The sequence below is a fragment of the Lagopus muta genome, chromosome 6, assembly GCF_023343835.1.
Source record: "Lagopus muta isolate bLagMut1 chromosome 6, bLagMut1 primary, whole genome shotgun sequence".
In the NCBI taxonomy this organism is placed as follows: Eukaryota; Metazoa; Chordata; class Aves; order Galliformes; family Phasianidae; genus Lagopus; species Lagopus muta.
The window spans coordinates 15,857,572-16,112,070 of NC_064438.1; the positions used below are offsets into that span (position 1 = coordinate 15,857,572).

The 254,499-nt window shown below is 45.9% G+C and overlaps 6 protein-coding genes, 1 long non-coding RNA gene and 1 other non-coding gene across 29 annotated transcripts; 4 read left to right on the forward strand and 4 right to left on the reverse strand.

The window, feature by feature from the left end:
- Nucleotides 1-251: 251 nt before the first annotated feature.
- Nucleotides 252-64,640, reverse strand: LRRC56 (leucine rich repeat containing 56). Of its 3 annotated transcripts, XM_048949400.1 has the most exons (15): nt 54,323-54,456; nt 53,449-54,123; nt 52,611-52,756; nt 41,435-41,599; nt 32,405-32,492; nt 26,271-26,331; nt 13,469-13,565; nt 13,130-13,327; nt 9,486-9,663; nt 7,693-7,884; nt 6,027-6,091; nt 5,435-5,568; nt 4,887-5,080; nt 2,403-2,766; nt 252-1,806 (listed from the first exon to the last, which is right to left on the reverse strand). In XM_048949400.1, the coding sequence occupies exons 3-15, from the start codon at nt 52,653-52,655 to the stop codon at nt 1,590-1,592; spliced, it is 1,998 nt and encodes a 665-aa protein (XP_048805357.1). In that variant the 5' UTR covers nt 52,656-52,756; nt 53,449-54,123; nt 54,323-54,456; the 3' UTR covers nt 252-1,589. The 3 variants fall into 3 exon arrangements, 1 of the variants encoding a protein (XP_048805357.1); XR_007377876.1 differs by lacking the exons at nt 252-1,806; nt 2,403-2,766; nt 4,887-5,080; ... (8 more) ...; nt 41,435-41,599; nt 54,323-54,456 and adding exons at nt 58,316-58,448; nt 59,248-59,365; nt 61,162-61,351; nt 64,415-64,640 and having other exon boundaries at nt 50,963-52,756; XR_007377875.1 differs by lacking the exons at nt 252-1,806; nt 2,403-2,766; nt 4,887-5,080; ... (7 more) ...; nt 32,405-32,492; nt 41,435-41,599 and having other exon boundaries at nt 50,963-52,756; nt 53,449-54,214; nt 54,323-54,439.
- Nucleotides 64,641-72,535: 7,895 nt separating this feature from the next.
- On the forward strand, nt 72,536-111,667 carry HRAS (HRas proto-oncogene, GTPase). 2 transcript variants are annotated; one of them, XM_048947694.1, is made up of 7 exons: nt 72,536-72,895; nt 91,055-91,121; nt 97,832-97,985; nt 102,258-102,436; nt 104,517-104,676; nt 105,210-105,334; nt 107,213-111,667. In XM_048947694.1, the coding sequence occupies exons 3-6, from the start codon at nt 97,875-97,877 to the stop codon at nt 105,327-105,329; spliced, it is 570 nt and encodes a 189-aa protein (XP_048803651.1). In that variant the 5' UTR covers nt 72,536-72,895; nt 91,055-91,121; nt 97,832-97,874; the 3' UTR covers nt 105,330-105,334; nt 107,213-111,667. The 2 variants fall into 2 exon arrangements, with proteins under 2 accessions (XP_048803651.1, XP_048803652.1); XM_048947695.1 differs by lacking the exon at nt 91,055-91,121.
- Nucleotides 73,231-91,032, reverse strand: LOC125694450 (uncharacterized). 2 transcript variants are annotated; one of them, XR_007377566.1, is made up of 3 exons: nt 77,397-91,032; nt 76,656-77,053; nt 73,231-76,561 (listed from the first exon to the last, which is right to left on the reverse strand). It is a non-coding gene; the product is annotated as an uncharacterized LOC125694450 (long non-coding RNA). The 2 variants fall into 2 exon arrangements; XR_007377567.1 differs by having other exon boundaries at nt 73,231-74,605; nt 76,073-77,053; nt 77,397-91,028.
- Nucleotides 111,668-111,706: 39 nt separating the features above from the next.
- On the reverse strand, nt 111,707-178,203 carry LOC125694447 (USP6 N-terminal-like protein). 10 transcript variants are annotated; one of them, XM_048947684.1, is made up of 17 exons: nt 178,084-178,203; nt 167,708-167,789; nt 148,791-149,058; nt 135,094-135,281; nt 131,060-131,133; nt 130,528-130,613; nt 130,411-130,450; nt 129,935-130,015; nt 123,962-124,069; nt 120,706-120,815; nt 120,155-120,203; nt 119,316-119,436; nt 118,408-118,502; nt 117,391-117,456; nt 116,203-116,302; nt 115,396-115,548; nt 111,707-115,265 (listed from the first exon to the last, which is right to left on the reverse strand). In XM_048947684.1, the coding sequence occupies exons 5-17, from the start codon at nt 131,123-131,125 to the stop codon at nt 114,103-114,105; spliced, it is 2,238 nt and encodes a 745-aa protein (XP_048803641.1). In that variant the 5' UTR covers nt 131,126-131,133; nt 135,094-135,281; nt 148,791-149,058; nt 167,708-167,789; nt 178,084-178,203; the 3' UTR covers nt 111,707-114,102. The 10 variants fall into 10 exon arrangements, with proteins under 10 accessions (XP_048803641.1, XP_048803640.1, XP_048803644.1 ...); XM_048947683.1 differs by lacking the exon at nt 148,791-149,058; XM_048947687.1 differs by lacking the exon at nt 148,791-149,058 and having other exon boundaries at nt 167,679-167,789.
- A 76-nt stretch (nt 178,204-178,279) lies between these two features.
- On the forward strand, nt 178,280-178,352 carry TRNAA-AGC (transfer RNA alanine (anticodon AGC)). Its single transcript has one exon. It is a non-coding gene; the product is annotated as a tRNA-Ala (tRNA).
- A 4,535-nt stretch (nt 178,353-182,887) lies between these two features.
- RNH1 (ribonuclease/angiogenin inhibitor 1) lies at nt 182,888-191,266 on the forward strand. 2 transcript variants are annotated; one of them, XM_048949963.1, is made up of 10 exons: nt 182,888-183,008; nt 184,296-184,401; nt 185,721-185,891; nt 186,470-186,640; nt 187,026-187,196; nt 187,627-187,797; nt 188,172-188,342; nt 189,448-189,618; nt 190,010-190,180; nt 190,506-191,266. In XM_048949963.1, exons 2-10 carry the CDS (start codon nt 184,316-184,318, stop codon nt 190,591-190,593), a joined length of 1,371 nt encoding a protein of 456 aa, XP_048805920.1. In that variant the 5' UTR covers nt 182,888-183,008; nt 184,296-184,315; the 3' UTR covers nt 190,594-191,266. The 2 variants fall into 2 exon arrangements, with proteins under 2 accessions (XP_048805920.1, XP_048805921.1); XM_048949964.1 differs by having other exon boundaries at nt 182,914-182,996.
- A 3,867-nt stretch (nt 191,267-195,133) lies between these two features.
- Nucleotides 195,134-199,982, forward strand: LOC125695489 (synaptotagmin-5-like). Of its 7 annotated transcripts, none has more exons than XM_048949966.1 (8): nt 195,134-195,247; nt 195,320-195,437; nt 195,616-195,795; nt 196,068-196,357; nt 196,822-197,199; nt 197,763-197,882; nt 198,062-198,173; nt 198,833-199,982. In XM_048949966.1, the coding sequence occupies exons 3-8, from the start codon at nt 195,630-195,632 to the stop codon at nt 199,132-199,134; spliced, it is 1,368 nt and encodes a 455-aa protein (XP_048805923.1). In that variant the 5' UTR covers nt 195,134-195,247; nt 195,320-195,437; nt 195,616-195,629; the 3' UTR covers nt 199,135-199,982. The 7 variants fall into 7 exon arrangements, with proteins under 7 accessions (XP_048805923.1, XP_048805924.1, XP_048805925.1 ...); XM_048949967.1 differs by having other exon boundaries at nt 195,336-195,437; XM_048949968.1 differs by having other exon boundaries at nt 195,343-195,437.
- A 7,072-nt stretch (nt 199,983-207,054) lies between these two features.
- Nucleotides 207,055-228,053, reverse strand: CHKA (choline kinase alpha). 2 transcript variants are annotated; one of them, XM_048949973.1, is made up of 12 exons: nt 227,582-228,053; nt 224,412-224,523; nt 217,315-217,368; nt 214,001-214,114; nt 213,284-213,417; nt 212,929-213,033; nt 212,509-212,567; nt 210,891-210,978; nt 210,244-210,352; nt 209,669-209,775; nt 209,266-209,347; nt 207,055-208,490 (listed from the first exon to the last, which is right to left on the reverse strand). In XM_048949973.1, exons 1-12 carry the CDS (start codon nt 227,914-227,916, stop codon nt 208,431-208,433), a joined length of 1,359 nt encoding a protein of 452 aa, XP_048805930.1. In that variant the 5' UTR covers nt 227,917-228,053; the 3' UTR covers nt 207,055-208,430. The 2 variants fall into 2 exon arrangements, with proteins under 2 accessions (XP_048805930.1, XP_048805931.1); XM_048949974.1 differs by lacking the exon at nt 217,315-217,368.
- Nucleotides 228,054-254,499: the final 26,446 nt, after the last annotated feature.

Here is a 254,499-nt window from a genome sequence, read left to right on the forward strand (position 1 = left end):
CAACCCAAGCCACTCTATGATCAATAGGTAGAGCAGACACCTTGTCCTGATCTATGATTTAGCAATGTAAGGATAAATCCCTTTTTTCTGATGACACCTCCAAGCCCTCCCCCCACTGCAGCGATGCTCCTTGCCCCAAACATGCACAGAGCCAAGTAGTGCTCATTGAGAGAAGAACTCCCAGGCACTTCTGAGAGCAGTTTCCAAATCTGTACCCAGAGTTCTGCACCCACACAACTCATGCAGCCCAGTCCAGCTGCCCCGTTTTCTAAGCACAAAAACCCACTTATGCTTTTTTTTTTCTGCCCTCTTGAAACCAAAGACACAAACTGAGAAGGAGGCTCAGAATACCCAAAGAGCGTGCTCCTACCCATCACCCGCTGTTACAGCCCTGCACAAGAAGAGCCTGATTGTTACCTTGCTGCAGACTATTTCTGAAAACTGTGCTGCCACTTCCTTGGGTCAGGTTCTTTTTGGCCATGGTCATGGCCAGTGACACTGGCAAAGAGTCAATCCGAGGAGCCACTTTAATGACACAAGCATTGGTGTTGGGCAACATCTGCCTCATCCACAGCATTTCATGGATCACACACCAAGTTGTTTTTGATGCTTTTTGATGGATGATTTTCTCTAGTGCCCACCAAAACTAGGCAAACTAGCTACCAGCTGCAGGATATTTTCTAAGTGAAAGCAGTGCACCATAACAAGCTGAAGATTTTGGGCTTTCCCTGCCATCCCGTTCCTTTACTTTTAGCTGACTGGTAGAGAGAAGACATAAAACAATTAATTAACTCATCACATAATTACTGTTTCATCAAGTGATTTTAAAATATATATCCAACACGGTAACTGAAACTGTAAAAAATATGATGATGCTGTTTAAGACTGTAACATCAATAAAGTCATAAGGCACAGCCACTGGGATCAGCACCACAGCCTGCAGCCACTAAAACCAGCTCTTTTGAATCTCAACCAACTATAAAGCAAATGCCCCACTATAAAACAAGAGATCATTTTCTTACTTCCCCTGCCTCATCTTTGCCTCTGCATTATTTAAAATGACTCAGTCATACGATACGCAAACATGCTCAGGTCAATGCTGCCTTGAACACTCGGCTTTGCCCCTGAATGCTGAGTTCTGCAAAAGCCACACACAGCAGGGATGCTTGTTGGCCAGGCTGCTGAGCATGAGGTGGAATGCTGCACGTCTCCTACTTCTTCCAGCCCACCCTGGAACTGGCAGGCACTGAGCCCTGCTGGTTTACTGCCACTGCCTCACCCACAGAGTGGGGCACGAGGCAGGAGAGAGGAAATACATTAAGAGTTGTTCTGCTTTAGTGCATGAAGGCTGTGCAAAAAATAACCACGTTGGCTGTCATCAGGGGTTGATTAGCTCTTCTGTTGATCAGCAGGTGCTCTTTAAAGAAAGTACTTCTGGACCAGCTGTAGCCTTAATTGAGGCAAATCATGGCATTTGTTTGAACTGCTCTACTTGCACAGTTCTGCTTTTATCTTGCAGAGGCGGCTGAAAGATGGCACTGATCCTCCAAGTGTCAGGACTGCACCCAGTGCGTGGAGATGACACGGCGTCAATGGGTCTGATACACACGGGCTATGAATGGGAGACTCCTGCTTTGAGACGTTGATGAGATGGAGGGACTGGCTGGCAGCTTCTGCAGCACTGCCCCAGCAGTTGGAGGGCAAACAGCATTCATCAGCCCAACCCTCCCTGAGGGGATTGGGGGTGAGAGGACAACTGGCTGGGGATGGCTGGTCACTCTGCAGGGACTCGTGTCCAAGGTGGGGCTGAGGAAAAGAGAAAAACACCACAGTGGCATTATACTCTGGATCTGGATACCTGCAGTCAAAGAAGCAATTCAATGTCAACTTTACAGCAAGAAGATCTAGAAACAGCCATGTTTTGGTGCATGTGACATTTATCTGATGCCTACATTATTTTTCTAAGCGTTTTCTAACATGGGTTGATAAAAGTCTCAAGGTAAAAAAGCCATAGTGGAATGTCAAGAACTCACACTTTACTCAAGGAGTCTCAAAGTACCACTAAAACCCTCTGCAACAGAGGATCTACGTGTCCAGAGAAACGAAGCCATGAAGGGTCTGGAGCACAGGCCTTATGGAAGAGGAGGCTCAGGGGAGGCCTTATCACTCTCCACATTGACTTGAAATGAGACTGTTGTGAGGTGGGGGTCAGCCTCTTCTCCTCAGTAACTGCCAGAGGATGAGAGGGAATGGTCTCAAGTTGCACCAGGGGAGATTCAGGTTGGATATCAGGAAAAACGTCTTAGAAAGAACGGTGAGGCATTAAAAGGAGAAGGAGGTGGAGTCATCATCCCCATCTCCGGAGGTATAGAAGGAAAGTGTAGTGCCAGCTGTGCACATACCTGATGCCTGCTGATCCAACAGCTGCGGGTCCTGAGATAGGCCTCTGCCTGGCAGTGCTGCCATCAGGCTGGCAATGCCCTTGGGGGCTGAAGGGCAGAGACTTCTGTGCTGCCGGTGCACTGTGCAAGCTCAGCAGAGCAAGGCCCTTGCCCAGCAGCTGAGCTGAAGTCTCTTGAGTTGCCCTTGCCTGGCATTGCTGGGGCTGCCTGTCCTCCTCTGGGCTGGTTAGCTTCAGGCACCTTGCCCTGTGCTTCCTCAGCTCCCGGGGTCTTGCTGCAAAACCCATCAGAGTTGCAGGTGAAGGACTTTTTGGAGGATACGGAATTAGACAGTGGTTTTGGCTTTCCTGAGCACGTAATGAATCTGAAACATGGGCAGAAGCACAGCAATTTATTGCTTCATCATACTAAATGTGCTAAATGACTGACCATCTTGTCCAACAGTCAACCCATCACCACTACACCCACTACCAGAAGCTCCCCAACCTCCTGTCCCAAGGCAGGACCAAGCACACCTGTGCCATTCCTGGCCAGTGCTCACCCTGACCTGTTTTAAGCACCCGAGTTCCCCATCCATCTCTCTGAAGTTCAATGCACAAAGATCACAGATGAGTTTTTCTTAGCCCATGTAATCCTCAGGTGCAGCACACACAAGAAAATGCATATTGGTGACTTACAGATATAACAAGCATATGTACATGCCTCAAAACCATCCTATATATAGCAGGGATCCAGTTGCTTGTCTATTAAAAGACCCAACTGCACCTAACTGCCTGATGTGCAGAATCCGTGGCAGGAACACTATCTAAAGAACGTGCCACCCAAACCTAGGCACAGAAAATTTGTGTTTATATCTCCTAATGCATTTTACTGTGCAGATAACCATATAAGTTTTCCTACCACAGCATGTGCTTTAAAAATGACTAAATCTGACGTTTGGTTTTTTTTGTTTGTTTTAAAGATATGCTGAAAGAATGGCATGCCTGACTCCAGAGCCTGAAATATCACTGAAAGACTCCAAAGCATGCAGATTATATAGACCTGATGCTTCATGCACTTTTAAATAGGAGCAGTTTAGTTCCAGTCACTTGTCCTTTCCTGGTCAGGATTATTTCCAGCAACGAGCTCTGATGTGTCCAGAAAATCACATCAAGTAGGACAAACTTCTACAGTTAAGTGGCTCTCCAAATCTTCAAACAAAGTCTCAACTCACAGAAGTCAAGTTCATTTTTAAGTACTTTGTTGAATAAAGTCAGTCAGTTGTTAAACTTCTATCAGGTATTTGCTCTGCAAAACACGTATGTCTGTTAGGGACAGTGACCAAAGGCTCTTGTTTTGTTTGTTCTATATGAACCTTGGTCATGAGGGCCAGTTGTTTATGATCTGGGTCATCCATTCCACCCCTAGGTGACACCAGATTTCAAACCATTCAGTCAACCTTGTTGACAGATCTCAACAACTACACTTATGCCCATCCACTTCTATGAGGTACGGCATTGGCACGCTGAGATGTTTGGAGATCACAGCAAATCATGCTCAATCTAAAGAAATCATATTAAATCTAAAAATCATTTTAAATCTAAATAGATCATTAGATCATGGTCTAAGTTTTTTGTGGTCACTGGACAATAGGCCATTTCTTTACATTTTTCCTATCTGTTTCTATCCTTGTTAAGGAGATATCATTTACTCTACATTTTATACAGATGAGACTTTGAATTGCTCAATTATTTTTTCTAATTAGGATGCTTACATTTTTTGTTACAAATATATTTAGAAAAAAAATATATTTTTCCAAATTTTAATAGCTTCATTTAGTCCTTGAAATAAATGTAAAACCACATCTCACACACTAATACCTACTGAAGCAAAAAATGTGACTATTAACAGTGGAAATAGATTTAAGTCATACTTTTTTAATCTCCTCTACTTGGAATAACCATTATTAATGTTTCTAATAACCTTAAATACGATATTCAACAACTCTGCTCTCATTCATGTAAGTGCAATTCCAGAGAGGTCTTTGGCTTTCTTCCTGAGCAAAAGAGCACATTTCATTTTTAAACACTCTACTGAATGTCTTCCCAGAATTCCCAGCAGCCCACTTGCACCTTAATCATCAGCTCAGACATTGCCTGCATCAGTGCCAACTGGGGTAAAACAGCTCGGTCGGAACAACAGTATTTTACACTCACCTGACACCACCACAAATCAGTGACACAAGATGAAAGACAAAGGCACATCCTTCATCTTGTCAGAACATTCAGATGGTGTAAGAAGAGCTTTATTTCCCTTAATTCTACAGATCTTTGTTGAAATACACCAACTGATGGCCAACGCAATTGGTCACTATGTCCTGAGCAGACACTAGGTGCCAGACCTCATGAAACAACGCAGTTCCTAAAAAATGTATCAGTCAACAGTCAGTAGCACTTGCCCCTACAGAAGGGTGTCAACCCTTCTCTAGAGGTTTAGGTCCAATACCTGAGGAGGACTGGGAGAGACAGGAGTGGCAAGTAGAATCAGGTGAAATCCCTTCAGTGAGATCCTCATCTGAGGTGTCCCTCAGCTCACTCTCAGCACCACTGGCTGGGCTGCAGCCTTCATCCTCTTCCTTATCATCTATAGCTAGCTTTGCTGCTGGGATGACACTTTCTTGCTGAGCTGTGTGCAGGCACCTGGACAATGGGAAGTGTATCACCATTGAGGATAGTCTTGAATTGAGAACATGCAGTAAGCGAAGTGCAGGCAAACAATGAGTCTGCAGATTTAGCCACTTACAGTGCTTTGCCACTTACCTGCTGATATGCAGAATCATCCTAAATGGATCAGATATGTCTGATCATCTGAAAGCATTCCTTTCCCTATCCCACTGCCTTCCCAGCAGGGATGAGCCACCCCAATCTGCAGGGCGAGAAGGCAGAAGGCTGTCCCACAGAACAGCCACCAGGTGGCCAAAGAGTTTGTTTTATTTCACAGCAGAAAACGAATCCCTGCTCTATTGCATAACAAGAATTCTCCCACACTCTCACCGCCGCTGATGCTGCTCTCTCCACGCTCTCGGTGCAGAGAAGACGTCTTCCTGGCTCACATCTCCTCCTCCTACAGAGATGTCAGGGTTTTCTATCTTCAGACTGCGCAGTTTCAAGGAGCTCGCTGCAGGTGGCTGAAAAATGACACAAGTAGCCTTGATGACCTCAGGAACTTCTGCCACGCTGAACCTCAGGGATCATAGAGGGACCATAAGCCAGACTGCACACCCTGTGGGTGTTCTCTCACTTAGTTACTGGCCCTGTGACATGAACAAGCTAACCTGTACGGCCACAGGACTGCTCCACCATTGAGAACAACACACTTTGTATTTACTTAATCAACAGCAATCACCTCATAGACCTGACCACGCCAACATCAAACCACTGAAAAATCTTCTGCTAAATAATTATTGTAGAAATGCCACCAAATACTGTCATTTTGACTTGGGCTTTGATTAGTAGGTTGACAAGAACGTGGGGCTTGGGGTCCATAGAAGAGAGTGAGCCACTCAAACCACAGTGGAAACTCAGTTTATCATAAGATTTATGTGGGCGACCAGGCAGGAACATGAAGTATACAGGAAAAACATACACCTAGCTTTAGCCTCCTTGCACGAAGGGCCTTGATGGGGTTACCACATATCACTTGGCTGAGTCCTAAGAGAAAAGAAAAGAAAAAAAAAATCATTCCAGCATTTGGTGAATTGTGCTGTCTTTGAAATCAGTCAACATCATTTCCTGCATACAAAGGGATGTAATATTTTATGGTGGAGGTTCACTGTGTAGCTCACATGGCTGACACTGATGCTAAGAGGCAGTTTCTCTGTTCCTCCCAGAATCTCTTCCTTCTCCTGCCCTGCCTCCCCCACTGTGCTGGTACACACATTTGTGAGGCTAGGCTAGGTAGCAAGAGCAGGGAACAGATCCAGATTAAAACAGAATATGTATTTTTTTTAATTATTTTTTTTTTTTTTGTCATTTTCCAGCTGATCTTGAGCAGAATTTGGCTCTCTATATGCCTGTGCAGATGCTCTTGTCAAAACAAGAGACAAGGCAGCAAAGGAGAAGAAAGAAGCAGTGAGCATTCGGTGAAATGGTCACTATCAGTAGATCTAGTACCTAAAAAGTGAAATTATGGTCTCATTCTCTGGCAAGCTGTACTCGGCTTCCATGCACTTTTCTGAATGTACACCCAGCTGTTAATGCCACACTGCTTCATCCCAATCATCTTCCTAACTCCTACCTACAGTCAGGAACTGAGGTGGGATTGGTGCCTGGGAGAGGCAACCACTGCTTCTCCTTATCTAGTCAGCCCCTTCAGAGATACTGGAATTTCAGAATCTAAGTCTCCCCAGGGAAATGAGGTAAGGATGCTTTGGGAAGTCCTATATTTCCTATGAACAGTGAATTCTCTTTCTAATCAGCTGTCCCCAGGAGTCCAGTCAGCAGGTTTCAAAGACATCTTTGTTCTCCAGTTTGATTTCCTTGACCTATGTTATGTCCATGCTGTCACCTGCCCCCAGAAGAACAAGGATGCAACTGAGGAAGCATGGATGTCATTCATTCTGTATGAGCCTGGGAAGCACAGGGCCCTCCATCCTCATCTCTATTTGTGCTAACATGGTGGTGCTCCCATGTGGCAGAGCCAGGCTATCAGGGCACAGCAAGGCATTGGCACAACTGAGGTTTGAGCTTGCCTGCAGATCAGGTATGTGAAACCAAGGAACTGAATCTTTTTATTGATCCAACCCTGGAAACCCAAAAGGACGGAGTCGCTGATCACAGAATGGCTTAGGTTGGAATGGACTCTAAAGATCACTGAGCTCCAACCTCAACGCCATGGGCAGAGCTGCCACCCATCAAAACAGGCTGCCCAGGGCCCCATCCAACCTGGCCTTGAATGCCTCCAGGGATGAGGCACCCGCAGCTTCTCTGGGCAAGTAGAAACGATATATCAAGTGGTTTTTGATGGTAGTTATCCTGCTGCAGTATAAGTCTGCAGAACACATACTGCACCTTCCAGAGCATAATCCACTGGGGAGCAATGTGCATCAGCACGCCTGTCTAGAGAACTTGGCTGTATGGATTGCATTACAAAGATTGAATAAGATGAGTCCAGGTTTCTTCATGTTAGCTGAGCCTGGTGTAGCCGTGGCATAGTTAGGTGTTATTCAAAGCATCCAGGTTTTTGTCAGCAATAATAATATCCAGAAGCAGGTGGAGGTGAGGGAAGGAACAAGATTAAAAAATTACATTACCATGTGTCAAATCACTGGAGTCATCTGGAAACAGGTCTTCAGAAATAGTGGGATCTGGAAGAGGAGAGCTGCTGTACAACAGACGGGAACTGTTACACCTTCCTGCGCTAGCAGACCACTGTGCAGTTCCAGGTCTGGAAGTTGTAGGAGGTCTTGGGCTGCATCCAGGCTGCCTTGCCATTGCACATGGACCTAAGAGAGAAGTTTTACCAGCATAAGCACAGTGGCTGTAAACCACACCACCACAATGCTGGTAGTGACAGCCACTTTACCAGTTATCAACTAGGGCAAACCACATACACACGTTATGGAAAGCTGGGAATTGCAGTAATATTTTTCCAGACAGCCACTTCTCACACCAGAAAGAAAAGTGATAATTGAATTTCATAGTGGTATAGGATAGGATGGATTATACAAAAGCTAGTGGAGGCAGACAGAGCCTTGAACTCCTACCTGCTCAAATGCCTGCAAGGCTATGCCAGTAGCATGTGCAGCTACCAATTTGTAGGAGGGCAAATTTCATTTCAATGCCTAGATGAATAGCTTGCACTTTAAAGTATTGAGCATCTAGCAGCTCTATAATGGAGCTCTACAATTGGCACTATAATACTATGGTCATTTCATTAAGAGCTGAGTGTTAGAGACCTTCAAGTTATCTTGGTTGTAGTTGTTCCTAAAGAACCGTGAAACACACAGCAGATGCAGAGTATGTATTGCAGTAGGAAAGAAGAAAACATGGGGATGCCTAAACCTGACCATATGAACCAATTATAGCCAAAGGCAAAAACATAACTCTAGCTACGCTAGACAACAAAACAAACTAGTTTTGTGCTCATTCCTCACAGTTTCCCTCAGTCCACGCTGTTACTAGTCTTCTGAACCACAGTTGATCCTGCCAAATGGGGATCACTGAGGGATCAGATTCTAATGGATTTTTTCACTACCATAGCTACTACTGCATCTAATGATCTGGATCCGCAGGGATTAAATAAATGACAAACGTATGTATTTATTCCAAAACAAACTAAATTTTTAATGGAGTACAGTTGGCAGGCAAATTGCAGTGGTGGGGGTCAGGAAGCCAACGACATTGCCAGCGTTAATGGGAAGCAACAGGAGCAGTTATAGGAAATACTCTGTAACGTTTAATGGGATGTGGCAAAGTGCATGTAGCACGATATGTAAGAGTACAGACATTTGAACTATAACCAAGGCTACGAGCAAGGGGACAAAAGATTTATTTTCCACCCATTTACTCTATCCTAATGAATGTAATGGGCTTAATCATGGAGAAAAAGAAAGTGGAATGGAGGTATTTCACGATCATGCAGCTCAGTTGCTAGGAACCCACTGCCACTAGGAAGTGGTGACCAAACTGCCTTTGGTATCATTACACCGGAGTAGAAAATCCTGCTACTCCCATGCAACATGGGATTGATTCCTACCATAGAAAGAAAATGCTGAGAGCAGCTGTTGAAACAGTTTCCAAACTTTGCTTCTTCTAATCACACACAAAGAACACTAAGCACAGGCTCCCAGCTACTGCTGGATTTACTTGATGCTTTACAAGTCGTTTGCATTTCTCTGATCTTGGTGGCCAGCACTGAACAGCTTTCATTTAAATTTGCAGCATGCTGAATTCCAGCTTCCCCATTTCCCACGTGAAGACGACCAAGTCCTTTGTCACTTCTCTGCAATTAAGCTTTGGCTCTGAAGAAGCCAGCTAGCTCTTTGGCTTTCCTTTTCACACTTCATAACCTGAAAAACGAACCCTGATGGGAAATCTGACGTACCTAACCATGAAATGTCTCTGGGCAAACCACCCTCCTTGATGGATTCCTTGATGATTAGCCAGTCCTCATTCATCTTACTGGAAGGAGAGACGGCAGTCTGGCTTGCTGGCATTCCATCCAAATACTCCAGGTGGGGAATGAGTTTTTTCACTTCAGCTCTGTAATTGTAATCTAGTTCCTGGAGAAATTGAGAAAGTGATCATTTGAACAGTTTGCTTAACAGACTGTGGACTTTCATCAGCAGCAAAACAGTGATCAATTTCTATTACTGCCATACACTTTGAAATGCCTCTATGAAGTAAGCCCATTTGCTTCATCCAACAGAAGTAAATAACATCAGAAGTTACCCTTCACTGTGTTTTCTACTCATATAATTTCTACTGAAATTCTGAATGCAAACAAATTACCCCCCACAAATGGCCCCTCTGCTGTTCATCTGCTGATGACTTAGAATTTTATCTTCATTATACTACATATGCTGTACAGAAGTGAAGGCATCCACCTGACGTCCACAGAAAGCCTGGGCATCCTCAGCATTTGCCCAACCTCTCCCCCTGGTTTTGTGATTCTCTGGTTGCCACATCAACAGTAAGGTGATAGCAAGACTGAAAATACATTAAAAGTGCAGCTATGCTTGGTGATGGATGAAGGCACAGCTATAAACAAGCTGCAGTGAACGAGCTGCATTGATTTTCTGGGGCAGTCTTCAGGGTATTCGCGTGCGATTTTACACATCGTTAGAAGAGATGACTTATTTCAAACTATGCTATCTTCTGCAGGAGGTTGCATGCCAACAGCAGGTGCACAAGAGACTAAAATTGACTGCTTTGGGATTTCATTTCCATGCGCTGGAACAACAACACTATCACTTCTGACATACATGGTCTCACTGACAAGCAGTGGGGAAAGCATTGATGCAGCACCCTTCTGTACATGCGGGTGGAGCTGACCATGAATAAAATCATTTGTGAACCCATGCCAAGGTCTGGGAACTCTAGGCAACAAAACAATCCAGAACAGTTACGACTGTATACCGTGAATTGGTCCAGTTCTGTGGATGCCAGCAGTAGAAAGACATTTCCATGTGGCACTTTCACCTCTGGGAAAGTTTAGCACTATCTCAGGGTAGTGGGGGATTCAGCTTTGCAATCATAGAATGGCTAGGGTTGGAAAGGACCTCAAGGATCATCAAGCTTCAACCTCCCTGCTGCACGGAGGGCCACCAACTTCCATATCTAACACTAGACCAGGCTGCCCAGGAATGTAACGGAAATACTGCAGTGGGAAATAGTCTTGGATAATAAATGGCTGTAAAAGGTGGTGGTGATCTCATATGCTTCAGTAAGTATAAAACAAGAGCACATTGCTAGTGGCAGAAAATGCATAGGTGGTTTCCCCGAGACATATCAGCCACCTATAAATGAATTGCTTGATGCAGATTGATGTCGTGCTTTCCAGGATATTACAAGCAGCGTTAGAAAACCTCACAGAGCTGTCATGAACAGAAACCTTTTGGAGATAGCTGGATGGCTGTACACTCCCTCCCTCCACACAGCACAGCAGCAAGGCTGGCAGAGGGAGCTCACCAAATAAAGCGTGTAATTGTTGTTAAGGGGCAGACACCACACTCCTCCAACTGAGCCTTTCATCTTAATTTAGAAAGTGAGTCAACCAATCACCATGCTACCACGTACCGCATGTGCTCTGAGCAGAGCCTGGGCTGCAGCCAATCTGCAGCCATGTCCTGCTTAAGCAGAGCATCATGTTACGCTCATGGTACATTACTGCAAGAGAGGCTGCAACATTTATCATTGGGTTGTTGCTGTTGGTTTAGATAACAGAGGAAGATGAGCTCATCTGAAAATCAAATTACAGAGAGCGAGCAGGCAGTACGAACAAAGAGCAGTAAACCTAGCTGGGCCATTCCATATGTTGGAAACAAGTAAATGGGAGAGCTTGTACAGAGCTACAGCAAAGCCACACAGCAAGAAGATTGAGCAATCAGAACCCATGTCTCACTCTTTTCTGTATTTCAGGTGATTGTCCATCAGAAGCAGGCAGTGCTTCCTTACTGTCAGAATATTTGGGTTTTTCTCTCACAGTTACATCTTCGACAAGAGAGGAATGTTGATAGAGAAATCACTGTGAATATAAACAGCTGCAAGAGTGGTCTCTGAAGTACACTCCTAACAGCTCAAAACAGAAAATGAGTGTCTAATACTGTGTTTTGGATTCCAGAGAGGAAAATCATGATAACTAAAGCACTACCTTTTGCTGCTGCTTTTATCGAGGGATACAACCAAACCAATAATTTCATCTCAGAAACTCTTGCATCTTAAAAATGTGGAGATGCAAAATATCCACTATATTATTGAGTTTCACTGATAACACCTCAGTTTTCTGGACTAAGTCTAGGGCAAGTATCAAATCCATTCTTTCATGAAAATTAGTGGTAATGGTATGACCCCTTTGAAACACACAGGGAAGCTATGGAACATGGCACAGTGGATACGCAGCCCCAGCTCCTGCTTTCTTGCATTATTGACTCCTTATGGCACCACTGTGGGATGTACCATCCTTAGTGAATACTGTTGATTATGTACCTACATATATGTGGATGAAAGTACATAGCATGGCAGCTGCAAGCTGTCCTTTGGTATGTACTAGACCTCATGTGACCAAAATGAAGAACAGTCTTTTCTGACTAATTTCTTAAACTCCACTTTTCTTCCAGTTACCTCCTGAGCAGATGCCAGCATGCTTTTTGTCATACCTCAGGAATGCTAATATTTTCAAGTTAGGTAAAATGAAAGAGAGCAGTACAGCTTTAAAATCATAAAATAAAATAACATAAACATAAGATTAGATCTTCCTTACTTTTCTAGCGGACCACCCTGAAACCCAAGGCAGATCATGTATTGCTTTATCATCATCTCTATGACACAAAGAATCTCCTGCACTTACCAGAATACCTTTTTCAGTGATGATTTTATCGTTTCAGTATTTAAGAGATGTACCTCCAGCTTTTACAAAGGTCTTTTTGGTCATTGCATTTTAACCCTTTCAGGGAGAGGACGACAAGCAATTCCTACAATACAGCTTTTGCTAGTTATTTCAAGCATCTACTCCAAGTTTTGAGAATGGTGATTCTGAAGAAACTGATGTTGGACAAGTGATCCTCCAAAAGAATACAAAAGCCTAAAGAATGCTATCTAACTGAGAAATTTCAGTTGGCACACCCCATAAGAGAAACATTAGCTACTTTCTAACTGGCTGTAGAAAACCCTAACAAGCTGGAAGGATCCATGCAGCTGAGGTCCAGGCTCTCATTGGTCCTCCTTTAAGACTTCATATCACACAGTTGAGTCCTAAGATGATTTCTAGTTCAATTCCATTCTCACAGGTAGGAAGTCCCACACTGACAGGGAGCAGGCCTGACTCCTGACCAGAACTCCTTGTATGTCATTTGTGCTTATGTGAGAGACAACATCAACAAGAGGACAAGATCAACACAAACAAAACATGGGAAATGTGTCCCACGTCACCACTCAGATTAATACAATTGAAAGACATATTTCTCATTTGCAACACACGTTTTAAAAGCACTGCAAAAAATTAACAATCTGTACAAACCATGCTCTCACCTCTGCAGATTCTGCATTTGGCTTTAAACAAATAAGGTTGCCCTGCACTGTCAGGCTGCTCAGTTTGCAGCAAAGCCCCAGGTATTGCATCTGGTTGATGTCCTCAATATTGTTTCCTTCCAGGTCCAAAACCTCAAGGTGATCCAAAAAGCTCAGTGGGCACAGGTCTGAGATTTTGTTGTAGGCTATGTAGAGTTCCTCAGCAGAAGGAAACAGAAGTATTAACAGGTTCACATTAGTAACACTCAGTATTTGCAAAATGAAGACTACAATTACAGAGAAAATATCAAGCGAAGATAGATATCAAATCCTTGTTTGGCAGGACACATTGATACTTACTTTTAGAGAGCTGAAGGCAGAGATTCCATCTAAATCTAAGAGCCCACAGCAAACCATGCACAGCACGTGGAGATGGGACAATGTGGTTCCGAGATCCCTTAAGAAAGAAATAATGGAAGCTCCATTGGAATGGACAAAGGAACTCAGGACTCACTTTCTTTTCCCTAGAATTAGGTCATTGCTACCTTCTTCAAAACACATTTTTTACAAGAATTGTCATTAAAAATGTCACCTTCAAAGATGGAAATGCAATTATAATGCAAGCTTTTCCTCCACAGAGATCCTTGCTCGTGTGCCAACGTGCCTCTCCAGTTCTGCTTGAAAAAGATTCTTCCAAGAGCTGTGTCATGGTATTTCTTTGCACCTACGTGCTAAGAACTGAGTGAGGATTATTTATGCTGGCACCATTTACTCTACACATATAAACCCAAACTAACATATTTAGACTGAGTCACAGTCATCTTACTCTGTAATTCCATTGAGTTACCTCTTTTGTGTTTTTGCAATTGAAAGGAATGGCACTCTCACCAGATAACATTTTTTTCCAATCCGCAGAAAATTAGAATTAGTTCCATCCACTTTGCAGCTCCAGCAAAATGTAGAAAGTGAACGATTTGTATGAACTCCAAACTTTCCAGTCCTAATCCAGAGAATCATACACCGACCTGCTTACCTCCATGTATGTGGAATGTCCACACTGTATCACAATCGTATCATTGTAGGAAAAGGCATCACAAAGTGCAAAAGAAGTGGCAAATCAACACAGGGAACTGGGAGCACCTTCTGCCTTTGGTAACATTAAGTTGCATGAAGCCATTACTAAATTAAAAAAATAATAACAAAATGCATTGCCTTATTAAACCCCAAGCCAATCCAAAGGAGCCCAGAATTCTTTCCCATAGCTGTGATACCAGACTACCTGTATTATAAAGAACAAATTAATTGAAGTGGGCAACTAAACATAGAGGCAGATAAACTTATCAGAGGAGGCAGAGGCTCAACTGGAGTTCCTACAAGAGAGGCTCTTGGACTTCAAAACTGTGGATTAGTGAACTTTTATAATATATACATTAACACATTTTCTAGGGAAAAATTGCAGAAGATAAAAGAATACGGTCACACGATCTCTTCTCATCTTGAAGTACATGTAACAGCTTGCTTATTTGTGCCTTATCTCTGTGGGCGATGGGGAAAAAGAACAGCTTTGCGCTGCTCTCAGAGAACTTTGTGCAGCTTTGATGCAGATTTGCAGCAAAAGAGATCACAGAAAATTGCATGCTCCAGGGCTGCTGCACACCAGTCCGTCCACTGGCTCAGGAGTGCTTTCGCAAGTGGGACTGAGCTATCATTATCTTTGCTTTTTTTGTTATTTTTCCACTGCATGAATTCTTGGGACAAGCCACGGCAAGAGAAAACGGTCAAAGCAAAGCAAGTCAGAAAAATCGCTGTCAAATGACATATCTCTCTGTCAAAGGCTGTTCCTTGTATGTCATCGCATCTCCGGACCTTGTAAAAGAGCTTTCAGAGACTATCTGCACTGTGCTTATTTCATAAATAGAGCAAACAGCCGTCCCAAGGCTTCCTCAAGGAACAGATGCCTTCCAAAGCAATAGTTACAGAAATTTATCATTAGATTTGTAAGCTGCGTGCCCATAATAAGAAAGAAATTAAATTAAATGTAAAAGCAGAACCTACCATCAGCCAGGGCCAATACACCAGTAGGCTCAAATACAGCAGGCACCAGTAATGCAAAGGAAATAGATTGCTCACTTCATGGCCCACTTAGAGTGCTGATCAGTTTTTCAATTTTCAGGCTAATTTTGGTGCAGAATCACCTTTTCTGTAAGCCAATGGACACAAGTCAATGATAGTGGTCATCCCCACTGTCACACTGCTGAAGTAAGTGCTTCTGATGAACACTGCGGATTGGTCTAGAGGAAGTGAGGACAATCCTAATGCAATTCCCTTAGATGTGGTATGGTATAACCACGATTTCAATTGTCTTGTACTTCTTACCTAACATGGTGTTTTACCACAAAAGGAATTTCTGATAGTACGTTTGTTATTATTGTTTTTCCTTCTGTCAATACACGGGATGGCAAAACAAAGCCATGTGTTCATTCCCAAGTGGCTTTACACAAACAGCCACCCCTTCTCCTGATAAAATACATTTGGAAGAAGCAGTCCTTGCTCCTACCCAGAGGTCAAATGGTCCCAGAGTTAAATCATATTTTCCCCCATGTGTGAATTGGACAGTTATGGTTTTCAATTCCAGAGCTGGCTTCGGCTGAATCAAGTGCACATGAACGTGACCAGCTCCTGCCCGCACTGCCTACAGAGTCATGCACAGCTCTGTATTTACTGTGAATTATGAGCTAATGCATCTTCAGGCATTCTCCTGGCTGCTGGAGGGGTGAACTTTTTGGGTAACAGTCAAATATTGGCCCTGCAGCTCTTTACTCCCGCATCCACAGTGAGTGATGTTCAGTCTGAGACATTACTGCAGCAAAGTGCACCTGCAAATATTTTATTTGGTAACTAACAAAAGGCTCATCTGGAAGCTGTGTCAATCTCACTGCAATATCAGAAGAACTCCCTCATTAATTACTGCACAGATGATCCCTCCTGAGAGTACGGCTGCTGTAAGGCTGCAGGGTTAAACAGCAGCATAGCTCGGAGCGAGCAGCTCCCAATGGACAACTGCATGCACCTGCACTTCTGAAAACACTTCTGAAATATTCTGGCTGGTGGGAGGAGAGCTTCAGAGCATGCAAGAGAAGGGAGTGCCTCCTCTGCGCCTAGCCCTGCTGCATCTGGCATGTACAGCTTCCAAGGATCAGGGCAACGTGGGTTTGTAAGCATGCATTGAATCATAAGGGTTGGAAAAGACCTCTAAAATCATCTAGTCCAACCATTAGTCCAACCCCACTGCTCCCAATAGCCACATCCCTCAGTGCCACATCTTCACAGCTCTTCAACACTTCCAGGGTGGTCTTCCACCACTCTCCCGGGCAACCTGTGCCGCTGCATCACCTCTCTTTCTGAGAAGAAATGTTTCCCAATAGCCAACCTCCTCTAGCACAACTTCAGACCATTACCCCACTGCGTGCATGCAAGGGTGCTGTGCAAACAGCTAACGGATAGAAGGAACCACAGGACACCACAGAGGAAACGTAGCTCCATTAATATACACATCAGCTACTTCAGTTCTGGTAGACAAGTGTCCTATCCTGAGTGATGTGGAAGCTGGTAACTTCACAGGAAGGGCAAGGAATTAATGGGCAAAGCAGCTATAAATTTTGCAGTGGTTTGTATGGGTCAGGTATGATGCAGAAAGATGGAGCACAGGGTGAGAACGTGCGCATCATCACTTTGGTTGTGACAAACAAGATTACAGCCTCTGAGGTCACAAAAAACCAAGTTCTCTGGACTAATTACCCTACAAACATAACCGAACATTTGCCTACAGAACATATGCTGAACACCCAAACACATTTTTAGCACCTAAAAGTGCTAGGAAACCAACGTAGACTTTCCTAGTTTCATTGTAACGCCACAAACTTGCATATACTCATATATAACTTTTTTCTCCCCCCATGAAAATGAATAAACAGAAGGGTTTGAAAGCTCCAGACACTGCTGCAGGGAATGGAACTCACTGAACAGCTTTGTGTTCTGTGAGGGTCTTGGCAGCACCCTCTCACTTGTGCACAACCATTCAAGATTTTTCCCATGAAATGCAATGCTCCCATCTTGTCGTCACTCCCCAAAGCTTGGGGAAGAGCACAGGGGCAAGGCACAGTTTGGCTCACAACACCTAATAATAGTTTGAGAAATAATAACATGTTCTTCCATTAATCCAGCCTCCTTGTTCTTCAGGGATTGACTCATTTGAGCCAAAATTCTGCTGGATGAAAAACAGACCTCCAGAGCCAAATCCTGTTCTTGGTTTCACTACAATAAATCTTGGGTAGCTCCACTGAGCTCAGGCTACCCAGTAAACACAACAGCACAGCCCTAACAGAGCATAGTCCTGCACATCCATCAGCTTCAAGATCATTGTTTCTTTTGGAAATTGCTTTAGAATCACCCACCTATAAATAAAACACTAAATCCACTGAACTTGCAAACAATACTTGAAAGCACACACACATCTGTGAAATAAATCTGCAGTAGCAATATATCTGAAATTGGGCTTGATGCTGGTATTTATTTTTAAAGGTCACTTAAAGTGAACATGTGGGTGACTGGAGGGAATCTGAATTTAAGAGTGACTGAGCTAATGTCTTACAAAGTAAAGAAAGAAAACCACTGATCTACAGAGATCAAGCTGAACTTACCAAGCCATACAGCGACGACAACGATCCAGTCCATATGTCAGTACACAATGATTCTGTTGTACTGATCATTCTGACATCAGAAGCAAAAACTTTTAAGGCCTGAATATTATTTAAATCAGTAACACATGTTCCAATAGGAAGCTTACAAATAGTTTCATTGTACTCTCAAATAGCTGTAAAGCGTTCAGAATTATAAAACTGATTGTATGCACGTGTTGCCCTTGATCAAATCCATGACACACCCCAACCCTGCAAGCAATGCTAAGGCAATGTCCTCATGCCCTTGCAGTGTCCTTTTGCTATCAAGTCCAACTTTGCATTTGAATGCAAAGAGCTGGCTGCTTCACAGTTCTGCAGCCTTGCTTGGTTACGTACCTACTCTTCACAATCCAAGTAGCAAGATGCTGCAGCTGTTGGCTTGGATGCTCTGTCTTGCATCTCACAGCCACTGTACTCAGGTAGCAGTAGGGTGTCTCTGTTGTCTCATTTTTGGGGGCGGCCTGGCATCATCTCAGAGCTTTATTTCAATTTTTTGTTTGTTTACTTGCTTATAAAAAAAATAATTTAAGCTCTCAGGTGAGAGACAGGAGATGACAACAGAGGGCAACCCAGCTGCTGAGCCACACGGGCAGCCCATTGCCGTCATGCTGCTTGGGACACTTCATACATTATTGCCTCTTCTCACTGGCTCATTGAACTCATCATAGCAACTTGAAAGCCCTTTGTTCTCCTTGTCAGATTGTATCTCATGTTAACCAAAATTGCTTGTAGAGTCCAAGAGGACAGAGGTCTTTGTAAATGGAGAACTGATCTGTGCTGTAACTACTTGTTGTTCTGCACAAACTAACCCAGACATTTAATTCTGTTAAAGCTAATGGCATTGCAAAGTGACCTGAAGCTTTAGTTTCAAATGCTCTCATTTTTGGCTGCTATCACAAAAGCTAGAGGAGAACTACGGGCTTGATCAAGGTTGATGTACTTGCAGTCATGCACAGTGATCCTCTAAACACACAAGTACATACCATACTTGTGGGAAGGATGGTGAATTTTTTTCTTAGTTTCCCTTTGATCTTTAAAATTGCTTGACAGCATAGCTACCTAGTAGCATTTTATGAGGTAGTGCAGTGGTAACAGTGACCAATCAGTTGTTTTAACTCAGCTGCTGCAGCAGGAAAGCAATAAGGGTTGCCAGTGTGATGCTGCGGGCCAACGCTTGCCCTTGACCTTTTTTACTCACCATGAAGCTGTGCCACCACAGTGATGCTGCAGAACCCAGCACAATGCTGCAACTTACACACTCCTTGAGAGCAAGGGAATTTTCAAACAAAGAGCAAAGTTCAGGCAATAAAACTGTCACACCCATGTATCAATTGTCCCACAGTAGAGCTACTGCCATTTCCTATAGATCTGGCAGTCCTTCACTCTCACTGTTGAAAGTTTACATATAAAAAGTAAAGGATAATGAAACCATGGTTAAAGAGTGAGTTATTTACAATGTAGGGGCAAATCCCACAGCACTTTGAATTTCCTGCATGAATACCTACTAAGAGTCCCACATGTTGTGTGCCTGCTTTGCAGGATGTTCCAGGTCTGAGCTTTGGCAGAACATGACAGATATATTGCAACTTTGATTGAGTGCAGATCTCATCTTTCAAAATCAACGCCCGAAACCTCTAATGCTGCAGATTAAGCAGAGGGAATATTTCATAAAAGTTCCAAATGAGCTGACAAGATTCTCTGGTGTTAAAAAAAAAAAAAACAAAAACCACACAACCCTTCATAAGATTTCTGTTACTGAAAGTGATGGTAGGTTTCATTATCAAACCTTTATCTCTGGGTTCTCCATACAAAGATCACAGAGGGCAGCTTGAGGCAAGGAGCGAAGAATGGGCATGTGTGATACTCGCTGACTGAATCCCAAAACTCACTTCCTAAAACATCAAGGCATTTTGGTATTTCTTTTTACAGGTATTGATCCATCCATCCCAGAGAGACCTGATGCAGTCTGTAACAACCTCAGGGCAGAGGGATAAAACTTCGCCAAAGAGCAAATCAGAAATAAATCCACAGAAAAAGAAGTGTGCAAGTGGGAAAATAGCAACATGTCCTCAGCGTACAGTAATGCATCCACAGAAAATGAGAACAACTAAATCAACTCCCATATGGAGAATGTTTTATAGAAATTACATTATTAAAGCTGCTTGTGCAATGAAATCCTATTTATTCCTTCATTGCATATTCATATTGCTTGCAGTTACCAACCAATTAATAGAATTGAAAAGCTTCATTCCCTTTCCCCATCCTTCCCTTTTCCAAATCAGCACTTACCTTGCACTCCAAGGCAACTTAATTTCCAAGACTTTTGCAAATTTCCAAAACATAAACTCTAAGAAACATAATTTCCCACTGAACATAACGATTTTCCAAAAAAAGCAACAAAACAAATATACAATAAACCACAAGGCAGACAAACTCTCAGAGGACAGAATCAAAGCAACCTGCAAACACAGCAACGATGCTATCATTACTTTCCTGCCTGTTTCTGCAAGGCCAGTCCCTCCTGATGGCTGCTTGGACCACAGCTGTTGAGGAAATGAAGGTAGGTGGATAATTCATCAGCAATGGCCTATGGACTACTGCTTCCCAGCCCAATTCTTTGGGTTTTCTCAGATGATAATTATAACCAACCCTCTTACCACTGACTAAAGTGTATATTTTCATAAGGAATCTCCAGCTCTGATATCTGAAACACAGCAGCTTCAAACATGAATATCTAGGTATACAAAGCATTTATTTGCTGCCAGGTATCTGCTAGTTACCTCTAACATTGCTATTTATCATATTATAGCAGTATGTAACTGTATGTAACTGAGATCATGACCCCATGAAGAAAAGCCTTGCAAGTAACTCATAAAAAGACTCCGCCTGCCCCTGGGTAATACATAAAGCAAACAACTGAGATTGAAGAGATGGCAAATTTCTGCAGCTATTTCTACTAAGAGACCACAGCTAATCTCAAAACACAGTTGTATTTTTGAAGCCTTGGTCCAGTGGCTCAGCCACAAAGCCACTGAATTCCTGTAATCTGTAAATTGCTGCCACTGCATCTCCAGGTGGTACAAAGAGTGAGGATGCCCCCTGTAATCCCACAGATTGGAGTCAGGTGAACACAAGATCCTCCACAAGGCTTCTCAACCACTAAAAGCAGCTGGCAGTAGCTTAACTAGCTGCTACTTTTAAACAAGCAGTACTTGTAAGACTAAAGCAGAGGCTAATATATTAATATATTAATTTCAGAGGTGCCCCTTGGAAATGATATGTATTTTGTTGATGAAGGAAAGGGAAATAGTATACAAGGGGTGAGAGCCACCGTTGCAGCTTTTAAAAATGTGGATACACGTATTTGTCTCTGCTTGCTGAACTTGAAAGAATAAGGGCTGCTTTCTGCAGAGGAAAAAGGCAGGATGCCTCTGTCCTCAGACTTTCTCAAGAGAAGGGAAAAGCTGAACAACATCTACTGCCTCCTCTCTAGTCTCCCATTCTCCTGGAACATGCAGTCCTGATAGTACATTCCCCCATATTTTTCCCAAATATTTGGGAAGTGGTGTGTCTGTTTAGATGGTGGGCAGAAAAGAAGCATGACAATTCATTGAACGGTGAACTTACCTTAGCTTGCAGGCAGTTGCTGACGACTTGTTGCAAATGTTTTCTGTTATTTACCTAATTTGCTATTTCACTAGTCACGTTCATGCTGCAAAAAGTGTTGTGTTATGCTTACTATCTCACCAGAAAGAGAAGTATGTGGGGAAAGAGCCCCCTGCACCTCACTGGGTTGCAAGGGAGCTTCAACTGGGGAAGACAACATAGAATGTAGGCTGCTGGAGATGAGAATCAGGTTTTCCTAAAGTCTAAAGCAGACTGGCTAAAGGTACTTTACTGAAAATAATCCAGTCAACTAAAAATAGCTCTGTTTCTATCCCCAAATCATTACTTTTTTTTTTTCGTAATCAATAATATGCATGTCCTTAAAACCATCACTGCTAAATAAAACTTGAGGTCACAGCAATTTTGCCAAGGTTTATGATATTCCCAGGGATGTGCAGGCATTAATACAGAGATTAAGTTTCAACTCAGATGCTTTCTTTCCTAGCTCCTGGAAAGCACCCAAAGTCCTCAAAGAATATCTTAAGATAGACTTCACAGCAACCTTATTTGCTGAAAGGCTTTCAGGCTGCCTACACACAAGAAGCAGTAGAAGTGCTTTCTAAAGAAACCAACTTGCATTGGAAAATAAATGCTTTCCCCACATAGAAAAAACAAGTGTAAAAGCAAGCAGTGTTGCTCTGGGCACTGAAATATGGATACAAAGAGATTCAGATAGACCAAGTGAGAGCAGCAGTTCTCTGTGTGTGTCAGTATAATGTAATGCAACAGGACCCTGATCTCTTATTATGGGCTGAAAGCACTACTGTAATACAAAGAGATCACCTGTTGACAAACACCTGTGTCTTTAAAACAAGTACCAGACATGAATATAGAAAATAGTTTGCGATTTTATCTACTGTAAAAGATCTGCTGCAAAAAGCAGGTTGTATTTATATATCAGACACAGAAATTCTCTAATTGCAAAATAAATTAAAAAAAAAAAAAAGAAAAAAGAAAAAAGAAAAAAGAAATGGCTGAAAGATGAAGAAGCAAACAGAGGAGAACAATAGTGAGGAAAGGAAAAAGGAAAAAGAAACTAATGAAAACAGATTAAAAGGAATGGTGCCCCTCTATACCTTCTGTTTGAAAGGACACTGTCCAGCAAACAGTAGGTTCCAGACACTCCATCAGCAGCACTTCCAGTTTTGGGGTCGTTTGTGTTATGGCTCAGTCCTATACAGGACGGTGCCACTTGGTCCAGATCCAAGAAAGCACTTGGACTAATGTTCAGTTTTCAGTTTGCAAGCAGTTCCACTGAAGTCAAACTTCTCGTGACTTTAAAAGGTGAGCATTTACCTAACCTCGTTGTTGGATGAGTAGCAGGGAATAATAATGCTAATTACAAATTCCTAAATATCTCCATTCAGGTTGCAAAGGTATTTTTAAACACTTAATTAGGAGCAAGGGCTTTAAACAAGAAAGAATTAGTTTGGATCTGTTTTCTTAAAGTAATTAAATAATCAGCAAAAACCCTGCCCTACATTTTCAGCCATCTTTTCACTGTCAAGAGAGCCTGAAGCCTTTCAGAAGGTGTTAAAAAAATAAAAGTAATAATAATTATCTATCCTAAGGCTTAAAATAAAAGCATGAGTAGTGTCAAATATTCATGTGCTCTGCACCTTCAGGTCTCTTTCCACTCTCCCATGATAACTTTACTGGACTGCCATCCTCTCGTTCTGGAGGACTCTTACTGCAGTAGGGTAAGAGCAATTTGAGAACTGGATGCAATGTGGACTGCAGCAAAGAAATCTAAACTCTGGATGAAGGAAATCTGCTCCCCTTTCACTACATCCCTCATGCTTATATTGGCCCCTCACTCTGCAGTCTCTGGTTTTCATCTCTCTTAACATATAAGAACTTCTCCGTATTATAAGCAGTTCCTTAAGTAGTCCTGGGAGCAGATCAGTCTTCTGCTAGCTCAGCTAGAGCTGAATTGGAGGGAATGCACTTCAGCTCACGAAACAGCTTCTGCTATAAGCTTATGGGAACCAATTCCTGAGATTGCATATCTGATACAAAAGCCCTTTCATAAAGATTTTTATCTAACACGTTTAAACAGATCTCTTCATTCATCCTTGAATCAAGAATAAAAGCAATCTGATAAAAAATATATAGGCAATATGCCAAAGCAGAAGCAATAATTCACTGGCCTTGAAATATAGTTCTTTTACTGGAAATATTACCGCGAGAAGGAGCGTGTGTCATCACAAAAGAAAGTCAGGTTTTAAGACACTTTTCAGAACAGTGTTTTGTTCTTTATTATCGGTTCATAAATCTAGAATTTCTTGGCTGCCAGGAGATGGGCAAAGATCACTGAATGACGACCTTATAAAATCAGTGTGACTTAGAAAACGAACGAAGATCAGAAATAATTTATTTCCACAGTACCACGGGCATTCCAAGCTGTTCCCCTTTAGCAAGAGATGGTAGAAAACTAAAACTAAAACCCAGAAACAGCCGTATATGAAACACCCTCAATCTTTCCGTCCTTACCTTTGTTTCAATGAACCAACCAACGTTCTACAGCCTGTCCTTAAAAGACATTTCATCTTATTTGCTGCCCATTTTCAAACTATAGCCAACGATTCTGACCTTACCCCTGAGAAAGTTTATGGCAGTTACTTTTACCAAGTAAGCAAGCGGTCACCTTTTGGACAGAATTCAAGCATCAAAAATTTTAATTCCAAAAAAAAAAAAACAAAACAACAGTATAACCATTTATGAATAACTGGAAACAGCCTGGTAGAATGGCAGTATAGCTATATTACATTGGCTGTAGCAAATGTCATTACTGCTCTGAAGACAATTTTCTTTAAGGGGCATTATGTTGACTTGATGTGGATGTCCAAAGCCAAAGTTTGAGTCCCAGACTGTGCTTGCACTGTGGGCTGTGCCCTCGTGTGATTTATGCTAACCAATGATAGGCTGTAAAAAATTGGAATTCAAAAATGAAAACTGTTCCTGTCCCTCACTGAGAGCTCTGGGAGAGTGGATTCTTGCTCCTCCTTTACCCCTATTACTGCATTTAATTGGCACATAAAAAACACACTTACTTAAAATTGAGAGTGTGGAGTGTCTCGTAGGGTCTGTATGCCTGGGAACTGTCACAACAAGATTGGTATCCAAACCAAAACATATTTGCATTATAATTGATCCAATCAAAACTCAACGAGAGACCAAGCATTATCTGCATGAAGGGCAAGAAGGATGTCATATCACAAGAAATATATTGCAAAAACTTTTCTTGACAATACAAAAGGAAGTGCAGAACTTTGCTAAAGCCCTAAGTCAAATAAGCTAGACCATGATGTTCAGAAGTTTTTCTGAATTTCACCCTGCATAACCGAAATGGCCATGTAACGTTTTTGGAGAATATAGATTTTTAGACCAAACCAAAACACACTTTTTTTCTTTTTTTTTTTTTTTTTAATAGTAAAATGAGTTCTGAGATTATAAAAAATAGAATTTGTTTTCACTCAATATTTACTCCACAGAAATGGAGAAAACTCCATGACATGGGTTGGCTGCCATTAAAACATTTGCAGCAATGTAGATTCACTGCTTTCCCACACTGTGGTTTGTAAAATGAATTTAAAAAAATAAATTCTAGAGAGCAAATACCACAACTTATCATCAGAACAAGGGAAAATATAATTGAAGTGTAAGAACTGAATGATGAAGTAGCATTTTTAAACACTATTATCCACAGGTTTTGTTTTTTTTCCCCCTAACTCAAAGGGGGAACTCTTTACAAGGTCATGTATGATGGAGAAGCAGCTTGTGTTCTGACACAGAACAAATGACAGTCCAGGTAATCCATTCTCACAATGGCTGTCAGATCAAATCCGCACAGTTCTCTTTTACATTGTTTATCCTTCTAACAACTAGTATAAGCTCAGTCAAGGGCCTTAATAAAGAGATGGTGTTCAGATCACCAGTCATAAAACTGAAAGTTTGTTAGCTACTTCAGCAACAATACATGGGAGAGTGAAGAATTTATTGCTGCTGCAATCCATTAGAGAATATCATAGAAACACAGAATCATTTGAGTTGGAAGCGACCCTTAAAAGGCCATCTGGTCCAACTCCCCTGCAATGAACAGGCACACCTACACTAGGTCAGGTGCTCAGTGTCCCTCCAGCCTGACCTTGAGAGTCGCCAGTGATGGGGCACTCACCACCTACCTCACTGGGCAACCTGTGCCAGTGTGTCATTGCCCTTATTGAATAAAACTTCTTCCATAGATCCAGTCCAAATTTCCTCTCTTTTAGTTTGAAACCAAGGAGACAGAGCTTCAGAGCAGCTCTCAGTAAGCGCAACTTACTGACTTCAATCAAGTCTAGGAGATTTTCATCTGCTGAAGAACTGGTCTGACCTGTATAATAAAGACTGCTGGGCACAATAAAAGCTCAAGGGCTGAAGCACTCTGAAATCCAAGCATCTAGATGTACACATGAGGCAAAATTCTAACCCCAAAATTTCTGCAGATTTCCATGGATGTCAGCATGGCAGGAACTTTCCCAGTGGCAGACTGTAGGATAACCCATTGGCATCACTTGCAGCTACACTGATTTATTCCAGTTTAGGTCCTGTCCTTAAACTTAGGAGGTTGTGGAGTACACATTTGTGACCCAATCCATTATCGTGGCATGTGGAAATGATAGGAATAAAAGCAGCATAAATGAAGATATTATCATTTAAATAAAATGGAGGGCTCTTACTCTTTATGTTTGTTTCAGTTATCATTCATTTCTTACCTCACAGATACGAGCAAGCTATTGTTCAACTTCAGCTCTCTCAGATTAGGTAGATAGGCACCTACGGGATCAGAATAAAGAATCATCTTGCACACCTGGTGGTAGGATGTAAGAAACTTCTGACAATTACAAGTTGAAGCACCTTATTTTACCTACATTTCTCATTTGTTCCTGTCACATCTGTGCCGGACCCCTTCTAAGAAAATTAATGAAGTTATTTCACTTAGAAAATATTACATCCTTTGCATTTTTGCAACATATACGTAGTGTCTGCTTGACAGACTAATTATATTTTTGAAACCCCCTCTGACAACCCTGATAGAGCACGTTTCCAAAAAGACAACAAAACCTGGCTTCATGGTGACTGCTTTCTTTGTTCTGATTGATAATCCATATTGACTATCAACTGAGTGATAACTCAAACAGCTGAAGATCAAGAACACTTTAGATCATAGCAGTCCATGGATATAAGCCCCCAGCACAGGAAACATTTGCTACCGACAACAGCAAACTTGCCCATTCCCACCAGCAGATTTTACCCATGGCAAGAATCCTCAAGTATGATGTATCACCATGGAGAGGTAGCATGAATTTTAGGCAGACTGGATCACTAAGACCAAGACACTAAAACCTGTTCTCAACAGTAATCTCTTTGGCAAAGGATAATTTAGCATGACATTCTAGCTATCCAGCTCTTTGCAAAGGATCAAAAAAGGAATTTGAATTTTTTTTTTTTATTTTTTTCTAAAAAAAAGGGAGTGGGATCTCACAAGCAAACAAAGAAAACCATGCTGTTTATTCCATTTCCCCAAATAGTGCTTATGGCAAAAACATTTTAATAAATCACGTTTCAGAAGAAGCATTATCTTCATCTAATGCTGTTTGGGAGTGATTATAATCCACATATTGAATTTCATGCTATACTGCAAATCTTTAATGTCATTTGTTTGTAAAGCTCTTTAGAAAATACTAAAAGCTCATTGTGCATTTCTTTTAGTCTTATTTTTAATAATTTTCCATAACACATAAAAATTATAGCACAAATTACAAACACCATCCTCATCCTGCAAGGCACACATTTTCATGTCAAATTTTATAAAATATAGCAAAAAAAAAAAACCCCAAACTTCAGAGTCCCAACAGGGGAGATGCCACTATCTCAGTTAATTATTCACAGCAGTCATAAGTGCTACTGAGCAAAGACTTCTGCAGACATAAAATCCATGTGCTAAGAAAGACCCCAAGGGGAAAAAAAAAAAAACCCAGCAAAATGTAGATGATTAAAAAAAATACCATTTTGTTCCTGATAAGAAACCTGAGGCATTAAGAAGCAAACAGGCTTTAAAAGTCAAAGTCTGAGAAGAAGATGAATTGAAGAGAAATGAGTCTTGTTCAAAAGAAAACTTTTACTGAACACATTTGGGGTTGGTTCAGGAAAAATATGCTATTGAAGGATTCAAGGAGGCCATGGGGTGTGGCAGCCAGTGTTACAGGCTGAAGACATAATTTTCACATCTGGTTATTTCATTACTGTAACACAATCCCCCATCTCAAACATTTTGTTGTATTTTGGCACCATCGACCCCTGGGCTCTGTAGTAAGTTAAAAAGAAGCGAATGCTGCGTGCAGTAGTGTGATAATCTGCCTGGAGGATTTTAATGAAGTATTTCTCTAAAAAGCTTATGATCACAGTTCTGGTCTGATTGAGAACTGAGAGCAGCATGCAGTGTTCTCTCTTCTGTCTTTGACTCCCTTTTACTAAGTAGCCTCTTTGTAGAATCATAGGTTGGAAAAAAATCACCAAGATCATCTCGCCCAACCATCAACCCATCCCCACCATGGCCACTGACCCATGAGTCTCAGGGCCATTCCTTGCAACAGTGCATGAGTGCTAAATTCTTCTGCTGTCCTACTCCAGTGGAACAAAAAAGCTAAATTAATAGTAGAAAGAAATAAAAACGTAAGGTAGGTGCTTATATCTGATTTTTTTTTTTTAATAAACTTGAAATCAAAATAGGACCCAGGATGAAAATATTTTCATGTAAATGTTAGTTTGGCCCTCCAAAGCAATGTGCATTTGTACGGAAAAGCCTGACTGTGCTATAAAATGAGCATTCCCCTGCAAGCGCCTACTTTGGAGCTGCTTGCTTTAGAGAAACAGGCTGCATTTTTCAGATTACTAGCTCCATTTCTGGATAAAAAAAGATACATATACATTCAGCTACATTGCCTTAAGTGCTGAACTTCATGAGCAGAGTAGCAACGCGGGTCTCATTCTGAGCTGCCTTGGTATAGCAGATGACATTTACATAACTCACTAGCACTAAAGAGAAAGCAGGCAAGGTGCTGGCTTTATTATATTCTAAAAGCCACAGTATCTGTATTAATTACATTTGTTGTTTATATAGTAATGCAGTATCTGCAGACAAACCCAAGCTAGCTGTCATCTAGCTACCCAAGGTCATATCTCACAAAAAGACAGAGTTTAACATAAATCCCCTGCTGAAGTATTTCTAATTGCTGGAGAGGTTGCCCAAGACCTGCTGCACTCCTTGCTGTTGTATCTTCTCAGTGAAGCTTGTTCATACCAGCTAAATTACCAGGCTGGTCAGAGAGGCACTGGATGTCCCTGGAGACACTCGAGGTCAGGCTGGAGGGGCTGTGAGCACCTGATCTATCCTAAGTGTATCATGTTCATTGCACGAAAGTTGGATCAGATGGCCTTCAGAAGTCCCTTCCAACTCAAACCATTCTATGATTCTATGAATTAAAGGCAGGTTAGGAAGGCACGTGTTGGAGAGCAAATGTCTTTTGCCTTTGCTTCTTACAAAGAAATACTGACAAACAGAGCAGAAGCAAACAGATCAACCGGTATGAAAAACAACATATGCCTATTGCTGAACCTGAACAGCAGTGCAGTGTTGCACAGTCCCCATGCAGCAAACAGCTGCCTCACCAAAGAGAAGCAACAGTCTCCAGACACATAATCAACTTAGACTGGCTGCCAGAAGGCAACAATTGAATAAGAACCAGAGAAGAGCATTGTGGGTAACTTGATTTGTAGCTATTAAAATCACTTAGAAATAAGAGAACTATGTAGTGTCTTAAATGACTATATCCAACCATTACTTTCAGCAGGGATTTCTACAAACCGGTCATCAAAATGGTCCCAGATCTGTCAGCAATCAAAACTGAAGGGATAAGCTAATAAAAAGGAAATAGTCCATCTGCTCAAATATAAACTGAAGCCTACACACAGTAATAGAGAACAAAAGTAAATCCAAATTCCGCAGAGCTGGATATAAGACTTGCCAGTGAGGTTCAGTGCTTTGCCTGTCATTCAGCAAGGTGCAGTGAGAACAAACAGCTACAGATTTCAGCAGCTATCCTGCATCCCACAAAGATACTCAAACTCAAGTTCTGGCACGAAGCTTTTCATTATTCTAATACCGATCACAGGAAACCATTTTAACATTGGTCTTTTAGCGTTTAAGCCTCCACCCTGTCCCTAAGAAATACAACTATTCCTTCCCCCTATATAACACCTCTGTGTAAAGGCTGTCCTGACAAACTGGGAAAGGGTGAAACGCAGTGCTTCCAAGTTCAGCCCAAAGTAGAACATTAATAAAAAAAACCCTCAAAGTGTTTAAAACCACTCTGGAAATTTTGCTAAGAAGATGCAGGATCTCAACGCTTGCGATATACTCACAACCTCTCCAGATATCTCTATTGCTCATCATGGTAGAAAAGCTTTCCCTTCTGTCAGGCTCGAACTTCCCTCACTGCGGTTGGTCTGTTCCTTACTCCACTCACTCCATTTACCTAGCTCCCTGCAAACAGGAACCAGTTTGGCAGTGCACTGATTCAGGGGAGATAGCTGGCACAAAGTCAGCCTTGATTACACCACTCATACTGAAGGTGCAAACTGTCCTGTCATACCCCTTGATGTTTCATTACTCTCAAAAGCAGTGGGGATCTGCAGCTGCTGTTTTTTTACAGCCCCTAAAGTCCAACTCCTGGTTCAAAGTGGAACATAAGATGGAAATTGTTTGCGATGTGGGAACAGTGCTCTGTATTTTGTAAAAGCTGCAAAAACTTATTCAAAGGAAGCAGAAGTAAAGGGATTTATTCCTGTAATAGGAAGGAAAGGGAAGTGCAGAGGAAATGTGAGAAAAGAGAGATTTAAATTAACTTGTAAATTAACTTGTTCTGCTCTAACAACACTTCACAAATCCTACGAGATTAAGTTCAGCATTTCTGTATGAGCATGTGAGGAATAAAGGACAGTGAGGTAAAGTTCAAAAGAGGAAATGGAAGGGACTACATGTTTAAGATAATACCACAACACAGAAGTTACAGATAAGGTAAGGCTTTTTGCTAGCTTGTCATAGCTAATGCATAATGGCATGGGAATGGGAACACCACTTTGGAGCACTGGTAGAAATGGTGTAATAAGATTTTCTTATCAACCAGAGGAAACAAGACTGAATAGATTATATACTCTGAAAGAAACAGATGCAATTTGACTTAAATTACCAAAATGTCTATCAAAAATAAACCTGTCTGCAAAATAAACTGAATAATCGATACACATCATAGAATCACAGAATCATTCAGGTTGGTAAAGATTTCTAAGATCATCCAACTGTCCACCTACCACCAATGTTGCCCACTAAATCATATTCCTTAGTACCACATCTGCATGTTTATTGAGCACCTACAGGGACAGTGACTCCACCACCTCCCTGGGCAGCCTGTGCCAGTGTAATCCTTTGGAGAATTATTTCCTAACACCCAGCCTGAACCTTCCCTAGTGGAACTTGAGGCCATCCATAAAATGGCTGTGCAGTTCAAAACAAAAGCCCCCTTCATGTACTTCCTTTAACTATTCTTGATATCAGAAGGCCCAAAGATATTGGACTGGCTATTACATTACTGTCACTTGCACACCTTGGTGCTCTGCACGGGAAAACGAACTGCTTGTCTGAAAATACCAGCACCTGCTTTTGGGGGGTGCAACTCCCTCTGGTACATAAAATATTGCCCTGCAATAGTTAGCTTCAGTGAAGGCAAAGATGGACTTGGCTGTGACAGGAGCACACAGGTTGCTTTCAGAAATGCCTTCCAGCGCTGGAAGAAAGGAACGTTGCACACTCTCAGTGTTGACACTGCTATTGAAGAAATTCCTCCACTACTTCCTTACTTCTCTTGAGCAGAGATGATGACACAGAGGTGAAATACAAGCATTCAGAGCCTCCTGGGGCTCATCAAGTGATGCATCTAGAGGAGCTTCTTCAAGAGCATTCTCCAGCACAGCTTGATGAGGCAGCACAGGAAGCAAACGCAGGAGACTGGCAGCATTGGCAGCCTGATACCACTAGCGATTTCCCAGCCACAGGGGAATCTTTCAGTGGAGACAAACTGAACTTTGGCTACTCTGTCTCACTACAATAGCATCAAATACTCTAGAGGGCAACTTAATCAGTAAATGTTTAAGCCCTTGAGGCATGTCATGAGGAATCTTTTCAAATTAATTTGGCATTAGACAGAAGTCATAGATTGGTTTAGGTTGGGGGGGCCTTAATGATCATCGAGCTGTATCCTTCTGCCATTGGCAGGGCTGCCACCCACCAGATCAGGCTTCCCAGGGCATCACCCAACCTGGCTTTCAATTCCTCCAGGGATGGGGCATCCACAGCTTCTCTGGGCAATCTGTTCCAGCGCCTCACCAGTACTTCTCTTTGTCCTATCACTTATCATATCATGTAAAAAGTCAGCCACCCTCCTGCTTGTAGCCTCCCTTCAAGTACTGGAAGGCCACAATGAGGTCTACTTGGAGCCTTCCCTTCTCTGAGCTAAACAAGCCCAACTCCATCAACCTTTCTTCATAGGAGAGGTGCTCCAGCCCTCTGAGCATCTTTATAGCCCTAAATGGTGTCACCTATCCATTGCTGTAGCGTTCAGTCTTAGAGTCTCACAGAAGAAAACAGTAATCAAGAAATGAAAGATACCAGGAAGAATATGTTTCAAGAGCTCTCAAGCACAGTAGTGCTTTACATTTACATACAGCTTCCAATTCCCCAGTCCTGATAAAATACAATAAGGGAAAATTCGAGAAAGAATTGTTTTCTTACCAAAGTTCCCCAAGCTGCTCTCTCTTGTATCTACTTGCATCTCCAGGGCCTTTACTTGCTGCAGATCATCCATCCCTGTCAAAGCTTTCTGTAAAAATAAGCAGGGATATATATATATATTCTTACGAAATGAGCCAGATGATGCAGGAACAAAAAGGTGTAGAAAGGTTTTCAACCAGTGCTATGTCAGCACACAGTCCAGGTCAAAACAGCTAGACATATGATAACATTAAAATAAATCCAGTATTCAAAGAGCTTTCTTTCTAGCAGCTCTGAATTATTTCAGCTTCACGTAACTTCTACAGTGCTCACAAAGTCAAGGCGGGGCACTACATTCAAGTTGCAAATCAGCAAAAGATTACATGCCAATTAACTTCATTTAAACAACATGCCCACACTGTAAGATTTGTGTGATATTTTACTAATCCTCAGAAGATAAGAAACGGTACCCTTGGTGTCACCAGTGATCAAAAAGGTGCTAGATAGTAAAACTCATTAAAACACAGTGCTTAGCTTTTAAATCCAAAACTACCAAAAAGAAAACAAGATTTCAGCTCAAGACAATCATAATATGATCACATTTCTCAAGGAACACAACACTAATTGCAAGAATTACAAATTTCTTCGAAAAGAACTAATCAATGCCAAAGGAAGCCTCCAAAACCTTTCATTATTTCTGCAAAATCTCTGTGATGGGGTCATCCACTGTATTAAGCAAGGGTGTGTGTGTGTGTGTACAAGCAGCTATCACAGGTTCTTTCCTTAAATATCTAGAAATTAGCATTGATACATTCACGCAGATTTTACTCTGCCTTTCACCACTCTATTTAACATGAAGGAACAAAGTCACTCAATGACATCTACGTGTAGGAAATGTTTTCTTACAACTAGAAACTCAGAACACACTTTAGTTTGTTTTCCTTTGGAGGTTAACACTAATATAGGGGAAATGATTCATTAGAAGGGAATTTGTGTAGGACCACCTCTGTATAGGAGTTTTTGAGGGGAAAAATAACCACAAGAACATCTAGTTCATTTCTGTAGGGAAAAACAGCAGTGGCAACATTCCCACTCATCGAGTAGAATTCATACTGCTCACAATTGATCAGTTTCATTCACTCTAATGGCTCTACACTCTCTAACAAACAAGGGACCAAAACACTCTAAGTGGAACTGAGATGACAACTTACAAGGGCATCGTATCAAGACCAGGGTTGATGAAACAGCTGAGCATCACTCTTTAAAAAAAAAACCTCACACCCTGTGTAAGGCTTTGAGTTAGATTCCTCAGAAACAGAATTATCCAAAGTCTTCACCTGCTTTCCAATCACCTTTCAGAAACTGTGCTTAAAATTATTGTCAATCTGAACTTTTAACTGATTTTAAGCTTCTGGCCTTCCTTGCCTTTACAGTAAGGCATAATAAACAAAGATCTAAGGCAAAAATACCCCAGACCTCAGCGGCATCCAGGAGTATGCTTTCTATCCCCAGACACAGACTGCAGAAGAACTGTTCTGCTCCTTCAAAGGCAGCAAGCATGCCTACTATGGACGGCTTTCTTCCCCAAGTAAGCATAAGGTCCTTTACTACAATCCGTATTTTGCAGTCATCCTTTTCAGCAGACAACACTATTTGTCAGGTAGCATGAGAGCACGTGAGAAATGAGAGCTAGCTGACATCCTGGCACACATCCACACACTCAAATTGCTGGGTTTGGATGCAATCTCATTGTTATGAAAGGCAACTCCTTCTGACAAATACCTCCCTCGTCCATGTCAAAATAGCCCCAATAGCCCACTTTATTAAATAGAATATTGAATAGAAAGTGGTTCCAAAACAATAACCTTTGGGACATGCACTTTATCAGTAAAGCAGCAGAAGGCCCTGGCGCCATGCAGAGCCTTTGCCTTTCTCCATTGCTCCCTTCAAACTATCCTTCCCCTTGCCATATCCCAGACAGCCTCCTTTCGCTACTCTGACCACAAGAGATGCACTTCTGCTCCTTGTCCTCCTCTTTCAGAATCAAAGAATAAAAGCCACACAAGGTTATATTTTCCTCTTCTAGATTTCCCTATTCTTTCTCTTCCCATATGGGGCTACCAGACTTTGTTCTCCTTTTCCTCTTCCAGATCCACCATTTGTTCTTTTCCCCCAGCTGAGAGATGAGCCACTTAATTCACCAACATTTTGTGCTGCAACAAGCAGAGTTGTGGCCCCAGCACTGTATAAAGTTGTTAACTGCCACCTCTGGCTCTTTGAACTATAGATAGCTGCTTGAAGCATATGTTAAACAAATGCACCGAACCCCATCTGTTCACAGTTCCCACTTCCCTATGCCACTTTTCCAACAATCACCAGGAAAAGCACGCTTTTTCCTGCTGATGCTGAGGGAGTTCTTAGAGAGTTTGAAACTGACAGGCTGTGGAATGCAAAAGCCATCATACTATGTGAAAGTAACACAAAATGAGGATATGAGCTCATTACAAAGGCTCTAGAAGCACAAGGAGCCCAGGTGTGGCTGAGAGCTGGTTAGCAAGCAAAGGGTCAGGGCAGAAGAAGGTTCCTAGGGAGGACAGCTGGGACACTCCTACTCCCTAGGCACCTTTCCTAGCATAGTGGTGCAGACGGAGGGGGTCTCAGAAGTCACAACCACAATTCTGGCACCAAGAAAGGAGGGAGTAAAGGAAGGACATGGAAGCATTTAAAATAAGAAGATAATAAGGAAGATAATAAGGACCTTCCTTTTACGTTGCTGTTTGATATCAGTGCACAGGAACCTTCAGCAAAGTTTAAAAGGAGGGATACACAGAAGGAATTTGACTGCTGTTAGGCTGTTAAAAAAAAAAAATCAAAGCGAAACACACTGCCAAGGATGATCAGATTGGACAGAGGGACGTCTGGCGCTGTGTGGGTGACAAGCTGTGCTAAGGCACTATGCAGCCCTTCACTCCAAGGTTGTGCCAGCTCTAGGACAAGCTCCTGCCCTAGTTCAGGAGTGCCACTGTGGTGTCAAGTAATGGCTGTCTGCCCAAAGCTCAGAAGGCTGTGCTGGCAGCCAGGGATGGGACTCCTGCCCGTGCCCCAGGAACACTTACAGCCATGAAGGTGCTGTGCCATCTAGGGTTTCCTTCTGTTGTTTACAGCTGTAAAGCATACAAAAAGAGACCAAGGATCTCTTGGAGGCAGAGCTGGATTTACATCAGAAAGATGACCTGAAAAAGCTAATTATAATTCCAGGTTGACTGCTGGTTTCCAGAGAGGATTCTGCCTGCCACCTACCCACTGAGGTGGGTACTGGTTAGATAGAGGAGGCAGATGTTTTCTGAAGAACCAAACAGCAAAATCTTTCTTGCACGTGATGTTCAAGAACATCGTCTGACAATCTTAAACCTTCTTATTTGGAAGAATAAATTCCTATGGAAAAGCACTACACAATTCCTTGAAGAATTAGTGATAAGTAAAACAAAGACAGCCAAAGTTCATTTTATGTTTTTACACCTCCTTTGAAAAAGAGTAAAACTTCTTTCACGAGATCATGCAAAAAACTATTGACAGCTAGTTTAGCCAGTAGTTTAAGAAGCAACTCCATAACAGCTCACAAAGCACTCCCATCATGCAAAATGTCTGGCCAACACCTAACTGAAGAGCATGTGCCCATCTGGAAAGCTTCTTGTCAGTCAGAAGAGAAAAGCCACAAGCATTCTATAAAAAAACTGCAAGTGCAATGCTTTTCTGTTCATAGAGCTTCCCTATCTGGGAATGCTGGGAAAGTCACCTGGGGATACTGGGAAATCCGGTTTGAGTCCCACCTGCAACTCCCCGTGAATTCCTTAATTGGAAATAGTATCTGTGCAATTAAAGCTGGTGCATACAACTGATTTCTAGCTCCTCACTGGATTTTTCACATGCTCCAAGAAAAGCAGAGCTGTTGCTGAAAAGCATGTTGCACACAGCTGCCTGAGAAGCGTTTCCAGCTGTGCGCTCATTTTGCTGATGCTGGTTAATTTGGCTAGCACAGGAATTCCTGAGCAGTGAGCTTATTTTCTTCTAATACCACACCTGTATGCAAATATCATTTTCATGTCTATTCATGCGTTCATTGCTTTTCACGGGGATTTTATTTCAGATTCCCAACCCAAGAATCATCTCCCCCTGCACAGGAAAATAACGCTGCTGCAAGGTGACAACTCCTATTTTTTCTAAGAAGAAAATTACAAGAACATTAACAAGGTTTGAAGTACTGGGATCTTCTCAGCTGGTATGAAAACAACAGTGAAGAAACAACTGAAGTTTAAATGGAACTGGATACTTCAGCAAAGATGCCTTTTTTCTCATGCTAAAGCTCTAACTCACACTAACAGTTCTACATGCACAGATCCCAGTTTTGTCTCACCATCGCTGGCTTAGCTCCTCGCTGACCCATCCTGGGGATTCAAAGTACTGACGCTTTTCCTTTCTCAATTGCTAACCAGGATCTGATGCTACAGGCTGCTAAGAGCTCTCTCTCTTACTATCATAAGCTTCAAAGGAAATGTGGGGCTTGGAACTATATGGGAGGTTTGGTGATTTCTCAGAAATAGCCTGTATCATTCCTACAGGAAGAAACAGAAGCTCAGGTCCAACTCTCCTGAATTAATATGCACAATATCATAGATACACCAAGTTTTGCTTCAGACTTAAAGATTTACATTTCCCACACACAGATATACAAAACATACCAAAGTATGAATTCCTGTTCCTAATCTAACAACTAGGTGCAGAGTAAGTGGCTGCATTTCAACATTGTGTCACTAAACACAGTTCAAGACTATTAAGTTAGTTAAGCAGCTGTTACTATATGCAAATGAAAATCTGTTTTTAATAAAAGGCATACATGTGTGTAAGTATATGCATATAAATATATTCCTGACATGAAAATTTGAACATAAAACATCAGATGTTTATGTAGCAGGATATATATAAGCTTTCACTGGAGTAAAGGTTTTAATATTAGGATAAGAACATATCAAAGGAAAGCTCTGAAAGTAAATGAGGCTTTGTAACTACTTTCCTATTCACAGTATGCTTACTGCTATCTATCATCTCAAGCAATCTGATCTAATGCAGAAGCTAGCTGTGCTTTCAATAGAAGATTGAACTAGAAGACCTCCAGAGGTCCCTTTGAACTTCTTTGGTTTTAAATCATTATAAACGGTTACCCAATTCTAGGCAAGGAATCAGAAGACCCAAATTAAATCAGTTATGCCCATCTCCTGACTCCACATATCACAAATTATCAAGATTTTGCACCTGCTCCCTTGATCTCCAGTTTCTTCTCAGATTTATACAATTCACAACCATGAGGAAAACTTTCTGCCAAGCAAAAAAGGAAGCGATTGAGACATTTCAATGTGAATCCAATCTGTTGTTCCAGGACCCTCCAAGATTTTCTTCTCCCCACGAGAACGAGTGCATTCCATATGAAACATACCCTACAACAAAACTAAACACCACTTCCGAACACGTGTTCCCAAGTTTAGAAAGCATGATTTCTTGGAGCAGGATCAATAAACAGTGCAATGAGATGAACGTTGCCTTTCTTCTCTGAAGACCACATACAAATCATGGTGATAACAAAAGCTGAGGAACTGATTAGTTTTGAGAACACGACAATGTCTGGAAGATCATTTGTAAAATGAGTTTGTTCTGTGAATTTTATTGCTTGTTGTGCAAGTCAGAAAGAGGTTTTGTTTCCAAAATGCAAGCAGGAGGTAGGGGGGGGCTCAATGAGTAAGAACTGGATTAAAGAAAGGTGAGACTCTGAATTTCAGGTCCACTTATTTAAAGGTAAATCTGTGTATTCCCCATTAAAATCTAGTTTTCAGAATAAAGGGAGAATGGGGAAGAATTTGTTTATGTTAACACTCTATAGCATGCGACAACACATAAGCACAACACAAGCAAAGCCAAAGAACAAAGCTGTAAACATTAAACAGGACACGTAAAAATGAAAAAGCAAAGATTATCTATTGATGCAGATGAAGATTAAAGAGCATAACAGAAAATTGCTATCGATACTAGTGGAAAGAATAAAAAGAACAGCGAATGATACCAGCCCTAGCATCAAACACTTTCAACCTGTAGCTTAGATGAAGAGTAATCAAATGCAAAAGGACAAAGTGTGACATTACAGCAGGAGAGATTCTAGAAAGCAAAGAAAAAAAACACTGAAGATGATATTCACCTGAGCAGAATATGGAATCACAAAGGATTTCAAAGTGAACATTATGCTGGAATGAGGTCATAGAAAACCACAAAGCCCATAGAGAACAAGCACAAGATTTAAGCAAGGTGATAGTCTGATGTGAAGAGGAAGAGAATAGCAAGGGAGAGTTTGGGAGTAGTTGTCTGTCTCTTGTGCTATGGAGTTCAATAAGGCAAAAAAAAAAAAAAAAAAAAAAAAAAAGGCAGGGAAAAATAATAATAAAGAGGAAATCATTTTTAGGCCAAATTCTCCTCTCTTTTGCAGGAAAAGAATTGTCAGACAACTGGAGAAAATGTGATGGAATACGAACATTATATCTTTTTGAGAGTCCTTAGTAATGGAGACTGCTAATGGAGAGTGATGATTTCGTTAGTGAATGGAGACTGTGATCCCTCCAGAAAAAGGGCAAATGCACGGATTCAGACAAGCTTGCAGGCTGCGATGCAAGGCACCCAATCTTTAAAGGTTCTGTACAGCAAGACCTTCAAGGCTTCCCCACACAAAAACAAACAAACAAAAAAAAAACACAACGAAAAAACTGCAAGGGCAAGGAGTAAAACTGAATACATATGTTGGAACAAAGAAAAAATATATATATCTTGGAAAAATTCTCCTCAGTAATCTTCATCAGGTGTCAGAAATCTGTACAACACTGCAGAACTGGGGCCTATGTCCTTACCTTTATAGCATAACTTTAATAAGCTTGTATTTTAAAAACCTGTTCGTTCCTTCTTAGAGCCCTTCAGTGAATACAATTAATAACTTCTAAAATATTCACAGCTATTAGAAGACAAGCAAAAAGACATCGCAAGTGTGTTGATTCAAGCAGAAGAACCTTTCAGACCACTTGGTTATCAATGGCATGTGGTTCCTATACAAATAGGCACGTGCTTGTTCTTCAGACTGAAGTCGTTGGACAGTATACCTATTTTTGCGTTTGAAAAAGCAGAAGTAAATCCATGGAAGCAGCAGTTTCAGTTTGATCAGTGTAAAGGTCAAAGAATAAATAAATTGGATATGTTATTAAAACAAGCCATAAGCACTGTTAATGTTTCCTTGACAATGTCATATAGTTTTTCCTCTCAACAGGAAGTATCTCAGCTATGCCAACACAAATGTCAGCTTCCAGAGCCAGGAGATAACTGCATCCAGAAAAATTAGTAGGACAGCATGCATCCATTTAAAAGAGTGAATTCCTTACAAACGTTAGTGCACATGACCTAAGAGTGGCAAGAGTCAATGAAGATCAAGAATTCATTTATTATATGGATTATAAAGCTTTTCTTCCATTACTAAGAAAAATCTGGAACTGCTGGAGAATTTAACTTCTGATCTGTATAAAAAAATAAAATACAACAAAACAATGAAATGCAGTTTCTTGGGATATGGGTAGCATTGCCTTTCTGCCTATAACCGATCATGAACTAAAAGTTTCAGAAAGAGAAAAAAAAACATACCAACTAAAGAGCTTCCTAGGGGTTTCATTCAGAGTTTATTGAAATCAAAGGGCAGCTGTTTTGATTGCTCTAATGGGCTTCATTTCATATCCTAAGATAACAGACTAATCCGTGAGCTTCCCATTGGGCTTATAAAGGGTACAGTAGGCCACAAACATATTACTCTGGTCAAACTCCATATCAGGCTTTAAAAAAAGACTAATAAGTTGTCAGTGGTCGACAGGAACCAAAGGAAAGTAAATGGGGTAGATAACAAGGCCAAATATCAAATTTTATTTCCATAAAGTTTAAAATATACCCTCTACAGAAAGTGATGTTCTTAGGAGAAGACTTGGGTACCACTGGAAGAGACATTCTGAGAACAAGTAGCTACCTAGGCTCCTGTGCATGGTCAAAACAGTGGTTGGCTTATATTGAGAAAATCATGTAAACCTGCAGTCAGATGTGAGCTGGAACATGGCCCCTGCAGAACGTGAATGCACAGAGGATTATGGATGTGGAACACTGTCCTGCTCTCTGGGAGCATCTGAAGCACAGCCTTGCCCCCAGCTGTCTTCCACAGACTCCTACCCAGCTCTGTAACACAGAAAGCTGCACCTTCCTCCTTCTAACTTCTGCTCCTAGCTCTCTTTCCCTCCAACAGGAATAAGTGAGCTTATTTTCCCAGCTCTTAGCTCCCAAGGGATTTTACTTTTAATTAGTATTGAGCAAATATAGCACAATATACAACCAAGATCTCCTTCGCTGGAGATTTCAGCATGTTACTCTCATTCAAGAAACTGCATGCCAAAAATCGCTTCCCTCTGGTCAAAAAGGGACACGGCTTTCAAAAGTGCTTTGAAAGCTCACATTTTGATAAATGGAGGAAGTATTTATAACGCTTGCAGAATATTTCAGTTGGCTTCTTAGGAAGACAGAGGATTTCACTAATTCAGAACAAAAGTTAAGCTTTTTAAGTTATACTTTCAATCCGTAGAAAAGGTTCATGTAAAAAGCTTTTTCTAATGCTAAGATTCAAGGTACTTCAGAAAGCTTTAATGAGATCTCTTTTAAATTATAATTACATTACCCCATGCACTTCACGCTGCTTCAAGAAAGTTGACAATAAAGACAGCAGCATTCATGCTGGCCATATTTTTGATATGAAACAAGGTGAAAGGACAAACATTTGATAAAGACAGAATTCATTTTATGCAGAAGCCTAGCTGCCAGATATTCAGTGCAACAATCTGCAATCATCACAAGGGCTGCTGGAAGGTTAAGCTAATACAGCACTTTATATGCCAGTTTCCTTCTTCTACTTCATTAAAAAGTTGGATATCAACTCACCAGTTTCCTGGGGGAAAGGTATTCATCCATAAGTAGTTCTCCATCATCTTTAATCAGTGGACTGGGATTTAGGTTACCTCGCCAACTCAAGTCAGTCACCCGAACTGTAGCTGAGGCTGGACGAGAAGCTCTGCCAGGATTCCACTTCAGGTCCTTCTTCATATGCTTTGGACAAAAGGATAATAAATAGTCTGATTTTTTTCCCTATGTTTATTATTTTCCCTTTAGCAAAAAATAATTTGACTCCTGGTGCAAGCTAGCAAGTAGCTATAAAGACAGAGGTTTTCCTAACCAGAAAAAAACATTTAAAAAAATCAGCGCAATGCATCACGTAACATGCATTCTTCCTTTTCTTCATCTTCTAGAGCTAGTCATAGAATCATAATAGTTGGAAAAGACCTCTAAGATCATCTAGTCCAACTGTCCATTAACCACAAAGACCGCACACTAAACCGCATCCTTAAGTACCACATCTCCATGGTTCCTGAACACCTCCAGGGGCAGTGACTCCACTACCTCCCCATGGAATCTACTCCAACACTTCACCACTCTTTCTGAGAAGCCTTTCTAATATCCAGCCTGAACATCTGCCAGTTCAACTTGAGGCCATTCACTCTCATTCTCTTGATGCTACCTGGGAGAAGAGGCCAATCAACCTCATCACAACCTCCTGTCAGGTTGTTGCAGAGGGCAATTAGGTCTCCCCTGAGCCTCCTCCAGACAGAACAATACCAGTTCCCTCAGCCACTCCTCATGAGGCTTGATGGAATCAAGTGTAAGACTTGACAGCCCTACCTCTATCAACTTACACTCTAAGCTTTTACAGCTGCACACCAATGGCTTTGTACAAGTTACTCAAGAACAATAAACTCAGGACACTAATCCTCTCCAGTCTTCCCATTACACTCCTTGCCCTTCTCTAGTAGCTGAGAACTTCCCATTCAAACCAATCTGCTTTCTACCTATATAGAAACTATCCTTATAGAAACTCAACTCACAGCAAAACTCTGCTGGGCTTCAGGGTTGAAGCGTGAGCATCAAAAGACAGCGCTGCTTTTCTCCAGTCTCTGCCCCAAGGCAGCACGTATAGCAGCTGTATACATTTCCTGTCCTAAATTAAACATACTTGCACTGTGACTGACCGCCTACTGGATCATTCAGGCCACTGACTGTTACTGACTGTTAGTTCTGACAGAAGTCTTTGGAAAATTAAAATATAATTTAAACAGATCTGCTTGTGAGTTAGGTGAGGAATTAAATCCAGATTTTAAAGACAAAACGCTTCAGAAGTGTGCATTCTTCAATTTCCAAATCTATTCCTTTTACAGAAATATTAACAACTAACTCTGAAATATAAGAATAAGCATACGCTTACCAATTGCAGACAACAAGCAATCAGTTGTGCCCAAATTGTACAAGCATCACTATGATTTATACAGCTATTTACTTCTACTTGGCAGCAATGAAGCATCACAGCTGGAAACATTGCTGTACCAACAATAGGCTAGACTAGAGAAAAGCCTTCTCACTCGGCCATCGAACACCTGCAGCTTTCTCTGGTTCTCCACTGTGAAGCAATACCCATTCTTAGTGCTGGAAAAGTAATTAAATAATCAAGGTAATCATAACTGGCTGATAAAGCTTCACTGGCAGCTCAGACCTACCTTCACCTTCATACTAATAAATAGTCAAACGTGGAAGTAATTTCAGGCAGGAAAAACAGAAGAAACTGACTGCTCAGCTGGCAATTTCTATTCAAGAAGAGAGGCTGGTGAGAGAGGTTTACATCAAAGGGACTCCTCATCTCCTCTTACTGCTCACATACAGTCAAAAGTCTTCATCTCGGCACAGGCAAGGGAAACATGAAAGACTCAGAGCAGCCAAAGAGAACAGCAGCTTCCCATTAAGAAGAAAATGGATCTCCCAGTACCAGACGTCTTAGCTTTTGGGAAAAAAAATACCTAGCCTATTCATTTCTAACACCTGCTTCTTTCTCCAAATAATTCCAGAATTTCTAGGGTCCTTTCCTGTACGTTCCTTGGAGCAGGTCTTTATGATTTAGTCATTATATTGAGTTGTAACAATCATCCAAGGAAATTAAAAAACATGATACAGAAGTCTTCTGGTGCTGACTCTATTTTTCTGATATTGCTTTTGCTCAAGAACCGACTTGGATTAGAGTATCTGCTAAACAAACACTGGAATACTTGCCAATTATAAAAGATTTGTTTGGGATCATGTGTAATACTGTTGATTCCTTCTAATTGAAGCAAGTATCACTCTTACCCAGAGATAATCCTGCATGTTACTGGAGCCAGGTGGATCAATACTCAGAAATTACTGATGTAACACCTGAGTACAAAATGCACGTAACAGCAAGACTGTGTAGATTAGGGCTGTAAAGACTTAATACACTTGCATAAAACAAATTATTGTTCTCCTTCCTTCAGTCCATTGCTATTACACTTCAGAATGCTCTCCTATCTCTGAAATATGTGTTGATACAGCACTTATTTATGGTTTGACAAGCAGATCAATTTGTGGCTGAAGACCTGAAGTAACACTTCCAAATCTATATTTCCTGCTATCGATCCAGTGCTTGTAATTATTGTAACAATGGATTAGTAAGAGAAAAGTATTTTCATCAGAAATTTTCTGGGAAGGAATTGAGTTACTGTCAGCAAACAAAGCAAATCTTTTGAACGTGCTTCCATGTTCGTGTAATGCAAAACTTTATCCAGAGAATTTCCTCCTGACTATGGACCAAAATAACATCTGCATTCTTTTTCTATAGCCCTCATTTTGAAGGAGTCCTAATAGTGAGGTGCCAACCTTATATAAAAATCCACAAGCCTCCAAACCGCTGGCATGGTGTAAGAGCCAGAAGGGGTCTGGCACACCACGTGCCCTCCTGCAGATAGAGTCAGGCTGTACACCATTTTCAGTGCTGCCTGAGATGGTTAAAATACTTCCAGTAAAACCATCTCACCCACTCATTTATAATACTAATAAATAAATGAGAAATCTGTGGCTTTGTCAAACACACTGGCTGAAAAACCAGTGACCCAAAGTAGTGTTGGCCACAGGGAAGAGTGCACAGGAGACTGGAAAGATTTCATTGTCATTGAAGAGGTCTGAAAAGTAACCTGAACCTGAAGATTCATTCCACAGAATAGATGGCTGCATTGGATAAACTTTGAATATGTATGCAGAACGGTAATGCAGAACACTCCTGCAAGACTGTGGGACTGAGAAGGATGAAAATTGATAGCACCAAAGAAAAACCTTCAAAGAAATCAGTGGGAAAGCAAAGCAACGCCAACAAGCAGTTTGGAGAGTCAGGGAAAGATTCAGTAGTTGAAACAGAACGGATTTTGTCCTGCACACGAACACTGATAATAAAAGACTGAAAGAAATCAGCAGATTAATGTTTTCAGGATTTGCATTGGGGCTCTTGATTTAGCAGTCTCCTCCTTGCAGATAACTAGAAGCAGACAATTAGTGAATGCAGGAGAAATCAATGACTACAGCAGCAAGATGGAAGATCTCAACTTTCTCTCCCCCAAAGTGAGTGCAATAACACTGACCATTACAGTTCACAGGCGTGTTGTGAAGCTTCATTAAAATCTGTACAACGCTTGCTTTCAATATGCTTAGAGTAACACTGCAACCAGCATTCCCAATGTCGAAGGAATATTAAGCATATTCAGTTTACCACTTGAAAGCCCCCAACAACAGCGTTGCAAGTTGTCACTCCTCTGGTGCCTTTGCACATTGCACTGAAGCCATCAGACAAGCCACGCGGCCCTTTTGCAATACCAAGCCAACTGTAAATCAAAAACAAATCAGTCTTTTACCATCTCTCAGAGCTCCCAAGAGCACCTCATAGCCCGCGTGATTTCAGGCTGATGACATCTCATAGAAAAACAAACCTCTACTCCCTTAGGTCAGCTTCTAAGTCAGTATTCTGTCTTGGTCCTTGGCTACCCATGACGTCCCAATGCTCCTCTGTACAGTGTGTCATCTCAGGTAGGGTACTGCAATAACATCATCAGCCAAAACCTTCTCAGGAAGAAAAACATTTCAGAACCATTTGCCACTCCTTAATGAGAGGAAACTCATAGTGAAGACTTTGCTTTCAGTTGCCTTGTATTATGCAATTTTTGTTTAATCCAGATCCAGAGATAACAGTGGTGCCCATACTGTTACCACAAAGGATTTGTTGTTTATTAAGGATTTGACAAAGGTCTGGCTTATAACGGCCACTCACGGTTCCCTTTGGTCTCATAAGTACAGCTCTGTGCAAGTGCACTACAGATAACCTCTTCTGGAAAATAACTACTTGGGCAGCTGGAATTTGCTATGATGTCATCAGGAAACTACTGTTACAATAATCCACTCCTGATGGCAAAAACAGTTCCTACTACTTTTATGCAATATAAAGCATCCTGCAACACACCACTCTATTTTAGCAGGTGTGACTTTAATAAGTTGAAAAATAAAACATCTGACCTGATATTAACAGGAGTCTTTCATTTTTACATGGGTGATACTGTATTAATCTTCTGTTTTCATTAAACAGGAGGTGGTAAAATGCACTTCAATGCTGCTATAATAACAGTGGATCACAAAAACACTATAAAGAGCATTTATAAACATTCCACTTGTATGGGCCTTCATAAAAAAACTAAAGCTTTTACGAGAATGCTGAAATATCAAGGAGAATTCCCTTTCATAATAAAAAACATAATAAGAAATTCAATGACTTCTATGACATTGAATGACTCAAATGTTTACAGTAGCAGTTTTGTTTAACCCTTTGAGAAATTTGAGGCTTTGGGTCACAGAATCACAGAACGACCCGGGTTGGAAGGGACCTCAAGGATGATGAACCTCCAAACTCCCACCACAAGCAGGGCCACAAACCTCCCCATTTAATACTAGACCAGGCTGCCCAGGGCCCCATCCAATCTGGCCTTGGACACCTCCAGGGATGGGGATCCACAACCTCTCTGGGCAGCCTGTTCCAGCACCTCCCCTCTCTCTGTAAAGAATTTCCCCCTGACATCCAACCTAAATCTTCCCTCCCTCAACTTCAAACCATTTCCCCTTTTCCTGCTGTTATCTACCCTTTCAAAGAGTTGATTCCCCTCATGTTTGTAGGCTCCCTTCAGGTACTGAAAGGCTGCAGTGAGGTCACTCCACAGCCTTCTTTTTCCCCAGGCTGAACAAGCTCAGCTCCCTCAGCCTGTCTTTGTAGGGGAGGTGCTCCAGCCCCTCAATCATCTTTGTGGCCCTCCTCTGGACCCCCTCCAACAGCTGTCTTTCTTGTACTGGGGGCTCCAGAGCTGGACACAAACTCTCACACACTGCAAATGTATAGATTTTCCTCACTGTTTATCTTCTTTATGGAGTCATAGGTTGTAAGAGTGCCCAGTTATCCCTTGGTACTACATGTAAATTCTGCCCTGGATTTTCCATGACCACGGTGGAGAAGCCTTATGATCTATGCCCCTCTCAGTCCCCAGGGAAAGCTCTTAGGTACTTCCTGATATTCATACTATTCCATGCACTGAAAGCTGAGTTCAAACTTTGCTGTTCTCCAGAGATGCTGTGGTCCTACAGAAGAAAGCCCACGCTGCAAATCCAGCCCAGGCTTGAGACAACAGGCATTTCATGTTCTTACGAAATAGAGCAGTAATAAACAAAAAAGGCAATGCATTTAAATGCCACCAATTTCTCTTTTATACATCTATAAATTGTATGTATTAAAAGAGCAAGCTAGGTAATACTTTCCCACGCCCTGCCAAGGAGGTTGTAAGGTGATGAGAAATGTTCATCATATATGCTGGAAATACTTCTATATTAAATCACTCTGAAACTAGCTTGACAAACGCTGTTCTGATAGCAGGATAAAAAGCAGATTGCTCCTTATTATACAAGCTGTTCTGTGTCAGAGAAACAATAAACTGAAGTCCATTCAATTGCTTTTATTTTTAGAGCACCGTGGTGGGAAGGGATCAGTGGCAACTTCTACCAAGCTATAAACATTCATTGATACCTTGTGTGGTGCAAGTGCTATGAACTTCAATGAACATGGATTATCTAAATCCTTGGCTGAAATTGCAAGATGCCACAGAGATAGGCTTTTCCTGAGGCAGGCTTCCTGCTGCAAGAAAATGTCTCAGGAGGCTTCCTTCTGATTTCTGCCCTCACCCTTCACCAGCATGAGCATGAGATGAGAAAAACAGGGAGTAGGATGTAATAGTACTATATGAGCAATGGAAGTTATAGGAACACACAGCTCCAGGGTGCCTGTGACTTTGCTGCCCAACGGTCTCCTATGATACTACCTTAAATGTAACAGATATCTCTGGAGCCAAAGATAGGGGAAAATATATTTCTACTCTGTCCTCACTGTTATAGTCTCAGCTTTGTTAAAATAAAAAGTATTCAACTGTAACATTATTCTTTCCAACTATTCCCAAGGCATAGATATTAATTTGAGCTATAGCACCAGCTTAATGAAGTCTTCTGTAAGAAAACACTTAATATTCTTCTCTTTGGATCTTACTTCCAATATTCTCTTTATTTCAGAAGACAGAATATGTAGGTAAGTACACCCTCACTGGATGAATTAAGATTTGATCTCATGTTTAATACTCCATTGGTTGTCCTAATATCTACTGCATATCCTGTAATCTTTAAAGGACAATTTAAAGAACACAAGCAATTATTTTTTCTAAAATGCCAGCCAGGTCATTTACCTTTCTAGCACTTAAAAGGACCAGTATTCTCATTACAAGTAAGTATTCAACAGTTCTTTAAAATGCAGACAGTAGACATGTTATATAGCTATGATGCTCTGAGGACATAAAACCAGCAAGGTTTTGTAAAGACAGTAGTATTTTAAGATCAGTGCATGCAGTTGAGAATCCTAACAAGATAAACTCCCTTCATGTCACAGGCACCCATTCATGTGCTTACATGCTCTGCAAGCTCAGAAAGGAAAATCTAACTCAGCACCATAGTTTTAAGGCTCTAATCCTGAAAAGACTTATTCGCATAAATAACTTTCCACATAGTGAACAGGAGGATTACACGAGCACAAAGTTCATCACTTGGCTAATCCAGGATAGAATCAAAGAATCACTACGGTTAGAAAAGACCAAGATCCTCTAGTCCAACCATCAACACATCCCACCATGCTTGCTAAGCATGTCCCTCAGAGCCACATCTGCCTTTTTCTTGAACAGCTTTCCTCGAACAGTAGAAGCATCCGCTGACATCATTTAAAATACCAATATAGGCATTTTGAAGAGGACCCCAAAACAAGTATTTCCTCTTCATGACATCTCTACAAGATGTGGTCTACAACCACGCTAAAGCTTTCTGCTCTTCATCAGCCATATCTCATTTAATAAGTGTTTAGTTAACGCCAAGGCCCGTAGGCAAGGGCTCATATCAAAGCACCAGTTGTCCAAGTTGTTTCTTCTTTAGTTCCTGATTTGACTAAGACGACTTAAAAATACAAATCCCAGCATACTCTGTCTGAGCTGGGCTGAAGAAAGGCAGTCAGCCAATTCTCAGAGCCTTAGAGCAGCACTGCACATCCTTCAGCCAGTCTGTATTCAAGTCTGAGCACATTGGAACAAAGATGACCTTCAGGAAGCACTCCTCTTAAGATGTTTATTTACCTGAGGCCAACACTGACTCTGCATAGCCTGCACCATATATTCAGAAAGTCAGAAGCAGGATGAAACCCTATTTTCAGGGAAGAAATAAAAAAGAATAAACAAAATCTGAGTGTCTCATAAAAAAAATTCATCACCCAAGGAACAGTCTCACTGGGTCAGTGCCAGCGGGTGAGGTCTTCAGACATATTCTTTTACTACTGTAAAGTTTTACCTTCTTAGTAAAAATAAAGTTTTAGTCAGCGATTGAATGAACATTTCTCAAATGATTTGTCTCAATCCTGCCATATTCTGCTGGAAGTCATGTTGCACAAAGAGTCTGAAATCAGCTCTCAGCAGCTGCAAAAGATTAAAGCATCAATTTTTACGCCCTGTATAGACATAAGATTTCACTGAATTAAAAAAATCATATCCAAGGTGGTGTCAGTCGCTGCAAAGACAGGGGACACTATTAAATAGAAGTACCCCATCATCGCTTAGTTTTTGCTATAGGAGCTGCCCTAATTACCCTTTCCTGTTACACGCATGCAACAAAAACAAAAAAAACCACCAACAACCAACCAACCTTCTCACCTTACATAAATACAGCTCTTAAACTAGCCTTGCTGCCTTTGTCTGGGCCTTAAAGCAAGAGACATTCACACCAGTAGATCCTCTCCCACTGTTTTTTCTCTAACACATTCTCCATTTTCCCCTGTATATCCAAAGGCCTTGCAGGCTTTCTCCATTTGTTAGAATAAAAACACCACAGTGCTGCTGTTTTCTGTGACAGAGGTCTCAGAGATGCATCCACTAGTGTCTGCCTGCACAGATTAATGCAGTACCAAGGACCAAGCTTACAACATTGCTGCTCATTCTCAGACTGTTGTAACTCACAGACTCAGAGCTATGTGACAGCCTAAAGCTGCAGAAAAGAAATGCTTGGCGTTTTTTATTTAAGCACATTTTTAGCATCCACCATTCAGAAGCGTTCCTAAATTCCATCCAAGAAATGGACTACTGCTGCACTACATTTATGAGCCTTTTGAAATCCAAACTTCCCCGCAGAATGAAAATGCATCACATAAAGCATTTCTGCATTTCAAAGTGCTCTGTTGTCCCCAAACAATTTTTAGTCCGTTCTATTAGATAATTAAGCCATTTAAACCAAGAGATTTTGTGACCTGCAAAGCCATTTGAAAAGTCATTTTCAGTGCTGGGATGTTGCTAACTTCCAGAATGGTGCTCATATGGGATATATAAATAAAAATAGACTAGTTCTGGTTTAACTCATAGGAAAATACCAAACAGTGCACAGGAGCTTATTTAGTAACAGACGCCCCCAAGATTTTAGCAAGGCCTGACAAATTACAGTGAAAAGAACTTTATGAAATCACTTAACACAACCTGTTTGTTAGTGTAATAACTGTCATGCTGGGTCAAGGCAGAGGGCCAGCTCGCTACTGCAGACAAAAACAGATGCTTAAAAAAGCAGGATCAGACACGGAATAGTTCAAAGCAATCCTTCCTCTGACACGCTGTCCTCATTTCTGGACATCTGCTACTTAGTTACATCCTGAGAAAAAGGTGTGTTGTATTTGACAGCCATGGTTGATAAACAAGGAATCAATTATTTGTCACATCTTAAGTCAAGCAGTGATATTACCCAACAGAAAAGGATTATCAGGAAGCAGTTTTTAAAAAGGAGATGTGCTTTTGCAAGGTATTGGGTTAAATTGTAGAATGCACTGCCATAGGCTGCTGTGAAGGCTAAAACTATAAATGAGGTGAAAATGGTTAGACACAATTATGGACGATCCATCCATCCACAGCATTCATTAATTTAAACTTTTTTTTTTTTTTTTTTTTTGCATCATCTCCTTTCCATCTCTTTTTCTAGCTAAAGAATCTCATTTGATTTTGTCTCTTTCCCATGAAATGGAACAAAGATGAGAAATGGAAACAATTTCAGTTCTGACATTTACTTTTCCAGGACGGTCAGAACTGCACATAAGATTCAAGATAGGGGCACAGAGAAAGTAAATGAATTTATACTGTTTTCAATTTTTATTTATTTATTTTTTTTAAGAGTTTTAACATTTTCTGACCAGCTATGAGATGATATTTTCTGAGAACTGCCACAGCAGCTTGTCTTTCTCAGGAAGAAATAATTTATTTAAAGCCTTTCATTCTATATACTCCCCCCTCCATATTCATTGCTTTGAATTTGGATGGATTCTCTACTAAAACAAAACAAAACCACACCCAAACATTACTTATGCTAGTCACATAAAAAAAGAGAAATCAAAGTCAATGCTCAGAACTCAATGCTAAGAAAATTCAATGAAAACTCACGATACAAAAACTGTAGGATAAACAGCGTTACATTTCAAATACTTCACTATGTGAGGTACTGCAATGAAACAAAAAGGCTCTTGGAATTTATTTGTATTGTTTAAATCAGATAATGCTGCTTTGAATGGCCAGCATCAGCCATCTTTTACTTCAAATACAGATAAATTAGCCTTCATTACATCCATCACGGCAAATTTGACATTCTGGTTTGTACTACAGCAAGTACTTGTGGCCCAACTGATATAAAGTGGGTTGTGCTGACAGCTTAGGAATCTACAGAAGGGATACAAACACCATTTCAGTGGCAAATTAAAGTTACACATTCATTTCTGTGAGAAACTCATGAGTTTTCCAACTTAAAAATAAATTATTCATAATTCATCCCAAGCAAATGTTACACTATTCACATTGGTAACGAACCTGGCAATTCCAAATGTGTGATACATTAAATAATGATAGTATTTAACAGAATTAAATTTTGTACTACTTCAAACTTGGAAAGTAAGCACATTACCGTGACCCTGAGGATCTTCAGTTAAATAAGCATGCACAGACACTAATAATAAGATGAAATCAGTCTAGTTTGATGCTAACTCACATTTGGTCTCATATCACATCTGAATCCTGTTTTCACATAGAAACAGGTCCCTAGAGCTGAGGTAAAGCAAGCTGCTGACATCACAGGCCACAGACAAAGCCCAATGTTCTCTCTCCCACTGACGGTAGTATACGACTGAACTAAGAAACTGCCACAGATGGATGTATCCATTTATCAAATCTCCTGAGATAAGAGCTCCAAGAACACAGTAGGGCAGAACAGACAAGTTCCCACTTTTCACTATGTAGCCAGCTGAGAAGCCTGGGGCACCCATGGCTCTTACACCACTTCGCACAAGTAATGGCATACATTGCCCAAAGTTCCAACTCCCTGCCCACGTTCTCAGTATTAAAGCCAAGACAGAGAACATATAGGCCAGAAAAAGCATAGTAAGAAACCAATTAATGACAGCAACTCTGAGCTCTGACATGTCTGAATGCCGCATTTTTTTTAACTGAAGTTCTTTACGCAAATTCTTTAAATTGGACCAAACCACATCAAATAGAAATCTGAGACATTTTAGTCACTTGTGCCTTTTCAATTACTTCACCTTTTCTTCCAGCAGTGCTGCTGTCCTGCCCCTTCTTCTTTCCATCCCTCTGCTATAGAGATTTTCATTTACTAGTCATTCATCTCCACTTATCTTCAATGATGCATTCGCCCGCAGTGCAATTTCTTGTTTGATTCCTTCATAACCTGCTTAAAAAACAAACAAACAAAAAAAAAAACCAAACAGTAAGAACAAAGCCTTCAAATGAAACCTCCACAGGCTCTGAGCATTCCACAATAAGAAAGTACTACTTCATCAGCTGTAACAACACATATTCATGATCAGTAGGTCTTGAAGATGCAACAGTACGTGTAGAATTACAGAACTGTTACTGTTGGAAAAGATTCTACGCTTGCCAAGTCCAACCCCTAGTCCGACTCCACTGTAACCCTCAGTGCCACATCTGCCCTTTCCTTGTACACCTCCAGGGATGGTGACTGCACCGTCTCCCTGGGCAGCCTGTGCTGCTGCATCACCACTCTTTTGGAGAAGAAACGTTCCCCAATACCCAACCCGAACCTCCTCTGGCACAGCTTGAGGCCATTCCCTCTCATCCTACCGCTGTTACCTGGGAGAAGAGCCCCCCATCTGGCCACAACCTGTCCTTTCAAGCAGTTGTAGAGTGGCAGTACAGCCTAGCAGAGCTGAGCAGTTTCCAGAGGGAAACACAAGTGTGTGAAAGACTGATATAGAAGAATCTACATATATGCAAAAATAAGGTATTTGCTGAACAATTATTTACTCGGTAATCACTTCATGGGCTTTAAGAATTAGCTGAGGCTACATTACAACAGTAAAAGGTTTAAAATGCATTTGATTAATACATTTTCATACTCACCAGAAAGTTTTGAACGGGATGGAAAACTCTGAGATGAACAGGAACGTTCACATGGTGAAATAATGGAGTTTTCCACGAGCACGGTGCAGGCCAGGTGCATGACCACGGGCAAGCGGGCTGGTGGGATTGCTCAGGACAGGCAACCGCCCGCTAACTCGGCGCCCGCGGCTCCCACAAACACTCTGGCGCCTCCGGGCTGCCACCAACTGCTCCCTGCGAGGGACCGGGGCACGAAGAAAGGCTCCCAGCAACAGAAACCGGCCGCTACAGGGCCGGAACGGCTCCCACCTGCTGCCGAGGACGCCCCAGTTACCCGGCAACGGCCGCCACCACGGGGCAGCCCCGGCCTCCCTCCGCCGCCCCGCCCCGACGCGCCGTGCCCGCCGGCTGGCGACCGGCTGCGGCATGATGGGCACTGAGGGGAGGAGAGCTCCGCGTGTTCCCTGAAGCGAGGGATCCTGGCTGAACGGAGCCCTAGGGATGGTTGCAGGGCAAGGAGAGCTGTGCAGGAAACAGCTTGAGGCAGAGGCGGTACAGCTTTGTTAGCAGCAAGAGCAGAACTTGCACTGTTGGCTCATCACTTGGCTACACGAGCAGCAACATGCTTGTCCCATTCATCACCTCCTGTTGGGGAGCACTATGGCATCATTCCAGTTCTTCTTCTCTGTTCAACCCCTGGTGTGAATCAAGAACACTTAGTGATTTCAGGAGGTTGGGAGCTTCTGGGATGTCCCCAAGCAGGCCACCTGGATGTTCCACTGACCTCCTGTTACAATTGGAAACATTAACTTGGTGGAAGGGCCATACAGGAGAGTAACATCAAAAGAACTAGCATAGATGAGAAGGTATTTCAAAGGAAAATAAAGGCACTCACCAGTGTCCTAAGAGCTAGGCTTACAGAAAAGACTCCACAAGGAAGAGATCCCCAACCAGAGATGCTTCCCCAGTACTGGTCAGCCTGTAAATGAGGTCTAAGAGGGGTCACGAGATGAATTGCCTTCACCTGTGCTCCCACAGCTGACCGGGTCTTCCTCAGGTGCTCAATCAGTGGTTCAGGCTGTGACCCAACAGTTCCCATACACTTCCTGAAGCAAATCTTCATCCCATCTATGTTAGGCAAGATGGTCTGTTTCTGCTCAACTAAAAGCTTGGGCATGAAGGCAGGGAACCATCGCTGCTACATACACCCCCAGCACAGACAGGCCAGCATACAGGATTCAGTTTCTGGAGCTCAGCAGCTCACTGGGCATCTGCAGAGCCATATAAACTAAGCACGTAGCAGCCCTTCCATCTCTGAACCAAACTTGTTTACTTTCCCTTAATGTGATTGATTTTAAAAACTAAAAGACTAATGCACGCTACAGTCAGTTTTCGCAGTTCCACCAAGAGGGAGTAATTAATTAAATCAGGTTAATTCCATCATCAGACTCACACGTTCATCAATTAGATTTACCTATTCAAAGACACGCATTCCCTGATCTTTCAGACTCATCACAATATATTCATTCAGAACGTTGCTCTTGCCATTTCACTTGCAGTTATGAGGAACCTTTCTATGCTTTAGGTACAGGACTCATAGACCTGGCACGTAGGAAGATGAGATCACACCCATGGCAGTCTTACATAAAAACTTGATTTTTCAGGAGCTCGCTTTCAGGATGACCGCTACAGTTTTGCTGGGAGCAACCTTTAGCAGTTTCTTTTGGGGATAGGAAGATGGGTCTGGAGACCTGGAGGCCTGCCTGCTGTTAAGAAAAATAGGGGTTTTGAATATGCAGCTTGCATATACACATACACCCACAAAATATGTACTGTACCTTTGCAAGGATGCTAGAGCACAGCAGCTGCTGGAAGATTGCATCATCATTTCCTTTGCAACATGAAATTCACTCCAGAGTCTGGAAAACACTACCTTAAACCACAGATCAGGAAATGTGTTCCCTCCCCTTTTGCAAGGTCTGACAGTCAATTAACGTCAGAAGAGATCACCAGGGGCCTGGGTCTCCCAAGTGGTGAGCATGCTCAGCTTCACCTGGTGTCACTGCCTTCCAGCTGTCCTACCTTTGCAGGAAGGAAGGAGGCGGGCCTCAGCGTGCTCCACAAAGATAGCACGATTCAGTGAAAACAACACCAAGTGAAGCATATTCCCCTTGAATTTCATTCTCAACTCTGCCACTTACTTTCTGGATAACAAGTCACCTTGACTCGCTTTCCCCCCTTTTTAGCTTGCATTTTCTTAATGTTATCTATGCAGCAAGTATATAGTGCATGCACACCTCTTCATAATACCTTATTTCTCCTCTTTTTTTTTTTTTTTTTTTTTTTTTTTAATGAAGTAACCTTGTTATAGCCAACCCAGGCTGAACTATTTGAAACTAATCAAAGAAGAAATGCATCTTTCCATCACTGAGCCAGAGAAAACCTGGCACAATTTCAGAGTAAATACAGGAGCTTTATGCCTGCACTGCTCAGAGTTACTGTAATTGTTCTGGCATGGCTCCCAGAGCTGAGCTAAGGTCAGCGAGAAACCTGTGAATTAATAACTATGGAGCTGAAGTGATCTCTATCCAGGAATCACGTTGTACATACATGAAGCTTTATAGCAGTTATGCTGCAGTTTTGCCACAAGATGTTTAAAACCTTTAAATTGCAGTATTAACAAATGGCGTACCCGGTCAGAGATGTTGGACCTGATTTTGATCTCACCATCGCAGGAGTGCCACGAACTAGAACAGGTTAGACTGGATTAATTATATTGATGCAATGCAAATGAACAGGGATCAGGCAAAACTTTCTCTGAAAACCAAGCCTGGTCAGACATGCTATTCCTTTGGAGTCTTCTGAAGAAGAGATGCAACTGTCCTTGTGGCTCTATCCAGTCAGAGCGTACCCAAAAAGCAACCAGTCATTCCACCTACTAATAAATATTGTTGATTACACCCACTGCTGTTGATACTTGTATAATTGACATTTAGGAATTCCTCTGCACTACACCTTGGAAGTACAGGATAAAAAGGGGCTTTCTCATTAGGGGATCCAATTCTACTGCAGGTAACCACATCAAAGTCACTTAGATACCCGCCAGTCTCTTCTTCCTCCTCTTAGTAGCCTCTCTCTGATTGTTACAGGCGTCCTAAATTACAGACTACAATTATTTATTGCTAGTTTATACCTATCTGTTCTTTTGCCAAAATATTTTCCAGCTAAAAATAACTCCTCTCTGATATTTGTTTTCCTGATATATTTATAGGGCCTGCTCTCATCTCGTCTTGACATTTATATTGCTAAGTCATACAAGCCAAACTCAAAATCTTCCATCATTAGAGGCAAGTTCACAATTTTTATTATCACCCTGGTTTTTCTTTTCTAGCTTTTTTTTCCTTGAAGGTGGGTGACCAGAATAGCAGCCTTTACTCCATGTGTCTTATATGGTGGAATATATACAATCCTATCTTGCTGCAAATGCCATGTCTGGTATATCCTGAGATCGCGTTATCAAGGTCACACCAAATTGGTCATCTGTAATCATAAGCCATTGAGGTGAGGCTCCTCTTGGTTTTTGTCCTCTCTGGGGGAGTGGGAGTCCCAACTTCATGTAAGTAAGTGTGTGACCTTGCACTTTTTATCGCTACGTTTTATTCTATTCTTATTGCTCTGTCCCCTTTTTCCAGCCTTCCTCTGATGATGCAGCTTAATCATTATCAAACATCATTAGCATGCTTCTGTGCTTTTTTCAAAGGGCACTAACAGAAGAGGAGATGAGTATTGCCCAGAAGAACTCTCACTGCAGACTTTCAGATGTTCTCCATTTCAGCACAACCTTTTCTTCCCACCAGCCCCATTACAAGGGGTGGCTGTAATCCACCCTTGGGAAACTCCTGCCATGCTTTCCATTGTCTTTAATTATGCTTTCAGTTCTTATTCAGCAAGGCAGAAATTACTCAGTGCCAAATTAGTGTATTAAACTCCTGAAATTTTGCTTTATCCCTGGGTAACTCCATTTTCTGAGTATCCAGTTTTCATTACCACTGCCACAGTGTTATACATTTGCTCAGGGACATGATTTAGCAGAGGGTTGTTAGTTAGTTAGGTAGTATGTTAAGGTTGTGGTTGGACTCAATGATCTTTAAGATCTTTTCCAACTTGAGCAATTCTATGATTCTATGATGTGGATTGAAAGCAGAGGAATGGGAATTTCATTGTCATTCCATATTTGGGATATCTTCAGGCTTGCTCCATTCTGATTTGATTTTCAAATTTTCATACTTTGTATCAAAAAAAGGTGTCAATGCAGCTAACACTACCAGCTAAAATACATCAGATATGGTAAAAACTGTGCCTCCAAAAGTTTATTATTGCAAGTAGCTAATGCAGAACAAATATATTCACTACCACTTTATACAAGGCAAAAATCAAATCTAAGGTGAGAGTAATTTAAACTGTGGTTCTGACTTCCCCCACTCTGCTGGACCATTCTCTCATGTTCTTGTACGGCAGAACTCTTTCTATCTGTGGTAATTCTTGTGTTGATCAAGAACTAGAAATTACCACAGCATTTTCAAAAATTCAGCCAAGACACCTGGAAAGGGCCTTGTTTGAGGCCTTGGGTGTGGTATTAACCTCATGATTTCACATGCTTGAAGTCACTGTGTTCGTAAGATGATGTAAGAACAATTTTGCTCACAGCAGGTGCTCAGGATACCATCATCAGAAGCAATGAATGAGACTGGGTGGGAGTTAGAACTGATCCAAAGATCCAGAGGAAGACAGAAATCTGTGAATTGAATTTATTTTGCTGTAGCTGCATCTGGCATGAAAAGAAAGGGCAGTGAGATGATCCAGTTAAAAAACATTTTCTCTGACTCACCAGACCCAAGCATTTGTTTTTGCTCCTTTTCACAGGCTTACGCAAATTCATGAAGCACAACCTTACAGGAAAGCTTCATCAGGCAACATATGGCATTTCACACAAAGCTGTATCTTTTCAAGCTGAACTAGACCTAAAAAAAAAAAAAAAAAAAAAAAAAAAAGTAACTAAATTTTTTTAGCATTTTAACTCACAGTGAAACATTGGCAGTCATGATTTTTCTTTGTCCCTACTATTGACTGGAAAGTAATAAAAGGCAGCAAGCTGCACCTTCCAACAGAGGATGGTTTCTTAGAGAAAAGGGAAGCTTACAGCAAGCTTTAAATGTGATGCTGCTGGTTTGTACTGTGGGGATGTCTCTTTAACCTAAGCATTGAGCAGGTTCAGCTTTGCTGCAAGGAAGAAACTCCAATGGAATTCCACTTACACTCAAGCAATCCCCAGTGCCAATGCCAGGTTAGTGGGTTTTTTTCCCCCTTTGCATTATTGTTTTAGAAAGACAGAATTTGGCTTGTGACAGAATGACTCTACCCAGAAATGGCTGCGTTCATGTGTGATTGAGGCAACTGATCAGAGCGAAAGACATGAAGTAACAAAAGTGAAATGGGGCACAGTATTAACACCTAAAATGACAAGTCATAACATCCCAATTCCAGCAGGGCTTATCTCCTAATTCTGTCTTAGTTGTGACTGAGATTTGTAAATAAATAAATAAATACGTACATAAGGAGGGGATTTCTCTCCTGACCCATTTTAGGAAGAGGGAAAGAAAATTTTCTAAATACGAAAAAAGTGTATATTGAGAGCCTGGAAAGCAAGCTTGAATTCCCTTGCTTATATCATTCATGACTCAAGATGAACCAATGTTAACTTGAAATGTCTGTGTATAAAATAAAGATCGTTGTTTTGTGTTTCTCTTGAAGGACATCTACCTTTCTCCTCTTCCTTTTTGACAAATCATTTCCAGCGTTGAGGAGCCTAGGGTTGTTATCTGCACACTTCTGCTCTTCCAGGCTATGTCCCACTGCACAGGACGTAAATAGAGCCATCCTACAGCATACAGACAATCATTTTAGCTAAATAATTGGTAGATACAAAACTTGTTAAAACTTAGTACTACTAGAGGGGTTTCATTTAAATTACAGTCTTCACTGTTCACAAATCCCAAGCAAGATGTAGTCTTACTGAGATGGCTTAAAAATGGTTGGCTTACAATAAAAATATAAAAGGAATACTGCTGGCTGTGGAGTTAATGCACTTGGGACACCAAAAGCCTCTTGTTGATGCTATTTATAATTCACACCTGGTCCACATTGTTGGTGGTCTTCGCATTTCTTCTGGGATGAATTCCACGGTCAATGACCGAGTTACAACTTTGTTTCCAACATTATACTAAGAGAAAAATGAACTGGTGCTGGAAAGAAGTTAAGGTCAAGGTCTGTTTTGCCATAGTTTTTCAGGAGCAGCACTTGTTCTCTGCAGTGTGAGGAAAACTTGTGAACTCACTGTGTTAATAGTTCTGTTTTGCCAGGCAGGCATTAGTTGTGAAATTTGTCGGGCTGTCTTCAAGCAGTGAAGCAGCAGCTTTGCAGCATTTTCTTGCTTTTTGTGCTAGTGCAAAGCCACCACAAAATGCCACCAAATCAGAAAGGTTTATATTCACTTGCCATCAGTGTGACAACACACAGTATGAAGCAGTGGAGAAACTGGACCTTTTAAAAAAATTAATCAGTTCAAAGCACCAGTCTGCAGGCAATTTCACTGCTTGTTTGCACTGTTTTGCAAAATTCTAAGCTTACTCTGCATGCAACTCATGTACACCCAGGCTTTCAGCCATCACTCCCAAAAGCACTGCTAGAAGCCACACTACAAACAACAGCTTTGACAAAAGTACTTCACAAGTCCCAGGACATAGTGTCCAGCAGCACAGGGAGGAAACCAGCATGTAGATTTGCTGTCAGGCAGTTCTGCAGGCTACGTTTGGGCTGGAAAAAACCCTGCATACCCTTCCTGAACATTTCCATGCACACCTGTGTCATCCTAATGTCTGTATCTGAGGGGATGTGGCTCTCTATCCTCACATACAAAGGAGCCAAATTGCTTCTTTTGCCTCAAATGCCATTCCGAATGGTCCCTGGGGCATTTCAGCTCCACAGTCTACTCAGCGATTTGTGCTTGCTTTTGGCTTGGCTGTGATGAATGAATTGAGCAAAGACAAAAATGGTTGGGCTCGGGCTTCCTATTTGCTTTGTCAAAGAAACCCTTGACTCTATGCATCTGCTTCTGCTTTCCATTCTGTAGTGCACAGCCTGAATCTGAGTCCAGCAAAAGCTTCACAGGAATGAAAAATAAGGCAATCCACCACCATCCCATGTTGGGATTTTCCCTAAAATTTAAGGAGCTCATGTTCCCTTTCCCAGTGGAAGTCTTTTTGGAAAGCCTAGGGATTCTTCTGTATTTGGGTCACTGAATTGCATAACTTCCCCATCAATGCTAGCTAGCAGAAGGAAGCCTATGCTTATAAAGAGGGAAGGATGTTTCCATGTTGTAAAAATGACAGGAGAGGCTTGAATTCCAAATATCCTCCTTACAGCCCTGGCTCTGACTTTGCATAATGTGTGCTTAGAAAAAGGACTGTGTACTTTGTTATTCCAGCAGCTAAGTTAGATTAGTGCTGACAGAAGATGGATTATTGGTATGCTCCTGTACTTTTTATACGCTGTCAGTACAAGTTAACTCTGTTACATATCTCAGCATACCACGTGAAACAAAGACAATTGCTCGTGTGGTATTTCAGAGTATTGAACCATAGAAAACATCACAGTTCATGCAAATCTCACACCTACCTCCAGCTCCCCACCTGACAGTCTGCTTTCAAGGATACAGCACGTGGTAGTGGACATGACATGCTGTCTGCTGTGGGGCCTCCAGCATTGCTTGCAGATCAGTTCTTTGGCTGTGAACTCTGCAGTTCATCACTGCATGATTACACTGCTAGCTGAACACTCCATCCCAGCATCCTCTTTACTTGAAACACTGTAAAAGAAACCCTGGGGTAAATCCCTGCAGTGGTTTATCAGAAACTCCTAATTCCTGAGCTGAATTTTCCACCCATGCACATCCCTGCAGCAGAAAACAGAAATAAGAATGGAAGCATCTCATGACTACAAACTACTGTTGTCTGTAGGACTGTCTTGCAATATTGTGACTCATCTCCACTCACTTCCTACAGCCCAAGCAAAGACCTTGCACTTCCAGACCTGCCCACCCCCGGTAGCAACAGAGATGGGCTTTTGACCATTTCCTTTCCAATTTGGATCTGAACATTTGGAAAATATAAAGGGGGCAAACTTGTGCTGGATTTATATGTGACTGTTTCTGGTACAATGGGATGCTGAAACGTGACTCATGCCATGCACTGAGATGAGCAGAAGTTCATGTGTTTCAGTAGCATTTCACAAAAACCAAGGATAAAATGGATAATTCAAATCCAGCTCCTCTCAGAGATCTACTAATCTGTACACCATGTTTGGCTCAGGTAGTTTTTTACTGGAGGCCAGTATGGATATACACATCTAAAATACTACCAAGAGGGGATGCAAAATGTGGGCACTCCCTAACATCTCATACCACATCATCACAAACCTGTCCTTCTCTGAGGACCCACAGCAGTCACTCCTGATGCCATGCAGTAGCTGGGCTATCACAGGGACATTCATTAACCATTCACAGCCATCTTGCACACCAAACAGTGGCAGCTGGCTAATTTCTAAGTAATCAGTTGATTATTCTCTGCAGGAGCAGGTCAGGGTTAGCTAACAGGGTTAAACTAGTAGAAAGAGCACATTTCCTTAAGTGTCAGTGGAAACACAGGTGTGCAGCATTCAGCTGTGCTCACTGTTTACCAGCTAGCTCCGTGGAAGGTAGATGCTGAAGGTGCACAAGCCACTGGAATGCAGCAGGTAAGGAAAGAGATTAGAGTAGGAAAAGACTCCAACTTGGTCACAGCAATAACTGAGTGCCTTCAGCCAGGAAATTCTTAACCCATCTTATGCAGGAACTTTATAGCATCTTGCCTGCACAATGAACCCTAAAGGTTACAAATACCTGTGGCACATAGACACAGCCAGGTGATGTGGTACATACAGAGCACCCCTTGGCCCTTTGATAGGTGCCATCATATTGCAGCACAGAGTATGATATCAACAACTGTGGTATGCTTCTGGGAGAAGCAGCCAGCAGGCAGATCTGCCTGCACAGTCACTGCACCTGGCAGTGCAGCTTATGTTACACTCCAGTCTCCCCATGGATATCAAGCCATCTACGGACTGAGCTGTTAGATGTTCTGGGAACCCTGGGCTCAGGACGGGGCATGCTGCTTGCTGCTATATCAAAGCCATCTGAATAAGGTTTAGTGATGGACTTGAAGTTTATTTTTCTGCTCTCAGAACAAGAGGGACGTTCTGTCATCAGTGGGTTCATTAATAACAGCGCCAGCAAGCTTCAGATCACATCCCTTTCTGTGAGTGACACAAAGGGAGCAAGGAGCACTGAGAGATTTTTTGCTGAGCTGAAAGCTGAGCTCCTCTGCACTGAATTGCAGCATGCAGGCGGTGGGAGTGGGAGGGTGCACACAGGCAGAACTCCCTGCTCTGAGCCTAGCAGGTTGGCATCTTGCCCAAGCCCTACGTTTGCTTAGAATGCAGCCTGGGATTGTCTTGAGACAATTTGATGGATATTGTGTGGGTGCTGGAGGCAAAAGAAGCCAGGAAAATGAGAGATCTATATGCAAGCTGGCTTAGTTCCTCCAATTTTTAATGCAAGCTTTCCATTTTGGTAAATATACTCTGCATGCTATCATGGATAGTATATAGTTATAAGTGTGGTACCGTGAGAAAACGGTGCAATACCTGAAGCAAAAGTTTGTTTTTCATTACACATCACATTACACATGTATGGTAGTAACATCCAAGTAATAAAATCATTTATTTTTGCAAACAAGTAAAACATTATGCTTCAAATAAGTAATCCACATTTATCTTACTCTTTGACCTGCCTTACAATATGGCTATTGCATCTTCTCTATTCAGATTGTTTTTAAGCTTACAAAGCTCCTTAAGCTCCTGGAATTTTGATCATCAATTGCCAGCAACAGCACTTACTAAACTGAAGCCTGAACTAACTACATTAATAAAACTCAACACTTGCCCTTTCTGCAAACCAGATTTCAACAACACTCTTTTCCTCTTCTCCCTTGTCTGCCTCTGTCTGAAAAATACGCGAGGCCATTTGCCAGAGTTAATTTTTAATAGTGTCCTCACTGCTGCAGTGAATGAAGTCATTTATTATCCAGCAAGCTAACACGCTAGGCAATAACAAATGCTGAAGAAGGTGACTCAGGAATGAGCACCCGGCCTGAGCTTTACCTTCCCTCCTGCCTGATGGCTCAGCAAGAAGGGCTGAGCACAGCATGTTGGTTTACCATACACTAAGCCTTCATTCTGGGGACTCCCAGTTTCAAGGCACGAGGCCAGCTAGTTTTATTTACTTTGTAGTCATGTGTGCATGTACACAAGTGGAGTTGCAGCAGACTGCGTGGCCCTCCCCTCTGCCTGGGCACTCTAACAAAGGAGGTTAATATTCCCCCTGAGCGGTCATCGCTGCTGTGGGAACGTGGCAGCTCAGGCAGTTTGGCCTTAAACACGCTTTGTGATCTCTGTCAGACTGGAGCTCAGCCCACCCACCTGTAAAACAGGTTTAATGGCTGCTAGCTTTTCTCTAGAAGTGCTGGAAGGATTACTTCATGTCTGAGATCTTTACACGAGAGCTGCTTGGTGATAGAAAGCATTTTAAAAGTGACTGGAAATCAGTGCATGTGGGAATGACCTCAGATGCAGCACTCTTCTCATCCCATTACCTAAGAACCTCAAAAAGGCTGAGATGCAGATGATTCAGAAACTGAGGGAGAAAGTGATTTTGAGTCACTTATTAAGTAGGATTCATATTGGCTTTACTGTTCCAGGATGTACAGGTTTGGAATGCAGAATCTCTTTGCCATCTCTTTGGAGTGAAACAGAATTCTCTCATGCATGTACTTACCAGCCATCGTGCTTCTGTGTCCGCAGGGCAGTCCAAAGGCCACTGAAGAAGTCTATGAATCTTCCTCATTGCCTGCAGTAAGCTTTGGATCAGACCCCAGTGAGCCAGCAAGAATGTGCTGTTCAACGTGCTATAACAAGTCCACTGGCATGTGCTGATAGCTGCAGGAGAGCTGTTAGAAGTACGCCCCTAAAAATGAGGAAGATCTTGGCTAAAGAGGCAGAAGCTTCTGGCCCAGTCCTCACCCCCCACACAGTGCCTGAAACACACTAGAGCCTCTTAAATTAGGGAACAGAGCAGCCCTGAATCCATTCTTTCCTCCATGCGATATCACAGGAAAGCTAGAGAGTATTGTATTACTCTTAATACACTTCGTGATCGCCTAAGTCTCCCAAATCCCACTGCCAGTAAGCTCTGGTGATTAAACAGCTTACTGAAGGGAAACCATAGCTAACACTTTCTACCCTTATCAAAGTGTATTGCTAATGAGGACTGGGAAAACTCTCAGTGTTAATACAACATCTGTAGATTAACATTAGCTTACTTTGCTTTCACAGTCAATGGCTAAAATTCAGTCAATCACTTGGATTCGCGTCACACTTCTAATTGGTGTTATGGTACATCAGTCTCAGTATTTCCCCAGCAGAAGTACACTGGGAGTGGAAAAGGCAAAGTCAAGAGCTGGAGGCCAAAGAAGAAATTAGCAACAAGTTGCTTAGGACATCATAATAGAGAAACCTTACAGTAGGTCTGGGAACCGAGTTTTGGGGCTCCTAAACATACAATCATGGAATAATTAAGATTGGAAAGACCACTAAGATCATCTAGTCCAACCTTCAGCTCATCCCCACCATGCCCACTGAGCCATGTCATGCAATACAACAGCCATCCTTTTCTTGAAACCTCCAGAGACTGTTACCTCACCACCTCCTTGGGCAGCCCATTCCTTCTTCCTTGTGGAAAATAGAAAAACAGAAATCAGTGAAGGACATGGCAAAAAAGAAAAGGATAAGCAGTTTGAGTCTGATGATGAGAGGGAGGGAAGCATGGCAGGGCTAGAGACAAAGGGCAGCTGGCACATTAAAAAGCAATCAGAGGAAAAGAAACAAGTAGTTTAACTGAACAAACACCAGTGTCTCTAATTCTACTTAGTTTTACTGTGGCTGCATGCTGTGCAACACTGCTTTGAAATCTCTGAGAAACAGATGTAGTTAACAACTGTTCCGCAGTGTAGAGAGGAAGAAATTCTGTACTCATTGCCAAAGGAGTAAGAAGATCATTTTTAAAGAAGTGAGAATAGTTTTAGCGTGTCCTCCAGGAGAACAGAGGATGGTTTCAGATTCAAGTACAAACTCATCTGCTATAGGGAAGCCTTGAACTCCACAAAGATAAATCTGTCACACATCAGTGAATGCAGAAATGACAGAGAAAGCAAGACATCCCTTAGCAACCCAACTGCTTTCCATGCCTGGAAGACTGGCTCCTGTCAGCACAAGTGACATAGATGACCCAGAGCATGGTAAGTGATCCGAGCTGTCCCAAAAAGAAACTGTTGGTGTGTGAGTGCTCAAACTTCTCTGAAGAGTTTGAAAAGGAAAATCACAAGGGGACTAAGTATTGTGAGGGCTTGTTAAAAAATACAGCTTTCTACTCTCAGAGACCTGAGCTGTTGTTGTATGAAGGTGAGGGCAAGAGCCTCCCTTTCTATACAGTGATCTGACAATCAGTCTCCAAGAGAATGATTGACATTTGACTGAAGCAGAGAGCAAGCAAAAGCTCTTGTGCTCATGCTAGCAAACCACTGCCAGGAAAGTCAGCATGGTCCTTAACTTGTGGATTCCTGCCTTACCAGACCTCCTGCCCTATCTGACCCTTGCTGGTCCTGGGGAGGCCTGGGATTAAGTGGAAGTGGACACGGGATACTTATTAATTCTAGTCACCCTCACCTGGGGAGAGCATTTCATGAAGGAATCTGTATCGTTTCTAAGTATCTCAGGCTCCAAACTCATTGTGTGATCAGCTGCAGTACTTGTGAAATAACACAAAACTCAAAAAGATTTGCTAGAAACTTGAGCAAACACCTGCTGGAGCAAAGGGGACACTTTCTGTAGAAGGCAGTGTGCTTCAGACTGGGCCACAACTGTAGAGAGCAACATTACTTCTCATTAGAGTCAAACTTACACATCGGATTTATATCCCATCCCCCTCCCCACCAGCAGAATGAGAAGTCCAGATACCCCACTGCCCTCACAAATGAGGGTCTCACATTATCAAATACTGCATATCATGTATAAGGGAGATATGATTCTTACTCCTACGAGGAGACTGGCCCATTAGAACTGACCAGACTTTTAATTATGTCCACTTCTGTATGGGAATTGCTGTTGTTTTCTAAATATAAAACAAGAATCTGCAGTTGTTTGTGTTTTTAGACAGCGGAAGACAAGCAGTGATTACAAAGCCTTTACCTTCTGTGACAGCAGAACATCTCATATCTGTGAGTTTCTATATTCAGTTTATAATCGATCAAATCCAACTGGCAGCAAAATCAATTCAGTCAATAGGAATCTTTCTCTAGCTCTGCGGGGCTTGGGTCAGGCCCCCGGCAAGGTGCTGTGTGAATTTTTGTGCTTATTGCAAACAAGAAATCCATGAGAAAGATCCTATCATGGACTACAGTACTCTCCAAGACTGATGATTTTGCTATAGCTAACCAGAATTTTCTGCAATGTTTTCAAATGATTCAGTTAAAAGAAACTCGAGCGCTTTGCTTAGTAGAATTTAATCCATCCATAATGCTGTAATTTTTAGGTTTAAAAACAAAGTGGGCTCACTCACCGGTTGGGTCATCTGAAGCAATGTCACATTTTTGGAGATAATATGAGTGGAAGGTTTTGTCAGTTGATTGATGGTTAATGAATTAATTCAGGGTTTGGTTAATTGATTACTACAGGAAATCAGTTCTGCTCAGCGTCTGTCTTTAAAAAAATAACAATACCAGGACTCACTGGTCTTTTTTGTCTGTATCATCTCTCAGTTGCACTTCTGTTCCAAGTTTTAGGTATTTCTGTGAGCCCCACGCCCTTGGGATGATGGTATGCATTGATGACATCTGTTGTGCCTGTGCCTCTTTCAGTGCAACATGTAGTAAGGATAAACTGGCATACCTTTCCCATTCTCTAAAAGACAGTGTAGAAATTACAAATTATAGTAAATTATAGTGAAGAGTAGACTCTGATTTCCCCCATCGTGTTTCTCTAGACAGTCACTCGCAGTGTAACAATTCATTGTCAGGAGTAAGCTATAGCCTTGCATGCCTGTATAGATTTATCTGATACATTAAGAGCTTCTCTCAGGGGCTGCTTTCCAAGCCATAATATTGCTGGGGCTTGTGAGCTAGCAGTATTTTCTCTACAGCTCACTGAGAAGTTAGACAAAGATGGTCCAGGAGCCACAGCAGTCTTACCTGTAAATTCAGCCCAGAAGGTTGCCATTCCTCACTGTTCACCACTTTTTAACCATTGTATCAACTGTGCTATTCCAAAATACTTTATATATTTATATATGTTGATATACTACATCAACAAGCTAAACATTAACTGGGATAGATTTTTTTTTAAAGCAAAAAGGGAAAGCACCTATTTATGCCATTGCACAATGGGAGCAATGTTACTTATAGCTCACGTCAGTAGCCTAGGGATTAAGAAACTTTTTGTTTTTCTTTCACTTTTGAAGACTCTCCTCCAGAAGGTATCCTTTCCAGTTTAGGTGTAAAGCTAACATTTTCTATTTATCCTAGGCCTGTTAATTTTTAACAAATGAGCCTACCTTAAGCACATTGGCTTCTAGGAACTCTTGCACATATAGCTGCTTTCACAGTCATCCCCTTCTGAGCTAACAGAGATGAGTTTTGTTCTCCTTGCACAGTGACACCAAGGAGGGTTTCCCCTCACTGTCCTTAACCACTTCACTTTGCCTTTTCTCAGTTCTCTCACTAATACAAGTAAGCTGCCAGGAAGTCTTCCCTTCCCAGAAGCATCTCTGTAAAGAGAACGGATGTGAACACAGACTCCACTAGCCTATGCCATCTTCTGTCCCAGATAACTTCAGAATACTTCCAGATCTGCAGAGCTGAGTTTTCTTGAAACAAATTGGGAAAAGAACCGAGACTGCCAGAGAGTGGAAGCCAAATTAATTTCTGTAGAAAAAGGTTTGTCACTTACTGGCATCTGCAGAGTTGCGTCAGCTTGTTGCGGATATGGATTAGGCCTTGTGCTTCTGAGAATCCAGCTTTGTTTCAATTCTTCTGAGCACTTCCTTCTTTCTTTCTGACCGCACTTCAGTTTTGATCCAAGTATCAAAGAGGCTCACACATCAGCCAGCTTGCATCAAATGCAACATGAACTTCTGCTGACAACTTACCCTAGATGGTGTGCAGCTCATTAGTGACCAAAAACGATAAGGTCTCTGCCTCTTCCCTTGCTACAGTAACAAAGCACCTGGTGGTTCTCACCTTTTTCTGTCTCGTAAGCAGGCTGCCATGGCAAGTTACTTGTGTTACACTATCAGGCTCTAAAAGGAAACAATTTGCACCCTCTAGAAAACTCAAAATTTTCAAATTCTGTCACATATCAGTTTTCTTTCTGCCTTGACGCTACTTATCCCTGAAGCTCCGGAAGAGATGAGCAAGAACTATATCCCAGCACAGAAGTACCTGAAGGCTTATTGAGCCTGGTGTGTCTGCAGAAGGAATAAATTAAATAATCATGAAGAATATGGTGCTGTGGGAAAGCACGTCAGAATCTCTGCTTTTCTCAGCACGCTCTCAGAGATAATGATATGGAGAGCACACTGATACAATCTTCCTTCTGAACACTTCAAGAAAGTTTCAATTACAGAGAGAAAGAAAATGCATCCAGAAAAACAGACCAACAGACTATGTGAACGTAGAGACAACACAAAAGGCACAGAAGGAACCAGGAAGTACTCTATGTAACTAGGACAAAGCTAGGTGAGATTGTGGATATGGCAAAGGAACAAAAGATGCAGGAAAACAGCCAAAGGAACCTGACACCACTCATCTGCCCTCTGCCTACTGAGAACTTATACCCTTCAGCTGGCCTTCGTGTAGATGTTTTTGCTGAGAGCAAAATTTGGATGTATTCAGATATCCCTGTGAAGCTACAAAAGTGCAGTTGTTTGCTTTGCTGGTGATATTGATGATCACAAGAAGTTTTCATGATGTTTTTTTTTTTAATTATTTTTTAATTTTGTTTTTTTTTTTTTTAAGGGCAAAAGAGAGTTGAGTTCAAGCTGGCAATAACCTGGGTGGTCTTACTAGAGAAACCTCTAAAAAAGATTAACATCTCAAAACTCTTGGGGATAGCCTTGACCTGATGAGCGAGTTCAGTTGTTTAAGTGTGTGGCATAAGTTTCAATGTTACAAACTTGTGTTTGTATGTTTTCATGTCACATTAGCCTCATTCTTGCAGAGATTGAAGAGGAAATGACAACATCAAGGAATTATTTTTTGGGGGGGTCGCAGCACTTACAGAAATCAGTAACATATCTTTCCAGGGCTGAATTTAGACTGCTGTTTTAAAACGTCACATGATTATTGATGGGAGAAGGAAGTCTGTGAGTTATGGCCTCCTACATGCATGCTACAGTTTGGTGAAGATGATGAGTTAAAACTGAGGCACTGGAATGACAGAGCAGCTCTTCAACCCCACTGCAGGTTTGGTTTTGACAACACTAGTGTGGCAGTAAGGATCTTGTGATGCTCTTCCCATTTCCTTTTTATTGCACTGTGTGTCAGTGGGCTCAAAGTTAGACTAGTCTTCCTTTCCTGACAAGAAAGGCTTGCAATAGTTAGTACCACTGCAGCATTTCTAGAGAGGTGCATATTTCTCTGCACCTCCCTAGAGGTTTGCCATAGAGCACAGGAGCTGCACTGGGCAGCTGTGGGTGGGCAGAGGAGTTTGCTGGAGATATCAAACTGGGGGAGTTTAGTTAGCAGAATTAACAACCTTGCCAGCTTATCTGTGGTACAATTTGCACTGCTGTTGCTGCGGCATTGCTCCTGTGCTTAAATAAGAGGATTCTCTCTTCTAGAAGCATTCCCCTGTAGAAAAAAAAAAAAAGAAAAGAAAAGGAAAAAAAAAGGTAAAAAAAAAAAAAAAGTATGTAACCAGGAAGAATTATTTGTTATGCACAGAATGAGCTATATCCTCAGCAAGTGTAAATCCGTCTAGCTCTGCCAAAAGCAATGGAGCTATGCTGTCTGCAGCAACTTTGCTGAGATGCAAAGATGCATAAGATGCAGCAACTTATACCAGCACTTTGTCTTTTTATCAAAAAAGAGATTGGGGGGGGGGGGGGGTGGTGGTAGTGTCAGGCATACTTAAGATATATCACTCTCAGTGTCCTCACAAGTTTATGTCATCAACCCTATGTGTGGTTATGAGTCACCAATAGACGATTCTGCTACTGTCTTTCAGCAGCCTGCCAACAAGTAGTCCTCAGGTATCTTATGCCCTAATGTGATCACAGCACTGAAGAATGAGCAAGAGGCAGCTTCAGTCCCTTCTTCTGATGTGTCCTGCTACATGTAGGCTAGTGAGAAGTCCAAGAAGCATGAGGTTCGCCCATAGCTTTCATAGAGTCATAGAATGCATGAGGTTGTAAAGGACCTTACAGCCCACCCAGTTCCAATCCCAGAGCTATAGGCAGGGCTGTCGCTCAGATCAGGTGCCATCCACCCTGCCCTTGACGCCTCCAGGAATGGGGCATCCACAGCTGCTCCGGGCAGCCTATGACAGTGCATCACTGCTCTCTGAGAGCTTTGTCTACTACACTCATCTATTATCCTGCCTATTTGGGTCTTTTGCTCCCTGATCAGTCCTGGGCCACTTAGGTACTGAGAAACAACTTGCTTGCAGGGTGCAAAATGCAAGATCCCTGTATGCTCCAGTACCTGCATGCTCACCAGAAGGGTGAAGACAAGATGAGACAGGCAGCGCAGAGAGGCGGTGCGCCGTGTGTACGTGTGCCTGCCTGTGAAGAGACCCATCACCTTTGTGCCTGCCGCTGCTGCTGGCTTGCATGGGAGAGATGCTGTGTTTCTGCAAGCTGCTCTTCTTGGCTTTGTGGAGAACAGAGAGGTTGTTCCGAAGCAGGAGGTCTTGTTAGAAGCCTGCAAATATTCTCAAGGTAAGCTGAAGCTTCGTCCTCTTTGTTCGGACCTGTCTGTTTGTGTTCCGGCTTATAGAAAGTGCTCCAGCAGGTTCGTTTGTGCTGCTGCAACAGTCTGTGAGACCTGAAAAAACCTGTACGGCTTCTCAGCAGGTGTCCTCACAGCTTGCTTCATCTGTTCCAGCCCTGAGCTCTGCAGGGCATGAGCTTTCTTTTTACTGTGTCAACGGCAGTATCTAGAACAATGGCTTCTAGATCCATTTTCAGATTAGCAGATACCTTTCTAATGGAAACAATCAGTAGTGGTGATGTGGTTGAGAATTGCATCAGAGCGAACAGCATTTCTGCAGTACCAGGAGCACAGACTTTATTTGGAGCCATATTCTGCAGTCCTGCCTCAAAGCTTGGGCACGTATTAGCAACAGTGCAGTCAGCAGGAGCACTGTGGTGATCAGCACTGGTGGGGCCGCACCTCGAGCCCCGCGTTCAGTCTGGGGCCCCTTGCTACAAGAAAGACATCGAGGCGCTGGAGCGCGTCCAGAGAAGGGCAACGAAACCGAGAAGGATCAGGAGCACAAGTCTGACGGGGAGCGGCTGAGAGAACTGGGAGCGTTCAGTCAGGAGAAGAGGAGGCTCAGGGGAGCCCCGTGGCAGTCGGAGCGCCCCACCCGCGGGGCCGCCCGCAGAGCCCCCCACAGGCGGCGCGTCGGCGACAGGCCCCAAGCGCCACAGGCCGGCCGGCCGCAGCGCCACCGCCCCACAGCCAGGCCGCGGGTGGGCGGGCCGTGGTGGATGATTGACGGGCGGCGCAGCCCACCCGGAGGGCGGTGGCGGCGGGGGCCGCCTATCAGGGCCGGCGGGCGGCCGTGAGTGGCGGCGGGGCGGGGCCGGCAGCCTGGGCGTGTGCCGCGGCCGCCGGCGGGGCGCGCTCCCGCTCCGCTGCGCTCCCCCCGCACGCACATTGTCCGGGCGGCGGCGGCGGCACGGAGCGCCCCGGCGCCCGGTGCCAATGCGGGGCGGGCGCGGCACGCCGGGGGAGCCTCCGCCACCGCGGTGGAAACTTCACCTCGCCGCCGGTCCGACGCACGGCTGAGCGCGGCGGGAAGCCCCGGGCGGTGGAGGGGCGGGGGGGGGAATCGCTCGATTCGGTGGTCGAGTTTGTTTTTTTTCCCCCCGGAGAGGAGGGGGGAAAGAAAAAAACAACAACCCAAACCCAAACCAAACGCAAAACAGCGCTATTCCACCGCAAACTTCCGCCGCCCTCCGCAGGACGCGCATCCCGCCCGGGTGAGTGACCGGGGACGGGACGGGACGGGGCGGGGGGCACACGGCGGCCGCAGCCGCACGCCCACCTGTTCGCGGGGCACCGGGCGGCCCCGCCTGCTCGCCCCTCCGCGCCGCCGCTCTGCGGGTGGGCCCGGCCCCGGGCAGCGCTGCGGAGAGCGGGGGCACCTGCGCGGCTCTGCCGCCGCCGCCTCCCTCCGCCCCGCGCTGCCCCCCCCCACCCCCACCGCGGGGCCGTCCCCGCCTTCGCGGCGCGCTGCGGGCGGTGCCCGGGCCGGGGGCGGCCCGCAGGTGGCGGAGCGCGGGGCGTGCGGCTGCGGGGCCGGCGGCGCCTCCCTTCGCTTGCCTTCCTCCGAGGGACGCTGCGGCGCGGCTGCACCCGCGCGGGGAGGAGCCCGCGGGCGGCCCGGTGGGAAGGAGGCTCTGCGGGACGGGAGGGAGGCTCGGCCCGCCCGCATCCGCGCGGGATGGGCTTCGGTCGGCCGTAGACAAAAGAGCCGGTGAGGAATCGAGGGGGGCTGCGAGCTCCGGGGTGCCTGGAGAAGGGCGGATGGAGGCTGGAGCGTTGGGAAGAGCTGTGCCGTTCCGTACCTGAAGTTGTCTCCGTCGCTCCGTGCAGTTACTCCCGGCAGTGCCCGATAGGCACGAGCTCCCATAGGCTGCGCTCTTCTGCAGAGCCTGACACAAGCATGCACAGAACTGCGCCTCGGACACTGGCACTGTGCAGGAGAGCAGGGAGGGATGCGCTCACCCTGACTGCTTGTGCCAGCACAGGGCCGTGCTGAGGCTGCTCTTCCTCCTGCTACCCGGACCATCAGGGATAAGGGTGCTGCTTTGGTTAGAATTGCTGGTATATTTATCCTAAAGTGCTCTGGTTTTGCAGCTGGAGAATGAAAGCTTGCATGGTTTTCGCAGTGCTTGTAACAGAGCTGCGGCTGTGAAGCCATCTGTCCCCCCTTCATGCAGCCAGGCATTGCAGCCCACTCCTCCGGTGCAGTCCTGGTCTGATTAACAACGCAAACTGTGTTGTTTCAGCAGCAGGCTGAAACAGAGCTGAGGGAATTCCCAGTTCAGCCTGCTGGTGGGCCTGCAGGCTGGCGGCTATCATTGCTGGGCTGTGCCAGGTGGGTGCTGTCAGCAGAGCCTCCGGATCTCCACGTGAACATTGGTGTGGTCATACCTTCTGTGTTTGTGCTAAGTGATTTAGTAATTAGCTCTAATGACCTCCATTTGGGGTCACACTCATGCCATGATGTTGAAACAAGACCAAAGGCCTAAGGGAGGCTCTTTTGTGGGCTCTGTGAGTCGCTTGAAAGGGGATGCTGTGAAGCTCTGAAGGAGGTTCTGTGCACAAACCATCACGAGGGAACTCTTACAATGCTGTTGAACCAGAGAGGAAGAAGCAGGCTGACAACTGCAGCTTGATTTCTTTTCTTGGCTCTCCTGAGAAGCGGTGAAAAGCGGGCTGCTGGCACTCAGGAAGCATTCCTTGGGAGAGCAGCAGTACTAAAGCACCGTTTGCCACATCGCTGTCTTCCACCAAACTTCCCCAACCTTTTGGGGAGGTGAAGTGCAGCTTCCAAACATCTAATTCCCAAGATGACAGCCCAACAGTATGGATGTCCTCTAGCCTTCCCACTCATCCAGGTTGGGCTGTCCACAGCATTTGTCATCGGGATCCAAAACTTCACACTTCTGAGTGAAAAGAGCCTTCTGAAGTTGAATACACGGGAAAAAAAATCACCACAGTAAAAACTGAGGCAAAGGCTGCCCTGCGTAGAGTTCCTGATGAAGAAGGGAATGGGCAGGAATGCTAGCCAAGCCCCTGCTTGCCATCTTTCAAGGTGTGTTGTGCTGCTCTGCTTTGGGCAGCCCAGTTGCACCCCAAGCACTTGTACTTAATTGTAATTTATTACCAGCTTTGTTTTTAACTTTTTTTTTTTCCAAGTGTAAACTCAGAGCCAGCAGATAGATGTATTATTAGATTAATATCAGTAAGAGCCGAATGTATTCAATGCTTTTAATTGTACAAAATGATATTTCATCAGCTTTACGGCTCATTAGAAGCCAAAAAGAAATATTAAGCAAGTAAATTATTTGACAAATATGAGATTAAACAAATGACATTTGCTAAGTGCTGGTCAGCTGCTCTGTCCAGTCCCATTCCTCTTTTCTCTCACTGTCTTTCTACTTTTTATTCTAATTTTTCATGGTTTCTCTTTTCCTGAGCTGTTCTCAGTGTCTGTTTCACTTATTTTTTTCCTTCCTATACTGTTATCTCTCAGTATATCACGGTTTTTCTTACATTCGTTCATCTGCCTCATTTTTTAAGCCTCTCTTTTTGAGTCTGATGTAGCCATTTTCCCCTTTTACTCCACCTTGGTGGAGATTTTGACTGAACTCTTTGTCGCCAGCTGAACTAAACCCAGCGACTGTATGAAGACGTTTGCTCAGTGGCAGAGCTGCTCTGCCTCTCCCTGGCATTCTGGCTGTTGTGAGAAGGGTGTTTCCACAATTCTGGAGTGTTTTTCCAGCACTTATTTTTGCTTGTGCTCTCCCTGTGCCTTTTTAATGTGATTTTGACTGAATTATCTACTGTCTTTATATTCTAAAAGAATGACCAGGATCAGATGGCAGACCTGTTTTTACATCTTCACGCAACTTATACACCTTCTAAGTGAAATATGCTGTACTTTTCTGCTGTAAGTACAGGAGTTACATGATGACACCCCCTTGTACTGGGAAAGAAAGGTCTCCACTGAAATAATGAAGTCACACCATTCCTCTGTCATGTGAAATGCTTTGAGTGCACTGCTGTAGTGAGCAGTCCTGGCAGCATGTAGTCCTGAAGCCAGATTGATTGGAGAGGATGGGGCTGAGAGGAGTATGCTTTTGCAGTTAATTATTTACTGGCAATAGGGCAAAGCTGATAATAGTTGGTTTATAGTTACAGATATCTGAGGGAAAATGCCTCTAGATGATCTGTTCTGTATTGCCACCTGCTTGTTGGTCTCTCCTTAACATGGAACCAGCACTATTCAACAACTAGCTCAGTAAAAAATAATTTAAAAATCAGTTATCAACTTCATGCTGCCAGAATACAATTCTGCAGCGTGTGCAGCTAGAGATCCTGGTATTTCCATGCTGGCTGAGGTGTACCTGCATTAATATACAACCCACCTGGGCATCCAAGGTCAAAGTGGGGTTCTTTGAACAGCTTATCCAGCTCTCCAAGTCTGATGCTGACAGATGACTTTGTGGGACCCAGGAATCTGACTCCATCTCTGCTGTTGGCTGGACGGTTGCTTCAGCTCACTAAAACTCTTCTTTACTGGGAGCAATGCTGACCCTTCTGCTGGGTGGATTGATGCAGTACAGCTGCTATAAGGGGAGAGCCTGCTGGGTGACAGTGCTCTGGCAATGCAATACATAGCACTGGGCAGAACTGTAAGTGGAATTTTCTTCTTGCATTGCTAAAGCCAAATCAAGCTGCTCACATTGAAGTTAAATTTGAGAGCTGATGGAGCTGAATTTAGATGTGTGTAGGAGCAGTAACATGACAAATGCAGAGAAGGGACATAGCTGCATCTAGAGTTCTCTGGGAAGAGGCCTCCACATCTTATTATTTAGCATCCTTAGAGATCAGCAGACACTGGGAGGAGCTACAACCTGTGAAAAGAGGAAGATGTCCTGTTCATGGGAGAAGGCTGTGAGATGTAAAAAGCCAGAGAGCAGGAGTGAAATGAGAGAAACTAACACACACCAGGGGGTTGTGCTCTGCTCCCATTCTGCAGGAAGAGAAGCGAGGAGTGAAAGAAGAGATCTGTGAGAGAAGGCATTGCTGATGCAGCACGGGATGGATGGGATGCATGCTGTTCTGCCAGCCTGGCCTAAATCAAAGCCAACACTTCCCTTGAGAAAGCCAGGCTCTGGTGAACAGTCTCTGAAGGAAAGTCATCTCATTGCAAGCACTTTTGTCCAAAGCAAGTAGAGGTCTTGCTTGGAGGCTTGTTAAGAAGTGAGTTCATTTCATCAGCGGTCTGTTGGCTCAGCAGACTGCCATCACATAAGCAGACAGGGCTTGCTCCAGTGCTGATGCTGTTTTGATGCTTTGCATCATCTTCAGCAATTCTGTGGTTTGTGTACAGCTCCATTCACAGTCTGCTCCAAGAGAAAGAGGAATGCGTATAAAATAGGTTTGAATATATGAAATTAGTCTGCATGTGATCCATTTAGTCACTTGTCCTTTTTGCTACCCAAGTAGCTGCTGCATCAGCTGCCTGGCACGATTCTAGCTCTGTATTTCTGCAGTTGCAGTAGTACCCATATCCTGTTCCTGCATCAGGCTTTATTACTGTAGGGATGAGAGGTCAGAGTGCTTGGTATTCATAACATGGTAGAAAGCACATAACAGCAGAGTAGCAAGGCCCTAGGCTGCAGCAAAGGAGGGTTTGCTCAAATGCAATGGCTGTAGGTACAAAAATAAAGGAAATAAACTGCTTACCTTCAGAAGGCTTCAGGTACACAGGGATCTCCAGGAAGATACCCCTCACCTTCACTGCCAACCTTTAAATGAGGTCTGGGAAGGGGTGGATCCTGGCTCTACCCCTTCTGATCACTCAGGTACATTGCATACACCTGAGCTCCACTGGGTTGGCCCTGCCTTCCCACCAGGTGCTTAATCACTGCTTCAGGCTGTGACTTAGCATTTCCACTGCACTAGTACTTGAGGTACTAGAGTTCATCCTGTAGAAGAGTGGGCTTGAGAAGCCAACCTTTTCAATATGATAGTAGATGAAACATCACTGTTGCTTGAAGGTTAATGGGACGGAGTCCAGCATCTGTGTGTGCTAATTCTGTAGCTGACTTTCCTGTTGTCTCTCCTTGTATCCGTGTATGATATCATAGCTGCCCTGATGTGGAATAGCTGCCTGAGGGGCTATGCAGGGGGAGGATATCGCTGTACTGCCATGTGCTGTGACCTCCATCTGGCAGCCAGTCTGCCTGCTGATGGACAAGGAAGCACGCACAAGTCCCTGCTTTGCTTTCTACCTCCTCCTGCTGCTGGGGGGGATGTGGTGGATGGGGCTGGTACTTGAGCCTCTGAGGGTGGTCCTCTGTGGAGCAGGAGTTGGAGTTGATGATCAGGTCGGCCAGGATGGGGCTCTGAGCTCTTGATCTAATGTAGGTTTCCCTGTTCACTGCGGGGGAGCTGGACCAGATGGTCTTTATGGGTCCCTTCCAGCTCAAACGATTCTACGATCCTTGTGGGTCCCTTCCAACCAAGGATATTCTGTGATTCTCAAAAGATCCGTGCTTGAAAGAAACACCCGTGTGACCATCCTGAACACATCTAAAGAAAGGCTTGAGAGAATGAGACCCAGGTCAGGAGAAATGCTGCTGCCTTCCCACAGGAGCAAGGAGGCCATGGAGTGGTGTGGCTGATGGTCATAGAGGAATGTGCAGGCCCTCACCAGCCCACTGGCTGAGCAGCCAGTTGTGTGGTCTTCAGATAGATGTGAATGTCCTTTCCGTGCAAATCTTTTGTGTTTGCATCGTATCTTCAGGAATGAATTGATACCCAATACCCAATTGATACAACAATCAATATGATTGATGTAGTAAAACGGAGCTTCTTGGTCTGTTGTGGATTGGAAAAATAGTAAGAGAACTGGAGCAACTGACAAGAAACGATGTAGCCCTCTGGATGGGGAAGGGAGGAGGGCTCTATTAAAAGAAACAAACAACAGAGCTTTTGAATCTTGCTACATGCTCGTAGCAGGTAATTCTAATATGAGCCATCTCTCTTTGTCAGCTGCTCAGAGGCATTTCTCATGGAAAGAACAGTCAATCTAAAAGTTCAGTGACTTGACTAAGTATTCTTGGATAAAAAACTTCTTGGGAGGGAGCAGGTAGATTTCTTCAAGAAGCAAAATCTTTACTTTTTTTCAACTGGTTTCCCAGGCACCTAATCTAATCTATCCAAAACAATTCTCTGGCAGCTGGGGCTCACATATTTAAAAAAAAAAAGAAAAACAAACACAAAAAAACACCACACACCACTGTGGAGAGGAATGTGTTGTGACAGTTTAATTTGCCACTGAAATATGGTCACCTCCGGGGTAGTTCAGAGAAACCATAGGAGAGCAGATGATAAAGCTGTTCAGAATGGGAGGTGAGTAACAGGAGGCTGCAGAGGAAAGATGCCTACATAGAAATGTAACTCCTGGAGTTCTGGTTTATCTTCTTGTTCCTTTGGCTCTACAATGGGGCTGTAACCTTGGCTCTGCATCACGCTGGTGGTGACTGGCTCTAGAGATCAAGTGGAGTCAGAAGGAAAGGTGGAGTCACAACACGCCACGGTCAGACTGTCTTTTTTTGAAACTTATGTTGCTGAATGCGTACATAAAGGATGAGTCTTTTGGTGTGCTTGCAGATGGAAAATGAAGAATGGCTCCTGCCTGTGGAGATGAGGAAAGGGACGGAGACTGCTCTGTGCTCCAAGGGCTGCTGAGAAGATACATGCAGCAGGTCCCTGCCTGCAGAGCCAGCAGTGCAGTGAGCTCCTTGTTGGCAGAGGGCAGGTGTGGAGATGGGATTTCAGAAAGCCAGCTTGGTGGTTCTGCGGTGTGTGACATGAGCCAGTGCTTTAAATACACACGTTGCTGCTGCCATTGGGAAACCCTTCAGGTCCCAATCTCCTGTAGTGTAGATCCATGTGAAAGCCAATTGGTTCATCTTATGCTTTGTAGGAATTAACAGTTGTTGATTTCAGCAATAAATAGTGGCACTGTGGGTGAGGTCTGCAGGGTCTAAAGACCGTGGGAGTGCCTGCACCCAGTCCCTGGTTGGGGACTAGCAGAGGTGCAGGACAGTTGACTGAGAATTACAGCTGCCAGCACATTTGTGCAAATTCTCTACCTGCAGTCCCTACATTTTTTAAGAAAAAACAAGGCATCTGTAAGACAAACGAAATCCAGCATGAATTTTAGGGGGGAAGTTACACAGTTTTAAATAAAGAAGTATAGAGTTGCTTCTGTAGTCCTGTTTAGGGGCCTCAAAACCAGCGCTGTCGGAAGAGTGTGCTCCTTGTGAAGAGAGCAAAAGCTGAACAGAGGGTTGGGTTTTTTCAGAGCATGCTAATAAACACGTGTTTTTTGGCAGGGCTTGTGATTGCATTGCAACAAGGTTACAAGGTCTCGTTCAAATTCTGCTGAAGTCAGTTGAAAAATGATGTTGACTGCAGTGAGCATGGGCTGGCAATCAGGACAGCATCTCTTAAGACACTTCAGGTTTACCTCTCCTTTATTCCAAAGTCTGCACCTAGAACAAGTTTATTCAATTTGCAGTTTAGTGCACCTTCAGTTTATATTCCTGAGGAGGGGAAAAAGAAGGAGGAAAAAATAACCCAACCAACAAATCAGAATAGTCCCACAGCTCCTGCTGTGGACATGGGTTGTGCCTGGCAGCTGGTACATGCAGCTGGAGGACCACTGGTTGCTCCTTCTCAGCTTGGCTGGCTCTGCGGGTGCCTATTGGGATTCAGACACAGGGGGAATAATGGTTAAAATCTAAGGTAGGAGCCCACAAACCCAGCAGTGATCGTACACTGGGATGGATGCAGAAGAAAAAGCTCTGCCACCAGGAAGTCATCCTTTCAGAGAGCTAATTCAAACTTCTCTTCATCCTTTGAACCTTTCGGTAGGTAAATGTCATGTAGCTCCTTCTATGCTTTTTTGTCTATTTGATTTGAGGGCTTTATGCAGCAACTTATTCCTCATTCATCCTGTTGTCAGGGACGTAATTCTGCCTGCAGTTCCTGTTTGAGCTTAGTTTTCTTATTTTCTGTAGCACTGGGGCTGATGGCTTTGCAGATCTTATGATACCTCCTCCATCTGGCCAGCCTAGCAGTACGACAGCTCCACTTAATGTGTGCTCTCTGATTTGGCTTCCTGCCCCCAGACTCATTATTTTGCGTTCGTCTGTATTGAGCTCCAGTGCTGCCAGCCCCAAAGGATCATATATCTCAGAAGTCACGAAAAAGAGATGGGTCTGAAAATCCCAAGTCTCTTCCTGGTGTGTGCAGATTGCACGTTTCTGCAGCCATCCCCCAACCCTGCTGTGCGTGTGCATCCCTCTCTGCCCCTCCCAGCAGTAAAGCCAAACCTGCAGGGCCCTGCAGTTCTCACTGCACAGAGTGCTTGGCCCCTAAGACTATTCCCACTCCTTTTTTGCTGACGTAGAGGCGAGTTGGGACCTGCACTGGGCTAGCGGCCCCGAAATGACTTGGATCCATTTGGAATATTGTTCCAGGGAAAATACTGCGGAGTTCTCTCGGCGGTAGGTATTTCAGAGTATCAGCCCCTTTTTTACCATCTGAAGTGTGGTATTACCTTTTGGCCCTGGAGACTGGGAGTGCTTTCATGTTGGGTGCAGCGTGAAACACGAGATGATCCCTCTCTGAAAAGTGCTTGAGCAAAGTGCATAGTAAGAAACATCAGGGTGCAGTTCATCTCTTTAGATGTTGACGCCTAACATCTCCGCTGCTTCCCCTTCGCCTCCATATGTACCCAGCAGGGGAAATGAGAGCTTTCATCTCGTCCTAATGCAGATGTCTGAAACCAGCCAGACAGATTGCACCTGTCTCTTCTCATTGATTGCAAAGAGGCTCCAGATGATGGGCTCTCACGTAGGTGTCTCTCTTGTAGGTGAGGTGAATCCCACTGGCTGCATGAGGCTGGTTGCAGTAGCACAAAGAGAGAGCACAGCTGCTGAATGTAGTCTGTCCTTGTCTTTGCTGCGAGTTGTCTTATCTGGTAAACCTATCCCTCCTCTTTGCTCAAGAGGCTACATTTCATTTCATAGGATCATTAAGATTGGAAAGACCACTAACATCACCAAGTCCATCCCCACCATGCTCACTGACCATGTTCCTCAGTGCCACATCTCCACAGTTCTTGAACACCTCCGGGGACAGTGACTCCACCACCTCCCTGGGCAGCCTGTGCCTCTGCCTCAACGCTCTTCCTGAGAAGAGATTTTTCCTGATATCCAACCTGATTCAACCAGTTTCTTGTTGGCCAAGAGCTGGAAGGACATCGTTCAGACAGCAACCACAGGGTGCAGTTACACACAGATGTGGGTGCTCCAGGGTTTAGTGGGTGAAACCAACACCTCCTAACACTGGAGTACTGTTAGGTACCCTAATGGTGATGGGGATGCGAGGAAGGTGGAGCCAGTTTCTGTAGTTTTGTTTTCCATGTAGACTGCTGGGAGCAGCTGGAGGTGACTGAGAGCTGTTCATAAAAGAACTGAGAAATGAGGCTGAGCCAACTGGGAGAAATAAAGCCTGGTCGCCTGGGGAGGATTTTCTTGACTGGCTGAGTTTCCTCTTTGATTGGAGCACTTGTTCCATCATGCCTTCTCCTATGGAAGAATTAGCCAGTGGCAGAAACATGATGCATCGGGTGTTTTAGGAGTGAGAACCTGTCTGCAGCGAGAGCCTGCAGAGCTCAGCCTGCAGAGCTCATCCTGAGTCCCTCTGCAGCGAGCCTGGAGCCTGCTGTGTGTGCACAGCGGGGCAGGATGCTGTGCCAGGCTCCTTACCCTGTATCATGCCTGTGTGCTTAGCATCAAATCCTACAAACTCTTAGAAAACCATTGTTTTGTACCCTACCTTTTTGATGACTGAAACACTAATTCCAGCAGGTTCAGGCACCCAGAAGTCAGCATTCAGTTCCAGAGAGCCTCAGGAAGCATACTGTGTGCATCATAGTTGCTTCAAACCCTTTGACTGTGGTTCTCAACCAGTGTGTGAAGAGCCCTGGCTGACTTCTGAAGAGCCTGCAAGAGCCATACAGTAATAATGAGAACTGTTGTCAGGCAGTTAAAATGTACTGTTGAGGAATCTGCACAGGAGTTCTTCTAGGACTTGGCAACTGATATGGATAGAAAAGCATTGCTCTACAGTAAGTGTAACCTGTGCAGTAAAAAACCAAATGTCACAGCCATAACGAGCCCAGTAAGAGCTAGAAATGTCAAAAGGATTGCCGTGCCTTTGCAATCACAGAAAATTTGTTAGGGGAAAGATTTTTGGCTGACCCCATCTTGAAAGCACACATTGCATGCTGCAGAGAAAAGCAGAGTGCCTTACATTCTGTTATATGGTATATTCTGTCTTTGCAAGGCACCTGACTTCTCCCTGCCCTACCCAGCTACACGTGTGCAGGACAAGCTCTTCTGCTCTACAGCCCTGGCTTTTAGGGGGCAGAGGTGGTTGCATAGCCAAGAGGGAGGTTGTGTGAAAACCTTCCGAAGGCTTTGGTTCAGGAAGGAAGGTGCATCAGAGCCTCGTAGTTGAGACCCACAGTGTGTGTTTAGCTCCTGTATTTTTACTGCTATCCGTCTCCTCTTGAACTTTGGTACAATAAATAGTGGCCGTGTTTGAGGAGTGTCCTGGCAGAGAGGCATCTGGCACAGTATCCAGCATTTGCTGCTTCCCTGCAGTTGCTGCACATGGGCTTTCTGCCTGCTGTTTGCAGATCCTGCAGGTCAGCAGGTGCATCATCTGTAACACTGAGCGGCATGTGCCTGCCCCTTTTCCTTGCTCATCTACAGTAGATGCTTCTTGGTTTTGCCACATGGGGGAAATAACAGCGAGGGCTCGAAGAGATATTACCTCTGGGTTTTGGTTTCCAAAAGGAGAGCCTGGAGCTAGCAGCTTGCTGCACAGCCTGTTGGGATTGCCTGCAGAGTGCTGCTGTGCAGTCATTGCTGAGAGCAAAACCTGGGTTCTATCCTGGGAGCATTTCTGTGCTAGTTGCATCTGCAGCCTCTCTGCTGCAGGATGTACTGCTACAGAACCGTGCTCTCTGTTTGTTATTTTTTGCCACTGGCAGCACACTTACTGCCTTGTCTGAAGCAGATTTGTAGGTCTCTAGGTGATGTGTAGCAGCATCCCTTGGCTCTCTCAGCCAATAGGCATATGTGCTGTCATTGGAAAGCTGATGGGAGAAACCAGGATCTGTAAGTCTTTCCCAACGGTATGACCTTCCTAACTAATTTCTCTTGTATAGTTCCCAAGTAACATGTGCATTACCTAAATCTAGGCAGGTAATCCTCAGAAGGCCTCTGCACATAGCAGGGGGGTTGAAACTAGATGATCATTATGGTCCTTTTCAACCCAGGCCATTCTATGATTCTGTAGTTCTATGAAATAAGTTGTTGCACGTTGGTGTTCAGAGCAGAGCTAACTTGGTTGCAAAAAAGAATGTTCTCAAAGTTTTAAAGCCTTTAGTGTGGCAACAAGAGAGGAAGGCTCCCAGCGCAGAGAAGCCATATTCCCTCCCATGCTCTACCAAAGGCTACTTTGGTTTCTGATTCAGCTCTGCAAATACTGTCTGGTGGCTTCAAACTGCATAAGCAGTAGGCTGCTATTATTTCCCCTGCGAAGGCTGGAGGGAGGGAGTGAAAATTAAAGCAACTTGTCTCAGCCAAAGTCAGCTTTGTGGAGTTACAAGTGTATCTCTGTGGAGCCCAGTGAGAGGTCTTTGCCTTATCTGGCTCAGTACCGTGCTGGTTGCACAATGCTCACAGCCCCTAGATGCACATATTTTCGCAGGGATGGCCCCAGTTGCCCAAGTAGAGCATTTGCTCAGATTCTCATGCTTTGCAATTACTATAAGCTTCTCATGAGAGAGAGAAGGAGGAGTGGTGCCAGGTGTTTTTTTTTCCCCTCTCCCTGTTGTTGTTCCTCATCAGCTGGTTGCTTTGAAACGAGCACGTTGTGGTTTTCCTTCAGAAGCAACATGTCGCTGCAAATGCGGCTTCAGAGAGCTGCCAGGAGTGCTGCGTGCCGGTGGCTGCGGGCAGGGAGCAGACAGGTCGTGGCACTGGGGATGTGCACCAGTGAGCTCAGCCTGGTGCAAGCCTGTGCCCATTGGGCCTGGCAGTGCCAGCACGTCGGCATTCCTTCCGGCGCTCAGCAGCAGCATGGAGCCACCTCGCTTTTTGGACCGTCACAGCGGGATGTCGTTGAGGGAATCGGAACCTGGTGCTTTGCCAATAAGGACCTGCAGTGTTGTTTCCTTGCCTCGTTCAGCTAAGACGTTGTGATAAGAATACACACAGACCTCTTGTTACAGCTGTGTGTGACGCTAACATGGCCCTTGGTTTGGGGTATTTGTGCGAATTCTGTCCTGAGCTCATGGGAGAAAAGGGTAATTCTCACCACATTAGTACAGGTGCAGAGCCAGAAGATGTCTATACCTGGACAGCTTTCTTGTATGGCACACTTTGTTTTAGGTACAGCAGCAAAACCATGAGTAATCTCCATGTAGCCTGAGGTCTGCTGTTTTTTTCTGGAATATACTGAGCTTGTGCTGGTTGCTTTTCTTCAAGTATTGTGTGATACTGAAGGTGAACAGAGTATGACTTGTGACAGGCCAGCAGAACTTCATCCTTCTGCGGGCTGTAAATAGGCATCTACCTTATGGATGGATGGTGGTGTCCCAAGATATTCTCACCCTGTCCTAGGGCACCAAGAGCCCAGGTCCAGCCAACCAGCTCTGGCTTGGCACGTGAGTCTTATCAGAGGTGGGACAGGAGAGGTGCATCCATGGCCTCTTTTCCCAGGTAACCAGTAATAGGGTAAGAGGTAACAGCCTGAGGATGCTCCAGGGGAGGTTCAGGTTGGATATTAGTGAAATTTTCTTCCCAGAAAGAGTGATGATGTGTTGGCACAGGGAGGTGGTAGGGTCACCATCCCCAGAGGTGTTTGAGAACCATGGAGATGTGGCACTGAGGGACGTGGTCAGTGGGCATGTTGGGGGTGGGTTGAGGATTGGACTTGGTGATCTTGGAGGTCATTTTGAGCCTCTATGATTTTATGATTTTACAAAAGATAGTCGATTGATGGGGGTTTATTGAGTCCAGGGTCTAGATCCTAATCAGCCCCTGACAGAGGGTGTTGAGTCAGAGCAGAACAATGTTTAGCCCAAATTTTTGAGGATAGATTCTGAGGGTCAGTTGACAAGCTCCAGCTTTCAGAGCTCAATGCTTTCCCTGCTGTTACAGGATGAATTTTCCTCTTCCATTAATATATTCACTCTGCAGAACAGTGCAGCATCTATTTTTGCTCAAGTAGCATTTCAAGTTAAAGTTAGCTTGTTTGACATGCAAGCTGGTGGCTTTCTGTGGGCTTCTTCTATTTAAAAAAAGCTTTTAGCAAACATGCAATTCTTTTTTTTTTTTTTTTTAATGTTTCAGTTGAAGTTCCTGTGTGGGAACAATGAGAGCTATGTAGAAACTGTACTCCCTATACCACACCATGGCTTTGAAGGTTCTTTGTATGGACAGACTTGGTCCTCAGGGGAGGTGCTTTCTGAAAATATGAGAGGATTTAAAGGGGAAATAAGAAGCAGTTTAATTCCAGTTAGGTGTGAATAATGTCTATGCACGACAAACTGCTGTACTTTCTTTCAAGAGCCCTGAGGAGTCCTACTGGTGAAGTCTGCTGCTGCCAGATGAAGCAGGGAGTCTTCATCAGGACATCATTGCTTCCCTGACCTTGCTGGTGACTCGTGTCTCCCCTAATGATACTGGCAAGACCATAAGGAATCACAGTTCAGTCCGAATCTCTGAAGTTATTCTTATTTTCCAAGGAAGGAGCACTGTGTCCTTCTAACAAACATTTCAAGAGAAGTGGATCCGTAAAGTATAGCCCCCAGCTGGAGATAGTTTGGTTGTTCTCCATTCACTTTAAAACGAGCAAAGCACGTCCCCAAACCCAAACTCTGTTTGTTCAAAAGCAAAGACTTTGTGACTGTTCTCACTGACTGGCTCCTCAGAGGGCTCATTTCCATATCTGATGAGTAATTTCTGAGCCCAACGTGAGGCTCACAAGATGGATCGTGTCGTGACAGGAGCAAGGAAGCATGCCTCATCGGATGAGTCCGGGTTGTGTTTTCAGCAGCACCAGTTCACATCAGCTCATTTTCTTGTTTTCTTTTTCTTACCTGAGGGAGAACAACCCAGTTCTCCCTGTTGTTTGCTGTTAACTCTAGAAGTGCCCTCATGGTCTTGGAAGGTCAGCAAAGGCACCATGGACAACTTTTTGAGGGCAGTGGTGAGGATATTTGGAGAGGAAACTCAGGCCACACACAGCACCAGCTTGTTGGTGCTGCCATGGGCTGCAGCCCAAGGTACTCATAGGAGTTTCTGTTGCCATGAGCTTTCAAAACCCCTTCCAGAAAGCAGGGTGAAGCTTCAGCCCCTGCATCTTCACTGGTGTTTGTGAGGGCAGGTACTGAACACAATGGTAAGCAGTGCAGTGAAAGATCAGGGCTGGTTTGCAGACTGATGGGGACTGATAGGAAAGGGTAACAGTATTAGATGCTCCCATTGGTTGCTTGCAGAGCGATTTAGGTCATATAACAGGTCTTCCCAACCCATACTTGAATAGCATATATCCAATGTGGTAGATTTTACTTACAGTGATGAAGCATTATTATCTTGTGGGGGATTGAGGGGAGCTGCTTGGATTTTTCCCACTGGACTGAAGGGAAGGTCATTTTATTTGTTTATTTACAATTATTTTTAAAATTATATTTTAAACCAAAGCCACATTGTTAGGAGTCAGCATGATTGTTACTGCAGCAATTCCTCCATTTGTGTTGCCTATGCATTACCTAACAGATTCCCTCACCTCCACTAGGGTGGGCAAACCTAGAGACTCCCTTGTAACACTTACAGGCTTTTTTCTGTCACTCTTCTTGCAGAAATTCCTCGGGAAGGCTCTGCACATCCTTGGGAATGCTAAGGAAAAGAAGGGGATGCTTAGGTAGAGTTTGGAGTAATTAGGAGATTTCAAAACTTGTTTTAAGTCTAGCATTGAAATGCGGTTCATTTCTTTGAATGTTACCATTTCTGCAGCTCCTTCCTGGTGGCTCTGCTGGCTTTCCCTATGCCTCCAGGCTGAATGAAGGTGTCTTTCTAGTCCTTCATTTCCCAGGAGATGTGAGGGTCTACCTTGCTTCTGTATGGAGATTCTGAGAGGCTTAAGTGCACCAAGTGTTGAAAATTAAAACCAATAAGATCAGGTGGCTTCGCTGAAGAGATGATGCTTTTTACCATGGCCTCAAAAGATGAGGATTTGACTGCTGACTGGATGGCAGGGATACCAGAGCTAAAGAAGGACAAAATATAAGTTGAAACTTTGGTATAAGAACCCTTTTTCTTGTTTGGAAAACAGCCAACAGGATGAGATCTTGCTCCAGGGCTGGCTTTGGTTTCCACTGCAGAGAGAAAAAGAGAAAAAGATCATTTGGGGATCCATAAGAATCCTGTGACACCTTCCACATTTTGACATTGCTTATACTGTCCTAAGGAACTTCATGTGCTGGGAGCTGAGCCAGGCTGAATGCAGTTTTTTAACCGTGTTTATAATGGGAAGTGTGTTACAGTTCAAAGTTCAAAAGTCCTTCTCTTCTCTCTTCTCTTCTCTTCCTTTTTTTTTTTTGTTTTTTTAAAGTATGATTGCCTATGCTGATAATTAACAATACAGTGAAAGAAAGCATGCTGGTCCTTGTGCATGCGAAATCTGACCGTGCCAGTTAAGATCAGTGCGTTAGCCCTCTTGCTTCCTACTTCATTTTGCTAATGTGAATAACATCACGCTTGTACCAAGCATGTTATGCTGTGTGCTAATTTTGCCAGACAACTTACCTATCTTTTTGTTCAGCAGATTGCTCTCCCCAAGCCTGCTGGTTCTGTTCTGGCAGAAACATCCAGCTGTGTGTCTCAGCTCAGTCTGTGGGCACAAGGCATGTCACCTTTTCCTGCTGTTTTTGTGCTCATCCCTCAAAGCCACCTGTTGCCTTTTTCTTCCTGATTGGTTGCTCTATGTAGAGCAACAAGAAAGCTGAGTCCAAGAGGTAGGGACTTGCAGGGTCTCTGGGGTGTGATGGCCTCAGACAGCGCATTGGAGATGCCAGCTCTGGACCTACTTGTGGCCTTTACTGGGGTTAGGTGGAGCCACATCTCTTGTTGTTTTGGTGTCTCACTTTTTGGGGGTTTCTTCCCAACCTTCATGTGCCTTTGGATTCTGGCTGTGAGCCTGTTGCTGCAGGCTTTCAAGGAGATTCTGGAAGGAAACCTCCTGCTTTTGCCTGTGGTGCCATTCTGGAGACTGTGAATGATCCTACTTCTGTCCTCTGCATGGTCAACCCCAGCCATTGACAGGAAGCACCGTCTTGTGGCAAAAGCAAGAACTTAGGGGTACAGAAATGCACAGCTTCAACCAAAGCTTCCCATGTGACAGTAACACTTCATTGCTGTGGGTTCCTCACTGCAGAATGGAGTTATTTCCTTGGTCCGCTGCACTGAGAGTTCTCAGGGGTTGGGAGAGCTGCAAGACCAAACCCTGCCGGAGATGGAGGAGTGTGTTCCATCATGTCCATGCTGTGATGCCTGCAAGGCATATCAGAGAATCATAGAATGGCCTGGGTTGAGAAGGACCACAATGATCATCTAGTTTCAACCTGCAATGTGCAGGGTTGCCAATCACCAGACCAGGCTGCCCAAAGCCACATCCAGCCTGGCCTTGAATGCCTCCAGGCATCCACAGCCTCCTTGGGCAACCTGTTCCAGTGCTGGCTGGAGACCCTGCGTCTCTTTATCCCTCACTCCACAGCCAAAAGAGGGAGACTCCTCCCTTCCCAGCAGGGAGATGTCCTAATCCAAACACAGATCTCGTGCCTTAACCTTCAGACCTCTTTGTCTCTCTGTCAAAATGCTGTTGTGCGATAGTTGCTTGGGACTGCATGCACAACACCGGTGGGCTCTGCCTGCCTGCAGCCCCATCCACCTCGGCTGTCAGATGGCTGCATGCACAGCTGCCTGAGATCTCTGCTCAGCACCCACCTCGCAGCTCTGTAGTGCAGTGTTATCGCTGCAGAGCGTGGTGGCTGTGTGCTGGGTGGGAGGGGGTTTGTTTAGCTGTCCTATAAATCAGCAGCATGCGCCAGACTCTGCTGCATAATGTCTGATGCATATTCATGCTTGCCAGCAGTGCGGCCGGGACAGCATTGTGTCACCGTGTTAATAGTGTGCCCCAGAGGGAAGGGAAGGAGGAGGGGGGCTCAGCAGCAGCTGCCTGCTTGCTTCCCTTTATCTCCTCCCAGCTGCCCGCTTGGCCCCCCAGCACGCACCCTCACTTGCTTTTCTGTTGCATTTTTCCTGCCTCTTTCTCCCAGATTTGCCAAAGCAGATTTGATTTTGCTGTGGTACCTTCTTTATACTCCCAGCTCTGCTGCTAAACAAGGATATGTGCCTGTAAAAGCTCTGCAAGGGCTAAATGAATGCAGAAGGATGATCGTTATATTTGATCACATAAATTAAGTGGCTTACTAATCAAGGAGACACTCTGGAAATATCTGATTTTGTCTGTTCAGGGTCGCTCGAGCTGTTCCTCTGGGCTCTGTGTTTGAATGAACTGTGAGAGCAGCTTTTATCGATGTCCCCATGGGAGTGGAAAGGCAAGAAGGGAACTCACTCTTGTTCCTTCATGCCACAGGAGACGATCCCTTTGCTCCCATACATGCAACAAAGAGGAGACTATTGCAGCTGTGCTGCTCTGCCCTGTCTTAAAAAATGGGGGGAGAAAAGGCTGTGAGCCACAATTCTCTAGGAAAGATAGAACTTTGGAGGATGTGATTAGCAGCCTGTGGTATTGTGTGAGAGAAGGCGGGTGGGGATTGAGTGCTTGGTGAAGTCAGGTTGTGCTCTAACAAGAGGGATGGTTTGTTGCTCCTTGGGGAGGAGACCTGTGGGATCCTTGCCAAAGTATGATGAGGGTTTGGAGCTTTTGTGGGTTCAAGGGGAGGCTGGACGAGCCCTTGGAAAAGAGTTCTTTTGAGGGTTGCTAAGCAGACAAGCTGTGCCAGGCCCAGGAAATCCCCTGAGCCAAAAATAATCGGCTGCTGGGTGAGTGGCAGGGGAAGCAGCGTGTGGGTATTGGTAGGGAAGGGTGGGTCGTCAGCCGCACCAAAGCGTGGATGCTGAGCCGTTACTCTTACTCCAGAATAGGCTCCATATAAGAATATTCTCCTTTGCACACCCAGGGCATTGTCATTGCTCACTCCTCTCTGTTTCCTCTCCTTCCAGGGGGACTTGAGCCATCCCCAGAGCTGAGGACCCTATTTCTCTGCAGGGCCAGTTAGCCATCCAGAGGGTGAGTGAATCTGGGGGTGTGCAGTCTCCCACCATCTCATTCCTTCCTCTCATTTCCTGCTGCTGACCAGCAGGCTCCAGCCCTTCTCACCTGCTCCCTGTCCCCCATCTCCCTGTCTGGAGCGTTCTGCTGCAATATCTCTAGCAAGGTGGGGCGTGTGCTTTATGTACCACTTTGTTCCTGGAGGCCAAAGCATTCTGATACTCTTCTAATACTATCTTGCTCAAAAACTGGCCTTTTTAAAAGGTTCTTTTCCGTGATTTTTTTTTAAATAGAAAAGTAATAGCAAAACAATTCCTGCAACTTCCTAGTTCCAACTACCTCATTTCCTTGTCCATATGCTGTGAAAGTTCATATGCGTTAGGCTTTAAAGCAAGCACAAAGCTGAACAACCAGACACATTCTGCTGCAAGTTTTTCTAAAGGATTACAGCTTAGAAGTGTTTGTTTCCTGAAACTGGCTTCTTAGTTTTTCCCTGTCAGCAGTTGTTTGGGAGGAATGGGGAAGGGTGGGGTGAGAGAGGAGGGGGAATGCAATTCTTGAGCGTGTGGTACAGTCTGTTTGCATGGAAGTGATGGGGCCAGTCTTGATGTAAACCTGCACCAAACCTGTGCCAAAACACAGAGTAGGCCCCTCCTGGGCAGCAAGCAGAATGTTGTCTGTAACCTCCCCAAGCACACCGAGCTCTGCCCTTGGATTTTCAGTGCTGCTGTGTCACAGCCATTCCTCTGGCAGCAGCTCTCTTCCTCTCTTGTTCCACTGGGTCTGTGCTTTGGAGCATCTCTGCGCCCTCCCAGCGCTTGTGACACAGTTGTGATTTCATTAGGATAATTGGAGAGCAGTTTGGGCTTTCCCACTTGATTTACTCTGCCTCTCCAAACATCTCTGCACATGGAAGCTCAGCTCGGCGGGGGAGCTGTCAGCTCTGACAGCCAAACACAAAGACCCGGCAGGGAACCAACGGCTTTCCCATCCAAAACCTACACATGGAGCTTTTTGTCTCCTGTTAAGACCCTGGATTGGAAGTCACTTGTCTGAATTTAGTTCCTGGCTTTGCCACTGATGATGAGATTGGGCCTGTTCCTTTGCATGGCTATGCCAGTCTGCAGGATTAGGAGGATGGTGTTTCTGCACATCAACACTGACCCCTGCTCTAGCAGTGACTGGCTTGGTGGTTAGGGGTAAATACCTACATTTGTCCCTTGCATCACTGCAGCAGCAATCCCCTGCACAGGCAGCAAGGAGCCAGGCTGCTGCTTCAGGGAGATGGGGACACTGGTGGGTGCTGGAAGGGGCTGCGCCCCAGCGCTGCCGCTTTCTCTTCACCAGCAAGTAGAGGTTGCATTGAAACTTCCACAAGTCACCAAGTGGACCAGGCTACTGTGGAACAACAGCATGGAGATGTTTGAGAATCTTGGAGATGAGGCACTGAGGGACACGGTCAGCGGGCATGGGGGGAACGGGCTGAGGGTTGGACCTGGTGACCTTACTGGTCCTCTGCAGCCTTAATGATTCTGCTATCCTTTGTAATCCCACCCTGTTATCAGGCAGCATTGATGGAAAGTGAGATCCCACCACAAATTGCAAGCACATTGCATCACCTGACAGCACGCTGCATGGACGTGAGCAGCCCAAGTGCACTTGGCTTCATCTGCTGCTGGAAATTCCTCCTTGCCACCATACGCAGGTGTAATCAGAAATTAAGGAAATCTGTTCTCACGCTCAGACCAAGATCAGAAATGCTGGCTATCAGCTGCAAGTGCTGATGGCAAGTGCTACTTTCTGCATTGAGCATTCCTTGGGGATAGGCTGCAGTGCTGTATTACAGATTGGTGATGTTTATAAGCTCCTGAGATAAGGGGCCTGCTAATCCTTCTGTTGAATGTTATCATTTTGATGGCCCACGATAGCTAGGACATGATTTCTTCATAGAGAATTGATTCAGAGAGAAAGCTCTTGGACAGCTGGTGTGTTATTGATATTTATGCAGGTTGTTACTGTTTCTGGTAGCTTAATAAAGCAGTTAGGCAGAGTTGTGATTCCCCAATGTTTTTCTTACAAAGCAAGTTGGCAACAAAGTACTTCACTGAACTTGCGGTTCAAGAGGGCCAGGGAGATCTGCACAGCCAGAGCAGCGTACCACCAACAGCAGGTGATGTGCTGCTGCTGCTTTTATTAAATAAAGCCATCAGGCAGGGTGCGGCGTGAGCAGCTGAAGTGCAAACCAGGGAATAGAAAACTGGCAGTGGTTTTGGTGGGGAAGGCATCATCTCGTTTCCTTTGTCTTCCTGTCTGTTCTGGCCTGTGTGACGGTATACCTGGGCACTGCCTGCTGCCATCTGCCCCTCTCCTGGCAAAGCACCGATGGCTGAAGGCACAGCATTGCCTGGGCAATGTTGTCAGCGTGATGGCGAGGGAGGAGGAGCAGGGACTTCAGAGGTTCTTTGTGGTCCCTGGTTAGAGGGGTTGTACTGCCAGATGTGTTTTGACATGAAACACTGCTGGGCACCATGTGGGGACATATCTGCGTCTGCTCAAGCCCTTGTGCAAAGCTATTTCGTGCATGCTGATGAACATCTAATGGAGGACATTTGTTGCTTCTCCAAAGCAGGGTCACCGCTTGCAACTGTTGTGACATCTTTGGCATCCCTCTCTCTTTTTATCTGGGGGCCGCATTATCTGAGCTTGTGAGTATGAAGCCAGCAAGCCGACAGCCAAACACACTGTGTTAGATTTGCAGCCCACTTCTTTGTTAATTTAAAAAGCAGCAAGTAAATGAAAACAAAACACTGTGGATAGGCTGTGATTCATACCAGAGCATCAGCTTGCCAGCCTCATTTTCCTACTGTCTTCCAGGCTGGGCAGGTCGCTGAGAACGTCAGTGTTTTGACCCTTGAAAGGAAACATGACGTGTCATTTTAAACTGCTGGAGAAGTTCATACAACCCCTTCAGAGGCTGTGTTTTGCAACACTGGTGACAGTGTTGCATACGAGCAAATGGAGGAATCTGGGTAGTCACAAGAGTGAGCCAGCAAGGTTTGCCTTGTCAAAGCAGAGTTTCTGAATTGCATTTTGGGTCTAATCATTCCTCAGTTCTTGTGGACAGGGCTTTTGGAAGAAAGGACGTGAAGTGTGAATGCTATTCAAAGATATTTGCAGAGGTGGAACTGATAACTTATGCCATTAAATGAACCCCCTGTTGACAGGTAGAATGTAATAGTTCAGTAATAAACAATATTTCTGAAATCTCCACCATGGTTGGCTTCTGTGGCAGTGCTGTGCAAAAGTCTGTCTCTTGGCTTGTTTACTTGGATGGTATCCATTTAAGGTATACAACAAAGCAATGGGATGAAAGGAAGGAAGCAGAGAAAGCTCCTCCAGTGAGATCCTGTTTGAAGGATGTGAGAGCCTCCTTATCAATGAATGCATTGAAAATCCACTTCATATCCCTTTTGCTTTTGACACCTGACATGATGAGATGTCAGAAGTGGGCCAAGCCTCTTGAGTTCCTCATCTCTGCTTGTGCCAGATGATTTTCTGGAGATTTCTCTATGCTGTCCCAGCTTTGCACTGAATTCAGCTGTGATCATCAGAGAGTCAGGTCCCCAGAACTACCTCTCCTTCTGCTAATGCAGCTCCCTGCTTAAGAGGAGAGGGTTTGCAGGACCATCAGGTCATTCTCTGCAGAAAAGCAGAGACTTAACTGGGGTCCTGAGGAGCATCCGTAGCCTCCAGGCTTTAGGTCCAAAAGTGCTGTTCAGTCTCTTTACTGGGAGAGCTTGCACCAAGCACCTCGCTCATTGCTCCTGCAGCCAAAGCCTGGGTGCTGCCTGGCACACACAGCAGAGGATTTACAGGGCTGTGCCATCTGCCTGCAGCACAGTCTCCATCCCCTCCATACACACAGAGATGGGATGCGAGTGCCTGTTGGGGCTGGGGCGAGGCGCTTGCTCTCCCTGCTTCCCCAGTGAGGCTGGCAGATGGTTCTTGTTTCCTGAAGCTGTGTGGCTCCTGCTGCCTGGGAAATCCACAGCGTCGGGGGAGGACTCATGGGCTACTGGGCTGGGAGCAGCTGCGCTGCCAGGCGGAAGCACTCAGCTTTCCTAGACAGCTTTGAATGGGAGCCAGGAGCCCTCTCTCTACGAGAGAAAATCCACGAGGTCAGGAAATACAGCAGCAGCTCCAGCTCCATGCTAGGGCTGTTGGCTTGGCACTCAGACTCCAGCCCTCCTCTTCCCAGATGGTGCTCCTGAACGGCTCCCAGCCGTGGGATCCTGCTGAGCTTTTTATTGGACTGCCTGGCACAGCTTTCTGGGGATCTGGCTGCTGGGAACAATGCTGGGCACCGCAGAGGTGGTACATTTGGGTAGGAGTGGAAAACACCAGGGAGCAACTTGGTTAGTCCTGCAGACTGCTGTTCTTGCTTAGCGTGGGACTGAGAAGCTGTGCTTTTGTGTTTTCCTCTGTTATTTTTTGGTCAGTTCTGTTTGGGCTCCACTTCAGCTGCTGAGAAATGCAAACTTGTTTTTCCTCCTCTGCAAATTCTCACATCAGAAAAAGCTTTCACAGCAATCGCCAGGCTGCACGTCTCCATCCGGTGCATCCAACACTGGTGTGGGCTAACAGAGAATGTCTGCTACCATCTCTCATCACTGCCAGCATCCTCCGGGTGTTGTGGGAGTCAGCAAATACTGAAGCTGCAGAGTTCTTGTATGTAAACTTTCTTTTGTAGGAGGAGCACTTTTGCATTGCATGCACACACTTCAGCTTGTTCAGTGCTGCCTTGACCTCTAACTCATTAGAAAATTTCCCTGCAGATAAGTTGAAACCAGGCACTTCCCGAAGGACAGAACTTTCCACTGCAGTTAATCACTCCAGTTACATCTGCAGTTTCAGTTGTCCCGTCCACTTGCGCAACACACAAAGCAGGCTGTGACTGTCGGGTGGTGAGCTGACTTTCAGTCTTGCTCTTCAGCGAAACTATCTGGGAGTTGCTCCCAGAAAAAAAGGGATTGGAGAACTCTTAAGCTGAAAACCTCCCTTGGCTTTTAGAGCCTGACTCTCTGCCACATGGTGCTGTACGGCTCCTGACCAATCTCTTCCCCAGCCTCAAGAACAGAGATCCATCAGACTTCTCTGGGAAGGCGTGGACCTGGGGTATCTCATCATTTGCACCTTATTTTCTCCCTAGCTTCTCTAGCAGTAGAGAAGGGCATCGGTGTGGGACCAGAGGTCTCACCTGTTTGAGCTCTGGTTGCTCTTTTGCGGCCATTTCCTTGCTTTTCCCTGAGATCCTGAGTGCAGGGAAGGACATGATCTTTGTCTTCCTGCCACTGAGATAGCAACTGAGAAAAGGGCTTTGGCAGGCAGTGGCTGTGTCTGACTGCCCCAGCCCTGGTGGGTGATTGAACTGTCTGAGTGGTTTAAGGTTGCAGTCAGATGGGGATTGAAGTCAGAAAGTTCTGCCCTACTTTAGATTGGATCCTTGCTGTGTTAGCAAATTCAGTAGCTGCAGACATGGGCTGGATGCAGTGCCCATTGCAGGAACACCGTGTACCAACCGCCTGAACAAAGCTCATCTTCCAGGGGACGCAGCAGCTCCTGCCAGCATTATCACACTGCTAGGCATCATCTGATGTGAAATACTGTGCTCCCAGAGCTCTGAGCTGAGCAAGTGGCCTCTTTCTGAGTGCTTGTGTGCTGCTCAAAGGGCCGTGCCCCTTCCTGGTTATTTGCTTTACCAGCAATTTGACTAGAGATGGCCAGGAACCACCCTTCAGCCTTAATGTTTTTAAATGTGCTTTCTTCAAATTTCCCTGTTGGGTTTTGAGCTGCTAGGATCCCTGCTCTTCACAGCCTTTCCCAGAGCACTTAAAGCTCTTTGTTTCTCTCTCCATTTGAACTTGCACGATAGATCTCTTTGTAATGGTTGGTAAGTTCAGGGGGATTTCTGTTCAAGCCTTCAGGGTTTTGTAATAGTCCTCTGGTAAGCTCCACGTTGAAGTTCCCCTTTCTCTGTAGAAGAGGAGCTGAAATTTAAAGGTTTACTTCTCATTTACACAGCCTTTTCTTTGGTCTCCTTACCTACAACTTATCTCTCTCTTATCTCCCATGCATTGTGTCACACGCAGGATGCATCGACTGTCAGCCTGAAGGACTGCAGAGTGTCAGAGTTACACATTGGGCAGTTCTGTATACAGTTTGATTGATTTCTTTCGCTGTTTTGGAGTAACCTTTGCTGCTGGTGGAGGGTATTAGGTGAAATAGCTCTGGATGCTGCAGTTCTTTGCTGTAATTTTAGAGCAAGCTTCATGGTTTAGGTGAGGTCATCTCACATTTGAGACCCCAGAGAATGGGATCATAGAAGGCAGTGCATTCTGGAGGCACAGCACAGGGCAACAGAGTGAAATAAATATCATTTTCTCTGCTTTCCAGGGTAGTCAGTGTACTGGAGGAGGAGCATACAAAAAATCCTCGACCCTTGGGTCATCCCATCATCTCTGTCACTGACCACATTTTACAAGAGGGTACATCTGTGAGCTTGGGCTGGGAGGCCAGAGCAGTACTGGAGCAGAATACCTCACAGGAAGAATTTAATAGCTAGAGCAAACTCGTGTTTCAAGTACATGGATGCCCACTTTTCTGCCTTCCCCAGCCACTGGTTTATGCTCCTCACTCTCCTAACGTGGTGGCTGTATTTCTCCCTGCAGGTGGTGGTGCTCCTGGAGGCCCTGAGCTGGGGTCAGCTGGAAGATGACCGAGTACAAGCTGGTAGTAGTGGGAGCTGGAGGCGTCGGGAAGAGCGCTTTGACAATACAGCTCATTCAGAACCATTTTGTTGATGAGTACGACCCCACAATAGAGGTAAGCAGCTCTGTCTAGTTGTTTTGATACTGCTTTTTTGCACTTCGCTGCAAACCTGAAGCGTGCTCGGCTTGGACTCAGGACTGAACCCGGTCAGGGATCTTCCTTTGCTTCATAAAGCTGCTCCAAGTTGCTGCATGTGAATTCGGAGGTCACAGTGTCCTACTTGTGTCTCCTGAGGAAGGACAGTATTGTCTGCTGGAGAGAGATAGCACAGCATGCACGGCAGCAGGCACAGCCTCGAGGGGCCGATGGGCAGCACAGAGCTCCTCCTGTCTGAGGAGGCGGTTGCATAGAGAGCAGGTAAAGATTTGAGACTGAACAGCCATTTTATGCCTGTGCTTCCATTTCTCCTTTTCTGCAAAGTAAGGATGCTGACCTGTGCGTGATGTTTTGAGATTTACTGATGAAATTGGTTCTGATGACTTCTGTATGTCCCGTATGATGAGATAGGTCAGGAGTCCAAACAGAGGTAAAGACTGCTGAATTTCTTTTAAGAGACACTCCCTTGTCTCTGCAAAGCAGGGAGCTCATGAATTTTCTTCAGGCCACCTAACACTTAGTTGTGGATGAGCTCTGCAGTAGGAAGACCAATGCTGTGGTTCTTCCCTAGGGCTTGCAGACCTCATGAAATAGCTCTGGGAAAGGAAAACAGGGAGTGCTTTTCTGTGGTTTGCCTTGAGTTCCAGGTCTCTATCCTCCTCTAAAGCATGGTGAGTTCCTTCTCCAGCAGGAAGCAGAGAAGAGAGATTGTGCTGGCAAGGTCAGTTCTGCACACCTTCCATTGTAAGGAGTGAGAAATGGATTTCTTGAGACAGCATGGATCTGCCATGTCCTGTACTTATCTGGAGAATCAGCCAAGTGCCTCTGTAACACGATGGGAAGCACAGCAATAACAGCAGAGTAGCATGGCCCTAGGCTGCAGCAAGTGAGCACTTGTTCAAATGCAACAGCTGCTGACACAGTAATAAAGGAAAGAAGCTACTTACCTTCAAGAAAGCCTCAGATATATAGGGATGTCCAGCAAGATCCCCTTGCCTCTACTGCTAACCCTTAAAAGAGGTCTGGGAAGGGGTGGATCCTGGCTTCCCCCCCTTCTGATCACTCAGGTACATTGCATACACCTGAGCTCCCCTGGTTGGCCCTGCCTTCCCACCAGGTGCTCCATCACTGGTTCAAGCTGTGACTTAGCATTTCCGTTACAGCTTGTGCTTCTATTGGTTGTGCAGAAGGGGTTCAGTGCTCAGAATCCAGTTTTCTACATTACAAACATAAGCAACAAAGATTTTTTTTCTCTTTACCTTTTTAAAACATAGTCAATTATCAAGCTGATTTCACTGTTCCATCACTGCTGGAGTGATGCTAATTACCCACTGCGTGACTCACGCGTTGTTCTGGGAGAGATCTGCATGGTGCTGTGCTCGCATTTTGGCTCCTGGCTGCTCCTGCCCTGCTCTGTGTGAGGAGTAGGTTCCCCTGGGAATGCAACTCGCAGCTCTGTCACGCCTCTCAGACAACAACCTCCCTGCCTGCAGTCCTGGAGGAGTCTCTACCAGATGTGTATAAATACAGCTGTGGTTACTGCAGTTGTTATTATTATCATAATGCCTAAAAGGTCCCCACTGGGGTCAGAAATCTATTCTGGTAAGTGTTGTATGTGCAGTCCCCACCCTGAAGAGCTCAGCACTTAAATAAACAAGAGAGGCAAGGCTCGGTAGAAGGGCTGAAGTGTCTTATTATCCTACAGATTGGAAGGAGGAAAGCACTTAAAGGCACATGCTATTACGTCATTTGGCAAGGTCACCTAGAGAGCCCATAGCGGAGCCTGGAATTTATTTTAAGGCTCCTGAGTCTCAGTGTCGCACCTTGCTTAAGGAGCCAGCTGCCTCCTTCCCCTCTCCTCTCCCCTCCTGTGTTCTTCACCTGTAGTCGTCTCAGTCCATTCCGTTCCATTTCGGTGTCCCTCCTGCCTCCTCCTGCTGCAGATTTGCAGACCTGGACCCCATCCTCCCCCCAGAGGTGGCTGGGACGTGACCAGCTCTGCCTTCCTGTGCGGCTTCTGCTCAGTGAGAGCTACACACCCATCTCCTGGGGTGGGATGGCTGTTTGGGTGGCTCTGCTGCTTTCTTAGAGAGCTGTGCCAAGTGGCTGTGGGCAGAAGAGCTGCTAGTGGAGGGGCACCTCCCTGGGAGCCATCAGTGCTGGGTTCTGGGGAGCAGTGGGAGAGGTGTGAAGGTCCCTCTGCTACCTCAGACCTGCAGTGGGCAGGTGCAGCTCTGACCCAGTAATGTGCTGGGATTCAGCCTCCTTTGTGTGCCTCCAGCTGTACGTACCCTGCAGGGAATTTAGTCCATGTAAACATGCCACGGGAATGTAAACCCTGTGTAGTGTTTCACAGCCTGCCCTGCCCACTCATGCTGTGAGTGCTGGGGACAAGTGGCTCTTTTCATGTTTCTCACACTGCTGTGGGGGGACTGCAGCTCCAAGCTGGTACCTAACCATGCCTTCATCTCTCACTTGTTATCAGACAGAGGATCTCCTCTCCTCTCCTCTCCTCTCCTCTCCTCTCCTCTCCTCTCCTCTCCTCTCCTCTCCTCTCCTCTCCTCTCCTCTCCTCTCCTCTCCTCTCCTCTCCTCTCCTCTCCTCTCATCAGTGCAAGCATCCAACTGTGCACACAGGGCCCTAAAGAGGAGTAGTATGCATAAAAGAAGAGGGGTGATAGGAGAAGCAGAGGGCAGCACTGGGCTGCAGGGGAAGGAAGTGTTGCAAATGGGATGTGGGAAGGAGGCATGCAGACCCAGATGAAGTGAGGCAGCTGCAGGGAAGGCTGTGGGGACACTGGGGATATGCCTGCATGGCCTCCTGCCGTCGTGGTGTAGCACTGATGTCCTGACTGTCCCCTGCTCCCACAGGCAGCCCCAGTGTCCTGTCTTAACGCCTGCAATCCCTGGCTCGCATTTTAACACTGTGTCCATTCAAATCAATCTGCTGGAAAAGAATCTGCAGGATCTCCAGCCCAGCAAAGGGGAATGAGGTGCCAGCATCCTCAGGACAGTGTGGGGTCACTTCTCTACGTGTGCTGTGTGGCTGTGAGACCTCCTGTAAGCGGGGACTTGGCGATAACATGTGAATGTGTGCGCTGGGACACTCGTCCTCTGGATGTGAGCCGGGATGTAGGGTGGGGAAGAAGTAGTGGCAGATGTGCGTGGCAGACAGACACGCACGGTCTGCCCTGTGCAGCACTGCCCTGCACCTGGGAGGCGGCTGCAAGTGGTGGTGGAGGGAACACTTAATTACAGACAGGTTAATGAGAATTGTGTGGCGTGCTGCCCAATCCCAGAGCTGCTAGGGCTTCCTATGTAGATAGAAGTGTGGTGGCAAAGGATGGGGTAATTGCCTGCTGAGAAGGTCAGAGTGGAGCAGATCCCATCTTGGCTGATCTCAGGGTGCTCTTTGCAAGGAGAAAGGCTTTAATGAGTCCCGGAGGCTGGTGTTTATGTCGCAGTAAATAAAGGGCAGAATCCATGCTCTCTTCCTGCACTGCTGCCAGTCTGTTAGTGACCTTTGCTGTGCCTGTTGTCATCTTTGGGGCTATTTGTCAAAGCTCATCTGAGTAGTGACATTGTCACTACTCTGTCACCATCACACCAGTGCATTTTTCACACCTTTGGTTTCAGCTTCATCCTCTGGCTGGGAGTTGGAGTCACCACGTTGTACCCAATGTACGGCTGCTGGGAGCTGTGTTTGGGAGACCTTTGGGGGAGAGCCTGGGAAAGCACTCTTGGTGCTTTCTGGGCCTCCTCGCATGTGCGATAAGTTGTAATCATCTCACCGCAGAGAAAAGCACAGCTTCAAAGACCTGCCATGGTGCTCCTCACCCTTCCCAGATCCCCTCTGGGCACAGACTGGCTGTGGGAAACACCCTCCTTGCAGCCTGCTTTGTTATTTTCGTGTTCAAACGACAAGAGGTTCACTATCACACCCAGTTTGCTCCCTCTCTGGTTGTGAGTGCCCCCAGTGCCCACTCCATGTCAAGGATGCTGCAATTCCAGGTGGTGTTAAGCACCTGCTGGCCCCAGAGATCACACTCGTGACTACCAGCAGCCTCCCTTTGTGTGTGCCCTCTTCCAGCCCCTCAGAATGGCATGCAGTGCCCGGAGCTGCAGGATTAGGTGCCAGAAGCCTTCCCAGCACCCAGCAGCACTTCTTACATGTAGCAGGATTGCCTTCCATGAGGCCTCCTGGCTGACCTTCTCTCTGTCCCTTGGCAGGATTCCTACAGAAAGCAAGTCGTCATCGATGGAGAGACCTGTTTGCTGGACATCCTGGATACGGCAGGACAAGAGGAGTACAGTGCCATGCGAGACCAGTACATGAGAACAGGGGAAGGATTCCTGTGCGTCTTTGCCATTAACAACACCAAGTCCTTTGAGGACATCCACCAGTACAGGTGAGCATCTCTGCTGCTCCCACCCTGCCTTTCCTCTTCGATCAGTGCTGCCCACACAGACAATTAGTGTGAGCAGCAGCCCTCCAGGGAAGAGGCCCAGCAGACGGCTGATGTCAGTGACTCCGATAAAACCCATCCAAAGGGATTGCTTGTGGCCCCTGGGGACTCGGTAATGTAATGTTTAAGTGTTTATGGTGACTAAAGGGAGAGATGATCCCTTACGACCCCCTCCCTTCCCTCTCTGATTAATGGAATTGCTTTGCTACTGAAATTGATCTCAGCAACTTCTGCTCTGCAAGGGATGCATGGGATGGCTCGCAGGCATCAACCCGCCTGCTTTGAGGAGTTGTATGAAAACGTGCCTCTGGGCTACTGCTTCCTCTGCCTTCTGAGGGACTGCGTGCCCCATCAGTAAAGCTTGCCAGTGACTCCACCAGCATGTGGTATCCCATTGTACCCCACCGATCACCCTGAGCCCTGCCCAGATTGCAGCAGCCCCCGCTATTCCAGTCCTGCCTTGACAGATGCCTGGAGCCAGCCCCAGGGGCTGAGAGCAGTGTAGGAAATGACTCACTGCAGCTTCCGCCCGTGCCTGCTTCCCTGCCACCTGAGCCAGCCCTGCCCGGTGCCTGGAGCTGAATGGCAGAGGTGGGGAACAAGGATCTCATCCGGAGGTTGACAGGCAGGAGTGGTGCTGCAAGCACAGCTCCCAAGGCATCCTGCAGCTCCCAGCACAGACACAGCCCTGCCTTACTCAGAGCTGACAGGCGTGTTCAGCACGGTAACTGCGTGCGTTGGGCTCATTTGGCTTGTTCGAGCTGAACTGTAGGACAAAGGATGGGATTTTCCTGAAGCACCTGAGGGATTTGGTAGCATTCATCCCACTGCCTTGTGCTGGGGCTGGTGCCTGTGAATCACTCAGAAGATGGCTCGATTTCAAGCCCCGGTTTTAATCATGATGTAAATCACTAGCTTTAATCTCATTCCACATGTGCTCTTTGCATTTGCACTTTTAGAATAATTTTCCCCAGAGAAACACTCACTCTCACTGGTTCGGGGCCATTAGGAGGTATCTCTTTTCAGCTAAGTGTAGCACTGTGCACTAAATTTAGTGCCGGGGTCTGATGGTCAGGATGTTATATCGAACATCTAAGTGGCTTTATGGCATATCCAACATATATTCAGACCTCATTTCTAGGTTCTACTGTATTAAAAAAAGATGATTGTGGGTTTTTTGTTGTTTTTTTTCTTTGACTCTGTGATGCATGTCCAGCTGCTTTGGGATGGAAATTTGAATTCAAGTAGAACGTAGAAAGCATCATCTTAAAAAAAAAAAAAGTGCTTAGTTTGGTTAAATAAAACCACATCAATTGTTCTGGTTACATAAGCAAAAAAAGCTGTTCTGTGTCCCAATTTAAATGATGTATTAAACAAAGGAAGTTATTATCTGTCGTGGGGGAACAGAGTGCATTGTTTGTGGCCGTAATGGCCTGAAGATTGTAGAAGCAGTAGATCTCATCCTCGCCCACCTCCTTCCAATCAGAGGTTGGAATGGAGAACTGTTACTACTTCTTTGGTTCCCAGTTGGTTTCTCAACTTTGAGTGAACTGAACTAAGCTGAAACGAAGCAAATATTGTCTGTGCATCTGCAGGAAAGGCTGCAGCTGCCAAACACTGCTCTCTCAGCTCAGCAGACTCTGCTTGCAGGTGTTTTCCTGGTGACTTTCACCCACTCAGGGCTCACTTGGTCTAAAACGTTTGCAGTACACAGGTAGCTGCTGGAGTGTTCTGCTTTGTTTGGCTTGGGCCATACTAGGAGGCTGTCTTCGTGCAGACTGCCATAACTGCAAGCTGAATTTAGCAAACAGCTTCATTTAAAAGACAGAAGCATGTTTAGTTTTCTTTTCCAAAGGTGCCCTAGCTATTGGGAGTTCACTTGCTTACATGCTGTGGTTGCACACGTGCTTCTGGAAGCCCTGCACTGGGTGTGTTGTAGCACAGCAGCTCCTGGTGAAGAAGTGACCTTGTTGCTGTGCTGGTGCCCTTCCTCCCTTCACTTTGGCATCTCCTCTTCTGGCAGGGAGCAGATCAAGAGGGTGAAAGACTCAGATGATGTTCCCATGGTGCTGGTGGGAAATAAATGTGACCTGCCAGCACGGACAGTGGAGACCCGGCAAGCGCAGGACCTGGCCCGGAGTTATGGGATCCCCTACATAGAAACGTCGGCCAAAACCAGACAGGTAGGAGGAGAGACATTAGGGCTTTAAGGCCTGCGAGTGGAGAATGTTGCCCAGACCCAGGACAGGGGGAGGTTGATGAGCCACAGCCTCCCTGATGGACAGAGGAGGGACTGCCATGCTGACTGTGTGCTGGAGTGCCAGGCGAGCAGTGCTCCAGCTGCTCATTAGCCAGCGTGCTGTAAGTCTCTCTGACAGCTTCGGCATGGCAGCAAGCTGGGAAGGGAGCATAAATTAGAGCACGCCAGCACAGGCACTGATTTACCACTGTCAGGATGCTGGGAATGAAGCTGCCAGAAAACCCAGCTTCAAGCTGACTGCAGCCTCGTCTTGTATGCAGGCTGTGATCGATGGCCTGAGTTCAGTTACGGCACTGGGAGATAAATCCAGGTGGCATGATCTCCAGCCCAGCCCCAGGCTGCTGTTGGTCTGTGCTGCCTGGAGGCAGTGCTGGGGCTCCTCACTGGTGGGCAGAGCCATCGCTTCTCCCCGCTGCCCTGCCCTGCTTGGAGCAAAGCGCTGTGTGTTTCTTGCAGGGCGTCGAAGATGCCTTCTATACCTTAGTGCGGGAGATCCGTCAGCATAAACTGCGCAAGCTGAACCCACCAGATGAGAGTGGCCCTGGCTGCATGAACTGTAAATGTGTGATATCGTGACTATGGTAAGTTCTGGGAGCAGGAGATTGAGTGTACAGAAAGCAGGGTGGGGGTACTCGTCTGCAAACACGCATCAGAAACAACTTCAGTGATGGCTATTTCTTAATGAAAATGTTGACTGAAATAGCATCTTCTGTCAAAACAGAAGGTAAGTCAGGTTTTCCCACTTTCCTGAGGAAATGTGTGGGAGGAAAGGATTTTTTTTATTTTTTCCCCTCACTCAGCGGAACAAAATCCTGCAGTGCACTGAAAGAAATGCATGTTTTGTCACGCCGTCCCCAGGGAAGCTCCTTCCCGTGCTGGAGAGGAGTGATGCTGGTGCTCCAGGTGTGCAGCTCACCATGTGCGCCAGCCTGGCCTTAGAGCAGCTCAGAGGAAGAGCTGTGAGCACATTGCCTCCTACTGCGCTGCATCAACTGCGCTGTCCTACAGCTCCAGAGCAGATACATGTGACTGAAAGCCCTCTGTTCAGCAGAAGAGTTTTCCTGTTAGACACATCCCCTAGGTTATTTGAAACTGATGCAATGTTGAAAATTAGACATCAGGGAGCTGTTTTGCTTTTGTAAATTGTGTGGGATGGAGCCAAAAAGTGTTTTGCAGATTGCCTGCGTTCACTTGCCTATTATTCTTTTCCTCCTTTTTTAATTTTTTTTTTTAATATTAAACGATGCATGTATTCAAGTCATGGCAATCCTTCTGGACAGCAGGGAAGGAAAGCTGCTATTGATTAGCCTGGGTTGGGTGGCCATGGGCCAGAACGCCCATGTGGTTGGCTTCCACATTAAGGGGACGTCTGTCTGCACAGTCACTCCTTTGGAAAGGAGGAGATGGGTAGCCAGGGCTGAGTGCTCCAGGGCCACTTAGAAGGAACACCTGAAGGCTGTCTCCTAGAGACAGGGACTGCAAGAAAAGCCTGCATGGCCATTGGCCTTGGAGTGATGCCATTTGGGGAGTATCCCAAATGTCCCCGACTGGCTTTTTGTCCCTTCGCACAACTGCTGGAGTCCTAAAGTGACAGCCTGTGTTCCACAGACTGCGAGCATCTCACTGAGCAAGGAGGTGGGCAGCTGTTTTTCCTTCACTGCTTTTGGAGGCAAAAAGCCATGAGTATAGCAGAGTTCTTTTCGAAGCAAGCGGCACTGGCAGTGTTTGCTTCCTATGGGCTGAGCACTCCACCCCTATGCTCCCCCAGGCCGGCCAGCTGGGGGCTGCGTTGTGCCTAGCATGCTTATCGCTGCAGAGGGAGGCTTCCAGATGTTCAGGACATCCAGATGTTCCGTGGCGTTTCCTCCGGATGGGGATGTGAGTGTGGGGCTCATTTCCTGCTCTGGCTCACAGCTGACAGCGAGTGGGGACACACGGGCTGGGCTGAGTCCCCATGCAGGGATTGCCAGGAGCCGGTCCCCATCACCACGAGGGTGGCCAGCACCAGCATCCTCTTCACAAGAGAGGCTGGCCATGGGAAGGAGGGGCTTGTTCTCTGCTAATAGAGTGAGTTGCCCATGTCTTTTTCTGCTTCCTGGCTGTGGGTGATTTCTAGAAGGGCAGAGAAGGACATGTAAATACACACAGAGACGCACTGGCATGCTAAGATGCTTGTATGAATTGCACAGCCTTTAGCAGATCCCCCCACGTGGGCAGGAGAGAAGGTGGTGCTTTTGAGACCAGAAAGCATGTGTTTTGCTGCTGGGGCTCCTGTCGTACAGCAATGTACAGCCCTTTTCTTAGGGCAGTGCAGCCCCAAGAGGTGACTCCAGCAAACAAGCAATGCCAGAAAGTAGAAAGCAGATAGCAAATGCAGGGTTGTCCCAAAGCGTGAGGGTTGGCAGCGACTGGTTCTGAGAGCAAGCGGGTGCTAACAGCTCTTCTCCCTCATGTTTCAGCTGACTGGACCCTGACTTGGAGAGGTGTCCGCTGTGCAGAGCACAAGGAAAGAGGTGATGCGAAGGAAGAAACAAATGGATTCAGGGAGGAGTGGAGGGGGAGGGAGAGAGGAAGAGGACGGGAGAAGTGCCAGCCCCTCCAAGGACTATCTCGCACTTCACCAAGGCCGGCAGCAGACGACTTTTGGTTCTTTCCCCATCCCCTCCTCCTTTGGCCTCCTCCCAACCCGGCAACTGTACAAAGCTACAGATTGAATCACAGTAAATTATTATTTGATGGTCTCGACAAACCGTTTTGATGGCTCTGTCCAGAGCTTGCTGCCAGTGGTGGCTCTGGGAGGATCACAGGGAACAGGAGAGTGGGGAGGGGAGATTCTTGGGTTTCATCTCTGAGTGAACCACCACTGTGCTGCAGACCAGAAAGGCAACAGAGTTGGGCCAGTGATTTCAACACGGGTGCAAGGCAAACCTCTGTGAAGCAGCTGTGAGCCCACATGTTGTTTCCTGGAGCCGAGTGTTGTTTGAAGAGGTCTTGAGGTGGTTAAAGGCCATCTGTTGGCCTCTGTGGGAAAAATCTTGCGCAGGTATCCCCAGGCAGTGCCAATGAACAGTCAGAGATGAAACAGAGGTGGGTTCTGTGCCCTGCAGATTGGCGGCTAACGGGCTGCAGGGTGCCAAAGGCAGCAGCTGTGATTGCACAAGGCCTCGCTTATTTTCACATCCAGGGATTTGTCCTTTATGTAAAAAGTTCTGCTGCACCACTGTTGTTGTCACACGCGTTTGTTTAATTAGCACCGAAATCCTCTGCTGGCCCCCAAGTTTTGGTTGGGTAGCAGAGTGCAACCAGCCTGAGCCTGTCCTCAGCAGTGCCCTGGGCAATTTGCCTTCGCCCCAGACCGTGTGGGATTGTTACAAGCTCAGATGTGATGCCTTGGAGCACTAGGGAGGAGCTGAGAGCAGCGTTTAGAACTGGTGCCAGTTGGGTGCTTCCTGGGTTTTTCTGCCCTGAGCGGCACTTCAAGCAGGGCAGGAGCAGAGGATGGCTTCTTGTTCTACCCAGCTTTGTATGGTAGCGCAGGGTTTGGAAAAGGCAGCAGTGGTTGGCCAAGGTACTTTGCTTGGCTGCTTGCAGCCTTGCCCAGCAGCAGGCAGCTGTCTTTCTGGCACCAGTTCCAAAGTGCTCATGTGTTCTGGAGGCAGAATTTTCCTTCTTCCCTGCAGCACCTGGCTGACACTAACACCTGCTTAGTGTAAACACCTTGGGCTGCTCCTGGCTGTCAGCAGGGTATAATCAGTCACCAAACCTGGCTGTCCTTTGGAGGCTGGTGCATGGGCCTCCCTGTGGGCATGCCTGCCATCAGCCACTGTGAGTACATCTGTACAAGGGGCCAGTGGCATTTCTCCAGCACAGGCCATGCTGTTGTGCAGGCTGATGGGACTTGTGTCTGCGCTAGCAGACCCCAGCGAGAGCACCAGAGGAGAGAGGTGATCCGGGTGGTAGAAAACCATCGTGCATGGACTAGCCCAGGCCTGAAGAGGTGTAAGTGCTCAAGGAGGCAGAGGCTGGGAGCGGCAGGGGCAGAGCATGAGTCACATCCCTCATGTAGCAAAATAGGTACAGGAACCCTTCTGCCCTACAGTACAGAGCCACGGCCCACTGGGAGCATCCCTGTAAGCTGCCTCTCACCCCACTGCCTGTGCTCTGCCATGTTGTGCAGTGATACAAACACAGAACTACTGCTTGGCATCAATCTTTACTTTCGACCTGGGCAAGAACTGACTTGCACTAAGAGCTTGCTTTCGAGACTGTCTGCTGCAAAATGTCATGTCAGCACGTTCTTGCACACAAACCAGAGTTGCAAGGGATGTGCTAGAGCAGTAACAGCCAGAACACAAAATCCTTCAGCAGTTTGGCTGGGAGCAAGGAGCCACAGTATGAGCACTTCCTTTTCAAAGAGGTTTCTACATCCCTTAGGCTCAAGTTTTCTTGCTCAAAAATGCTCTGGATCTGAGCAATACACTTGTTACCTGAGTTTGCTCAAGCGTCTTTAGTTGCAAAGCAAAATTCTATGCTGAAAATTGGAGATGATAGGTTGGGAGCAAAAGGAGGTGCTAAAAGCTTGACACAGCAGCCCTTCCTCTCAAATCATGCGTTGTGAGATTGCTGCTTAATTCAGTAGCACATCTTTGTTCCAGGACATTGGCTTTAAGCTGAAGAAGGCCAGTCTCAGAGCAATCATGGCAGCTTTACAGTGTGGCAGTGAGATTAAGGTAGGCAAAAACCAGGCCCAGCTGCTTCTCTCAGTTGGAGCTGTTGCTTTGGACTTGGTATTTTGACTTGCTGACTTGGTGCTTGTGGTCTGAATGCAGGAGAGCATCTTGTTGGCAGAGCAGCTATAACAGGATGTTAGTATTCACAAGTTTGCATACTGAGTATGAGTTGAATACTGTCCATTCAGTAGCTGAATTTCTTGAGTCTGAAAGTGATATCAGGGTTACACAGTTCCGTTACAGTGACTGTAAGGCTATAGAAGGAATTACTGCAGTTGGAGTTGATTTAGGAATTTCCTTGTAGGCACTGTACGTTCTGGACCATAAGATGTGGTTTTGAGATATTCCAATAACTCATTTTCCCTTACGGCAAGGAGTTCGTTGCCCCTCTCTGTTCTGATGCTGTGGCGTGAGCTTAGGTAAGTGGAACAGGCAGTTCTCTGAAGAGCTGCTCATTGTATAGCCAGGTGTCTTGAGCACTCAGTGCATTTTGCTATAGTTTGCACACCTGCTCCCATTTGGCTGCCATGATCTCTTTAGCTGGCTGTGGCAAGGCTGGACTACACTTGGTGCTGTGATGTGCACCTTGGGCAACTACAAACACTGTGACCAAGAAGGTTTCAGACAATATCACACCAATTAACCTGCTGAGGCTGCATCTCCTGTGATGGAAGAGGGCCTTCTTTGAAGCTGTAGCTCTGTTCTGCTCAGATTCAGCTCTCTCAGAATGGACAAATAAACTTTTCTCTCCTGCACCATTCAAGAATCTCACAGCCTATTAGAGAGAGATGAGAGTTCAGAGAGATCACAGCTGAGTCAACTGATGTAATTGCTTACAAGCTCTTAAAGATGCTGATGGAGTGCTGGAACGAGTCTCATACCTTTTTTGGTCAGTCATAGCTGCAACAGAAGCACTTTCCCAAGCCAACAAGAGATGGTAACTTCAAAACGGAGGAGTTCCTGGTGTTTGCTGAAGGTTCTGACATTGTCTGAATTGAGCTGAGTTTGCTGAAGTTGGCATGGGAACTGCATGGTGTTTAAGGCCTCTTCCAATCCAAACCATCCTATGGCTCTATGTTTCTGTGATTATACGAGTGCAATGGGACAAGCACGACAGTGCTTGATTCCTGGGTAAATGTGTGAGCCAGAAGATGCTGGCAAGAGGTGCACAAGGTACTGGTGCCAGCACCAGGGCAGTGCCACCACTCTGCTGTGGCAAGGAAGGTACAATCCAGTGCCTGCATGGCATGCAGGGACCAGGATGCCACTAAGCAACTCCTATGTCTGTTTTTCAATGACCAAGTGAGCTGGTGCAGAGAGAACAAAGCTCTGCCTACCACATGGCTTAAGCCCAGCATGACCCTGGGGAAAGCCCTGCCCTTCTGAGAAAAGCCACTGAGCCATCAAACTTCCCGTGCTGCTCTTGGCCTTGTCTTGCTGGTGTAGCTTTGGGTTTGCAGTGGAGGAGCCAGCAATTGGTGTAATCACGGAGCTTGATACCAAAGGGCCACTTTCTCTGCTGCACAGCTGCAATACCCCGCAGCCTGCAGGAAGGACGTGGAGGGTGGAGTGCGGGAGAGGTGCTGCCCACAACGCAGTTCCTGCAGGATGCTGTTAGTGATGAGAGGCACCAGTGAATGGCGTCAGCATGAATCAGCCCTGACTCAGCGGATGCTGCGTTGGGGCACACCCGTTCTGTCCAGGCATGGCCCTCTGAGGGCTTCAGGCAGGGAAATCGGCGTTAGCACAAGGGCTGCGCTGGGCTGTGAGCACAGGGAGGCAGAGAGGAGCGGGTTCCTGTCCTGCTGCTGGGCCCCACTCAGCCCCCTGGCTGCCGCCTCAGGAGGGAGGCACAGAGCCAGGATCAGCTGGGATGCAGCTCTGTCCCAGCCACGACTGCTGCTTCAGCTAACGTCTCCACCATTTGCACACACGGAAGCTCACACTTCTGCACGTGTCAGGGAAGCACCGGGCCCTGCCCCAGAACTGGAGCGATTTTCCATCTGCACGTTCACCTATGAGTAGCCCAGCCCTTCCTCCTGCCTCTAACACAGCTGCTGCAGGGAAGCACGGGGGGGGGAAGCAGTTTTACACTAACCTTTCACTATTACCACCATGTCAAACAGAGCACTATGCATAGTCTTTCTGGATCACAGCTAAAAGGAACGAGTGACTTTTTTTTTTCCACCTAGCTTTCTTACAAAAAAACAAAACAAACCAACCAAACAAAAAAACCAACCACAGACATCGCTATATTTTTTAAAGTAATAATTATAATACATTAGAAAGAGTCACGGAGGAAGCGTTCCACGCTGTAAACAAGAATAGCAAGTAAAACAAAAGCCAACGGTAGCAGGGCTGTCAAAGTGCACGGCCGAGCCCCGGCCTCCAGCGCTGGGCCCTGCACGGCTGTGGTGTGAGGACAGGGAGCGAGGTCTGTCCCTGGCACTGGGCCCTGCAGCTCTGCTGCTGCCCACACCGCACCTGCGCCATGCACTGGGCCAGGGAACAGCACAGCCTGCAGCAGGGCAGCTCGGCAGGGCCAGGAGCTGGGAGCTCCTTCCTGAGTTTGCTCACAGTCACAATGGCTTTGCTATGGGATGGAGCGGGTGAGGACGGCACTGGGACACGCACTGGAGCGGGAGCAGCTGGAAGGGAGGCAGCACCTAGAGAGCAGTGTGTGCTGCTGGCTCTCGGCAGCCCCTGGGGCGCTTCTAGCCCCTGTCCAGGCAGGATATAGCTGCTATGGAAGGCAATTGCTGCCTGTCCTGATATACTGCCCAGGTACTGTAGCACACTAACAACTTTCACCGCTGCACGATTGCTGATGAACACACCAAACCAATTGAAGCACTTTTGCCTTAACCTCTTAACCACCTCTTACCCATGGTGTGTTAAAACACAACTACTGAGCATCCATATAGCACTCCTAAGTGCTTCACCAACAGCACTGCGTGCCCCTGGCAGCACCTGGCAGAGTAGCTGTGAGGTCAGCCCTGCACTGCACAGATGGGCAGGGAACAAGGTCTGGAGCAGAGCAGGGCTGCAGAAGCAGCAGCAGGCTCCTTCCACAGCTCTACTGATAACGCACACAAAGCACACGCACAACCTGGTAAATACCCAAAGGGACTCAGTGGATGTTTTCTTCTAGTCTCCGGGTAGGCTTTGCTATGGTGCAGCAGCCTGTGAGATGAAAATGAGAGATGAAAACTAGGTTTCAAAAGTCTTCTTTAGATCTTAGAGGAGCTTTGGCCCATGTCTGCTATTGGAGGGACAGGCAGTGGTCCCACCCGCTGTCCAAAAGGTGACATCCCCATCCCCTCTGCCACAAAGCACTGTCACATACCACGCATCTGGCCTCGAGCTCATTTCCTGCTGCTCCCATTGCTCCTCCTTCTTGCTGAAATCCCTTCACAATGAGCTGCTGTGTGCTGGGCACATGGGTTTGGCTCCGTTCTTTCAGTGAGGTGAGCTGCCCTGCTCCCTGTGCACCTCCAGTCAGGTGGTGACATCCTGGGGACACAGTGCTGCTTGAAAAAGAAGTGCTGAAGGCAGGGATTGGCTTGGATCCCACGTGGTCCCAAGGAAGGTGGGAAAAGGACAGGACTGCAGGGCTCTCCACTGCACATAGATGCAGGGGCATCTGTCCTGTGGCGATGCATTAGGGCATCAACTTCCAAACCTCCGTACCCAGGTTTCCTTTCTTGGTTGCTGATTTCTGGCTGGGTTAAACTAGGACAAAGAAAAATTGGGGGCCGTGTGCTCCCTCTTCCTAGCTTCTGTGGCGTCTCCACCCTGAAATTTTACTTGTTCAGGCACAAGCAGGCTTCAACCTGGGCACCACAATGAGACATGAACACACACCTCCAGCAGCTCACGGGCAAAGGCAAGGTGCGTGATGGGGGTTTGCACTGCAGCTAAACAGTGCCCTCAGGCTCACCAGGGCAGCAGCCAATTCTGCCCTTCGGTCAGTTTGAGGCAGCAAGCCTGCTTGCTGCTCTGGACCTGCAACCCAGGCTCAACTTTCACCACCATCCTCATCACCTGGAGAACATGAAGGGTCCTCTGCTGGGGTCACAGCCAGAGCTCACCACCACCAGCTGCTAACACCTCCTCTCTGGGAGTGCAGCCAGGGGCACGGAAAGGGACTACCAGGAGAAAGGGACTTGCATAGACTGCTGGGCAGTGGTGCTTGCCTACTGGCATGCTCCAGCCCCATCTGAAGGGCTGCTGCTTCCTGCAGGTCTGGAAAAAGAAATAAAGGCCTACTGCTACAGAGGAAGGAAAGCCTCCTGTATTTTGTACTCCACTGCCTTATGTCCATCACTGCACCCACCCTGAGCCTTGGAGCTCCATGCTGCGAGGGGGGCAGGCAGCGAAGAGCACACATTAACCAGCTGTGCTGCTCTCCCCAAATGAATCCAAACACAAGCACTTCTGTCCATAGAAAGGAAACCATGGATGCAAACCAAAGCGGAGGTTGCTGGTGGCTCCGGGCTCTGCAGCCCTGGCTCTCGTACCAAAGCACAGCTCTATGGGACACCACAGGCAGGCACAGCCGTGTTGAGGGCATCGTGGGGCTGGTGCCACTCCGGCCCCCAGCTCAGTCCCACACCCCACTAAAATGTCACCGACTTGGGCAGCCGTGCAGCGGGATGAGAGTCTGGGCTGAAGCTGTTCTCTGACAGGGATTTGGAAACCTGTGGGGGAAGTTTTGGTTTGGGGCTCAGGGGTGGGCGCGGTGCTTTCAGTGCATTCGGCGGTTTCTGGGTGCCTTGCTGGACTGCCCCCATGTCTGACCTGGCAGAAGGCAGCAGGGAGCTGGCAGCCAGGGGATGGGCGGCCTCTGGCCAGGGCAGTGCCACCTGCCTTCTGTTTGCCAAGTCCTGCTCAGTCACATGCGCCACGTGCAGGCGGGTGGTGGTTTTCACCACGGTATGGAGGCTGTTCCCCCTGGCCAGTGACACGCTCTCTGACAGAACAGGCGTACTGCTGCCCGAAGGCCTGCCCGGGGCAAGCGAGCCTAGGGCAGCGAAGCCTCGCTCAAGCGCCATCTCTGTGCCCTGCTGCAGGCCACCAAGCTCACCCGTGGATGCCGACTTGGGCAATGAGGCCTTTGAGTCCATTCCATTCATCAGTATCACTCCATGTTGCGTCTCGCCCTTATCCTCAGGGATGTCCCTCTGCAGTGCTGTGGCCTCCTCCCCATGCAGGGAGGATGCTTGTTGTTCCTCAGGTGGCCCACAAGCAGCAGGATCTGGCGTGTGGTCCATGCTGGAATGCCACTCAGGCGGCTGGGCCTCCCCAGCTGGTGTGTCCACAGGAGCGTTTGACGCAGGGTGGAAGGAGCCCACAGAGCTGCACAGGGAGGGAGTGAAGCTGGGCGACTCGTGGTGCAGCTCACGATGCTCCTCGTGCTCAACCCCATGTCCAGTGTGCAGGGTGGATTCCCCACTCCTCACAGCATCCTCCAGGCTGGTGGGGAAGGCTTGCATCTCGCTCAGCTTTGGAGATTGCCGCTGTGCCACGTCCTCTGTTGGCTGCCCCTCACTGTACGGGAGATGTGGATGGCTGTCAGCTGCTTCATGTGCCCGGCTGCTTGGCACATCGGGAGTCCTGACGGCCGTCCCCTGGTGGCTGGGAGGCTGTGCGGTGCCCCTGTCAGAGGGGTGCTCACCCAGCAGCCCATTCTGGCCATTGGCTGCCGCACTGGCCTTCGTGTCCAGAGGGTTGAGGGAGAGCTCCAGGCCCAGGGGTCTGCGAGGGAACTCGTCGGGCTTGGCTGCACCAGAGGGAGCGATGATACAAATAAGAGAAAAATCAAAAATAAGAAATTAAGAAAATATATTAAAAATATATAAGTAACCAAAGGGGAACAGGGGGACACGGGAGCTGCTGGTGGCTCTACCCACCAGGGGGGGGGAGGTCAAACTTCATCTTGCGCAGCTCACTCATGGACACCTGCAGCTGGTCTATGACAGCGTCATCCTCATACTGCAGCGAGGCAGCAATTTTCTCCTGCAGAAATTCCCGCAGATCTTCCAGCGTCATCTTCAGCAAGCGCTCTGGGGAAGGGCAGAGAACACAGCAGGGTCAGAGCAGGGGCTCGGCTTGACTCCACAGCTCTGTTTTGGAAAGTCAACAAGTACTGAGTGCGTTGCTCTGGTTTTGACTAGGTGAAGTGTGAAATCCACTGGGCCAGGTGTCCTGATGCCCTTCTTTTCATGCTGAAGACCTGGGGCTGTGTATGCCAGCCATGCCTCCCCTCCACTTCCTCTGGGCAGCAGCTCAGCAGTAGGGGCTGGCGGCTGACGGTGGGGTGAGGGCCTATGAAGGACAGTACACAAGTTAAGGGCCATTTCTGCAAGTTCTCCTCAATACCTCTAGGAGGAGAAAAAGCTCCATGAGAAAGCCCAATGGCCACCTCCCATGCCCGCAGGCAGGGACTGGATGGGGCACTGATATGCCCCACACTACATGCTCCTCACACTCCTCCGAGCACAGATAAATTTCAAAGCCAGGCTGAAACTGCTGTCTGCCATCAGAATTAAAATTTTCTGGAGGCAGCGGCTGTGCAGAAGTTGTTCCAGCCAGAAGCAAACCACTGCCTTTGGATGGCAGCACAAGCTTAGGCTAACCAGTGCACCGTATCCCTTGGTTAGCAGCTACGTGGCAGCTCGTGCTCCGCTCACTGCCTGCCCACCACACAAAACACTTACTTTTGTGCAGCTTGAGAATGGTGTAAGCCATGGCTGTCAGGACCCGCTCTCCCTCCAGGATGTAGATGTCCCACAGCCGCAAGGTGAGGGTGAAAGGTGTCTGTTCCCAACATAAACAAAAGCATCCTGTTAGCACCAAGGTAGTGACACTACAGGCTGACAGCACAGAGGTCAGCAGTGTGACTGTGTCCCCTTGCACTGAAACACACCCCACAGTAAGGCGTCTGTAATGCAAACCCTTATTTTGTAATCTCTGGCTTAAAGCTAACAAACCTGATAGCTTTTGATGGACCTCCTTTCAACGTCAGCAAAAGGTTCTGATCAACACCAGGTCCCATTCTGACAAACAGGAGTGAACTTGTATTCAAAATGATAGAGCATCTCCCAGGGACGTCAGCCAGCATTTACGGCACATCACCACTAATGAAATTCATATTGGTCTTACTGTGACATTAAAGTTTGGTTTTAGGATGCTACACCTGCTCTCCAGAGTTCAGTGCAACTGATCTCGGCAGCTCTTGTACAGCTGTTGCTAAGGGAATTCTGCATTTTGTACAGCTTGTAGTGACAACAAGGCTCTGCATGCACACATCTGAGCTCACTCCCAAGAGGCCGGCCTCTGCTTTACAGGAGGCAGGGAAGCAGAAAATTGAGACTGTGGACACACAGACGTGCTAAATGTCAACTGGTCTTGATCTGTTGTTCATGTGTGCAAACAAAAGGCTGCCCAAAAAATAAGGCAGTCTTGGCTTGGCCTTGCACAAATCAAGGTAATTTTTTCATGCTTTCACGTCTCCAGTACGTGGCCTACTAATTTATGTGCAACTGCTGTAGTGCAATTTGTTCAGGTTTATGCCTCAAGCTTTTCCCCATACATGTTTCCAGAGCCCAAGTGATGTTAATTGCCCTCACATGGCTGCAGTAGAGCAGGGAGGAAGAACGGTTCTCCCCACGCATGTGGCTGCTGGAGGATGCTTGTCACTCTCTGTGAATGACAGGCAGTTAGCTTCTTAGCTTCTCCATTGTTGAATTTTCTGCCTTATGAGAGTATGCATAATATTCCGCCTTATATATTACTAAAAGAATTTTAAAATTATGTGATTTTTTTCCACAGTTAGCAAGCAGAAAACCCAGATAGATTTGGCATGCATGGGTGGCAGAGCAGAACGCAGCCCACAGGGTTCTCACCCGGTCAATGAAGCACTGCAGGAACCACTTGGTGGTGTAAATCCCTGTCGTCATCTGCTCCTTGTCCTAGGATGAGACAGTAAGCAGAGACGCGCGTTTCAGCTTGAGCAATCTGTGGGACTTATCTACAGCCTGCCAGGCTCCAGCCACGCCACAACTTCAGGGAATGATTCCTAAGAGCTTCTCTGCCTTAATCTCTGCTCTGGGGATTTACGGAAAGCTCCCAGGAACCAAACCCACCAAACCCATGTGCTCCATAGAGATCAACATTGCAGTTTCCATAGCGATTCCCATCCTGCCCTCTTGGAGAACACAGAAATCAGGAACTCCAAGCATCCCACAAGCAAACCCACACCTGCAGAGCCCAGCCAGTTGTGCTCATTCCTCTTTGCCCCCCCCCCATTAACTCCACCTCCAAAATCTTCAACCTAGGCAGAGTTATTTGACTTTATGCCATCCACCTCCTGCTCATTTTTTCTCCCCAGTGGCTATAATTAAGTGAAAACACGTTCTGTCTCTGTTCCACTGGCATGGCTGGGGCTGCCCTCTGGCAGCAAGAGACAGGAGCTGTCTCAGAGGATAGCTGTTCCTGGAGCTGAGCCACCGAACCCCTGGGAGCACCAGAAGCTCTTAGCAGCCTGACCAATGAATACTGAATGTCTAAAGCAAATGCAAGGGGGGGAAAAAGGGAGCAGGTGTTACAAAGCAGTTTCCACAGTCTTCGACTACAGTTGACATGCCCTGTAGACACCCCTCCAGCCTCTGAATGTCATGCCAGCTGCTCAACCTGTGCAGCCTTCAGATTTTAGCAGTCCCTGCACCCATGACAACCAGCAAGCAAATGGTAGCCATTCCCCTCAGCAAGATTCATGGAAAAAACAGCTTAAATGCTTGCCCTTGTGTGGCTGAAGCATAGGTTTAGAATTATGTTCAGTTGTGCATACGTTTGGCAGAGCATCATGCTACTTGCTTTGCCATTAAATGTGACTTTGTGAAGGATTGATAACAAAGAGATACCATGTGCTTCTTCAGTTTCGGAAAGAGTTTGCTTAAAATCTGCTCGTGATGAGCTTGAAATCTCTGCAGCTTTGGGAACCCGGGAATAAAGAAACCTGAGCAAAAAAAGACAAGAGGAAAAAATTAGAGGAGCTGGGAGGAGGGGTCATGGGGCAGCCCCATGTTGTAGACATTTATCCCCTGTGTATCTGTGCCAGCAAGGATGCAGCACAAGCCTGCTATCTGGAAGATGTGCTCAGCAAGCCTACAACAAGCTTCTTCCTGCTTTGCACCCGAAAACCATAGAATCATAGAGAAAGCACTGCTTTAGCAGGGAGCATCAAAGCTAGACCAGGCTGGGTGTAGGCTTCTTCACAGAGCCATCCACAGTTGTCAGACCATCAGGGCTGGCCGCTTGCTCCTGAAATTGCCCTCTGTGCACAAATGACTGCTAACCACAAGATGAAAGGAACTTTAATGTGGTTGAACCAAAATAATACAACCCATTCAGTGGAACTGCATCTTCATAGAAACTTAAGGGCATGTAGCTCACGGCATATTGAAACCAAAGTGTCGTGCAGTGTTCTTGGATGCACTTCTGTTAGACTTCTTATAAACCTGTAAGCTTGAGTTATATGACTGCCAAGGGCAAAGCACTTTGGAGGGGAGATATCACCTATATAACTGCATTAATTATAGAGCACTAGAGGCTGGTGCTGATAAACTACATTCGTCTCTTGAGTCTGTCTGCCTGAAGCAGAGCTCAGCCCTATGCTCAGTTTATGCAGCCACGTAATTAAGCCATGCTCATTTTAAGCAAGTACCTAAGGAGAAACAAGGCTCTCCTGGCCAAATTACACAGCAGACTACAGCCTCCTCTCAGCAAGCCCCACAGCAAGAGTTGCTGCCCACATCCCAGCCATCCTTACCATGCATCGCGTGCTTCTGGTTGGTCAGAAGCTGTGCCAGTGCCCAGAATGCATCTTCTTCATTCAAGTACATCAGCAGGATGGCTGCAATCTGACTCATCCCCTGGCAGTAGCTCACCTCCTGCAAGAGCAAGGGGCACACGTGCTGCATGCTGCCTGTGGCTCTCTGCAACCCTATCAGACTCTCATAATTTGGTACTGGCGAAAAGGGGCACGTGGGGAAGACCTGGAGATGGGAGCACATGGATCCTGGGCCCCTCTGTTATCAGAAACCCAGCTTGCCTGCATCTCCCATTCTCCTCTAAGTTCTGTCCCAGTTTTCAGGTATTTACTGTTTATTCTCCAGTTTACAGTTCCCATATGCCTACAGTGTCTGCCATATGGTCTACACCATCCCACCTGCAAGGCTTTAAGATTTCCAGGCGCTCCACATGGTGGTTAAAACCAGCATACAAACCATTCTCCCTCTTTTTCCCAGACTAAAACAAGAGCCCCGCTCTGAGCCAGGCCTTTAAAAAGCCCTTTGAATTTGTGCTATCTGCTGAACGGCATCTTCCAAAGGTTTACCCAAGATTTTAAGGATGCCAGACCTGTGAGATAGATCAGTGAGCAGTCGTTCCTTTGACTGCCACCTGAAGTCACTTGTGCCTCCTTGCAACGGAGGCAGTGCACTCAGCAGCCAGTTTAGACCTATTCTGCCCAAGCATCACAGCAGTCCATGCACACCAGCATCAGAACTTCAGCTGGCGTGACTCTGCCTGAGATACACACAGCTGCTGGATGTATATACATGTATCAGGACAAGGCTTTCACTGTAACTGGACTAGCTTACTACTTACAGTGTTGTACACTGAGTATGCCGACAGGACGTGGAACAATGCCTGTTGCCTGCAAAGAAAGAAAGGACATTAAAATGAGCCACTCATACAAACTGAGCTCAACACACCTGTGTGTCAGGTCTGGAAGGGGGGCTATGGTTTTCCTGTAGTCTGGAAGCCACTGAAGCAGCAAATGCTTTAATCCCAGGGGAAACAATGTCACCTTTCCATTAGCAGGCTTCTCCCTTCTGTCTCTGCTAAGGGAGTCATCACTGTATGGATATGCAGTACAGTGCATATGGTATGCACACTGTATGTAGGGCACCTCTCCAAACCCATCCATCACAGAGGCCACGTACGTTTCATCCTGCTCCACAGGGACTCCCCACAAGCCCTGTGCACTTGCAAGCCCAGCACCTCCACGGCCAAAGCACCACAACAGACTGATGTGCCAGGCTCCAGAACTGGGGCTGAGCATGGTCCAAGGTGGATCTGCCCAAAAAGAGAGCTCAACAGCTGAATCCAATGCCCGCAGCCCAAGCCTTGTCATGTGCCCCTCAAGCGGTACTCACTTCACACCATAGCGATCCCGAAACATGATGTGGTTTCGGAAGGTGCGGTTAACATCCAGATCTATCTGCTTGATTTCTGAGGACCAGCTCTTTGCCTGTTGTTTCATTTGCTGGAAGGGAGAGTGGCAGACAAGAGGAAGGGGTCAGACATCATCTAAGCCTGCACCGCTTGATAAGCAGCCATCTCCCCGCGGTAGAAATGGCAGCCTGTGAGATGCAGAGCCACTGAGGAGCGATCCCAGCAGCGAGCAGTGACCTGGGGGTGAAGGGATGAAGAACAGCGACCAAACCGAACACAAGCTTGCCCTCCCACCGAGGCAGAGCAACTGTAGCTCAGCAGCACGTGTGCCTGCACAGCAGGATGTGGACCAGCACATCTTACCAGCCCCAAAACCCCTTGCAAGCACAGAGATAGCACTGCTTTGGCTCATCCCATTGTGCAGCCTCTTGCTTGCCCCTACATCCACAACACAGGATTCTTCATGGCACCCAGCCTGGCACTCTCTCTGGGCTGTAACAAAGCTTCAAGTCCTCTGCTGGTGCTTGAGGAATGATGCACACCCAAAGCAAACAAACAGATGTATGTACGCCAACAACACTGAGCTCTTCAGAGGCTCAGTCATAATGAAGTCCAAAGTATTGAGACTTCAACTCCTTTGGAAAGTGATCCTTACTCCCCATGCAGAAGAGAATCATGTTAATTTTGAGGAATCCTAGAACAGTAGTTCTGGGATAATTTCTTGGATCGGTGCGAATTTTAAGGAACTGGCTAAGTCCAGACCTGAATCTAAGCTCAAAACAGAATCCTCACATTCCCCTATGCTAGCTAATCATTTAAGGCAGTGTTACACAGAAAGGACTAAAGTCCACTGCAAAAAAAAAACCACAAAAAACCAAAAGCAAACTAGACTGAAAGCTAAGCCCACCTGAATAAAGAGTGCACTCCAGAGTTCAAGAGTGGACACACAGACATCAGGAAACATTTCTTTACCATGAGGGTGGTCAAACACTGGGACAGACTTCCTAATGAGGTGGTGATGCCCTACGCCTGTCAGTGCTCGGGAGGTATTCGAGCAATGCCCACCAGCCCTGCCCAACCCATGGCACTAATCCAGCACAGTGGGGCCAGGCACAGCCAACGCTCCCTCAGGAATTTTAAGTCTAACCATGAAAGCAACATGAAAGGGAGGAGCAACAGCACAGGGCTGCTTCTGAATTATTGCCTGCACTAGACAAGGCAAGGTAGCAAATACGACAATGAAATGATGATCAGATAGATGCTATCATCTCACGGCATTAAATCCTGTACTTCCAGCACTTCTCCCTGCCCTTCACAACGCACAGTCCGCCTGAAGTAACACAATGGCTCACACACATCTGTCACTTGAGTTCAGATTTCCCCACATTTCCCTCCAGTTTTCCCTATCAGAACAGCACAGACCTCTCTCTCAAAGCCTCTAACTAACTGTACTTTGGCATCTTCTGACTTCTCCCAATGGGTCATCCTCAAGGCATACAGGATGTGTTTCTGCCACCGTTTGCCCCAAAAAGATGCAGCAGCCATGGGGCCAGTCTCTGGAGGTCAATGGGCTGAGGCCTGACTCAGTCCCTTCCAAAAGCAAAATCCCTCCACCAGGATGTGCCTCTGGAGCTAATTAACAAGAGAGATAATTGCTAGCGGCAGGTGGCACCAAAGAGGAGGAGGATTAAGACGAGCTTTTAGGGGGGTTGAGTACAGCAAAGCCTATTAATACTGAAGCTCCTGCTTACTGCAGACTCTCCTCTGAAGCACAGATAAACTCCTTGTGACTTTCATTTCTTTGGATCGTTTCCCTGCCTGCACAGCACCAGCTTCTTGGGAGGGAGCATGATAAGAAACTACGTTATTATAGGCAGCTTCATTATCCCTGCTTATTGCTGTGATCCCAACCCATGTTCCCTGCGCCCCCTCATGTGAATCCATCCCGGCAGCACTTCACTATTAACATCTATGCTTGACTGGCTGTAATAAGAATTAGCCTCATCCTGTGTAATAGGCAGGGATTTTAGAAGCGCCTGCACCTCCTGGAAATGGAACTTTAATTTCTGCCTCCAAAAGGCAACAGCCTCTGCAGCACCCCAGTGCTCACCATTATGAGAAACGTTTGCAGGCTCTTAAGGCAAGCTGAGGTCTGCTAGGAAAGCGTGTGCCACCCCTACTGCAAAGGAGCCTGCTTGGTCTGAGCTATGCTAATGCAAGCTAATTGTGAAACAAGGTAGGAAAAGAAGCCAGGCAGCATAAAGCAGCCTTAAGGTTTGATGTGAAAAATAGAAGAAATACAGCAAGCACCACTGCTTGAATTTCTGTTCAATGCACAACACAGAAATTGCTTATTTGATACCAAGGAATCCACAGAAAAGTCTGCAGGATGAAGAGCTCTGGTTGGAAGCAATGCAAGAAGGACCTTGCTCCTATCTGCAGAAGAAAGAATGGAAATTGATTTTTAATAGAGACTTTCAAGATAGTACTGCTATAATAATGACTGAAGATAAAAGGACTACACCAGCTGCTTCAATGCAAGCCATTTCAATGCTTGCCAACAACTTCCAGCTGAATATCTAAGTTAAAAACTAATCAAAAGGCTTTCCAGACTGTCCTCACCCCACTGTAATTGGCTTTCTTGACTAGCAACCCTTTATAGAATGGTTCAAGGCTTCTGATCTTGCTGCATACTTCACAGTGCAATGAGTAACATTTTGAAGTCCACAGAGAGGTCTGGACCACCTACACCTAGTGGCTACCTGCTCCAAGTGCTCTGGGCTACTACACAGACCGGCAGCTTGGGGAACCACAGCCAGCAACTTCATTGAGCTGTCTGCTCTCATTCCCAAAGATGCAGTAACACCAACAGCTCCTTCACCAGCTGCCTGCACAGAACACGTGGGAGCAGCACACTGGGGAAGCAGCTGGCCAGCAGTCCCCAACCTGACAAACACACAGATAAGGAGTTTATCCTCCTTTCTCAGCCCTTGCTAACTTTAAGCCTTTCCTTCTCAGAGTTCTCAGCAGGTCACTGCAGGGATTCAGCCCAGCCGCCAGCGCAGGTTGCACCCTCCCTATCCCCAAAAGCTTCCCCATAGGGATCCCCCGCTTCCCCCCCTGCCCATCGCAGATGCAGATTCCCGTGTCCTTAGTGGGTCCACTACTGGTCCACCCTGCCCTCCCACAGCAGCCCAGGCACCTCCCTCCCAACTCGCTCCTGTGCTGGTTCCATACCTCATACTTTCCTTCATTCTCCTTCTTCATCTTCTCAACGTCCAGCAGCAGTGACCAGACCTGGCCTCGCACCTGGAGCGGAATGCCTTTGTACACTCGCCGACACATCTGCCACGAGCAAAAGGCATGCACTGTTAGTGTGCTGCAGAACAGCTGCGCTCACATGGCACAGCAGCAGCCCTCTTGTCTGTTCTTGTATAGAGAGGCGTTTCCAGTCTGATGAGTGGGCTGGGCACCTGCAGCCATCAAAGACATCTATTTAGCCAAAATCCAGACACATCTCATGCTTTTGAGCTCTCTAGAAGAGCTGGGCACAGACCATCCCTGTTGTAGGTGTAGCTCTTACATTTCTCCTAGTCAACCTGCCCTTGGACTCCTCCTCTCGATGTCTCCTGGAACCAGAAGCAGTACCTTTGGCTTTGCAAGCCTTTGGTCTGAACTGGTGTGGCCACTTTTACCTGGATCCTCAAGGACTAGGAGATACATTTCCCCTTGGAGAGGAGAGCCCTCACACAAGTCAGAGATGTGTCCACAGCAACATCTGAAGGCAACTGGCAGGCTACACCAAGGGCTCTCGTGCTGGAGAAGATAACAGCCCACATGTATCCCTCAAGCAAGGACAGGAATCAAACAAACGCGCGAGTGTCCCCCCTTCTAACTCCATGTGTTCGCTTTATGCCTTTCACAGATGCCTCTTTCCTTTTTCTTGTCATAAGGCCCTCTTTCTCTGAACAGACTATTACATTTCAATAGGAAACAGAAAAAAAGAGCTTTTTGTTCCATCCCTGACTTCTCCCATTAAAAGAACTTAAAAAGAAAAAAAAAAGCCTTATGTCTGAATATTTTCCATGCTTGCACTCATCCCACCCCCTTGAAACGTCTTGCAGCTGCACTACAGAACCAACTGCAGCATTCTTCCAGGTTCCTGGGGACCCCAAGGCTGCACAGGCCCAAGCTCCAGCTGCAGGGGCTTATGTTAGGATGCAGGGATCCCCTGAGTCCCCTAAAGGGACTGAAGGACCCTATAGGACAGGGCAGAGCAGCAGCTCTATGCCCCACTGAGCACAATCCATTCCTGCTGTCTGGCTTAAACTTATCTGATCTCCCCCCAGATCCCTCTTTTCCCATAAGCTTTGTGCAAGAGAAGGGCTATGACTCAAGGAGAAGCATCAAACCACACAGTGGTTTGATCAGCAGATCAGCAGGAGGTTTTCTCATCGTGGACCTGCAATGTTGCCTTTGCATCCCTGGTGCTAAGCAGAACATCTGCTGCAGTCACTTCTCCCTCCTGGTACACACCACACCATCAGCTTCCTCTCTTCTCACCGGAGTTTTTAACACAGTCCCTGCCCCAGATCTGCTGCTCACTGTTCCAGGCAGTCTCACTTGCTCTGAAGGTCCTACACACACCCCAGACCACCATACTCTACAGAAGCCCTTTGCGAGACTCTCAGCTAACACCAGGAAAGAACTACCAAGATGTGTGCACAGAGGGAGGCCTCCAACCACCCAGTGATGGCCCATCTTTTAGGGTATGTTACTACTTCAGGGTCTGCCAAAATTAGCAAGGAAGAAGCACAATGTGTACGTGGAACAACGCAATTACATGAACCACTCAAAGTCAAACTGGAGAGGAAGATCATAGAATCATGGAATCATTGGAATTGGAAGGGACCTTTAAAGGCCATCTAGTCTGATTCCCCTGCAATGAACACGGTTATCTACACTAGATAGGTGCTCAGACCCCCCAGTTCAGTCTGACCCTGAATGTCTCCCAGGACAGTGCATCCACCAGCTTTCTGGGCAACAAGGAGCCCATGGCTTATAACTTTGTGAAGCATAAGCTGAGACAGAAAGAAGAAAAATGGAGCATGTACCCATTTAGTTAACAATCATCCCACGATTTGTTTGTTTCCAGAGTATTAGGAAAGAGTGGCTGACAGTCACCAAGGTAGAGCAAGCTCAGCTCTGTGGGAAGAAAATTATTTTGTTTTGAATTCTCAGAGCTGTTATTGTTATACTTTAACAAGTGTGGCATATATAGTAAATGTCTCTAATGATTTTCTCTGCACAAGAGTGCAGCAGAAACAAAGGAGTTACAAAACATGCTGAGATGAAAACGAACTAAAATGCCTCTCTACTATTTATCCAAAGGGTTTCCTCCTCCCACCACTTCCAGAAGTGCAAGTGATAAAACCTCAGTGTTGTGAATCACGGAGAGGGAAAATGAGTAATTTTCCTTTGTCATGAGACTTGAAGGAAAACAGGGAAGTTATCATTAACAGGAGCAATTATGTGGGAAGCAGAGTGCAGGTGACAGCAGCTGCTGCCCTGCATGAAAATGAAGTACCCTCCCAACTCACCATCTTTTGGCTCTAATAAACTGCTCAATGCTTGCAGCTGTGAAAAGAACACCAGGATCACAGCCCAAGCAGACTGACACAAAGAGGGCAGGGAGAACAAACCCCATCGCACCTCACAAGTGGAGGTGCTGGGAGCTGAAGTGGTGGCTCCACAGCTTTCACCAGAGGGGTGGACCCCAGTGTCTAGGGGAATCTCCACTGCCCTGAGGCACATCACGAGGACAACGTGGCTGTGGCAGAGAGCATTTGCTACAACCCCTTCCTTTCGTGGAAGCAGAACAGCAGGGATGAAGCCTGACTTGGCCCAACTCTGCCATGACAAAGGTCTGCAGGCTGTTCCTAGCAGGAGCAGATTACTCCCTGCTGGGGGTCTGTGCCAGTCAACACAGAGCCCTGATTCATCCTAAACCGCTTTGTCGGCACGCATCGGATTAAGAACCCAGCACCTCAGTGACCTTTAACAGAGACAAGGCCATGACTGTGTGCAGACAGGCTTTGCTAAGAACCTGACATCCCCAGCCAAAGACACCCCTCTCCAAAGTCCTAATGCAACAAGCAGTGAGCATGCTGTGCACAGATCACATCATCTCCACAGCTGTCAGTCCCCCAGCACTGATACTCCTGGTTGAAATCCAGTTATTTCAAAGCTACAATGAAGAAATTAGCTTGCTATCAAGAAGCACTCAGCGTAGCATTTTTCCCTTGAACTACTGTGCATATGCTTACATGGCACCATCGGGGCAATTCCTAGAATCCTAGAAATGATAACATGGATTTAGAACAGCAGTGAATGGAGCACAAATCCCCCAGCACTGCTGTGCTGCACCCTGAGCCACGCAACACAACACTTCTCTGCAAATCGTCACGTGTTGGCTCTGTGGAACTCTGTGCCCTTAGCATGGACTCATTTATTTCCACATCATTTCCCCTGTGAAGTCAGTAAGGCTGCTCGTACAGCCAGGAACAAGCACCGTGACATCAGCCTAACCACATCCCTACTAGAATGGTGCTGGTATCATTTGTGTGTGCTTCTGGAATTAAGTCGTAGTGCTGCAAAGCATGCCTAGAACAGCTCTGCATACAGATCCGACGTGGTGCTGAGCATGAGGAGTCCCAGGGCACTGCTTTCATTAAGGCAATCCTATCTGCTGCTCATCTTGAAACACATCATACCAGGAGTGATTTGAAGTGCAGGCAGGCCACCTTGGGCTAGGGGGATGTCAGAGGCTGCCTGCTGAGGGCTCTGTCTCTTACAGTCAGCAACCACATCACGTAGACAGGGGACGGTAGCAGGTGGGGATGCATGCTAGAAATTGAGCTAATGTCAATCAGGCTTGGAGACAGGCAGCATCCCCAGGGAGGGTGCACCGCTCCTCAGAGGTGGCAGAGCAGGAAGCCCCTGTGGGTGCTCCTGGGGCAGCTTTGGTAGTTTTCCATACTACTCCTTGCACACTGCAGGAGCCTGTGCCGCTGTGACTCTGGAGCTGGGAATGGTGTGAGCTGCCCATTCCAAAACAGACAAGCCAAGGCAACAACCTGAGCTCCATGCCGACATTGAAAAACACACATGGTAGCACAGTGAGTCCAGAGTCCTTCTGAACAGACTGTGTCAAAGCCAAGGACAAAGAGATGGCGCCTGTCTTCAGTACTCTTCAGAGATTTCTTCATAAGATGAAATCTGAGTCCTTTCTTTACAATCCTTTAAGTTCCACGCCTGAGCTGTGTCAGCCATCAGCTCATGACAACACCAACCTCCAGGCAGCTTCTGTGCTGCCAATCAAGCACTGGGCTGTACAGCTCTAAGACTGCAGCACCTTTCCTCCAAAACAGCAATGCAGATGGTGGCGTGCTCCACGCAAGGGACTGACAGGTATGGAAAACACATCCAGGTAAAGGTACAAGGTCTTGCTCCTTGCTGCTCCACACTGAGCTCCACAGGGTAGCTCTGATACATGCACTGATGGTAACAGCAGCAGCACAGAGCTTCCTGCGGCAGTGCCAGCAGGCTGCCAGGCCTGATTCAAAGCTGCTTTGTGCTCTTTGGCTTCATGCTCTCCCAGGCTGCCTCCAAGCACTGTGCCTCAGCCGCTGGGGGGGCTGACGCTGAGCGCCAGGGCTCAAGTCCTACAGGGGACAATGCCTCTTCTGTGTCCTGGAGTGAGGGACTGTTCACAGGCTGTTATAAATAGCAATGTCATTTATTCCTTTACATTCTCTGACACAGGGACCTGTGAGTGGCTTGCTGTTGGATGGCCGGTCAAGCACCTCTCCAGCCTTCAGCTGAAAGTCAGCAAGCAACCAGGTCATACAAATCCTGCTCTTTGGTGCTTCCTAGGATCAACCCTGGGGCTGGACATGGGAATCCCGTCGCTTGGACAAAGGACCAAAGCAGTTGGTTTATCCTGTACACCTTCAGCACCTGAACTTCTTGTTGGCCCACCTGAGCTGACACAGGAGAGCCAAGCTGTGCTTGACACACTCCAAACACAACAGGGCCCTCTGGGATTCCCTGAACACTGCTGGAATTTGGTATTATGTCCACGAGGCCACAGAACAATTAATGCTAAGTTCTAATTAGAGAAGTCAAGGCCACAAGAGACCCTCCATTTTTGCCACCCCCAGAACAGCACTGATGAAGAAAATAATTATAACAGCACTGAAACGAGAAGAGGGACTAAAACATCCCAAGCTTATCTTCAGTACCATTCTTGTTATAACAAAAATAAGATTTTATTTAACAGAAGAGGAGCCTACTGCTGTTCTTTGGTTGGGTGAACTTCAAATTGCTCCAGGCTGCCAGTGATGAGGGAAGAGGATGCTCTGTTTCCAAGCTGCCCATTACATCCTCCAGCAGCTGTGGTAGCATCCTCTGGAGGAAGCTGAGGGAGCCAACACATGGAGCTTCTGAATGCAGGCAGGTCAGGCACAGTGCCTCTGTGCTCAGCAAGCTCTGAAGTCTGCCATCAGGTTTGAGGCTTTTGTGCCTAAAGAGGTTTGTCCTAGGAATTTATTACAAATATTATTCATTAAAATTAATTTGGTTTTGCACTGGTGTTTGCAGTTTACTTACAAAGTCCAATCCAACGCAGAAGGTTAATGCCTCCACACGTGCCTTCCACAGCTGGGTGAACACCAATAGGCTCAGCAAGCAGCCAAAGGGCTTCACACAGGCAAAGCAGGGAGCAAAACCCAAAATCTAGGTCATGTCCTAGACTGATATTTCTCACCCCTGGGAGAAAACCAGGGGGAAAATCAGCAGTACCCATTGCATTGTCCATGCCATGCCCAGGTGCTGCAGTGTGCAGCAGGGACCCAGATGGGCACACAAACACATCTGCTGTGCTCCTGCCTGCACAGGTGTCAGTACAAACATATAGGCTGCAATTAGGATTTCTCATTATATTTGAGTCAGAGCAGAATTTTCCCTCTACTGGTAAGCCAGCAAAATCTAAGGAAAGATTTGAAATACTAAAGACTAACTAACGGGTAGAATTAGTTAATATTTTCCATCTATCTCTGGTTTCTCTCTTAACTTCCTCTGAAAGCCTGACTTATTCAGAGGAGTCACCAGAGCATACCTCCTTGCATGTGCTCTTTTTTTCCACCTCACCTTGTCACTGTTTCTGTATTTGCTCCATTTCTTCAGCATCTTCAGCCACTTGTCCACACGTTCAATTTCCTGCTGCTTTTGCTGGTGGGAGAGGGGGGAGAAAGACAGGACAAATTTAAGAAAAAAGCTAGAATACAATTTCTGAAAGATAAGGACTTCTCCTTTGGTTTAAATTTCTGACAGCTGAACTTTACACTCAGCTGCATACAAACGCCTCTCACAGGAGACAGGAATAACCCAGAGGTGTTTGCAAGAGCTGGTAATTTCAATACTAAGTCATTAAAAAAACATTGTATAAACAAGGAGAGACGCAGGCTTAACATGCAGAAAGCATTTCCAAAAGGGCCATTTCTTGACCAAAAAAAAAAGCCCATCCAGGTTCAGCTAGCTTCAAATCACTAAAAACAGGGATCATTCCTCCCCAGATGAAGTTACAAGAACCCAGTACCCACACTGGCAAAGCTGACAGCTCTCACCTTCTCCTCCAAGGCGGTGCGGGTTGGCAGCTCCTGCTCACTGGAAAAGCAAGGGGTGACATGTTAACCATGGGGACAGCAGTGTGTGGTGAGGGTGGGAGAGAAGAGAGAACTTACTGCAGAAACCCAAAGCGGTCAGTAACTTTGTACAGCGTGAAATCAGCATCTTCCCACGGGTCAATCGTGGCTCCCTCCTGCCTGCCCTGAAAGCAGAAGGAAGGTCAATGAGCCACATGAGGAATGGAAATACCCCAGTGCTCGCATCCTGTTCCCCCCAGTGCCTGCATGCTAGAAAGCACAGAACAACAGCACTACAGACCAGACTACAGGTTGAAACCATCCAGCTTATCAGAGGTGCCACTGCTATGGGGTCAAAAGGGTTGTACATCATAGCAGGCAGTGCTGTCGGGCAATCGGGCACAGGCCATCCTAGCTTTAGTAGGGACACAGAGGCACTGGAAATCCAGGGCCTCTGTGACTGTATGGAGCATATATGGGATCTAAGAGACCGTGAGAGAGGATGGGCAGGCAGAAGTAGGCAAAAAGAGCATGGCTGCTGCAGCAATTCTTCAAAGCGTCCTTGCTTGACCCATCGACCAAATATCCCCAGCCTTAGCTAGTGTACTGGGGAAAAGCACAAGGCTGGTACCTTCTCATACTTGGCAATGATCTCCGCTTTTTCCTGGGTTATTAAAGTGTCTATATCTTTCTTCATGTCAGAAGCTGTAAGGCAGAGGAAAAAAAAATTAGAAAAAGAGGTAAGTAAAACCATACACAGCATAAGAAATATTTTAGGAAAGAGCTAAGAGAGAAAAGCTTTGCTGACAACTTTAGCTCCCAGCCTTATCCAAAAGATAAAACGAGGCTGAGATTAAGAAGCCTCCATACAGAACCTGCATGGAACTCGCATGCATGCAGCACAGCTGCCAGCTCCTCACTCTGCACTGAGAAACAACTGAACTGGAGCAAGCAGGACCTCTGTCTGTACAGCAGCTGGAGTGGGAGATGCTCTGCACACTCACACGCTGTACAGAAGACAGAAAGTAAAACTGAGAAATGCAATCCAGCAGTGCTGATGAATTCTGAAGCCCACGAGCTGCAGGCAGGATAAGCATTGGAAGTTGTGCCATGTTTTCATTCACACGGCTGTGGCTCTGCCAGCCAAAAGGTCCCAGATGGACAGTGCACTCTGAGGAGCAGGGAAGGAGCTGGGACTAGCATCAGTTCCCTGATGGCCTTTGGAAAAGGTCTACACACTTAGGAGTACACAGCCTCTTAGAATAGCTTGTTAGACTGCTTTTTGTCTGCTCGAAGGAGATTTCTGCCTATTTTGCCTGCTGTAAGACGACCCAGCAGGGTTGGGAAAAAGCTATTAAGGACCACCACAACCTTAAACTATTCCCCCCACTGCCACAGATGAATCATTCAGTGATTCACTCAGAGCATCTGAAAGCTAAATGACTTTAATAATACAGTCCAGAGATTTATTGTCCAGCTTGAAAGGAACACATGGGATCCTTAGCTGGACAGAATCCTGCAAGAAATTGCAAAATGAATCACATGGCCAGCACACTGACTGCCCATGTGTGCTGTGCAGGAGTGGGTTGTGCCGGTCCTGCCCCGTGCTGGGGGCAGAGGAACACAACACAGCAAATCCTGACCCTCTGCAGGCTGCATGTGGAAAGAAAGGCACTACCTCACTCATTTTCACTTCACAGATCCATTTGATAACGGTGATGTCCTTTTCTTTTGCTTGCATGGTTCTCATGAATGTCAGGACCACTACAGATTGGACACTAGAGATAAATGGGAAGTAAGAAGGGAAGATCACTGCTTCCCATGCTCCCCTTCTGAGAAATGTGAATCAAAGGAAACTTACTCTCCTGCTCCACCTCCTTCTTACACCACTTTTGGGTTGTTATGAGGCTGGAGAATTCAAACGAGATACTTATGGTGCTGCTGAAAATACAACTTTTCTGCAGGCTGGAGGGAAGAACAAACTGTATGTCAAATTAAATGCATGATTTTTTAAGATACTTACGAAGTGGAAATTATTCTGACCATCTCTACCACACACTGTAATAAAATAACCAGAGGAAGAGCTATTTGGTAAGAAAGGAAGACTTACATAGCAGAAGAAAGAGCAAGACCACATGTGTTTTGGCTTCAGCCTCTGCAAAAGGCTCCCTGCAGCCAGAAACTTCAAACTGGTTGCAAAGCAGCCAGTTTTGCACCTCGTAGCTGGAACACGCCTGTAGTGACCTTGCTTCTCTGTACTGTACTGCCTGCCCACACTGAACACTGCCTAGCCATCAGCAAACCCAAACTCTTCACAAAATATCCCATCTAGGAGATCCTAGATGGTAACAACCTTCCCTTTGCTAGCTTGCCATATGGGATTTCAGGTACTGGCTGCAGTCAGGTGTCTGCATCTGAACTCCATGACTTTTTGCAAACATTGCTATTTCAAAGTCAGACTTACTGTTATAATCCTCCCCAAGATGTCTCAGATTCTTTTTTCCATGAAATCCTTACCATCTTATTTAATGGTAAATATAGGTATCTACACTCCATACTCCTTGACTTTAACGTAACACAGACACTGAGTTTTTCCTGTAGTCATACCACTGTCACCAGAAAGAAGAGTTGGGGGTGAGCTCAGTGAGCAGAGCCATTAGGATGTGTTAGCCATCCCCTACCTAGTTCTCTCCAGCACCTGCAGATGAAGCAGATGCTGCTACCTGTTCCCTGAAGATACATCTGCATACCTTTGTATCCTCTCTCCCCACTGCTTGACAAACACAAACAAGGAGGAAGTCCCATTAAGGACTTCCATCAGGACTCAAGAGCAGCACGCAGATCTGCACACAGCAGAAATGAAAGTGTACAGTCTCTGTACAAGGACTGGAGCAAAGGCACTGAAGACCTGGCCAATGGAGATGTAGAGTTTCATGGAGAACTGCAAGGAGTTGCACATCTGTAATATGCATGTTTAGGACTTGATGATCCTCAGTGGTTCCTTTAAACTTGGGACATCCTACGACATTCTATGCCTTGAGATGCCCCATGAGAAATTCACTTCAGCCATGATGCAAGGTCTGACACCTCGGAAACCTTCTTACACAGCAGTTTTCTGGGGACCTCTGGCAGAAAGCAAATCCCAGCCTCAGGAGGGAGAAGCTGCTGGTGATGTTGTGCTGATGCACCCTTCTGCACACAAGTTGAGCTTGAGAAAAACAGAATTTTCTTCTAAGCCCACTGCTTTAAGCAGCAATTATCTGCGTAAGCTGAACCCTGCTGCTAAACCTCCCCATCTAAGCACTGCTGAATGCTCACAGCTTCCCTGCAACCAACCTATTTCCCCTTGAGTCAATGCTGTTCCTTCCCGAGGTGGAGCTGTCTGGACCACCTGCAGCCCTTCTCTGCACACTGCCCCCCAAGGCACAGCTTGGAAACCTGCTCGCCTGCCTCAGCCCTTACAGAACTGCACCACAGTGCAGCACACCGCATGGCAAGGGGGGTTCTAATCACTGCTTGGGTGAAGGGCAATCACTAGGAATTGTTACCCTAAGAAATGAGTTTGGTTAAGATCTGTTGGATTCCTGAATGTGCCAAACAAAAAAAACCCCACATCCTGGCACACAGCACAACATGCTGGTATCAAACTGAAACTGCTGTGGGACACAGTCAATAAGGTACGTAGCTGACAACTGCACTCACCACCATGGAAACTTAGAAGGTCTCTGTTCCTGTTATGCATTCTATTTTAAAAGCACATTTTAACAAATCAAATCATGTCAAACCTCGGGCTGCCCACGCTACAAGCCTGCACTTTTCCTGCAGGAACAGGCTCAAAGAGCCGACCTCTGGCTGCCTGTCCCAAGGCAGTGCTCAGAGCAAAGCCCTGCAGTGTGCAACCCCACTGAGACACAGCAGCTCAGTATGCAGAGGACAACAAAACACTCAAAATGCCCCAGAAGGTTTTACTGAAGCACACAGACCTGTGCCCATCCCTGCTTGCTGCTAATCTCTTATCAGGCGAAGTGGGCATTTGGTTGCAGTCGTGCTGCAAAAAAGGGAAGCAGAATTGTGCTCACAAAGTCAGTAATGGCTTCAGAAACAAAATTACTACCGGGCAGGATGAACACAGATACAGGAGATCCTGTTTGCATGTTTACTTCCTTGACTACGACAAACCCAAGAGCGCACAGGCATGTTAATTTATTTTTTTTCTAAATGGAGGAGCATGAAGTCAGATGAAACTTAAGGAGAGATTGAATCAACTGAGGGCCTCTGCAAATGACTGCTCATAGATCACCTTCCATGACTCATAGGTGTTTCAGACAGCTCAAATGGGTTCTCATCTCACTATATCTGCATCATATTTGCATGCACCATAACACTGCAGCCACCTCTACAAGAACACGCCCCCTTCCTTTAGCAGAGGCACTGGTGACAGCTGAGGTCTCCAGTACAAGCTGTGTGATGCAAGTAGCGATGTCCCAAGCAGCTCAAGCAGAACACTCAGGATGACCACAGAACATACAGGACAACTACATAATTGACAGCCCAGCAAAGGTCTGAACAATTCACTGCCACAGGCAGCAAACAACTGCTTTGGGGGCCATTTGATTGACACATTAGGCAAAGGGAATGTGGTGATGTGAGGCACCGCGCCCTTACCTGCACCTGTATCAGGTGCCGAGATGCATCAGTTCAGCCAGAGTTGTGCTCTCCCTTTTGGGCATCTAACCAGCAGTAAGCCTTCTGTTTCAGGTTGCAATGATTCCTGCTCAAGCGCTCACGGCTCAGCCCCGGGCAGCCTTGTTGCACCGCTGTCTGGACAAGGGCTGGTTCCTGCTGAGGGCTCACTGCAAAGGAAGCAAGGAGCTGGTGAGTTTTCCATCCCATTCAGTGCTGCCCTTCAGCAGCGCACCAAGCATTTGTGGGCAATGGGGGTCGAGGTGTAACTGATGTTGTGCAGGCTGCTCTACCCACAATAGCAACGTGCAAGGAAGGAAGCTCCCTGGGAACAAGGCAGGATCTTGTGCTACTAGCTACATGCTGAGAGATGACTCCCAAGCTGGTCGAGGAGTTGGTTTGACCCATCCTCATTTTCATCCCCTGTGCAACTCTATACACAGGGGACACAGAGGTTTCACCAAAGCGCCATCCTGGCTGGGATTCCCAGCACAGTGGGGAAGCAGGAGGCAGTAATAGAGAGAAATCATTCCCCCACTGCCACTTGTGCTCAAGCTTTTGACTCAGTGTGCTCAGGGTGAGCTTCCTCCCCACCCAGCACATGTCCCTAGCTGTTTTCCCTGCACAGGGCTCCGTGTTTCAGCTGCTTTCTGGCCTGGCTGAGTGGCAGGGCCTCCCCTGGCAGCCCCAAGCCCCTCTATCCCAGCAGGCACACTCCTTGCAGCCAAGCAATTTCTACTCGCTGCATCCAAGAACTTGAAGCAATTCAGAGAACAGAGCCCGCTGCGTAGCTGTCATTATGACAGCCTCAAAAACTGGTATTTCTCTCCATTTTAAGCAGCAACCAAAAAAAAAAAAAAAAGAAAAAAAAAAAGGACCTGAAAGCTACCAACCTGTGACACATAAACATTTGCACAGGAGGAGCAGCAGGGAGTGGAGTGAGGCCCAGTTCCTCTGCACCCACACTACACCAGGCCAGCCCCAGCCCTTATGCAAAGCTCAACTGCTGCAGTGCCAAACCGCAGCTCCAGACACATGCTGAACCCCTAATAGGGCTGTGGGTCTGCACACTGTGCCTCAGCAGCTGTTATTCTTAGACCTTACAAAGAATTAAAAAAAAAATAAAAATTAAGAAGATGCAATGCATTTTTCTCTCTTTTTTTTTTCAGAAGCTTTGCTATTTAAATGATTTCTATTTGACCTCATTAAGAAAAAAAAAAAGAAAAGAGAGAGAGAGAAGTTAGAGAATGCAAAAGTCCACATGCTGTTGTGGGAATTGAAAACTTATTTTCTCCTCCATCTTCCATTCCAGCATCTATAAATAAAGGCCAAAAATCCAGAAGAAAAATCCCCCTCTTTGGGCAATGCATAAGCATGGAAAGAAACTGCATAAACACAGAGCTTAGGAGCAAACTTCTGTCTGCTTCAGAATGAGGAGCAGTTTACATTTTTTTAACTAAAGCACAGGAAAGTACAGCAATGATTGCTCTCCCTTTCAGCATGCAATGGGCAGGATGCTGAGCTGCCAGCAGCCTGTGCTCTCCTTGGCACAGTGGGACAGCATCCTTGTAAAGTGCAAATAAGGAAACAACAAATGTCCTATGATATAAAGGCACTGGGATGACCAATGAAAATAAGAGGTAGGAAGCTAAAAATCTACTAGCAATGAGATACAGCTCGTTCTCAGAAAACTTGCTGAAAATAGCCTGCAGGGCTATTATAACTAAGCTGCAGGCATCTAAATTGAGTTAAAATGAAATGACGTGTACTGCGTGGGTCTCACCTCTGCTCATGTCCCATGCTTAAGAGAAGTAAGCCAAACTAGACCAATTCCTGTGCTCCAAGGAAAACGTGTTTGAAAGAGGTCCTCCCTGCACCACTCTCATTCCTTCAGCCACTGCAATGGGTTTGCTGGGTGACACAGCAGCCAAACCCACTCACCCTTGGCAGCCCCTGTGGGGACACTCCCTGACCACACACATTGCTGGCAGCTCCCTGGGCTCCCGCTACCTTCAGACAGCATCTCCAGACTCTGAAGCACCACCACTGTTAACTTCCTCCCTTCCACTGAAACCCCATGAGATCACATCAAGAAATAGCAAAGTTCAGAGAAACAAGAAGTGTCTGATCCAGCGCTGGGAAGGCACTGAAAAGATGTCTTCCCAAGCTCCACGATCCCCCACAGCTCTGCAGTACGGCATTAGGACACACAACGTTTCCAAGGAGTAATTAAAAAAAGGTTGTGTTAATACAACATAACCTTTCTCTTCCTTTTTGTTTGTTGATAACTCCTAAAATTACCCAAACTGAACGCTCACAGGAATTTTTGCTATTTTGTGCAAAAGCACCATTATATATAAACAAGAAAATGTAATGGTTGTTTTCCCTTTGAGGAAATCACTCACACAAGAAGCCTCCCCTCTTCTCTTTGGGGAAAACATGTTTATAAAATCCAACTGGAAGGGAAGACTTCAGGCACACACAGTACTCACCACAGGCTCCAGCTTACAAAACAGCACCAACTAAGCAGTCAATGTAAAAATAAATCCAGTTGGGGTTTTTTTGTTGGCTTTTTTTTTGTTGTTTTTTTCCATGCTGCTTGAAATCAACATCTGTGTAGTCTGGTCAGAGCTTCAAAATACTACTTATAATTCACAAGGCATTTGGCTGTTACCACTTCACCGTGGTTGACATAAAGTGCATGTCTGACACTAAAAATGGATCCACTGGAGCCGGTGTGACAAAAGGCAGCCGTGCAGCTTCTCAGCCATGGAAGAGAAAAGTGTGCTGACAGCTGAAAGTCAGTGATGTCATTGCAATAATAGTTAAATGCAGCAGAATGACACAAAAAACCTTACGTTCTTAACACCTTTCGCTTGGCGGCTGGACTTAATGATCCTTGCTATTCTACATTCTGTATTCCTCTACCAATCTGTGGCATACACTACCATGTAACAACATAAGCCACTGATATCACAGGCCATCCCAAACCATCAAGAACTAGTAGTTCAGGTTTGCCAGCCCAGCACGTTCCCCATGTCTAGTTTTGAAACCTCCCGTGACGATGCCAGCATCAAGATGAGGCAGTAATTTGTCTCAGTTTCTGGGGAAAGAGCCCTCCCCATGAGCTCATTGCCTGGCCATAAGCCCAGGAGGAGAAGGGCTGAGGACAGCCCATGGGCAGTACCAACAGGCACAGCTCTGGGAAGCTTGTCATCACCTCACCCAGTTCCACAGCCATGTTTCCCAGTCTTCCCCCAAGTGGGTCACCACCCCACGAGCTCAGCAGCAATCCTGCCTGGCTGTCCCATGCCAGCTCTGCCCAGGAACCTCATGGCGATCTTAAATAGCTTCAACTGAAAGAGATGGGAAAAAGTGAAAGGAATGTTGCTGTTTCTCACAAAGGACAGGTGGATGCTTGGACGCTCCTGTTATTTAACTGGAGTGCTTCAACCAAGCCCGAAGTAGGAGAGCTTCAAAGAACTTCCCATAAAGGCACTAACTCAAGCAACTCATTCCTACCTCCTACTGAAGGAAAGGGACCAAGAAATCATACAGCCACAGGGTGCTTTGTGTTGGAAGAGACCTCAAAGACCCATCCAGCGTTTAACTCCTGCCACAGGCAGGGACACCTCCATCTGATCAGGCTGCCAGGATGCCATCTAGTGTGGCTTTGAGCACCTCAAGGGATGGGGCAGCTACAGCTACTCTGGGCAATCTTTTTCAGTGCCCCACCACGCTCATAGTAAATAATTTCCTCCTTATACCAAATCTAAACCTCTCCTCTTTCAGTGCATCTGTTACCTACTATTACAGTTTTCCATGTGCTCAACATTTCTGATATGAGTAATGTAGCAACAGAAGCAGGTCAGAGGGGACCACAGCAGACAACAACTGAACAAGGTAAGTGACAGTAAACATAGAAAAATTACAAAAAAAATTAAATCTTCCTTCTTGGGTGAGTTAAAAAGCAGAAGGAAAAGTTGAAGAAGATCAGAGACTGTGGCAATGATGGAAAGACAAGCATTTGGTATGATGGAAACCCACATTCTAGGGAGAAGGTACAGACAGGGACACATAGCTCTTGAAGACACAGCAATTATTCCAGCTCCATTTGCCTTCCACCCTGTGTCCTGCAGCTCTGGAAGCAGATGGGCTACACGGCACTGCAGCCTGTAGGGTAGCTTTCCTGGTCACTTCTGACAGCCCCTCTGGGTAATTTATCTACATGATACTTCTATTAAAAAGAAAGGCAAATCTGGTCCTTGGAAAACATGCATGAATCCACAAATTGTAAGATGGTGAAAAGGCCCTGCCCTGACATCAGGAAGAAAGTGCAAAAAACTCCCAGTGCTGGCTAAAGCAAGACTGTACCAGTGGTGATTATACGCATATGCTGCTCTCCCCAGAGAGCAAATGAAAATAACTCAAGCATCATCTGGGTTTCAAAAGGACAGTAAGAAACAAGAGACAGTCTGACTTAACTGCAGACATGCTCAACTGAAGGAAAAACAATGTTGATTTGAACTTGAAAGACGCATTCATCTTTAAAGTGCCTTAACATTCATCCAGGAGAAGCAAGTAGACAGATCACTTAAAACTTGTCCGTTAATTCAGTTAATTACTACCAAAAACACTTGCAGTGATGATGATGATTTCTGAAGGAGTTTGGGAAATGGGAATCTTCACATTCCAAGATGAAAATCTGGGATAACTGAATGCAACTTACATCTGGTGCAGCTGGCCTTAGCACTTTGCAAAGGACTCTGAAAAGGGAATTTGTCAATAAATAAACACCTGAGAACAGTGGAAGGTATTTTGACAAGGAAAGACCCAAAGAAATTGCTTTCTTTTATTTCTCCTAAAAAAAAAAGAGTGGGGCCAACATAAAAAGTAAGATCCATGCTTGAGCTAGACTGCAGATGCTGAAATAAGACTTTAAATCAAATACCAATTGCATGGGAGTTTTTTTGCGCTTTTTTTTTTTAACCAAACATCGAGTCATGAGCAGGAAGAGCTTTTTTAGACAGCAATTGGAGCCAGTTTGCTCTACATCATTACTTAATTTAGCAGAGGGGCCTCTGTTGAGGTGAGCACAGCCATTAAGGCACAGTCACTGCAACTCTGTCCCAGCTGAGAACAGAACAAGAGGAGCTCACCTGTGTGGTTCTAGCATTTTGACAACACAACTGCCCGTCAGAAGTGGACAGAAAGCTGAAAACTCCTCAACTATCCAAAAATACTGCAGATAAACCAGGTTTCTTACCAGCATTTCATGCACAAACTTCCTAGTCCTACAAGATTGCTAGCAAAGTTTGTCAGTTGCCAGACTACTTTGCAGCACTGCATGTATTTAGCACCTGAGACTTATGACCTCACTCACCCCTCATACTTCAAGACCCAGATTCCCCATCCAGCCCTCTGGTCACAGAGCTCCCCACCACTCAGTTCAAGAGCTGAAGCATCCCAAACCCCATCCAGGGGTGCCAGAAGAAATAATTCCATCACCTAAGTGAAGCAGCGTATGTGCATGCACCTGTTCTAGCAGAGCAACGCCGATACTTGGTAGAAACATATCCTTTAGCAACACAAAAGCCACAGCACCTGTGCCACGTCCACGCAACACAGGACAGCTTTCCTATCACTAGCCTGCAGAGCAGCTTCAGGAGGTGCCTGTTTCCAACAACCACACAGCTTCAGCTCACGTTCTCTGCATTTCTCCTCCTTCTCCTGTGACACCTGCTCCCAATAGAAGCATAGCTGCAGCAGCACACAAGTGGTGCCTTCCCAAAGCACTCCAGGTCTTTTCTTCACCCATATCTCACTGCTGAATCCTTCTCTGTGGCCCCCTACAGCAGGACAATCTCCGTCTCTTTTAGAGCTCAATCTCTTGCAGCCCTGATGCTTGCAATGCACTGAAGCGATGACGCGTTTCTCCCACTTCCTTACATTGATAGAAAACAAAAGCACCTACTGTTGCTCAACATTATCACAAAACATTTGCTTTTCCAGACTGTTTCTCCCCTCCTCCTTTTGGAAGGGATTTTGGCAAAACAGCAGCCTCAGATCTTGCTCCCTGCTAGGAGTAGCGGTGGGTGATTTGGGAGCTGAACTGCACACCATTCCCAGACAACATTCTGCCAACTCAGGCATTCTCTGCTCTCACTGGGACATGTGCATGCTTCCTGCAGACCCCTTGTCACCCCCAAACCCACACTGCTGCAGACACTGGTCTTTTACAGCAGCCACAGAAGTGCACTAAGCCACATTGCTCCTGCCAGTGAGATTCAGAATTAAACACAGGTGCCACATGAAAAATTAGACCCGGCTGCCAAGCTCACAGCTCTAGAAAAAGCACTGAATGCATTAGCATACAGTCACATTTTATTTTTAATGTATTTTTTTTAAGCAACCAGAGTATCAGGTTTAAGGTCCCCAAATCAAGACAGGCAACTCAGATCCTGAAACCCTCAGCTCTTGCTACCCAAGCTAACCTTGCAAGCTGCTGCCCATTTGCAGAAAATCCTCACCACTGATTTGGGTACTGCGAGAAAAACAAAATATAGAGAATTGACACCATTCTTTTCAACACCATTCTTTTCCCTTTCCCAGGCTCCAGACAATGCTCCAGCCTCATGCTAGGTGCTGCAGTCAGGAAAGACCTGATCCAAACCCGTGCAGTGATGCTCCGGACTGCAGCATCCCCAATGGACAAGATACTGGCATGGATCACATGCTTGCTGTGCTGCCTTGAACCTCAGGCTGCAGGGAGGGGATGGATGCTGGCCCTGGTTAAACTGAGAGGAAGCCTAGGAGGGCTGGCTGAACAGCATGCTACCATTTAGGAATATCAAAATAAAGGCTCCTACCTTACAAAGGCAAGGTTTTTTAGACGCAAATTGCAACTTCAAGCACATATTACATGTTTCACAAGGAACTGCCTAAAGCTGCGTTAGAAGACCTGGGATGCTTTGGGTTTTTTAGATTCTAGAGGACATTGAATTCATTCAGCTCAGCTCCACATATGAGGCCAGAGAAGAGAAACGCCATCACAACGTACCACATGGCTTGGATAAGGCTCAGCCATCTCTGACCAACCATCCTTTGTACTCACAGCAAACACAGGCAAGTGCTTATTATTCACCTGTGGCTTAATTGCCCACCTCACTCAAAGACATCAGAGCAAGAGCAGAGATGCATCTAACAGCTCAGAACACCAGCAGTTTGCTTATGACAGCCCAACCATTTCCGCTAGCAATTATCAACAGCCAGATAGCATCAGCAACCCAACCTGAGAGTGCTTGTGCAGCTCCTCCTCCTCATGCCATCGCTTCTCGAGAAGGTTTTCCACAGCCACTCTGAGTTTCAGGACTCAGACACCAGGGGAGGAGCAGCCCAGCAGCCTGTGGATGGATGAAGATGACCTTCTTGTTTGATGCAGGAGTTCATCTGCCTATCTGTAGCATCTCAGAGATGACAATGAAGTCCCAAATCGCTCCATGTAGTGAGCTGCAGATGAAACCACTCCATGCAGACCTCAAATTTAGGTTGCCCTTCTTTACGCCGAGCTTCTATTGGATTCTTAAATAGCAGCATTTCTGTCTATTCCTGTGTACAGTTCCTTTTACGTTTCTTGTCCAAACCCAGTTTTCTGAAGAGCTGAGATCCCACAAATCACATTCCCAATTGCTTTTCAAAAGCAGTTGATATCCCTGTGCCTTGGAAAAGCCCTTGCAAGATACACCCAGTTCTAAAATCATATCCACTTGACACCAAAATCCACCATCAGACACAAATCCAGCAGAGCACAGGCTGCCAATCCCTTTTCCCCTCCCCACAGCAACACATCTTTGGCTGAAAAACTTTCTGCAACTACAAATGCCTTCAAGAAATTGTTACAAAAGTTTATTGAGAGATGGTCATATAAAAAAATATATTCTTGAGGAGAGCTGCAGCTGAAAATACCGAATCCCCACACCCACTCTTCAAAGAAAATATTATCAGATGTCACTTCCCAACGTTAAAAACATATTTGTTTGTTTCTTTTTAAATTAAGGTTGTACTGTGAACACTGAATTTTGTTGCTAGTGATCTCAACATGGGTACCTTCAATCCTGACGTCCTTTGCTGTTAATTCAGTCTCAATCCATGCCTTCTGAATTGCAGGGAAGTAGCATCTAGCCACCTGTACTGAGTTGGGGAGTGCTTGTGCCATCCAGATTTATCTTTATTTTTTATAGTTCAGGATATCGAGGCGGAGAACGTGGGAAGGATACAACGTCAACAAGCAGAGCAGCAGCAGTGCAGAGTGAGCATCAGCATGTGTGGGTTAGAAAGCATGTCTCACCCAAACCTGAGCTGGGGTTTGATAGGGAATCCTCTGTACAGGCAGGCTAAAGGGGAAGCTCAGCTGCTGCCCAAACTTCTGGAGGAGGTCTTCAATGTTCAGTGGGCACCAAGAGCCACCCCATGCTCCTCTTTGTGAGTACTACCACAGAAAGACGTGGCTCATGTAGTGCCCATCAGGTACAACCTGCAGATGGAGATGATTTATGCAGAGACAGGCATTTGTTTAATAAATACTGCATATGGCCTTCTGCTAATTTGTAACAGTTCATCAACTCTGCTCATTTCACAGGACCCCTGCAGTGCTACGCATTAATAATAAAACACATTTTTTCTGACAGCTCAAGGAATATTTTTAACACAAAAGTGTCAGCATTATCCTCCCAAAGCTGAGCCATCCTGGCTGACAGCCTCATCACGTTACAAGCAGAAACCAAGTGGGGCTCTGAGCATACCTCACTCGCACCATACAGGCCCTCCAAAAAACACATTTGAGCCCCAACATCAGAGCTGCCAAAAGCAGTGCACACCAAAAAGCATCACCTGCCACAGCAAAACAGTCTAGCACAGGCAAAGGCCATGCTTACTGCTTATAAAAAGGACAAGAAACAGTGTAAGTCAGAACCTCTGGCTTACCAATTTGCTTTAAAGAGTGGCTATCTCATTCAGCTTGTCCTTACTAAAGGTTGTTGGCAAATTCAAGTTCTAATATGAGCATGGAACAGGTTAGGAACAAGCCTCTTGCTCGGCAAAAGGGTGAAATACAAGAGATGGGGGAAAAAAGTAGAGTACTAATAAATTTTTTGGCCTTCTAACCCTTCACATATATACACTGTGTCCCCATTTAGTAACTCTCAGAGATGTCAAGAAATAAAACTGAAATTCTTCTGGTTCCTTACTCCGGTGCCCAGCCCACTGGTTCCATTCCAGGCCAGCACCTTGTTATCCTATGTTCTCACTGCCTTTTGGGGGATGCATCCAGAAACCCTCCTGAAGAAGAGCAGAGCCTGAGCAGCTGCTACCTGCAGCAATGAAAAAACTCTTGAAAGAACTAACCTGGAAAGTGATGAGCAGGAGAACAGGCAGAGATATGGCATCAGCCTTTAAAAAATTCTTTCAGGAGATGAACCTGAGAGTGGGGTGAGGAGAGAGCAACCTAAGCCCTGCTGTGTGACCTTCCTTGTGCTGTCCTCAAGGAGATCCCGAAGGATGTCCCGACTGTGATGCAGCCCCAAGGCCACAGCCTCCCCTCTGCACACGCAACCCAGAGCAACTCAGAGAACTTGCCCACGTGGTGACATCACTGGGCGTCTAAATAAAGGAAGCTTTTAATAGAATTTCCCACTGACGGGCTTAATCTGGTAAGCCCTGAAAGCCAGGGCTTCGTCAAGGGAAGGAAGGAAAAGGGAAAACAATAACCACCCATCTTGGGGCCAGGCAGGTAGGCGGCGTCTTGGGAAAGAAACCAAAACAAACAGAATTGACTGTCCAGTACCTGTGCATGGGATACGAGGCACCTGCATAAGCAGCACTTATTGTCAGGGAGTTCTCTATGAATTTATTTATTTTTCTTTTTAAAACAAAAAACAGCTCAGCCTATTTCTGCACCAAGGTAGGGAAGAGAAGGATGAAGATGAGGAGAGGTACAATGAGGATAGGGAGAGAAAAAGCTGAGCTTGAAGGCTGAATAACACACACTTTCACATCAGAGGGTCCTTCTGGCTTCATGTTCATGGGGCAGGTTCTGTGATTCCTAAAAGCAAACCAGAGTTGTCCGCATATTTAGATGGCTCCTCGCTGCAAATACTTCCAGGACAAACCATCGGCAAGCAGCACGTCCTGGAAGCTCTCACAAAACACCAACGAAACCAAAACCGCCCAGAGGTTCAATCAAGTTCACACGTCGTGCTCGTCATCCTCTTCTGCATAACTCTTTATCAGTTTCACAGTGCCACGGAGCAGTTCCCCTTCCTCCCTCTGCTCCTCCAGCATCTTAGGCCGGGCATCCACATGGAGCGCCTCGCGATCGCCAAGTGACTCATGCTGCAGTAATGCGGGTGGGAACGGCTCCCATGCCCAGCCTGTAAGGACACAGCCTTTTATGGTATTTTTAGAGTGGAAGTTGTGGTGGTTCGTAGCACATCGCCTTTTGTTTTGCCTGGGAGAACAGAGCTCACACTGCCTGTGCCCCAGGACCAACAGTGAGGAGCCCGCACAGGTTAGGAGCGAGACAGTGCTGCTCTCTGTGGTCTCCCTTGCCCGCAGTGCCACTAGCTCCACATGGCAGGGGCATGGCTCTGGCCACAGCTCCAACACAAGGACACAGATTGTGCAGTGGACACTCTAATTGTGGCATTAAAGTGTCATTAAATGTGGCCATTTTGTAAGGATCCCTTCCCTGCATCCCCTGAGCTCTGCCAGCCTGTGTATGGCAGTAGGCTAACGGCCCTGGTGACAGTCACCAGGGGAGAAGCACAAAGGGAAGCACACACTGGGCTTGCAGCATCCAACAGGTGGATGGTGCTGCAAAGGCAACTGAGTCCCATCTCATCTGTCCTTCTCTTGGTGCGAGCTGAAACTTAGGACTGCGTCTCTCTCTACTTAGCCAGCAACCATAAATCAACTCTTCGGTCTTCCATGCTGTAATATTTATCTGAAATGTTATTAGGAAAAAGCAGGCAGGTGTTGTGCTGAGAGCAGGTTACCAGAGACACAGACACCAAGTATGCAGGAGGAGCACCGCTCCCCAGGTCCAGGGACCTCAGCACACGTGGCATGAGGTTGGCAAGGCAACAGAGCCTGCTCGGGGTGCTCTTCAGGAGCTAACAGTCACACCTGGGATAACAGAGCATCCCAAACACTGAAACAGGATTCTGATTTTAAATATGCAGCAGATCACTTTATGGGCAGCTCTCTGTTCCTTCCCACCTGATGCACTACCTGCTCTGGTAGAGAAGGGAATGACAATTTCTTCTTCTTCACGTATCTCCAGTCACAACTCCAAACAGCAGCTGATTTTAATCCTTTCAAAACTGTTATTCAAGAAGAAATTAGATGATAACCTGTACATGCATAAGAAGACTAGAAGAAGAGCCATCAGGATGAAGGTAGTAGTAATCGATCCTCCTGATACAAAGCACTGACATCAAGCTTTCCTTTCACCAGTACCAGGCAGCAGTGGAAGCAGCTGGCTTACCGTGGGATGGGTTACGGAGCTCACCGCAGCACGGCAGAGGAAGTGCAGGGAGCGCCGCTCCGGGGCGAGGGCTGGAGCACAGCAGACAAAGCAGAGGGGAAGTCGGGGGGGGGGGGAGTTACGCACCAGAGAGCGCACAGCCCACTACGAACCTTGGAGGCAAGCCAGGAAGGCAAAGTCTATAAACAGCAGCACAACTCACAGCAAACCCCTCCAGGCTTAAATGCGAGTTGAAAGAGAACCTTAACGGTGATTTGGTGCAGTTGCAGCATCCACTGCCCACAGCACTATTCACTGCCCCAGAGCCCAGCTGCTGGGTAGGCACACCTCCAAATGAGGGCACAGTCCTACCCCTTGCTGCACAAATCCCCAGTGCATTTTTTGAACTTGCACGTGCCTGACGCATGCCGACATTCGCAACGCATCACGCTGCTGATGATCTCAGAGCCGATCTGCAACCGCCACTTTTGGTCTCCCACGGGGACAGGCAGAACTCCCCAGATGGTCTGGGAGAGAGCCTGCTGCTCCCTCATACATCTCCAAGCTCAGGGAGTCTTCCTGCAGCTAGGCAATGCATAGAGACTTCAGAACTGAAGTTCAAAAAAGAAAAAAGAAAAGACCACGTGAAAGGCTCCATCCTGTTCGAAGGAACACAATGAATTTCCTGCAGTCTTCAATGGCTACATATAAAGCTAAAAGCCTTGCCACAAGGACCACAACACCCAGACACTAACTCACCTTACTTCTCAATCCTGCAGAGCCAGCTTAGCCACAGGAAAACAACATTAACTCTTTCTGGCCCCATTTCTCATAATCCAACCAGTGGCTGTGTACAAGCAAAGCAAGCCACTCACCTTTCACAATCCTTCATTTGGACCAGCATTATCAAATCTGATTAAAAAAATACTAACAACAGGAAGAAAAACAAATGCAGAATAGCACTGAACAAAACAACAAACCCAAAACTCCTCTGTCCAGGAAATGAGTACACCCAACACTTATCTGGGACTCAGAACTCCTACACCTGGCCCCCCTGCCCTTCACACACTCATACGGGACTGGGCAAAGGGAAACCTCCTGCTTGGCCCCCTAAACCTGACAGCCTGCAGCCTGCTTGATGCAGGTGTGCTTTACACCAATTCATAACAGCACTTTGATAGTGAACACCCACAAAATAGAGCTTTCCCCAGCCAGCAGGTTTCTTCGCAAGCCTAAAAGCATCAGGCATCAATTCCTACAAAGTCTTAATGCAGATGCTGGGCTGGGACACAGGGAGCAACCTTGGCTCTGATGCAGCCCAGCTATCGGCTCAAAAGGAGCAAAATCAGCCATGCTGAGCACAAGCTGCTGCTCCTGGAAGTGGCACATTGAGCACGCTGGGCACCACCTCACCCCTGAGCCGTCAGTGGCTGGAGCTGGTCTGCAAATTGCACACTGACAGAAGGCTTCAGAAGCCTTGCACAAGAAAGCAGAATGAAATAAAACCTCAACAGGGCTGGTTCTCCCCAACGTGTAATTTTTCCCCAGGCAGTACGGCACAGTGTGAATGTGGCAGAATGTTGGGCAGGGAAAGGCAGGACACGGCACTGTGCTGGCACATGGGAACGCCCCACAGCAGGCTCTCTTTGCCCAGTGGTAGTCTGTGCAGTCCCAACACAAAGCCTCTAAGTGCATTTCAGGCTCAAAAGTCAGCTGAAACAGGTCCATTCTCCCCTCCCACTCCATAAATACGATCCAAATTGGGTCATCTCCTAACAATATATGAATGACATTCATTTAAGCCTCTGATGCCGTGCTGACATAAGCTGTGTCCTTTCATTCTCCTTGCACTGTGAGTGCTAAAGATGCTTTTGTACAACTCCTGAAGTACTCCATTTAAAAACCATGGTAACTAGAGCATTGCATTCAGTTGCTCTTGAAAAAAGCCAGTCCCCTTTTCCCACAATAGGCTCTTGGATAGCTCAGGGACAGACAGAAAAACACTGCTTGATTCACACTACTTAGCCCAATGGCTGGAGGTGGGATGCTGTTGCGCATCAGTCACAAAGTGCTGGGGATCCCTTGAATGCTGGGGTCAACTTGTGTCCAAGGCAAGACAAGGCCTGCAGTGTCGGGTGTTGTTCCATAGATCTCCTACCTGGTTCATGCAGCCAAGAAGCAGCCAGAAGTCAGCACAGCTGCAGCATTAGATGAGCAATTCCATGAATGATTCCTTTCCAATATCCCAGCACAGCAGGCAGTGAAGAGGAGAAGAAGCAAGTCTTGCTGTTATCTTTACACAGCAGCAACAGTTGAGTGAGTTTTAGTGAGGATTTTCTTGCTAGTCACAACTCTTAGACATTAAAAACACTTCTGCATTTCAGAACTCGGAAGTCTGTCTGCTGGCACCAGCGGTGTCCTCCTTTCTGAAATGGAAATATTCAGACGTGTGGGCACAGAGATCGGATGGAAAGAACAGGGCAGCTCCCACTAAAAACACCATTAAGTGGGAAAAACTAAAGTGAAGAGGCCCTCTCAAAGAAGGGACATCTGTCTAAGATGGAAGGCCCAACTATTTGTTTTTCTTTAAAAGGAAAAATATTCATAGCTCTGCATTCATTACAAAAATCATATGCACCAGCAGCAGAAAGTCTAACGCCTTAAACATAACCTCATTGCTGCACCTCCCCTGCATGCCATTTTAGCAGACTTTTTTTTTTTCCAAATCCAACTGCACACCGTTACGGAGCCACATTCCAAGATTTAAGATTTTAAAATTAGAAGTCTTTAACCCCAATGTCTGCAAAAACACCCTGCCAAAAAAAATGGCACAGCATGAAAAACGAAGTCTACCCTGTTAAGCAGCTTGTTCCAGGAGTGACGCACAGCACGACACTCTGTGCCTGTCTGTAGGACCCGAACCAGATGCAGGGGATGTGAGGTGTGCTCCCATTTCAACACAGCATGTTTCAAGTCGTTGCAAATTACCTCAGGGTTGCTGTACACCAGCCCAAGGAAGAGGCCAAGGGCATATCAACAACAGAATGTGCACTCACTTGCTGGAGACGCAAGCTTGTTAGAAGGCAGCATGATGTCTTGCCTTAAAGAACACCTTTGTGAAAAGGAAAACCAAGGCACATAATGCTTAACTGATTTCCCATGCAGACAGATGAAATGAGACTTCATCAGCCAAGCAGAGGCATAGCTGAACAGTGGGCCACAGATAAACCATGCCATATAGGTCAGTACACAAACCTGTGAGAGCCTTCCTGTTTGTCTGTGCCGCTGTATCTAATGCCCAAGCCTGCTTACTGATGGAGGTGTATTTCCTGTGGGATGCTCCTTATGTTCTGGACTGCTCCCTCCAGCTTTCATGTAAAAAAAAGGCACAGCTTCAGCAGAGGAAGTAAGGACTGAGCATTTCAGCTCCCAGTACCTGACTGGCGCAACTGCTGGTTTATGGCATTTTCCACTTCAAAAAAAAAAGTAAGTTTCTTCTGGCTAACAAAGCATCATCTTTCCTAAGACAGATGGCTGTTATGAGAGAAGGGAAAGAGGTGAAACAAGGACAAGCTTTGATCAGATCAGTTAACTCTGAATTCCCTAGTTCTGCTGCTCTGCTCAATACACAGCCTTAGTTTTCAGCAGGGCTAAAAACAGGAGGAAGCTTGTAACAGAAAACAAGAAAACCATTTGGGGAAATTCTCACCATCCACAGTCTGCTCCACAACAGCCTGTCAGTGCCTGTTATTATTTTCATGAGAGTTTTGTTTACGAAAGAGCTACGCTCTTTGAAGTCCAAAAGCAAAACACTGTGGTGGATCACAAAATATTAATCATGTAGCTGATCGCACAGTGTTTGGGTTGGGTTAGTAACCTGCTGTCAGAAAAAATAAGTTTGCTCACAGTCAGGTTTATGAACGTTTTAGCAACGTTAGCCTCCTCCTTCAAGCAAGCTGCCCAGAAGCTTCCCAGACCTGCCCCCCACCACATTTCCTGGCTGCTGTGGTTAAAGAGATCTCTGTAACACGTGCTTTGACAAACACTCTGGCAAGCAGGGCTGCTTCAACCTGTGGTAGGGCTTCTCCATCCCTGCTGACAGGCACTACAGTGCTGCTCTACCTTCCTTTCCCTGTGGGTCAAACACCTTAGTAAATGAAGATTTCACAGTTGGCCAAGAGTATCACTGGGAGCCTGCTCCAGGATCACAAGGACACCAGGCTCCTGATTGCAGAGGTCTGGCAGTCACTTTCCTTGAAGCATAACATCTGTGATCTTTTGTCCATACTCTGTTCCTCCAGCAGAGGAAGGGCAGATCCATGTCAAACCTCAACACTATGAGCAAACTTTGGTTCTGTGTTGCCACAAGGTTCTTCAATGGCATGAAAGAAATAAAAAATTCCTTGCATTTGCAGCAAGAGATGGAGAAGTCTGCAGTGACTTTGGTTTCAAGAGGAACACAGTGTTTCCCAAGCCAATGCGTGTAGCAGCCCCAGAGATTGTGGCTCAGGAGGTGAGCCTGGTTCCTAATCCCAGCCCCTGTTGGCAAGCAGTTATGCTGACACGTCCTGTGCCTGTCCTCAGAAGCAAAGATCTCCCACTCAAACATGCTGCACTGCTCATTCCAGGTGGGAAAGGAGGAAAACAGGTACTAGAGGATGGACAGCAAGCCACGATGGCAAGCAATTTACTAGCCAAGCAAAAGACAGTCACAGTCTTGTGCATGTCCTTTCAGCTGCTTCACTGGCACTACTTCATTCAGTGAGGTGACCAACAGAGGCTTGCACATCTCCAGCCAGAGATCTACTGTCTCCCATCTGAAACACCACTCAACCTTCCTCCTCAAAGATTTAAAGATGCAAAAAAACCCCATCACTGTAAGGATTGCATAATGGCAACCCCTGCTTATCAGAAGACCTGGAGCACAGGTGACTGCAGCCTGGTATCACTGAAGTAACATCACTCCCATTCTGCCCCAGGTGAAGAACTGCAAGCGCAGTGAACACAAACCTCATAGGAAACCATGAGGATATGTCAGTTCAGCTTTTTCACTACTGTCTGCATTTTCTATAGCAGAAGTCCCTTTGGCATAGCTTGTAGGTGTAGACCTGGCCGCTGCAAACACAGATCGCTTGTCTGCTACCAACTCAAACGTGTCCAATGACAAACGTGTAGCCTTAGCAGAGAGCTCTCAAGAACAAACCATAGGGACTATCTCAAAAAAAAAAAAAAAGAAGAAGAAAAAAAAAAAAGAAAAAAAAGCCTTTGTATGACAAGTATAAAACCACCAGAAACGCAACCTGACCTGCAACCAAAAATGCCAATAATTGTCCCCAGACACACCAGCTCCCCATTAACAGAGCAAAGTGGTGCATGTGTGCAGTCAGGCCTTCTGTTACGGGTGCCATGTGACTGCACAAAAACTGAGAAGTTCCCATCAGCCAGGAAGACAGCTATTTCCTTTGCATAGGGCCATCATCAATTAGTCACCTCAGTGCCAAGAAGCATTTGTCATATATAAAGGCTCTCTCGCAATACTCTCTTGACTGTATATCTTCTATATTGCCTGAATAATATCAGCTTCAACTGAAGACACTGAAGCTACTTTCCAGCATTTCTGTAGCACTTGTATGGTAACTGGCCCAGCACCAGAAGACAAGGAAGGCAGAGGGCTTTAAACATCACACTGGAAAGATAAAGCAAGATAAAAAGGTTCACCAACAGCAGTCATCCAGTTTCTACTCTATGCATCTCCAATCCCTGTAACATAGCTCAGCACTGGGAAAATACAAGGCTTCTACCCATTTCCCTTGACCAGTCACCTCAGCAGGAGCTCTCATCGTCCATGGTAACTTGCACAGCTCTCCTCTGCCTGCAAAGTCAAAACTAAGTAACGCCTCAAATATGCAAGAAGTAGGATTACGTGGACACGCAAAGAAAATCTTTGCTGAGAAAAGACCAGAAAAAAACCCACAGTCAAGACAGAACTGTCCATCCCCCACTTCACAGTAAATAATTAAGCTGCCAAAAAACCACAGCGTTTACTGCAGAGCATGACAACTCTCCAGGCTTACTTTCCCCATCTGACAGCCTGCAGGAAGGCTGTACTGTCAATTCACTTGCACACTTGCACGCATTCTTATTTCCATCAAGCGATCTCAGGAAGTAGCACTCTTGCACTGGATCCTGAGTTGGGTTTTGGGTTGATTTTTATGCACGTGGTTGTCAGCTCTGGCAATCTGAAGAAACAGCTGATTATTTTATTACCACAGCTTTTGGAAAACCAAAGCAAGTTCATCTGCAGCTTTCAGTACTTTTAACTACTAAGTGCCAAGAAGAGCCAACTTCTGTCCTCTTCTAGATGAGCCACAGAGACTGCGCTGTTAGCAAGCGCTACTCTCACTTCATTTTTAGCTGGAAAGACAGTGTAAAGGCTACACAGCTACAGAATTGAAAGGCAGATTAATTACCTAATGTTTCAGTAGAGTGCAATGTGCAACAAAACTAACTGCTTAGTAATAGGTATGGGGTCAACCATGCACGTTTCCAAATTCTCTCTCTTTAGCATATGTTCCACAACTCCTCCAGAAGAAAGTCAATGCAATAAAGCACTGGAATACAGAAAATTCTACATTAACACAAGGAAGAACTTCAGTACGAGAGCGACAGAGCACAGGAATAGGCTGCCAACACAGGTTGTGGAGTCTCCTTCTCCAGAGATATTCAAGACTTGCCTAGATGCCTACCTGTGTGACCTGCTGCAGGGAACCTGCTTTAGCAGGAGGTGGGACTAGATGATCTCTACAGATCCCTTCCAACCCCTACAATTCCATGATTCTGTGAAAGCGCAGGACATTTTTTCAATCAAGCCTGCAATTAATCAACTTCCTTCCTGATTAAAAGGTCGGTCCCACCCATCTCCAAAGCACCACAAAGCACTTGCCTAAAAGCAGACTCCAAAGCAGAAAGGTCAAGGCAGGCAGTGTATCATCAGGAAATATTCAGCCCCGGGAATCACAAAAAAGCCATGTATGTGCTGAGGCACAAAATGAAACAACCTGAAGGAGTCACTGGTTTCATGCAAAGTATGTCAGGAATGAAGAATGTCTGTTCAATACTCAGCAAAACACAATCAGACAGCATAATAAAGGGTTACAAAGGGAAGAAATCCTTCTTTGTGACACAAATTGAGCTGTGGCATATTCTGCTATTTAAATCAAATTATAGAAACCATCTGAAAAGTAACATGCAAATGGCTACAGAACAGTACCGCCAGCAGCTCTTACAGCCTGTGACACATCCTCCTCCTACTTCAGTTGTCTCTGGGCCAATGCTGCCCAAGATGGACACAGGCACATCGTCCCCTCTTGAGTTACCATGCACTGCCACAATCACTTACCAAACCACTATGGAGTGGACGATGCCAGAAGGCGGTAAAAACCAGCACACACACACACACAGGGAATACAAAGACACCACTGTGTCATACCACTGAAGAAAGCTTTTTTTAAGCTACGCTTCTTCTCTGGCAGTTGAAACACCAGGATCTTGACACTGGTTCCAAGCTGCTCCTCCACTTGATCAAGCAAGTGGCCACAGCGAATCCTGGCACCAGCGAGCCTGCCAGGCTGCTCCAGGGTGGTTGCTGGTGTTTTTTTCTTTCAACACAAACTCTCCTCACTAGCAGCAGAATTGTTCATGACAAAAGAAAGTTGATCAGCTCCACTTCAGAGGTGCTCTGTCAGAAGACAAACACAGTAAAGTCTGAGAAGTAGGTTAGTGTATCACACACGGGATATCTGCACCTCCATCAAATCAGAAGCAGATGCAACACCAGTAATGTAGAGCAGAGCAAAGAGAGCAAACAATCCTTGTCCCTGCAGAAGCCAACCATCCAAGACAAACAAGCAGGAACAAAATCTCTCTTTAAGTAGTGAAGAAGTTCATACGTTCTGTTTGAGGAGAGATAATAACCAGGGCTTTGTGCAGATCATTCAGTTTGTCCATCAAACCTTAGCTGCTTCACCAAGACACCTTGTCTGCCTTCTGCCTCGATGTCAGATGTTGAGTGCATGCAGAAGAGGAAGCACCAGCTCACTGCTGTAGCTACTTTTCAAATGGGTTGACCAAACCTTCCTGTTCCTCTGCAGTTACCCTGCACTTCCCACTCCTGGTGTCTGCTTCAAGTGTCCGTGTGCACTGCAAGCAGCCAGGCACTCTCACATCAGGTTTCTCCAGTGCTTCCGAATACAAGGAACCATGAATAAAGACACTGCAATGATAAGCTTACTAAAATTTTACGAGGGCAAAAATATAGATGCTCTCACCAATTGCTGGTTAAATAAAAGCCTCTGAACTGACAAGCGCAGACAGTAAAAACTCGCGGTCAGGCACCTCTTGCCGCATGGAGATGGGAAGATAAACGGCAGGGCACAAACCTCTGGGGCTCACAGGGACAGTCTCAGAGCAAAACCCTCTGCAGCTGCAGTACCTGTCTCAGCAACTCTCCCTGTATACATGCAAGAAAAAAAAGAAAAAAAAAAAAACGAACAGAACAGAAAAACCAACCACCTCCTTTCTTCATGCCCTCATACTTGACATACCCAAACACTTCAAAGCACAACAAAACCATAATGCAATTCCCCCTGAAGTTCTGTCTGAAGGCAGGGGCCAAAAAGAGCCAGGCTGCATTGCTGTGAATGTCTGCACCCAGTGCTGTTGGAAAGGCACACACAAAAATGTGTTATCCTTCAGGGCAGACAAATCCCTTCACTTAGAACATTAAAACCAGGACATCCTGTCAATGGGGCCCGTTAATTCATGGTCCCCGAGCTGTGAGAAAATGTGAGCTGACAGCAGCATCAATACAAGCAGTCTGTCCTCACTTTTGTTCATGAGACTTTATGTGCTGGCAGTGCACCCCGCCAGCATACTGTACCTGCTCTTTACACATGGCATCCTGTCTCTTCAACATACAGCAAAAGAGCACTTCTCATGTCTTCCCCTGCCTTGTACCAGCTTCTGGCAGCAAGGGAAACAAGAACAAATAGGCCTCCTCCTGTTATAGCAGCATCCTTAACCCATGAATACAGACTATGTAATATACCAATAAAAACACTAATCTAATTCTTGTCACTAAAAGCTGGTTGTCACAGGAGCCCAGACATAGATAAGCTGCTCCACAGCAACAAGCAGCTAGCTCAGTGCTTGCTGCAGCCAAGGTGATTTCTCATTTATATCTATACCAGTTAATCAGTTTCCTTAATGAACCATGAAGACTACAGGACAGGTGGAATCCTGCCTTGTGCCAGGCTTTCAAGCACAGCATTAACTGAATGGAGCCCAAAGGAAAGCATCCCAGAACCAGGGCTCATACTGTACCATGATGTACAACAACAGGGAGCTCGCTGGTGCAGAGCCTTATCACAGAGCAGCCGTGCTCCACTGCACCATGCAAAGCCGAAATGGAGGCAAACACTGGGACCAAGTTCCCTTCCTGCCTGTTGTACTTCTTTTTGCACTGAAATTGCCCAAGAGAACAGAAGTGAAACTGCTCTGGAGAGGTTTAGCAAAAGTCAAAGCATGCCTTGCTATACCTCAGCTTAGCACCTTCTGTCACTCATTACCAAGCCTGCTTTTGCCTAGGGTTACATTGCAGGAACATCTGCATCACGTCTTGGACAGCTGTGCAGACTATGAAACTCCTGCCATCTCAAAACTGCAGGTCTGTGGCCAAAGCAGCAAACTTCTGGAGGTCTCTGATGGCTTGTTTTTTCCTCCCTCATCTCTATCGGTTCATCTGAATAGCAAGCATTTCCTTTGTTAGTTTTGGTTTCTGTTTTGTATGGGGGGGCATTCCTGTCTGCTTACTTCTTCTGAGTTGCTTTTCACAAAAAAAGCCCAGCTCCAGGCTGCAGCATAACCTGTTAATTTAGGACAGCTGCAAACTGCTCTTCTTCGTCTGCTAATACTGGCTGTTTTTCTCCTCTTCAATTTCAGGATAGGCAAATAGCTCAGCCTCTGGGGAAGACGCAGCACTTTGTCTCAAGTCAAGCAGAGCATTTGTAAGTGCAGAGCTTGCAAAACACACACCTGTGAGTCACCCAGACCCCACTGCTGACCTCCAACATCTGTTCTACTGCCTGGAGACTGGCTTCCTGAAGCAAGAAGGCTGGCAGCTCCTTGGCTCTCCTCATCATAAAAAATTCTCTCAAAACCTCAAAGCACCTAATACTCATTATCTCACTGCTATGCAACCAAAGAGAATGCAGACACCAGCCTTATCACACGCTGAAGTGGCACAGTTCCTGACTGCCAGGAGAGCATATCCCAGCCACAACCACACAGCATGTGATGGCGTCTGGCCTCACCATTCCTCAAGGCAGACTCATACTCACACATGCTCGGGGTCCTTCCTGCCAGCAGAGCCTTTCAGATTAGAATTTGTTCTTTTTTGTATTTCAACGCTCATTTTTGAGGCCAGATCAAGAGGACTGCTTTGCAACATTTCTGCATTCATCTGTTTTGATAAAAGAGGCAGGTTTGGCATGCATTTTTTCCAATGCCTACTTTGCAATGCACACAACCAAAGAATTAATGTGCTCTGGACAAAGCCACACAAGAGTGAGGCAGTTCAGCCAGCTGCATTTTTGAAGACTCTTTGTAGTTACCTGAGGCAGAACCAAGCACTCAAATAAATCAAGAAAGTAATTGTTATTTTCATAAATCATAATTCTAGACTTTGAAGGAAAATGCAACTGAAATCAATCAGAAGGACTGACCTATCTTTTGTAGGGTCCCATTTGCCACATAAAGGAGAAGACTGCCCAATCTGAAGATCAGTGCAACTTGAAGCAAGCACTGTGAGTTCCAAGGTTAGTCCAATACTTTGGATAGTCCTTCATTATTTGTTAATAACATGGAACCTACAAACACCATTACTTGTTATGCCTACAGACACCATTTTACTCAGGTAAAAATTCACAGTGTGTATCTTGCATGGCATTCCTACCATACTGTTACACAAGCCATATTTTCACACATATAAGGAAATATAAGGAAACTATAAGGAAAGCATTAGGGATCTAACTTCAAATTAGTAACATCACCTGTCTCCTTACACCTCATCTTTGCTTCTTCTGCAGTCTTACTAGGGAGAGCAATAGGAACACTATGCAACTCTACAGCATGCCAGTATGGAAGGACAAAATCAAAGCAACTCGAAGGTCTAGGAGCCAGTCCAGCTATGCTAGCATAGCCTGACCTCAACATTTACTTTTAGAAATGATCTCTCTCAATGCAAACTGTAAACATTTACCCAGGAGAGCTTCTTGACTAGGGTAGAGGATAGGATAGCAATAGGTAGAAGAACCAAAAAGAGAAACCACTGCATCACTGAGATGACTCCTACTCATCTCTTCTTGGATGTCTGAAGAGCATCTCCAATTTTGGTGGCAGAAAAAGGGAGAAATGGCATTTTCATTCAGAAAAAACATAACTACTAAAGGTACCTGGAGGTTCAAGATACGGGGTAAATGGGGCGCTGAGTTACATGGCTCAGCAGGCATGGTGGTGATGAGCTGACAGTAATTATATATAATATGAATATGACCACCTAAATGATGCTGCAGTGACATGGTTAGGTTTTTCATTGAATTATTCCCTCATTTAGCCTCCTCATAAAGCCTTCTAAAGGCTCAACATCAGTACTTTTGTTTAGTATCTGAAAGAAGACAAAGAAACAGACACAGCAACCTTAAGAGAAGCAAAGTTAAATAAAGACAGAAAAGGCACTTTTTCTACAGAAATAAGTCATTACCGTGCTTGGAGTACTACTGCAGCTTTATATAAGCAAACACTGTATAATTTTGAAGAAAAATAATTAATATATCTCCACTGCTATCACCAAGCTTCTCAGAGGGCCGAAGGGCTGAAGATTTAACCTCCCGGGCTCTAAGCATGCAAACTACAGCTGCCCCTCCACGAGGCCTAGCCAAGGAAGAGCATCCCCAAGAGAAACCAGAAAAGTTTTAATCGCTATTAAAAGCACACAAGTTTGCAGTTTTAAACACGTGAACTCGGAAAAGAGTCTGAGATTGCTCCTCTCATGTGGTTTCTGTAATGGCGTCTTCATTATAGTACAAAGGGAAGAAACTAATTCATTCAACATGCATATGGCCTTCAGTTACTTAATCAAAACATTTCTCTATGACTGTTTAAGTAGTTATATTGCACTGTTTTGACTAGAAGACGCGCCACTGGTTTCTCACATGTGGATTTTATTGCAAAATTCTGGTGCAGCTCTGGAAAAAAAGCTAATTCAAAGGATAGATGAGAACAGTGACTTGAAAAGAGGCCTGCATGTGTCCCACCAACCTCCTCCTGCCCCACACACCCTTTTAATGCTTTTTTCCCCTCTATCTTAATGGGAGAGGAAACTTACAATGATTCAATATTTCACGTCTCGGTGAGAAACAGTGCTATGAGAGTCATGTCACAGCAATACATCAGCTAAACAAAAGAAGGAAAAAAGAAAAAACAACCCAACCCTTCCTTCATTGAAAAACCACATTACTGGCCTTTCACTGCCTGCAGCAAAACACTGTAGAAACGCTCATGTGCACAATCCTAAGCTTTAGCACTGCTGCAAACAAATGTGAATTAGTGAGTCCCAAAAACCCCAGCAATCCTGCCAGTGAGCACTGCTTTTCTGCACCAGCAGCTGCTTCTGTCTCCCACCAGAAGTGTAAATGCACCTTCCTGTACAAAGGGAGCTCCAGCTCCAGGAGCATCCATGCCACCAGATGTTCCACATGCACACAGGAGCCTACAAGGACATTATCTGCCAAAGCACATCCAACACAGGTCAGATAGAGAGGCGAAGTACCAGGCTGCAGAGCTCAACCCCAGGGAGTGGGGGAGCCCTCATCCCTGGAGGTACCCAGAGATGAGTGGACACGGCACTCAGTGACATGGCTCAGTGAGGGGATTTGGTAGTCAGGTTGATGGCTGGACTTGATGATCTTTTCCAGCCTAGATAATTCAATGATTTTAAGAAGCTAATGCTCAGGAAACCTATCTCCTGAATATCAGATCACAAAGCTGCTAACACTGCAAAGTCACAGAACTCATCCAGCAGCTGAGCAGGTATAAGCGACTTGCTATAGCAATGAGATCAACGCTCACAAGCAGACACATCTCAGGAGACAGCATAACTACGCCACAGACCCAACCTACCCAGGCTGACTGAGCCCAAAGCCCTTCACCAATACTCAGAACTCAAAGTGGGGTAGGGGACACACGGCCCCACCCCCCAAAAAACCCCCACCAAATAACGCTCACTTTTCAGTTGCTGTTCACTTGGAATTAGGGAAGCAAACCCAAGTCTTTGCACAGCCAGAAGATGACACTCCAAACAAACCACAAGAGATGTGCAGATATGCATCATGCTAACACAGGGCCCAGCTTCTGGGAACAAAGAGAGAAAAAGGGATAAATATCCTCATCACCAAGCAATGTCAGGCCTGGTAAATCCATACACACACAGATACTAATAATAACCTGTTATTTCTGGAGAGAATTGGGGGGAAAAAATAGTTGCTGGGCTGCAAGAGAACAGATTTAACACATGGGATGCTATTCAGAAACCTGGAGAAGCAGAGTTCACTGCACAGTCAGAAACCTCAAGTTTCAACAAAAGCCAATTCCGTCTAGCTTACGCAGTCCTGCTTAAAGATGAATTTAGCATGATCTTAAGGAAAACTCTAAAAACAAACAAAAAAAAACAACAAAAAAAGCCACAAGAACCATGCTTTCAGAAACTCAAATGCAAGCACTACAAAAACAATTCTTCTGCCTGGTACTTCAAATACAAGACATTCTGTAAGAGGAAATATTGCTCCCATGAATCTGCAAAGTGACTCTGAGGACTACAGACACATTCAGGAGTTCTGTGGTTGAAATAAAAAAAGAAAAAAAGGAAAAAAGCTCATTTATTTAGAAGACAATGTGAACAATGCTGAGATATTCAGACAAAAATGAAAGCTGCTGTTGGGAGGGGAGGGGAAATGCCCACAATAGCTTTGGGAAGCACTGCCCAAAACCCTCAGGAAAGAAAGCAAAATGAAAACACACTTTCAGAAATCTGGGATGACCGGTGCTTAGAAGCAACACAAAAGCACTGCAGCAGTTGCATGATAGGACTGAAGGCTGAAAAAGACAATTGCTGTACTAGAGCTGTCTATTCTGGCTGCCCAGCATTTGCCCATTTCCACCCGCCTGTAGGTTTTGGAGCCTCCTGGTACCCGACAAGGGGGCTTGGCAGCTCTGGGCACTGCCTGCTCCCTGCAATGCTCCCAGCCCCGTGCAGGACAAGCCACCCTGTCCCTCGAGGCTGTCTCTGCTTAGCACCGTGCTGGAGAGACAGCAAGCAGTGAATGGCTGATTGTCAGGGCAAGGAGGAGAGTCCAAGGCGATACGGCAAACGCACGTGCAACGCCCCGAGTTCAGCTGGCAAACCCCTTCTCACAAGGCCACAGCTGCTTTTGCAACAGCTGGGAGAGAAAAACAAAGAGGAGCAAGCTGGTACTGCCTCAGCACGCTGCTGCTTGTGCAAGGGCAGGGCGTAGGGCTCCCAGCATCCCGTTACTCAACACTGCCAGCCTGCCAGGAGCTTGCTGTCGTAGTCATCTCCTGTTTTCACATACCTGCATGAGGCTGTATTCACAGCATCCCCATCCCCAGGTGTCCCTTTCTCTGCAGGAAGACAAGAAGCCAGGTGTGTGGGATACATGCAGGGCTGAGGAGAAGAGTGAACAAACTTCTCATCCTCCCATTACTTACCGAATTTTTGTATCTACTGAGTCCAACCACAGTCGTGACTTAATTCCAGCTCTCCTCCATAACTGAAAAGCCAGGAAAATGCAAGACCAAAGCTCCGTCACAAACAGAAAACAAGTTCCTGGGGACTGTGCCATCCATACCATCTCAGATCCCACTGAGCGATCCAAGCAAGTGGCTTTGGTTTCATAAATCACCAGCACACCAAGCCCAAGCAACATAACCACTCCCCTCCCTTTGCCTTCAGCTGCAATAAGAGCCATTCTGTACCCCACAGACCTCAAAATAATTCCTATTCTTTAACAATTCAGCAATTCCTTTGAGAGCTATTTATGATAAAGAAAAACCTTATCAGATGAGAGCAGCAAAACTCTGAAGCTGAGCGCTAGCATTCATCTCGAAGTGGCACCACTCAGACGTTATCAGGCAAGGAGCAAAACACAGCCAGAATGAGTCTTCATCTTAAATGAAAGCTGTATCTTTTTATCTGAGAAAAACAAACAACTTCACTACATAGAGACTGAGCCAGAGAGGGAAAAGGCAACAGAAATCCTTATGAATTGATAAAATACTCCACAGCCTGTTGCATTTCTAGCTTAGATAGAAAAACAAACAAACAAACGTAGCAGAATATCCTTAGTGTTTGACTTCTCTCTAATTCTAGGACATGGTTTTTGGCAGTAAGCCTGGTTTGCACCTGAGGGTAATGCAAAAAGGAACATAAAAACCCAACCCGAATGACAACTGAAGAGCAGCCATCTGCGTGGGCTTTTCTTTCCAAACCAAACTCGGAGTGAAGAGGGTTTTCCAGAGAGCCAGCCAAGGAAAGAGAAACTTAATAAAGAGACTCAGTGGGATCTGAATGGAGAGCTTGCTTCATGCAAATACCAGGGCGAAGGCTTTATTCTCCCTGCCTGCCACCAGCAGCCCTCCCAGACGTGCCTTTTCTTCCAGCAAAAGCTGCTGGAAAGAGTGCTCTGTTTGGAAAGCAGATGTGCAGAACAGACGTGGCTAGCTTTTGGGTCAAGTGCCTGCTGTGCTTTTCACTCCAGGTCACCAAAATGCTGCCCACACAACGGGTCACCTTGCTGCAAATACAAATGGGCTGCCTTCCTCACAGCCCAGGTCTTACCACGGGAGTAACGTGTGCAGGGCATGTTGCAATCCTATAGCAGAGCAGACAAACCTGAGTCACCCCACAGGATGTAGCAATTTAGACAGCCACCAAACAACTGCTTTCAGAGAGGGCTACATGAGATCTTTTGCATGTGAAAGCAAATTCAAACACACTTAAATTTGTGCTGTCATGGTTACGGAGGGCTGGCTAACCACAGACTGCTATGCACCCACGGAACAGACCCGCATGTCACAACTGCTCTAAACAGAGTTTGTAAAAGCTGTGATCTGAGCCTTGTGAAAGCCAGCTATGTCCTTCACTGCACAGTAACCCAGATACAGCCTTCCCACTGCTGCAAGCACACATGCACACCTCCGGCTCCAAGTCTGCCCACATACATGGCTGCTCCTTGCCTGCCTGCCTGTAGATTACCGTACAAACGGAGCTCCTGGCCTGCTCAAAACTCATAAAATTCACAAAAAAAAATATAAGAGGAATTCAGGCTACAGTAAATTGATCACCATCCTGCAGTGCTTACAGCTCCACACCCTCAGCAGGATCAGGAAACTCCCCCACAGTTGACAGGGAAAGGACCATTTAACCCAGCAGAGACAAGGATGAGGGCGGCCAGAGATTCAGAAGATACAGGGTTGGTTTTTTTTTTGCTCTTCCCATTCAGGTGGGCTGTGACACATTTCCTGACAGCATAATTAGGCTGTTCAGTCTCTATCCAGCTCCTTCTAGAGCAGCTCCACTACTGTCTCTGGAGACAGCGTATCACTTCAGATGGAATCACTTCAGATGTATCCCTGGCCCAACCTGGTACGGCTGTCTTCACCTTATCTTATCCAGCAGATTACAATATATGCCCACATACTTCAAGCATGGAGCAACAGCATCAGCAAAAATTCACTGATAGGAGAAATATTTTCCTAACAGAGTACTCGAAGCAGGAGGTGGACATCTCCTCCAAGCACTCAGCAACTGGAATGAAACATTCTGAGCTTTCTCCTAAGGCTCAAAAGGAGAGCTGACCCAGGGATGCCCCGAGATTCTTGTTCATTTTATAACAAGCCGACGGTAAAAGAAAATTGAGCTGAATATTCACGTGCCTAAGGCCATTTAAAGTGGAGACTTACTTTCCTAATGTAGAAGGTTTTCCCCAGCCTTCTGAGGGCAGGAGACAGAAAGAAAAAGAAATGCTTTTCAGTGAAAGCACCAGTAAGACAGGAGTTCCCCCAAAGTAATTAGCAGTACGAGAGGAAAAACTAACATCAACTTTCCCTGAGGGAAAGCTTCACATTTATGAAATCTATATATCCAAAGGTCACTGAAGTTCACAGAATCCACTGCTATATTAGATCGTTGTAAATTGCAGCAGCTTTTCCAGACCTCAGAGAAAACTATCCCCAGGACCATTTCTTTCCTTCATTTGGCTTTTCGGTTAAGCACAGGAACTAAACAGAACAGGAAACTATAGGCACAGCCACCGTGTCTACAAGAGGCTGTTTCCATGCATTGGGGGCATGGGGCCGAGCACTGCAGCAGCACCAGGGCCCAAATGGACACACACGCACCCTTCTTCATCAGGCAACACATCCTGCATCTCATGCCAATGGACAACTTGAAAATAGGTTTGCAGTGAGCAAGTCCGCAGGGAACCAGAGAGAACTGAGTAACTAACACAACCCTAATTTGCCAACTGATACAGATGGCTTTCAACAGGAAGGTGATAACATGTCTTAGGAAAACATAAGCCCTCCCAGAGAGAAAAGGGTCATTTTGGCACTGAATTTTTCCAAACGTTCTCAGAAAACTCAGCAGGAAATGGAAGAATGGAAATGTTCTCTCTCTGCATAAATTCTTATATCAGGTTAGATTAGATTTATGCCCCCAGGAAGGATTACTGCTCTAGGCAGTTAGTGGATGCTCCTACTTCAGTTCTCATGGTGCCTTTCTCCCAGTGACTGAAGCACCACTAAGAAGTTTCATCCCTAATTCCCCCATAAAGACACAGCTCTGTTACCTGCAGGCCACACTGCTCAGCAGACCAGAGAAGCAGCAAAATATATCCAACTCTGACCAAATACATTCCAGTGCTATTTCCCCTCTTTCTTCTGCATTCTAAACATGCAGAAGCAAATTGAAACTCAGACATTTCTCTCTGTTTTCCTAATGGAACTTCAGCAAGCCTGCTGTGCAATTGTCTGCAAGGGGCTATGGAAAACAAAAAAGGGCAAAGCAAACCACAGGGGTTAACCTGCAGGGCAACGACTTCAGCAGAAGCAGCCAAAAACAAATCATTTGTAGCACACACATGAAGCCAAGGCTTATTTGTCAGAGTAGGAAGTATCAAAGGCTTTGAACAGAGCCATCCACCTCCTGTGTCATCCGCAGCAGTCCCGTGTTTGCAGCATTACAGCTGTGACTGTAATGACAAAGCCTCTGCAAAAGGAGTGGTACAAACATCAGGGAAGATGGAAGAATAAAAGGTGACTGCATCTCTGAAAGGCAGTTTTTCACGTGACAAGCCTGGAATGGTTACGGGCAGTTGGTGAAAGAAATGAGACACATGAAGACATTTGTCCTGGAGCAGCAGCTGGGCAGGAGGGAAAGGGACAGCTGCAGCACTGCCTCAGGAAACTCCCCCACAGGACTCTATTCACTCCAGTGCCTGACAGAGGTACTGAAACACAGTAGTGATGAAGCCCATCCGTATTAGGACAAAGTTTGACTCTCGGCGTGCCTGCAGTGGCTCCTACCACAAGCACACCCTGCTTTGTCTCTGGTGACCGATGCTGTTTATCAACTAGCTTCTTCTGAGCTGACAGAAGACACCTTCCTGTGGGCAGACATCACATCTAAAATGTTCCAGGAAAGCAAAAGCCCATCCATTCACTGTCACTTCACTTCTGTGGCAGACAGTTAGAGAAAAGCCTACAACTATGTACGTAACCAAACCCCAGCTACCAAACTTGCCTGGCATGTGAGCTTGCCAGCCCCTATCCCCATCCACTACCTGCTCAGCAACTCAACTGCACATCTCAGCAATCTCAACTGAAATTAACCATCCTTATGCTCTCAAAACAGCATCTCAAGCTATTTTTTTCATATCAGCATTTAGTTTTATCACTCACTAATACCACATTTCCTCTCTCCTCCCCACCCTTCCCCGTGTATTCAGTGGAATTGCTTCTTCTGCAAATCACACTGCAATTGCTGAACCTTTGCTGATTAGATGGGGAAAGCCGTCTGAAAACAAACCAAATGGCAGTAAACAGACTCCTATGCAGTAAGATGAAATACTGGATAATGCATGCAACAGCCCTAACAAAAGAACAGTCAGTCTCCAGATTTGCATCAGAATCTCATCAAGCTCAGCAGATAGCATCTGCAATTACAATAACCTGTGACATCCTGCAAAAAAAAAAAAGAAGAAAGAAAAAAAAAGGAAAAAAAAAAGGAAGAGGGGAGAGGTAAGGTCGAAAGTACTTTGGTAAATCAAGTTTCCATCTGTTTTCTCAGCATTTCAGGCCCTTTTGAATCCTGGGCACACTTTCTTCCTCATCCCAAAGTTAGGTTTGTTTATTGTTACTTCCTAGTTTAAGCATCACTTCTACAAAGCTGGAAGGTTATTCTGTCTTGTCCCATGCACCATTGCTGTCTGGCCCAACAAGAAGCCAGACTAGCCCACGTGCCTCCATCTACCCTCAGAAAAGGATGCAAGGATGAGAAGTGCCCCAGGCAGCACATGCCTCCTAGAACCAAGCTGCTGAAGGACAAGGACAGCAAACTGTTCCCTACATGGGCACTACGGGAGGCAAAATCCCATTACAGGAAATCCACTTTGATATTTCAGGTGTGGAAGAATATGAATTTTGCTTTTTGTCACTAGCAGTCTGGGGCACAGATTCAGCATCACTTCCTATAGATGCACCTCAGGCAGCCTGCTAGCAAACAGAGGCCATGCTTTCTTTTGCTGTTGCCATTTCTTTAGGTTCCTGCCTTTAAATAGAGATCCTCTAAGCTATAACTTTAAGAAATAGAAAGTAAACCTAGAAGGCTAGCACAGGAAGTGCACAACTGCCTCTGTCACCAGCTCAGAAGCAGAGAGCGTGTCTTACTGCAGGGTGCGAGTAGTCCCAGTAAATACCAGGAATGAGATGGAAGCAGCTCCACCCTAACTCCTACTCCTCCAGTGCATTGCTGCACCACCCAGACAAGCCTGGATGAACCAGGTTTTCAAGAAAGATTGGCTCCCATAATTAATCCACTTATTTTTTAAGGGAGCAAGAAAGCTTCATGCATAGAGTTAAGGATTATGTCCTCCCATGGCCAATTTACCACTCCTCAGACCTCCCTGAATGACCACAAACAGCAATATATTCCACCTGGGTCCCCACAGCTGCACACATGCCTCTGGCTAGCTGGGACCCAATTACAGTTACTGAAAAGCAGCCCATGAAACAGCCCTCATGGCAATGCAGTAATTGAAATCAAGGTGCAAGCAGACCTGCTGCTCACATACAGCCGGTGATTACTGACAGCATCTCGGCAATTAAAACCAACTCAAGCAACTCACATTGCCAAACAGTTTCAGAGACTGCATATGAGATTTTTCAATTGAAGCAATAAAAACACAATAGCTCAAAGAAGATGCACTGGGTAGCACTGGGCACAACTCCACTGCTTCTGACAGCAATCAGTGGCCAAGCAGATTAATAATTATCCAGGAAGGAATAAGCTGCTACAAGCTGTGCTGGCTGTAAGTACAGACATGTTAAGAAAACAGGAGCAGATTTGCTCATGTTGGGATATCAAGATGAAAGGCTGTCCACTCAGCGGCAATGGCATGTTTTCTAACAAGGTTGTCAGCAAAGCTCCTAAAGCAGTAACAGCAAACAGGTTGGATTTGGGAGAAATTCATAAAAGCATGAAAGGATTTAAAAAAAAAAAAAAGAACAAAAGTCAATGCAGGTGGTCCTGCACAGGGCCAGACCCCACTGCTGGAAGAGTGCACATCCTCAGCACACCTTCATGCTTCTGACACCAAATACCAATCCTACAAGAGTTGCACCCACGGTCACTTACAGGAAGAGTGGTGAGCACTGCAAATGTACCTGTTCAGAGCACTGACTTCTCCAAGGATGCTGACTGTGAGCCAGAGCACGATCCTCACTGGCATGTGGGAGCTGGCAAATCCTGTGAATGTCAGAGAGTGTTAATTAGTGACAATAATAAGACATGACTGGTGAAAGGAAAGGAAACAAAGTCAAGCTCAGGAGAAAGTGATGGATGCTGGATCTCTGCATTGAACATATTCCAGCCTAGTTCTTGCCCACAGCTGAGGTACAGGACACAAGGAGCTTAAAGGACTTAACCAGAACCACAGAAGGAAGATGAAGTAAAAGGCGAGACTATATGTCCCAAGGCAAGACTGCCTGCCCAGCAAAGCTTCCTCAGCAGGCAGTGCACTGAAGTTAAGGTCTAAGCAGGGGAGCCAACAAGACTGATACGTTGAAAGAGTGGCTACTGCTAAACTCTCCCTGCTCCTTTCTGAGATCCTGTTGAAGATCTGCAGTACAGCACTTCTGCAATTCCTTCTGCTTTGTAAAGCAGATGAATTCCATCTAATATCAGAGACACACTGCTTCTGCTTTACTCTTATTTTTCAACACGATGGTTTCATGATACAAATGGTTTGACAACTACCAGTTGTCTTACACAGCCTTTGTACCTGAGTCACACAAGACATCTAGCAGCACTGAGCAAAAGCAGTGACAGAAATCCACTCCACTGGCTGTGGAAACACCCAGCTGTATGTATTCAAAGTCCCCGCTGCACGCCAAAGAAGAGACTTTAGAAAAATAGATGCTTTACAGGAAATGTTTCTAAGCAGCCACAAAGAGACATTTGTCTGGCCAGAAGGCTGCAGCAGAGGTCACCATGTAGAGTAACAGAGAAACATTTTTTGTTTTACTCTTTCCTGTTCTGAGGTAATTGTCTGGGGACAGCAATGAGTGTGATGGCTGAACAACCATCCCGAAGCACCTTTTACCTGAGAGCAGATTAGAAGGTGGGGAAAGTAAGAAAACAGGAGCAGCAAAGCCACACAGGGAAAGCGAGGTTGGGACAAGAACTGTGAGCAGCTCTTTGGTCAGAGCACCAAAGCAGCAAGGGGGATGTACTGAGGCTCTAGCAACTGGATCAGCTCAAGGACATCTCACATATTTCCTGCCAACTGAAGGACCTCACTACAACTGCGAGAAAACCTACTTGTGCAGCTCATCAGTTTACCTTGGACTGAGAAGAAGAGACTGACTTGTTTTCCCTTGTCTCTGCGAGTGACTCACGGATGTCAACCACAATATTATTTTTTTAAATCGAGAAAAAACGTAACCCATTCAACCCCCCTTTCTCTCCTTTCCCATTACAGAAGGACTGAAAGCATTTATAAGCATGAAAACAATGCTGAAGACCACAAGACACAGATGTTGAACTCAAGCCTCAAGCACAAATTTTCCATTACTGTTTATAATGCTCTCCCTGTCGCTTTACATTATCCCTCTAATAAGAACATAAGTTATTTATTCACGTTATATACCTCCAGGAGGGTCTTTGTTGTGTTTCTTTTGAAGTCACTAAGTGAACACCGTTCTGCAGTGGAACATAAAATCTCTACAAAGACAGAAATAATACAACACAAACCCAATCTGGCCAATAATCTTCAGCGACAGCTTATTTATACAATACAGAAATGCAGTTTTCCCCCAGCAAGGAAATTCCTGCCTTGGCTTCACATGGCTTACATCTGAAAGGAGCTGCATTAGCTTCATAGGGCTTTATCTGTGTCGGCACCAATTCGTTCCTGCACCAGAGCTCAGCCTGCTGCTAAGGAAAGCATCCAGCACTCCTGTGGAGGCAACCATTTCTCCTTTCCTCTTTCTCCATCCTGCTCCTCTAACAACTTTCTGGATGCAATTGCTACTATTGGATAAAATTACAGGAACACTACTGGTAAAATTCAAACCCGTCTCCTACTGGTACTGTTGAACAAGACAAACAGAGATGGTTGCAGCTTCACTAAGTGCTGCTGCCTGCTGGATTTAATAAAACCCACATGCAGGTGACACGGCCTGCCATCCCAAAGCAAGCCCAACTCTCAGACAAAGCATTTTGTCCCACAGCAGGCAGAAACACTAACAACACTGCACGGTGCCAAGGACTCAACCATGTGCTGCATCCATACTGCAAGGCAGTCAAATTACAAAGCACAGGGGTAGAGGACCACCAAGCAATGCTGAGTGACCTACAAAGGGAGAAAATAAGGAATGAAGGAATTGCAAGCAAAGCAATAAGGCAGAGAAACAGCATGGCTTTGCACAAAGGGTGGGCAGCAGCTGGTCTCTGCCACTTGATAGGCATTGGTGATCCTGGTACACCTTTTCCAACCTAGATGAAGGCAGCTCTGGCTAAGAAAGCAGGCAATGGGGCAGTGAGAGGACCCAGTGGCTCCCACTGGTCTGCCAATCCCCAGGACTGACCACACAGCTTTGCTAATTTCCCTGTAAAGAGCACTCACTATTAAAGAGGCCTCACTTTTAAGACTAAATGGGGGTATGGGGTGTTTCCTGTCAGCACTGAGAAATCAAGAAGTTTTGTTTAAGAGGCTCATGGTAATTTTCTTCTCCTCTCCTACGGACTGCCGGTGATGATCTTACAACACCAGAATCTTTAAGCTCAAGCAAACAGCTCTGGACTTACCACAGATTACAGCAAGACTTAGTTTCTATGTGGTTTTTAACAGGAATGATGTGCAATCGCCTCCAATACAAGCACGTATGACTAACTCCTAGGGTATGGAAACACACCAAGAGAGATATCAAAAGTATTCAGGCTCCACAGCCCTCGGAACTTGAAAAGTCATCATCAGGGCAGCAATGTACTAGCAGTGAGCACCTAACATGACAGCTCTTCAGCCTGAGACGGGTCAGATAAATGTTTATAACAAGGCAAGCATGAAAATAAACCTACCCCTAGGCCTATGGCCAGAGAACAGGATGGCAGAATTTGTCCTGTTTCCTCCCAGAGAGGGGCTCTGCAGTGTATTTAAGCAGAGAAATACTCTGCTTGATACATTTGACAGAAATGTTTTATTTAAGAACTGAGCTTAACATCTTTCTGGGGGGAGAACTCCCCTGGGTTAATCGGGAAGCTGAACATTTTCAGCTGTTACTCTGCTGTCTCGCACCTCAAAGGAATCTACCAACTTCAAAGCCTCTCAGAAACGTTAACACACATTGCAGTCCTTACCCCTCCTTTGCAAGGAGAGAAATTGAGGTAGAAGCAGCTCAAACAAGTCCACAGTGAAATCAGCACCCAGCCTCCCTGCAAGATATGGCTGCACTCAGTAGGCGGTGCTCACTCCCACTGATGCTATCCCATCCCACAGGACCTCCAACTCTTCCAGAACAGCCTTTTCCATCTTCCAAAACCTCACAGAATTTATCAAGGTACCCTGAAGCATGCTTTCTTTCCCCACCACTCCCATGAAACTGAAAAAGCAGACCTTCCTTCATACACAGCAACTGTTCATGGTGGAGACAGGAGGGCCCAGCACTCAGGTTCCCCCTCACACCTTTGGGGCGCAAATAACACAATTTCACTGTTCCAAAACACACAGCCCAGCCTTTTCCCTCCTTCTCGTCTCAGTTATCTACTTCACACTTGTGAATCAAATGAACCACGGTTGCTGCCAACCAGAAATCATTCCAGAAAGAAGAAAATAAAGGGAAAGGATACCGATTCCTGGCAGGAGCAATTTGCCATCAGCTAAGCTGATAGGAAGCACAGTCAGGGAAAGATGGCACAGTGGTACAACTGGAAATGTAGGTGAGGCTCTCAAGCTATGGCACAGCTCTGGGAAGAAGTAACCCCTCTTCACGTGCATCTCTGCACAGGGTAAGTCACTCAAAACCACTTTAACAGCTCCATTCACTGCTGAACATGGCCCGGCCACTCACTTTTCTGCAAACCCACTGGAAACAGCCTGGTGATGTCTGTAGATAGGGCTGATGTGTCCTAACAGTCACACACACTGCAGCTGTGTAAATCCTGTGGCTTAACGAAGAACAGCAGGACATATGGGTGGGTATTTTCTTTTGCTGTGCATTTGCCATAGCTGAAGGGTGTTCTCAAAAGGTTTTCAGGAAAAGAGCAAGGCCAGACACCAGACATATGCCAGTGATCTAGCAAAAGCTCTTAAGGAAAGCAGACAGCAGCATGCTGATAATAAATACATACAGGTCTTTGCAGTTATCAAAGTTCAAAAACATCCAGATGTTTTCAGGGCTGTCACAGCCCCAAGTGCCAGGCTCATGCCTCCAATGCCCCCCAGCCCACTCTTCCTCTAGCTGGGTGGGTGGAGGCTCAGGGATTGAGGGCTGCAAGGACAGCAAGAGCAGAACTGGAAGAAGTAAAAGCCATGAAGCCATGCTACGTGGAGGGAGCTTATACATCTGTAGGCTTAGAAATGACAGTGTACCCAGAAGTATTATCTACCTACAACCATCCGTCTGAGCAACAGCTCTACCTAGCTCTCCTGCCCCTGGTTCTCAGAGACAAACGAAGCAGAGCTCATCTCTCCCTCCCTTTTTTTTTTTTAATTTTATTAAGGATTATGCAGCATTAGTCACACAGTTCCTGACATAGGCCTCCAGGCAAGTCTTGCTTCTGAGCCGGGAGCAATCTCATCTGCACCCTCACCCCAAAACCACCAGTTCTGCTGGCACCCAGCATGGACAGAAAAGCACAGTTAAAACCCTTACGCTCCAGTCTCATCCTTCACAGAAATACCCAGTGCTGCTTCTCTACTTTATACGTTTGGGGTTTTCTTCCCCGAAAACAGCACAAGGCTTTGAGTTTCCATGGCATTCAAATCAATTAACCAGCCAAGCATCTCCAACCGCCCTGTTCTCAGTTCTCCTGATAACTGTTACCATGTAGAGCACACGCACTCCCCAGAAACATCCCGAAGCATCTTTAACAAAGCCATAAATTTTATTGCAAAGCTCGAGCTTTTGCCTCAGCAGAAATTCATCTTACATCAGTTACAAGAAAACAAAACAACCAGACAAACCTGACTGATTAATTCAAGGCAGTTTTAACACAGCAGACATCAGCAGGCATTTTCAAGTCAGCTGCAACCTGCTGAAGCCACAGCCCTCATGCTGGGCAGGACACTTTATCTCAAACAGCTCCCCTTTGCCCCTCTCAATTAAATGGGCTCACTGGCAGGTCTGACACACCTCAGAGCTGGCCACGAAGGAGCAGGGCTGGAGCCTGATAAGCAGCAGGACGATCCCTCCCGAAAGGGTAGCAGCTGCAAGGGTTTTATCACAAAGCCACAGCACAAAGCTCCCAAGTTTGGATGGTTCTTGTCTGCCTATACTGAAGGAGAAGTTTTTGTTGCCACTAAGCTGAAAGCACAGCCTCAAGTCAAACTCCAATAGTCAAATCTTCCACAGTTTTCCAAAAGCCTCACTTGACATCCTCCCACTTTCCACCCCCACCCACTCGATCTCACCCCAAGCAGCCTCCACTGGGTCCTTTCACATACAAGGCGTCAGCACGGAGCTGCCAGGTCACCTCTTGAGCTCCTCAGAGCTGAGCAAATGCAGCCAGAAGGTCTCCAGGCTCAGAAATAAGGGAGAACCCAGAGGAGCTGGCTCCCTGATGTCGCGACATGAATATCCAGTTGCTTGTAGTTTTTCAACACACATCATAGTAGAGCCCAGCCAGTGCTAAAATTCTAGCAGTCTCTAGTTTCAGCCCATCCACCAGGTCGGTTTGCAGTGCTACAGCAGTTTGAGCACAAAAGGAACTCAGTTCAAGGAAGCTAGGCAGAGACAGCACACATCGAGCCTGCTGTGGGACTGACACCTTAAGCTTAAGGCAGTCAAAAGGTGAGGCCACCAGGCTCCATTAGCTCAACTTCCAGATGTGGAGAGCAAACAGGAGAATGGGCTGGGAGTCTCTGGGAGGCCAATGGTGCCAGCACCAGCCCTCCTCCCAGGGAGCTGTGCGATGGGTTGGGACAGCAACAGCTCAGCACTGGCACAGCCACTCAGGCAATGATGTGGCAATGTGATGGGGATGCAGATGTGGCTCAAAAATACTTCAGTAAAGCACAGTGCCAGCACAGGGCCACCCCAGCTGTTGTTGCCTTGGCACAAGCAATTGAGAGGTGATTTAACCGAGGACCAGGGACGTGAGAGCCACCAAGCAAATCAACACTGAGCTGCAGGTTTCCCTGTGAAACTCATGAGGCAAGTCAGCAAGCCAAGAAAATACCAATGCTTTGAAACAATTTTGGCAACTGTACCTGGTTAGCACTGCAATCGGCACCAGTAAGCACACGCAGAGCTTGTGACCTACTTCTAACTTTACCACCCACATTACATCCTCCCTGGTAAGTCACCTCTGTTCTGGCAGTGATGCTCTCACCACTGCTTTTGACTCATGAAACTGACGGGGAAGGGAAGAAGCAAGACGGTAGGAACAACTCAACCCAGAGACTACAACCACAGGTTTTCAAGAAACTAAATTTCTGCCTGAAATCCCTAAACACACTGCTCCTTCTCTTACCAACTGCCCTGCTGCCTGCTCTGTACTGAAATCATTGGCAACTCACTGCTGGCACAGATTTGCTGCTGAGATTAGTAGCGATTAAAACAGGGAAGGACATGCTGAAAAATTTCACTTCGGGAAAAGAAAGTCACACAACTATATTAAAACATGAGCAAAAAGCACATAAAGTACAGTTGGAGTAGATGATTGTAGCACTTGGTCCCAACCTTAATGATGCTATGATTCTAAGCATGCCCCTAGCCCACGTGCTGAGTCCCAAGGAACGCGGCTGCTGTGGGGCAGGAGATTTAAGAACCAGAGCTGAGGCTTGATGAAGTCCTGCTGCGTTCCATCTTCACACTGTGTAAAGCTGAATGGTCAGACAGCGCTGGCTCTCGTGCCTGATTTCCAGGATCCAAGCCACGGGGAGAGCTAAAAATATCCCAATTAACCATTCCTTTCCAACGCGGATAATACCCTGCCACTAGAGTATATTGTATGACTGCAGACAGGAAGATGCGGTCTGCAAACAAAAAGAAGTAGCAAACTGAGAAAAGAACCAGCCAGGAGAGTCACCTCTGAAATCAAGTGTGGGCCACACCACCAAAAAACATGCAGAGGATGTGCTAAATGTGCCAAAACTCCTGCTGTGGCTCCAATGCAATCGCAAGCTTTCACCCTGACCTGACACACACACAGTAACGCTTCCGTGCTGTCTGCCCTGCCCTGGTGACACACAGAGCTCATTGGGGACACGTCCCTTTCGAGCCATCTCCCAGCTGTTGGCTGTGCCCTATGTCATCCTGCACGCCACGAGTTAAAGCAGGAAGCCTCCATTTGTGGTACAATCCACGACAAGCAGACTGCTAGGCTCCAAGAGGCAGCACGGCTCCAGAGCCAAGCATTTCTTCACACACGTTTCATAGTGGTTTTTTCCACTACCCAATCTTTACGCTGACATCTACACTTTTAAATACCAGCTGTGGGTAAGTCAGGGGTACGCTGACAGCAGCACACCGGGGAGAACCAGCAAATCCTCTCGGTTCAAGGCTGAGCACAGGCTTTATGGTAGAATTACATCTATCTCCCAGGCACGGGGCTACCATTAATGGAATTAGCAGGCACGCTGCCTCAGCCTTACTGAGGCGGGATGGGGTGGCAGCTGGCCAGCCCCATCCAACTCCATCCACACCGCCTGCCCAGCTTTGCCGTCTGCCTTAATGAGCCCAACACATGACGAGGACTTGGAACAAAAGAAGAAAACATGAGCTGCCCAGGACAATCAATATCTCTCTAGGAACACCCAGGCCCCGCGTCAGCAATCCTTCAGTCTCACTGAGGTCTCAAGCAGCACAGGATGGAAATGTGTGACAGCGGTGCCAGAGCAAGCCCATTGTTGAGGAGCACATCCAGCCATCCCACAACTGCAGAGAGCGCACAAGTCCTGGCATCTGTTCCAAAAGCATTGCAGAAAACACAGAGCACTCCTTCCAAGGCAAATCACAGCAAAGCAGCCAAGACTTCGCCATGGACACTGCCCTGCACGAGGTTCAACAATGCCAAACTCAAAGTCCTACAGCTGGGGAGAAATAACAACATGCACCAGTACAGGTTAGGGGCTGACCTGCTGGGGAGCAGCTCTGCAGAGATGGGGCTGGGTGTCTTGGTTGACCAACAGCTGACCACAGGTTGACCATGAGCCAGCAGTGTGCCCTTGTGGCCAAGAAGGCCAATGGCATCCTGAGGCATGTAAAAAAGAGCATGGCCAGCAGGTTGATGGAAGTAGTTCTCTCCCTCTAGTCCAGGTGAGGCCACATCTGGAGTACTGAGACCAGTTCAGGGTTCTGCAGTTCAAGAAAGATGAGGAACTTCTAGAGGGAGTCCAGTGGAGGATCACAAAGATGTCTGGGGCCTGGAGCATCGCCTATGAGGAAAGGCTGAGAAACCTGGGACAGTTTTCAGTCTGGAGAAGACTGAGAGGGGATCTTATCAGTGCTTACAAATATCGAAACGGTAGGAGTCCAGTGGATGGAGCTCTTTTTAACAATGCCCAGTGATAGAGTGCACTGAGCACAAACTGGAACATAAGAAGTTCCACCTGAACATGAGGAAGAACTTCTTCATTGTGACCGTGACAGAGCACTGGAACAGGCTGCTCAAAGAGGCTGTGGGGTCTCCTGGAGACCTTCCTGTGTAAACCTACTTTAGTAGGGGGTTGGACTTGATGATCTTCCAACCCCTATGATTCTGTGATTCCATCATGCATGAACTATCACATAGCCATGTTGAGAAACATGCATGGCATGACCTTAAATCATCCCTTAAATCATCCCTGCACTACCTCAAAAAAGACAAGTAGGAGCACCACAAGCCACCAAAAGCCAACAGAGATACAGCAAGAAAACATACTGCAAAGCCCAGAGCGCATCATAACTCAGCATCCCTGGGGACAGTTCTTTGCACAAAGTTGCCATAGATTAGGGCTTTTCTTCCCTAGACACCTGCCAAGAGACTTCTCTGTCACACGCAGGGAGCATGAGTAGAAGACAGAGATTCATCAGCGCTCAGTGTTTGCCTGCATCAGTACATGAGGAACAAATGAAGGAGACTGGGAATGGGGCTGATGGAGCACAGCTGAAGTCAGTGCCCTCGTACCCCACACCTGCACTTGCTCTGCAGCTGCTCTCTGCAGCAAAGGGGGCAGGAAGGCAGGCTGCCTCGTGACAGGAAAAACCCTCGCAGCACTGAGGAGGTGAAACCTCACATCTGAGAGCATTTGTGCAAAGTGCAGCCAACTCACAGCACGAAATGTTTCTTCCAACTCTACAGAGTCCAGCAGACATTTTGCAAAAATAAGCAGGGGAAACACCATGCCTGGCACCTCAGGAAGGTGGGGATTGCCAGGAGGGATACTCACAAGAACCTCCCAGTTTCTGTGCATTAAAATAAATAAATAAATAAAATGAAGGGCAAGTGCACACGGTCCTGCAGCTCAGTGGGACAGATGTCAAAGAGAGAGGGGGACGACTGGGAAAGGAATGATGCACGTGCAATGCTCTCCAGGCTGGCAAGCAGGGGGAAAGCTCACACGGGGTTAAAATAATGGCTAAGGTAGGGGCTGTCAGAACTGTGAGTCAAGCTCCCAGTCAGTCAGGAAGGCAGGCAGGCTGCGGAGGGGTGTGGTGGCGGTTGTTTGGTCGCTGCCATTTGGGTTTTTTTTGAAGATAAATGTGTTTGCTGGCTGATCTCCCCTTGGCTGAAACACAAGTAAGAGAGCAGCCCGCAGCCAGGAAAACAAGCAGCGAGAGGCAGGAGGGCTTCTGAAGAGCTGCAAGCGTGCTGCTTGGGCCCTTCAAAGAAAGATGCAACAATAAAAAGGACACGTAAACTTAAACTTCCTAGTGGTGTCGATAAGATAGCATTCAGACCAGACACTAATGTGAGACAAAACCCATTCTCACACCAGAACCTGTCAAGGAAGAGCGATAAACAGCAGAAGAGCGGATCTACACACCGGCGCCGCCCGCAGCACAGCCGCACAGCTCCGGACCCGCTGCCGCTCCCGCAGTCCCGGCGCGGCGCCCGCCACACGCCGCCCCGCCGTCCCGCAGCCCCTCGCAGCCGCCACGCGAGAACAGCAGGGAACGCAACGACTTCTCCGCCTCGGGAAGACCGTAGCTCCATTCCGGGGGGTTCTCCGCGCGGGGAAAGGGGGATGCGGTGGCAGTACGGCGGGAACCTGGGGAGCGGCAGAGGCGCGCAGAGCCCCCCGCATCCCCCGCCCGGACACCCTCACACACACCGACATCCTCCCGCGCGCCCCCCCCGCACAAAGCCCCGCGATGCTCCGCGCCCCGCCGCTCCTCACCACAGGCGGGCGGCCGGCAGCTCCCAGCCTCGCCGCGCATCCCATCCTCCGGCGCGCGCCCCAATGCCCGGCCCGGCCCGCGCGCTCTTTCGCGCAGGCGCAGTGGGAGGCCGCGCGGGGCCGAGTGTTCCAGGCGAGGTGGCAGCGTCTCGCGAGACGAGAATAGAGGAGGCACGAGAGAAGTGAACAGACGGGTGGGGAATTAGCTCAAATGGTAGAGCGCTCGCTTAGCATGCGAGAGGTAGCGGGATCGATGCCCGCATTCTCCAGTTTTTCTTTCCTCATTCTATACTCAAGGCACCTTCGTTTACTTCATCTTTCTTGGGCTGGGGGCTGGAGATGGGCGACGCGATCGTAAGGAGTCTGTCCTTATGATCTGTAAATGTATTTTGCTATTAAAAAAAGAAACTTTTTACATATTCGTTTAAAAAAGACTCACGGCATTGTAGAAATCATTTAGGATGGAGAAGATCTCTTTGGTTACCAAGTCCGACTGAGCACTGATAGGTGTACCACTTCTCTAAGGACCACATCTGTATGTCTTCTAAATACCTCCAGGGATGGTGACTCAGCCACTGCCCTGGGCAGCCTGCCGCAATGCCTCACAACCCTCTCCATGAGGAATTTTTTCCTAATATCCAATCTAACCCCCACCCCCAGTGCAACCTGAGGCCATTACTTCCCATCCTGTTGCTGTTACCCAGGAGAAGACACCCCAACCTCCCTTCAGGTTGTTGTAGAGAGCGATAAGGTCTGCCCTGAGCCTCCTCCAGTCTGAACAATCCCAGCTCCCTCAGCAACTCACCATCACAGTTGTGCTCCAGACCCCACACAGCTCCATTGCCCTTCTCTGGACACGCTCCAGGGCCTCAGTGTTCTTCTTGAAGTGAGGGGCTCAACACTGAACACAGCACTCGAGGTTCGGCCTCACCAGTGCTGAGTACAGGGGGAGGATCAGCTCACACAAACAGGCTTTGCAGGGCCACGCTGCACTGCCACGATCTTCTTGGACAGTTAGGGCAGTGCTGAACCCTGGCTGAGGACCGTGTGCAATTTTCCTCCTCCAGGTTGTAACCACACTCTTTGAAAATCATTCTGTCCTCACCACCCTTCTTTTTAAGCAGCAAAGCCACGCAAATAGGACGGATCCTAGCTCAAACAACCAGGTTAAAAGAGGATGCATTTCTGCGAAGTGATCATTTTGTATAAATTTCCATGGATTCTCAGTGGAGAGAGACTGCTTTGCTGACACCTCCCAACCCCTTCCAGAAAATAACAGCCAGACTGAAGTCTGAAAGGCAGATGAGTGGATGGAGGTGAAGAGTTTGTTCTCATCTTTTAAGAGTGATTTATACTGAGGATTTGGAGTCCCGGACAAACTCATGCAATAACCAGCTGTCACTGCAGCAGTCTTCAAAGCTGTATAAATGGTTCAAATATTCGTGTGCAGCAGGATTTAATGGGAACTTGAGATCTGTCACAGCCCCCTCTTTCATCAGCTGCTGCACAGCCGATGTAAGGAGACTCCAAGGCGAAATATGGGTGCATTTATGGTCTGATTCTCTCTTTCCCCCACTAGCTGCAAAGAACAGCTTCACCCATTCACCCGCTCCAGCCCTGGACCTTTGTCCCCTGGGTGACTGCAGCCCTGAGAGCCCGAATGTGCACAGCTGGGGCTGCACCGCCCTCTGCAGCTCGGCTGCTGCTGTGCTGAGCAGCTCCTCCATCAGCTCAGAGCTCTGGAGCCTCTCTCGTTAACTAACAGCGTGCTTCTTGTCCAGCCAAGCAGTGACCACAGCCAGAAACTGTACGCCTTAGGACAATATATTGCACAAATACTCAAAGCACTATTTCCTTATAACAACCCCCACCCCCAAAATAAACGCAGTACGAAACAAAGAGAGCAGTTTCTCTATTACGAGAACAAGACGACCACATCAGAGAGCCAAACCATTCCTCCTAATGGCTTTCTTGTGGGAATCTCTGCTGAGCCGTCACAGCACAGAGCCACCATATGTTTGCACACATGCAGCTGGGGAGCGTTTGCTCCCATTTGTCAGGAGCTCAAAGCTTGCAACCCCAGGCCACTTGCTTGCCAGCAGCATGTGCTGATCGACCTCCCCTGTGCTGTTCCTGTGGCACTGTGGCTCTGAGTCCTGGTATCAGATTCTCCACCCCGGCTCCACAGATGCTGGGGCTGCTTTTTCCCTTCCAAGAGCTTTATCAGCCTGCTGGCTCTTGAGGAATGGCCCGCGTTCTGCATTTCCTTCCCCCACAAATCTTCACAAGCTCTAGGAACAAATGGCTCTCAGGCAGAAGGATGGGTTGACAGAGAGAGGAAGTGCCAACGGCCAAACCTGGGCTCTGAGTGTGACAGATGGGGCTGGGTGCATTCCTACAACTCGCTGCCACAACTCATGGTTTGCTGGTAGGCTTCACACGGTCAAGCTAGCAAAAGAGCTGTCATTACCCTGAAAATTCTAATGTTTTTAATTGCAATTAAGCGCACACACAAAGGCATGGTGAGAGCAGAGAGGACAGAATGGCAGAGTGCTGGAGGGCAGAAAGACAGAGCTTTCAGCTTATGCTAATGAGTTTAATTCTGAGACAATTTAAGTAGCTGTCTGGATTGCTTGCTCTAGGTCATGTGCATATGGACATCAGCTTTAATATAAAGTCATCTTAAATGCAGAGATGTGTCCTGACCTCTCCAGGACACAGGGCTGCCCTATGTCCATGGAATCATAGAATGACTTGGGTTGAAAGAGACCTCAAAGATCATCTAGTTCCAACGCCCATGGATAGCGGTGTGCTCTCCTTAATGACAGCTTAAAGAAGAGAGAAACCCAGCTGGGAGGCAGGTGTGCGCCATTCCTCCAGGGTGTATTGTATCCTCTGAGTGGGATACCCTGTCTGCTGCAGAAATGCCATTTGATTGTTCCCAAGATGCCCCCAGTTGTCCCCACAGTGAGGTCAGCAAAGGGGTTTCTGGCTCTGCAAGCAGATCTCCTGCAGTGTGCACTTACTGTGTTCCTGTACAGCTCTGTGTTTTGCTCTCTCCACACTGTGTGTAGAGATGACAAAAAGATGCAATTTCAGAGCACTGTTGCAGCCTCTTCCACAGACTCCCTTATGCTCATGGCCTTCCTGCCAGGCAAAAAAAGCCATTCCCCACTGCCTGCAGCATTATTCCCCACCCAACTTCTGTTAGTCACCTGCTGGATGGCTTGTGCCATCCCAAAACCACACATCCTCTTATCCCTTACATGATTCCTCATGCCCCAGCTCAGACAAACTCAGACCTTGGGAGCAAAGAGATGAGAAAAGAATGCAAAACAAGGATGCAGGCTTGCTGTGCTGTTATCACACTCACACGGGGCTGTCCATGCAGCCACTCTCCTGCCCCTACAGGAATCCGATGACCCAAGGCTGCAGGCCAGAGGACAGCCCGGTGTGAAGCATGGCTCCTGGCACAGGTGGCAGGGACAAATGGCCATCCATGAACATTAAACTGCCTCTGTGACCATTGGGTTTTGTGGGAAGCTCGCTCTGGCACCATTGCCAGACTACATCCTGCTGCAACCACTGCCAGCCTTTGGAATTTGCAGTGAAACAGGGCAGTGATCATTGGTGCCACCCATTCTGCAGTCCATCTACACCAAGGAGGAAAAACACAACCACAACGCAACAACGCCCTTCTCCCTCTAGCAGATACCATGGGCACAGCAGAGGTTGCATAGTAACAGCAGAAGGAAAGCATCTGCCTGCCTGCCACGCAGACCTGAGCAGAGAGGTATGTATCAGCATGGCACCAGGCCTGGGAGCTCCTTAAAATTTCCCTTTCGCTTAGCGAAGGGGAGGATCAAAGGTTCTGCTGTGTCGGAGAGCTGCTGAGTGAGCTGGGGGCACGGGGTGCTTTGTGGGAGTACAAACATTAGAGAAGCCAAGATTCTGGTGGGTGAGGGAAGGTAGCTCAGTGTGCCATTCAGAGAGCTCTCAGCACTCTGCAGCCTTTCCCTGCCCTGCCCTGTGAAAGGCTGAAGGAGTTTTCACCATGGTTAGAAGTACCAGGAAACAACAGCAAGTTGGGGAGCAGCCAGTTGTGGGAGGAGGATGAGAACTGGGTGATGTTGAGTGAGCCCCAGTCCCGGCCATGTGCAGGCAGCACTGCTGCACGGTGTTGGATGGGTGCGTGCAGCCCAGGGCTGCATTTCACATGGCTTGAAGCAGCACTAATGGAGGGAGCGGGGGAGAAAACTATGCCACTGGGGCTGGGAGAGGGCACGGAGGGCACCATACGTGCCCCTCAAGCTGCCCCCATAAGCAGCCACCAGAACACTGAGGAATGGGTTTTGTTGTTGTCCCCAAACAGCCCGTAGGAATGAGTCAGTTCCCAGTCCAAGAGGGATATCTCAATGTGTAACTTTTGGTTCTCTGGTCCCCCGTGCATGTCTTATCTACAGCGATGTGCCCTGGTGCCTCTGCTCTGAGGGTGGGGGATTAGAGGGGTGGGGGAAAATAGGGGTAGAGGGTAATGAGGGAGAAAGGATGAGAAAGAAGGGAGAAAAGAGGAAGAAAAGAGCCGGGAGAAAGGAAAAAAAAGGGAAGGGGAAAGAAAGGAGAAGGAAGAGGGGGAAAGAAAAGAGAGGGGAAACAAGGGAAGGGAGTACAGGAAAAAAGGGCAGAGGGAGGAGAGAACGAGGGTAAAAGAGAGACGACGGGAAGAAAACACTGAGGAGAGAGGAAAGGGAAGCGTGGAAGGAGGAGCGGCAGACGCGCTCCTCCCCGTCCGGCGGCGCGGAGCCACCCTGCAGGGAGGAGCGGAGCGGAACGGAACGGGACGGGCGGGCGCTGCGGGCGGGCGGCGGCGGCGGCGGCGGCTCGGCGGGCGTGGGTAGGGCCAGGCCGCGGAGGTACGGGCGAAGGTACGGCGACGGGGCCGCGAGCGGGAGCGGGGAGAGAGCCGAGGGCCGCGGGAGCGCTCCGGGAAGCGGCGGGACCGGGTGGCGGGGGGGAGGTTTTCTGGGGAGAGCTCGACACCGGGCACGGCGCTGCTTCCCGCACTCCGGGGGTCTCGGCAACTGTCGGCCTTAAGCGTTAACCGTGATGCGGGAAGGGAGGGAGGATGCCGGGGGTTGGGAGGGGGCGGTGGAGAGCGGGGCCCGGGGATGCTCCGAGCGGTGCCCGCTCAGCGGGAGCCCTTTGTGATCGCAGGGGGAGAAAAGGAGAAGAATGCAGCGAGCGGGATGGAGGCGTTCGCTGGGTTTTGCAACACTTTGTGCTGTTTGCTCGCTTCTTTCCACCGGTTTGGCTCGGCCCGACCGCTGGCACCGCGTTACCCTGCCTGTATATACGTGGGGCTCGGCTGCGCTCCCCCCGACACTGCCTGACCGAGTCCTGCTTTCAGACGGGGCTTCCACCCTTCGAAAGAACACAGCTTGCCCAAGTTGCACAGCAGTTCCTATCTTGCACACCCAGTTGCACGCCGTTCTGCCGTCCCGGAGCTTGCCGTTTCCTCCATGCGTTCAGGCAGAGCCGCTCCTGGCACAGATTTGGGGTGCGGAGCATCCCTGCATTCCCCATACAGCCCAGCAGCTGTTGGGGTGCCAGGCAGCACCGTGCCCCGTGTTTGTGGCACCGGAGGTGATGGGAATGAGGAAGAGCAGCAATGAACAGCACTCAGCAGCACGGGGGGTTTTCCTTTTTCTTTTTTTTCAGCTGCCTCATTCCAACGTGGTAACTCAAGAGGTCAGTTTTCTTAAAAATGAGTTCCCTGGAATCTGACTGCATCATGACTAATCATGACTGAGTCATGTTAGCGTGGCTGAGTTGCCAAAACTTCTTTTTGTCACCTCTGGCTTTAGCACTGCCCACTGTAGGCTCAGTGCAGAGCTCAGCTCTCAGCCTCACTGTGCTCTCCTGTGTGTTTGCTGTGGCTGTGCTTGTTCAAAGTGCCATCTGACTTGTGGAGCAAAGGAGATCCCTGCTTGCCCTGCTCTTTGCACTTTGACTGGCCCAATTGGAGTGACCTGTCAAGGCTTGGGAACCAAGTGGTGGAGGAACAGTTCTCCCTCACCTCTGTGTTCCACCTTTTGGGGACAGGCATTCATTCTGTGCTGGTGAAAAGAGCTGCACTGTGTGGGTTTGAAGATGGTTTCTGCACTTGCTTCTAGTTCAATAGCAAAAATAACAGCTGGATTTAAACTTTTCAGATCTTTTCTCAACTTTCAAAATGGACCTTGACATCCAGTGTGAGGAGATGAACCCATCGAGGTGGGCTGAGCTTCTGCCCACCATGAAGTCCTGCAGCAGCATCAGGTAGTAATGCAGTGTGTTTCACTAGTGAAATTGGGCTGTGGTATTGTTCACTTGTGACTTAACAGTTGCATGGGAGCAGGGACGGTTCTACATATTTTTGCACAACCTGTTGATTGAAAAGATAAGAGCTGTCTTGCAAGGGTTTTTGGTTTTTTTTTTGGTCTAGAGATAAGCAACCATCAGTATGAATGAATGCTGCCGTTGTAGTGTGTTGTGCACACGCAGCCAGGCAATATCTCAGTTGGTTACCTACACGTTTGACCATTGCTTTGGTAATTCTGTCTTTCTTGGCAGTGAGATCCCTCCTGTGGGGGAAGGCGTCTCTCCTTTGTGCTCATTAAGTTGCATGCTCTCTGGGCTGCAGTTCACATGCTGCCAAGTGACTGTTCATTAATTGTTATGCACAAGCCACATGCCACCATTTTTTGATTCTTCATTCAGCCATCAGAAGTGCCCACCCTGCATGCTGAGCAAGCCCCTGGAGGGGAACTGTGCTTCATAGTGTAAACTGGGTGATGGGGTGAGACTTCAGATCTGTTCTGCATGCTTCCCACTCTGCTGGCTGGGAATTCACCTTCTGTGAGCTGGCATCTTCCTGCTTGGGCTGGAGAGGATAGGCCACATCCAGCCAGCTGTGGATTGGAAGAGGTCAGGCAGGTTGAGGGTGACTTCCTGTTGTTTTTCAGAAGAGTATTTTTTGCAGGCAAACTTCATGGGCTTCCTGAGGGCTGCCTTGGGTAATAAGTAGAAAGCAGGGGAATGGCTGTGTCCTGAGCAGAGGATAGGATGCTCAAGGCATAGTGAATGGGAGTAGCTGTGTTGGGGGCTGTTCAACAGTGTTGAACACAATTCCATTGGGAGATGCCCCTGCTGTGCTGCACACTGCTGCATGCTGAGAGTTGTGCTTGAGAGAGGCCGTGACTCATCCACAGGACACCAGATTGCTGGTGTTGGTGCAGAACCTGTCTGACAGCCTGCAAGCCGGGTGCTAGCTAGATGTGGCTTCAGATGCTGGTAGTTTGTTGCTGGTAAAGTTCTGATGAGAGTGCATCATCTTCCAGCCCTGCCAAAGGAGCATAAGTCTTGCATTTGCATAGCACAGCCTGTGTTTTGGGAAGCTGCCATCCAGTCCCTTCAGTGCCTGACCACCCTCTGGTGAAGAACCGTTTCCTAACACCCACTGGACGCTCCCCTGACACAGCTCCATGCCGTTCCTAGGACGCATAAGTCAGCTGCTTTGCTTTCATAGGGAGCTCTTCAGCCAAGGAGAGCAGCATGACTCTGAGGACTAATGTGCTCTGTGTTTGCTTCTCTTTCAGGCTGGATGATTGCAATCTCTCCAGCAGTAACTGCAAGGATCTCTCCTCAGTCATCCATACGAATCCATCCCTCAAAGAGCTGAAGCTGAACAACAACGAGCTGGGGGATGCAGGCATTGAGTACCTGACTAAAGGCTTGTTGACACCGAGCTGTAGTTTGCAGAAGTTGTGGTAAGTCCCCACTGATTGTCTTGCTCTAATATATTTGCAGAGTGCTGTAGATGAAGTCACAAGGCAACCTGGTGTGTGGTTTAGTACTAGAGCCATGATGGTGCAACTCAGCCATTATCTAGATCACATGCTTTGAAAACAGCCATTTTTTTGCTTCTGTCTCTAGGAACCAAGCAAAAGGCTGTTGCTGGGAACCAACCAAACCCGATTCAAAGTTAGCACTGCTATGCGTGACACTCCTCCATGACAAGAGCATGATGTCTCATAACTTCAAACAGCCTATAGCAATAACAACTTAGTTGCTGCATAACTTCTCCCAGCCTGAGAGCTGAAGGATCAGCTTCACAGATCCTTCTTGTAGGATACAGTAAAACTTCTAAATGGCATGTCCAGGGTTTTAAGCCAAGTTGAATGAGATTTTTATTTTTAGTTACTCTGGATACTTAAAATAGTGATACTTACCTGGATGGACTGCTATCTAGAGGGCCAGCGGCAAACCTCAGCAGGCACATCTCTCCCAGAAGATCCTCTGTAGTTGTGGGGATGCATTTCTCTCACCTCCACTACCTCTCCTTTAGGCTGCAGAACTGCAACCTGACCAGTGCCAGCTGTGAGACTCTCTGCTCCGTCCTCAGTGCACAGCCATCACTGACAGAGCTGCATGTGGGCGATAACAAACTGGGAACTGCTGGGGTGAAGGTGCTGTGCCAAGGGCTGATGAACCCCAACTGTAAGCTGCAGAAGCTGCAGTAAGTAGCCACTGGGCATTTTGGTCATCCAGCAGTTCAGCTTTGTCTTGCTTGCCCTTGAGACAAGCACAGTTCTGTGGCCAGCTGTGGATTTCTTTTTGTTTTGTTTGAATGTGGCCACATTAATTTATGGGACTGGGTCTTCAGGATTCTTCATAGCTGGGTGCCTGTTCCCATAGGCATTTTAGCCCTCTTGGCAGTGATGGCTAGTAATGCAAGATGTCTCTGACATCCCAGGGTTCTTTCTCATTTCATGCACTGCCTGGTCTCCAAGTAGACCCCACCAGCACGTTTTCTGCCCTGGTCAGTGTACACTTTGCCAATGTTGAGGGGGTAGCAAGACACTCAATACTTGGTTTTGCCTGGATTTCTTCTCTCCTTGCAGGCTGGAGTATTGTGAACTGACTGCTGATATCGTAGAAGCTCTCAATGCTGCCCTGCAAGCCAAGCCCACCCTGAAGGAGCTCAGCCTGAGTAACAACACGCTGGGAGATACAGCTGTGAAGCAGCTGTGCCGGGGGCTGGTGGAGGCAAGCTGCGACTTAGAGTTACTACAGTAAGGAGGAGCTGGTCATCTCTGACTGCAGATAGTCCTGCTGCTGTTCCTGCCGTGCCTGAAAAGGAGAAACTGTTGTCAAGAATGCCTGAAGTTCAGGCCAGCATTTTGCTGGCTCAGATTTCTGTAACTGTTGAAATCGAAAGTGCATGTCCAGGGTTTTCAGGTTCTGCGTTTGTTTGTTTTTAACTATCACATGATTCTGAGTTCACTCCTACATCATATGGTAGAGTGTGAGCCCCTATGCCAGGTTAAACTCATAACTGCAAGTTTAACTTGTAACTACTTGCTGGTGTCTGAGCATGGAGGAGCAGTCACAGCATCCAGTTTGCAGCAGGGAGCCATTCCACAGCCCTTTTCCTGTCCAAACTGGAGGTGGCGGATTGCAGCCAGTCTGGAGCAGCAGCTCAATGTGTGTTTGTTTCTGCAGCCTGGAGAACTGTGGGATAACCAGCGACAGCTGTCGGGATATCAGCGCGGTTCTCAGCAACAAGCCCTCTCTGCTGGATCTGGCTGTGGGGGATAACAAGATTGGGGATGCCGGGCTGGCCCTCCTGTGCCAAGGACTGTTACATCCCAACTGCAAGATCCAGAAGCTATGGTAAGTGTAGACAGGGTGTGCCTGAATCCCTCTGGCGGCCTGTGAGCTGTCTGCATTGTGTTGCTCGTTTGCTTCTAAGCGGAAAGCTTCCCAGTTACACCCCCTAGTGAAACAAGGGTGTCTGTGCTGCCAGTTCATGGCTGCTCTGAGCTGGGTGGGAACTCTATGAATGTTCAAATTTATCTTCTGGTTCAGGCAGAGCTTTTGGTGCAAAGGATGGGGAGTAAGGAGAAAGACTGTATGAATGGATGAGTTTTGTGAAGGACAGAAGAAAATGAAATGCTGTAACCAGAAGTTCACAATGCTAACATAGAACTCTGTTTTCTAATCTAAATAATTACTGGGGCAAAATAATATTTTGTTCTTCCCTGCAGGTTATGGGACTGTGACCTCACAAGCGCTAGCTGTAAAGATCTCTCCAGAGTCTTCAGTACGAAAGAGACCCTCCTAGAGGTCAGTCTGATAGACAACAACCTGAGGGACTCTGGAATGGAAATGCTGTGTCAGGCGCTCAAGGATCCCAGAGCTCATCTCCAGGAGCTATGGTGAGCTGCTAACATAAAGCCACAGTTGGGACAGTTCTTCAGACATCTTTTACCTAAAAGATATAGACTTGTGGACTAGATGTTTCTAGTCTACTAGTAGTGTTTCTACACTTCTTTGAAGATCTGCCCTGTAGTCAACCTGGTTTAGCAAGGGGTTGGATTAGATGATCTTCAGAAGTCCCTCCCCAACTCCTGCAATTCTGTGATCTTGTTATAAGCAATAGGAGACCAAGCATTACTTGGAAAGCATCCACCTAATATATTTTATTCTGCCACAAATGGCAACTAAGAAGTTGTGTCATAAGTTTGAAAGGCCTCAAATAATAGCGAAATGAGCATTGTGATGAGCTATCTCAGCTTCTCCACTGAAATGCAAGCTGTCACTGAGGAGCCAAAATTAGAAAGCTTGTGTCTCAAGTACTGCAGCTTCAAGTATATGTCCTGAGAAAGCTGGCAAGAAAATGCTTTCCATGAAAAGCTGTAGCACAATGCAGGTTCTGTCTTTGGCAGTTAGTGAAATGTATAATTGCTGCTTCCTCTTTGAAGGACTGGATAAAAGTCAGGAGGACTGAAACCTGTGCTGTCCACATGATGGTCTAAATCTGACCAGAGAATGCTTGAATGTCAAAAAGCGTTTTCAGCATCCTCTCTGCTGACAGCACTCCATTATGGGTTGGGATGGTCTGGTACTGCATGGCCTGGAGATGAACATTGTACTTCCATTAGAACTTTAGCAAGCAGCACTTTAGCTCTCCTACGTTGCTGGACCAGCTCCTGCTGTCGGTGGGTTCCTGTCCTGCCCCAGAGGTGTGGGAATTGGTGAGGTGCCCCAGGAGCACCTGTGGGGCTGAGAGTGACTGTGAGCAGCACAGATGTCTGCAGGCAAGCACCCCTTTAGTTTTCTGAGATAAAGATCCCGCACGTTGTCTGTGGGAGAAGTGCTGCTTAGAAAGGGTTAGGCAGGCAGGGATTGAGAAGAGTTCAGTAATTGTGGGAAGGCTTCTGTTCTTCTCTTCCCACTGTCCTCCGAAGCAAACATGAAGAAGCAACCAGTGCTTGATGCTCTCCCAATCCGCAGAGTTCTCACATCATTTTTACTTTGCAGGGTTAGAGAGTGCGGGCTCACAGCTGCTTGCTGCAAGGCAGTCAGCTCTGTTCTAAGCGTGAACAAACACCTGCAAGTCCTCCACATCGGTGAGAACAAGCTGGGCAATGCCGGGGTGGAGATCCTGTGTGAGGGGCTGCTGCACCCCAACTGCAACGTCCACTCTCTATGGTAAGGTGCACCCTAAGGGATCATCTCTTCCATTACTGGCATTACTCCCTTCCAAGCACAGTATGCTGAGAGGGATAACAATGGAGTATTTTTGCTCACGGGAAACAATTCATACCACATACTGATGTTTAACTAGACCTATCCCACCTCACAAGTAAATGGAAGCCAGGGTTGCTTCCATGTATCCTGACAGTCACAGTGTCTTGCACATGCAACGCAGTGGTGCATCAGTAGGTGTCATGGGGACACCATGGAGCAGCCTCTGCTGATGTTTCTGAGATGCTGACCTGTGCAAATCTCTGGGCTGTACCAGCATAGCCCAAGCTGGGGTTGATAGGGTGCCTCTGGAACCAGCACTCACTGCACTGGCCTCTCTGTCTTTTCCCCACAGGCTGGGCAACTGTGATATCACCGCAGCCTGCTGTGCCACGCTTGCTAATGTCATGGTCACCAAGCAGAACCTTACAGAGCTGGACCTGAGCTACAACACACTGGAGGATGAAGGTGTGATGAAGCTCTGTGAAGCCGTGAGGAACCCCAGCTGCAAGATGCAGCAGCTGATGTGAGCAGTGCTTGTGTTCCTATGGGCAAATGGGTGATCCTGGAGGGTGGAACACCATCTACGTGCTGCAAAACATGCCCCGTCCCTTCCAGATATCATGGGTGTAGTAGCTGAACCTGCTTTGATCCATTAGGCCCAGGAAGGAGGAGATGGTGATGCTGGGGAGGGAACAATGCAGGTGCCTTATTGGCACTTGGACTGAACTCTGCAATCTAGCTGGGGCCCCTTCTGTTAATTAGTCTTCTCATGACAGCCATCTGTGTCTTTCTGCCCTCTCTGACCTTAATGTCCACTAACCCAACTTGCTTTTTTTGTTTCGGTTCAGTCTGTACGACATTTTCTGGGGTCCTGAAGTGGATGATGAACTAAAAGCCCTGGAAGAAGCCAGGCCTGATGTGAAGATCATTTCATGAGTGACGGCTGCCTGCAGAGCAAAGTCAAAACAACATCCTCTTCTTAATCTGAACTTTTCTTACATAAAGCTAAATTAATTTAATATAGATTGTGCTTTTACCAAAAAAAGCCTTGTGGATTCCCAGAGCGGGGGTCCGGGTAGCTGATAAACCTTGTGTGTCGCTGGATCTGCCAACACTGAGGCCCGTGAAAGCGTTTTGTACATTTACACTGCAGCATCGCTATCCTTGAAATAAAGCGGGCATCTGCTAGAAGCTGGGCTGTACCCTTTAGGAGCTCTTTAATCCTATAATCCCTCACAACGTATTAGTCAGGCTTTAAAGGGAGCTCCTTTCCAAAGGCAAGGGGAGAACTACCTCCTGTATTGTTGCAGGGGGGTACCTTTGCCAGGTCTCTGGGGAGAGCTTTCCAAAAACCAAGTGTGCTTTTTAGTTTAAAACCGAGCTCATCGCTGCCTTTCCCTAGAGGAGCTCTTAGAAAAGCAGCAGCGACCAGGCTGCTGGAGGAGAGAGAAAGGAGTGGCTCTTCAGCTGCTTACAGTCAGAATTAGCATCCCTTGAAGAGTGATTTTTTCCTACCAACAAAAGATGCTGTGTGTTTCTATTAGTGTGGGGGAAGATTTAATGGTTTGATTTGTTTGCTCTGGCAAGAGTGGTTCTACAGGAGTTTTTATTAAAATCTGTTTGCAAATAATTAAATGATTCATTCTCCTACTTATAAAAATAAGATATAATCCATTGCTTGAATCTGTATATTTCTCCCTCATGACCAACCCCCATCTCTTCTGAACTGCTCTATTACTAATACCTTGCTTACTGTTTGCTTTTGGTTATGTTCCTGGCCTGAAGCACATTGGAGGAGACATGTCAACCCTTAGGAAGGCTGCAAGCCTTCAAGCCCTTAGTTCTGAGGCTGTTTGCCCAGTCAGAATTTTAATAAACCTTGTTGCAAGGGAAAACAAAGCTGACACACACCCAGAACACTGCAATGAAAGAAAAAGTAGCTTAAAAAAAAAAATGCAGGTGAGAAGCTGGGTGTTGCACTGTGCTAACCCTGTGAAAGAAGCATGTGAAATTAAATCCTGTTTCCTGACACCTCCCTCCCTAAAGCTGTTGCTTGGTGTTTTGGTCACTTGCAAATCCCACCTAGGTGTATGATTTGAAGGCGTCCTGCAGGCTTTGTCATGTGATGCCTACGCCTACATGTTCACCTTGTAACTGGCTTTTTTTGGGCTTAGCAAAACGTTGATCTGGAAGAAGCTGACAGTGGTTCTTACAAAGGAAGCATTTACATGAGCAGAGTTCCTGTAGCAGTCATCACAAACCCCAAATGTGTCCCAGATGTTTACTTGTGCCTTCAGGCAGGCATGAATGGCAGGGTAGGTTTGTTCCCCACCACTCTTCTCTTACAAAGATTAAGAAGTCCAGGTCTAACTCTCAGTTCATAGCAGACATCTGAAGGCTACTGCAAAGCCAGCATAGCCCAGCCTGGCAGTATAAACAAGCTTCCCTACACCATCCTTCCGTAGTGCACAGCCTCAGCACTGCTTTCCAAACACTGCACAGAAAACCACTAACCCTGCCCCATCAGGGACAACTCAGCTCTCCAAGCAAATAAGCCACTAGGCTTAAAAAGCCACAGCACCTGAGACCAAATAGATCGGGTAGCAGAGAACCTGACTCCAGAGCACATTCTTCTGCATTCTAGATGGCAGTAGCAGAGAGAGCCTCTGCAATCTCAAAAGCATGTGATCTGGAGCAGGGAGGTCATGGTGCTCCAACAACACTGCCAGGAGCAGTCATCAGCAGGGTGTGACCCTCCCAGGTATGTCACACTCCTCTGAAACCCACTGGCCCTCTGCTGAGGTGGTCCAATGGGAGTAACTTTTTGCCTGAAATCTTCCTTTGCCTCAGAAAAATCATTATTTTTGTCATCTTTTCCAATGCTGGGCAAATAACCCTGTATACCTCACTCTGCAGCCTCCCCAGCACTTTATCTCTTTTTATCCCTTTTAATAATAGCAAAAAGACACATTGACATGAAATAATAGAAGTGCCTCCCCTAACCCTTTCCTGGCCAGCATGGACATAGAAATGTGCAGTTCTTAGGCTGTGTGGAGCCAACCTCCTGGCAGAGGAGGTTGCATGCACCATAACCCCTTCCAAGCTGGAGGGTAAAATAACAGTACACAGGAATCCATAGCCACATGGCTGAAGAGAATGGAAACTTTGACCTTACAAGCATTGGGACAGGACATTCCAGAGCCAGCTTTCCCCACCCCCACTTACCTTTTTCCATGAGAAGTTCTCCTGTCTGTGCCACACTGCCTTGAGGTGCTCAGCTAGCTGTGTGCTGCAAATGACTGAAGCTCTTCAGCTCCAGGCACAGAGGCACTCCTCAGCTGCACTGCAATGGCCCAGAAGGGATTGCTGATTGCTGCTGGAGCTCCTGCCAACAGGCTTGAGGCCTCAACTCATCCCTGCTGTGCAGGGACAGCAAACCAAGCAGCACATAGAGGAATTGGGGTACCGAGCCCCAAAAGGTCCCACCTCCTTCCTCATCTCCTCCTCAGTGCTCAGCCCTGTATCAGCCATGGAGCTCAGCATTGTCTTCTTGATCCTAAAGGAAAGCACCATTCCCACCTTCCAGGTGTCACACTGTGCTAAAACCACCCGTTAGATGTATCTTTAGTCTCATGGCTTCACAGGGAGGGCTCTGCCACAGCTGAGACCACACAGACAGCTCCAGGGATGTGTGCAAAGGCTTCCACGATCCTCGCAGCCACGTTTCCCAGGCGGGCACCCAAACTGCCAGCTCTCTGTGGCTATGATGAAGTTACCCAGGCACCAGCCCAGCCAGCACATTGTTCCACACGTACACCCTGTTCTGCTCTGGCTTCGTCAATATTGGCTCCTGGGAATTTGTTTCCCTGGTGCAACAAAGCAACCCTGTGCCGTGTGCTGGCAGCAAGCTCGGAGAGCTCCCAGGATCCTGCTCTGAAGCTGTTTCTGAAGGTAGGATTTGGGAGCTAGGCCTCTGGGAGGAGCTGGGAATGGGATCCTGATGGCACTGGGGAAAAGGCAGCAACGTCCCCTGTGCCTGCCAGGCTATTTCTGCTGGGGGCTGCCTCTGTTAGGGGGCTCAGGAAGGAGCAGAAAGTGAGGTGTTTCCTCTTACCCACACTGATGCAGACACAAGGCACGAGGGAAGCGCCTGACCCACTGCAGGCTGTCATTCACACATCAAGGAATGGGTGACAGCCGGACTGAGCAGCGGGGCTGTCTGCCATAGCCAGCCTTGCTGTGACATCTGGCCTTGTGAGAGGAAGTGGTGTTCAGGCAGGCTCCAGGAGGGTGAAGCATGCTGGTGACGGAGACATTCAGCTTTGGTTTTGCCTCTATTTAAATGGCTGCTTGCCCATCATTCTCCTCATTCAGGTGCAGACTGCTAAGAGTGAAAACCAGTCAGGTGACTGGCAGCCAGGTTTAGAGCAACAATGTCTGCTAAAGGTTATCTTCATAATATGATCTTCCTGAAGGCTCTGCTTTCAACAAATGCCTCTTGATGCTCAGATCTGCACCTAAGCCAGCCTGTAGCTTCTTACTGTAGGTTAGTAGAGAGTTAAGTTTCCTTTGCAGATTTATAATGTTTCTCTTAGTCTCACATTTTCAGGGAACTGTTTATTTAGGCTTAGGTTTGGCTCTCATTCACACAAGGATGTTCCTGCCGGCCACCTCCTGTTCTTTGCTGTTGCTTCTGCTCCAGCACATTGCTCTGTGCAGGGTCCTGCAATGAAAACACAGATAATACAGGCAATAATGAAAATACAGAGAAGAAAATACGTGGTGTTAACAGCAATCTGTTCTGATGTGAGGAACTCGTGCACACTGAGGGATTTTCACTCAACTGATTTTTGTATTAAGCAGTAGTAATACATTAAAATGGCACTGGTCTAAAGCTGGGCTCTGGCTCCTGGCTACTTTTATTTGCTAGAAGTGGGAAAAGCATTTGCTCTCTGCAAAAAGTCATGTTTTAATCTCATCTCAAGCAATCAGAGAAAGAATAAAACACCAAGGCCTATTCTCTGACAGAGCAAATGGGTATAAAGGTGTCGAGGGGGATGAAACACTCAGCCCTGTTCCTCCTGAAATATACCCACCTGCTCCTTGGGTAGGAGCTAACACTCTTAAGGGACACTTGCTCCAAGATTCTGGTAGGATCCCTCCTTTCAGTCTTTGCTTTGATTAATCAGGCTAAGTAGTGATGAAAGGCTGCATGAAGCTGTAGCCTGATAGACCTCTCTCATCTTCTTAAAAGTAAAAAACAGCTTCTGTCTCTTCTCAAAACTGGGAGGTTCTTTGGGGGAATAAGTAACATTAGGCAAAGCTGAGATACTCTTTAACAGAAGATCATACAGTGAGAGTAGAAACCACTGCTGCTTATAAAGGCAACTGGAAAAAATAATGGAAATTAAAGAAACCTGTTGATTATCATTATCAGCATCCCTCAGCTGCATACTGTGGGGGGAATATTAAGGGGGTGAAGTTTTGCTGGGTGTTTGTGCTTAGTCCTATGCTTTCCCTGAGTATCTTCTATCAGGAATTGTCAGAAGGTAGTAAGCAAGAAGGACAGTGGCTGTAGGAGGCAGTAGAGGTATGTGGTGGCAAGGCAGCAGGCTGAGAAAAAACTAGTAGAGAAATCACAGGTGTGCCCTGTTTCTCATAGCCTTTCCCATTGGAAGTCTATAGGCTGCTTTGTGAGTAGCTTTGGACAAAGGAATGGAATCCAGCAGATGCCCATCTATGTGGTAGTAGCAGAACTACGATGAAATGATGCTGATCTGGTGAGCACAAGCCTGCATAAATAATACTGCACACCCAGCAAAGTGACCAGTTCTGTGTGTGTGGGCCTGAGCTGCAGCGTGTATGACTGAATACAGGCCTTGTCCTATGCTCTGCTCAGGCCTCACAGTGTGGAGAGGCAATGCTGATGCTGACCCTTTGCCTCCTTCTTTCTTCCAGAGGAAGAAGATAAGATGCAGAACAGCTCCATCACATTCAGGTTGCACAACTTACAGCTTCCCTTTTCCAGCACCTGGAAATATGGGATCCTGGCATTAGCCATCCTCTTGCTCCTGGGGGCCTTGACCATCCTGGCTTACCAGATATGCCAGCTTCAGAAACACAGCAGGACTGGGAAAAGTAAGTATTGGGCAGTGGTTTTCCTGCTTCCAAGCACTTATGTGACTGTCACAGGCACTCCATGGCAAGCAGCTTGTCGAGGTACCCTGGGGCAGCTAGGGGAGTGGCTCCTCCTGGGAAGGTGGTGTGAACCTGGGGCAGCCCCCCCTGTCCTGGTGCTGCCTGTGAGGGGAACGTGGGCCCTTAGCAGGTCCTATCGCAAGGCTGTCCCCTTCCTGGTGGCTACACTGTGCCAGCTGGGTATTGCCTACTGCTTTTCTTTATTCCGTCAGAGAAGAAATACGGCAGTGAAGACGGGGTGAAGATGAGGGCACAGAATGGCCTGTGGGGGAAGAAGATGCCGCCTCTTCTGCTTGACAGCAGCCAGCAGAGTGACGTGGATATGGAGGCATGTACATCAGTGCTGGGCAAGGCTGAGAGCCATATGAAGTCCAGTGCTGGGGGAAGTGAAAAACCTGCAGTGCAATTTTTGGGAAAGCTGATGACTAACTCGATCTCAAGTTTCACTTCTACTTACTCCTCCTTTATACAGCATCTGTTCAATCTGAGGGCAGGAGCAATGGCAAGTTTCTCTCCTTTCCCTTCCCCCCTAATTCCACCCCATGTCTGTTACTGGAGGGATGTGGTTTCCCATAACGCAAATTCCTCGAGTTCCTGCTGCCCTCCCCAGAGCAGTGCAGGAAGCCATAAGGCAGGCAGTGGACTCAACAACGGCCCCAAAATACCACCAGCAGCTGCTGAGCTCGAACCGGCTGCTGGAGGGCTGCAGCTGCTGAGAGAACAGTGAAGCAAGAGGGGAAGAAGGCTGAAAGAGCAGCTGTCCTGCCCCAGCAAGGGCTCTACAGGATCACAGAATGGCTTAGGTTGAAGGGGACCTCAAGGATCATCTAGTTCCAACCCCTATGCCATGGGCCAGCTTGCCAACCACTGCCAACACTCCTTCCTGCCACTGTAGGAAAAGGAGGACAATTCAGCTTGCCATGTTTTAAAAGACTCTGTCTCCTTTCCTCTCACTCTTTTCCATAGATGGCGGAACTGGGAGCAGGACCGGAGGCACCCCATCCCTGCCTCTCCTGCAGCATCACTGAAGACCCAAGCAGTGACCCGAGCCCCCTGCCCATCTCCCAGGGCAGTCTGAAGTTCTCCCTCCTGTACCACAAGGAGCAATGCGAGTTGCTGGTGAGCGGCCTGGAGGTGCGGGGCCTGCCCAGCCGCAGGCACACTGAGGTGGCAGTCTGGCTCCGACTGCTGCGGCGGGTCCCATCCCACATCCCTGGGCTCCAGTGTGTGGTCCAGGAGTGGCAGAGCCGGGCGGTGAAGAACTGCAATGGGACGACCTTTGGGGAGCTCTTTGTCTGCTCCCTGCAGGATGCTGAGATGGAGAGGAGCACCCTGAAGATGGAGGTGGGATGGGGTCCTAGCTTTGCTCGTAGACATAGAACACTGCCCTCACCACTCTTGAAGTGTTCCCATCTCTTGCCCCTTTGGGGGAACACAAGGCAGGTGGGTAGTTCTGGGCTCACTCACCAGGTCCTCTTGAATGGCCATGAACTGCTGAGATGCTGGCAACAGGAGAAGAACCAAGCTCATAGAATATCCCAAGTTGAAAGGGACCCACAGGAACCATTGAGTCCAAGTCCTGGCTTCACACAGGACCAATCAGAACCCAAACCCTATGTCTGAGAGCATTTTCCCAATGCCTCTCGAACTCCGGCAGCTTGGTGCCATGCCTGCTGCCCTGAGGAGCCTGCTCCAGGCCTACCACCCTTTGGTGAAGAATCTTTTCCTAGCCCCTAACCTAACCTTTCCCTGTTGCTCAAATCCCAAAAGCCAAGAGATGCAATGGGAGCAGGCCTTGAGAGCAGGCAGCTGCCTTTGGGGGATGTACGGTCCATAGGGATGCTCTCGAGGCACAGCCCTGTCCTGCACCTTGCCCCATGGATGTGCTTTTTGCCTCTCTCCCATAGGTCCAACATTTTGACAAATACTCCAGGAATGCCACACTAGGGGAAGTCAGGGTTGCCCTGAGCCAGCTAAAGGCTTCCCAGAACTTGTTTTTTTGTGCAGAACTGCAGAAGGCCACAAAGGTAATGCATGACTTTATCCTGTGCTCCCTTACAGTGGCTTGAGGGACTGCGCACTGTGACAGCCATCCCTTCACTTAAGTAACAACTCCTGCCTTGTACCCTGGGGTCTGTGTGGTGTGGGTAGTAGCTGGGAGGGCTGCCCAGCCACCTGCTGATTGCATGCCCCCTGTCCTCTGCAGGACGTCGTGGGAGAGGTGCTGCTGTCTCTGAGGTGCCTGCCCATATCCCAAAGGATGGAGGTTGGGCTCCTCAAGGCAAAAACCTACCCCCCTTGCAGTGCTGCAGAAAAGAGTAAGGATTTTGTGCCCCTGTTGTCTGGGCTGGCTGCTCCTCTCTACCTGTTGCTGCCTTGGGCTCACCCACACAAATGGTTATGGGGTGCTGGGGGGGGGAAGGTCTTTCTCATGGCCCTCACACTCCAGTCTTGGCAGAAAAGCACTGCTGAATGTCATTGGGCCATCACACTAACAAAACCTCCAGCTGTCACCCATGAATCCCATTCCTCTGCTCTGCAGAGACCCAAACACCAGACCTCATCACAGGGCTGCTGCCCTCAGTGCAAAGCCAATTTGCTTTTCCTCTGGAGGGCAACCTGGATGGGTGCAGTGCAGAGGTGATGCCACACTCCCTGGGGCTGTAACCAGAGCTCTGCTATCAGCCTTCCATCTCCATGGAGGAGACTGCCCTTTGAGGCCATAGACACCTGAGAGCAGCCTTAGAGATGCTCTGCATCATAGATAAGTTGTAAACAGCTCCTTGCCCTGAGAAAGCTGAAGTAGAGCCACTTTTAGTTTCTATAACGCCATGTTTGATGTTTCACAGCTGCAGAGTCTTCTCATAGGAAGTCCTTGGGCAATGGGGCTCCACCATGGTGGGATGGTGAGGGTCCCCTTAGTCCTACCAGCTATCAGAATACAACTTCTTTACCTTTTTCTCTCCCCTTGTCGCAGGCATATACGCAAGAATAGATGTTTCCTGCAGACGCCACAGGCAGAAGCACCAGAAGTCCAGGCCGCAGGCACACACTTCACTCATCATTTTCAATGAGACCTTTCTGTTCCCCATGCCCCAAGCTGCAGCGTGGGACAGCTCTGTGCTCGTCTCCCTTTATGAAGTGGGCCCTGAGCCCAGGCACCTCATTGGGCAGGCCACTGTGGGTAGGAACACGGCAAGCAAGGCAGCTGACCACTGGGACCTCATGGCCAAGTCCATCCAGCAGCCTGTAGCCCAGTGGCATCCTCTCCTCATTTAGAGGGGAGGACTTCTGTAGCTCCTTGTGGTGGTCTGGCTGAGTTTTCTTGCACAAATGAGCAGCAATCACAGCGAATATATCTAAAAGATGAGTCAGAGCTTGACGTATTGGTAAGATTCAGGTAACTTCTCCTTTAGCTTCCTTCCACTGCTTCTGCTGCTCATGGTGGTCCCATGTCACATTCAGTAGAGCAGTAGGATCTGAGAAGTGCCCGGGGCTGGAGGGAACTGGTCCCTGTGGCAGGAAATAGGGCAGTGGGCATTGCAGGGCAGGCACTAAGTAGGAAAGAGGAAAAAGAGGTGGAAGAAGGAGTCCCTGCTCCTATTCATGAAATAAGGAGGCACCAAAAAGTGAAGTGATTTGCATCAGTTCAAACCAGACATGGATTCTGGGACCGACATGCTTGTAGACCTGGGTATGCTTGCATCTCTGTCTTACCCTTCTGAATTTTGATGTTTTTTGGCCTTGGCGATTTTCTGGGGCACATTCATTGTATACGTGCAAATAAATAAATGTAAAGGCAAGAAGACATTTCACAGCTTAAAATGTCACCCATCTCTCTGTCCTGGTCTGATATGAGGAGTCCCTTTTGCCATTCCCTATACTCCTGCCGCACCTCCTGGCTCCTGTCCCAGGTTTTCAGAGCACACATTCCTTCACTCAGCAGCCCCCTTCCTGCCTGCCTGCTGAGGGCTGGAGCTCCACTTTTCCTTTTTAATGCCTTTTTCTTTGCTATGCTCCCCAGAACTCCCGCCCCCACTCAATCACAAGATGTGTCACCTTAGGAGAAAACTGTTGGATGCGTGGATGGCTTTTGCATAGAGCACAACCCCCCCCAAAAAAACCTTGTAATTTAGGTCACAATAGCTTATTTGGTGTGGAAAGCAGTGAAATGAGGCTAGTGGAAAAGAGGACACAGTCTGCCAGCCCAGCAGCTGAGATGACCCAGGTGTTTCCAATTTGAGGGAGAAAAGGGTGGCCTATAAACAAATATCTAATGCATATAAACTAATGGGTACAGAAATAAATATAGGCAGGCAAATATCCCTGAAAAAAGCCACCCTAGAGCCAAGCCATATCCCTCTTGTGCAGATTCCCCTATCCCCTGGCCAACCCACAGCCAAGAAAACTACCTCTGGGGTGCAGGTGAGTGTGCTGCTCAGCAGGCTGCCAGTGCCATGAGTCAGTGTTTATACTGTTAAACTATTAAGATAATTTTAATCCTCAAACTGTCAGAGCTGCTATAATTAGCCTCTGGCAACTTTCAATTTGGAGCTATTAAAGCGAATTGGAGATTTATTTCTGTGCAATCACTCCTCCCAGGTGCTGGCAGTCTGATTTGGGAGCACTCGTTAGTGGGATGCTGGTTGTTAGAACAGGGCTTGGCTCTCACAGCCCCCCAAACCCAACTGGGAGGATTGCAGCTGAAATGAAGGTGTGAGTGCAGGATGCACTGGGGAGGGGAAAGGGTGGAAGCAAAGGAAGGAAATGTTGTGCAGAGCAAAAGGAGGCTCTGGGGAGAGGCCACTTCGGGTAGAAATGATTCAGCCCAGAGCAGCATTCATTATATTTGTTCTTTGAATGGGTAAAGATATTGGTTTGCTCAGCCCAGGCTTGTCAGAGAGCCTTGGGAATGGGTCCTCTTGGTGCAGTTGTGTTCCTATAGGGATGAATTTGCCATCCATCCACATTTACCTTAATATTATAGAAAACAAATGAAGGTTTTGGCATCGTAACCCCACAATTCCCATTTTCAAGCACTTAACACCAAGACAAGAGCTGTGTTCTAAGCAGCCCATCTTGGTGATGTCTGCTTAATACTCAAGACACTTCCTAGCCCATAAAGGGATGTGGGTACCCCATCTCTGCAGGTGCTCAAGGCGAAGCTGGATGGGGCTCTGGGCAGCCTGATCTGGTGGGGGCAACCAGTCCACAGCAATGGGGTTGGAGCTGGATGATCTTCAAAGCTTCTTCCAACCGAAGCCACTCTGTGATTCTATGATTCTGTGTAGTGAAAGGGGATGCAAGGGGAGGACAACCCAACCTCAGTGCTGAGCAGTAGCTGGGACAGGGTCAAAAATGAGCCCCAGAGAGCAACCACATCCTCACCATGGCAGCCCTGAAGGCAGGGAACACGTGGCAAGGAGGGAGGGTGGGGGGCGTCTCATCACTGCCGTGCACCCAGACCTCACTGAGGGCACTCCTCCCTCAGCAGCTCAGCAAGCCGCATGCACCTTGAATTTCTCTGATTCCCGCTCAAAAGCAGCCTACAAATCTTTCAGTGCACCTTATCTCCAAGGGCAGCGATCTAGCAGCTGGAAAAACACGTTTGTGTGAGCATCAAGCTGTACAGACAAGGCGAGAGCTGGAAGGAGTGCAGCTGGCGCAGGCAGGGCAGCGCAGGCCCCACCACCTGCTCCCAGCACACTGAGGCCTTGGTGTGGTTACAGGCCCCGCTGCTCAGCTCAGCTCTTCCACCTGAGTATCCAGGCTGCTTGCAGGGGAAATGTTACCCTGTATTAAGTGGGTGCCCACAGGTGCCTTCCCACAGTGTCCTTGACGTATGGCTTTAAGCACGTCAGTGAGCAAGCCAATGCCTCCAAGCAAAGTCACGGCTTCCAGGAGGACGTCTTAATCATTAACTACAAAATACGCCGATTTCCCTGCAATTTAGAGAGCATGGGTTGAGATTGAGATAACAGCAAAGAATTGGAGGTGCTGTTCTCCCTGCCTGGCCCAGCAAGAGGCAGTGGGCACAAAGAACCCAGGAGGTCTCTCTGACCATCAGACAGCACATCGGTGCTGAGCACTGGCACGGGAACACAGAGGCTGTGGGTCTCCTCTTTAGAGATCTCCAGTTGTCCCCTGGCTGTGGGCCTGCACACCCTGCTCCAGGCGTCCCTGCTGGAGAGCTGTTTGGTTTCCTTAGGGCTGGGGACAAAGGAGCCAGACTTACTGGAAATGGGAGGTCATGCTGTTGGTTCTCCTCACAAGGGCACTGCCCTGGGGACAGCCTGCTCCCTCCTTCCTTATCGGCCACCCCAAAGCAGCCCTGGCCGGTCCATCCCACACACAGTGTTTGCTTTCAAATGCTGAAGCCAAAACCTGTTGCACAAAAGAACACGCAGGATCCAGGTGGCCTGGAAAGAGAGAAATGTGTGTGTGGGTTGCTTCACACCACCAGCACACATGATGACATCCTACGCTCTCTATTTTTACCATTTTACCTGGCTGCCATGTCACACGGCTCTTTGCCACTAAAGGGACCCTTCCTAATTTTGGGTTTTTACAAAACTAAAGGATCTGACGTGGGAAAGGCTGTCACAAGACAAATCTGAAGAGGAAAAAAAAAAAAAAAAGCAAAGCAAACACTTGTAGAAGTAAATAATTGCACAGCAGACATGTGAAGCTGTAAAACACGTGAAAAATACAAATACGTTGACCAAAAGGGCAGCAATTGGCCTACACTGCTCTGATCTGTATCAGTGGAGGTAAAGGTCAGGCCCACAAAAGCTGTGGTTTGGAGGCAGCATGATGGGAGAGTGCTGCTGCCCTTTTGAGTGATGTCATCTTCCTGTACTGAGGTCAGAGACCCCAATAAAGGGCAGTGGAGCTCATTAGGGCCATGGCCCTGCGGGGTCCCTCCAGCAGCTCAGGAAAGCCAGAAGCAACGTGGGAGCTGCTGAGCAAGGAGAGGCCAAACAGATGCAGAAGGCAGGGCTGGCTCTTGCAGGCTCGCTAGGGGCTTTGGTTAACACCAGCACTTGTGTACTGGGGGCATTTTCATAGCATCACAGAATCACCAAGATTGGAAAATCACCTCCAACATCATCCAATCCACTTAACACCAATATTTCCACACTAATCCGTGTCCCTTAATACCACAGCTAAACGTTTATTGAACACCTCCAGGGACAGTGACTCCACCACCTCCCTTTCTCATCTCTTATCCTCTTCCCTTCGTCTTTTTGGGTCATCTTTGCTTTCCTGGGAAACAAGAACACAACTTCTGACACTACGGAGATTTCTATCTAACCCTCTTGGACCACACAGATACAGAAACACTGCTGAGGTATGACTGGTGACATTTCTTTCCCCCTTTTTGATGAAACTGAATGGTAGAAAGAAACATTGTCATGTGATCCTCGTGCTCCTCACCCACAGATATAAATATTTCATAAAAACCTGCGTATTTATAAATGTATAAACAACAACAAGAAAGTGACAATAATAATAATAATGTTAGAAGGATAAATTAAGAAAAACAAATGGAAATGTAATGGAAAAATTTCATTTTAGGTTGTATTCTTTTTCAAACTGGAATGAGAAAGACCTCGAAGTGAGTTTCAGAAACCTTAACTTTAAGTCCTGAATTTTCATCCAAAGTGTAACTCAGTGCAAATGGATTGCTTATTTCATCCATACAGAGAAACCAGTATTTTTCCAAATAACTCTACTGAGGGATTTATGAAATAACCGTTTTCCTTTGTAACCGTAGCCTTCTAATTAGATTTCATCCTAAGGTGAAATTGTTAAACCCTTCAGAACTGAGGCGTTACACGCAATTCTCTATAATCTCTTCCTGGGGAAATTATTGTATTATTTAATACTCTTTGTTTCGGGTAATTAGAGCAGGCTTCCTTCCGCCCTTCCACTTGCTGTTCCCTTCATTTACATCTGTGATGAGCTCGTACAGCCACGGCCTCTGTGGGCTTCTAGCTTCTAAAGAGAAGGACATGGGCTGGGAGGGATCATTCATCATGGAAGGTCCATTTGGGCTGTGGTGACCTTTCCTTTGGTGTACGTGGCCAAGACAAATCTCACGTGGCCGATCCTGATGAGCTGTAGGAGGAAGTACAGGAGCAGGGGGAGAAACCCGCGTGCAAAGGGAATGGAGAGCTTCCAGGTGGTAACACCAGAGCTGAGGTCAGCCAATTTTCCAGGTTATTGCAGATAACGCAATCATCTCCAAACCTTCAGTTCCTGACCCAACTGGGAGTTAAGCACCCTACACGAGGAGGGGAGATGATCTTTCTCTACAGTAGGACACAGCCAACGGGTAACAGCACGGCCCTCTGCAAGGCTGTTCCTCTGAGCAGCACCGCAGCGCTCTGTCAGACTGAGACTCAGACCAAGGCCTGCTCAGGGAGCTGTCTTTTCAGGCCATTCATGCCAGTCAGGCTGGCCGGCAGCCAGACTTCATGGCTGATCCCTGTTTAATGAGCCTGGCAGATACACATCATGTATGTCTTTGTTTGTGCATTATAATATGATCACACTTAACCCCGGGTCTGCAGGGGCTCTGCCTACTTGGGAAATGAAAGCCATAAAAAGCGAATTTCGCATTAGGGAAAAACAAGCGGGCTGTTTGCTAGTGACCAGCTTTGTTGCCTGGGTACCCAGCACAGTAGCTCCTTTCTGCTCACTGCCAAGGCCCTGTAAGAGCACACTGTGCTTCGTTTCAGTCCAGAGCCATTAGGGCTATTTATTCACCTCCGGTGCAACGCTCCATTTGTCCTTTCACGTGAACCGGGCAGGCACCAGGGACAGCCCTGCTGAGCACTGAGGGACAGCTCAGCCACAGCTTCCACAAGAATCTTTTGGGGACCATCTGAACCCTTAAAAGCCACTGCCTTTGTCAGGCTCAGCACACAGTTCTCCACCCTCCTACCTGCAGAAACAACGCAAGGCTGTGCTGCACTGCCTGGCACCTGCTGCCAGCTCCCAGCACCAGCTGCATCACACTGTTGCAGCTGCAATGGGCTGGAGAAACAGCAGCAGGGCAGTTGGCTTCTGTCTGCCAGACTCACGATTTCACTGCTCCTAAAAAGCTGTGACGTTACCATGAGTGCTGCCTGCAGAGAAAGCACAGTGCTATCTCGTGGCACTTATCTCCAGCCACTGCAACTTAACACAGCACCCCCCAGCAGCTGGACGACAGTAAACCACAGTACTGAGGTTGTAGAGTAGAAGACATCAGAGGTGCTGGCACTTAGGCTCAAGGCAGTCAACTTTCTTCATTCCAGGAATTCATTTATTCGCTTCCTCCTTTGTTCTCTATTTACAGCTCAGGTGATGCAACTCCAGAGGGAAGATGTAGGTTGGATGTGAGGGGGAAGTTCTTCACAGAGAATGGTGAGGTGCTGGAACAGGCTGCCTGAAGAGGTTGTGGATGCTCCATCCCTGGAGGCGTTCAAGGCCAGATTGGATGGGGCCCTGTGGAGCCTGTTCTGGTATTAAGTGTGCAAACTGGTGGCCCTGCCTGTGGCAGGGGGATTGGAGCTTGATGATCCTTGAGGTCCCTTCCAACCCAAGCTATTTTATGATTCTATGATGCATTCTTTATTTCCCAGCTTTACAGGCTCTTGCAGAATTAACTTAGGTTCCTCCCTTCCCATCACCAAGACCAGAGTGATCTGCAGGACAAATTAAGTCCCTGGATAACACTGCTGCAAGTCCCTGTGCTCTTTGTGGGCTTACAGTCATAATCAGCTAAGATAAAAAATTATGTTCATCTGAAGAATTGAAATCCAGCTCCTTCTGCATAAACTGCAGTACTACCAAAGACAAGTCAGTGGGGGGGGTAGGGGAAGGACAATTGCTATGGAAGGCCAGGGAAGACCTGAATGAGACATGCACACACAGGAGAGCAACATTGTTAGTGAAACTGCATTTCAGAAAGCAATTTCAAAGAGGGATGCCAAACAGTCATGGTAAGTTTATCCTGTTAGTACCCTCAGTGCTGGGGAGTGGGGGTTTGCCAGGATAGCTTATACTAGAAGTCTCATTTTCATCAGTTAAAAGCAGGTCCTTTCAGCAGTGTCTGGACTTGCAAAGTGATGTGGACACTAAGTAAAGGATTTCTAAAGTAGACATAAAAGCAGTCAAGAAAGCAAAGCTCAAGTACTGGTTTTATTTCCCAGTCAACTGGAAGGAGTAATCAGATTCCAATTGCCTTTATGAACAGCAAGCCAGTTTGACTCAACTATTTTGAATTTAAAGTTGAACCACGCTGACAGCAAGTTTTAAGGTGACTCCACAAGACAAAACCCCAATAGAGATGTGCCAATGCATACAAGTAACTGCTTGGCCAGCTTGGAAGCACCACTGCTACAACACTGCCCCAAATGAAGTAACAACTGAGAAATAGGAACTACAGCAGCCTCATCTAAAGTAAATGTTAAAATAATTCAGAGAACTCACCCTTAGCAGGCAATCTGCAAGAAGAGCCACACGCAGCAGAACCTAAGCAGCGCTCCCAGCTGACTAGATTGGAACCACCTGCATCCAGCTCAGCCTAACACACAGCACCTGGGAGAATACCACCCTTCCAGACCAAGCTCGCTTTAAAGGCACAAGACAGCACGTTTGGTTTTTTCCCCTCAGAGGAATACAGTCCTTTCCAACTAGCTGCCTAACATCACTCTGAGTTGTTGCCCTCCCTGCCATTCCCACTGGATTGACTGTATATGCAATAACACACATTAAATGAAGCCCTCAGCCTTATAAATTACCCAAATATTCATACTACAAAAGCTTCACGTGGTGTGCCAGTAAAACTCAGTACATGTTCTCAACTTTTAGCAGCCTCAACACTGCCCTGTTAACTGTTTAGAGCAGTCAGCAGGACAGTAAATTGCTTAAACCTCTTCTTACCTCTAAAGCCATACATTTTAAACCAAGCTTCAGCCTACCTCTCATTACTTGCTTTAATTGCCCTTCTTCCTCATGTAGTACTATCAGTACTCAGCTACACAGTAACTACAAAAGGTGCAGAAGAGAAAGCCCACAGCATCAAGCCTCAAGTTTAACTCCAGCTTATCTTAAAGGCGGAACCAAAGTATTTCCAGAACAGATTGAGGCCAGAAACTGCAGCTGTTTTACTCTGCAGATGAAAGGAAGACTTCAGAACATCAACTATGATCTTTTCAAGTGCTTTTATATTTATTATAAAGCATTAATAATTGTGTATGCAAAATGATTCTCTATACTAGAGAATAAACCGACAGCTTTTACAAGTTATGCAATACAGTACATGAAATGCTGCACATTTTCTTCAACTGCTTGGAACAGTATTTGCTATACAAATGAAAAAAAGGGTAGACTTAAAAGTTTATTATTTATAATACAGTGTGTTAGAAAGCACAACAAATAATGTTCAAAATAAACAAGTTCCCAAAAGTCTAAAGAAATCTTTAGATGACATGTACAGAGATTATACTCAAGTTTCAATATACATGTTATTGTTCCCCACGAGACGCCCCACTTTACTGCACTGCTGGAACATGATGAAAATTGGAGGTACAAGAAAAGCACCTCCCAAGCCACACAAGCACTGGACGGGCAGAACAGCCACTTCCTGAAGTGTTCTCCGCAGTCTTTGGCTTTAGTATTCCTTACAGACACGTACCGAGGCAACGCCAGTCAAGAAGAGAGATGGGATCCAATCTGTCAGTCTCAGTGTCAATCCAGTTGTCTGGGGAGTAGCTAGAGTAATTCAAGGCACTCTTCCCAGTGCTGACCGCCCACAGAACCCCTTGTGCTGAACGCGGCATTTCAGGAGACAACCAGGCTGGGCTAAAGCATGTTCTTGGAGGATGAGGAATGAACGGTTGAAGACAAACTCCTTTGGAATGTCCAGTTCAAAGTTCATTCATACTTCACAGGCACACCAGCTTAAGAGAAACATTCGTGTATACGCAGATAACACTTGAAAGCACACAGCTTCCATGCGTTTCCTTGCTTTATGGTTAAAGTGGTGTAAGGTATCAGCAGCTTTGAAGATAGTGTTCACGGGGCATGTTGAACCTAATCTCACAGTAAGATTTGAAGCCTACTTCACAGTGTAACAGTTGTCGCCTTTGCTTTTCCTTCTCATTAAGAGGCAATGTCTACAATGTCTACACCTTTACCGCTGTTCTGCTTACAACACTCGTCCTCATGACAATAAACCCCTAGAAAACGTACAGTAACACTGTTTGCTCCGATGCAGGTGGTATTGACACTTAATTGTAAGCTTCCCCCAGTATATAAAATATCTTCTAGATTAAATTCTAGATTAGAAGGATTTTAAGATATTGCACTGTTGTATTTTACTTTTGCCTCTCAATCTCATTCCACATACTTATGAAACTGTAAACAAGTCATTTTTATACAGTCTTCAGTATTGTACTCCTGCCTTCCAAGGAATTGGAAGTCAGTGACACCTTCGTTACAGATACAGTAGCCTAAGCACGGTGAAAGTTCTGTCCAGCTGCCCTCTTCATACAATAACCAACAGGCCACTCCTCCCACATTCATACTTGGAGCTTCTTCTTCTGATCAAAGTACACATCGAATCGGGATAATGCATATTCCTGGTGAAACACAAAACATTGAAACAGTGAACAGCCACATGTCTATGTTTGGTATGGGGAAACAATGAAGGTATTAACTGTGTTACCTTACTAACCCATCAGCCCAATGAACTTGATCTATTTGCTCAAGATAATCTCCCTAAAGGATTTCTCGCCTCTAAAGTTTCCTCCCATATTTTACTTCAACCAACACTGTTAGCTGCTGCCACCAAAACACCAGGGTAAAAAAGGGAACTAGAAAAGTCAAGATTTCACCAGGAATGGTTTCTGCAACACTTTCTGCAAGATATTCAGCATACCTTAAGGTTATATCACTTACAGTACCCTAAACACCTTGCATCAAGAGTTCATCTGGAAACAGAAGCTACCTGGCATTGACACTGTTGCACAATGGGTACCAACATGTTCTGTGTGCTCCCTGCAACCACTCACTTTTCCAATTCATACTTACTGTTCCCCTCTTGCAGGGGATCTCTTGCTGCAAGAGAATGGCTTCACTGCAAGGCAGTCACACCACGGCAAGGTCTGACATGCACAGCTAGTCTGGCTATGTAACAGTGAAAGTAATTTCTGAAGTTTCTAGAATCCTAGGAGTTATCATTAAAATGAAGGAGAAAAAGCTAGTAACAAATGGGTGTGGGTTTTTTTTTTTTAAACTCCACTTAGAAGTTTTAAGTTGCACTGAGCAGCCATTTCATTTACTCTGATAATGTATCACAGGTTACTTACCACATACATTTTTAATCCAATGAAACTTTATTATTAAAGAACTTACCAGGTAACCAAATTCAATGGATGAGATCTTTGCTTGTATAATAGACCACAAACCCCAGAAGAAGTGTGATGCAAGAGCAAACCTGAAATGACAAGACTATATTTACTATAACAGCCAACCGAGTGCCAACTGAACTCAATGCCCTGTTAGAATACAAGCTGTAGTTTGGGGGTGGCCACACCTTTTTTTTTTCCTTAAAGCATGATACTACACAAAATTCCATTAGCTTTCCTAATATTTTATTTACTCTACTACATGCATATCACACATCTAAAGCTTGCAGTTGACAAGTTTTTCTTCACCATACAGAAACTGCTTAGCATCTTCTTGGCTGAAGTTCCTCTGAGGTACAGAGGTGGGTATCAATGGACGTTTCAAGACAGAGCCAAGAAAGGTATTTTACCTATTAACTTCTAGCAACATTTCTTCTTCTAGTTTGGACTTCTCTTCATTGCTCAGATTTTCAAAGCCATCTTGGAATGCAGACAGGTAACTGGAGATAAAATGAAGCTAGAAAGCAAGTAATCAAAAAATGTTACAAACCTGTCTCAAAGCAGATTTGCTTCTTTCAGAATTAGGCAGTTTTGAGTATGTTGTATTTTTTCCAAACATAGACAGTGCTAGAGTTAGATTAATGGCAATTCCACTAATTGCTTGGAAGTCTGGTTTAGGAAAGGACAACAGCTGACATCTTGCTACTGACAGCTAATTTCACAGCAGCACTCCACAGCTATTGGACTTCATTTTTGTGGTGCATAGCAAAAAAAAAAAAAAAACAAAACACAGGAGAAATTCTACCCTGAATGGCTGTTACGAACTTTGTACAGCTTTAAAGCAAGTAGTCAGGATTATAGGAACTACTATACATGGGAAGCCATGGAAGAAAAGTTCTAGAAAAAAGCAAACCTAAATTAGAATTGGAGAGTTAAGATCTGAAGACTGTAGACAGTGGCTTATTACTTATTCTTATGTGCCCACCTGCTGCTTCTTTGAAGGATATTTAAGAACACTAGCTTTGAAGAATGGATACTTCTCATATGTGTAATCATACATCCATTCACAGAAGTGATTCCCAATGTCAAAGCCTCTGGAAAAGAGAAAGTCTTTATTTGTACACCAGCCATTTGCTCTTGACTGATCAAGTTTAGAAGCACAAGGCTACTTGGTACAACTCGCTGCAGTTTTTGCTAAAGGAAGTAGTTCATCTGTCATTTCTCTACAACTTCTTCGCGAGTCACCAAAACCAAGTATAAAAGATGGACAGCTATTAACAGAAATTACCAGCTACATGTAGACAGATGAAATACACAGGTAAGCAGTACATCTCAGCACTAAGTCAGACACATCTAGCATTAGCATTACTTCTGTCTGTAGTAAGTGAACTAAGTGAACAAGCTCTTCAATCCAGCAAGCTCCAGCATCTGTGACCATATTTTCTGAGCTAAGCCTACACCCAAAGCTGTCAGAACCAAGGCTGTTTTGGTTAATTACATCTGTAATTAACCACTAGGTCCAGAACACAACTCATTAGGAATAGACATAACCAGCAGCTCAGTACTTGCTCATTCTAGCCTTAAAAATGCAATGCATCTTCTTGCTCAACAGAGAAGAAGAAAATGACTTACCGGTAATTATAGCTGCTGTATTCAAAGTCTATGAGCATCAGCTTTTGTTTTTCTGAATTCTCCCTGCCTTCTAGAAGCAAGATATTACCTAAAAACATTAGGAGAATATTATAAGATAATGTTTATACAGACAGCATACTCAGTCACAGGGAAATTACAGAAAGGCCATACTGTGTCTTAAGAAACACTGTTCAGATAATCCCAGTTATCCCTTACATCTATACATAAGAGTAATAGGAACAGCCAAGTTGCAAAGTTGAGATATATACTATAAGCCTTGAAAAAGCAGAAAGCAAAAAAGTTTTCTTCTGTGCAGGCAGGGAGGCACATCTGTTCCCCCAAAGCTCTCACTTTGCTTACAGCACACGAGATCTAAATTATACAGCATCTCTCAGACCTGCACGGCACTATCATTGATCACACAACACTTGGGACAGAAATTGCTTTTCAGCAGCCTGAAAGCCATGGACTCAATCACTCTGCTCTTCTATGTAGCATAATAGTACCTTCAGAAAAGCTCAGCCTCTTCCTGTATAAGGAAGGTTGTTTTATCTGTCCTTCTATTCTCTTTATCACAGTAACTTACCAAAAACTTGTAAGTCTGCCCGCAGTCAAACGATAACAGTTTTGCTACTGGTAAATCAATTTAGTGTAATTCTAATTCCTGCTATATTCTGCCCACTACCCACGTGTTGATCTGATTTCACGTCAAATCTAATTCACCTACCTTTGCACCAGTAACACAAGCACAGTATTTTCCCTATTCCTTCAAATATTCACCCTAAATCTTGAAAATCTAGCTCCCAAAGCTTGTCTGAACCCTATCACACTGCAAACTCTCCTAGTACTGTACCTGGAATGAGATCCTGAATTCTACTACTGTTGAGACAGCTCCTCATTCCTCATTTCAGTGGCTTTTTCCCCTTGTGCTCCCTATCCCTATGTGCCTGTCCCCTGGGGCAATCCTTTTCTAGGCCCATTCCTCAGCCTTCACTAGCAGTGTGGGGACCCCTGCGAACACAACAGCTCCACACATGGTCCTGGTCTAATATCCTTGCAGCTCAGCCTAGCTTACCCTCTGTACAGGTAAAAGGACACCCACATGCAGAACCTCAAGCCAGCACCTCAAGCCTTGCCTCCTCTCTCTTCTCCCTGGACAATCAGCTCACAAAAAGTGCAATTTCCTACATGACTCTCATAAAAAGGGGAAGTTTATTTTTCTGATGTTTCGTACCAGTGCAAGTTGAGAACTGCTGACTCAAACTCCCCTAATCTCCACTTTCACCATTCACTTCTTCAGCTCTTTCTTTCACAAGGGCTACAGAATATCCTATCTCACTCAAGGCTGCAAAGATGCTGCTATCAGGAAACTCAAACCTGTACTGAGCTTGTGTACACACTCAGCTCGAGTGATGACGCTTCAGTCATTCTCTTCATTAGCCCAGACAATCATTAAGTCAACGCATTTTGCCTTGCTGCTGATGCACACTGGGAGTGCACAGGCTGTTACTTCAGGTCAGCAGCCAGGCAGTACCTTGGTAATACGACTGCCTCTCAGAGAACAAACAAGTGGTCGGAAAAAGGCTCAACACCGCATCGCTGAACAAGGCCAGCTTACCTTCCTGGCAGTCGTTGTGGCAAAATACAACTGGTGATGAAGTAGCCTCAAGCATAGCTCTAGAAAACAGCAGTACAGGAGCCAGTAAGTAACAGATCACCAAGTTCAGTTCAATTTCTAGGTAAAGGATGGACTTCGTTGTAAGAATTTGAAGTGCTATTTATTTCTAGCAAGAGCCTGTTTTCTTTATTATGAGCGGAAGATCAGAACAGAAGTAGGACTTTATTGATCAGCATCTGAGATCAGCAAGTGATTTTATTCAATTGTAATAATACCACACACAGGTTGGCTACAGAGCCACAAAATCTCCAACTTGTAGAGTGAAATGAATACAGGGTACTATGCAGTACAATGCACTTGAACAAATACACAAATTGATACTAAAACTGAGACCAAGAAGACAGTTGTAGATAAGCCTACCTTAGATTTTTCATTTCCTGGGGTAGATTGTAACTGAGGAGTTTGTTCAGTTTCCTAGTTTTGGATTCTCTAGTAAATTTTATCCTCAGCACTTGATTTAGATACCTGTGAAAAATAAAGATAACAGTACAGTGCTTATGCCAATAAACAAAACATCTTCCCACATTAACATTAAACTAAAATCGAGGAAGTTTAAAAATAAAGGCTAAAGAAAATGTATTCTCCCCAAATAATTTATGATCATCAAATAACTAAGGAATGTTTTTTTTGAGTACTGCCATTCAGGAAGAATTTCCAAATATCAAGTTTACAGCAAGCCACCTTGTTCATGCACTTCAAATAGCGCATAACTTACTTTTCCATTGTCCCAAAAAGCCACTTAGGTTCCTTATTAAATGGCATTTTCATGCCATGAAATATTGCCATCTTCTCAGCTATTTCAGCAGATATGTCGGGCAAGCTCAGTTCTTCAGTACTTAGTTTCCTGCTCTGTAATAAAGTACAGTATCCTTTAAATACAGTTAAGTGAGAAAGATGAGTACTAGAAAGAGTTAGTACTTCAACAATACACTTTTCCTCATCCCCCCAGTATGAACTTAAATTGATAAACTGTACTTGGAAAAGCTGAGTTAGCTAGGCCAGCTTACTTAGGACTTAATCAACTCTGCTCTAGATCAAGACCTGGGGAATATCAAATCTCACACCAAGAATACCCTCAAAGCAGACTAAGTATAAATATTTAAGGACATCAAAAGCATCTGCTCTCACTGCTTTTAAAGGAAAGTGTTACTCTACAGCTTCCAATGCTATGTTTGGTATCTAACAAGTTTTTTATCTTCATTTATTAGTCTCTGCTACAGCTGAGGAATTTTTAGATATCTCCTCCTGGCAAGAGCTGTAATTGGGCTCTCCAACACCCACTGTAACTGTATTGAATTACAGCTAGCAATTACTGCAGACTGCCAAGTATTCCATTCCCACATCCCTGCTTCTCTGGGCAGCTCAGAGACCTTCTTGTCACGATCAATTAAAACAACTACCAGCCCACTAACTAATTATGAACAGGACTTACGGGAATAAATTCCTCCAGTCTCCCCTGTGGAAAGATTCCATACAGCTTTGGGCCAAGAGCTCTCTCTGCCAGAATGGCAAACATAACACTTTCCAAAACCATGGCTTCTGCCCCCTGAAAAAGAAAAATTAAAAAAAATATATCAAAACATGATGTGGTGCCTCCAGAAGAGTTTAACAAGTCTCAAACTGGGGAGAAAGCAAGTACTATTTAGATACCATTGCATGGGCCAGGACAAAGGAAGACTATGCAAAAACCAAACTATTCTCTCCTCCCTATGCTGTCGGAACTCTGCAAATTTATTTCCAAAGGAGCTTACCCTGTTGAAGCATCAGCATGAGCAGTACCTCATGAAAGGACAGTTTAATCATGCAAGTGAATAAAGTGAGTGACTGAACTAACCAGCTTTTCATTCAGAAGAATGAATTAGGGTTTGTTTCTACTAAGCACGCTTTAGGTCTTCCCTCTTTCTCTTTTTATTAGAAGGAGAGAATAATTGGAACTCCCACTAAGGAGGCAAGGGTGAATAAACATTCTTCCTTCACTATGTCCAAACATACCTCAGCCTACATGAGGTTTTCTTTACATCAATAAACAGCCCATAACAATCACAGGCCAGCAGGCTTTTTTTATATGAAGTATGTCTCAAACATACAGTTAAAGTCACTCACATACAGCTTTCTTGACAGATTATTTCTAAAACTGAAGCCATAAAACAGATCTCCACATCTAGCAACTACATCATCAGGGATCCAGCTGTCCTTACATTCAAGAGGTTTATGAACTCTGCTGATATTTGAGCAGCTCACCTCAAAACCTGACCCACCATACTAACAAGCCTTAAGTAGCAAGAGCACAGAACTAGGAAAGCTCTCAGGTATTTTGAGCTACACAGCCTTTTGTATGACTATATTCACTGCAGTCTCAGATAGCAGCTAACCCTTTTTATTCAGGTTCTACTCTTAAGCAATCTTCAAGCAGTTTCACAGCTTTTTTTTCCTAATGACTGTCCTACACCTTACTGCACTGTTACACTCTCAAGAAAGTGTAGCATTTCACTTTGAAGTGCAGCAAAGACTAACAGCCGCACTCTGAAGTATTAGCTCCAATAAAAAGCAAAGAGGCCATCAAGGAAATCAATTCAGATGACTTGCACGTGAATGCAGTAAATCCATGCCCTCCACTATTTCTCCATCTCAGCCGAGGCAGAACTAACACACCAACAAGAGAGATATATATTATCATTTGACATGCTCTTAGCTCCACAGTGAAAGTTCTAAAGCCTAACACCAAGCACCAAAAAGAAAAGCTAATTAGATGCAGGTTACTAAATGTCTACCCCAACGCCAACAGATACTGAACTTGTGTGTTGCTGGTACAACACCAGGGTGTTCTAAAAGCCTCATCACAGCAATTCTGTTGGTTGTGCCCACTAAGATGTTACCTTCTTGATTTCACATCTCTCACTGAAAGAGAATTCAGGATACTCAGATAACAGCAAGTGCCAAAGCAAAAGAATGATCTTATGCATGAGGAGTAATTGAGAAATTTGATCATCTGTAAAGATATCCTATAAATCTCCAGTCCACTTTCTACAAGAGAAGTATACTTTTTCCCCTGAATTCAAGCTTAAGTATTCCTTGAACCCACCTAAGTTTATCCCACAATTTTATCCTAAGAAAAGTCAAAAGAAACTTTGATAGCCATCAACAAAAAAAAGCTCCAGACAGTTGACAATGCTAGTGTTTTTCTATAGTGCTTGATCCACAGATTACAACCTCAAACCAAACTTTAATAGCAGAGTTCAAAGGGAGCATGTTTTTCACTCACCCTGTGTCTGATCTTATCACAGAATCACAGAATGGCCTGGGTTGAAAAGGACCACAGTGATCATCTAGATCCAACCCCTTGCTATGTGCAGGATAACCAACCAGCAGACCAGGCTGCCCAGAGCCACATCCAGCCTGACCTTGAATGCCTCCAGGGATGGGGCATCCACAGCCTCCTTGGGCAACCTGTTCCACTGCATCACCACCCTCTGTGTGAAAAACTTCCTCCTAATATCTAACCTAAACCTCCCTTTCATTAAGATTCCCCTTAATGCATCAGGAGTGGTAATCAGAGAGATCTCCATTTACAATTTTGGTTACTTTTCTTATGGTTCTGCCTAATCCTAATTGCCTACCACACTTGAAAATGCAGAACATTAAAATAATCCACAACTACGTGCTTGCAAGTTTCTAAACGCTGTTTCAGCAGTATTAATAAGAATGGCTGCATGTCTCCATGAAAGATCTGCCTCCAGACAGAAATTCAGGTGAACATTACCCAAACACAGCAGCAGGAGTTGAGTTTGAATGCTCTCAGACCTGGCACTTAAATACAAAGGTTTGAATGGAGCAGTCAAAGAACTCCTCCTGCCATAAGATCAGTCACTTGAGAACAAGGGCAGCTCCGCGAACTTCATGAAATCTCATCTAGACTTCAAAAGTAGACTTTCAAAAACAAACATTTTAAAACCACCTTAAGGTGAGTTGAGTTCCCCAGAAAAATGCTTAAGCCATTTCAAATTCTCTGGAAGCAAAAACAATACAAGAAAAAAAAGCAGCATTTAAATTTGAGTTATATGTATTCCTCCTTAACCACTGCCAAAGCCTTCACAGAACTGAAAAATGACAGTACAAATGATAACGTGTAAGAAGCAAACCATCTGGCTAACAAGCTGCAATGTTACCCCTAGGAAAAACACTGCCAAGGTAAAAAATCTAAGCTACCAAAATTCTGTTCAGATGACTATAAAAAACTGCACTCTGGCAGACATTATGCTGGATGAGCAGAAGTGGTTTCAAACACTAACAGTGTAAAGTTTGCAGAATGCAGATGATTCAAGCACAATGCTCATCAAAACCATTTTAGGTTCAAAAGGAACTCCCCAGCTCCACATACTTTCCTCAGAATCAAGTTTGATCTATTACAGAGTAGGGATTAGGTAGAGTGCTGATCCTTCTCTAGCACCAAAAGAAGAGCCCTGCTTCAGTAGTTACAAGGGCAAGAATTGGTACAAAACCATCTACATTGAAATTGGAGTGTTTCATGTTAATGTAGAATACTTAACTATCTCCAAACTACGCACAGACACGCACATCACTGTATCACTTTCATGAGCAAATAGATGTGTTTTCTTCCTTACTTTTCACAGTTTCTAACACCACAGCCCAGGCACCAGGCAGACTGAGTACTGGTTCAGAACAAGCAGACTCACAGTATTTCCCTATTTCTAAACTTCTGTTAAGCAAGCAAATATAATTACTTACTTGCAAGTCATTTTCCTTTTGAGACTGTTCTGATTCTCCTTTATTACAGGACCTCTATGGATGAGAAAAAGCAAGCACAATGAGAAGATGAAATTTAACACGATTAACCTGCAACCACCAGAACAAAGGGAGTAGAAGTGCCAGCTACAGTTAACTAGATGTCTCAACAGTGTCTTGATCTGTGACAACTACAGCACTAGCATCCATCTGACCTCTGACCGCAGTCCTATTCCACCAATTCCAAAACCTTTCAAAAGGATGTGCCACTGAGACCAAGCCACTCCTGCAAACAGCCCAGGAGATGGGTTTCAGGTGTTTCTGTTCCCCAGTATTTCAAATCTGCATGTCAATGCATCACAAGCTTAAATATGTGCTTTTAACTTAGAGAAAATTAAGTCCCTCTGAACAACATCTGGGATGACATTCTTCTTGCAGCTAAAACACTTAAGAGATAAGCTACATAAATTACATAAGAGCCTTTGAAGGACTATTGGTAAAGCTCGCAAAGCACTCGTTTTAAATGTAATTTTAAATGTTTATTTCCCCTAAATTCTTTTGGCAAAGATTTCCTTAATTATATAAGGAATATATATATTGTCCAGGCTGTTATGTGCACATACCACTAAGTATGCAAATCCAGGATTTATCTTCAAATGAAATGCCCACGTAAGTCACATCAGCAAGAACTGCAGTATACAAGCAAATCTTTAACCAATTCCATGCAAAATGTACTGTGCTAGGCTTGTTGACTGTCATTACAAAGCAGCTTCAGAGTACCAAATCACATCCTCAGCAACCCCCCCTTCAATGGCACATGCTTTTAACAGAGCCACGTTTAAAATTCAAGCCGTAATAAAAGCCTTGTCCTTTAAAGTTCTGAAGGTAAGGAGAAGAGAAACAAATGTTTGCTCAGATTTAGCGATAGTTTGTGGCTGCTACTTTACGTTGCAATTCCACCATAGACTGTTTAAACCAGACTGAGTTTAGAGGCCCATGAAGGCAGCCTGCATCTCCACCCTCTGAATAAAACGTGTGATTCACAGAACCGTGTGCATACCTTTCTGTCCCAGCGTTCTAACATGTCCAGAACGGGTGGAAATACGAACTTAACAGAATACAGTTAAGCAACACCAGCTGTCTTCAGTACAATACAACAAGCTAAAGATTTACACGAGCTATGCAGTTACGTTATTTCAGAAGCTATAGAAGAAGTATAGTTAACATGAATCCATGGTCTTTCAGCAAGTACTTCCCATTCCACTAGGATACTAAGCTTAAAACAAGACAATATGAAGACTACTATTAGTTTATATTCCTTTCAAGGAAATTAATAAAGTCAAAACGCATTCACTAGAAGCTAAATGTGTAACTACACGATAGCATTTAAGTAATGTACAGAGAGCTTCTCTGAACAAGCATGTCCTACATCAATACCACTATTGCATCTTACAGATTTTTCTTGAACAGTCAGAAAGTTACTCACCATCCAGGAGTCTTTCCTGATTAATGGTGCTCTCAGAATGGCTCAGTTCATCAGAAGGTAAGCAGATTAGACTTTCCCCTAGAACCTGAACTGGCACACGCTTTACAGAAGGCATGTGTAAAGAGTTAGCCAGTTCTAAGGACTCCACCTCAAATTAGCATCAGAGATATCCTAATGGCATCCACTGTGCCATTAGAAGGAGGCAGTTAGGGATGTTACTGCAGAGTCATCAGAAAAGGAGACTTCTGCAGCACCCCTTCCTCTTTTCTGTTCCCTCAGCATACAGCATTAGCATCCAGGGGAGGATGAATGCAAAGCAATTCGCAAATAACTTGTAGATAGGAATGGGAGCTTGGAGAGGATCAGACTTCACAAGTGGCCATGTGCTCAGCCTAGGATTAGCACAGTCTCCAGTACATGCTGTCAATGTGAACGAAGTAAAGCGGGATGCGATTTCATGTAACAGAAATTCAAGAGTTAAACTCTTTAAAGAGTTCAACGGATGTTCAAGCACTAGGATTTGATTTTCTGTCTGCACAATCATCTATGAGAAGAGGCTCAAAGCCAAACATCTCAGATGATGAGATACCATCGCATAGATATTCATCTACATAACCAGCTCACCCTCTTGGCTCAAATAGCCAAAATTTCACCTGTTGCTTCTATCTTTCTTTTTTTTTTTTAAACTCTTCTACCACACTCCAACTTATGCCCAACTTATTCTGGGAGCTATTTACTTTTATAGCAACGAGATTTTATTTACTCAAATAGGAGAAGGATTAAATAATTGCTAGAGGTTTTTAATCAGCCCTTCTGAACAGAAATATCAACTAAGAACAGGCATGTGCTCAGCATCCCTGAGAACAAACTGAAATATCTGTTCAATGGTTGTTACTGTGAGAAGGTTTATGCTCAAAGCAAATTCAGAAATCTCGCTACACTTTTTGCTAGAGAGGATAGCTAAATGCACAGAGACAATAAAAAGTTGTATATACTCTAATTTGAAGTTCAGTGATCATGGAAATTAATTAAATGCAGTACATTTCAGGTACGAGATCAAAGTCCTAGAAGGGGAGACACTCTGCGTTATCTGTGATTAGAAGACAACCAGATTGTGTTTACACACCTGGCAGTTTGATACAGAGAACGGACTTCTTCCAGCATTTTCTCCCTAACTCCCCACATTTATTTCTTTTGTAATTAGAAGACAAATTCTGTTTAAAAAGATGCTTGACAGAAGAACTCTGTCGAGGGGGAACAATTTGTACCTTTTTTCCCAAGTAGCTGCAAGCTCTGCCTGCAAATGTAACACTTTTACATTAACTCCACTTTTCTGCATACACTCTGCTTTAGTTGTTTCCAAGTAGGCATAAGTCATAGCACTGCAGTATCTCCAAATCCCAATTACAACACTACAATGCACTGACTGAGAAGTTACAGCAACAGGGGAAGCTTTCTCTCATTCTAGAAGCTGGCAAAAGACATTTATTTGAACAGGGTGGGAACACAAACAGTTTTAGATACAGCAGTGACTTATTTCTGCTCCTGAGAACCTACCTGCCTTTCATCACTGATCCCTGCTAAGCCCGGAGAAACACATTAATTATAAAGTCCTAGTATTTAACACATGTAGGACTTGAACTAGGAATTCTTGCTCAAAAGCCACAAAGACTTCTCTAATCCTCTTCATTTCAAGTTACCATTTCCTTCTGAGGGAGCAGAGGAAAGGAAGGGGCAGTATTTTGAGATTTTGTTATTGCTCTAAACATTCAGATGCACAGACAGTAGCTGGTGCTACTTAAGCCTTATTTTTAAACATTGACATCCAGTACTAAAGAAAATGAAAGCTGTAGAGAACGCTCCAACTTCAGAGATCTCATACTATACCGTGAATCGTGTCTGTCACCTGGAAACCAGAGTGCTCTAGGCACGATCGCATGGGCAAGCCTGCAGCAGAGAACACATGCATATACAACTAAAGTGGTACATTACCCCCAGAACACCCTTAACTCCACCCAACACAAATATATCCCCGTAAGAGGCGTTTCGTTTCTTTCAAGCCGTCTGCCAGCGCCAGGGATTCGTAGTTACTCCATGCTACAAACAGACATGGACACCAACAACCACAGAAGACGTTGATAATTACAGTTACACAGCAGTCTGCATTTTATTTAGTTAAAAAAAAAATAAAAGGCAGCAAGGCAGGTATGGAAAAGGATTTGCCACGGAACAGTGGCAACCACTTATGCTTATTCTGCATCTGCTCACAAAGAAATTGAGACCACAGATGAACGTTAGGTATATTGGTTTGTTTTTCCTCATTTCTATGTAAGATTTTCTTTTAGCTATTGCAAAGTAACAGTCCCAGTGAAACAGAGTTCAAGGTTCTTTTGACACGTGTAAAAGAATGGGGATCAATCAGCATTTTACTTTTCGACAGGTGAACTTCAAAGAAATCCACCTTAATTTGGGCTTTTCTTTTGTTGATGCTTAACATATATTGAGACTCTTGGTATTTCTAGGAGGTGGGAATTTTTCCTTTTTTCTTTTTTCCTGAATTTAAGTAGAACTACTACAGATCACTGTATATGAAATCCAATCTTGAGGTCTGAAATGGCATAGTGGAGAACTTTTTGCTTTAGTCGTTGCAGCTGAATTTAGCCAACAGTTCAAGTCATTTTGCAATGAGGAAGTCGTATTTTCAGTGCTCCTCTTTAAATTTAGCTACTCAGCCGGAGCAAGAATAAAAGCAGGGTAAGACATTTCCCTTTTTCCAATGGGTGACATATCTGCATTGTGCCTCAAACACTTGAGTTTTAATGTGGTTAGTACTTTAACCTGTCACAAGCACAAATTCTTGTCTTAAAAAAAGTTCTGCTCAAGGATATACTCAAGAGAAGTCCTTGATTTTTAAACATCCATGCCAGTGCGACCATTGGTAACAATGGCCAAGCTAGCTCCATTCATCTCCACCCAACTCCCCCCAAAACATTCATGCACACAAAGAAAACTGGCTTTAACATATCAGTTATGACAGAGGAAGGCACAGTGCCTTCCCTGCGTGGCAGCTTTAGCCAACTGGCATGGCTTCTATTGGATGAGTTTCATGTACTGACATTTGTGTCTTCCAAGATTCATAATAAGCAAACTGGGGCTATTTTCAAACTGCTGAAAAGGTTCCTTTAAAAGGTGGCTCAAAGAAAATGATGGTGTCAGTATTATTTGCCCAAGTTAGTGAGGAGCTCCTACTTTTCGCTTCTACCCTGTTCAAAACTTTTACTTCAATTCATCAGCTGTATCTGTATCAATTTGGTGCAGACTGCTACAGATCTGCAGTACTCACAGGGACAATAAGAGGAGCTGATATCATTGTTTTGTGCTCCAACTGCAACAGAAAACAAGATGGGCAGGTGTTAAAACACACTACAGTGACTCAAAACGTAAGTGGTAGCTACTAATACCCAGTGTCAGTTAAAGACAAGCCAGTGAGAATTAAGTCTTGATTTTAGCATTAAGGTCTCAAAAGTCAACTTAAGCGGTGTCCCTTGATTTCTACAGGGCTTTAAACTCAAGTGATGTCATTAAAAAAGTTAAGGATCACTCTCTCATAACAAGAGGCTTGTCATAAGATTCTGCTTAAGCCACGCTGCAATCCATAAGAATCTTAAGTCAGGTTTTCAAAATACCCCAATAAAACAGTTTGCTTATATTTTAACTTGCATTTAAGGTACAGGGGCTGGAAGAGACAAATGTTTGTTGACAAAAAATTGTGAACCTCAATGCAATCTGAAAGTTTTACCTTGGGACTTTTTCTGCTTACTTAACCTTTAGTGAACTGCACCAACAAGAGCAGTCATTTCACTGCCACTACGGAAATAAAGGAAGTTAGACATCTCAAAAGATCCTTTAACCAAGAGCAGAAAGGTTAGAAAGTTATGAACACACTTTCAATTTTCAAACCAAATTAGTTCCCTGATTTTAGAGCCCCCAATTTTTGTTGATTCCTTCAGCAAATAGGGGCACAGAAAAGACAAGAAAAACTCTAAGGGAAGAGAAGGGCAACCAAACACTAGAGTCTGCTGTACCTTTATTAAAAAAAAAAAAAGGGTGATGGGGGGAGCACTACATTTCTTCACAGCTCTTGGGCAACAGCAGTTCTATCACTACACTAAGCTTTACAGCCCATGTTCCTAATGAAGACATCTACATATCAAGTCAGTACTGCATTAAAGCCATTAACAGTTATGAAAAAAAAATGGTATCACCAATCCTAGTCACTTCAGAAACAGTTTCTCCAAGTTTTTGGGTTCCTCCCCCCCCCCCCCACTTTATTTTTGTTTTTTCTTAAGCCAAAGTACAGATTTAAACTGGAATTAATCCACTTTTACACACTTGTTGTTTAACTTTCCCAACACACATACGGTGGTGCAGCCAAATGCTCCGTGCTGTTTCAACCCACTGCAATCTTTTACATTATTTCTGGTAAAGTCTGCATCTCGCATTACATAAAAACCATTTGAAAGCCACTTAAGTGATTGCATCTAATGAGATTTTTGAGTCAGCTTGGTCAAAGCAGAGGATGCAGGAAGAATGGACCAAAATTTCCACAACAGTCAATCTCCTGCAGATACTGCATCAGTTTTTCAAAGCAAACAACTATCAGAAAATATCACAAATTAACAGATAATGAAGGCAGACAGACCCTCTATGTCAAATAGAAGCTATTGTCAACAAAATGTAATTTTATGAAGCTGCCATTTTTCATAAGGCTGAACACTTATGGTGATTTACTGCAGGGTAATCAAATGTCCAGCAGAGATGGATAAGACAAGATCTGCCATATAGTCCTACAGTAATAGCCTGTAAGCTTTAGAAGAGATCATCTCTACAAGATTTTTCTACAGTTTCAAACAGATTTGCTAACTGCTTCTCTTAAGGTTTGACAAATTTAAATGCTGTTTGCATTGTACTGTTTTCACTGACAAAAAAAACCCAAAGGAACAGCACAAGAGTTTGATGAACATCTCGTTTCATGCCAGCTATGGGGCACATCAAACACTTGGGAAAATGTATTTTGGAATGAGATGGCTATATGGCATTGATGTTCGTGCAACGTTTTTATTACAACACCGTAGATCAAGTCTTCCCATAGCACAAGGTCTCTAACAAAATGCTTGAGCACTGTATCAGTTAAGTCTGACAAAAAACTTCAATCTCAGTTGTAAGCCCTACTGAGGTAGAAATTAAATGGCTTAGTCCTCTGCAGTCCTGCTAGTTATGCCAGTCCTACATCACTGTACAGAAGCAGATTTTAATAACATTTCTAGAATACCACAGTCCAAACTTAACACCATATACAAAGCATTACTGATCAAACAGATAGCAAATGAGTCTTCAGCTGATAGACGCCAGCCAGGATCTGCGTAGAAAGGAGTGTAAGTTCTAGACAAGAACAAACTATAAAGAGCACTGCCTTAAGCTAGCCATCTACCCCACAGCCACTAAAACACATTCCCAAGCAGATAACACAGCAGTGTGTCACAATGAAGACCTCCAAACACATCTCAATCAAGCTACAGAAGCCCCCCTCTCCCAAAGCACTCCGTGTACTCACCATCTGCAGGATTGCACCGTACAAGCGCAGCAGAACTTTCCGTGGTTCATCTGCCACTGTCTCAATGGAGTCGGGTAGCGAGCACTGAAACAGCATGTTGCTGAGGCCACCTCTGCCAAGAGAAGGGTATGGATTATTGGCTAATTTGGATGAACATTCCCTTGCTATCAACTGGAATCACACTAATACACCTTTTACTACAGATGACTGATGTACTGATTGCAATCTTATCACACAAAGTGGGGAGATCTGCACTTCAGCCACTCAGGGGTTACATACAGGTATGCTGACTTGTCATGTAATCAGGAAAAGTGACAGCACCCGTGTTTTACAGCTTTACAGGCCAGATACCAGATGAAAGCAGTACTTCCTAGTTTCTGGTAGTCAAACTTCAAGAACAGCTTACTAAATCTGCATTTGCCTTACCAAATAGTAATTTTGCATTAATTCCATTGCCCTCAGTATGTTCATTAACAAAAAATTTCTGCAACATCACATATACTTTGAGTTGGAAAGGACCCACAATACTTTGAGTTGGAAAGGACCCACAATACTACTTCCTCTTGCAGCAGACAAAAAAGCACTGAAACTTCTGGTTTACTGCCAGAATAGAAATGCAAATCACATCTACAAATAAAAAAAAAGCCTTGTATATCTCATCGTTAACAACACCTTCCAAAAACAGATACAATCCAAAAATAGTAGCTAACAGAAAAGGGATGAGGAAGCACAAATGCAAAAGCTTGGTAATTTTTACCTGCAGCATGCTACTTCTTCACCTTACTGAAGTAACTCTAGTATCTAAATAGTAGTACTTGTGTTGCAGTTTGCAGCACCACTGCAGTGCTGCTCTCCTCATCACCCAAAGCATCGAAGTACAGGCATTTAGTGATACCCACAGTGAGCTCTGATTCCAGAATCTGCACAGATCCAAAATGCAGTGGATAACTTCCAGTTCACAGTCCCAGTCTGATACTCACTTTACTGCTTTTTTAAGTAATTATTTGGGTTCTCTTACAATCCCTCACATTAGTCATGACAAAAAGCAAGAGGCAGAAGTTGTTAGAAGGGAATTCTAATTTAGGGAACCTAAGGGAATAAGGGAACCTGCTTTGGCAGGGGGGTTGGACACGATGATCCCTGGAGGTCCCTTCCAACCCCTACAATTCTGTGATTCTGTGAATCAGAAAGACTTTTCCGAGAGCCACCAAGAAAGTGGATGACTTGGTATGTATCTACTGGGAGGTGACTGACAGAAGAGGGGCTGGACTATAGACTGAGAGCCAATGATTGAGAAGACAAAACCTGAGCAAATAGGGTAAATCAGCAGCTGTACAATGCGTTCAAGAAAGCAGACAGAAGAGAACCAGGTGGCTTGGCAGGCATTCAAAAAGGGATGCTTAGGGGAAATCATATGAAGTGAGCCATGGGGGTGAACAGGTAGGAAAACCAGGCAGATGGAAAGGGTAGCAAATGAAGATCAGAACCCAACCACTCAGATGCAATCATAATGTTGGTTAGTTATACCAACTACAGTTCTGGCTACAATGAAACTGTGCTAGACATTTTTCTGAAATATTTTCTAGACCCTGAATGAAAATGTTGGCATTTAAAGAGGAGAAATAAACACATAGAAACTCAGTTCATAAAATCTACTGGAGAAAAACTGAACAAATCCTGTCTCATCACTCTTGTCACATACTCTGCCTGCATACAGTGCATTCAAGTCCAGAAATCTCTCTCTTGGACCCCCTCCAGACAAACAGCAGCAGCAAACTACTCAGGCTGAACTCCATTCAACAGAAGTCTCACTAGTTTTACACACTCCAGAACTTAAAAGTTACCACTAATCAAGGAAATTAAAATGAGGGTAATAAAAGGGAGCCTACTTCAAATTGCCAAAGGGTAAGCCCTTCCAATCACCTATTTGCAAAGCCATCCATAACTTCCCAGAATCACAGCCACAGCAGTTAGGTGTGCTCATACCTGCGTTCTGATCGACTATTTGCTCTCTTTGCTCTCCAAGAAAGCATGGGCCAAAACACCACCAATTCCCACAGTTTAACCCATTCTGAAATGTCAGCCCATCGTCAGTTCCTGCCAGCCAGAAGACACCAACTGACTTTTCAAGTGCATCTCAGAGAGGAGGATTCCAAGAAATACCAGAATAACTGTGCTAAACCCTCAGGCTTTAGAAATTAAGTGCTTACAGCCAGCAGTGCAGACCGACAAGGATGAAAGCAGAATCAAGCAATAGGGATTACGGAGACACCAGTCCAGTCTATCGTTAAGGAACAGTATCAGTTTTCTTAGATTCTCTCCCTTTGTTAACTCATTACGACTGCTGCCAAGCGAGAACTAAAAGCACCCAGGCCTTCTGTGCTGGATTTCAATCAATTACTTGATTTTAAATACATTTAGTGGGATAAGCCAATCACACTCACTTTGATATAGCAGAGACTATCACGACCTTTCAATAGGACAGATAGCAGCTTGGCAACTTCATCCACCAGTTCCCTCAGAACTGGTGCACAGATCCCACTGGGTCCCACCTTCAGGTTCTTTAGGTGGTCAGCTGATGTTTGTCAGCCGTCCACACTTTGTTACTGCTAACTAAGGGTATTTACGTGCATTTTTTGTGTAAAAACAAAAAAACAGCCCCATAAGCATTAAGGAGGCAAAACCAGGAGGACTCGAAGGGAATTATAAGCAGTGCTGCCCTCTGAGAAGACAAGAGCGACCACCTCGGGTCAGGCAGAACGACGGAGCACCGGGACACCGACCGAGGCGTCACACACATACACAGACTACTTAATTCGCAAAGATCTGCCACGCCGCTCGGAGGACCCCTCCGTTTCCATCCCAGCCGCCCGAACCTCCCTCAGCTGTCATCGCGCTGAGTCACGAGCGCCCATCGCAGCACCGCAGCGGGGCTGGAAGGAGCCGCGCCGCCCCACCTCCCGCAGGACGCGTCCCACCGCCCCCCCCGCGCGGATACGGGCACGAGCCCGAGTCCCCTCCGCCCGCCCCCTCCCAGCGGGTTTCGGAAGGAAGGTAAAGAAAAAGAAAAAAAAACGAGGAGGACGAGGAGGAGGAGGAAAGAAGCGGCGAGGAGAAGTGGCAGCGCGCGGTCCCCCAGGAGGCAGCCCCGCCCCTCCGCCCGCACTGACCTGATGGGGCTGATGCGGAGCTGCTCCTCCCGCAGCCCCCGCCAGGCCCCCGGCAGGAACTCCTTGCACCACAGATAGGCCCTGCGCCGCGTGCGGGGGTCGAGCGGCGGCTCCTCCTCGGGCGGCGGCGGCACGGGGGAGGCCGGGCTCACGGCACCGCCGCCTCTGCCCGCCGCCGCGGGGTCCTTCCCCTCGGGGCCGCCGTGGGAGAGCGGTGAGGGGGGCTGCCCAGCGGCGGGGAGGACGACGCCGCCCCCGCCGGAGCCAGGACCGCAGCCCAGAAGGAGCCCGAGAGGAGAGGGGTCGGCCTCGCCGTTACAGAACTTGGTCTTCATGGCGAGAGGGGGCGACGGCGGGGAAGGGACGTCGGGGCGGACGCGCGCGGCGGCTTTCACACTACCCTCTATCTCTCTTCGCAGCGCCCTTCCGCCGCGGCCGCCAACTGCGAATGAGCCGCGCGCCCCCGCCCGGCCCCCATTTTATAGGCAGAGCGGCACGCGGGCCCGCTCACCTCACGCCTTTTCCCCCCGCTCCGATTGGCTCTCGGGTCTCAGCTCCTGCCCAGAGCGAGGCCGAGGGGCAGGGCCGCGGAACGGGAGAGCGCCTTCTGCCGGCTTCCGGAACGCCCGCCGATTGGTGCTCGCTCACCCAGGAGAAAGAAGGGGCGGGCGCGGGGCGCGCTGATTGGCCGCTCCTCTGTCGCCCTGGTAACCGGCGCGCGCAGCTCAGGGTGGGGGGGTCAGCGCAAGGTGACCCCGCCCACCTCCCCTCTTCCCTTGCGGACCCTCGGCGGTAGCGGCCCGGCGCCTCCCGAGGCACTTCGTAATGGGACGTAGGTGGGGGGCTGCAGAGGTCCGAGGAGGTGAGCGCTACCGGCGGACCGAGGGGCCCGGTGCGTGCCGTGACTTTCCGTCTGCGCCGTACGATTGCGGTCACCGAGAGCGTTTGTTCAACGGTCTGCTTTTTACGGCGAGCTGCCGGCCGGCTGAGTCAGCTGCCGCATGCTGGAGCTGATTCACGGCCGCGTGTAAGTTCGGCTCGGGAGAAAGCGCACCGCGCCGGGAGCGAAGGCGAACGGCAGGAAGGCAGCGCGTCCGCCCCCGCGCCGCTGCCCCGCCAGCTGCTGGGGCGGAGCGGCGGGAAAGGGCCGGTGGGTAACCGCGCTGGAAAGCCCCCGAAGAGCCCGGGGGGTTACCGAGAAGCTGCAGGATTGGCTTCGGAACTTCGTGCTCGCACGGCGGCCTCAGCACCGCCAAAGCGACCGCGGCTGAGCGGCGGCAGAACCCGAACGTGGGTTAGGAACGCCGCGGCGGAACGGAAGACAGACAGATGCCTTCTTCTCCCCTCTGCGCCTCAGCTTTTCGTTTAGAACGTAAAATCCGCGGGTCAGAGCGCCGATTGGGATGCTGGAAGCGGCCGGCCGGAGCTGCGGACAAACCTTCCCTTCGCAGATCCCTGCTGGAGCAGCCGCTGCCATTGCTGAGGTTCCATCTGCAGCTCAATGGTGCGGTCTCTGCACGCGGGCAGTAGCAGTGAAAACACCAGAACTAATTTTACCTCCCACAGTGGCCGGTCTTTCTATTTCCAAGTGCTTGACCTTCACGCGACATACTCACAGCATGAGTAACGGGAAATTAATTAGAAAACAAAGCTCCCTAACCCATAGAAGTCATTTGTAATCTTCTAGATTTGCTCCTGGTGTGAATGGCAGAGAAGTCAGACGCTTGGATAGAGAACCCTGTCCCCTCTAGCTTGTTGATATTGGCCTCCTCACTGACACTTCTTACCAAGACACGAGTCTGCTTTAATTTACACAGTTTATTACAAAGCCTCAGAGAACTTGGAAGCAGATAGAAAAATGTTTGTTTTGTATCTTTTTGCTTCCAACATGCTCACCTTTTCTTAATGTTGGTCTAACTTAAGCTCCAGTCCTGTAACGACTTCTGTTTTGATAAGTATCTGGACGCAAATTAACTCTGTATGTTTATTTCCTACAGGAAATGGCTAAGGCAGTTTGCTCGTTACGTCATTTAGTATTTTAACACTATTAGTAATTAGTAACTCATTGTAATTTATTGGTGAGTTTACAGAAAGGGCGTAACTCACTTGAAAAACGTTCAAAATGTTTTACAACAAACACCATCTATCTTCTGGGGAGCCACAAGTGTGTACAATGTGATAAAGGCAGAGGACAAAGCAGCAGAGGAACACGTGATAGAAATGAAGGTGAGTCATACTGAGGGCTTGCAGACCTTGTTCATCTAAAGTCACTACTCCCAGAAAGTAAGTGTTGGTTAAGGAAGGAATTCATTATCGGCAAGATGATTTTCAGGCTTAAGTTGTGGGTGAAGATTGTTTCATATTGCCAGAGTGCCTGGTTTGAATGAGCAGGAAGCCTTGTGACAGCAGTGGCGTCAGCTTGGTGTTATTTAAAACCTAAGCATCAATGCCAAAGATGAATGGTTTGAAGGCATGGTGGAAAACTGGGTGCAGTACATAGAAACCAGTACTGGCACTGGTTTCACTACATGTGAAATCTCTCCCTCTCAAAATAAATAGCTTTCTGCTCCTAGCCATTTGGCTTAAAGCACATAGGAGAATCACTGTATGATAAACTGATACTGCTGCTCTCCACACTGTGGATTTTCAGTGGATAAACAGAGGAAGGTTCCCATTCTAGAGCTACTAAGGTAGTAATTTTCACAAGTTTTACATCCACATTCAGATGAAACAAAATAAAATAAACCTCTTCCTGCTACTTGTATACGTGTTTTTTCTTCTGCTCCTAAGAGTTTACTACGCTTAAATAATGCGTGTAGTCAAGCTGAACAAAACTGAAGCTTCAGTTAAGATCAGAATATACTGAAAAAGGCATCAGAAGACAAATATTCACGAAAAGGAATTAAGTACAAACACTCCCAAACTGGACAGTTATGAACACTGGAATCAGACTTGAGAAACTTGATTACATTCTCAGCAGCAACTGATCCCCGTTTCCATTTCTTGTGCACCAGAAGCACCTTGTTAAGTAACAGTGCAATGTCCTTCCCACTGGATTAGTCAATCAGCCTGCCATCTTAAGCATTGGGAAAAGGCAAATGCATCTTCATGTTCCTGATGTCAGCTTTTGTACCATAGCAACGCAGCTGCATTAGCACACATTTTTTTGTAGACAGCAAACATAGGTTCTGTATCTGTGTTCTATTTTTGATTCCATCTAATAGTTTCATCAACAGTAGCACCTAATAAATGAGACTCATTAAAAGAATATTTCTTCAGCTGCTCGCATCCCCTGGATACATGAGCTTTAAAGCAGAGGAAGTAATGGTGAGATAAGAAGAGTGAGGGCACAGACAAAACACCAAGTGACTAATTATGCTGTAAATAAGGAACGTTCTGAACTAAGATTCCCTGGGGTGAGCAGAGGCTTAAGAGTTTGCATGACCTTGGCTATCAGCAAGGAGATAGAGAGTTACCCATCACAGAAGTGTCACACCTTCCTCTGTAATTTACTTTTCCCTCAGTTCTCATACTGTGACCACACAGGTTATTCCCCGCAGTGATCAGTGCATCCACTATGTCCTTTGCAGCAACAGAAGCACTTCTTCAACAAGTCTGGATTGAAATATCTACTCTTCACTGGTTATGGATGCAGTCAAGCAAATACTCAATCAGGAGAGGGCAGAAGTCTTTTTTCTTTCTTTGATGGTATAAGACAAAACATTTGTTTTTATTAATTTCTATGATTTACTAAACCTTTGTAGAGTTGCTGGTTTTTCCCCCTTACTTTTCTTTAATACTTACAGATCTGCAGCAAAGAGAACTGCAGTTGGACTGACGCATGATTTTATTCACTCCAATTGCATTAGTGCGGCAGAAATTGCTTATTGCTCACAAAAGAGCTAAGTCTAGAATTCTGACTCATAAACACTTAATTTTCTTTCCCAAGTCTTTCTCATTATTATACCAAGAAGCATGAGCTTTTACTGGCAAGATCAAATGCCAGCTAAGCCCAGATCTGCCACATGACACAAAGAGAACGACAGACACTTGTGCAGAAGGATGCAGATACTTATATCAGCTGAAAAGCTTGCAGACGTCTTAGCAGTTGTTGATAAGCATTCTTTACGTACCAGGAACAGGTTGCTGTTGAGATTGTGAATTCCATTTCTGCAACTGGGCTGAGGCTGGAGGCTTTGGCACAGGAGCTGTGCAGTCATTGCAAGAGTGGGTGAGAGTTCAGGGCTGTCTCTGTGTCCCTCAGCCTCTCGGCTCACCTCCACACAGTAGCTCTCTTTTGCCTTAGCAAAACGCTCTCAGTCTAGTTCTGTGTCCAAGCTGCACTTGGCACAGAGCCTGCTTTCACTTTTCAATTCCTTGCTTCTATGTCTGGTAAGCCCCTTGCTGAATTTTAAACAAATAGTAAGGCTGCTGTTTCTTACTCCTTGCATCAGCAGCCAAAAGCAGTACTCTGACAGCCAGAGTTTGTGAGGGTCTGAAGATGTTTAAGTCACCTAGGCAAGATGCAACTGCAGAAGAGGCTACACTGCTGTCCCATCTTCCTCTTCTGAGTGACAGTAAGGGGCTCCTGCAGCAAAGCATTCCTTCAGGTTCATGTCATCAGCAATGATACTACGTGTCAAAGCAGACTGAGTAGCCCAGGCAGAGCAGAGTATTTCACCCAAAGAATTTGGTATAACATCTATGCTTTGACTCTAAGAGAGAGAATTTTGGGACTAAATTTGAGGTGATCCATGGAGAGGTTGCTTAATTTTCCTTCTGTATTTGCTTAATTTCCAGCTCAAAATGCAAGCCAAACCTGAGCTACAACTCTGTACCTGAAGTACATCTGAGGGAGCACCCAAAGGGCTAAAGAGTAAGATTTACTCTAGGAATTGTCTCAGCATATACATATCTCACTAACGTAAGGGAAGTGTTACACCAGAAAGCAGCCTTCCCAAGAAGATAATATGTTCATTCATTTGCTGTGTTGGTCTAAGATAACCACAAAGACCTAAAGCTTCTACAGTGCCAGGTACTCCAGGCAGTGTGAAAAGATAACATTACCTGGCTCAGGTTCCAGAAAATGACTTTTCCTGGAGTCACACTGACCGAACCTTTACTATAATAGAGGTTACTTAATTACTTACTCCACACCAATTTCATCTCATTGAAGAAACTTAGCTGAGCAAGTTTCTCAGGACCCCAAAGATATTGAGAATACAGTAGGAATTAATCAAGTGTTTTCTTATTTCTTTAAAATCAAAGAACAAAAAGCAGCTTTAAATCTTCTGGTTGTGCAAGGCACTACATAAGCCACAGCTTCAGGCCTATGCTTAAAAAAGAAAATGCTGCAGCAGCTGGTTCCTACCTGCATGGAATTAGCTCTCTCTCAATCTCCCATAGGCTGCAGGAGGGGTGTGCAGCGTGCAGAGGCACAGGGGGACTGCCCAACATAGGTACACATCCTGCACAAGGGCTGCCCAAAATAGGACTTGTTCACCTGACAGCAAGTGGATCAGCATGAGGCAGATAGGATGTGGTAGCTGGGGAGAAAAGAAAAACAACGTAGAATTAAGCAGTGCACATGAAATAGTGATCTCTGGCAAAAGACTGTAGAGCATAACAAAGGACAAAGACAGCAGTGCACCACAGCAGTGCATTGGGCACTGTCACTGCATGTGGTAGCTGCTCAGGCCACAAGGAACCTGAGCATTCCCTGATCACATCCACAGACAGAGCAGGTGCAAAGCCAGTTAAAGAACTTCCTTCTCATGTTCCTGTCACTGCCATTAACATGATAGTAAATGCACTATATTTAGATGCCATACAAAAAGATCCAAGAACACACACCAGCACAGTGCTGTATTCATGAATAGCAGCCAGCAGGAAAATAAAAGCAAGCATGTGTTCCTATGAAATTTCAAAGTCTATTTTTGGTCTAAACCACGAGGTAGGTCACAAACTAATCCAAAAATGACTTAGACTTCAAAATGATCATTTTTTCCTTCTCTTTTGCTCATTATGCAACAAATAGCTATGCTAGGTATGCATAGCAATGGACTAACACCAAGCTGGAATAACTGATTTGTGACAGAACTTGCAGTTCCAGTACCGCTGGTTATTCAAGCATGCTGCAGTTTTTTCCGGTGTTAGGTTTTAATATGGGTGGGTTCCAGATATGGATCCTGGACACCACAGTTTTGACTTGGGCGCTGTTTAAGTAGATGTAATGGCATAGTTTTTACAGCACCCCTGCACAGTTTATCACTTAAACCAAACCATGGTTTCGAGCTGGCTATTTCCAGGGGGCTGTCAGAGCTCTTTTATCCAGCGGCCACGGCTGGGTAAGATGGCAGGAGAGCAAGGTGTCTGCATCTCCTGGGAACCAACCCAGCAGTAAGGGTCTCCCCTGGCAAAGACACAGGCAAGACATACAATCCAGGCAATATAGCTTTAGCAATCCCTGTCACACAGACACATTTATTCCTCCCTGGTGATAACAACGAGCAGCCTGAGGTTAACGAAAGGTCATTAAGTCAGAAAATGTTTCCAAACATGCAACAGCATGATTATTGAGGGAGCTGCCTGCCAACCAAGTGATCACCGGACTTCAGCACACACGTGCTGAAGAGCAGAGTAAATACTGGAGTAGAAGTGCAGAGGCATTAAAATATTTTGGGCTGTGTTCTCAGTCACAGCAGCTGACTGGCTTGCAGGTGTTCTAGCCTCAAACCTACAGAACAGTACGTCTGTGTTTTACACAGATGCTGAGGATTTTCTAGGCTGTCTGAAGAGTTTTAACTCATCTTTTCCACTTACAGAGCAAATACATCCCTCTAAACCTCCAAGATCAAATGGCATTTGTAAAGTCAGTTCTTTGTCCTAGAGTCTTTGACTATCAACATCTGCTTATTGTACAGTCTTCAGATTTTTCAATCTTTTTTACTGACATACTGACATAAAATAAGGGGAGCAGACTTTTATGTGAAACTGCACACCAGACCAATGGGCTTCATTCAGAACCCATCACTGAGAACATTAGGTAGGCAGGGGTAACTGCATGCATCACCACAGCGAAGCAGGAGACACCTACACCTGCACTCAGAACTAACCACACTGCTAATTGTTACTGGAATCACATGCTACAGAGCCTTTAGCTGTGGCATTTTATAATTAACTCATTTAATCCTACTCTGTTTACATTTTGACCCAAGACAATAACACAATTACACATGACAATTAGGAAACTGTCATTAAATAATTAACACAAATTAACACCTTTCCCCCCAAAAAAACACCAGAACAAACCCTCTGCCAGTTTAACTGGAGTGTGTTGCACTCCATTACAGGTATTTGATAGTTTTATGAGTTAAGTATGATACGATGTCAAGAATTTCTCCTTTCCACTCTGATGAGAATTTGTACCAACTGAATTTACGGAGCTGCCTTGTTATGTATTAACCAGTTGTCTGGGAATCCTATTGAGTAACAGAGCAGTTGTTGCAACACCAAGACTCCCATATAAATCATGCCTGAGTCTTAAGCAAATATTGGTTCACAGGAGAGATATGACTGCAGTTTAAGAGGTTACAGGTGCAGACTGAACTACTTCAGAGAGAACCACTCCCTCCGTGCCCATGTGAGATCCACATCCAAGTGCTCACGTCAGTTTGAATCCAGGGGAACAGAGTATTTTTCCTTCATTTTTGAGACTGTTTTTGATGCTTTAAAAATCAAAAGGTATCACGCAAAGTTATTTTGTAATTTACACTGCAGACACGCAGTGCAACTTCTAGGAATAGGGGAGTGACAGATGAGTTTTTTCTATGGCACGTAGAAAGCAGAGGCAGAGAGAACATGCAGCCTTCTCTGCCACACAGATGCTGTAAAAACTGCTAACCAAAAGAGGAAGGAATTTGAGGTGAAAGAAACTTATGATAGAATTAAAAACTTTCTTGTACGCTTTGGGAAATAGAAGGAACTTCCCATCAGAGAGAGTAAGGCACAAGGGAAAAGGAGTGCCCCATCTTACTTGTTTTTACACTAACACGAAGTACTGTGAGCCACATCTCACTGGCAACCTGCTCTTCTGTTGCAGTACACGCATCTCCTTCACTTAGCCCCAAATCCCAATTGTGCTTTGGAACAGGGGGAACACAGACACCCTTCTGGATGCATTTCAGTTATATACCTAAATCAGAGTGGATTTCGCAGATCTCCTGGACTCTTACATCTCAGTGAGCCCAAAGTCAGCAGTGTATGCTCCATTCCAACCAGTACAAGTAAGTGGATCACCACCTTAGACACTAGCTAAGTCATAAAAAATTGGAAATAAATACCCCCCAAGGAGACCACTTGCTCAGGCTTGTTGGCCTTAATTGTTGCTGTTATACAATACCAACTGGCCATTGAATTCAGAGTAATTAGCCCAAGACAGTATCGTTCAGGTGACACTTTTACTCTGAAAAGCATTTCACAATGCAGAAAGCCACTGTTCTTTGAACAGTCTCCATGCAGACTCTGCCTGCCACGCACACAACCAACATGTGACAACGGAATCATTTTGGCCTGCTGTACTGGCTGTGGTTGAGGCTGTTTCTTACATAAATTCTCTCTACAACCTGATGAATGAAGGACAGAGGGAATACAGTTATCTCTCAGTTCTTCGTAATTGCCAATAACTGTCAGAAAAAATCCCCACTTATATCATTCTTCAGCACATTGTGCAATTTTAAACCCTTTCCTTGCATCTGTAGTCAGCTAGCGTATTGCTCTGAATTGTGCAAGAAATCCTTCTCTCTGCTGCTTGACAGGCTAGTTAGTGCTATGGAGCTTTCTGCCACTGCAATCTAGCTGCTAGATTGTTTCTGCTAGTGGCAGAAACAAATATATCTCTTGGCTTCCAGTTGCTCCGTAGCCCTATTCTGTTTTGGCCTGTAGAAGCTGCCTTATCTGCTACAGGAATTCAGTTTGCCAGCTCTCTTCAAAATAAGCCTCCTTTTTGGGGTAGGATTTGGCTAGACACAGATTTGCCCCAGCTTCTTTGCAGGCTTTGGCATAGGCCTGGTCAGCCTACCCAACAGGAAGAGCATCAAGCTTCCATCAGCATACAGGACCTCTCATCCTGTGGGATGTCAGTGATCTCAGTTCTACACGCTACCCAGCAACATGACAGCTGCATCCCATACATGCTCAAATGACCAATTTAGGAACTAAACTCCAGAAGCACCACTCCGTACCAAGCGTGCACGTTTCCTGCTCTGAAAATAATCTCCTCAGCCACTTTGCAGTTCTCAGCGCAATGCTGAAGCAGGGAAAGTACTGTAAGCGAGGGCTGGGCAGCGATTGTGCAATTCCCTCTCAGCACCTCTCTTGTGCTGAGTTCAGGGAAAGGGAGAAATTCTGTACTGCTGTCACAGTAGTTATAATGTTTTCACCCTGAAGAAGAGAGCTTCTGTGCAAGGACATGTGCAATTAATACCTGTACATTCTAGGCATGTTTGAGATGGACAAGTGGCTCTGCTGAGAGAAATAGTTCTAGCTCATCAACCATGTAATCAAAAAACTGTAATTACAGACCTTCACACTAACAGAGAAAAAATCATCTTCGTTTTGACTCCAAACATAAGATCCATTAGAGAAGTGTTACTTTGAGGTCTTCAGGGGGTTGTCATAGAGATCTCAAAAAAAAAAACCCAAAAACAAACAAACAAACAAACAAACACTCTTCAAGCAATAATGACAGATTTTTTTCTCCATGCTGTTTTGGAAGGGTTTTTAAGACCAGTGTTTCTCCAAGCCAGCAGCTACTGGATACTTCTGGGGCATCTTCTGGGACACAGATGAAACAGACCCACTTCAGCCCTCACAAGAGGCTTTCTCCATTTGAGTCTGCCAAGATCATGGCTAAAAAAGTTTTGCTACAAGGACAAGGAATGTGCTTGCTAAATTGATGGAGTGTGTGGGATCATGGACTAACAGAGTGCAATGCACCACACTGACAGAACACTGAGTCAGACCATCTCCTTCCTGCTATTAGCCCACTTGGCTTGAGTCTTTATTTGTCCTCACAGGATACTAGTGTTCCCACACCTGCCTGGCAGCTATCACTGCCTGGCAGAGCCCCAGTCATCCTGGTAAGGAAATCAGAGGCAAAGGTCCAATAGTGAAAGCCCCAGCCTGGGTCAGGCCATCCTGGAGCTAGTACAAGTGCCCTGTCGGCACAGCCTGAGTGACGCTGCCCTCACTGCTGCACAGAAGCATTCCTTGTGGCTGCATGGCCTGATGCACCTGAAAGACACCACTCAAAGTTCAAACCCAGCTGGCAGCCACAAAAAGAACCCCAGCTCCCTCCCAGAATGACTTCAAAACAAAAAAGAATGATCTCAAAAACAGAAATAGAAGTGCTATTCAGCTATCACCTGCCCTCCTGGAAAAACCCATTTTCATCGTTTTCACCTACTGGCAAGCACTACAGGGTCTGTCCACCAGTGTCCTAAGGCTACACTCTCCAGGAAGCTATCCTTAGAAATGAGTGACAATGCAAGTAGTGTTCTCCTTTTCCCCTCCCCCTCCCCCTGAAATCAGCAGGGGTTTCTAACACATTTTCCTCCATTCAAAAGTCATCCATCTCAGTGTAACCTCTGTAGAGTTGTAACCTTAACAGGACTTTCTTGTTCACAACAGACTGCTCATTTACAGTCTTCCTATGCTCCTTATCACCCTCTCATAGTGGAAAAACAACTTCAGTCCCAAGATTTCACACAAACCTGAGGAGACTTGATTACACCCGGGGTGGGATTTCACCACAGACATCCATATCTCAGCTGAGCTCAGACTGTGTAGTCAACAGTATTAAGGGCAAGGTTCACTGATCTCTGAAAATTCTTCAAACAAGCACCGATTTCTTTTGTTTGGTTATAAAGGAAGCTGGATGAGGCAACTTTGATACACACATTGATTTTGTAGATACCTAAAATGAAGATGATGGCTTGGTTGTATGGGGAAGGACAAAGGTTCCCTCGCTGTCTGAAGAAAGAACTTGAGAAGTATCAGTGTACCCAACACAAAGATTGAGCACATGTGTGCAAAAGCAGAATGGGTGATATTTACTCTTTTAGCTTGACTGTTGCTCTTGGCTGAAACAAAATAAAGCTCTACTATTATTATTACCACATTCAAGGGATCACTGCGAAGGACAACCCTGCCACCAGGCAGAGTAACACAGCAGAGAATCTGACAGCTCTCTCCTTTTTTCTTTTAGACTGCGTTAAAACAATAATACTTACATTATCTGCAGACTAACATCAGCTCCACAGCAGGAAAGTTAAACAAGCTTTAAGTCAAGGGGATGCAGCCATCACCCCTCATCACTGACTGACTCTAGAGACTACATGCACTTCCAGGAGAAAAATCTGCAAAAGGAAGAATTTTTGAGGTGTTAGTGGACTACAGCCACATAATCCAACATGTTCCATACACACATTTCCCTTAGGTTTTATTCACAGGCTATCAAAACCAGAGATTTCCTTTAAATCAGAATGTAGCCAACACTGATAGCAGATAATGTCCTAACGTGGATTTCAGCCATGTGACAAAAATAGTCAACAAACCAACTACAGAACAGTAACCAAAAAACTTGACACAGAGCCAGTCATCAATAGACAAGCACCACAGGGTGACCGAACTAATGTGTCCCTGGGAATGTACAGCTAGAAAAGGGCTACAGAAGGGAAGAGGTACCTCGGGGGATTTCTGCTCTTCTCTCTGGGTTTAATGCCAGGCAGTTTGCAGATGAATCGTAAATTGTCTTAAAGCACTTTTAAAGGAGGAGAGAAATGTTGTTTGGAACATGTGGTTTCAGTACCAGAGCTGCTTAACTCTGAGTAACTCAGTCGCACTGCATCATGCTAAGCAGAGCAGAATCCCTCTGTATCTAGAGGTTTTTGTGCTACTAATTATTGAAAACCTACTGAAGACACTTTCCACAGAGGTATACTTGTATGATTATCCTCCTGTGTTCCATCAAATTAATTAAAATATTACAGGCTTCTTGGGCAAGGCTCTATTTATCCTGTATTGTATTTTTTCATGTAGTCAGCTTTCTTTTCAGTAAGGTGTGTTCTTCCACACCCACCCTTTGGCCTTGAGAAGGCCAGTCCCTCAAGAAACCACTCCATGCTCTGTTTGTTTTAGTAATTCTTACCCAAGGTCTTTATCTCAGAATCCTGTTTGTGCAGCTTTGGACAAGATTCAGTACTTGGTGGGGAGGGTGAGAGAAGGGGGAAGGATTTCTTAGCGCTTTTAGTATTTAATGTTACCTTACTCAGGACTATTAAGTAGATGATTTGCAAGATTGTCAGCCCCAAGGTGGTGTGAATCTTTGCCTCTTACAGTAAAAACAAATGCAGCTTAACACAGCAGCTAGGAGAAGGGGGGAGGGCCATGGGGAGCTACAGTTTTTGGAGCATGCACAAGGAACCCAGGAAACCTGAGACCAAAACACTGCAGCGTGTAGCCCACTACAAACCCTGCCTCTGGCAGATTTATTCATGACAGCAACAAACTGAAATCACATCCAACTCCTCTTGCCATCACACCTTCAAATACATGGCTTGCAGTGCTAGCACATATAATAAATCTGCTAATCAGAGCAACGGATCGGTGAACTGGCCAGAATTAAGAACATGTACATGACTGAACAAGAGCCACTGCTCACACAGTGAGCTTAGCAACATGGTGCAGGAATGCCTGGAATGTTTCAGCCAGCAGGTACTCAAGAGATCCCTCTCTAGGAAACATCTGTGTTCTCATATCAATAGTTTCCCTGCCCACTGCCTCCCTGAGACAGCAACAGTGGCCCCCCTGTTCTGCAGATGTTCCACACAAAGCAAAATCTCTTCCACTCCAGTCTTAACCTCAGCTTTCCCTTCTGAGGAAAAACTGTCACAGGAAATGGAAATCCCACACATCAGCAACATACTGGTGCTATTCCAAACCAGATCCGGGTCCAGATATGGCTTTGGGAGGTAGGCTGCTTTTAAAGGATGGTCTCTCTTCCACAGCACTGAGTCCTGCAGTCCATCTGTTTAACCACTTCTAACAGCCAAGGAAAAAAAAAAAAAGTTGCTTGGAAACAGGGAGATACAGTATAGAGCCCTTTTTTCTGCCACATCCTCAAGATGCACATTTTATCAGAAAATACTCCCTCGCAAGATTCCCAAAGTCCTCCGAGGATGAAACATCTCCACCCATCCAATTAATTCTTATCACTTCTGGGCAGGTAACACAACTGGCAAGAAAAGTCTTCTGCCCATTTATAATTGGATGAGAAACTTCACTTCTAGAAGTGAAAGTGGTGAATTACCATCGCTGGCATTAAATCTGACATGAAGTGCAGATGCGTCAATTTGAGGAGGAGGCAGACACAGAGCCAGTTGCCCATTTGGCAGTGTAAAACTCTGGAAACACACCAGCCAATAGACTCCCCTGAACTATTGCATGTTGCCTCTAGGCCTAAAGCAGAACAAAACCAACACAAATTAGGGCAGCTTCAAGGCTTTGCCAACTCAAGAGCACGGGGACATCTAACCTACAGCCTTCTGCGACTCTGCTAAGTGAGTGGAAGAACTGATTTCACTCAGTGGCAGGTCCAGTCCACCACTGCCTAGAACTTCAGTAGATGAGAAATATCACTTGCTTGGATAATGACACAAAGCTGCACAGGAGGGGTAAATCTGGCATGCCTTGGCTTGTAGAGGGGAATGTCCTTTAAGCAGCTGAAAGAACTCAGATGTCTATTTTTGCACAACACTTCTCCAAACAAAGGCATTATATTGACATGCTTCATTGAAGTCCACACTCCAAGGAACTACAAAACTGACCACTCCTTAAGAAGTAGCTTTTAGAGAAGTCAACTTCAGAGATAGGGCAAACCTTTCATAAAACAGGGAGAGGAAACAGAAAACTCTTGGATTTCTGCTTTCCACCACACAGCGCATGCGTTTCTCTGACTCGCTGCACAAAAATATGGCTGCACAGTTGCCTGGAAATCCCAGAAGTCCCCTTCCTCCTCAGTACGGTTCAATCTTTTAATCTTTTCAAGGTCTCCCTTCTCCATTGCCAGGATCTACTGCATCTCCACCTCCCAGGCCATCAGGGCCTATCTCTCCTCTCCTGCTAAGGTCACGCTGCTTTGTTCTTGTGCCTTTCTTTGCATCTCCCACTCCTCTTGTTTCCCATCTTTCCTGGGAGTGCTTGCACAGCCTCTTTGTTGTTTCACTTGCTGATTCATCCAGTCAATCTATTTTTGAAGCCTCTGAAAGAAATTGCTAGAAGACAACAAAGCCTTCAAACCTGTCTCTAGGACCAATGTTTTTGCTCTGTCTCAAAAGAAGTTGCACTCCTGCTCTGGGTGAAGGAGTGTGACTCTTATGTAGTTCCTCATGCTCATAGCGTAAAGCTTTGTGCATGCTGATCATAGCAGCAAATGAGAAACAGAGCAGAAAGGGTTCAGCGAGAGGCTACATTCAACCAGGACACACACTACTTGCAACCAGAAACAATTAAAGCTCACCGTGTCAGCTGCCACGTTTCTGTCTCTGATCAACAAGTCACAAAACCTCAATTACTCACAACTCTGAGAGTAGCAATGGGGACTTCTGCAAGTATCAAAGAGGACAAGTGATGCTCATTCACCAGCAGTGAATTTTAACAGTCATTGGAATTCTCAAGGAGATGTTCAGCTTTATTCCTGCACAGTATGTTTAGCAGCTTAGAGCACCATCCCATGCCACTCCAGGTGCCCGTTCTACTCTCAGAGCAGGGGTGTCAGAGTGTTTTCTCTTGGTGCCTCAGAAGGAGGACAGCAACACAGGACCTACAGAGCCTGAGGGAACGGTTTGATTGACAAATCAGCCATTGGTTTGTGTGGCAGCATTTATCTCAGCTGGCATTACTGAAAAATGCCACCTGTGGGCTCTGTGGAAGAGGGTTGCTTTGTCCCACAGTGGAACTGAAAACTTGTCAACTACAGCCCTGCAGAACTGATAGTAGAGAAGAGCTATTTAACCAAACATCCCTTCACTCCTAACAGCACTTTTGTGATGCTTTAAATCAGGCTCCTTTCCAAAGGAAGAGGATTACAGCACTTTGAATAGAAACATTTTCTGTAAGTAGATTTGTTTCCAAGCAGAACTAAGAGTCCACTGCTGCCAGACCCCATCTGAGGCCTCATCCAAAACTTCGACATCTTATCCTGTTTGGTAACTTTCTTTCCTTTGTAAAAATAAACCCCCAACAGGCTCTTGTTAAAAGCAATGAAATTGAAATCCTGAAAAACCTACTGAGCACAACCATCACAAAGTGCCACAGTACTTTAATCTTCAGGCAGTGTGGTGTCTGCTGGTGGGAAGGCGGTCCGAAAAGAATTTGAGACATAAAGCACAAACTACTAAATGAAACATCCATGTAATAGAGCTAGCAAGGCACTAAGATGAAGCCTGAAAGATTGCCAGTGTCAACAAACAAAACCTGCTGCACACCCAGCAGTAACAGGAAGCAGGAATTCCTTGCCCAGAGATGTCATCTGAACAGAAAGTCCTGCAGATAAGTTCTGTGAGAGCACTGACCCTGGGATGGTACTTGCCAACAGGTTGATGACGAGATGGCAAATTGGATTCCTCTAAACTGAGGTAGCACGTGCAGTTATCTCAGAGCACTTCACTGTGCTGCAGCTGAGGCAGACAAGGTGCTTATAGCAAAGTTCAAGCCATTGTTTCAGTGAACATGTAATTCCATAGCCCTGCAGGGATTTTTCAAGGCTGAGGAAGTCCAGAGTCTAAGGTCAGGCCCTCATAAATGAGAATTTACTCACACTCAGCTGACTCTCTTGCTGCCCTTTGAATGGACACATCAACAGGAGTTGCACTGCCTCATTCACCTCCCTTTTCTATACCATTTTGTCAACGCAAACTGGAAGCAGAGATGACAACTCAGACCTGCTATCATGAACTTTGGCAGCAGTGTGAGCTGTTTACCCTGACCACAGGGTAGCATCACCCATCAAGCTCCAAAATCAATATGAACTAGATGACACGACAGGCCCAGATAACATTCACTGACAAGACAGAGCAACACTGGAGAAGTAAACCGTCATACTCTAACTACTGCCTTGTGAACTGCAACACTGTTCAGGGCGATACACGACTTCACCCTAGGAACAGGCATACATAACTTTGTAACTGACATCCCTGCTTCAGTCTTCTACAGAAAAAGGGACTTAAGCATGGGCCTAGAGAGTTTTAAACTGGAGTACTTACTGTACTCAGTACTGCTCAGAACACAGTGTTTGCAAGCACTGGGTCATGCCTACTCGTACTGACCTGAAAGAAACTGTACACTCATGTTTAACCTCCGCTTTTAGCAGAGTAATCCTCTGGCACTGCTGTTAGCCCTGATAACTTGCACTGTCCTCCTTATCCCACCCTTCACAGTTTGGCTCACTGGAAGTCTTCCCTGAGTGGGAAATTTCCACTCCTGGAAAATTTCCCAGAGTGGTTCAGCTGACATTCGCATTAAAAAAATCACAGCATGTGCCTGTAGATGTCCTTGTATCAAACGTTCAGAGATGTAACACAGCAGAGATGTAATTGCCACAGCTACGCTCTTAAACAACAGCTTATATCCCAGGGTATGCTCTTACCTGAGCTGACCAGCTCCAAGCACACAACTGCAGATCTTGTTCCCCTCATAGCTGCATAACTTTATGTCTTTGCTGCAAAATCCATTGCCCAGGTTTTTCCCCCATTTTCAGGGTCAGCCATCCACACCCATACACTCAACTCATAAATCTTTGTGCTGGCACATTAGGATAAAAATTAACAAGATTGTGAAGGCCAGCCAGTGCACAGACAGCCTCCCTGCCCCAGCAGCTTCCCAGGTCTGCTTTTAGAGCAGATACCTCACACCATCCTCCTTGTCTTGTCCTTGACAATTCTGCCCATTGTTCCCTGGAAAACTTCCCAGAACAGTTCAGCTTACAGCAGCACTAAGAATCTCAGCATGTGTCAGTAGATCTTTTTGTATCAGATGTACTGAGATATAATGCAGCAGATGCTTAATTATCACAAGGTTTGCTCTGTTATAGCCTCTGTTGGTTATTACTTGGAGAAAGAATGAAAGAACAAAAGAAAGAGTCAGCAAGTAACCCTTCTTTCAGCAGTAACCTGACAACCATTTTTTGGAACTTTTCCTGATATAGCAAAAAAAGCCACACACCATAAAGACAGAAACTTGGGCCGCAGTGGTTTTGAACTCCACAACTTGTAATTTTCCTTCTGGTTTTCTATATGTGTATTACTGGAAATGTAATTGACCATTAGGCAGACAGCCGTCCTCCACATACGTATTTAAGAAGCAGCAAGCCTCTGGAAGCTACTAACTGCTTGTATCAAAAGGAGATTTTCACCAAAGCAACCCAAATTCCTGAGTTAACTGATATCCTGCTTTGTCTGATCACTATCACCATAGTGACTGCAGGAGTTGCCTCTGGCTCCCTCTCTGCAACTCACAGATCAGAGAGGAACAGGAAAGCAGCACCAGGAAGGAAACAGCTTGAACTTAGGGACCAGTGGAGCAGAGAGAAAAGTGGGCTTGAACTTAGGGCCCAGTGAGACAGAAATGGGTTGTGGGCCAGAAGCACCCTTGGACCATGCTGTGATTAGAGAAACAGTTTAAAAAGGAAAGAGGTGAATGCAGCTTGTGCACATGCTTCAGAGAGTACCAGCATCCAAGGGTTAGCTAGTACAGGAGTGCTATAGCACAAGTCAAAGTGAAAGAGCAGCTGAAGATGAGGAAAGTAAAGAAAGAAGGAATTCACAGCAACGTAACAAATGCAAAAGCTTTTAGCTAAAGCTGCAGCAAGCTGATTCATTCCCCCCTGACATCATTTGCGTGGCCTGCTCCCTCTCCCGGGGAAAACTGGCACAAAAAAAAAAAAAAAAAAAGCAAAAAAAAACCACAACCCAAACTGCTCCAGGAAACAAGAGACCCATAGAGCTCAGGGCAGACAGTGCCTGCATTTGCCAGGTTATTCTGATCAGAGAGGGTTCAATGTCCCTGTGCTGCTCCTCTGAGCATGGCTGTCCTGGCCAGAGAATCTGTACCCTCTGGACTCCAGCATATGCATGCACAGACAACAGCAGTGCTCTATTCTCCCTGCAATGGTGCTGCTGCCAAGCACCTCCCAGAGCATCTTCTGATCTCAGCCAGTGGGATTGGCCATATATTTGCGCAATAGGCCGGCATCCAAGAACTGCAGCGCTCGCAAGTGCTTGTCAGAGTAAATGCTGGGGGTAAAAATGGTTCTTTTCTGGGAAGAGGACAGAGATCATCAGTTGGTCACGAGTGCTACAAAGGCTTGACGTTTTTAGTCACAGAAATAAATTTCAGTGAATGCGAGTGAGGAGAAGGAAAAAAACCTTAAAGTATACTCTTGTTACTGAGAAATATTCATCACTTCCTACCCTTTGCTCTTTCAGGATACCTAAGATCAGTTAAAATCTTCGCAATGAATCTAGCTCTTGAAGATCTTGCAATAAGATTAGATCCATCTGTTCAAAAATGGTGTTACAGCAGCCAATAAATACCCACGTAATGCAGCGCTAGTCTGACCGGGAGGAGAAAGGTTCTGCTGAGCTTAACAATGCATGAGCACATCATACTGGGTGGCACTGATGCCTCTTCAAACTCTTCCTTCTAAATCCATGAAGAACTTTTCTACAGCAAACTTATAATTTAAGAATACACAATTAAAAATGAAAAGAACAATGCACAGAGCAGAGATGGGGGAACAAGGTTTGCCTGCAAGCAAGAATCAATGGCAGAACCGGGAATAAAAACCAAAACCTTTCCACATTCATGGAATATGACCCGTTACTCACCTTGTCCAGCTGTACAGTCTGTGCCCACTTTGTGGAAGCCTTCTTCTTAGTGATGGAAGGAGGAGGAAAAAAAGCCTTGCCTGATTCTTAACAGCCTAAGGGAATCATTAAGTAACGCCACACCAAGCAACAATTCAATCAGCAAAGGTCATAAATGCTGCAACCATTCCCTGTTTGCTTAAAGCTGCTTTGCAGTGCCAGGACTCCTTACAAGATCTTGCATTTCAAGTGCTGCAGCACCCATGCCTGCCGGCTGCTAAGGAGCCAGGCTCTGTGAGGGGCACTCCATTTCTTTTGGAAAATCCAATCTGCCTAGAAACATTCTTAGTGAAAGCAACTGCATGTCAACATAAAAGGGTGGAAGACTCACTTTTTAGAAAATATATTAGGCTCAAATGTGAGGGAGAAGGATGAAAAGCTTTTACATAAGATAAAAAAGAAAATGTCTATCCCTCTACGGCATCTACAAGCAGTAATACAGAAGCATTGCTTAACTATTTTACTGTTCTAATGATAGGAGTTATTCCTACCTAATTTAAGACTCATATTAATACAAAACTTTGCATAATAAGAACAAGGCCTTGTCTTGAAGAGTTGTATCAGATTGGTGACAAGCTACAGAACACAGCTCAGGAGCCAAACTTCAAATTCTTTGGTGATGTGTAAGGCAAATCTCATGAAGGACACGCAGGAGCAGAAGCAATAAATACAAGGTAGGAAAGTTCAAGACTATAAAAAAAAAAAAAAGTTTATTGCAGCCTTTCCTGGCCAGGCAAGCAAGTGACCTGATTCCCAGGCACAGAAACAAGTCGCTACATCTGGCTGAGACCAAACTGACCCTTCTCTCCAGAGCCTGCCAACTTTGCTGCTGGGGCTGCAGAGCAGGATGCCAGCCAGTGCCTTGGACTCCACAGAGTATCGCCCCTGTCTTTGTCACAAACCCACCTCTACCAAAGTTAATTCTGGAAACTGGGCACCTGATGTTAGGGCTCACATTGCCTCCTGTCTCCCTTGGCAGAGGCACTTCTCACAGTCAGCTGTGGAAGAGCTCTGCTTACAAGGTCTGTGCCCCTCCAGTATCTATGATTATTTCCTTACCAGTTAAACCCAGCCACATACCTTTAGGTTTGACACAGTCTCTTGCCTCTTCAGTCAGGCAACACTTGAACCATACAGAGTGCGACATGTGAGTATCAGGACTTTTTTTCTGCAGTAAGAGCAATATTTATGAGATCAGCATCTGACACTTCCCTGCTATGTGCCGTTAACAAAGCTAGTTCCTCTGTGCCCCAGTGTCTCTATCTATAAGCCTGGCACAGCAGCTCAGATCTCCTTGAAAGATCAGTGTGAAATATCGGAGGTTACTGGCACGTTGTTGGCAATTCTTGATCTTGAGATTTCACAGTTTCTGTGACAGTAACAAGCCTTGAGATCCAAGGCTGCAGAAGGCCACACAGTATTTAACTATGTCTTCACAATTTGTATTCCTCCAAAGTTCCCACTAAGATTTCATTAAAACAAATCTTTTAGATTGGTTCAGATGATAAATACCTTGCAACGCAGGGAAAGAATATCAAGTAAACCAAGCATGAGAGATCAGTCTTAGAGATGTTGACTAGATAGCCAGTATCTCCATACTGATAACACATAGAAAGGAATTGCAAAGTCTGAGCAAATAATGACTTAAAAGTATCACACAGCAGCAGGATAGCAGCAGCCAACTTGTTCTCACTTGATTTTGGGAGCTGCAAGACCCGCCAACAGCCTCTCCCCCCCAAGAATCCATGCAGCATTCCTTAGGCAAGTGTTAATGCTGGATCTTTACCAAGAAAGGATTCTTACAGACTCAGCAAACAACAGGAGGATGTTATATTGCTTGCTTCTTTCTCCTGTTTCCCCCCCACTTCCATTCCCCAGTACCTCCCCTTGACCAAGAACCTTCTCAGCAGCTACCAGCTGAATGTGAGGTGCAGCAGCACATGCCACCTGCTTAGCCTGCTTGCTCCTCCCAGCTACTCTGCTAATGGAAACAGCAGAAACTCAAAGAAGCAGGCATGGATAAGGCTAGAAAGTGCTGACGGAGGTATCTCCTCATTGTGGAATGCAAAGGATTAAAGCTAGCAAGAGCACAGCTGTGTTCAGCATCAAGTTATTCCCTGATCCCTATTGGCTAGCATTGCTCTGTAACTTGGATCATATCCTGCCTCCAGCTCACTGCTGGTCTGCTTGCTTTCTTCTCCATGTGTCATTCAGATGCACTCTTGGGACATCACACAGCAAAAAGCAATAAAGGACCATGCAGCTTGTAACAAATACACACTAGCTTTTAAAGAGAGCCAGGCTGCAGGGCTGAGAAATCCTTCTCTTAGCAGGCGAGTGCCACCTTGTGTTGGGAATGGAAGCAGTCCGATGGATAAAATCCAATCTGTCTGCAAAACCAAATGATAGCATGGGACCAGAAGCCATCTTTGGAACAAAGCTCTGTTAGGAGTTTTGGCTTTTGGTGCCCACCAGCATCATTCTCAATCCGATATGGTCCCTGCTGTAAGGAGATTCTGCTTTTTGAAGGGACAGGCAAGCTAGAGTGAGCAGCTCATCCTTACAGGTTCTGACCCAAGCTGCAGCACATAGCCTTACCCAAAGAAGACAAACCTCAGATGTAACTGTGCATGAACAACTGCGGATGCCTTGTCTGCAGTGGAGACAAGGAGAAACAAGGTGTCACAGAACACAGTAAAATTCTGCTGAGTGATACTGACTTCCATGCTGGAGACTAGCTAGCAACGGATGTGAAAAACTCGATAGTGAAATGCCACAGGGATTTTACAGAGCAACTTTCAAATGTCAAATATTGCTATGGTGGTTATCCTGAACCAATGTGCAGGTGAGAGAAGTCAGCTATTTTGCTGTTTCTTATTAGTTATCTTAAAATTAACTTTGAGAATTCTACTCTAGATCTGGGTTAAATTTTATCTGGTCAAACTACATGAGATACCTCAAACAAACTTCTGAAAATGCCTGGAATTCCATGCTGGATGCTTTAAGGGAAGCTTTAGCACAATCAGCTTTGTGAAAATGTTTATTTTGTTTAAAAATGAAAGGTTGCTACTGTGTGAAAAGACAAGTTCCTTAAAGATTCTGAAAAAATAGTACTGCTTTGAGTTTTATTCACTTTGGGGCTTCTTCATAATCTTGAACAGGAAGAAAAGCAACTTGTCCAACATATTAGGAATACAGGAATTTCTCTGCAAACACCTTGGAAAGGAACAGAGTATGAGTATACTATTCAAGTGAACTTCACACAAACAGAATGCAGTAATCTGAATTTTGCTACAGCTAGGTGCTCTAAGAATTAACCCACCATGTGAACAATACTGTTTTCTCTTAGAGCAAAAGTGACAAAACCAGGAAATTCAGAATTCAGTTATATTTAAAAGAAATGTGGATGCTTCACAGAAATGAAATTGAAGTATATTGCTGTCATCATGAAGGGTCTTAAAAAACTGAATTCCAAAGCTATATGTGTAAGCAGCCCTGTCTCCAGAAAGCCCAGGGATGCATAAAAAGGTTACCCTTTATGCACACACTCACAAGACTGAGTCAAACCAAGAGCTGGATAGATGGATTACTTGTCCTATTACTAACTAACCACCATCACAGTGTGTGAGCAGTGGGAGTACATCAAGGCGTTTTGCCAGAACGTAACACCACATTCTGAAGTGGAAAGCTGAGAGGAAGGCCCACTACTCTATCTTCAGCATGCTGAAGGCAAAGAGAACATCATCAGAATTGAATTTCACCTTCCACTTCCCTCTCAGATTCCTTCCTTCCTTTCTTGATATTTGCAGTGCACAAGCTCTGACATATCAGGACAGATCAATCTCAATTCAGCAGCCAAGGTGGCAAAGAGGTGCCAATGTTGTGCAAGGTCTCACCAGTGAAATGAAGTCTCAGGGATGCACAGGACTGAAGATCCGAGTTTGACTGTGGCAGCAGCCCTTAAGGTGATGCTTAACTGCTCACATCAGCGGGACAGAAATGAGCACTTACTGAGAGCACCCTTCAGGATTCTTTCTGTTAGCTCTGGAGTCCCAGATCCAAGCTGTTTGGTGTCCAGCGACTGAAATAAATAACTCTCTCTCTGTAGATGTACCATTTCTAGGATAGCAGCTATATCACACATGCCTATCGGCTGCACAGGATGGAATCCCTTAAAGAAAAAGAGCTGAAGATGGAGTAAGTCAGCACAAACTCCTGAATAGAAACAATAAACAAGGAGGACTGTGTGATCAAAATGTTCCTTAGCAAAAGCAGTATCCCTTTTAACTGGATGTTTGCTGGCACGGATGTGGTATCCACATGCTCTGCCTGACAGAGATGTGAAAAGTGGTATATAAATACAAACTATTACTAATTATCTGCCCTCTGCAGGCTTCCAAAAGTCCTGTTATTCATGACACGTTTTGTAGACAGAAAGCACTCTTGGCTCAGACCAAAGAAGGTCCAACTATCCCAGTATGCAATCTCTGACAGCGACCAATAATGCGAGATTGACTTGCAGACAAGTTAAACTTTGCTACAGCTTTTAAGAGAAGCACTACGACTGTGTCCTTCCAACTGACTGAAGCTCTTAACAGGGAGTAAGTTTACATCCAAATATGTTGTGTTTTCATTCAGTAGACCCTTTAAGTCAGGGTTTCACAAGTCCAATTATAGCTTTAAGTTAAAAAACAAAAACAAAAACCCAAAAGCTACACATCTAGGAAATATTGTATGTTGGCTTTTTTCCTAAAAGGAATAACTAAGATTTTTCTGCCTTTTTTAATAAAAGGAAAGATTAAATGCTTTAAGGTATTCAGAACACTTTAACAGCTCGCCTCCTTAGCCTTTCCTTTATTCTTCTTCCACCTATTGCCTGCTCTTCTTATGCTGAAAGACAAGTATTGTTAGTGTCACCAAAAATGATGTTCATCATACCACGCTCTAAACCGAATGTAGATTTACCAAGAGTTTGGGGCTTTTTGCTAGAAATCTAATCAGTCTGAAAAGATTTTCATCCTATTACAAAGCATGTTCCCCAACCTAGAACTATTCCCCATTAGTCACTATAGGCAATAATCTCAGAATTCAGTTATATCCTATAGGAGAGGTCCTTATGCTAAGACTTGTGTCACATGCACAGGTAATGAGAACAGCATAAATCTGGGGAGGGCTGAGACTATCTTTCCATTTGATTTTACAACACTCAATCTTGATGAAGATAAAAGGAAGCTGAGAGAGGACAGGGGAAAAAAAGTGCTCTGCTCCCATCCATATCCCATCCTCAACAGAAAAATACAAAAATAGTTTCTCACCTCAAAATGCCTTTAAACGAAAGCATGCAGAAAAACCTCCTACAAATTGTTAACTCCAACATTTAAAAAAGAAATCTTCTGATATTCAAGTATCAACAGGTACTTAACACTAAAAAAAAATTAAAAAGACCCCGATTTTTCAGGAACAATTAACACGACCTCAGAAACTATAGTCAGTCTCATATTTAAATGGAGTATGAGCTGCTTGGCTTCTGGATTTCATTGCAGATCTGAAACAGCTACACTCTACAGTATTTTACTATGCCATTTTGCAAGAAAACTTTCTGAAACACTTAAGTAATTAAAAGTCTGATTTCTAAAATTAATTGTAAACCCCATCTTACCATTAAGACTGAAGTCATAGTACATTGCCCTCTAAGGATGTGTGCTATGAGATCAAAACCCTCAAGTTGGATCTCAAGGCTTGATGTCAATTCCAAAGTTGGCAATTGCTGTTCACTACTTAAACATGAGCAATTTGGCACCTCCTAGATGCTGACTGGATAGGCTGTGACTCATCTTTGGGGCTACAACATTTTGGGCAGCCTTTGCACTTGAATTCTTGCACAGGAAAGGACTCAGCCTCTGCAGCTGGAAAGACATCTTCCTGCCTCAGCATCCAATATTATCCAAGAGACTGTGATAACAATGAGCAGTCCTGTACTACTGCTGTGTATGCAAGATTTCTAAAATTACAAATAAAATCGTATTCTACACAACACAATTATAGGTTGTAAACCAGTAGAGAGCAAAAGTCTGTTGCAAAATGTTGCAGCCAACACAATAATTGGAGCAGAATAACTATAAATCTAATTACAGAAGAGAATTGACTTCTGATATGCATCATAAAGCATCAGTGGAAAAATCTATGTTTTGTTGGACCCACTGGTAGCTCCACATTTGGCTGGAACTCGCTACCAAAACCATGAGTCTTTTGCCTCTTATGTCAAAACAGTTTCCAGAGCAACACTGTCTCATTGGCCCCATTCTGCTCCAGAGCTGACATACCTGTACCTACAAGCAGTTCTCCAGCATCACCACTGTTTCTGTGACAGGAAATTTCCCATACGGATGAGTCCCAGATTACACAAGTTAAATCACATGTAGCTGCCTAGTCCAGGGGAGAAGCTGTGGACTTCCTTTGCCTGTGGAGAGAAGGAATAGCATTGAAACAATCACCCATGCCCTGCAATAGTAAGAACATTAATGGGATTATTGTGAACAAGGTATTAAAGCTAGAACTGATGTGACATTGTGGAGAACAAGCAGCAACTGCAATAGGCAATACAGAGCAATTCCATACCTAATGTTACTGCTATGGAACAGTAATGGAGATAGACAACATAACCTTGTTAACTTGTGAAAACAAAAGGTCGGTAGGGTGCAACAGAGCATGCAAGGCTACCAGTTTGTTTTTATGACTCAGCTCAAACAGGAGTGTTTCCTGGGAAAAGGATTTAAGAAAACACATAACAGTAGTGGATACAGTGCACACATAAGTACTTTGACTTTTTGTTTTCAGCAAGTCTTATTCCAGAGTTCCCAAACCTTCACCTTCTCATTTTAAAAGGAGCAATAGATGATATAAATGTGGAGAACAGAGGCAAACTGACACCAAGAAGCAGCAGCAGCTAAAAGCAAATCTGCACACACACTCTGGGGAGCTCTGCAGGTGCATTTAACACATCGCATCAGGCAGTATTACTGAAGAAAGCCAGTGCACTGTGAAAAGCAGAGTAATACTGCACGATGCTAATCTTTGTGCAAACTAATACTTGAGAGTTTGAAGTAGGTACAGAAACAACACCCATCAGGGAAGGTTAGCTTGCCCTATGCAAGGCAGAGTAATCATCTGTTCTGTCTCCTTAGGACTGACATGAACACTACTCAGTAGGATCAAACTGCCTGCACTGTATTTTGCAATGATTGTACTGTGCAATAAGCCACTGCATTTTTAACTTTCACATTAAAACAAACAAACAAAAACCTTTAAGAACACTGTAGCTCCCTAAACCTGTTACATGAAGAACATCATTTGCTTTCATCTTATCTTTGTCTTCTACCCTGTTGACTCCCCAGGGTTGTAAGATGTGAGCCAGCTAATAGTTACACTTGTTACTATGAGTAGTCTAAGCTCTTCTCAGCTATATGGGCCTTGGTGTGCAGCACCTGCATCATCAGCAGCCACCCTGCTGTTACAGCATTGGCTGTAATGTTTCTTCTTTAGCCTCCCCAGCTATTCCATGTGTCGGAAACACAGCTAGCTGACACAGCCCATTTCTAACATGCCTTCTCCAATTCTTCATCCTGTTAAAACTTTGCCCTGGCCACCCAAAGTTATGGTGGTCACTGTAAACCTATCCAGTTGATGCATGTTTCCTTACCACCCTCCTGGGAAATTAAAGAAGCTAGAACAGGGTTCCCAGAAGTTATATCACTAGCTTTACAGTGCTGTGAGACCTGAATAGGAAGGGAAGAAACATGCTCACCTTGCTAACTTTTCATACACGTGACACAAACATTCACCATTTCCCTAATCTTAGTGGTAGGGAAAAACCACTGTATGCCAATTTGTATACGCATGATGAAAAACCAAGTCTGTTTTCATGGCAAGAGAAGC

Bases quoted from the DNA above. Each gene is read 5' to 3' on its own strand.
- RNH1 (XM_048949963.1), top strand. From the start codon at position 184,316: ATGGACCTTGACATCCAGTGTGAGGAGATGAACCCATCGAGGTGGGCT. The intron at 185,892-186,469 runs GTAAGTCCCCAC...CCTCTCCTTTAG, and splicing joins TGTAGTTTGCAGAAGTTGTG to GCTGCAGAACTGCAACCTGA. The intron at 187,197-187,626 runs GTAAGGAGGAGC...TTGTTTCTGCAG, and splicing joins TGCGACTTAGAGTTACTACA to CCTGGAGAACTGTGGGATAA.
- CHKA (XM_048949973.1), bottom strand. From the start codon at position 227,916: ATGAAGACCAAGTTCTGTAACGGCGAGGCCGACCCCTCTCCTCTCGGG. The intron at 224,524-227,581 runs GTCAGTGCGGGC...TTCTCTTGGCAG, and splicing joins CTCCGCATCAGCCCCATCAG to AGGTGGCCTCAGCAACATGC. The intron at 213,418-214,000 runs GTAAGTCCTGTT...ACTTTATTACAG, and splicing joins GACTGGAGGAATTTATTCCC to AGCAGGAAACTAAGTACTGA.
- LOC125694447 (XM_048947692.1), bottom strand. From the start codon at position 131,125: ATGAAGAAAGATATAGACACTTTAATAACCCAGGAAAAAGCGGAGATC. The intron at 130,614-131,059 runs GTACCAGCCTTG...TTCTGCTTTCAG, and splicing joins TCATTGCCAAGTATGAGAAG to GGCAGGCAGGAGGGAGCCAC. The intron at 119,437-120,154 runs GTAAGTAGTAAG...TTGCTCTTGCAG, and splicing joins CATACTCAGTGTACAACACT to GAGGTGAGCTACTGCCAGGG.
- LRRC56 (XM_048949400.1), bottom strand. From the start codon at position 52,655: ATGGAAAGAAGAAGGGGCAGGACAGCAGCACTGCTGGAAGAAAAG. The intron at 41,600-52,610 runs GTGAAGTAATTG...TTTTGTCCAAAG, and splicing joins CAGCACTGCTGGAAGAAAAG to CATATGAAGAAGGACCTGAA. The intron at 6,092-7,692 runs GTAATGTAATTT...CTTTTCTCTTAG, and splicing joins CTCCAGTGATTTGACACATG to GACTCAGCCAAGTGATATGT.
- HRAS (XM_048947694.1), top strand. From the start codon at position 97,875: ATGACCGAGTACAAGCTGGTAGTAGTGGGAGCTGGAGGCGTCGGGAAG. The intron at 102,437-104,516 runs GTGAGCATCTCT...CTCTTCTGGCAG, and splicing joins GAGGACATCCACCAGTACAG to GGAGCAGATCAAGAGGGTGA. The intron at 104,677-105,209 runs GTAGGAGGAGAG...TGTTTCTTGCAG, and splicing joins CGTCGGCCAAAACCAGACAG to GGCGTCGAAGATGCCTTCTA.
- LOC125695489 (XM_048949966.1), top strand. From the start codon at position 195,630: ATGCAGAACAGCTCCATCACATTCAGGTTGCACAACTTACAGCTTCCC. The intron at 197,883-198,061 runs GTAATGCATGAC...TGTCCTCTGCAG, and splicing joins AACTGCAGAAGGCCACAAAG to GACGTCGTGGGAGAGGTGCT. The intron at 198,174-198,832 runs GTAAGGATTTTG...CCCTTGTCGCAG, and splicing joins TTGCAGTGCTGCAGAAAAGA to GCATATACGCAAGAATAGAT.